This window comes from Periophthalmus magnuspinnatus, chromosome 22 (assembly GCF_009829125.3).
Source record: "Periophthalmus magnuspinnatus isolate fPerMag1 chromosome 22, fPerMag1.2.pri, whole genome shotgun sequence".
Taxonomy (NCBI): domain Eukaryota; kingdom Metazoa; phylum Chordata; class Actinopteri; order Gobiiformes; family Gobiidae; genus Periophthalmus; species Periophthalmus magnuspinnatus.
The window spans coordinates 26,791,487-27,079,844 of record NC_047147.1 but is presented as its reverse complement, the minus strand read 5'-3'; the positions used below and the strand labels follow the sequence as shown (position 1 = coordinate 27,079,844).

The following is a 288,358-nucleotide window of genomic DNA, read 5'->3' as shown; positions in this document are numbered from 1 at the left end:
ACTACCGCACATGACCAGTAGAGACATCGTCCTGTTTTTTATTAAAGGCCCAGCGCATTTGGACAAACTAAAAAAGAAAATACGCAGAATAGACTGGTCAGAACAGTGGCCATTTTCCCAACAGGAAGTGATGATCGACTCCTTGGGCCGAACATGAGAATCGATTTAACCAACAGAAAAAAAACTGGGTGAAGCTGATCGCCGTGTTTGACGTCACACTCTGTTCGAACACTTCTTTATTTAGTCTGTTCCGGCGTCTTAAAACAAAACATCGTCTAAAACAGGGGCGTCAAACTCATTTTCACTGAGGGCCACATCAGCAAAATGGCCGCCATCAAGGGCCAGATGTGACTGTGGCAGGATAAATGTCACTAAATGTAACTAAATGTCGATGTAAATTGTACCGACTCCACCTCATAACACAAAAAACATACAGATTTTTCTCCTCAAAGCACAAACTTATATTCGCCTTCACCTTTCTTCATCCAAACTTCCATCCACGCCGACAATTTTCCTCTTCGTGAACATTTTGTGATGATTATTTGCAAATATTTCTCACTTCATTGTTCTCACTTGTTGGGAAAATCTCATTAGTTTATTTTCAGTGCAAACATTAAAGCAGCACAGACTTATTTTAAAATGACAGTCACGCCTTTTAATTTATCTTCTCGCGGGCCACATAAAATGACGTGGCGGGCCGCATTTGGCTCCCGGGCCTTGAGTTTGACACGTGTTCTAAAATATCTAAAAGTACAGAGCGAGCGGTGAAAGTGTTGAACCTCAGGAGAGCGTTTAGACCTGAGCCTCTGGAGAGTTCACCGCTGGGACTCTGTGATGGAGAGAATCAGCGGGACAGAGAGAATCAGAGAGACCCGGACCTGCGCTCACACTCACTCATCTTTCTCCTTAAAACTGTCATTGTTTCTTTCTGCAATACTGATACTGTTTGTGTCGATTTAAGATTGTTATATAAGATTTTGTTTCTTTTTTTGGATGTTCTCACTCACTTTTATAAACTTGTAAATGTAAATATGTTCTGCTTTTTCAGCCATCAGCTACAAATGCCAAAAAAACGCATTTACAAATCGATGTATATACAAGTTTAAAATGCACATTTTACATAAACTCTTTGCAAGATGTCAATGTTATTCGTGCTTTTCACAGCAGATCCCCCCCGAGTCATGAACAAAATGGCTTCTAAACCGTAACATACTTTAATTCTGAATATTAATCTTAAATCGACTAAATTATGGGACTATTTTTGATTCTCTTTCTGTTATTTGCAATGCCAGAGTTCGGTGGTCTCCATTTTTGTGATTCTTCCGGCCGATCTCTCCGTGTCGTCCTGTTTCATTGACCTTTTTGCGTTTCTTACGTTGTTAACCAAGTGGTCCATCCTGATGCGCTGGAAAGACCCTCACCCACCTACTCACTCTCAATGGAAAAAAGATGTTGTCTCTTTCATGAAACTGGAGAAAATAAGTCACTCGCTCATTGACACTGGAAATTACCCCATGAGTCGACTTTTATTTTATATATTGTGATGATGCGTTTCCTGCCTCCTGTGTTGTTCCCTGTGTGCTTTTCCCCTCCCTCACCTGCCTGAACCTGGAGCTGGGCGGAGTTCCTGGCTCCTGCTTTCTGCCGTCTTGAGTCTGCGTTCTCTCTTCTGCAATCACCTCGTTTTTTTGTGTAGCCACGTCTTAGCTAAAGTTAGCCATACCGTGCTAGCCTCCTCTGGCAGCGAGAACCCTCCAGAGTCCACTTCAGACCCTCAGACGGGACAGTACCGTTCACTTTAGACCCGGGGCCAGATGCAAATGTAAAACAGTATAAATGTAACTAAATGTAACCAAATTTAATATTAAATAAATGTAACTACTTTACAATCTTGTTAATTAACCGTTTCCGTATTTATTTCTTATTCCAGCTACAAATATTGCGTATGAATTTGCATAGATATAAAAAAAACGGCTGGGTAACTGTATCTCCTGATAAACTGATATTTTAAGACAGTCACACTTTTTAAATCACCTTGTCGCGGGCCACATAAATTGACGTGGCGGTCCAAACTTCGCCCACGGGCCTTGAGTTTGACACGTGTGCTTTAGACAGTGGAGACACTTCCGATCCACTCCGAAGTGAACCAGTGGAGACGAGGATATGGAGACAGACACGTGGAAATGCTTTTTTTTTTTACTGTCGACCAAGGAAAAAATATGTTTTAGTTGTCACTGAAAAGCTGCGTTCAAGTCGTCCGATAAACCGAGTAAACTCATCCCTCTAAATCCCTTTTTTTTACATATCGTTTCGTAACACGTGTTCTCAAAGTTTGGATTCCCATAGAACATAATCAGGTTTAAACTTAAGCGACTCCCGGCTCCTCTCCGCGGGCTGTTTCTTCACTGGGAGGTCTTAGGTGTAATCCAGTCCGACAGCGGCCGACATGCTTTGACAATAATGAAGTGTAAGTAACCCTCTTCCTCCAGACTCCTCCTCCTCCTCCTCCTCTTCCTCGGCTCTCATCGGGCCTATTAATCATCAGAAATAAGACAACCGCTTTCCGAGAGCGTAATTCACTTGATCACTGCAGCGTGGAGCCTCTGCGAACATTCTGCCGATGATCTTTGGCGTAAACAGCTGTGATGAATGATAATTTTGAAGTGTGTTTTCGTAAAGTTATGAGGTTGTGTGAGTTTAAGGCGCGTGTTGATGAAATGCTAATAGTTGTTCTTCCTGTGCGTTTGTTTTGTGGACCAGTTTTGAACCTCTTTTTGTTGTAATTTATAATATTATTAAAGCTTTAGTCGGGTTTGTAGCTGCGTCCTGTCCTAAAGCTCAGCCCCGTCTAAGACGACTGAAAATGAAAGGATCAAAATAAGAAAGAAAAACACAAGGAAATGTAATGTTGATAACCCGTGTTTAGTCCTGGTTTAGTCCTGGTTTAGTCCTGGTTTAGCCCTGGTTTAGTCCCGGTTTAGTCCTGGTTTAGCTCTGGTTTAGTTTTGGTTTTGTCCCGGTTTTAGTCCTGGTTTAGACTTGGTTTAGACCTGGTTTAGTCCTGACTCTGGGACTAGTAGGAGGCCCAGAGTCAGGACATACTATGAAAAAAACAACAACCAAACACTCTTTCTTTAGACAATATACTGTGATTTTCCATGTTAAATGTTTTACGTTGTGTTCTGTTACATGTGTGTTACATGTGTGTTATATGTGTGTTACATGTGTGTTACATGTGTGTGTAATGCTCTGTGTGCAGTATGCTCATAGTGGTCCGTGTGTTATATGTGTGTTACGTGTGTGTTACATGTGTTATATATGTGTTACATGTGTGGTCCATGTGTGTTACATATGTGTTATATATGTGTTACATGTGTGGTCCATGTGTGTTACATGTGTGTTATATGTGTTACATGTGTGGTCCATGTGTGTTATATGTGTGTTATATGTGTGTTACATGTGTGTTATATGGGTGTTACATGTGTGTTACATGTGTGTTATATGTGTTACATGTGTGGTCCATGTGTGTTACATGTGTGGTCCATGTGTGTTACATGTGTGTTATATGTGTTACATGTGTGGTCCATGTGTGTTACATGTGTGGTCCATGTGTGTTACATGTGTGTTATATGTGTTACATGTGTGGTCCATGTGTGTTACATGTGTGGTCCATGTGTGTTACATGTGTGTTATATGTGTTACATGTGTGGTCCATGTGTGTTACATGTGTGTTACATGTGTGTTACATGTGTGTGTAATCCTCTGTGTGTCTTATACTTGTTCTGATGCAGCTCAACATCATTATAAAGATATTCAGGTTCATTTCTGTCTGTGAATGTGACTTTCTTTAATATCGATGTTTAAATGTGTATCTAGTTTAGTTGAGTTCGTTCTGATTTTTTTTTTGCCCTAAACGTCTTTAATGCCTCAGTGATGTGAAGGTGAGGCGTCTGTGTCTGTCATCGTAGGTGATGAGAAATGAACAAGTTTGTACAAAACCCCGTGTGTGTCCTGTTTCTACGGTTTAAGAACCGTCGCTAGGCAACAGATGCCTGGTGCAGACGGGACGCTCTGATTGGCTGTTGAGAATTTGATTGAAGTGTCAATCTAAAAATTCTAGCATGTTGAACTTTACAAATACTGGAACAAACACGAAAGAAACAAAATCAAACTCCAGCTGTTTATGTGGCAAAACGTCGGGTTAAAGAAAGAGGTTTATACTTCTATGGGGTATTAAAGAGGAGGTATTTACTTCTATGGGGTATTAAAGAGGAGGTATTTACTTCTATGGGGTATTAAAGAGGAGGTATTTTACTTCTATGGGGTATTAAAGAGAAGGTATTTACTTCTATGGGGTATTAAAGAGGAGGTATTTACTTCTATGGGGTATTAAAGAGGAGGTATTTTACTTCTATGGGGTATTAAAGAGAAGGTATTTACTTCTATGGGGTATTAAAGAGGAGGTATTTACTTCTCTTGGGTATTAAGGAGGAAGTATTTACTTCTATGGGGTATTAAAGAGGAGGTATTTACTTCTATGGGGTATTAAAGAGGGGTATTTTACTTTTATAGGGTATTAACTGCACATAACATTTTGATCTTTGTTTCCTTTTATTGTTTTTTAAAAGGCTGTTCACCCAAATGACGTATTAACACGTTTTATACACTTTTGTTTTCAACACTCTACTCTCTGTGCTAAGTCCCTCCCCCTTCAGAGCACTATCACAACACAATCAGCCGCATCCCACTAATGAAACTACTGCACATCACATCAGGTTTGTGAAGTCATAGTGTAGTTTTGCATCATGTTTTTGTATATTTATGGAGGGAAAAACATTAAAACATCGTAGAAAGAGCCACATTTTTTTGCATAAAACCGTGTCAAAATTGAGACCAAACTGGGACTAAATTAAGACTAAAACAGGTCCAAACGAAGTCTTTATCTGGACTTAACTTGGACCAAACAGAGCCACATTTAAACGGTCAACCTCAGAGTTTAGCTGCCGCACTAAACGCACAAGTTTTCCTCACAAACGACCGACGCTGAAGCAACAGTAGACAAAGACGGACTTGTTTTTCTCAGGCCGGGCTGCGTCCAACTCCTGATTAAGTTTGGAAATCACTTTTTCTCCCTGGCGCGGGCTTGAGTTACTGACTGGCTTCACCGCAAAACACAAAAATATTGAAAACAGTTGGACTTTTTTTGCTTCGTGGCGTTTCTGTGGATTTATCAGGGTCGTTGTCGTTGGTTTTCCCGACCTGTTCACGGGGCGGCGTCCAGTACGAGGCCAAATATTAGATTGATTTGGGTTTTTCCATCGTGCACACGGTTTTACTGTAAGCAACTGGAAACAGCACAGGCTCAAAAGACGGGTTTTTACTTTGAAACTGAAACTAAACCAGGATTTTGTGACCAGAGAAGACGCAGGTGTCGGATGCTCCGCTCCTCTGCTCCGTCTGGGATTTTTTAATAAAACGACAGATTAGTTTTGATATTTTGTGACAAACGCAGTGGAAAGTTTACGCTGTTACGCCAGTTTGGTTCTTTTAGTTGAGCAATGATTAGTCCTGGTTTAGTCCTGGTTTAGTCCTGGTTTAGTCCTGGTTTAGTCCCGATTTAGTCCCGATTTAGTCCCGATTTAGTCTTGGTTTAGTCCCGATTTAGTCCCGATTTAGTCCCGGTTTAGTCCCGGTTTAGTCCCGGCTTAGTCCCGGCTTAGTCCCGATTTAGTCTTGGTTTAGTCCCGGTTTAGTCCCGGTTTAGTCCCGGTTTAGTCCCGATTTAGTCTTGGTTTAGTCCTGGTTTAGTCTTGCTTTAGTCTTGGTTTAGTCCTGGTTTAGTCCCGGTTTAGTCCTGGTTTAGTCACAGTTTAGTCCTGGTTTAGTGCTGGGAGTCCTTAGTCCTTAAAAACAGTGACGTTTGTGTCAAGTTTGCACAAAATTATAAACAGTATTTGTGTCATGGGGAAATTGTCGTGTTGTTATCACAAAAGTACAAAAAAAACAGCAGTAAAATTTTAAAAAATACAAAAAAAAAACTCAAAAATATAAATAAACAATCAGATAAAATAGGTAAAAAGATAAAGCTACACAATGGAAGCTTTCTGATGTAGATGCAATTGCTTCGTCTGAAATGTTCCACAGTGTGCCATTATTAAATCTCCATAAAGACAAGTAGATTTACAGATCAGATCTACGGAGAGGTGAGTGCGTATGTATTTCGACGTATTTAGCACTAAAAAAAAGTCCTGTAATTGAAATAAATGGAATATACATGAGTTTATTGTCATATTGTTTAATAGATCGACGTGGAGACGAGTGGATGACGACGAAAATAAATGAAAAAATAAAATAAAATGGATTCTTTGGGAGCGTTTGTGTGGAGTTTGCATGTTCTCTCTGTGTCTGTGTCGGTAACTACACAAGCGTAGTCGTTGTAGTCGTCAGTATTTGGTTTTAAAACTTAAAAACACCTAAAATAACTTGTTTAAATGGGTTTATTTTAATAAAGTGGACGCGTGTTGTTATTTGGATCACGTAGTACTCACTTCTCAACACTTTTCTTAAACAGGTTTGACCCGAGAAGGTTTTATTTAATCAACAGCCAGTGCACTTGGACTTTTAGTTTATTCCGGAGCCAACAAACTGCACACTGTGAACGCACCTGGACCATTACTGTAAAAATCTATAAAAATGAACCTGATTTTCTTTCCGGAGAGTCGTAGCGAAAGCCAAAGTCACGGATCAGACCTGGACGACTTTTCAGGAGAATCTCTGATGTGGTAAAACACGACAAGACCGAAAATATCTGTAATTTAAGCCAATTATTTAGTCTGAGTGCGACAAAGACACAGATCTGCACTGTGACCTCTGACCCCCACTACAACAAACTCTGAACTCATTCAAGAGAACAAGAAAAAGGTTTGTTTTATCATTTTATTTCTTCATAAATTTTAAAATAGTTGTTACCGCATTTTCCGGACGATAAGTGTCACTTTTTTCATAGTTTGTCGTTGGTGTGACTTATATGTGAAATTGTATATTGTCACAAAAACTACAGTATATTTGAGTCATGTGACCTGCAGATATTAAACCTGCGGCACATTCACGTCTTAAAAAGCTAAAAAAAACAGTTCAACTACTTAATTTTAAACAGTTTACAGAGCTCCAAACTTCTTCCTCACTGACATAACTCATTCTGAGCTTTGTAATTATTCACCCTGATGAGTTTCTAAGCTCGTTTCACCACTTTTCAAAGACCAGTTTGGTTCTTTTAGTTGAGCAATGATTAGTCCTGGTTTAGTCCTGGTTTAGTCTTGGTTTAGCCCTGGTTTAGTCCTGGTTTAGTCTTGGTTTAGTCCTGGTTTAGTGCTGGTTTAGTCCTGGTTTAGTCTTGGTTTAGTCCTGGTTTAGTGCTGGTTTAGTCCTGGTTTAGTGCTGGTTTAGTCCTGGCTTAGCTCTGGTTTAGTCTTGGTTTAGTCCTGGTTTAGTCCTGGTTAAGTCTTGGTTTAGTCTTGATTTAGTCCTGGTTTAGTCCTGGTTTAGTCTTGGTTTAGTCCTAGTTTAGTCCTGGTTTAGTCCTGGTTTAGTCTTGGTTTAGTCTTGATTTAGTCCTGGTGTAGCTCTGGTTTAGTCCTGGTTTAGTCCTGGTTTAGCTCTGGTTTAGTCCTGGTTTAGTCCTAGTTTAGTCCTGGTTTAGTCTTGGTTTAGTCCTGGTTTAGCCTTGGTTTAGCTCTGGTTTAGTCCTGGTTTAGTCCTGGTTTAGTCCTGGTTTAGACCTGGTTTAGTCTTGGTTTAGTCCTGGTTTAGTCCTGGTTTAGTCCTGGTTTAGTCTTGGTTTAGCTCTGGTTTAGTCCTGGTTTGGCTCTGGTTTAGTCTTGGTTTAGTCCTGGTTTAGTCCTGTTTTTTCTTACACTTCGTTCGCACTGAAATGGAGCAAAGCATCATGGTCCAAACGGCAACAGAAACAAACGATCTAACTCTTCTACGTTTGATATCGTCCGTACTAATGTCGCCGCCAGACTTTATATCGTTAGATCATCAGCGCAGACACTTCCACACACTCTGCTCTTAATTGGATCCGCATTCTCATATTTCCTCGGATTAACAAGGCCGGGAACAGCAGGGATGACAGTTCGGACACTCCGTCAGCGTCAGCGTGGGACTCTGCCTCGGGCCTGAACGGGTCCACTGCCTCGGCGTCTGCTCGTCTGGCTCCCAACCAAGAAAAAAACGGCGCCAAATTCATTAGAACCGTCGCACGTGTTCGCCAAAACGCCTCCGTGCGCCGCATCCCCAGACGCTCCAGACATGTCCAAGCACATGTCCCGAAACATTCCCACGTCCCCCACCCTCGTCCCGGCACGCCGACGCCAAAAACTGCGGTGGAAGTTTGTGAGGTTATTTCAGTTCAGGGACAAAACTGGGAGTCGTTCTGCTGACATTTAAGGCGGACATGATTGCTTTAAAAATCCACATTATAATCTGTCATTCCGCCTTAAAAACCTGTCAGCTGGAGGCGCTCGGTCCAACTCTCAGACGATGTCGGCCGGATAACTGAAACAAATGAAAATTCTGTTATTATTTGATACGTGAGTGACATTTTATAAAGTGTCACCGTGATGCTTTTCTTACATTTTGATATTCAGATAAAAAATACTGGAATTACACTCAGAAATGTTCAAATTTACCAGATTTTTTTGACATGTATTTGAACAAATTGTGTCAGAAATTGAGGTTAAAATGTGTTTAATTATGAAGCATTTTACAATCCCAGAATCAGGAAGTGTGTCAGTAGCATGCTAGCGTTGTTAGCATTACTCTGATCTCTGAAAGTTGCACTTATAAACTCATTGCGGTGAGTAATTAGCATGTTCAGAAGTGAGGAATAACTTAATATTTTTAAAACAATGAAAAACAGATACAGCAGCTTTAAAGGACGTACTTAAAGATGGTCCGTGTAACTTTTCTGGTGGAGTGTCCAGCACTTGCTTGCCTCCATGGAGATGTTATTGTGTATGGCATTAAACGTATATATCTCCATGGAGACGAGCACGTGAAGCAACCAGGCAAAGTTTCAAGTCAGATCTGTGGAGAAGTGACAATCCCTGGAATCAGAAATTAATTTAAAAATGAACAAGGTTTGAAAATTTTCATGCACTAAAAATACAGTGGCTTTGGAGGAATTGGTGATTTAAAAAATTACAAAAATACTCCCAACCCACAGATAATGGCCGTGTCCCAATTTGCCGAAGTGTCCTTAAATGCGCAGTTCGAACTGTGCATTTAAGGGCTTGGGTAACTTCCGGAGCGATAAGTGCTGCAGCCGACAAACACGGCCGAAAATGTGCCCTACGTTTCATGGAGATCGACCGTAGCCGAACCGCGCGTCCAAGCACACTGTGCGGACTGCTATATCCCATCATGCACCGCTCCTACGCAAAAAAGACTGACCAAACGTGAGCGGAATTATCCCTGACACTTGTGTATTAGTGCAGCTGTCGTAAAGTTGAATTTTCGTCCTTATTTAAGAATGTTCTTTTGTCTTTAGGGAGCGACGACAAGCAGACGGGGGAATTTATCCATCTGAGGGGGGAGTTATTCTTATTCACCGGGGCCAAATTCACCGTAAACGCACAGACAGAGGTTGAAATATGCTCCGTGTCCCGTTTCTGCATGAAGTCGGCTACATGAAGGAGTACCCTTTGTCGGATGGGTACGAACGGTACATCCAAGGGTACTTCGAACGGCGCATTGCGAATTGGGACACGGCCGATATTTTTCCGCGTAGCTAATATTTCCATGTGTCTTACGCTAATTCTGATATGAATCGATACCACCCTGTTCTAACTGTTCAAGTACTGTCTAATTTTGAAGTGATTTTCCAGTATTGATACTTCAGTTAGTATCTGTGTACATAGATTTTTTAACGACCGTAATCCAAGCAAAGCAGCACTTACAGTATTTAAGTATTTACCCCATTATAATAATTGACTTGAATGATATTTTTGGGTTTTATAGTCGTACAAAATGTCTGCCGTCTCCTTATATCCGGTCTGTGATCCTCAAGAGACTCCGATTTGGACACGTTTGTGGTTTACTTCTTGATGCTACTTCAAACTCTCTGTTATTTAGCAGTTTGGCTAGCAGACGCCACTTGGCAGCACAGAGGAACCATTAACCCCGTAGCCTCGCACATAGCCAGACATTTAATGGAAGAAGTTAACAACATAAAAAACCCAAAGACTATCAACGCCACCGCAGAGACAGTTTCCGGGACGGGTCTGAGAAGAAGCGTCGGAATCAATAGCGCACTTAATTACGCCGAGTCACACTGAAGGCGCTTTTTTTGATGATGCAACAACAGACAAGCTCCATGGGAAGAGCGGAGAGACGAGAAGCAAGGGAATACAACAACTACTGAACTATTGTAAGAAAAAAAGAGAAAAAAAAAAGTCTGCACCCAGGGGTCATTTTGCTGTAACGACCCAGGACGTCCAAACTCGGAACGTTGGACGAGGGAGACACTTTGAGGCGTTTCTTGAAAGCAGTAAGTTGTTGTTTTAAATAGAGACGGGCAGAGTTTAGTGCTCTAAACCAGTGGTCCCCAACCATAATTAATTATAGTAATTAAGTAATTATTACGCGCGCGTATTGTGTATTGCCTGTGTGTGGCCTGTGTGTGGCCTGTGTGTGTCCTGTGTGTGCCCAGTGTGTGCCCAGTGTGTGTCCAGTGTGTGCCCAGTGTGTGCCCAGTGTGTGTCCTGTGTGTGGCCTGTGTGTGTCCTGTGTGTGTCCAGTGTGTGTCCTGTGTGTGTCCAGTGTGTGTCCTGTGTGTGTCCAGTGTGTATCCAGTGTGTGTCCAGTGTGTGTCCAGTGTGTGTCCTGTCTGCTGTTTTGTGTCTCTTTTGTTACGTCACTAATGTGAAAATGACTCCGTTTTGAGACACTCGATCGTCAGAACTGAATCTGTGATTGTTTGTCAAGATTTTGTTATGTATTTGTAAAATGAGTTTCTTAGTTAAGCTTTACCTTTGTCAGTTCTTTGTTTAAACCCTGTTCTTTACCTTTTGTTTAAATATTTTTGTTTAGTTTACCTTTTACAACCCTGTTCGTTAAATTACTTCTTACTTCAACATTTTTCCATCCATCCATTTTTTTTGTTTTTTTGTTACTTCCCTGACCCTTAACGAGCATTTGAGTAAAACACTTCCTGTTTATCATTTATATTTCAGTCGGCTGCATTCACCTGTAGAATTTGGTGTTTGGTCATGATTTCAGAAATACAATAAAAAATAAAATAAAAATAATTAAAAAAATAAATAAATAAAAATAAATAAAATACAATAAAAATAAAATAAAAGTAATTAAAAAAATAAGATAAATTAAAAATAAAAAAGTAAAAAAATAAATAAATATAAACTCTCAGACGAACAGAAGGACTTTGTGAGGAAACGTAGAGGACCTTTCCCAATTCAAACGTAAAAAATCTAATATTCTGATTTGAACAGCTTAATTGCTATGACCACTGCCATTTTAATCTTAAGGTTTAAAGTCTATAATTGCGTGTGAGTTTCATTACCAAGGAGCCTCCAGTACTTATACTCTGAGAAATGTAATAAGTGTAATTTCCATGATTGGTTGAGGAACGTTAAGGAGAAATGGCATTGGGATCCATCAGGGTGGAAATTGAGGAGGAATGAGGAGGTGTTAAAGATGGAGATCGAGGGAAAATCAATGGAGTATCAATGGTAAAGGCTGAAAAATAAAGATTCTGCGAACATCGTCAATGCAACCGTGTCTTTTGAGTCGAATATTGGTGCCACTTTTGAGAGAAAAAAAACAAAACAAAACAAAAAAACACTCAAGACGCTGTCCCAGTTTTTGTTTCACGTGGACAGGCCCAGTATTTACAGAAATATTAACCTCCTGAGACCCGAGATCTTGCAGGACTTTATTTCCAAAAACTATTAAGTGCCTGAACACCAGTGGCGGGCCGTGCATTTCACACCTTCAGTAGTGCTACGTCTGAATCAATCCACTTATCAATAACTATTTTATGGCTATAAAAACAATCTTCAATCTAAAGAGCCGTTGCATCGCGGATAGATAAATGTCTTTACTGAAGAAACAAACACGGGGTGCACAAGTAACACACACAAAAAAGCATCAATAATAACCTCATAAACTTAATAATATTATTTAAGAAAACAGCAACATTTTACTCACCAAAAATTCTGATTATTTCAACACAAAATCCATCCTCCTTTCTTTCCTCAAAAAGACTTCAATTATTCAGTCGTACAGATTATCCGTGCACTTCAGTTCCGTCAAGAAGTCCTTTTCTATCGCCAACGAAGCTAATGCTGAGAGTCGAGCCCTGTTGTATTTCTGGCATATGTTTTAATTCGCTTTAGAGCTGAAAATGTCCGCTCGACTGAAGCAGTGGACACGGGGATAGTCACCGCCAAACGCACAAATGTGTACAGCTGCCTCGTGCTCTCACTCAGGTTTTTCTGCTGTAGAAAGTCAAAGATCAGTGGGAGATTTACCTGCAAAATCATCCATAGCCTAAATTACAGTCAGTTCTGTTTTTTTCTGTGCTTTTTTAACTTCGCTTCTTATCTCTTCTCCCATCACTTCAGCATCAGCAGAGATCAGATCGTTTTGTATTTTGCTCGACGTCCCACTAAACACTAATAGTGGACAGGTGAAAATGCAAATCCGTGTTGCTCTCAGCAGTGAGAGAAAGAAGCTCCACATAGTTTCCTCTGTTATTAGATCCAACACTTTCATCGTGTCTCGAAATGAAAGTTCCGGTTTGCCCAAAAAAATAACACAGTCTATCAATCTTTTTAACATTTCCTTATTTTTCTTCATCTTTTCGTTGTGGAGCTCCGTTTCCCTGCGCACTTGCTCGCTCAGCTGTAGATTCTCTGGTTTCCCCAAAAGTTTTGGAAAGCAACAGTGCTTTCCAAAACTTTGGTTGTAAGTGTCCGGCAGAGCTTTGGCGTCTTAGGCAAGTCAAATTTATAAACCCAGTGTGGCTCCAAACACCATGTTGATCAGTGGAAAATAACAAACACTCCCAGCAGTACAATCTGCTGTGTTCCTCGGAGCCTGTGGGCCAGGAGTACCGCTCGTAGTTAGTGGACTGAAAGTGACGGACAAATCTTTTTCCCGGTTGTGAGAGGCTTGCTAGCTTCAGAGTTGCCCGACCTTTCTTAAAAATGTCCAGCTTTTCTTGAAAAGTCTGTCTTGAAAATGGCTTTGACGATAAATCTGCAAACAAATCAATTTCTTCTCCTCCTTCAGCCATTGTGGGCTGAAAAAACAGCTATGAAATCAACACAACTATATTTCTGTTCGTGCAGCTACAGATGCAGTTTATTAGCTCCGGCTAGTACGCTCCCTGATTAGCCGATCAAAGGTTGTGGATACGCTGACGTTACCGTACGCCAGAGGGCCTTGGTGTCGCCAAAATTTGGTTGGAGCAATAGTTTCATCGACACTTATTTTGATCGTGAGGCCTCCAGGCAGATTTCTTTGACGTTGACCCTGCCTGGCAACAAATGGTGGCTGAAATGTGATTGGTTAAATGCTTTAATATGAAAATACATGTCTGGAAGCAGCGCAGCCAGGGTAAAAGCTACGAAGGGAAGGACAGACCATTTGGAATTATTTAATAAGTATTCATCGACAAAATATAATAAACATCAGTCTGTGATTCAGATATATTTTTTTAGGCCAGCAGAGAAGGACTTGCAGGCTCTGACCACTGCTGAACACACACATTTGAGAGAGAGTGTAAAAAACAAAATGAGAAATAATTGTGCCTCTGGGAACAATGTGTCTCATTTTAATTGCTACTGACAGGCGCAGGAAGATATATGTCTTTAAATAAAAATAAAAATTAAATAAAATAAAAAATAAAATAAATAAAATAAAATACAAAAAAATACAAAATAATAAAAAATAAATTAAAAAATAAAATTAAAAATAAAATTAAATAAATAAAAATACAAAAAATTAATACATATTTTAAACTCTTAAAAATATTCCAAATTGAGCATGTTCTTGTTGCTGTTCTTCTTCTAAAAATTTGCACTGTGGCCTGAACAACCCAGAATGTGTTGTCCACAGATGAGGACACCAGGTCTCAGAATTTCAAACATAAACCAGGTCAAAACATCTGGAATCTGACAGTTAAACAGCATCTGAGGATTCTGACGTGTCTCCATCTCAGTTTTAGACTTTATTTTACGGCGCCAAATGGACACGACCCGCTAAAAATCACTGGGGTCTCCGTGGATAAAGAAAACCAGAATTAGACGTGTGAATATTTGAGATTGGTCAGACGGCTGCTCCAGGACGTACGCTGATCCAAAAATACTCGTGCCCCAGTTTTTTCAAAGACCTTAAACTTTTTACTACTCCCTTAGTTCATTAACATTTTACAAGGTGTAGTTTTATTGAGTACGAATTTAATCAATGTCTGTATCAGCACAACTCAGCTCTTTTTTCTCTCTCTTTTTTACTTTCCTAATTAAAAACTTTAAGCGCTAGAGACGAGGGTTGAACAAAGACAATTAAAGATGTTTTATTTAGTTACATGCAATAGTTAACTGGAATCTACCTCGCCGTTCTCCCGCTGCGGCGTAATCGTTGTTCCTAATGAGGTTAGTAATTAGATCTGCTTGTTCAGTCTTTCACATTAGTGTGTGAACCTGTAGTTTATTATTTGGCATTTCTAAACTATGAACGGCTTTATCTTAATCTTTCACACTGTTCAAACCAAAAATGTGTAGTTTATTTTGCGAATGTGCACGAAATCTCTGAAGAGGCCCCAGTGTCTTCGATAATAACCCACTTAAGAGTAAAGTAGTTCAATCAGTTAATCAGACTTAAAATAGAAATATAAAGCAGTTTGAGCAGGGACTCCCAGACTTCCCTCACCCCAGGCACCTCCTCCAGCCCAGAGATATATTGTATTTTCTGGACTATAAATCGCTCTGGAGTATAAGTCGCACCAGCCAAAAAATGCAACATAATAAAGAAAAAAACATATATAAGTTGCGCTGGACTATAAATCGCATTTTTTGGGGGGACGAGGGGGTTAATTTGACCAAATCTGAGACCAAGAACAGATATTTTATCTTTAAAGTCAAATTATAATAAAAAATAATAAAATATGGACCAACAGGCTGAATATCAGTACATCACGCTAACGTAACACATTTATATTTATTCAGCTCCATGAAGCACAGACAGAACTGAACACGTGTCTGGTTTGTTAACGTAAGATATTAACAGTTAATCAGATAAATAAAAAAAAATAAAAAAAAGCAGTCTGTTTTGTACAATTTAAAAACGATCATGTCCCCATCAATTTATTTCCATATTTATCCACCAGACTCATAAATTGTAAAAAGAAGTCGACTAAGGGAGAGTGACGGGCGCTGAGTTGGAATTTCGACTGCGAGTATCATAGCAACCAAAGAGCCAATCAGGAGCGAGGCTGTTGAAGGTTATGCCCCAGCGTTGCTAAGTGCCCGCTCCCGTCTAAAGCAACATTTTTTATTTATTTTTTTCGAGCACAGGCACACCTAAAGCACATCTCACAATCTGTTCTTATACGAGCGAGAAAAGGAGTGGGGAGAAGAAAACTTGTCAAGTCCCACCCCCCTACTGTCAATCAAACTTGTTGCTAACGCTAGCGGGATGGACCTCGTGGAAAGAAGGCACCTGATTCATTGGTTATTAATTTTCACAGAGAAAATAGCAAAAAAAACAACCCAGGATCATGTACAGCGAGTTAATACAAACATTTAAGACCAAAATGACGAGTCTGACAGCAGCAGAGACAGAGAGAGAGGACACAGTTTAAAAAAAAAAAAAACAACTCAAAATAACAAAAAAATAAACTCAAAATAAATAAAAAAAAAAAAAAAAAAAAAAAAAGAATTCAAAATAACTAAAAAACAAACAAAAAAACTAAATAACTAAAAAAAACAAAAAAAACTAAAACAAAAAACAACTTAAAATAACAAAAAAATAAAAAAAACTCAAAATAACGTAACCCCCCCCCCCCCAAAAAAAAAACAACCTCAAAATAACAAAAAATGAAGAAAATAAACAAAAAAATAATAATAAAATAAATAAATACATAAATTGAAAAATTCAAAATAACTCAAAAATAAAAATAAAAAAATAAACTCAAATTAACTTAAAAAAATGAACCCCAGGATCATGTGGAGCGAGTTAATACGAACATTTAAGACCAAAATGACGAGTCTGACAGCAGCAGGGACAGAGAGAGGGGACACAGTCTTTCAGTATAAAGTGAATTGGAGTCAGTTGTTGGAAATGATCACTTCCTGTTTGGAATATGGCAGCTAGCATGTGCGCTATGTCCATTTGTGTTTTAACTATGTGGATCTGAAATACTGGTTTGGTAGTAAGACCGTACTGTGGAACATTTTAGGAACCAAAAGAAAAAATATATATGAATAAATAAATAAATAATCTAGCAAGGAATGTGGTGTGTTCCCTCCCCCTGAAAAGTTACATAGTGCAGCTTTAATTTAATTGTGAGGGAGAAATAAGGACAATTTATATTTGCAATTTGTGAGGGTTGGTTATCAAAGTTGTTGTTTTTTTTTAAATAATAATAATAATAAATAAAATAATAATAATAATAATAATAATAATAATAATAATAATAATAATAATAATAATAATAAATTAAAAGTATTATTAAAGCTGCATTATTTAACCATACCATAATTTAAACTAATGACCTGCTTGTGCGTAAATCAAAAGTTACATGTTAAAGCCCTGGTCGCTAAGGAACAGGACAGGGAGAACCTGATTGGGAACAACAATGTGCAGCCAGGTTTCTTCAAATATATAAATCTATGATCACACTTGATAATATAAACAAAAACCTTCTGCTGGAAAATACACAAACAAAACGTACCGCTCACTTTGCACCGCTGCCGTTTTCCGCACCCAGAGGCAAACCGTATCCCGCGGCGACGGATACTCAATATTTCCCATCTTTATTCTTGTTTTTTTATTTATTTTTAAGAGGGCAGGACTGCTGAGCTATGTGTCCGCAAGGCCCAGTCCAAACCAGGAGGCGATAATGAGCACCTCTCACTCTTCTTCTCTGCGGGGTCCAAATTACCCAGTGAGGAAGAGGAGCGAAGAGGAGGACCCCCCAAAGGCGAAGTCGTGCCGGTCGGACCACTCAATCACCTCATATTAGCGTCGCAAAACTGCTGCAAACTGCAAACACGCCCGCTCAGCAATTAAATGTGCCGTCGAGGAGAAGACGCTGTGTCTAAAATGTTGTTTTCTGGGACTTTTTTTTTTTTTTTAATGTAGTTTTTAGCTCCAGTCCTTCAGTTACACAATACTGGCGTCTCAATTTGTGGTTTGTAAATAGCAGAGGTGTTCGGTTCAAATTTCTCGATAACTTTTTACTTTATTTACTGTATTTTCTGTGCTTCTCAGATTAGTTTTTAGACCCTGTACTTTTAATTTTCCTACATAAACAGCTCATATTACACTATTTTCTGATGTACTAATGGTGTTTCCTCGTCAAAAACAGACCTGGAGTTGTGTTTTGTTTCATTTGCGCATGTTTAACACACAAACCCTGCAGATTTAGGGTGAAAACGCTCTGCTCCACCTTGTGATGTCATCATGTGGTGATACAGGAAGTGTTTTTAAACGCCACACACCTTCATTTATAGAGTCATTTGGATCATTTTCAGCCCTGGAATTTTCAATCGTCACTAAACAAAAGCTAAAAGTTAGATGTTAATTTGAAAACTACCACTTCATGACATCACAAGGTGGAACAGAGCGTTTTGAGCTGTTTTTGAGAAGGAAACAGCATTAGAACATGACTTAAAGCTACAAGAGTCACTTCAGTGGTCCCTCGTTTATCACGGGGGTTACTTAAAAAAAAAAAAATCCCTGCAATATGCAAAATTAAAGTAGTCAGTTTTATGTTTTACAGTTATTCTATGTTTTTGTCTGTAAAACCCCTCACCACACACTTTATACACTTTTCTCACACACTCTTCCTTCGTCTTCCTTTTTCTCTTTCTTTCTTTCTTTCTTCTTTTTCTTTCTTTCTGTTTCTTTTTCTTTCTTTTTTCTGTTTCTTTCTTATTCTTTCTTCCTTTTTCTCTTTTTTCTTTCTTTTTTTCTTTCTTTTTCTCTTTCTTTTTTCTTTATTTCTTTCTTTTTCTTTCTTTTTCTCTTTCCTTCTTTTTTCTTTCTTTCTCCTCACCACACACTTTATACACTTTTCTCACACAGGCGTTAACATTTTCTCACATTTCTCTCTCGTTTAAACTCTCTCAAAGTTCAAACCTTCGTTGGCGTCTTTGTCGGTGCAGAACGTTTCATCGACATTGTGGGTTTTGTCGGGGAGAAAACAAATTGCAAACGTACAGCACTTCAGAGTCACACTGAGATCCAAATTTATAAACAGGACTCTTACTTCCCATCATGCATCACTACGTCTTGACTATGTTAAATTTCCTCTACGTCGTCTTTGGACTGGACTAATGTTTTGTATCTTGCGCTGACTTGAAATCTCGAGTTGTGACGCTCTGCACATGTGTTTTTGTTTAATATCCGGGCCTCTGCATTGAATGTCGACTTGAGTAATGTTATTGAAATGAAACATTGACACACACTTATACAGTCGTCCGTCACTATCGCTGTTCATCTTTCGTGGTCTCGCTGTTTCGTGGATTTTTAAGTGCAATTTTACATGCTTTTTTACAGTGTATGAACGTGCATTATGTCGTGCGTCCTGATTGGCTGTTGGACTGTAGACCATTGTGTCGTGCGTCCTGATTGGCTGTTGGACTGTAGACCATTGTCCATCAGTCTCCTCCGTGCCGTGTCTCCTGTCCAGTACAGAATGTGTTCAGACAAATTTACATAAACGTTGGATCTCAGTGTGACTCTGAAGTGCTGTACGTTTGCAATTTGTTTTCTCCCCGACAAAACCCACAATGTCGATGAAACGTTCTGCACCGACAAAGACGCCTACGAAGGTTTGAACTTTGAGAGAGTTTAAACGAGAGAGAAATGTGAGAAAATGTTAACGCCTGTGTGAGAAAAGTGTATAAAGTGTGTGGTGAGGGGTTTTACAGACAAAAACAGAGAGAATAATGTAAAAAATAAGCTACTTATTTCACGGATTTTGTCTCTTGCAGGTTATTTTTAGAACATGACCCCCGCGATAAACGAGGGACCAGTGTAAAAGCGTTTGACTTCTCCACCGTTAAAATCACCGTGGTCATAGTGAAAGAGGTGACAGCCGTTTTAAAGGAAGTGAATACGATTTTATTGCATGAAATCTAAAGTTCCGTCTTGTAACATGCTGGATATAAACCGTCTTTGTTGTCTAAGTGCGACAGACGGATCAATAACGTGTTTTTCTTTGGTTTGTGTGAAGAATCTACAGCGCAGCCTTGACTACGGCGAGCAGAAGGTTTAAGTACTGCGGAGTTAAAGACCATTTTTTCTTTCTCCACTTTTCTTTAAGATGAAATATCTTAAAACTTAAAGCGTGTGACAGGTTAGAGCACTTCTTTCACGCAAAAAGTCGAAAGATAATTATATTGAACGTTTTATTTGACATTTTTACTTGAGTAGTTATAGTTTTACTTCCTGGTTGGACACAGAGGTCATTTCATAACTGTTACCTAGCAACCACGCCGTTAGCGACCGCCAAAGCTCGTTTAGTTTACACAATAATTATTACAAAACTTACACCTTTGTTATTTTTGTGTCCCTAACTGATTATATTATATGTCTTAATTATACTGTCAACTGTTCTTGGTCATTTCTGGTCATTTTAGTGCAAACTGCTGTGACCGCTTTTAAAACTGTGTGGTTAAGTACTATGTGACATCACGCAGGACTGCTCTAATTGCACCCAGTTGTTTCTAACCACAAATATTTGTCTACAGGGGCGGAGTTTGAAGTGTGGAGGCCCGTTAGACCAATCATACTGTTCCTTATACCTCCAGACCCCGCCCCTACTCCTCCATCATTCTCCTCTGTAGTCCTCCGGAACTCGCTCTCCCGTTTAGTCCTCCAGACCCCGCCCCTCTTCTCCCATTTACTCTTCCAGACACCGTCCCTACTCCCCCCCTCACTCTCCCCTTTAGTCCTCTAAGCCTCGCCCCTCGTCCCTCCTTCCTTGACCGTTTAGTCCTCCAGACCCCGCCCCTCCTCCTCCCTCACTCTCCCCTTTAGTACTCCAGACCTCCTCCCTTCTTGCTCTCCCCTTTAGTCACAGACTCCGCCCGTCTTCTCCCATTCAGTCCTGCAGACCCCGCCCCACCTCCCTGTCATTCTTCCCTTTAGTCCTCTAAACCTCGCCCTTCTCCGCCCTTACTCTCCCCTTTAATCCTCCAGAAGCTGCTCTCCCCTTTAGTCCTCTAGACCCCCATCCCTCTTCTCCCGTTGACTCTTCCACACCCCTACTACCCCTTTAGTCCTCCAGCCCAACCCTCTAGCTCTCCCCTTTAGTCCTCTAAACCTCGCCCCTCATCCCTCCTTCCTCTCCTGTTTAGTCCTCCAGACCTCCTCCCCTCTTCCTCTCCCCTTTAGTCACACAGACTCCGCCCCTCTTCTTCCCTTTAGTCCTCCACACTCAGCCCCTCTTTTCCCGTTTAGTCTTGCGGACCTCCTTCCCCCTTGCTCTCCCCCTTAGTCCTCTAGACTCCGCCCCTCTTCTCCGCTTTATACCTCCAGACTCCACCCCCCTTCTCCCTCCCTCTCCCCTTCCATCCTCCAGACTCCGCCCAAGTTTGTAGTTCTATTTAAAACTCGTCTGTGGGCAGAGTTTAGTCGTTTATCACCATTTTAACTGAATATTTAAACAGTTTGGATGACATTTTGTGCGTTAAAGACATTCTACAGTTTTTCTAACACACTATTGCGCTAAACAAACCGGAATAAAACATGAAAACTCGCCATATTCGCTTAAGAACTGTCATTTTTATCTGAAAGAGGCCTGCACTTGAAAAAGGAGCGAACAATAAATGCATTTCAGTCAAGTTCAAATATCCTTCTGTGAAATGATTTCTAAGGACTGAAAAACAACACGGTGAGAGTTGTGTATTTATTAACTGATATATAACTGATAAGTTCTAATTTCTGGGGAAAAATATTGCAAACAAATTTCCTTAATGTTCCGCACAAGAGAGCGCTTGGTGGTGTTAGTGACCACCTGGTCAAACTCAAGGCCCGTGGGTCAAATGTGGCCCGCCATGTCATTTTATGTGGCCTATGACAAAGTAGATTAAAAGGTGTGACTGTCTTAAAATGTCAGTTTATCAAGAGATGCGCAGTTAGACAGTCATATTTTTTTACATTTATGGACATGCATATGCAACGTGAATAAGTAATAAATACAAAAACAGTTAATTAACAAGCTAAAAAAGTAATTTGATTTATTTTACATTACATCTGTCCCTTTGAGGTCAACCATTTTGTTGATGTGGCCCTCGGTGAAAATGGCTTTGACACCACTTTTCTAGACAAACCTGGAGTTTTGTTTCTTTGTTTCATTCTCACATGTTTAACGCACAAACTCTGCAGATTTTCGGCTGAGTTCTTCTCTCAAACTGAAAACACTCTGTTCCACCTTGTGATGTCATCGAGTGGTGATACAGGAAGTGCTCCGCTGTGTTTTTAAACTCCACACACCTTCATTTCTAGAATCATTTACGTGATAATTTGTGCTGTGGGATTACAAATCTCTATGGAACTAAAGGTAAAAGGAGCTGTCAACATGAAAACTACCACTTCATGACATCACAAGGTGGAATAGAGCGTTTTGAGCTTTGGAGATGTCACAGACTAATAATAAAGAGTTGCTCAAACATTTGAATGAAACAAAACACAACTCCAGGTCTGTTTTTGAGGAGATAACAGCATTAGAACATGCCTTAAAGCTCAGAAGAGTCCATTTTACGTGATATAAATCAACAGTTCACAGCCTGTAAGTCCTGCGATGCTGAGCTAACCTTTCCTCACGGCGTCTCCTGGCCGTAGCTTTACCTGTCAACGCAACATTTAAACCCCATTTCTACCATATTACGCAGTACTTCTGGGTTCTGAACATTTCTCCGTCTGTCTCGCTCTTTACAAGCCACTATAAATACATTTTAATAGTCTTATACCACGAAGTAGCTCCAAAGGTCGAGAGTAAAAATCAGGCTGACACTTAGCTTTTGTGGGGGTAATTTAGAGACATGTCAGAGAAGACCTTTTGCCTGGACAGAGGACGGGCCCAGCGTATTTACAGCGACTGGATTATAGCAACGAGACGCAGCGGTAGTAAAGAAATACAGAGCTTATATCGGCGTTCAGAGAAGATACAAGAGATCATGAACCAGAGACGGAGTGAATCACAGCTCGGAAAACTCAAAACTGAAGTCGTGTTGTGTCTGGGAGTGAGTCACATAAAGGGGGGAGTTTTATTTAGGAAAAACATGGATTGGGGGGATTTTCAGAGGGAGGGTGGTATTTTAATGTCAGCGTTTGTTGCGGAATCTTAAGACGGAGGTTTGTCTGATATAGAAGACAAGGTGGAGTTTAGGGGACGTTTAGTTTGCCTTATTTATAGTTTGTGATTTGTTTCGCAGGTGTTTTTGTTTTTTTCATGCAACCAAATGAGCTCTAAATGGGGGATTTTACTGCTATGTTTAAGTCAAAACTTTGCACAGGTCTCTGAGAGTTTTGTAAAGTGCTTGTAAACTCCTCACAGTGACTCATTAGGATGTTCGGAAGGTTCTAGTTCTGATAGTTTTAAGAGTAATCACGTGCAGCGTCTTTAATGCTGTGTGTTATTTAGTTTGGGACGCAGCACTTTTGCTTTTCCTTGAAGTATATTCCATTTTTTGTGAAGTAAAACAGCTAAAAGTCTCGTTCCCGTCTCAGTTCTGGTGCAGCTCGTCCTCAGCCTGATACAGTCATGTGATCTGGGATTGAATGTTCCTGTATCAACGATTAAAAGGCAGGTGTTGCATTCTGGGAGTTTTTGAAGTCGTCCCTTGTAGATACGTTTTATACGGCGTGTTGTCTTCTAACGGACGCTGATGAGCTTCTTTTCTAACGGATGCCGATGATCTTCTCTTCTAACGGACGCTGATCTTCTCTTCTAACGGACGCCGATGATCTTCTCTTCTAACAGACGCCAGTGATCTTCTCTTCTAACGGACGCTGATCTTCTCTTCTAACGGACGCCGATGATCATCTCTTCTAATGGACGCCGGTGATCTTCTCTTCTAACTGTTATTACGCACATTATTACACATGTTATCACACGTCATTGCACATGTTATGTTACTACACACGTTATTACATGTTACCTCTATTTGTGTCATCAATAATGTGAGAAATGTTTTTAAAATCTGATATAAAGTGGGTTGATTTGTGTAAAATATTCAGTTTTTGATCACGTCCACACTGCACCGATTCTCTGGAGGCTTTAGATCGGCTCTGTGGTCTGGTGGCCCCGGAATGAGGCCTCGTAAAATTGATCGATTGATTCCTTTATTGTCGTTGAGTGAGAAAACAAACTATGAAATTACAATTACCAACTTTCTCTGACATCTCCAGACACAAACGAGGCAAAACATATGAAAAACACAACATTTAAGGCAGAGTATCATTTAGCACAGTGACAGCTGTTTGGATAAAGTTTATTTTCAGCCTTGCAGCGGTGTTATCATGGATCTGCGACGCCTCCTGAAGGTCTGAGGTCAAACTGCAGGTGCGCAGGGAGGGACAGGTCTGAGACTTTTGCATTGGCTCTGCTCAGATAACTCCAGTGGTCAGGTCTTTCAATGAGGTCAGGTACGTTACAATCGTTTTTGCAGCCGTCTCAACAACTCTCTGCAATGTTCTTTTGCAGACTGATGTAAGATTCAGCCTCCGCTTTATAAAACTCAAACTCCTCCATGTTGTTTCTCCTAAGTGCTCGCAGGAAGAAAAGCTGCTGTTGAGACTTTTTTACTGAGATGTTAAGTGACCAGAAGACTTCAGATATTTGAAATCCTTCACTTGTTCCGTGCAAATACCATTAATGTAAACTGGAGCTGGATTTGAAACACAGAAATCCAAAATGATGTCTTTGTTCTTGACGGTATTTAGGATCCGACAGTTATGATGTTGATTAAAGGTGTTTTCTTTTTATTTTAAAGGGTCCATATTAGGCTATTCTCTGATCTCTGTTCTAACGTTGTTTCGTCGTCACAATAGAGATGTTACAAACTAATAATAAAGTGCGACTCAAACATGTGTGAATGAAACAAAACACAACTCCAGGTCTGTTTTTGAGGAGGAAACAGCATTAGAACATGGTTTAAAGTACATTTTTTTGGCGTAATTTACTGCAGGACCTTGAAGGCAACCTGTTATGTCTTTCAAGCAATGTAAAAAGGGAAGAAAATGCATTATTAAGTGGTAAAAGCCAAAAGTAAAATCTGTTAACTGGACAAAAAGTTGTAAGAGTAAAGGCGTTTGGCTGCTCGTCCAAGCCGTTCTGGTCAGATTACTGCTGGACACTGCTCCACATCCATTTAAAGGAAGGAGCTAACTGCACCCAAAATGGAAACGGCTGTAAACGGACAGATTTAACCTTCGACTTTTACTATGGATCAGACCTGGACGATTGAGGGATTACACAGATATTAATAAATAGTGAGAAACTTTCAAAATATGGACTAATATCCACAGAAGTTGTCTGTGTAATCCCTCAGTCATTCAGGTCTAATTCAGAGTAAAAGCCAAAGTAAAATCCGTCAACTGGACAAAAAAGTCGTAGGAGTAAAGGCGTTTGGCTGCTCGTCCAATCTGGTGGATGAGCCGACCAGAACTGAAGAAACGTCTTGGATGAGCAGCAAACACCTTCTCCTACTCCAAGTTTTTTTTTTGAGTTGACATATTTGAATTTCTCTTTTACTACAATCAGATTCTGTCACTATTGGCGGATTTATACCCACTGGCGATGAGCTCGACACCACTGTATTATCCACAATATCAGAAAATGTGTCAGCGAGATGTATTCGAGTACAGTTGTGCGTGTGGAGTGTGTAAAGGTGTGGACCCAACACACGCCCCTGAGGTACACCGGCATTCAGTGTTACGATGTTGGATTTGTTTGGGCTCTTCTTGACTAATTGGGACCTGTTTGGAAACTTAATTCACTCCAGTTGCTAATTGGCTGGAAACAGAAGGAGGTTTGACGTGATTGGCTGTGAGCGCAGAAATGAGAGCGGATGACGAGCTGGTAATGTGACAAAAACAGGCCACTGCAGCTTTTTTTTTTTTCTAACGTGTGATGCTGCTTGTTATATAACGTGATCTTTGGACTGAATGTGACAATCGCCTGCGGTAAGTCCTAATTATTTCCATGCCTTGAAGTCTGATGATGGATGACATACGCATGAGCCACGGCTACGACTTTAGAAAACACTAAATATTAAATTAGATACAGGACAGTGCGGGAGTTGCGAATTTGGAAAGTTGTTGGTTTAAACGTCCCGTCACTGTGACCTTGAGCAATGCACTTCAACTACATTGGATTGGCACAACTAGATAGCACTGGTGAGTTTGTAATACCTGTACAAATATTTACTGGACTTGTTTTCTTTTACACATTTCATATTTTATTTCCTCTTCATTTATAAAACCATTTTTCATTTGGAACAATATTGTAAATGTTTAGTTTATCATAAGTTTAGTTTAAGGTCGTGAAAACTACTTCCTGTTTTCTGGTTCAGCCTTTTCCACTGATGTGAAGTGTGACCCAATAGAGCGCTATTTAAGAAACAATCGAAAAGTAAAATATAAAGTTTTGGGTTCAGCGGTTTGTTTTCCGTTCATTCTTGTGCAGTTTATGTTATATTTGATGTGTTTGTTCTACTGTGTGAACTGTGACGAAGAAGTAAGACCACAGTAAACATCAGCGAAAATCATCAGGTCTATGGTGTTTTTCTTCATTATTATGCATTTATTATTGGTGCGACTTATACTCCAGAGCGACGCATAGTCCGTAAAATACAGTAGGTCTGTTTTTCATGTTTTTAAGACAGACAAAATCAGGTTCAGCGTCTTTATCCTCCTGAGACCCGAGCTCTTGCAGAACTTTATTTGCAAAAACTATTAAGTGCCTGAACACAGACATTTTTTTCTGAGTGTAAAAAACAAAATGAGAAACAATTGGGCCTCTTGGAACAATGTGTCTCATTTGAAGTGCTGCAAACAGGCGCAGGAAGACATGTGCCTTTAAATAAATAAATAAATAAATAATAAAAAATAATAAAGATAAATAAATAAATAAATAAATATTCTAAACTCTTAGAAATATTCAAAACTGAACATGTTCTTGTTGCTGCTCTTCTTCAAAAAATTGCACTGTGGCCTAAACAACCCAAAATGTGTTGTCCACAGACGAGGACGCCAGGTCTAAGGAGGTTAAGTTGTAAAATAGAGGATTGTGCATGTTTTTTGTTTACATATAGTGCAAAAAAATATGATTTCCAAACCGCAAAAAGTTAGAATATTCAAAATGTTCCTGGTCTCAGTTTGATTTGTTGAGAAACATGTTACATCTTGTTCCCGTCGCTCAGCACAGGCATCATCTGTCTGTCACTTCAAATGTATTGACCCATTAGTTTATCTATTACAAGGCTCTATCAAGAGGAAAATTGAAGAAGCAGGTGAAAACGTGGTGTCCCTCCTGTTTCGTATCAAATATCACAGAACAGTGGCTTTAAATAAATAGTCTAGCCTTGGATATTAACAGAACGGCTCTTAAGGATCCAGCGGAGCGTCGCCCTGCAGCCCCGGAGAGTGGGACGCTTCTTCAGACGGGGACACGGCGTTATGAGACGTTACAAGATGTTCCCTTTTCTTCTGCCGTGTATTAACAAACTGATGTATTTCATAACAGGGACAAAAGTGTCGGGTGAAGGACGCTGTCAAGCACGTTATGATTAAGGTGACATAAAAGAATTTAAAATGAAATGTAAAGAGCAGTGACATAATCGAGCAAAAGATAGACGTGCAGTCAGGTATATTCGAAGATAAATGTTTAAATATTTGATTAAAAACTGGTTTTAATGTGTTTTTAAGACTAGGAGATGCTGTATTTCCCCCAGATTACACCTTTAATTGCGAATTCTCCTGCTTTATTTCAGTATATGGAACTTTTTACTGTCTTAAATATCTGAAAAAAAATTAGCCGTCCAAAGTTATTCCTCACTTATGCATCCAGAACATCCTAATTCTTCACCAAGATGAGTTTATAAGCACTTTTCACACACTTCAGAGGACACACTTTATATTTAGATGCAGACAGGACACAACTGTCTCATTTTTTTTAACCCAAAGAGCTGCTTTTAAAATATATCTGTACTGGGGCGAGGCATGTTTTGCTCAAATACATAAAAAAAAAAAAAACTAAACAGGCAGAGTGACTTTATCCTCCCTGAACATGAACAAAATCCCCAGCATTAGATTATATATAAAAACGGACATAGCTAACCTGCTAGCCGACACATTCCAAACAGGAAGTGATCATGTGCGCACTTCCTGCTCCATCGACTCCAATTCACTTTCTATTGAAAAACTGTGTCCTCTCTCTGTCTCTGCTGCTTCAGACTCGTCATTTTGGTCTTAAATGTTCATATTAACCCTCTACATGATCCTGGGGTTCTTTTTTTTTTTTTTTTTTTTTAGTTATTTTGAGTTTATTTTTTAAGGTTTTTGGTTTTTTATTATTTTTTTTTTTTAGTTTTTTTGAGGTTTTTTTTTTTTTTAGTTATTTTGTGTTTATTTTTAAGGTTGTTTTTTTTAAGTTATTTTTATTATTATTTAATTTTTTAGGTGTTTTTTTGTTTGTTTATTTTCTTAATTTTTTTTGTTATTTTGAGGTGTTTTTTTGTTTTGTTTTTTTGGGTTTTTTTTTATTTTTTATTTATTTTGAGTTTATTTTTATTTTTTATTTTTTTGAAAAGCCGTGTCCCCTCTCTCTGTACCTGCTGCTGTCAGACTCGTCATTTTGGTCTTAAATGTTCGTATTAACCCTCTACATGATCCTGGGGTTTTTATTTCACTATTGTGTCTGTAAATCAAAATTTGAACTTTAATAAGAGAGAAATCAGGCGCCTTCTTTCCCCGAGGTCGCTACCACTGGTGTCTGTTATTAAAGCTCAAATCGTGAGGGAAGAGGCGTTACCTTCAACATCCTCGCTCCAGATTGGCTCTTTGGTTGCTATGATACTCGCTGTGGTTGATGTCACACTCACTCAGTCCACGTCTTTACACAGTCTCTGGGTTAATCCTGTGATAGTTTGTAATCCACATTCTTCTAAAACTCCTAATGTTTAAACGGGACTTGCTGCCGTCTCCTTAGTTCATTTCATTGACGACACAACCTGAAATCAGTCATCATTAAGGATAATAACGCAGTCCTACAATATTTTTCACCAGACTATTCAAACTCATAATTATTTCACTAATTTAAGAATGGAAGTATGAAGGTACAATTGTTCCGAAAAGTTCTAAATGTTGAGTTGTACACTGGCATTTTACGTTTACAACTTTGTAATTTTACACGTACGCCCCCTGCTGTCTTCAGTCGCTGCACTCACAAATCTTTTTGAAACAAACTTGGTGCAACAAATGTCTCAAAACTCGTGAGAGCATAAAAGTACAAAGTTGTAAGAGTAAAACTAAATTTGTAAGCATAAAATGACATTTATAAACGTAAAAAAAAATAATTAAAAATGTATTTGCCAGTGTACAAATCAACATTTACGCGTTCAACCTTTTTGGAACAATTGTACCTTCATAAAAAGTCTGAAAGTGTCTGAGTCTAGAAATGCTAAAGCACATGTGTCAAACTCAAGGCCCGTGGGCCAAATGTGGCCCTCCACATCATTTTATGTGGCCCTCGACAGGATAAATTAAAATGTACGATGGTCTTAAATCTCATTTTATCAGGAGATACGCAGTTACACAGCCATATTTTTACATCTAGGCAAATACATATGGAATATTTGTAACTTGAATAAGTAATAAATACAGAAACAGTTCATTAAGAAGTTAAAAAAAAGTACTTAGATTTATTTTACATCTGGTCCTTTGAGGGCAGCCATTTTGCTGATGTGGCCCTCGGCGAAAATGTGTTGCTAATGTGTCAAATCTCCGTTCTATCTAACTATCTATAGATGCCCAAGTATTTATCATTTATATCCTCGTATATCTACATTCTCCCTTCTCTTCATACGACCGTTCTCTTCCACTTATGTAACTCAGCCATACAACACTCTAAAGCGCCGCATTTTTAGGCTTGAGGTGTTTCCAACTCTTTTCTCCAGCAACTTTGATAATGCCTTTCTCCTCCATATCTGCTATACTTTTGAATCTAATAATAATTTCTCCCATTGCAGCGCTTCGGGCGATGGTTCTGTGCTGCAAAGTCCTCCCATCTCCCATCTCCCGCTTTATTGTGAGGAGGAAAACAAAACAGAAAAAAAAACACCTTGGCAGACATATCTTAGCCTCTGTAGCTTCTGATTTGCTCGGCTGCCGTGTCCCCCGCGCTTGCACCTTGATCAAGAGCCATTGATTGGTTCTTGAATGAAGCAAAAATCGATGCGTGGAGACCTTCGCCATGTTAATAAAAGTGCGGGGAGCTGTGGGTGGCTTATGTCCTATCCCGAGCAGCGTTTCGTGCACTGGTGTTTCATTCTACTTAACCCCGACTCGGCGAACATGAGCGAGAGTGGGAAGAGGGAGTAAGGACGGAGCGCCGGTGTTACGGAGTAGGCGGCCTCACATCCTGCAACTGAAATAAATAAATAAATACATGAAACAGAGGAACGGTTTGTCAGTGTTTCGTGTGGCAGGATTTAAAAACAGAAACCGCGCGGCTCGGATTCAGGGGCTGAACACGTCGTTTTAGTCAAATGCTGAACGTCGATAACTGCAGGGTTTGTCTTTATCTGGGAACGTGTGTTTGATTTAATTTGCGGTTTATTTTAGAAGTTGTTTAGAGTCAAAGAGGCTGATGTATCGAATCAATTGTGCACAATCGTTAAAAATGAACGTACAGTGTGTTTATACCGTCAGAACAAAGAGATTAGTGTCGTCCAAGTGTCGTCTCTTTGCCTAAAAGACGAGAAATACACCCGTGCGCAACAACAGAGGTTAAATTAAAGAGATCCATAACAAACATAACAAAAGAAGTAAAGATTTAGAGTAAAGAATCACATAACCGTTTCCCTCTTTTGATTATAATAAAGCACATTTATTTCTAACCAACACAATTCAAATCTTGACTTAAAATTCACGCATAAATAAAAAGTGAACTCAAAATCATACTAAAACTAAACATTTGAAATATAAGTACGGGACAAACTGATGATGTAACACATGAAAAGATCGGTATCGACTGAGTTAAACACGTCAGAAGAATTTGCTGAACTCGAACTCACTGAGACGGAATTTTCCTCCCTTTGAGTTTAAGATCTCGAGCAAATGAGTCATCGTCAGAATCAGAAACACGATCAGGATCAGAGACACAACAGCCTCAGCGTCGTATCGATTTAGGACAAACTGATGCGTCACCGTTTGACACGGAGCTTTTAGCAGACGGGATCAGACAAGAGCACGGGATTAAGAGCAGTCGTCCCTCGCTATGTCACGGTTCAACTTTCACGGTCTCGCTGTTTCGTGGATTTTTTTTTTTGGTGCAAATTTTTATGCTTTTTTTTCCAGTGTGTGATCGTGCATTGTGTCGTGCGTCCTGATTGGCTGTTGGACTGTAGACCATTGTGTCGTGCGTCCTGATTGGCTGTTGGACTGTAGACCATTGTGTCCTGCGTCCTGATTGGCTGTTGGACTGTAGACCATTGTGTCCTGCGTCCTGATTGGCTGTTGGACTGTAGACCATTGTGTCCTGCGTCCTGATTGGCTGTTGGACTGTAGACCATTGTGTCGTGCGTCCTGATTGGCTGTTGGACTGTAGACCATTGTGTCGTGCGTCCTGATTGGCTGTTGGACTGTAGACCATTGTGTTGTGCGTCCTGATTGGCTGTTGGACTGTAGATCATTGTGTCGTGCGTCCTGATTGGCTGTTGGACTGTAGACCATTGTCCATCAGTCTCCTCCGTGCCGTGTCTCCTGTCCAGTACAGAATGTGTTCAGACAAATTTACATAAACGTTGGATCTCAGTGTGACTCTGAAGTGCTGTACGTTTGTGATTTGTTTTCTCCACCGACAAAACCCACAATGTCGATGAAACGTTCTGCACCGACAAAGACGCCTACGAAGGTTTGAACTTTGAGAGAGTTTAAACGAGAGAGAAATGTGAGAAAATGTTAACGCCTGTGTGAGAAAAGTGTATAAAGTGTGTGGTGAGGGGTTTGACAGACAAAAACAGAGAGAATAATTGTAAAACTAAAGCTGGCGATTTCACGGATTTATTTTTAGAATGTAACCCCTGCGATAAATGAGGGACCACTGTCAGCCTACAGTTATGGACAGAAAAACACCGATGCGTGACGTCGTAGAGTGCGCGCGCCTGCAGACGTACATTTAAAACGTTTAACCCTTGAGACTTTGCCCCGACGGAGGGAGAAGACAGTAAGGAAATGTGAATGTTGGTTGACGGAGTAGGTAGTAAGTCGCGGGGTCAGAGGCTGAGGTGTTCGTACCGGTTGTGGAGAGCTGGGTCAGAGGCGGAGGAGCAGAGTAGGTCCAAGAAGCGAGATCTGGCAAAAAAACCCAAAAATAAACAGCTGAGTACTACGACCATAATCACGAAAACTACACTGAGCCAAGCTGAACTGTACCACGGAGGATACACGGACGATCTGGCGACTTGTGTAGGATCCTCAACCCCATTGTACTCCCGAGGTGGAGGCTCAATTGCTGATTGGCTGCAGGTGTGTAGTGGGCGGTGCCAGAGTCTCCGCCCAGCTCCAGACACCAAAACACATAAGGTACGAGGAAATACGGCAACAGAAACACAGGGACAGACTGGGATCTTGATAAAAAAAAAAGAATAATACCTGTAGATCACATGTGTTAAACTCAAGGCCCGCGGGCTAAATGCGGCCCCCCACATCTTTTTATGTGGCCCACAACAGGATAAATGAAAAGGTTTGACTGTCTTAAAATGTTAGTTTATCAGGAGATACAGTTACACAGCCATATTTTTACATCTACGGAAATGTATATGCGATATTTGTAACTGAAATACGAAATAAATACAGAGATGGTTAATGAACGAGTAAAAAAAAAAGTAGTTGACCATTTTGCTGATGTGGCCCTCAGTGAAAATGTGTTTGACAAACCTGCTGTAGATGAACAAACTTTTGCTTGTCAGATTATTATTCTCCCTTGACAGAAATTTGGGGGGCCGGGGCCGGAAGCGTCACATGGGACCTCCCCTTTAAACGGAAGAGGAAGAGGGTTTAAGTCTGACATTATAACATGGAAAAAAAGCTCACAGGAGTCATTTTTGTGCTATATAAAACCTTTAATGTGGACAGTTCTACAATGGAATCTAACGGTAATGATTATATACTAAAGCCAAACTAACTAACTCATTATTTCACGTACAAAAGGAGGCGCGGCGGTGAAATCGTACGACGCTCCAGTAGAAACACCTGCCCTGGGTTTGACTGATGGACACGTGGCTTTCGATTTGCAGCTAACAACCTCTTCAACTGCTAATAATTACACAGCGGTGCTTATGTAATCCTTACAGACGAGATGCGAGCGCTCAAGGACAAAATGATAATATGAAACGGCTCGAGTGGGATTTGAAGCGTGAACTCCCCGGTCACAAAGCCACTACTGCTCAACCTACGAGACGATGAAATGTTTTCTTATTTTACCGGGTCGTATTACGCTATTCTCTGATCCATGTTGTAACGTTGTTTCCTCGTCACAAACAGACCTGGAGTTGTGTTTTTTGTTTCATTCTCACATGTTTAACGCACAAACTCTGCAGATTTAGGCTGAGTTCTTCTCTCAAACAGAAAACACTCTGTTCCACCTTGTGATGTCATCATGTGGTGATACAGGAAGTGCTCCGCTGTGTTTTTAAACTCCACACGCCTTCATTTCCAGAATCATTTGGATCATTTCAGTCCTGGAGTTGTCACTTATCTCGACTGAACTAAAGGTAAAAGGAGCTATTAATTTGACAAACTACCACTTCATGACATCATAAGGTGGAACAGAGCACGTTTAAAAGGTTTTATATGACACAAAATTGACTCCCGTAGCTTTAATCCATGTTCTAATGTTGTTTCCTCGTCACAAACAGACCTGGAGTTGTGTTTTGTTGGATCATTTCAGTCGTGGAGTTGCTAATCTTGACTGAACTGAAGGTAAATGGAGCTGTTCACTTGAAAACTACCACTTGATGACATCACAAGGTGGAACAGAGCATTTTGAGCTTTGGAGAGTTACGCAAACATGTGAATGAAACAAAACACAACTCCAGGTCTGTTTTTTGAGGAGGAAACAACATTTGAACATGGCTTGAAGTAATTTTTTTGCGTAATATTCTGTATGTCGTAAGGACTGATGGAGGAACCAAAGATACAGACTCGGGAAACAGCTCAGCAGAGTTTATTTACAGATACATGAATGTCGTAGGGAGTCGTCTTGGAGCAGGTCGTGAGTCGTGGGGTCAGAGGCTGAGGTGTTCGTACCGGACGTGGAGAGCTGGGACGGAGACGGAGGAGCAGAGCGGCTCCAGGGAGCGGGATCGCGGTGGATACACGAAAAAAACAGAAGATGGTGACACGATCTGGCCCAGAGTGTCGGGTCTTCAGTCCTTTTGTCCTCACAGATGGAGGTTTGATTCCTTGATCTGAAGCAGGTGTGTGGAGGTGGTGCCAGAGTCTCCGCCCAGCTCCAGGCTCAAACGAAGAAGGGAGGAGGAAAATCAGCACAGATCATACAAAAAAAAAAAAACCCACATTGATTTAGAGTTTCAGATCTTCCCACACTTTGTCCAGTCGACAGGTTTAACTCCGACTTTTACCTCCACAGAAGTCGTTTCAATCAAAATTTGAAACTTCACCGAAGTAAAAACCGAAGAACCAAGTTACACTCGAGTATTTATCAGACAAAACGCAGTCGCCCGTTGGGATTGTCCATTCTCTATTTGACAGTTTGATCATTTCATTTAAACAAAAATCCATCTTTTGTTGATCAGTATCCTTCATTATTCCACTGACGTCTTCTTCTCCGCCCTCATTCATCTTACTCGCTCCAACTCAAATAAAACCTCTCAAATACGCCACGTCGCTTTGTCTAAAAACATCTGCTGAATTTTAATTATGAAAGATTTAGAATGAACATTGTGACAAGTCGTTTTAAATCTGCAGCGGGTCTTGTACTTTTTGATATGAGGGAATACAGCAAACCCAAAGAACAAAAGCGGATTGGGAGCAGTTTCCGAGGCGGCGTGGATGTGCGGAGGTATTATCCCAAAAAGCTGACACTGGAGTATTGTTCGCAGACTTTCTCTTCAGATTTTGCATTTTTTATCATTAATGAGGCGGTGGAAGGATTTGAAAATGTCATATTGGACCAAAAAAGACTATTTCGTTCCCCCTGGCTGGTTCTGCCGGTGTTTGGTCTCGTGTCTCGTGTCTCTGAGGACCTCACCTTTAAATCAAACGTGCCAGGGCATCTGAATAAAAAAGAGGATTGAGATTAAGAAAACACCTGAGTTTTGATTAGAGCTGTCGGGCAATTTAAGTCATTTTTGATTCAAGTTTTCCTCTGGCAAGTTTCTCGAAACCGAAACCAGTTTGTCCATTAAAGCGTCGACAAGACGATGTTTTCTGATCTGGTATAAACAGGACTAAACCAGGACTAAACCAGGACTAAACCAGGACTAAACCAGGACTAAACCAGGACTAAACCAAGACTAAACCAGGTCTAAACTAAGACTAAACCAGGACTAAAAAAGGACTAAAGCAGGACTAACCTAAGACTAAACCAGGACTGAACCACGGCTAAACCAGGACTAAACCAGCACTAAACCAGGTCTAAACCAGGACTAAACAAGGACTAAACCAGGACTAAATCAGGACTAAATCAAGACTAAACCAGGTCTAAACCAGGACTAAGCCAGAACTAAAAAAGGACTAAATCAGGACTAAACCAGGACTAAACCAGCACTAAACCAGGACTAAACCAGGACTAAACCAGCATTAAACCAGGACTAAACCAGGACTAAACCAGCACTAAACCAGCACTAAACCAGCACTAAACCAGCACTAAACCAGGACTAAACCAGGGCTAAACCAGCACTAAACCAGGACTAAACCTGGACTAAACCAGGACTAAACCAGGACTAAACCAGGACTAAACCAGGACTAAACCCAGCTGCAGGAGTGGGGTGTCAGATCCTTGTTTCTCGTCTTTGATCAGGAGAAGCTGTTTTGCTGAAATAAACCGTCAGGGTGAAACTGGATCATGTTGACGTTTTTAATATTTCATAGTTTGATGAAACGTTCATGATGTGATCAAACAGGAGGGGGCGCTGTCCAAGGTGCTGAACTCCCTCCATTATGTGGGTCAGGGACGTGATGTTTTTACTGACATTTCTTCAAATTAACACAACAAACCACAACATACTGTCTTTGTTTTGTCAAGTTGTAGATGTTTATTACATTTGAGCTACAGAAACCAAAAACATCACTTTTTAATGGTGTTTTTTTTACACCGGATGCCCTTCCTGTCACAGTACTAGAGCATGCCAAAGTTCTGATACCTCAAAGTAGAGTTATGTGTCCCGACGTGAAGTTAAACCCAAACGTCTTGAAAGTTAAATGTACTTTTGAAGTGCAATGTATTGTTAAAGTAAATAGAAGATGGAATTTATGTCACTGACGCAACAATCCAGGCAATAAATAAACAGCAGAATGAAACACGTTAGTAATGAGTCATAGAGGTGGTTATTTCAAAGTTTTACTGTTTGAATCTGATCATATAAACAAAAATAACCAAACATTTTCCCATAGTGCAAAGAAAAGTACACATGATAAATACTGACCCAAGGAATGTTCCAGATTATGGCATTAAACCGATATTTAAATTCAGATACGAGCAGCACACAGAGATCTCACCAATACATTTTAACACAGAGACAGAATCAATCGATATTTGGAATCGATCCAGCGATCAAAAGTACTGAGGACAAACAGAAAAATAAACCAGGTCTAAACTAGAACTAAACCAGGACTAAACCAGGACTAAACCAAGACTAAACCAGGACTAAACCAGGACTAAACCAAGACTAAACCAGGACTAAACCAGGACTAAACCAGGACTAAACCAAGACTAAACCAGGACTAAACCAGGACTAAACCAGGACTAAACCAGGACTAAACCAAGACTAAGCCAGGACTAAACCAGGACTAAACCAAGACTAAACCAGGACTAAACATGGACTAAACCAGGACTAAACATGGACTAAACCAGGACTAAACCAGGACTAAACCAGGACTAAACCAGGACTAAACCAGGACTAAACATGGACTAAACCAGGACTAAACCAGGACTAAACCAGGACTAAACCAGGACTAAACATGGACTAAACCAGGTCTAAGGTTAAATCTGCTCATACTCTGCTCATGATCCGTCCACATTGATCTTTTAACGTCGCTGCTGTTCATTTCTTTGATTATTCCTCCGTTACTTCTCGTCTTTTATTGGCTTTTCCCGTCATTTATTTTCATAACCTTTATATTACAAAGGTTGTGGCCATAACTAACCACAGTGAAACCCCGAGCGAACCAGACGCCGCGAGCACGATGCCCTTCCTTTGTACTCGACGCGTTAACGGCATTGGACGCTCCAAAAACCTGGAGACAGCTCCGTAATTAGAATATTTTCACTTCATTCAAACGGAGAACGCGCCGTTATTTTAAAACTTTATAGCTCGTCTTAAATCTCCTCCGTTTCCGAGTGAATTCAAGCGTTGTGAAGTGGCATAACCCGTTTAAATCACAGAGCGCAGGTATGGCGGCTCGGTTACAGCGCGTACAGCTCGGTGAGTACCTCGCTCGGGGGAAATATACGTCCTGTCTCCGCTCTGGGCCCGAGAGTCGAGGAGGACGAGAGGCTGCGGTTTATAAATCAATACAACTACATCAATACGTCCAGTTTATTTCAGCCGTATAAGGTCAGACAACGGGTTTTTACACGATTTTCAAATGTACAAGAGACGAAAGAACGAGAGAACGAGAGAACGAGAGAACGCCGCAGGACGTGGAACGGGAAGAGTACATGAAAAGAAAAGAATAAATGCAAACAAGACATGGAGGTGGAACGGGAAGAGTACACGAAAAGAAACTGAAATAAAATAATAAATACAAACAAGAGGAAAATACACAAAGTAAAATAAAATAAGTCCATACAGGGTCAGAGGTGAATTTATCATTTTTAAAACAATAAAAGGAAACGTGGGGATGTGGTAAATGTTTCACTTTTTCAGTGGAGGAAAGAAGGAAGAGGAAAGGAAGAGAGAGGGAAGGAGGAGAGAGGGAGGAGGGCAGAGAGGGAAGTAGGAAAGAGGAGAAGAGAGGGAAGGTAGAGAGAGGAAGGAGAGAGGGAGAAGAGGTGAGAGGGAGAAGAGAGAAGGAGAAGCAGCAGAGAAAGAGGGAGGAGAGAGAGAGGAGAAGAAGGAGGGAGGCTGGACAGAGGAGAAAGGAGAGAGGGAGGACACAGAAGAAGATAGGAGAGAGGGAGGGTGGCGAGAGGAGAGAGGGAGGAGAGAAGAGGGAGGGTGGAGAGAGGGAGGGAGGAGAGGAGAGAGGAGAAGAGAGGAAGGAGAGAGGGAGGAGAGAGAGCGAAGAGAGAGGGAAGGTGGAGAGAGGAGAGAAGGAGGGAGGAGAAGACAAGAGAGAGGAAGGAGAGAAGGAGGGTGGAGGGAGAGAGGAGAGAGGGAAGAGAGACGAGAAGAGAGGAGAGAGGGAGGAGAAGAGAGGGAGGGAGGACAGGAGAGAGGGAAGTAGGAAAGAGAAGAAGAGAGGGAGGGTAGAGAGAGGAAGGAGAGAGGGAGGGGAGAGAGCGAAGAGAGAGAGAAGGTGGAGAGAGGAGAGAAGGAGGGAGGAGAAAAGAGCAGAGAGGAAGGAGAGAAGGTGGGTAGAGGGAGGGGAGAGAGAGGAAAGAGGAGAAAGGAGGGAGAGAGGAGAAGAGGGAGGGAGGAGAGAGCGACACATTGATTTAGAGTTTCAGATCAGTGCAGATTCGGTTCACAGGCGACATTTTGAGGACTTTTGACCATTTAAAAGATGGATTATTTTGTTTTTGAATTCTTAATCGTTATGACGACGGTGCTAATTTTTCATCCCTCTGAAAAACAGATATATATTTTTAAAAGGCATTTTGTCGGACGAGAACCGGAAGAATCACCAGAGACGAAAAGGGACTGAACAAACAAGAACCAAGTGGAAACATGAACGAGAGAAAAGGAGAAGAATGAACATCAGAGAGAAAGAAGAACTATGAGAACAGGAAGAAGAGAGGAGGAGAGGGGAGAGGGGAGAGGGGAGAAGAGGGGGAGAAGAGAGGAGAGTGGAGGAGGAGAAGAGGGGAGAGAAGAGGGGGAGAAGAGAGGAGAGGGGAGGAGAAAGGAGAAGGGAGGAGAAGAGAGGAGAGGGGGAGGAGAAAGGGGAATAGAGGTGAGAGGAGGAGAGAGGAGGAGAGAGGAGAAGAGAGGAGAGGGGGAGGAGAGAGGGAGGAGAAGAGAGGTGAGAGGAGAAGAGAGGAGAAGGGAGGAGAGAGGAGCAAAGAGGAGAGAGGAGAAGAGCAGAGGGGGAGGAGAGAAGGAGTAGAGAGGAAAGAGGGAGGAGAGAGGTGAAGAGAGAAGAGAGAGAGGAGGAGAGAGAAGAGAGGAGAGAGAAGGGAGGAGAAAGAGAGGGAGGAGAGAAGGAGGAAAGAGTAGAGAGGGAGGAGAAAGAGAGGGAAGGTGGCGAGAGGGAGGGATGAGAGAGGAGAGTTGTGGGGTTTTTTTTTACACAAACCTTGCAGATTTACGATGAGTTCTCTGTTCCACCTTGTGATGTCATCATGTGGTGATACAGGAAGTGCTCCACTGTGTTTTTAAACTCCACACACCTTCATTTCTAGAATCATTTGGATCATTTCACTCCTGGAATTACTCGTCTCTACTCAACTAACGGTAAAAGGAGCTGTTAACTTGAAAAAAAAAAGACCACTTGATGACATCACAAGGTGGAACGTCGCATTTTGAGCTTTGGAGACGAGACAGACTGATAAAAAAAGTGAGACTCAAACAACAAAACACAACTCCAGGTCTGGTTTTTGAGGCACTAACACCAACTTAAAGCTCCTCAGAGTCAATTCCGCGTCTTTAATCGTAAACTGACATCCAAAACAAACTAAAGAAAACGATCTCGACGCTTCCATCTGTCCAACGGAATCTTTTTTGTCGGGAACTCTTAAAGTTACACAATGACTCATCAGACAGAAGTGCCGCGATAATGGAGCAATCAGAAGTTTTCATTTGAGGGAAAGACGGCTCTTTGATTGAGAATAATTGTGATTTATAATGCAATCAGACGGGATTTTTTTTAACCGTTAAGAGGAAAAGGTTTGGAGTTCACCGCAGCGTTTGGATTTGAAATGTGATAAACAACGACATCTTCACCCCGCGGTGGCTTAAAGGCGCGGCGTTAGATTAGCATACCGACTGTACGCTCTTAAAACGGACGGCGTGGAAATAAATGTGTTTTATGCAATTGTCATTCACAAGACGTAGAGCTGAGAAAACAACATGCATCATTTATGTACGAGGAAAAGAACGTCACGGGAAAAAGTGGGCGGAGCCGTGGAGGATGTGTAGAATATGATGAAACCGAGGTCAGGTTTTTTTTTTACAGTTATTCTCTATGTTTTTGTCTGTAAAACCCCTCACCACACACTTTATACACTTTTCTCACTCTTCCTTCGTCTTCCTTTTTTCTTTTTCTTTCTTTGTTTCTTTCTTTTTTCTCTTTCTTTATTCTTTTTTTCTTTCTTTTTTCTTTCTTTCTTTTTTCTCTTTCTTGCTTTCTTTTTTCTTTCTTTTTCTCTCTTTTTTCTTTTTCTCTTTCTTTTTTCTTTTTCTCTTTCTTTTTCTTTCTTTTTTCTTTCTTTCTTTTTTCTCTTTCTTGCTTTCTTTTTTCTTTCTTTTTCTCTTTCTTTTTTCTTTTTCTCTTTCTTTTTTCTTTTTCTGTTTGTTTTTGTTTCTGTTTTGTTTGTTTATGTTTTGTATTTCTTGCTTTGTTTTTTGTTTCTTTTTCTCTTTCTTTTTTCTTTTTCTCTTTCTTTCTTTTTCTTTCTTTCTGTTTCTTTTTCTTTCTTTTTCTCTTTCTTTCTTTTTCTCTTTTTTCTTTCTTTTTTTATTTTTATTTCTTTTTTCTTTTTCTTTCTTTTTTTCTTTTTCTTTCTTTTTTTCTTTTTCTTTCTTTTTTTCTTTTTCTTTCTTTTTTTCTTTTTCTTTCTTTCTTTTTTTCTCTTTCTTTTTCTTTCTTTTTTCCTTTTTCCTCACCACACACTTTATACACTTTTCTCACACAGGCGTTAACATTTTCTCACATTTCTCTCTCGTTTAAACTCTCTCAAAGTTCAAACCTTCGTAGGCGTCTTTGTCGGTGCAGAACGTTTCATCGACATTGTGGGTTTTGTCGGGGAGAAAATAAATTGCAAACGTACAGCACTTCAGAGTCACACTGAGATCCAACGTTTATGTAAATTTGTCTGAACACATTCTGTACTGGACAGGAGACACGGCACGGAGGAGACTGATGGACAATGGTCTACAGTCCAACAGCCAATCAGGACGCACGACACAATGGTCTACAGTCCAACAGCCAATCAGGACGCACGACACAATGGTCTACAGTCCAACAGCCAATCAGGACGCACGACACAATGGTCTACAGTCCAACAGCCAATCAGGACGCACGACACAATGGTCTACAGTCCAACAGCCAATCAGGACGCTCCGGATTGGCTCTTTGGTTGCTATGATACTCATGGTCAGAACTCTACTCCTAATTGGCCGCTATAACCGCTCTGGCCTCGACGAGCTTCATTTGACCGGAGCTGAACGCTGTGGTTGACGTCACGCTCACTTAGTTCACTTCTTTATCCTGGAATGTTCCAAATTATGGCATTAAACCTAAATGTAGCACTAGGTACACGCAGTGGTCTCGTGATGTTGGTACAGTTCAGTGCAGAATTTTTACAGAATATGAAAAAATAAAGGTTAGAAACGAACACGAGACACAAGTATATCCATATTCAAAACATTACATAACATAACATAAAAAAGCGAGTGCAGGGGGCGCTCTGGAGTCTGGGAACCAATGACACAGCTGTAAAAAACTTTAAATTTGAACTAAACAGCTTTATCTACTGTTCTTAGTCTTTTTTTTCTTCTTTTTTTGGCAATTTTAGTACAAACTAGGCTCATTTTCAGCTTTCTCATAAAAAAAAGTCTAAAGTTTGTGCTGCCTTCAGTGAACTCCAAGTACTAGGTGACATCACACGGGCGTTTCCGGTAACACCTGGCTGCAGGGGGGCGGAGTTTGAAGCGTATTTGTTAGACCAATCAGAGTGTTCTTATGCCTCCAGACTCCGCCCCCTTTCTCCCTCACTCTCTTCTTTATTCCTTCAGGTATTACCCAGTTTAGCAGCTCTGTTTGAACGGCAGTTGTGGGCGGAGTTTCGGTGTTTAGTCCCACTTTAAAACTTTTTTTTTTTTAAATCTACAAACCTTGCTCCAAACCCTCAGTCTCTACTTTATTTACATTCGGGTAAATCTTCACTAATGACATTTATTTCCACGAGTTTGCTCTGATTGTCTTGTATCGGTAACGTCGCATTTCCTCGTTCTTCATTTTCACTGATCACAACTCGAGTCCACGTGAGTCCACAAAACTGTTTTTACACCGTTCAAATGAAAATATCATCTCTGATTCATTTTTCCGCTCATGAATAATAACCTCATTTGTCCAAACAGCGTGCGATAAACTCTGCAGTAAACTCCGCTGCATTTTCTGCCGTCGTGGTGTATGTATAGCTCCTCATTTGCACACGTGATCTTTTATTTCGCTCGCAGCAGCAGATTAATACGACGCTTTATTTTAAAACGGAAATGCTTATTAGAGCTGATACTTCCCAGGGTGCAATGCAACAGTCATTTTTCATCAGACAGTGTAAAAACAGAGGAGCGGAGCGAGCACAGCGGGTTAAACCGGAGACGACTCAGTGAACGTGAATCAACGACTGTGCCCGTCCCAAACACGGAGAAAAGATCTGGATGTTCAGTAGCACTTTAAAGTACGGTCCTTACTGTGGAGGTACTTAGTAGGTACTTACTGCGGTTTGTACTGGTAATTACTGTGACTTTCTGTAGTACTTACTGCTGTTTGTACTAGTACTTTCTGTAGTACTTACTGCGGTTTGTACTGGTAATTACAGGTACTTTCCATGGTACTTACTGCTGTTTGTACTGGTAATTACTGGTACTTTCTGTAGTACTTACTGCTGTTTGTACTGGTAATTACTGGTACTTTTTGTAGTACTTACTGCTGTTTGTACTGGTAATTACTCGGAATTTTTGTAGTACTTACTGCTGTTTGTACTGGTAATTACTAGTACTTTCTGTAGTACTTACTGCTGTTTGTACTGGTAATTACATGTACTTTCTGTAGTACTTACTGCTGTTTGTACTGGTAATTACATGTACTTTCTGTAGTACTTACTGCTGTTTGTACTGGTAATTACAGGTACTTTCTGTGGTACTTACTGCGGTTTGTACTGGTAATTACTGGTACTTTCTGTGGTACTTACTGCGGTTTGTACTGGTAATTACTGGTACTTTCTGTAGTACTTACTGCTGTTTGTACTGGTAATTACAGGTACTTTCTGTAGTACTTACTGCTGTTTGTACTGGTAATTACAGGTACTTTCTGTAGTACTTACTGTGGTTTGTACTGGTAATTACTGGTACTTTCTGTAGTACTTACTGCTGTTTGTACTGGTAATTACTTTGACTTTCTGTAGTACTTACTGCTGTTTGTACTGGTAATTACAGGTACTTTCTGTAGTACTTACTGCTGTTTTTACCGTAGTATTTACCAGTGAGAAAATGGACATGGAGCAAACATCTTCACTTCTACAACATTTTGTCCAGTTGACGGATTTAAGGTTTTCTTTTCCTGAGCCGCAGAGTAAAACACTGATATGAGCGCGGACACGTCGGCCTCTTGTCCCTGTGGGCGGGTGACATTTGGAATGTTTTCAGACTTGTTAGGTCGATGCTTCCGGAGCTGTTGACAGTGCTTCACCTTTAAACAACACACATTGATTTTGTGGTACAGCTATTATTAAAGCGTTTAGTAGACACCACGAGGAGAACCAACAGAAAACGGTTTCATATGAAAATCCCGTGCGATGTTAGTCTCTCGTCACTTTGCGTAAAAATAAAAACGAATTGGAGTTTGAAAAAATACTGTTGGAGTTCAAAGTGTGGTGTTAATGGTGCATTTTTATAAGATTTAAAGAGAGATTTCCTATGTATTTCTTGGCCTAGAATTACAAACTAGAACCTTTTTTTTTTTGGCCAGTGAGTCAGATTGTTCCCGACTCTGCCATGACACCAGGCTCAATGTGAATGTTAAAACTATTTATGAATAATTAGCATGAATAAGCCCTTGTTCGTGCAGTTTTTAGGTGCAGTTATTATAAAGAATAACTGAAGTATTAAGAAAACTACCAAAACCGGGGAATCTCATGACTCTGAAGCTAGCAAACACATGCTATATCCACTGGGACCAAATAATTAGACTATTACAGCACAAATTGTTATGAATCCCCCTCATTTATTCACATCAAGGGAGTTTAGAGTCTTGCTCAAGCACACGACAACAGCACGCATCTTTAGAAACAAGAATCTAACCTCCAACTTTCAATATAAACAGCAAAAGACGTAGTTTAAATCCATCAACTGGACAAATCGCTGTAAGAGTGAAGACGTTTCGCTGCTCGTCCAAGTCGCTTCTTCAGTTGTGGTCAGATTACTGCTGGACACTGCCTTATATCTGTCTGAAGGAGGCGCTAACGACACTGAAACTGTAGCTATTGTCTCCAGTTTCAGTTTAAATGGCCCTATTCAACCTTTAACAACTCTGCGATTGTTCTCTTTTTTTTGGGTCTGAGGATAGAGTTGTAGGAATGATTGTCTTTCCTCACAAAAATCGCGTCTAACTCTCCTCTCAAAACATTTCTTTCCTCTGGCTCAGATCTGAACCTCACTCTCTTCAAAGTTGCGGTCAGTGTCTTTGAGATGGAGATGAACATCAGACTGTGGTCCTGAGCTGCTCTTGTGACGCTGTTGGTTCATTCTCTTATGTAGCGCTGTTTAGTTTCTCTCTGCACTCTTCACTTCACTGAATGGCGTCGACCACATTACTTTGTTTGTAGCTTAGGGTTTTTTGTCCTTTGGGTGAAACAGTTTTCGTCTTCAAATGTTTGTAGGTTTGAGAAAGACGGGAATCTCAAACTGTCTGAAAATTCTCTGAAGCTTTTGAAATCACAGAAACCTTCAATATAACGTGCAAATGTCTATAAACTAGACGTCTGTATAATCCTTCAGTCGTTCAGGTCTGATCTGAAGCAAAACAAAGTACTTTTTGTCCAGTCGACAGATTTAAACTTCGTCTTTTGCCGTAAAACTAAAAATCGAACGATACGAGTTCACGGCCGATACGATTGTTTTGAACACAGAGTGACCCCTGACCTGCGTAATCACGTTTTGCGCAGCTGTTTCTTCGCACTAAAGTGTTAAAATAAAGCTCTATGTGTGTTTTTTTAGGCAGCGGATCGACCAAAACGAAATATCGGGCTGAGCTGGAGGTTTAAGGTTGATCGCGATAGTTTAAAAAGTGGAAATATCTCTGTATGAAGCCGTTATGAAAGCAAAGCGAATGCGTTTCCTTCCTGTTCGTGGAGTGTGTAATGACTGGGCTCTGTTTGCAGGTAGAGCGTCGTCTTCTCCATTATAATCGCTGTAAACCATTCTGAACGCGCACACGGCTCATTGGACCTCTGCCTCCCGCATTAGAATAAGATTGAATTACATGTGAGGATATGTTTGTATCTGAGCTTGTTTGGTCTGCGCTCGTGGTTGTGTTTGCTCATCACCGGGAAAGTCATCAGTGCCGGTGTAATATTCACGGAAACTATTGTGCTCTATTGTGTGAGAATGCGGGGAAATAAACAAGCATGTAATGTAGTTTCAAATGAGACACGAGAGAGGAGGAGGAGCGGAGAGAGCGTGATCACCGCAGGATGGAAACACGGGCACGAAATCATCAGGAAAAGGAGTTTTTAAGAAGCTGTCAGGTTTTTACTATTTTAAAAACATGAAAACACAAACTACCGCATTTTCCAGACTATACGTCGCTCTGGAGTATGAGTCGCACCAGACAAAAATGCATAATAATGAAGAAAAAAACATCTATAAGTCGCATTTTTGGGGAGATTTATTTAACAAAATCCAAGCCCAAGAACAGACATTTTATCTTTAAAGTCAAGTTGTAATAATAATAATAAAATGTGGACCAACAGGCTGAATATCAGTACATCACGCTAACGTAACACATTTATATTTATTCAGCTCCATGAAGCACAGACAGAACTGAACACGTGTCTGGTTTGTTAACGTAAGATATTAACAGTTAATCAGATAAATAAAGAAGAAAAAACAAGCAACGAGTTTACTCTGGATCTCACTCCAAATCAATAAATCCACTCAATTCTTCATCCTCTGTGTCACTTCTGAACAAATCCACCAACTCCAGAGGAAGATGAAGCGTTCAGTGTTTGTCTTTGTCTTTTAAATGAGTGTAATGTTGATATTTTAAATGTTGAGTGGTTCAGGAGGAGTAGATACTGGTCCAAGTCTAGAGCCCCTCGCACGACTGTCACTGTGACAAGAACCAACATGTGACTTTATAGATTTGAATCATTTCACATAAAAGTCACATCTGAGTATAAGTCGCACCAACGACAAACTGTGAAAAAAGTGACACTTATCGTCCAGAAAACACAGAAATATAAGAAGAATGATAAGACAATGCAGCTTTCTTTGTAGCGACTCTTGTTTTCTTGAAGTTACAGCTTTTTGTTCTCATTTACGACAAATAATTAGCATGTTAGTTAGACGGTAAAACTCCGCTCTGGTCTTTGAAAAGTGGTGAAAAGAGCTTAGAAAGTCATCAGGGGGAATAATTATGAAGCTCAGAATGAGTTAGGTCAGCGAGGAATAAGTTTGGAGCTCTGTAAAGTGTTAAAAAGCTAAAAAAAAAACTAATTAATTTTAAAGACGGTGAAAGTGCAGCGGGTTTGATATCTGCAGGTCACATGACTCAAATATACTGTAGTTTTTGTGACAATATACAATTTCACATATAAGTCACACCCCAGACAAACTATGAAAAAAGTGACATTTATCGTCAGGAAAATACAGTAGTTAATTTAAAATGGTTTGCAGTGATCCAAATGTCTTCCTCACTTACCTTAAAAAAAAAAAATCATGAGCTGCAATAAATAAACAGCAGAATGAAACACTTAGTTTGTATCAGTAATGAGTCGTACATGTTATTAATTCAAAACTTTCACAGCTTAAATCTGATCACACAGTCAAAATATAACCAAAAACGTTCCAGTTGTGCAAAGAAAATGTTCACATGATAAACGCAGACCTCAAAAAATATAGTTCGATCTTTCACATATTAACGATAAGTTGATATAGTAAAGATTGTGACAGTTCTGCTTTTTGCTGCTCTTCATTTTAAGACTTTACAGATTGTGTTTAAATGTCTCAGTGGCCCCTCGCACTCGTCTGAGCTGCTCCATCCTCACACTCCAGAGCCCTGAGGTCAACGTGAGCGCTCAGTTAAAACGTTTATTTATTTGTTTGTATTTAGTGTCGTCTCATGTTGAATGCTCTGTTGTTGCAGGTTTAAATTAGTGCTATGGAAGCGGTGCAAAAGTGTATTTGTTTACTTATCTATTTTATTTTATTATTTTATCTTTATTTTATTTCATTTTTATTTTATTTATGTATTTATTTATTTTTATTTATTTTTTATTTATTATCACATTATTTTACAGTTTATGTGAGTCCATTCTGACATCATGCAGCAACACTGGTTATTTATTTATTTATTTTTCATTTATTGGAAGCGGTGCAAAAGTGTATTTATTTACTTATTTATCTTATTTTATTTTATTATTTTATTTCATTTTTATTTAATTTATGTATTTATTTTTATTTATTTTTAATTTATTATCACATTATTTTTTGCCTGATGTGAGTCCATTCTGATGTCATGTATTAACACTGGTTATTTATTTATTTTTCATTTATTGGAAGCGGTGCAAAAGTGTTTGGGGGGCTATGGGTGTTCTAGAGGAGGCCCTTGCCCCCTTCGGCCCCCCCTGGCACAGGCCCTGGACAGAGCAGCTCCCAAAATGTGGAACATTCTCCCCGTCCACGTCCGAGCTGCTGATCTCTGGAGCATTTTCAAACTTTACTAAAGACTTATTTTTATTCATTGGCATTTCACAGCGTTACCCGACACCGCAGCCTGTTTATTTAACATTAATGCACGGCTGTGTTCTGTTTTATTGTTTGCTCTGGTTTGTGACGCTCTCCGTAGACTGTATATATAAACGGACATAGCTAACGTGCTAACCGCCGTGTCCTAAACAGGAAGTGATCACGCACGCACTTACGGCTCCATCGACTCTGGCTCCAGTTCACTTTACGTTACATTTCACTATTGCGTCCGTAACTGAAGATAAATATCAATATCGTAACTGAAGATCAATAACAGACAAATCAGGCGCCTTCTTTCCTCGATGTGGCTCCTGTTAGCATTAGCATAAGCCGTGTTTGCTATTGTTGTTAGGATGTGGTTGTATATATCTATCTCTAAGTGTTTTATTTTATTTTAAGCATATCTTTTTTAACCCTCTGGTGCAGTGGACAGCTACTAAAACAGAACTTTCTCTTTAATGCACTGGTTTATGTGGAGTGCTCTCTGCTGCCACACTCCATTGAGGTCAATTCAGTGGTCAGTTGGTGTAACTGCAAGTAAATTTCCTTCGATTGATTTTCTGATTCAGGCCTAAACATTGCACCTAAACAGTGTTGAATTTTCCCAAAAAATGTTGAAATATCATAGCCGTTGAAAGCATAAAAAGAAACACGTGAAGAAACCCACGAAACAGCGAGCGTTGGATGTCGACTTGGCGTTTACAAAAATATCTCAACGACACAAAACCCAGCTCCAGGTCCGCGTTTGACGAGGACACGACATTTTAACATAAAGAGCTCCTTTTTATATACGTACTAGGGCAAAACAGATGTGTACAGCCCATTTAAATGTTGGCATTAGTGCAGTCTCTCCAAAGCGGTTACTTCAGTGACTGTTTGAGCCGATGGGAGAAAAATCCTACTCAAAGTTTCCACACAGCTGCTTCCACTGGATCTGAGCCCGAGGACTTAGATCCCTGTGTGACCCCGATGTGGGTTCATGCATGTCTCTATCCCCGCACTGTCGCACACACGCTCACACAGACGCACACACGAAGTACAGCTGAAATCAGAAGTCCTCATACACTCTATAAAACGACACGTACACACTGACATGAAATCAGACTCAACTTGTCCTGTTTTAGGTCAATTAATGTCACAAAGTCCTGGTCCTGGTCCTATTGAATCCTGTTGAAAATGTATTTGCAGAGCTGTAAAGGCGTGTGCGAGTGAGGCGGACTACAAACTCAGATTAGTTACACCAGTTCTGTCAGGACGAATGGGTCAAAATTCCTGCCAACTATAAATAAATGTATTTATTTAGTTAGTTATTTATTCACATTTTTTATCACATTATTTTTTAGGCTGATGTGAGTCCATTCTGATGTCAAGCAGTAACACTGGTTATTTGTTTACTTATTTATTTTATTTTATTATTTTATTTTTATTTTATTTCATTTTTATTTAATTTATGCATTTATTTTTTTTTATTTATTTATTTATTATCACATTATTTTACAGTTGATGTGAGTCCATTCTGACATCATGCAGTAGCACTGGTTATTTATTTATTTATTTATAATTTATTTACTTTTTATTTATTTATTTTATTTTATTTATTTATTTTTATTTTATTTATTTATTTTTTTATTATTTATTTTTATTTATTTATTTTATTTTATTTTTCATTTATTATCACATTATTTTTCGCCTGTGAGTCCATTCTGACGTCATGCAGTGACACTGGTTGTGTACTCAGATCATGTTAGCGCTCTGTTAGCTCAGTCGACTGAGTTTATCTCCAAATCCTTGAGAGGACAGAGACAGTGCAGTGTGAGCTGTAGATAACTCCAGGGTTAAGCTCGTACCACGCTGAGATCGCCCCCTGTGGGCACATTTGAGCACTGCCCCGTCGCCAAGTGGACACCAGACAGACCATCCAGGACTAAACCACGTCTAAAACAGGACTATTCCAGGTCTAAAACAGGACTATTCCAGGTCTAATCCAGGACTAAACCAGGAGTAACACATTTCTGCTCTAGTCTACAATAAATGATCCAGAGGAGGACAAAAAGGGATAAGCTGAACACTAAATTTGACAAACCCACAAACTGAAGAGCCGTCCACATCCCACCTGAAGGAGCTCACGTACCGCAGTTTGAGAAACACTGGCCTGAGGTTTAAATCACAGCCAAAAATTAACTAATTATCTCAGTTTGTCGATCAAGTTCTGTGTCGTTTATGCTGACGATAAGCGATGTTCATTTACTCAACCAAATATTTAAGATGATTCGTTTGAAAGGAAAGATTTGAGAGCCAAGATTCTTAAAAGAAAAGAACATGTTGACCTAAATGTGGTGGGTGAAGTGTCTTGCTCAAGGTCAAGACAACAGCAGTGTGAACTAGTGAGGACTGGGATTGTACCGCCAACTTTCAGATTTAAAGACGACTTCTGTCACCTTAGATCAGGGGTCTCAAACTCAAATTATTTGGGGGGCAAACGGCATCGCAGTTTTCAACACACACGAGGAAATACGCCAACTCTTGTGGATTTCATGAATATACATCGTTATTTGTTGAATAATTTGAGACAGGAGAACACAGAGTGTGTGAAGTGTTTGAGGTTTACCGATTATAATAATGCCACACTAAAATTAAACTAAATTTTGTCCTGCGGGCCATAGAATATCATCATGAGCCACAATTGGCCCCGGGACCTCAAGTTTGAGACTCCTGCCTTAGATACTCCAAATAGATACATCCATCCATTTTCTTGCTCTTCTCCGGGGCCAACTGTCAATCTCACGCTCCCTCCTTCCCTCAGTCGAGAACAAGACACCGAGATACTTGAACTGCTCCACCTCGCACTCATAGACGGAAAAACACCTTTTTCCGGTCGAGAACCATCGCCTCAGATTTGGATTTAGAGGAGCTGATTCTAATCTGATTCTGATTCTAAGCTGATTCTCTCACACACACACACACACACACACACACACACACACACACACACACACACACAGACACCCCAATTACAGTTTAACGGTGAACTTCAACTCACGTTAAAATGGCGGATGGACTGACCACAACAACCCAGCGCACGAAGAACCCTGGACAGTGCCATCTACAATATCACTCACAAAATAATAAAACATTCTTAAATATTCTGAACAATTACATCTAATTTGAATTTGACACTCACGCCGTCACGCAGCTCCGTGTTTCCGTTACATGAGCCGTTACACTTTTCACAGGACGGTTCATCTGAATCTCAATCCTTGGGTCGACAACTAAATGAATAATCTTAAAATATGACGCTCATTACAGCATTTATCAAGATTAAAGATTCTTTTTGTGCTTGACCCAAACTCACATTTTTACTCCTCACACGCACCGTTTTCTGTCTGGTTCTCACTGAGGCACTGGGCTGTCGCGCTTTGATGACATCACGCGTGCGACTTCAAGTGACTACTGCATTACCCACATAGTACAGTGACATCTAGTGGCAAGGGGGAAAACTGCAACTACTACTTGTTAAGTCAGATTTAGTTTTATTTGACCCGGCTACAAATTAAACTGAGCTCGGCGGTTCAAATCCCGCTCTTGACATAAATACCATCGGTTGTCGGTGCGATTCCAGCTCCCACAGATGAATACTGTTGTTGTGTCATTGAGCAAAACACTTACGACGCCGCTGCTTCAGTTCCGTCCTGTGTTTTGTGTAACTCTCTGGATACTGCAGTTCGCCTCAGACCTGACCTGGTGTTATATTTAGAAAACCGTACATTTCCGAACTCAAATTGAACACAAAACCCAATCTATGTTTTCCATCCTCCGTCTGAAAAGTTGCTCCTTGTTTTTTGCGAAGAAAAGACGAGAGTTTGGAGTTTGGCTGCATCTCAAATACTTAGTTTTCCGCTTCTTACTTTCCATTTGTCACGGCACACGCGGCGCTCGTGTTTACGGAGGGAGAACTCAGAGGCAGCGAAGAGGCACTGACATCCAAAACCTCTGACAAAATGTGTTCGCTCTCCACTTTGAGCTCAACGTACAGGTTTATTTCCAGCTTTGCTCCGGGCTCAAACTCGTCCACAACAAAAAAATGTATATATATTTGTGTCTGATTTCACGTTTTGGATTAATTGACACTAAACAATGGGGCTGTTCTGCAAAATTTTCTAGCATTTTATGATGTTTCCTCGTCAAAAACACGTCGAGATGTTTTTTTGGATGTCCAGTGATCTCTATTCAAACCCTCCTTACACTCAGCCGTAAGGTTCTGTACGAGGCTCCGCCCACAAGCCGACGTCACACGTGCTCCACACGACAATCCTCCATAAATATACAAAAACATGATACAAAACTGTGCACTACGACTTCACAAACCTGATGTGATGTGCAGTAGTTTCATTAGTGGGATGCAGCTGATTGTGTTGCGATGGTGCTCTGAAAGGGGAGGGACTTAGCACAGAGAGCAAAGGGAGACAGACTCAACGTATTAACGTGTTTTATAACTGTTTTTGGTTGAATAAAGTATTTTTAAAACAATAAAAGGAAACATGAAGATCTGAATATGGGATGTGCTGCTTTAATACCCCGTAGAAGTAAATACCTCCTCTTTAATAACCATAAAAGTAAATACCTCCTCTTTAATACCCCGTAGAAGTAAATACCTCCTCTTTAATACCCCGTAGAAGTAAATACCTCCTCTTTAATACCCCATAAAGTAAATACCTCCTCTTTAATACTCCATAAAGTAAATACCTCCTCTTTAATACCCCATAAAGTAAATACCTCCTCTTTAATACCCCATAGAAGTAAATACCTCCTCTTTAATACCCCATAGAAGTAAATACCTCCTCTTTAATACTCCATAAAAGTAAATACCTCCTCTTTAATACTCCATAAAAGTAAATACCTCCTCTTTAATACTCCATAAAAGTAAATACTCCTCTTTAATACTCCATAAAAGTAAATACTCCTCTTTAATAACAGTTTGGATACAGAACAATAGTCTAGTCTATTTAACAGATTTTGGGGGTTTCAGTGGAATATTAGATTTGTTGCTGATATAAAGTTGCAGGTTTGTAACTGGAAAAGTCATGATTGAATTTTTTATTTGAAATTTTGAGTCTAAAATGTTCAGCCCTGAGCCAAGAGGGAAAAGTCAGAGTTTTATTCCAATGTTCTGAAAATGTCTTTAGTTTTGTATCAGATGAGCCGTTCGTGTGGACTCACATCTTCATCATCAGTAAATAAAACAGTGTTGTCACGATACCAACATTTTAAACTTGATTTTGATACTAAGACTCGATACTCGATACTGATTCCGATACCACAATGATAATAAAAACTGTCCTTATTTATAGACAATAGAACATGATTTTTAACATGAATAATCGTACTTTGTTTTCTGTTCCTGTTTGGCTTTATATCTGTGTTTATGGTTAGACCTGGTTTAGTCCAGGTTCGGTCCTGGTTTAGTCTTAATTTAGTCCTGGTTTAGTCCAGGTAGGGCCCATAGTGGTCCATGATTCTGTCTAGTCCTGGTCTAGTCCTGGTCTAGTCCTGGTCTAGTCCTGGTCTAGTCCTGGTCTAGTCCCGGTTCAGTCCCGGTTCAGTCCTTCTTTAGTCCTTCTTTAGTCCTGGTTTAGTCCTGGTTTAGTCCTGGTTTAGTCCTGGTTTAGTCCTGGTTTAGTCCTGGTTTAGTCCTGGTTTAGTCCTGGTTTAGTCCTGGTTTAGTCCTGGTTCAGTCCTGGTTCAGTCCTGGTTCAGTCCTGGTTCAGTCCTGGTTCAGTCCTGGTTCAGTCCTGGTTCAGTCCTGGTTTAGTCCTTGTTCAGTCCTGGTTTAGTCCTTGTTCAGTCCTGGTTTAGTCCTTGTTCAGTCCTGGTTTAGCCCTGGTTTAGTCCTGGTTTAGTCCTTGTTCAGTCCTGGTTTAGTCCTGATTTTGTCCTGCTTTAGGTCCAGCTCATTCTAAAGACTCATTTCTGTCACATTCTGTGACTTTTTTTAGTATCGATTCCTGCTCAAACGAGTATTTAGCTTTAGCCTTTTCTTAGCATCTGTCTTTGTCTCTTAAACTGTAATATAAAAGGACCTGACTTGACCTTGTAAACTGATCTCGGGTCTGTTTGAATTCCGTGCCGTGTTGTGATTGCTGCCGTTGTTCCTGGATTGTTTTACGTCTCCGTGGAGCGGGTCTGAGATTACCTGTCTGTGAACACATCTGCTCATTCTCAGTCCATTTCTCTGCCTCTTTACGTCTCGAGCGACCACATGAATCTTTTTCCACGACTTCAGCGACATGATGCACGGCGCTTTCCGAACACGAGGAGGACGTCTCTGCGTTTGGGACATCGAGGTCGTCTACAAAAGAGAAATGTTTATATTTAAAGCAGCGTTGAGTTATTCTGTGCATGTACTTTGGGTCAAAATGTTGTGCAAAACTGCATTATTAAAGTAAAACTCAATGACTTTCAGTGGAAGAGCTCACCCTGCTGACAATACACTGTGGTTTTTTTTTTTTTGTTTTTTTTTTTTTTTTGATATAAGACTGTATAAGCACATGAAAAAAAAAATACTGCACTTGACCCATTCATAATGTCCACGCCCATCTCCACATCTGAAAAAAGACTTGATCCCGACCTGAACGGGAGGTTTTTTGGCCAGTGTAAACCCAAGACACAGACAGAACATGCAAACACGCTCTACACCTTCCGTTTTTTTTTTGTAAAATATCCCTGTTTTTCAGCTATTCTTTTCAAATAAAGGACAACACGTGACATTACGGTACGTCTGAGTGACATGGTGGTAAAAGTCATATTGATATTAATATTGCTCACCCCTGTATTAAAGCTACTATCTGTAATTTTATTTATTTATTTATGTATTTATTTATTTTCACCAGTAGATGGCAGTTGTGAAACCCGTTCTCCAGTCTCCTCACCTGGCCCCTGTCCCCTCCCTTCACTTGTCCCCTCCCCCCTTCTCTTCACCTGGCCCCTCACCTCACCTCACTCTCTTCACCTGGCTCCTCCCTCCTCCCCTCACCTGGCCCCTCCCCTCACTCTCTCTTCACCTGGCTCCTCCCTCCTCCCCTCACCTGGCCCCTCCCCTCACCTCACTCTCTTCACCTGGCCCCTCCCTCCTCCCTTCACCTGGCCTTTCACCTGGCCCCTCCCTCCTCCCCTCGCTCTCTCCTCACCTGGCCCCTCCCCTCACCTGGCCTTAGTTCAGACGTTTGTCTTTGCTCTTCTGTCACACTGTCAGCCCACAGTAACATCGGCAGCATCTAGTGGTGATATGTGAGATTACAACAGGCCCAGGTAAATCAACCTAATTACAGATTATAGCTTTAAAGGCAATGTAAAAATATATATATATATATATATATATATATATATATATATATATATATATATATATGAAGTTTACATGAATCATGATGAAATGAAAGAAAAAATTATATTGTTTTTTTTTGTTTGTTTTTTTCTCTGTTCTAATCCTGTTTCCTCATCACAAACAGACCTGGAGTTGTGTTTTTTGTTTCATTCACACATGTTTAACTCACAAACACACCTGCAGATTTAGACTGAGCTCTTCTCTCAAACTGAAAACACTCTGTTCCACCTTGTGATGTCATCATGTGATGATACAGGAAGTGCTCCACTGTGTTTTTAAACTCCACACACCTTCATTTATAGAATCATTTGGATCATTTCAGTCCTAGAGTTGTCACTTATCTCGACTGAACTAAAGGTAAAAGGAGCTGTCAACATGACAAAAACAATACAAGACCTTTAAGGCTGCTAGATTATGGCAAAAAAAAAAAAAAAAAAAGGTTTTTAATGGATTATTATAATGGGAATTATGATTATGTATAGACTTAATAAAATGCATTTGCAATAGTTTGTGGCACTTTTGTTTTACAAGCCGATTTAGATTAGACAAGTAGAACAAGTACAATTATCATTCTCAACAAAAGTTAAATATTTTAAGTTACCTCTTTTGTTTTATTTTTTTTTCTTCTTTTATTAAATTTTTATTTTTTACCTTTTTTCGTTTTTTTTTTTATTCTTTTATTTGATTTTGTTGTTTTTTTTATTTTTTTGTATTTGTTTTATTTATTTTTACTATTTTTTTTTATCTTTTTTGTTTGTTTTATTTTTTTTTTATTTAATTTTTTAAAATCTTTTTTTTTTCCTGTTTCTTTTTTGTTTTCTTTTTTATTTTATTTTTTTTAAATGTATCTTTTTGTTTTTTATCTTCTTTCATTTGTTTTATTTAATATTTTCTCTTTTTTTTTTGCACAGCTTACACTACATTATAATTAATTTGAAGTGGCGGTCGTAGGAGACATTTTCGAGCGCACAAACCTCACTATTGGCCGTTATTAAAACACTCACCATTCATTTTACACAAAACATTCAGATGCTTTTACCGCTGCTATTAAAATCATTATTGCCATTTAACAGTGACAGGCCAAAGCATTTCCGATTCCATTACCGACCGTAAATATTCAAATGAGTCACGTCAAACACTAATACGAAGAAACAACTCATTAATTTGTGTCAGAACGCAGCTCTATTGGCAATAAAGCAGATTATAATTATCAATAAAACATACTATATAAAAACACTTTTATTTTTACTATTGGCATCAGTGAACCTCGCTCCTCGTTTAAGTCACTCGTTAATTTTATGCTTTACGACAGATTAAGCACAACATAAAATAGGACCTTGTAATTACAGAGGTGGAGAGCGCTCCCGCCGTGACGTGGAACATAATAAATATTAAGCAGTTAATTTCATGGCACATCGGGAAAGGCCTTTGTTAATCTGTGAGGTGAAGCGGCGCTCGCTCGACGCAAATAAAATGATCTTTTTACGCCATTCGTACAATCGGGCAACGCAAAAATAGGTTTATTTGAAAGTGACGGGCGATGGTTCGGGGTTTTTGACATGTGAAAATGTATAATAATGAGTATAAGTGAATAAAAGAACAGATGAACGCTGTCATTGTGTCCTTGGGCAAGACGCTCTGGTGTATGAATGTGTGAGTGGTTCCGTCATGTAAAGTGTGTTGAAAAAAGTGGAAAAGTGCGATATAAAAACGTGACTTTTACCAATGTTCAAATCAAATACAGTTGTTCCTCGCTGTATTGTGGTTTAACTTTCTCGGTCTCGCTGTTTCTGATTTTTTGGTGTAATTTTACATGTTTTTTTTTTTTTACAGAGTATGAGCGTGCATTGTGTTGTGCATCCTGATTGGCTGTTGGACTGTAGACCATTGTGTAGCATGTATTTGCGTGCTAACTTATATTTATTAATAAGAGGGAAAGTTACTGTGTGAATTGGGCTGAGTTTGACTGAGATCAGAAGATTGGGATTCGACTGCTGGAGCTGGTGTAGTAAGTAAGAAATGCAGCAGGAGGCAGGAATTATGTTGGTGCTGGTACCGTATATTGAAGTGAATAGTACAACATAATATTTACAGAAACAAAAATAGCAAAACACAAAATAGTAATATAATAATAATGAAAACAATAATGAAACCCCCGAATATTTACAGTTTGCAGATTTGATAAGTGCACTTTAAGTTCTAGTTGGTCGAGATGAGTTAGTAGCAACAAAAGGAAGAAAATGAAAGGAAGTACTCCATACGGGTGGCGTCCACTTATTACTGACTTTTCAATGTTTGAGAGTGTGAGTTCTTTGCGTAGTATCCGTTTGTATTGTTCATTAGAATAGTGTCCATTGGCTTTGATCACAGTTACAAAAAGTCAGCAAAAGATTGAAAGAGTGGAGCTGTGTCAGCTCCTACCAGACCCGTAGGGTGAGATGATGAAGATGTAGGTTCCGGTCTTAGCTCACCATCCTAATCAAGAACACCTGGCCTGTATTTGAATAAACACGATTACTTAAGTGAGTTGAATAAAAATCTAATGTCTAAAGTAATTAACCTGAACTAAGTTACATTGCTCAATTCCATTGTGTACACAAATTAATTTACCATTCAAAATACAATTGTTCAATTGCAATTAAATAATCTCTGAACAAGGTGCTGTGTTAAACTCGCAGGTTTTCACATAAATACATTTAAAACAACCATTTAGCAATAATTGGGTCTTAAATCACTGGCATAAACATTGAATAATCAATTCACAACAAAGTGCTAAATGCTCCAAAAAGGCATTACTTATGTTTTACAATAAGCACAAACAAGAAACCAACGTTAGCCCGAGCATGCTAATGCTAAGCTAGTTAGCTTAGCGTCGGATGCTAGCAGCACTTTACATTCATTCAAACTCACCAATTCCTCAGTTTAACATCGCATGATGACGTCACGGACTCCCCACGGACCGGAGGTTTAGATCTACAATATTAAAAGTCGAACTACTTAGTTTGTTGAAGCTTAAAAACACAGAAAAGAGCGAATATTGTTAATTGTTTGAGACTAACTTTTTCACTGCTGCCTCGGGAGCCTCCCCCACAAACTCTGACTGGGAATCTGCGGCACAGAGAGAAAAGACGCTCTGCTGTGATTGGCGGACTCGGGTCACGTGATTAGGGGTGCGGTTACGTAAGGCACGTATGAGACACGGAGAAATAAATATATAAATGCAGCTTTTATATAAACAAGATTTAACGGCAGGTCAAAGCAGGAGTTTAATAAAACTTTAATAAGACAGAATTTCAACCTGGGTTACAATTGTCCATCAGTCTCCTCTGTGCCGTGTCTCCTGTCCAGTACAGAATGTGTTCAGACAAATTTACATAAACGTTGGATCTCAGTGTAACTCTGAAGTGCTGTACGTTTGCAATTTGTTTTCTCCCCGACAAAACCCACAATGTCGATGAAACGTTCTGCACCGACAAAGACGCCTACGAAGGTTTGAACTTTGAGAGAGTTTAAACGAGAGAGAAATGTGAGAAAATGTTAACGCCTGTGTGAGAAAAGTGTATAAAGTGTGTGGTGAGGGGTTTTACAGACAAAAACAGAGAGAATAATCGTTAAAAACGTAACCCCCGCGATAAACGAGGGACAATTTATATGTGAAATGACTCAAATCTATAAAGTCACATGTTGGTTCTTGTCACAGTGACAGTCGTGCGAGGGGCTCTAGACTTGGACCAGTATCTACTCCTCCTGAACCACTCAACATTTAAAATATCAACATTACACTCATTTAAAAGACAAAGACAAACACTGAACAAAAATACCACTAAAAGTAAATCTGGAGTATTAGACGCTAACACAAAGCATCCTTAGATCACCGTGTTACCTCGTTTTGATGCCATATTCGCCGCATTAACATATTTTATAACATTCACTTTCACTTTTGATGCTCTGAGTCTTCCCCTCTCCTTGCTCTCTACGCTTAGACCCTCCCCCTTCAGAGCATCATCACAACACAATCCGCCGCATCCCGCTAACGAAACTACTGCACGTCACATCAGGTTTGTGAAGTTGTCGTACATTTTTGTATCGTGTTTTTGTGTATATTTACGGGAGCACGGGTGTCGTAGGCTTGTGGGCGGAGTCACACAGCCAAGGAGTGATCGCTAAATTACTCAAACGCGTATGGACGACATCGAAAACCACTACAGCCGCGTGTCTCTTTATCGAGCTGCACCATATTTTTTTATTTTGTCAACTCACTTTTCCATTTTGTTTTGGCAGAAGTACTTTGTAAATTACCCCTTTACTATCTCTCTCCTTTTTTTCCAGCAAATTACAATTTATTTCATTCAATCTTTGCTTGACAGCCCCCTGCAGGCCTTTCAGCAGAATGACTTTTATAATTAGAGTAATAGTGAAGGAGAGCAGATTAATAACACGGTGGGGAGCTCCGTCTGAAAGAGGAGCCTTTGTTTTCTGAATACAAATCCATCTGCTCCGACTGCACCCGCTCACATTGTGTCTACTTAACAATTTAGTTATTTCATTTATTTATTTATTTCATGGATAAAATAAAATCTAATTATTGTTTTTGGATGAGACGTTGTTCCAATTGGAGAGCGCTCTTTGCTCATCGCAGGAAGAAACAAACTGTGTTCACAAAAAGCAGTTTGCATGTTCTCTTTGTGTCTATTAACTTTCTCAAAACATTTAATTTCTTCTTCTAGTTTAAATCTTGAACCTATTGCTGTATTTTCCAGACTATACGTCGCTCTGGAGTATAAGTCGCACCAGCCAAAAAATGCAAAACAATAAAGTCGTTTGCTTTGACTTCCTTCTAAAAAAGCAATACAAAAATACTGAATGAATATCCGATTTTCTATCCATGAAAAGCAAACCAGATTTACACTATTTTCCAAACTATAAGTCGCATTTTTGGAGAAATTTATTTTACAAAATCCGAGAACAAGGACAGACATTTTATCTCTAAAGAAAAGTGTAAAAAAAAGGAAAAGAAAAGAAAAGAAAAAAGAGAAAGGGGGAGAAAAAAGGGAAAAGGAAAAAGAAAAAGAAAGGGGAAAAGAAAAAAAAGGAAAGGGAGAAAGGAAAAGAGGAAAAAAAGGGAAGAAAGGAAAAAATAAATAAAATAAAAAGGAGACTCAACCCTGAAACTGAATGTCCAAACTAGTTTAAACTTCATAACTAAACTCACTCATTGATTAATTTTACCTGCTGAATAATAAACCCCTCCCCAAACTCTGATCATTGTTTTATTTCTGTTTCTTGTCCTTTGTTTTGTTCCAGGTTTATCATTTTCTTGTCTGTTTCTTTGTCTCTTATGTTTCTATTGTCAAGTCCTGTTATGTTTTATACTGTACTGTTTTTTTTCATAAATAAATAAAAATAAATAAATAAATAATTAAAAAATATATAATAATAATAATAATAATAATAATAATAATAATAATAATAAAGGCAAGTTATAATAATAATAATAATAAAATGTGGAACAACAGGCTGAATATCAGTACATCACGCTAACGTAACACATTTATATTCAGCTCCATGAAGCACAGACAGAACTGAACACGTGTCTGGTTTGTTAACGTAAGATATTAACAGTTAATCAGATAAATAAAGCAGAAAAAACAAGCAACGAGTTTACTCTGGATCTCACTCCAAATCAATAAATCCACTGAATTCTTCATCCTCGGTGTCACATTTTTGTTCAGTGTTTTTTCTCTTTGTCTTTTAAATCGTCGTAATGTTGATATTTTAAATGTTCAGTGGTTCAGGAGGAGTAGATACTGGTCTAGAGCCCCCTCATGGTCCTGGTATACACGATATGACCGGTGTAACCCCTTTATCATTGAAATATGGGTCAAATGCAAGGGCCAAATGTTCTACGACCTCCACAGTTACACATATAGATAAACTTTTGTGCACTTTCCAACCTGTTGTACTTTAATAACTGAACTAATTCAACAGTAAACAAAGGTCCAAAGTTATTCCTCACTCACCTTATGCATTAAAAACATCCTAATTATCCACCTCGATGAGTTTATAAGGGCTTTTCACAACCAGTCAGCTAAAAGTAAAGCTAAAAACAACTAGCATGCTAATTAGCGGACAAAAAAAGTGACATATTTGACATATTTTGACCTCCGCAGCTGCTTATTCAGTGTATTTGTACTGGGGTAAGACACATTTTGCTCAAATACCTGGGTTAAAAATACAGATACAGACCCTTGAAATCAAATGCAGGTTTTTGAAGTATTTGCAGCGTCTGAGCACATACGCTAACTGCAATTTAGTGGAAGTACATGTGCCTTTATTTGCCACTTTCTGGCACATAACGACATAAAACAAATCTGTGTCTTTAGAAACCATCTGCCGGCTGGAAATATGAGAGCGACACACCGACGGCATCTTCTGTTAAAGGGGAACGAAAGTTTTCTGTTTGACTCCAGAGTGATTTGCCCTGAATGTCCCCAAGTATGGCATTAAAGGTGTCGTATCGTGCATAGATTGCGAAGAAAAAAATATCTTGAAAAACACATACAGTTGTTCCTCGCTATAACGCGGTTCGTCTTTCATGGTCTCGCTGATTCGTGAATTTTTTGGGTGCAATTTTATATGTTTTTTACAGACAAATTTACGGAAACTATAAACCGAGACGAGGGGCTGTTTTACTCTCACACACCTGGGAAACTGTCCTGAAGAAGTCGGCCTGCAGATGGCGCTGTGGTCCTGCCTCCATTTTTACGAAGACGGCGCCAAAACTGGTTTAAATCGGCGGATCAGACACGTCGCAGCGACATCACGTGACCACTGTGAGGCGCTAGTGAGCAGTCGAAACTATTAAGTATGAAAACAAACTAAACCTCGGTCTGGAAAAAGCATCTTAAAATAAACTAATGCAGAAATTTAATTAAAAATCTGTTCCTGAATCGTGAACTGCTACACTTTCTACGACATTTTAATCCGTTTCTTTTGATTTGTCGCGTTACGTACGACAGTTATCGCGCTTAGCCTTTGCCGTAGCTTCCTATTTTTTGAAAGTCTCGGTTCCAAACGACAGATTTCCTCGCTGAACCTCCGCAGGCCGCCGCTGTTGGGCTCCATTATGAAGCGAACAAGCTGTGTTTTGTTTAGTCCTTGAGTTTGACTTTGCCTTGTCACTCGCGCTGATGCTTTGCTTTACAAACACTGCACCGTAATAGACTCCGCTATTTTTCTTGTACAACCCGGAGAACGTGTCTATCTTGAAATTAAGGGTGCCTCCTCTTCTCTCCTCGTCCCAGCGGGAGCGCTCTGATCCCCCCTGCACCCGTCCCCCGGGACCTGCGGACCTCCAAACGGCGCCGCTACAGCTAATTTGTCATTTCTCCTTGGTACTCCTCTCTTATTATAGGTTTGACTATTTTGAGGATACAGTGAGGCGGTGATAGACTCGCACACGGGGATGTCACTTACCCGCTGGCCCCGTATTTATCACTGCCGTCAGGACGCGGCCCCGGACCCTCTGCAACACACGGTAATAATGAAGCGCCCGTTATTATTACAGGACACTGCCTCCTACCTGTGAGATGCTGCGCTGCGATGATAAAGGCGTCGCCGTGAACTGTTGTTGCACTATTCTGGAAAATAAATCAAACTGAGATTTTTTTCTGATTAAATTGTCATTGTGATTAGATTTGAGATATATGTTTAGAAGTAGGATTCTGTTCAGAGTGCAGATTGTTAATAATAATCTAATACAACAACCCCATGTATTTCAGAACTTGTTTGTAAAGTTTTTAAACTGTAGATAGAACCAGATGTTTTCCATAAAAAAGACAGAATACACTTGTCCTTCACTATATCATAGTTCACCTTTCGCGGCCTCGCTGTTTTTAGTGTAATTTTTCATGTTTTTTTTACAGCGTGTGAACATGCGTTGTGTTCTGCATCCTGATTGGCTAAGGGACTGTAAACCAGACATCAGAATCAGAATCAGAATCAGAATCAGAATCAGAAGACTTTTATTGCCATAGTCTGTGAACACAGTTCACAAACTAGGAACTTGATACGGTGAAAAAGTGCAACATAAACACACTGAATAAATACAAATACAAATAAGAGCATGCACAAAGTTAAAAAGATATGCTTAAAAAAATCAAATGAAATACTTAAAGGGAAAAAATATGTACAATAGCAGCATCAGAACAACAGTGCAAAGTGGCTTATTAAAGTGACCGGTGTTATAAAGTGTCCAGTTTAGTGCAGATATTATAGAGTGTTCATGAGACAAACAGCAGAGGGGAAGAAACTGTTCTTATGGCGAGAGGTTCTGGTCCCAATGGACCGTAGCCTCCTGCCAGAGGGAAGTGGCTCAAATAGTCCATGTCCAGGGTGAGAGGTGTCAGCTGCTATACGGCCTGCTCGCCCCCGAGTCCTGGAGACGTACAGGTCCTGTATAGATGGAAGGCTGCAGCCAATCACCTTCTCAGCAGAGCGCACAATGCGCTGCAGTCTCTGTCTGTCCCTGGCAGTGGCCCCAGCGAACCACACAGTGATGGAGGAGGTGAGGATGGACTCAATGATGGCCGTGTAAAACTGCACCATCATCTGGACTGGCAGCTTGCGTTTCCTCAGCTGCCGCAGGTGGAACATCCTGTGCTGGGCTTTCTTGATGAGGGAGCTGATGGTCGGCTCCCACTTGAGATCCTGGGTGATGCAGGTGCCCAGGAAGCGGAAAGAGTCCACAGTGGTGGTGGGGGAGTCCGTCAGGGTGAGGGGAGGCAGGGGGGCTGTGACTTTCCTGAAGTCCACGATCATCTCCACTGTCTTCTGGGCGTTGAGCTCCAGGTTGTTGCTGCTGCACCAGGACACCAGCCGGTCCACCTCCCTCCTGTAGGCAGACTCATCGCTGTCCGAGATGAGTCCGATGAGGGTGGTGTCATCCGCAAACTTAACCAGTTTGACGGAGTCGTGGCTGGAGGTGCAGCAGTTGGTGTACAGGGAGAAGAGCAGGGGAGAAAGTACACAGCCCTGTGGAGATCCTGTGCTGATAGTCCGAGTGTCCGAGACATTCTTCCCCAGCCGCACGCGCTGTCTCCTGTCCGTCAGGAAGTCAGTGATCCACCTGCAGGTGGAGTCAGGCACGTTGAGCTGAGCGAGCTTGTCCTGGAGCAGAGCAGGGAGGATGGTGTTGAATGCAGAGCTGAAGTCCACAAACAGGATCCTGGCGTAGGTTCCCGGGGAGTCCAGATGCTGGAGGATGAAGTGAAGGGCCAGGTTAATGGCGTCGTCCACAGACCGATTGGCTCTGTAGGCAAACTGCAGAGGGTCCAGGAGGGGGGAGGTGAAGGACTTGAGGTGGTGCAGGACCAGGCGCTCAAATGACTTCATGACTACAGACGTCAGCGCCACAGGTCTGTAGTCATTAAGTCCAGTGATCCTGGGCTTCTTGGGGACGGGGACAATGGTGGACAGCTTGAAGCAGGCTGGGACGTGACATGACTCCAGGGAGGTGTTAAAAATGTCCGTGAAGACAGGAGCCAGTTCCTCAGCACAGTGTCTAAGGGTGGAAGGAGAGACACCATCTGGGCCCGCGGCCTTACGGGGATTCTGCTTCCTGAAAAGCTTAGTCACGTCCTGCTCCACAACTGTGAGGGCAGTGGGGGAGGAGGGGGGGTCCGAGGTGGGTTTGGAGGTAATGTCCATGATGGTGGGGGAGGAGGGGGAGGGGGAGGGGTGTGAAACTTCAAACCTCGCATAAAAGCCGTTTAACTTTTCTGCTAGTTGTTTGTTGTCCACGGCGGGAGGGGCTTTGGGCCTGTAGTTGGTGATTTGCCTAAGCCCTCTCCAGACAGAAGCAGAGTCGTTGGAGGAGAATTGCTGCTCCAGACGTGTATTGTATTTCGCTTTAGCCTTTTCCACCTCTTTGCTAAACGCATACTTGCAACGCCTGTAGCCTTCACGATCTCCTGCCCTGAAAGCCATCTCCTTTTCCCTCCTCAAATGTCTCAGTCTGGGTGTGAACCAGGGTTTGTCGTTGTTAAAAGTCACCCTGGTGCATGATGGAACGATGCTGTCCTCACAAAACTGAATGTATGACGTCACAGTATCTGTGTACTCATCCAAACTGTCTGTGGCCTTGAACACATCCCAGTCTGTAGTGTCCAAACACGTGCGAAGCTCCTCCACAGCCTCACTGGTCCACTTCTTAGAAGTCCTCACAGCAGGTTTGGAGAGTTTCAGCCGTTGTTTGTAAGCAGGGATGAGGTGAACCATGACGTGATCAGAGTATCCTAGAGCAGCGCGGGGCACGGCTCTGTAGGCTCCACTGACCGTTGTGTAACAGTGATCCAGCGTCTTCTGCTCTCTCGTCGGGCAATTAATAAACTGTTTATATTTGGGTAGTTCCTGGCTCAGATTTCCCTTATTAAAATCCCCCAGGATGATCAGTAAAGAGTCCGGGAAGGTTCGCTCCACATCCAGAATCTGCTCCGCGAGCACGCGCTGGGCCTCGTGCGTGTCCGCGCACGGAGGGATGTAAACAGCGGCCAGAATGAATGAAGTGAACTCACGTGGAGAATAGAAAGGCCTACAGTTAATGAAAAGATATTCCACGGCGGGAGAGCAGTGTTGGGAGATCACAGTCACATCCGTACACCAGGCGTTGTTGATGTAGAAACAGACACCTCCACCTTTCGTCTTTCCCCCGGAGAGTCCCCGTTGTCTGTCCGCGCGGAGGAGCTGGAATCCCTCCAGTTGAAGCGCACAGTCCGGGATACGCTCATTGAGCCATGTCTCCGTGAAGCATAAGACGCAAGAGGAAGAGAAGTCTTTGTTTCTCCTCATCAGCAGCGCCAGTTCGTCCGTCTTGTTGCTGAGTGAGCGAACGTTAGACAGGAAAATTCCAGGTAGGGGCAAACTACGGCCCAGGGGCCACACACGGTCCTTTGGGGTCATTAATCCGGCCCGCCGAATGTGACCAATTATATTAAATTAGGTAAGGGGAAACCTTGTTCATTTTACCTTTTCAAGAAGTTGGATCTTTTGGCACTTGATGAAACTGAATGTGAGTTTTTCTGCTGTTTTTATTGAACTGAAATTGAATAAATTAATTATTGATTAATTTAATCAATGCATTTGGAAAACAATTCATACAATAAGCCTTGTATATTCATGCTTTGCTACATGTTACGTGCCAAATCTCAAATGTAATATATATATATATATATATATATATATATATATATATATATATATATATATATATTGTGGGGAAGCTGGCCCGAGTGATCAAAATAGGAGGCAGACTCAAAAGAAGTCCCATTAAACACATTTATTACCCGTGCAGTGGTACACCGTGGACAAACAAAAATATTACATATGTACAAAACTTAACGGTGCTCAACAAAAAACTAAGCAACCAAACTTAAGCAACTGAAACAAAAGCCACGTGTACTCTAGCTACACAGGTGTCCCCTATCTGGCTAATTGGCCAGACTAATATACTTCCCTGTACTGGAAGCCCCTCCCCCGGTCTACTCCATTTCTTGTCCAGGGGCGGTGGGAGTATCATAAACACTATATTGCATAAAAACAGCTCTCGGGCCCAAGTCCTTTACCAAAAGTGTTTAACTAAACACAATATAAACACTTAATTCCAGAAATGAAAATATACAAAACATTAACACAAAGAAATAAACAAACTTAAGCCAGTTTTCCCCCCTCCACATGGTCCGGCCCACGACCCCACTCTAGCCTATAAAATGGCCGACATAGGGCATGCCCCCTCTTTGTCTGGACCATGTGGAGATACAGGTAAGATGATTATTGACTGAACTGAATAGACGCATTTAACTAAATAAAATATATTTAACTAACAAATGTGTGGTGCTTTAAACTGATAACAAAACAAAACAAACCCGGGATAGTTATATTTTGTTGGGTATTGAAGTTATTGAAAATGAACAAAGATGTGCAAACCAAATCATAATACTATTAAAAAGGGACAAAGGCCCACTTTGTCACATATATACATACATACACACACACACACACACACACACACTCACACATGTCTTGGCCCAGTCCCTCTGTCAAATTTTAGAATCCATTGTGGCCCATGTGTCAAAAATCTTGCCCACCGCTGCAGTGGACCATTACGTTCTAAAAATAACCCGCAATCGGCGAAATCCACGAAGTCGTCAGCTTCATTTTTTACACTATATGTTTTTTTGTCTGTAAAACCCCTCACCACACACTTTATACACTTTTCTCACACAGGCGTTAACATTTTCTCACATTTCTCTCTTGTTAATTAATTAATAGTGACTCGTGTATTTCACATTCCTCTGACTGTGCGTCTTCGTCCTGGCATCGCTCTGCTGTTGTGTCGATCCAACGTTTATGTAAATTTGTCTGAACACATTCTGTACTGGACAGGAGACACGGCACGGAGGAGACTGATGGACAATGGTCTACAGTCCAACAGCCAATCAGGACGCACGACACAACGGTCTACAGTCCAACAGCCAATCAGGACGCACGACACAACGGTCTACAGTCCAACAGCCAATCAGGACGCACGACACAATGCACAATCACACGCCATGAAACTGCGAGACTGCGAAAGGTGAACCATGATGTAGTGAGCGACAACTGTACTGTATTTGAGTCATAACTGTCCTCCAAAGGGTCGGGTTTGAGGCTCATTTTTGTCCGGCACTTTGGGACAAACAGGCCCTCTGGACAAAAGGTTAATAAAACGATTTTGTTGGAAAACGCTTTGTGTTCAGTCCCAAACGTTACACGGACTTGAACAGATCAGACAGAGCTGTACGAGGTGGACGCTTGAGTCCAGAGGCACAGGGTCAATACCAAACCAATACTACCAGAAACTACTACATAAAAACATCTAGTTCCTTATCCAAATGCACAACACACGACGGTTAAAAGACTTTCCTGTTCAGACATGTGAACCTAATTAGGATCTCGTGTTTAGCGGCGGTGGGCTAATGGCTCTGATCCAGTGCCCTTGACTCGGGCGCTGGATAACATTAAACACACTTGCCCTGGGCACTGACGGGTTAATTAAATGCACAGAGGAGATTCAGCCTCGAGGACAGTGGAGTTAGACCAGTCCTGCCAGCGTCCAGAAGCTCCACGTAATCCTCAACATCTTTATGAGCAACTATTTCAGTGATTTAAGACTAAAGTGAGCTGTCATTTGCATTGAGGCTGTTGTTGTTTTCTTCTTCTCACTCCTTTTTAAGTTTAAATATGAAAAAATATATGAAATGTGCATTAAGTTTATGTGTCTATGTCTATTTATTTTCAAATTAAAACCAGGTACAGCGCGTTTAAATGCACAGAGTTCTCCAGAGTTCTTCTTTGTAGTTCTCCAGCAGCGACTTAACATGAGACGAAAACACCAAAACTCCGCCCACAACCGCGTTTCAAACGGAGCGGCTAAACTGGGCAGAACCTTCGACGACTCAAGAAGAGATTTGCCGCGTCTCAGTTCGACGGTTTCACACTTGAAGGTAATTACGTCGCTTCTGGCACGACGAGGCCTGTCCCGTGTCCCATTTGTCCCACACCCGACAAACGAGGCCGAAAACTGTGCCCTGTGTTTCCGTGGAGATCCGCCGTGAACAAAGCATCTGAGCAGACTCCGCCACTTCTATATCCCATCATGCACCATGTGTCGCTTCTTATACAGGAGAAACGAGGTATATTTTCTGAAAGTTACGTAATACTCTCTACAATTGGGAAGAAATCACCTGGAATGTTATATTTGTCTATTGATATTCAAAGGGAAAGATTAATTCCTGACTTCATTCAGGCTAAAAACAGAAATAAACGACACCTCGACTCTTCTTCAATTAAATAAAAAAGAATAACGACGCAACTTAAGCTACGAAATTAAGCGTACGGACAGCGGTTGACGTACGCTCTGTGCCGTAGGTCTGTCCCATTTCGAAAACCGGCGAATTTGTGACAAGGCCGGTGAGGGAGGAGCAAGGGCAGAGTCTGGAGGAATAAAGAAGAAAAAAAGCGGGAGACAGGTAGAGGGGTGCGTTTGCCGCGTGTGTGTGTGCGATTGGCCGAGAGCCGAGGGGGCGGGGCTCGCGCGGGCAGATACCGTCGCCTGTTACGTCCGTCCGTGTCCATTCTCTCTGCTGCTAAAACCCACGGCCCGCTCCGCCTCTCACCGCGGCGTCACGGTTTGCTGCAAAGAGAGTGACGGAGAAGAGGGGCGGAGTCTGGAGGGATAAAAAGAAGAGAGTTGGGAGGGAGGAGGGGGCGGAGTCTGGCAGTATAGCAACAGTGTGATTGGTCTAACAGATATTCACGCTCGAAAATCCGCCCCCTGCAGCTGTTTATAATCAGAAACCCCCGGCTGCGATCGGGGCGGTCCTGCGGTTTCTGTCATTTCAAGTAGTTGGTGACATCACACAGAAGGCGCCATAAACTTTTTTAACCAGAAAAGCTGTAAATTTACCTCGTTTGAACTAAAATTCCCAAAACAAAAATGACTAGGAACAGTAGATAATGCTCTTACACCACCATATACACTGTTTAGCAGCAAACAACGTGAATTTAGTCATTTTAGTTCCACTTTGACCAGAACTTAACCAGGTCTAGATGTGACGCCATGATTTTTTTTTTGTCCTTTGTCAATTTGAGTGAAGGGAACATTGCACAAAATACAAAATGTTCCTTAATTTTCACCTTGATATTATTCCATCCTTCTTTTGCTGCGAAGAAAATCGGTGAAATGTGACAAACTCAACGCAAGAAACAATTGTGTGGAGTTGATAAGTTGTGAATAAAACCTGTTCCACTTAACTCTTCAAGTCTGTGACAGGACAGAGTGAATATACAGAGGTGGATTTCAGCCATTCAGACCTGATGAAAGCGCCTGCCAACCACGCCACGAGACAGACGGGGCCAGACAAAGGGTTTCAGCTCAAAATCTAAAAATATAACAACGTTTTCTGACACATTTTGGTACGCACACCCCTACACGCGGCAACCGAGCTTTCAAAAGAGACGGTAAGAGCAGCAGAAGTCAACCTGCTTTTGTGTTACTTTTTACAGATATTTTAGCTCAGAGGAACGGGGTTTCTTCAGGGGCGTCGGACAGGGGGGGGTAAAGGTGCTTTTTACTCGGGGCCCAGTACAGGGAGGGGCCCCTCACGAAGTCTGTAATGTGCGTTTTTCATTAGTCCCGCCCAACACGATGGTTTAAACTCAGGGCCTAGAATTTGGTGCTACAACCCGGGTTCCTTCATCACTTAAACTGTTATAGTGCATTTATTTTACAACTATAATCTGCTAGTTCTGTCACATTTACACGACATACAGACCTTTTTACTCGTTTTGCATTAGTTTTGACCTCAGAATAACATCGTAGCAGAGTTCAGGAGAATCCAAGCACACATTGAATTTGTATAAAAGTATTAAATGGTCACATTTTTACCACTGTTTCGCAGATTTTTTTTAGTATGAACGTGCATTGTGTTGTGCGTCCTGATTGGCTGTTGGACTGTAGACCATTGTGTCGTGCGTCCTGATTGGCTGTTGGACCGTAGACCATTGTGTCGTGCGTCCTGATTGGCTGTTGGACTGTAGACCATTGTGTCGTGCGTCCTGATTGGCTGTTGGACTGTAGACCATTGTCCATCAGTCTCCTCCGTGCCGTGTCTCCTGTCCAGTACAGAATGTGTTCCGACAAATTTACATAAATGTTGGATCTCAGTGTGACTCTGAAGTGCTGTACGTTTGCAATTTGTTTTCTCCCCGACAAAACCCACAATGTCGATGAAACGTTCTGCACCGACAAAGACGCCGACGAAGGTTTGAACTTTGAGAGAGTTTAAACGAGAGAGAAATGTGAGAAAATGTTAACGCCTGTGTGAGAAAAGTGTATAAAGTGTGTGGTGAGGGGTTTTACAGACAAAAACATAGAGAATAATGTAAAAAATAAAGCTGATACGTCGCAGATTTCGTCTATTGCGGGTTATTTTTAGAACGTGACCCCCGCGATAAACCAGGGATTCGAACCAGCAACAGATAGAGTAAAACTATTAGCAGCAAATATCAAAAAGTGACAAAAAGTACAAATACTCTAAACATAATACTTGTTATTGCTTTGTTTACGCAGTGTGGTGTTGTGACCCACTATACCAACTTAGAAGTCAGATCAGTGCGGAGGCGAGGCATTATAAAAGCACAGATAATGTCTAATCTCGTACTGCGGAGCGAAAAAATCAAGAAATCAATACAATTTTCATGGAGATAAGTCGATGGAGAACCTTTAAATACATTTCTACACCTATCAGATCATATACTTCAGGAAATATTTTTGATTATTTATTCCATTTCAGATGTTTGGAGTCGCTGGAGAGCTCAGGTGTGAATGTTTAAGTCTGTTTGGAGTCTGAAGAGGCCCATCAGACGACAGGAGCGTGATTACAAATGTAAATATTGGACACTTGAAGGAGCAGCAGGACAGAGAGAGGCTGAAGCTGTGGAGATGGGAAAAACATAGACAAACGCTGCCATCTAGTGGACACAACCGACAGCTTCAACACACAGAAGAGGACGTGTAGTGATTGTGAGATGAATTTTATTTTAAAATCTAAATCTTCGCTCCTCTGTCTGTATCTGCTGCTGTTAGACTCGTCATTCGGGGATTAAAATGTTCTTTTTTTTTTTAAACTTTATTTTTATAAGTATTTTAGAACACAAAGAACAGCAGAGCACAAAAACAACACAGAGCATCCAGGAAAGAATACAGAAACAATGCAGTTATTCCATTAACATGATCATATAACTAGTTTTTCAATATAACAAGTCCATTTCTCCCAATATCTTTTACATTTGTCAGCAGAAAGTCTCAGTGAAAAGGTCAGTCTCTCCATGTCATAGATCTCGGTGACAACTTTGAATCCAGTCAGTGAGTGTAGGTTCGTCCTTACACAACCATTTGCGGGTTATGTCCTTCTTCGCTCCAGATTGTAGTATTGACAAAAGATATTTATCAGATCTTAGCATCCCATGTGGAAGTTTACTCAAATAGACTTCAGTGAATCCCCATGTCAAGCCAGGTCCAAACATATCCTGGATTACTCTTATCACCGATGTCCAGTAGTGGGCGCTCTTGTCACAGTTCCAAAAGATATGGAAATGTCCAGCCCTGTCATTGCCACAGTCTCTCCAGCATTGTGCTTTGTCTGGGTCATTACAACGTTTGCTCCTAATATAAGGTGTTACAAAAAAACGCACCATATTTTTCCACATAAATACCCTCCAACGACCTGAACTTGAGGTAGTCATAGTAGTTTTGTAGATATTTGACCAGTCATCCTCCGATATTTTAACCCCAAATGTTAAAATGTTCTTTTTTAACCCACTCGACATGATCCTGGGGTTTTTATTTCGCTGTTTTGTCCCAAGATATGAAAAAAAAACTTCTTTCCCCAAGGTCAGTTACCGTTAACATTAGCAACACGTTTAATCGAAAGCTATCGAGCCTCGTAAGAGCTCCGCCCCCTGTCTTCAACATCCTCGCCTTTGATTGGCTCTTTCGTCGCGCAATCTGATTTACATATTCTGTTGAACGATAATATATTTATTTCATACTCAGAATATACACCTAAAAGTGAATCTCCTGGACTTTAGACGGGTGTGATTGACAGCTGAATTAGCCAATCAGGAACATGCGTAGCTCGTCCGTGTCAAAACAAACATGGACGCTCGCGAGGAAAAAGAAAAGGTACGAAAAAACGCGTGACTTTGTTTAAATGAAGCGCCTTCGACAAAACTTTACAAAGACGAGTGAATCTGGAGTCTTATCCTGTTTCCCAGATTTCAGACGGCGTGATTGACAGGCGGATCGACCAATCAGAGGCACGCGTGGTCCGTTTGTGTCAAAAACAAATATGGCCGCCAGACGTTTTCTTCGGTTGGAGGGGTTGAGGAGGTGCTGAGGTCTTCAACGTGGTTTTATTCTGCTGCTTTTTTTTTTTTTTTTTAATTCATCGTTGCATTTGTATAGATTTAAAAATGACAATATCTTGAAAATGTTATACGTGAAGTTTAGATACGTTAAGATGAACTCCTCCTCAGTTCAAAGGTCAGTACCGGAGCTCAACTCGCGAGCGCCGAATACAGTTTTTTTTACCACAAAAACACGGCAGAAAAAAAAAATCACATCACTTTCACAACAAATTTTAAGACTGTAAAATAAACCTACGCTCACTCCCCACCAGGAGGCGCTCTATGGACAGAAAAAGCCCTGAGCTAAAGGCAGATTTGGGTCAACAACAGACTTTTTTCACAAGACCAGCGAAAAAGTCACAAAAAGAAGCCAAGATTTATTTAAAAATACTGTATGTAAGTAGATTTTTCTTTAACGTTACATAATTGATCACTTTTTGAAACACGGCGCGACGTCGTTTATGTTTTTGCTAAAAGTTTTGTCAGTGGTTTGTGAAAATGCGACACTTTTCCTGTGAGATGTGGTGATGTAAATGTCGTCTGAACATTTACTCAAACAGTTACTAAGATAATTAAAGTTAAATTGCTGAATATTGATCTGTTTGTCACTTTGCTCGTTGTTGATAATTGTGAAAAATCATTAACACATTTTCACCGAGGGCCACATCAACAAAATGGTCGCTCTGAAAAGGGCCACGTGGAATTAAATAAACTACTTTTTTAACTTGTTCTTTCACCGCCTCTGTATTTATTTCTCACTTGAGTTACAAATACTGCATTTACATTTCCATAGATTTAAAAATATGTCTGTATAACTGTATCTGCTCATAAACTGACATTTTAAGACGGTCAAACTTTTTAATTTATCTCGTTTTGGGCCACATAAAATGACATGGGCAGGCCGCATTTAGCCCGGGGGCCTTGAGTTTGACACATGTGACATAGATGATCATTGTTTATCTTTATTAATGCGCAAATAAAGGCAAACTGAGCACATTATTTGATATTTCCCTTCGTTTCAAAAAAGTTGGTGACCCCTGATCCACACGGAGACAAGAAGGTCCAGCACCAGGAAAGTTCCACTGTCCTGCTTTAGTGTTGTCTGTATTCTAGTCCTATGTCTTACAGCAATCTCCCAGAAGCCCTTGCAGCCCCCCACAGCCCTTAAGCTCTTTTAATTTTAACATTTAACATTCAAACACGTTACACTTAGCTCTGAAATTAGAATAAATAATAAAATACATCAAATATAACCTAATAAATCCAGTGTTAATCCTCAAAAACAGACGTAAAGCTGCTGGAAAAACTGACATCACACTTAATTTATCTTGTTTTGGGCCACATAAAATGACATGGGCGGGCCACATTTAGCCCGGGGGCCTTGGGTTTGACACATGTGACATAGATGATCATTGTTTATCTTGATTAATGTGCAAATAAAGGCAAACTGAGCACATTTGTTACCTGACCCTGCAGTGTATATGAAATACTTTTTTTGTTTGAGTCTCATTTTGAACAGTTTTAGTCAGGACTGGTTGTGCTGTAAAAGTGGGACAAAAATGTTAGGGGGCGCTATGGGGGAGCATTGACCATATATAAAACCACAGAATTAGAACGACATTAAAATCACAATAAAACAAATGAAAACATAAATTTAAACGTTGTCAAAGTCGAGGCCCGTCTCACGTCGTCAGACTGTTTCAAGTTTTAGCGTCAAAATGAAAAACTGATTCAACAGAGAAGACTTGACTCTGGAACCAGCAGGAGGCCGGGACTAAACCAGGACTAAACCAGGACTGAACCAGGACTAAACTAGGACTAAACCAGGACTGAACCGGGTCTAAACTAGGACTAAACCAGGACTAAACCAGGACTACCCCAGGTCTAAACCAGGACTACACCAGGTCTAAACCAGGACTAAACCAGGACTAAACCAGGACTAAACTAGGACTAAACTAGGACTAAACCACGTCTAAACCACGTCTAAACCAGGACTAAACTAGGACTAAACCAGGACTAAACCAGGTCTAAACCAGGACTAAACCAGGTCTAAACCAGGACTAAACTAGGACTAAACCAGGACTAAACCAGGTCTAGTTTCAAGTTTTAGCGTCAAAATGAAAAACTGATTCAACAGAGAAGACTTGACTCTGGAACCAGCAGGAGGCCGGGACTAAACCAGGACTAAACCAGGACTGAACCAGGACTAAACTAGGACTAAACCAGGACTGAACCGGGTCTAAACTAGGACTAAACCAGGACTAAACCAGGACTACCCCAGGTCTAAACCAGGACTACACCAGGTCTAAACCAGGACTAAACCAGGACTAAACCAGGACTAAACTAGGACTAAACCAGGACTAAACCACGTCTAAACCACGTCTAAACCAGGACTAAACTAGGACTAAACCAGGACTAAACCAGGTCTAAACCAGGACTAAACCAGGACTAAACCAGGACTAAACTAGGACTAAACTAGGACTAAACCACGTCTAAACCACGTCTAAACCAGGACTAAACTAGGACTAAACCAGGACTAAACCAGGTCTAAACCAGGACTAAACCAGGTCTAAACCAGGACTAAACTAGGACTAAACCAGGACTAAACCAGGTCTAAACCAAGACTAAACCAGGACTAAACCAGGACTAAACCAGGACTAAACTAGGACTAAACCAGGACTAAACCACGACTAAACCAGGTCTAAACTAGGACTAAACCAGGACTAAACCAGGACTAAACTAGGACTAAACCAGGACTAAACAAGGACTTAACCAGGACTAAACTAGGACTAAACCAGGACTAAACCAGGACTAATCTAGGACTAAACCAGGACTAAACCAGGACTAAACCAGGACTAAACTAGGACTAAACCAGGACTAAACCAGGACTAAACCAGGTCTAAACTAGGACTAAACCAGGACTAAACCAGGACTAAACTAGGACTAAACCAGGACTAAACAAGGACTTAACCAGGACTAAACCAGGACTAAACCAGGACTAAACCAGGACTAAACCAGGACTAAACCAGGACTAATCTAGGACTAAACCAGGACTAAACCAGGACTAAACAAGGATTAAACCAGGACTAAACCAGGACTAATCTAGGACTAAACCAGGACTAAACCAGGTCTAAACTAGGACTAAACCAGGACTAAACCAGGACTAAACCAGGACTAAACCAGGACTAAACCAGGACTAAACCAGGACTACACCAGGACTAAACCAGGTCTACATCAGACAGCGGGTCTGAGTGGTTCATACAGCACAGACTTTTGGTGCTGGTCCATGAAGAAACTTGTGGAAAACATCAGGAATTGTTCATTTGGAGAAAGTTAATAAACTGTTGATAAACTACTTTTTCAAGGACTAAAAATGGAAGATTTGAGATTGGTTGGTAATTGTTCAATACTGTGGCAGTGGTTCAATACTATGGAAACAAGTGGTGATAGCAAACTGTTGAGCACAAACTTTAGAAATGTAGTGGTTAAAATACGGAGGCAGCATGTGGAACTCAGACTGATGATGATCTCTGGGACAGAAAACATCCCAAATGACAATCTGTTAATGACCAAATTATCTCTAACCTCCACATTTTTTTGTGTTTCAGATTCAAATTTGAAGTTTTGTGGAGTTGGTTCCAGTGTTTTGGTTAAAAAAAAATAAAGTCAAGATTAAAAGAAGAAATAAAATCATTAATAAAAAATGACTTGTTACATAAAAATCTGACATTGGGCACATGCCTGATTGGTCTAATTGTCCTTCTGTTAATCAGTCTATGTGGTGTAACTGCAGATATAGATCCATCACAGGCCTCAGCACGATATTATTTTTATCCTGACTGTATGTCCTGGGACAGCAGAGGCCCGGTGTGTCCTAGCTCTTTGTGAACAGCTCTGGGGGAGGGCAGGAAGGGCGAGGAGGGGGAGTAATCTGGACAATGAACCGTGACTGAAAACAAAACTGAAAGAAAAACACAACAGCTTTGTAAAAAAATACATGAAATCTTGTTACTTACAAAGTTTGAGTGTGTTATTCAAACAGATTAACTAAAATAAAAAATTGACATGTTTTTAGATGGTGCAGATGGTACTGAGTGTCTGTTAAAGTCCATTATTACCTCTAGATTTCTCTCCTGATTTGAAGGTTTAGAGACAGAGGCTGGAGGTGACGCTGACACTTTCTCTATGTTTCTGTGGTCAAAGATGACGACTTGAGTCTTGTCTGAGTTTATCTGGAGAAAGTTGTTTTTCCTCCACACACTGATCTGTTGATGCAGTGAATCCACTGGTCCATATTCACCTGCTGCAGTGAGACATAGATCTGACTCGTCTGCAGAGTTGTGTGTGACACATTATTGTTGTGTATTAACTGGACTAACAGCAGCATGTAGAGACTGAACAACAGGGGTCCCAGGATGGACCCCTGGGGCTCCCCACAGGTCAAGGACATTTTATCTGAGACACATTTTCCAATTTTAACAAAGTACTCCCTGTTTTCTAGATAGGACTTGAACCAGTTTATTGCCGTACCACAGATGCCCCTCTGATAACTGGAAAGATAATGATTTCTTAGAACCAGAGTCTGTGACACAAAACAAAACTGAAACAAAAGACATTTCACCAGAGTCTTCTACTTCTAAGACATAAAATATATGATGGAATAGAATTAAGTAGCAAAGAAAGTTAAATAAATCATATATACATGCATGAACATGCATGTGTACATGTGTGTGTCTGCATGTGTGTGTCTGCATGTGTGTGTGTGTGCATGGGGGTGTGTTTGCAGGCGTGTGTGCATGTGTGTACATGCATGTATGCATGTGTGTGTGCAGGGGTGCGTGTGTGCGTGTGGGTGCACGTGTGTGTGCACGTGTGTGTGCGCGCATGTGTGTGTGTGGGGGGGGTGCGTGTGTGTGTGCATGTGTGTGTGGGGGTGTGCGTGTGTGTGTGGGGGTGGGGGTGCATGTGTGTGTGCGTGTGTGTGCGTGGGGGTGTGCGTGTGTGCGTGGGGGTGCATGTGTGTGTGCGTGTGTGTGCGTGGGGGTGTGTGTGTGCGTGTGTGTGTGGGGGGGGTGTGCATGTGTGTGGGGGTGTGTGTGGGGGTGCATGTGTGTGTGCGTGTGGGGGGGGGTGTGCGTGTGGGGGGGGGTGTACGTGTGTGTGCTTGTGTGGGGGGGGGGTGCCTGTGTGTGTGTGTGTGTGTGTGCATGTGTATGTGTGTGTGCCATTCCAGACCCTCTGGATTCAAACAGAAGCAGAAGAGTCTGGCTGCTAACAGGAGGCACTGCTCTGTCTGACTCTGACCTGAGGCCTGATGTGACCAGACTGAAGTCTGTGATTCATGAGTCTGAAGAACATGCACACGTTTGATTTATACTGACACTTACTCAGTATTTACACAAACATGGTTAGATGTTTCAGCAGTTCTGTAAATAAGTAAAACTGATCCTGAAAATGAAACTAGATGTGGTGAAACAGAGGGTGGTCAAGACAGCCCAAAAGATCATGGGCTGCCCTCTCCCCTCTCTGATGGATATTTACACCTCCCGCTGCCTCAGCAGGGCCAAAAACATTATTAACGACAGCTCCCACCCTGGCTTTGACTTGTTTCATCTGCTGCCCTCGGGAAGGCGCTACAGGTCCATTAAAGCAACAACCACTAGACTCAAAAAAAGTTTTTTCCCAAATGCCATAACCCTGTTGAACTCACGTATGCACTGACCTCCGACTTGTGCAATGTTTTAAATAGTGCAATATTTTTATTGAGTGCAATAAGGTCGTCTGTGTGCAATATTTCATATTTAATATAGTGTAATATTTAATACAGTGCAATATGTCTGAGTGCAATATTTGATACAGTGCAATATATTTAATGTAGTGCAATATTTAACATAGTGCAATAATTAATATAGTGCAATACTTGCTCAGTGCAGCATGTGACTCTGCAGTATTCACTGTAAATCTTGCTGAGAGTTGTAGTCTGGGGTGTTTTAATGTTTTAATGTTTTAATGCTTTAATGTTTTAATTGTTCCATGTCTGTTTGTATTGAAGGGTGAGTTGTTTTTTTAATCTCGCTGTGCATGTGTGTGGTGTTGTACATATGTATAGTGACAATAAATGCATTCTATTCTATTCTATGTTTGTGTAACAAAGATTTGGTACAAAATAATGTGAACATTGAACATGACTGAAAACAGAACTGAAAGAAAAACTCACCTAATATTAATATGTTACTCATGTGTCTCTGATAACAGTAACTATGGCAATACGCACAATACACACTATACACACAATACACACTATACACACTATACACACAATACACACAATACACACTATACACACAATACACACTATACACACTATACACACAATACACACAATACACACTATACACACAATACACACTATACACACTATACACACAATACACACAATACACACTATACACACAATACACACTATACACACAACACACACAATACACACAATACACACTATACACACAATACACACTATACACACTATACACACAATACACACAATACACACTATACACACAATACACACTATACACACAACACACACAATACACACAATACACACTATACACACAACACACACAATACACACTATACACACAATACACACAATACACACAATACACACAACACACACAATACACACAATACACACAATACACACAATACACACAATACACACAACACACACAATACACACAATACACACAATACACACAATACACACTATACACACAATACACACAATACACACAACAGCCTTATAAAAATACAGGAAATATTGTTACTTACAAAGTTTTATTATTTTATTCATAAAGTAAACTAAACTTGTGTGTGTGTTTGTGTGCATGTCTGTCTGCACGTGTGTGCACGTGTGTGCACGTGTGTGTACATGTGTGTGTGCAGAACGTCCCCTGTCCTCTCTCTGTATATAAGGGGCAGGTGGGGTGAGGGTGGAGAGGAGCTGGAGACACTGGACTGAGTGCAGCAGGAGAAAAGAATCAACTGAAGACGTTTTCATCATGAGCTCAGGTCAGACTCTTGTTTTCATATCAGTTTGTGACTAAAATCTCTGCAAAATGAAAGAGTTTGAGTGTTTGACTTTAATCTTCACTGATGTGTAAAAAACAGATTCATATGAAACTAATAGATACTCAATATTGTCTAGATTGTGTTTTATGTAGATAATATTGAGTATAATGTATAATATTGAGTATAATGTATAATCTTTTTACTCTTTATACTGATGTGTGTGTGTTTTGTGTGTATAATCTTTCTCTTCCCGCTGATGTTTGTGTATTTTGTGTGTATAATCTTCCTCTTTACACTGATGTGTGTGTGTTTTATGTGTATCATCTTTATATATATCCTCTTTACATGGTTGTGTGTGTTTTCTGTGTGACTTTCTGTGCATTATTGAATCAGTCCGGTCATGGTTCGTCCTGTAAACGTTGCAGACAAACCCGTCATGAATGAGGTCGAAGACTTAGCCAAGGACATCGGTAAAGGGGCCACTGTGGGCGCGGCCACGGGGGCTATCGTCGCAGGTCCGATCGGGGCGGCGGTGGGAGCCACAGCTGGAGCCATTGTGGGCGGAGCCGCACATGTGATCGACCTCTTTACCAGGAAATGATTATGATACTGAAGATTGAATCCAAAGAGCTCATTAAGGGCTTTAAACATCACATCGAAATGCTGCACAGATCGACTGAAAAACTATTGAATGAAATGATTCTTCTGATTTTCACCTGTTTTTGCTCCTGTGTCTGTCCTTTATGTTTAATTTTACCACTGTGCAAAAAGAACCAAATGATATCCACAGCTGAGACTGATCAAATATGTGTGAAAAAAGTCTCAAGTACAGTTGAAACGCACCTCGTGTTATTTTCACTTTGACTTTCACAGTTAAAATGTGATTTATCTTAACACAAGAAGCAATATGTTGTCACATGAATTTGTAAACAGACGTTTTTAAAGGTTATTTGCATTTAAAGTAAAACAAATGCAGCCCAATTTTGACTTTCTTACATTTAGTTGTGTTGTTTTTCTTTTCCAACTTCTAAACAATAATTGCTGCTTCAGACTCATTTTGGTCTTAAATGTTCGTATTAACCCTCTACATGATCCTGGGGTTTTTATTTCACTATTGTGTCTGTAAATCAAGATATGAACATTAATAACAGACAAATCCGGCGCCTTCTTTACACAGTCTTTGTTCACTACTGAAGTGCAGAGTCTTTTTTTTTTTTTCATTTAACTTATAACAATGTGACTCAGTTTGTAGAATAATAAAACAGACACATGGACACAGAATAAACATGAACCATGGCTCAAAAGAACAGAGTCAAAATGGTGTCTGAGGTGTTAGTCTGGTGTAAGAGCAGCTTCAGAATGAACTTCAGCTTTTAAAGTTTGAATTACAATTAGTTTTCACTCATCAGTCACATAATATTCCAATAAAAATCACACAGAACATCATAAATCACACGGCAAAATCCACCATGTTTGTTGCACGACTGCAAAAAACACTTTTTAAGAGGCTAATTATTAGCCTCTGAACTTCTGTATTTAAGGATACTTGTTATTCAAGATATATTAAAATATATATTTTTTGGCAATCTTACACAAGCTGCAAACTTTTTTTTCTTTTTTTATGATTTTTATGATGCCCCTGTGTCTTAGGGGCCCAGAATTTGACTCTTTTCCCTATTAATTTATATTAAAGGGGCCCATGTGACGCTTCTTACCCCGGGCCCTCCTCTAATATAAATATAAATTAGTTTTCACTCATCAGTACCATTATATTCCAATAATATATATATTATTTAAGTTGTAATAAAATCTAACTTTTTTGGGCAATTTTACTCAAGCTGCAAACACACTTAACATTTAACCTGCTCTACATGATCCTGGGGTTCTTCTTTTTTTTTTTTTTTTTTTTTTTGTTATTTTGAGTTTATTTTTTAAAGTTATTTTATTATTATTATTTTTATTATTATTATTATTATTTTAGTTATTTTAAGGTGTTTTTTGTTTGTTTGTTTGTTTTTTTGTTATTTTGTGTTTATTTTTTAAGGTTGTTTTTTTTAAAGTTATTTTTATTATTTATTATTTTTTAGGTGGTTTTTTTGTTTATTTTCTTAATTTTTTTTAGTTATTTTGAGGTGTTTTTTGTTTGTTTGTTTTTTTGGGTTTTTTTTTTTTTTTTTTTTTTGTTATTTTGAGTTTTTATTTTTTTATTTATTTTTTTAAAGCCGTGTCCCCTCTCTCTGTACCTGCTGCTTCAGACTCATTTTGATCTTAAATGTTCGTATTAACCCTCTACATGATCCTGTTTTTTTATTTCACTATTGTGTCTGTAAATCATGACGTAAAGACATTCTGTTTGACTTTATTTCCACAAACACTAATCACTTTCGCGGGGGAGTTGTCGGGGGACAAAAGGGTCTATTCCTCTCTTTTCCTATTCATTTACATTAAAGGGGGGCCCATGTTTTGCGTTTTGCCCCGGGCCCCTCGGTTTTCTGCCGACGCCTCTGCTGTAAAGTCATGATGATGTTTGCAGTTTCCTGTCACCAACCAGTGATTATAGTAACAAAAACAAAACCAGTTCAGAACGACGCAATCTCTGTTACGCAAGAGCCTGCAGTGACTCCATTCATTATTATTGAGCTATTTTTGTAAGATTATTGTTTAAAATAAAATTAAAACTAAAACACCACCAGCTTTTGTCACCATGGAGATGTTATTTATTATTATTATTTTTATTATTATTATTATTATTTTTAATATACAAATTTATAAACAATGAAGATGTTATTCATTATCATTATTATTATTATTATTATTATTATTATTATTATTATTATTATTATTATTATTATTATTATTATTATTTATTTATTTATTTATTTATTTATTATTTATTATTTTATTTACAAATATATAAACAATGAAGATGGAGATGTTATTTTATTATTATTATTATTATTATTATTATTATTATTATTATTATTATTATTATTATTATTATTATTATTATTATTATTATTTACAAATATGTAAACAATGAAAATGTCTGGAAAGTTCCACAGTGAAGCATTAAACAGGTGACACCAGTAGGCCAAGTGACAGGTCAGATCTGTGGAGAGGTGGCTCACAATAAGAATGCTTGTTTTTCGGTGTATTTTAGAGCTTAAAAACATCTATAATTGAGTAAATGCAAAAAAGGTGAGTTTAATGCCAAACTGTGGAACATTTCAGGCCGAGCAAACACATTTTAAAAGCTGATTTTTACCTTACTCAGTGTCTCTTGCCGTATGAGTTGTGTTTTAACTATGTGGTTTTACTTGAGTAACGTTTTAGCTCAGTATCTGTACTTTTACTTACAGAGTATTTCATCACCTCTGTTCTTTACTTGTCGTTTGCGTTGTGTCACCTGTCGTATGAGTTGTGTCACTTGTCATTTGCGTTGTGTCACTTGTCGTTTGCGTTGTGTTGTAACTATGTGGATGTGAAATACAGGTTTGGTGGAGAAAACACGGGACACGCCCATCACCAGGACAAACAGAGACACCAGAGAGAAGCAGAGACACAAAAAGAGCTGGACCACGGACACGATTTCACCATGAGCGGACACCACGCAGGTCAGACTCACGCTTTAAACTTACTGTGTTAAAGCTGCACTCTGTAACTTTTCCATTGGGAGATGCGCATCCACGGAGATTTGATTTTGCTACCTGAAATATTCCGCAGTGTGGTATTTAACCTATGTAGCATGCGTTTATATGTTATAGTATAATTCTGTGACGGTGAGTAGCGTCGCCTCTCCGCAGATCTGACCTGTAACTTTGCAGAGTGAGGTCATCTGCTTGTCTCCTTGGAGGTAGATGAGTTTAAGACCGTAGACTTCAGGCAAAGCAAAAATAAAAAAAATAAATTTAAAAAAATCTAGCAAGCCATGTGGACGATGTTCCCTCCACCAGAAAAGTTACATAGTGCAGCTTTAATTTAATTGTAAGGGAAAAATAAGGACAATTTATATTTGCAATTTGTGAGGGTTGAAAAGTGGGTAATAGATTTTTTTTAATATATATATATAATAATAATAATAATTTTACAAGAATAAAAAAAATAAACCTAAAAAACTAAAATATATCATAATAATAATAATAATAATAATAATAATACAGTAGTAATAATAATAAAAAGTATTATTAACGCTGCATTATTTAATTGTAACACCAGCTAAAATAAAGTGACATGAATGTACATAAATCAAAGTTTCATGTTAAAGCCCTGGTTGCTAGGGAACAGGACAGGGAGAACCTGATTGGGTAGAACAATGCACAGCCAGGTTTCTATAAATAGAACAGCAAAACAGGTGTAACTACAAAAATAAACGTATTAAATAAGACCAAAATAATCTAAAATATTTACATTTGTACAATATTGTTTCCCTCTTCGTTATAAAACACACAAATATAATCCTGTTTAAATTCAGAGCTTAAACGTGTTGAGTTTTACCTCGTCCAAACCAAACGGAAGACAAATTATTCCTGTCAAAAGTTTAGCCCTGTGGCCGTAAGAATGCAGCAGGGTCAGATTTCCAGTTCACATTTCCTGTTGGCGTTCGCACGTCGTACACGTGTTTTCAGACTCTTGAGATGTAATGACGTCAATGTTCCAGAGGGGGCAGCAGTCAGTGTCTTGTGTAGTGTTTTCATTCATAAAAATAATAAAATAAAACAAAATAAAATGCAAATTGACCGCAGAATTTTGGTCAGAAACGCATTTCAATGGAACACTACCACACAACAACACAAGCCTAAAGACGCACTCTGGGACTTTTGATTTAACATATCTCCATGGAGACAGCAGGCCAAGCTACAGGTCAGATTTATGGACATAGGATTAACTCTGTGCACAACAGCGCCCTCTACCTCACTGTTAGCGTTAGTACTTCCTGTCCAGTTTTATTTATCTGATAAAATTAATAAATATTTAAAGATGAGACAGTGGACAGGGAGCTGCAGGTGGGTCAGGGGTCAGGGGTCAGAGGTCAGAGGGTTAGGGTCAAACAGTGGACAGGGACATGTTAAACGCTACACAAGTAAAATGAATACTTCACCACAGACACTTCTGAGTTTGGAAAGAGACGTGTTTGTGTCTCAGTGCTAACGCTAATGCTAACTTTGAAGCATAATAAATATTAAAACAACACAAACTGAAGGATTCTACATATAAAAATAATTGGGTAGTCTTTATTTTATTTTATTTGAATTTTAATAGGTTGTTTATTTTATGTTTTTACAATTTTAATAAAAGTAGCTGAAACATTGAGCTAGCTAGCGTGTCGCTGTGCACAGAGCCTATTGTGTGTTCTCCGGTGTGTTTTTATTGCACTACAAACAACTGTAATAAATGGAAGACACGTTTAATACCGAACTGCAGATCATTTTTGGCATCTCCACGGAGCCCAGAAAAGTTACAGAGTGCATCTTTAAGCCGTGTCGTAACTCGAAATGCAGCATTTAGCTAACATCCTGGCTCCTTGCTCCTTTTGAAACTATTGAATCCTCACATTCTTCAGTCTGAAAACTACCGATATTTGTGTCCGACAGGCTATAAGGGCTACGACCAAAGTGAATGGAGACTCGTTCTGGTCGGAAAAACCGGAGTTGGGAAGAGCGCTGCCGGGAATACCATCCTCGGACGGGAGGCTTTCGAGTCGGAGCTGTCCCCTTCCTCCATGACGTCGGAATGCCACAAAGCCAGAGGGTTCATCGGCGGTCGTCAGATTGCTGTAATCGATACGCCGGGTCTTTTCGATACAAATTACACCCAAGAAGAAGTGTTGAAGAAGATTAAAATGTGCATCTCGCTGTCCTCGCCGGGTCCGCACGCCTTTTTGATTTGTCTTCAACTGGGAAGATTCACCAAAGAAGAGAAAGACACCGTTCAAATGATTCAAACCACTTTCGGCGAAGAGGCGGCGGACTACACCATGGTTTTGTTCACGCACGGAGATCAGCTGCGAAGGCAAAGCATCGAGTCTTACATCGCCGAAAGCGCGGATCTACTGGAGCTAATCCAGAAATGCCGCAACCGCTACCACGTCTTCAACAACGAAATAAAAGACGAGAAACAGACGTATAAACTCTTGGATAAAATTGAAAAGATGATAGAGAGAAACGGAGGCGGGTTTTACACCAACGAGATGTTCAAGAGAGCGGAGGAGGCCATCGAGAAGGAGAAGGAACGACTTATGAAGGAGCTCGAAGAACAACGCGTCAAAGAACTGGAGCAGCTCCGCGCCAAATACGGCAAAAACCAAAAGGTCTTATACAAAGAGGAACGCAGCGTCAACATCAGGTACCACAACGAGGCCCGGACGAGAGCGGAGCGGTCAAACGAGTTCACGGGGGCTCCGGTCATCGCCGTGTCGGCAGCGTGCGGCGCGGCCATCGGCGGGCTGCTGGGGTTGGCGGGGGGTCCCATCGGGTTGGCGGTGGGAGCGGCGGCTGGGGCGGCCGTCGGGGCGTCCATAGGGGCTCTGTCGATACACTTGTCCAAGGGATGTCGAATCCAGTGACGGGGTTTCGGGATGATCGAGACCGTTACCATAGCGACTAACAATGTAGAGCAAAATTGTGTGTCTTTTGAATGGAAAAAAGTCCTCAAAATGTCACGTACTATGGGACAATGAAACTTTTAATTTGACGGTTGATAAATAGTCAACTTTTAGTAAGATTTTAAATGTCTGTGTGTGATCCCTCAGTCGTCCAGGTTTGATCCACCGCAAAAGACGAAGTTTAAATCCGTCAACTGGACAAATCGTTGTAGAAGTGAAGACGTTTCGCTGCTCGTCCAAGTTCAATTCTTCAGTTCTGGAGTTAAAAAAAACAGGACAACAGGGAATCTGAACCTAGAAGAAAGGTGTAACTGTTCTTTACACTGCGGGTGTGTCTGGAAAACCTCAGAGAATTTTCAGACAGTTTGAGATTCCTGACTTTTTCAAACCTACAAACTGTTTTTTAAAGACAAAAACTGTTTCACCCAAAGGACAAAACCCAGAGACACAAACAAAGTAATGTGGTCGACGCCATTCAGTGTAGAGAAGAGTGCAGAGAGAAACTAAACAGCCATAAGAGAATGAACCAACAGCGTCACAAGAGCAGCTCAGGACCACAGTCTGATGTTCATCTCCATCTCAAAGACACTGAACACGAAAGAAGAAGAGAGTGAGGTTCAGATCTGAGCCAGAGAAAAGAAATGTTTTGAGAGGAGAGTTAAAGACGCTATTTTTGTGAGGAAAGACAATCCTTCCTACAACTCTATCCTCAGACCCAAAACAAAGAGAACAATCGCAGAGTCGTTAAAGGTTGAATAGGGTCGTTTAAGCTTAAACTGGAGACAATAGCTACAGTTTCAGTGTCGTTAGCGCCTCCTTCAGACAGATATAAGGCAGTGTCCAGCAGAAATCTGACCACAACTGAAGAAGAAGCGACTTGGACGAGCAGCGAAACGTCTTCACTCCTGCAACGATTTGTCCAGTCGACGGATTTAAACTTCGTCTTTTGCTGAGATTTTAAGCCTTTGACGAGTTTATTTTTTATATTACTGATCATAAAACAAACTTTATGAGCAAAAATAGTCAATTTAAACACGCTGTACCTGATTTTTACCTCCTGAAAACACAGACGGTTCATTTTAATCGTTTTGCAGTGGTTCAAAGTTACTCCTCACTTACCTTATGAGCTCAGAGCATCCGAATTATTCACCACGATGAGTTTATAAGCACGTTTCACAACTCGTAGACACCCGAATGGAGTTTTACGATGACGGTAAACCTAATTAGACGCAGACAGCGCACAGCGGACTTCACTTTGACCTCGAGAGCCGTTTACGCGAGACAAAATTTGCTCAAAAAGATGGGAAAAAATGGGTACAGGGTCTTTAAAGGTCACTTCAAACCTCGATGTCGTGTATTTCTCTGTCAAATTCTATATATACTATGAATGTATAATGCAGTTTTTATCTGTGTTGATGAATAAATACTGAATGTTTTGTTAAATATTTGAAAAAAGACGACTATAAGTAACACATAAGTCTGAAAGATACGTCTCAAAAACGGCGAGGCACTTTAAATACGGGTTCTTTTTACTCCTTACCTTCACTTTTTAAATTAAAATATGTGTCTTGTAGTTATATATACACTAACCAGACGTGTAATTTAACTTAATTGCAATGCATTGTGTGTCATGAATAATTACCGATGTTTTTGTTGTTTGTTTTAATTATCTGTATTTGTAAGTTCCGTACGGTAATAAAACTAGAGACTATTTCCTCATACCATTTGTAGTAGTTTCACTCCCAACGCTCGAACACTGGACGTATTTTTACCAGGCTGGATTCATTGTTTATTTTGTTGGTTTATTATGTTTTTTATTACCTATTTCTACACAAAAGTATGTATATTTATATATTTATGTTCCTGGACGGGCTGGACATGGAGTTATTCAAACGTCTGGATGTGGGTCGCACTAGATTAAACGCACCGTGAGTTGGACTAGTGGCAGCTGTTGGTACTGCAGCGGAAAACAAACCTCCACAGCTCAGAAAAAAAATAAAAATAAAATTGTCCCATTGTCCCAGCAAAGACGCCACGACGCTGGTGTAAGATAAAGATATTTGTTGATGAAATGGATGGATGTGGAGGCTGGTGGACACTCCGGACGGGGGTGTCAGAGTCTCGGGTGATTCAGGACTCTGATGTTGTTCGGATAAACACAAAAAGAACTGGTCAAAGTGATGAGAGCAGAGTCAGAATGTGTCAAATGTGAATCACCAACAGCTAAGGGGGCCCCAGAGACACGTTCAGCCCAGGACACAGCTATTTTCTCCAGTTTCAGGCTATTGTTCTCTTTGTTCCTGTTTGTTTGGGTCTAGATAAGAGATAAGAGAATGAACCAACAGCGGCACAAGAGCAGCTCAGGACCACAGTCGGCTGTTCATCTCCATCTCAAAGACACAGACCACAACTTTGAAGAGAGTGAGGGTCAGATCTGAGCCAGAGAAAAGAGATGGTTTGAGAGGAGAGTTAAAGAACATATTTTAGTTAGGAGACAATCCTTCTTTAACCCTATAGCGTCGAAGGCTATCGTCGCCAATAGAGCGCGGATGCGGACTTTCCAGCAGCGTAACTCTGCAACCAAATTCAAACGGCGTCTCAAAGCGGAGACACAGGGCTGTTTAAATATTTTTCCGTTAGTTACAGTAATCTGCCTCTGTTGCTACGCGAAGGCGACGAATGAGAGCGCGGGGCTGCAAAATCAAACTCGTACACAGAGACACGAGCGTTCGTATTGATCACAGGCGCCTGGAAACCCGCTCTCTTTTGTATTTTTCTTAAAACGTATTCGAGTCGCCGTGGTAACCGCTGAACATTCCACCACAAACATACGTGTAGGACACCCCCGATGTGACGTCACTACAAAATATCAATAGAACTCTTAAATTTGCGATAATAAAACCCAAATCTGTATTGAATGTGGAAAAAAAAAATTTAATAAAAATTGCTTTATATTTAGCGGTTACCATGATGACTGCTGAACATTTCGCCATAGACATACGTGTAGAACACCCCCGATGTGACGTCACTACAAAATATAAATAGAACTCTTAAATTTGCAATAATAAAACCCAAATCTGTATTGAATGTGGGGAAAAAAAAACTTGCTTTATATTTAGCGGTTACCATGGTGACTGCTGAACATTCCGCCATAGACACACATGCAGAACACCCCCGATGTGATGTCACTGCAAAGCAGCAATAGAACTCTTTTAAATCTGCGATAATAAAACCCAAATCTGTATTAAATGTCAAACGAAAATTTGCTTTACATTTAGGCTCCAAGAAGGAAAAGAAGAAAGACCAACAACTCCGGATGATCCTGGTCGGGAAAACCGGAGCCGGAAAGAGCGCAGCTGGGAACACCATCCTCGGACGACAGGAATTCGAATCGGAATTATCCTCTTCATCCTGGACTTACCAATGCCAGCGATCGGAAACGAGAATCCGAGGACGAAACATCGCGGTGATCGATACTCCTGGATTGTTCGACACCAATTTCACCGAGGATGAAGTTTTGAAAAAGATCACGACGTGCGTCTCGATGTCGGCGCCCGGACCGCACGCGTTTCTCCTGGTTTTGAGACTGGGAAGGTTTACGGAAGAGGAGAAAGAGACGGTGAGGTTGATACAGAAAACATTCGGGATGGACGCCGCTCGATTTTCACTGGTTTTATTCACGCACGGAGACAAACTGAAAAAAATGACAATAGAACAGTTCATTTCGAAGAGCGAAGATCTGGAGCAGCTGATAGAAACGTGTTACGGGAGATATCACGTTTTTAATAACCAGGAAAACGATCCGCAGCAAACGCACGAGCTGCTGGAAAAGTTAGACAAAATGGTCATGGAGAATCGGGGGGAGTTTTACACCGTTAAGATGTTCAAAAGAGTCACGAAAATGTCCAAACGAGAGAAGAAATATTTGTTGAAAGAGCAAAAAGCAGAGGAGCAGCTCAGGAGGGATGGACTCCGGGCGGAGGTGGAGAGGGAGGCGGTGTTTGCGTCGCGGGATTCGCTCGGCGGGACGAAGAAGAATAAGTGTGTGCTGCAGTGATCAGATCTGAAACAGAAGAAGAAACAAGCGTTTTTCTCTGTGCTGAAAGAAAACTGAAAAATGTACTTGAGTAAATGTAAAGTATGTGTGAAAATATGACTTTATTGGATTATTTCTTTTGTAATTTTACACGTTTTAGATTTTATTCAAAACTTGATCAGTCAAAGAGTTTAACTCTGAATTTTTTCATTTTAAACCAAAATTTACAGATTCTCTGAGCTCAAAACAAGAGAAACAGAAGTGTGTGTGTGTCTGTGTGTGTGTGTGCATGTGTGTGTGTCAGTGTGTGCGTCTGTGTGTGTTTGTGTCTGTACGTATGTGTGTATTTGTCTGTGTATTTTCATGTAAGTGCGTGTTTGTCTATGTGTGTGTTTGTATGTTTGTGTACATGTGTGTGTGTCTGTGTTTGTATGTTTGTGTACATATGTGTGTGTTTGTATGTTTGTGTACATATGTGTGTGTTTGTATGTTTGTGTACATATGTGTGTGTGTGTGTTTGTATGTTTGTGTACATATGTGTGTGTCTGTGTTTGTATGTTTGTGTACATGTGTGTGTGTCTGTGTTTGTATGTTTGTGTACATGTGTGTGTGTGTGTTTGTATGTTTGTGTACATGTGTGTGTGTTTGTTTATGGATTCATTGTAAAATCCTCAGTTACTTCTGTGATTTAAATTCTAACTTTGGCTTGAATTTTTCTTAATCACAAAGAACAGACTTAAAAATCCACTCACACAAACACAAACACAATCACCCTTCAAAAAAACACAACTGTTCATTTACAGTAACACGAGGAACATTTATAATGAGTCACGTTCCACCTCTGTCTTTTCTAATCCGACCTAATCCTCCGACACGCCTCACATTTCACTTGGAGAACTTTATCTAGTTTAAAAATAGCTTTGTATTTGTTCACACGATGACGCTTCAATACAGAAACTATGACACAGGTAAACGGAGTCAAACGCAACACAAAGAACCAAACAAAAGTCTTAGTAAATCCAACAGAAAGTGTCCTTCAATGTGACAAATCAGGCAATAAACAACCGAGGAAACAGTGTCTTATTTAATATCGACTAAAATCTCGTCCACTTTGGAGAATCAATGTGGGAAACAGGCTGGAAAATAAACTCGGAAGTCCCTCAAATCTCCTCAAACAGGGATCAACGCTGATTTGGGACACAGAGCTGCAGAAACACAAACTCGAGCGTCTTTCTTGACTGATCGACAATCAAACAAGGCCTGACTGAACAGAGGGAGTTTATACAGATTAGGAAATGAACGGCAGCTGGAACAGGCTGGAAAACGGAGCTGGACTGAGGAAAAACATGAAAACAGGAAGAACTGTGACATGACCTAACACACGCTGCCTCATTTAAAGAGTTTTTGGAGATAAGCAATAAAATTTAACATAATCACAAGTACTCGGACAAGTCTATTACACTATTTTTGCAATTAATAACAAATTTGCATATGTTTCACAATCTGTAGAAACATAATACCGTCATTTGAAAATAAATAGATGCATAAATAATCAAATCTAATAATCTGTCTATCTAAAAATTATTCTCAGGGATGTATTTAGATGACACGTGTTGTTTTAAAGTGAATATTAGCCTATATAATTTATACCACATAGTGAAGACTAAATATGTTGTGTGTCATATTTATTCTACGGGAAAGAATGCATAAAATAAATCAAAATGTGTCAGATAGAAGTTAATTGAAGTTAATTGCATATTACAGCATGAATGAAATGTCATATAATATAATGATTATGAATTTAAAATATATGCCAATCTAACAATATTTGAGCCACTTTTATTGGAGTGGGCCTCTTTTCCCATTTCTGGTTGTAAGTTATTCTCGAAATTTTTCAACTGAGAAAGAGCAAAAACAGTTTAAGAAACAGAAACGCAACATAAAATTGCATTCACAGAGCAACAGTGACATCTAGTGGCCAAGAACATAACAACACGCCGCTTTTCTGTGATCGTTTTAAAATTATGTAGAAATAAATTCACTTGTGTTTGTTATAAATAATCCTACTCCTTTAAGTTCACTATTACTGACAATAGAAATGAAATTATTCCCTCCATTTATTTATTTTTATTTAATTTAAAAAAAATTTTATGAGTCACGTGCTCGCAGTATAGTCATGTGACCCGGTCGGTGGCGCGCAGCTGACTTCCGGTATGTGCCTCTGACTAAACAACATGAAGCAGACCGCGCCTTTGGTTCTGCTGCTAATTTTAGTAACTTTAGATTTTAATTCTGCTGAAACTTATGTCCTCGATGATAAAAACGGACTGGGCCGAGTGTTTGACGGGATTGGAGGTTTGAGCGGCGGAGGGGTGAGACTGATTCACTTCCGGGTTGTAGCTCAGTGAATGGAGCACTGTGATGTTTGTTATTTTAGGACTATTTTTAAATGTTTTGTCCTTTTACTTTAGGCAACCACTCGTTTACTTGTTAATTACGATGAGCCATATCGCAGCCAGATTTTAGACTACTTGTTTAAGGTAATACACTCTAATATTACTAGTTTTTTTTAACATTAAATATATCTAAAACTTTTTAAATTGTCTTTTTAGCCCAACTTTGGCGCATCTTTGCACATTCTGAAGGTTGAGATTGGAGGAGATGCTCAAACTACTGGTAAGTTCTAAATGCTTATATTTATAATAAAAGTCAGAGATTTAAAATGGCTAGTTAAACAAATTGCTGCATGATTTTTATTTCTGTACTAATACATTCAGTCCCAATAACCAGTTGAGTTTTTGCACAGTCCTTTAACTTATTCTACTGATATTACTTAAAGCTGCATTTGTATTGTTTGTCTGCCATAGACTCAGTTTAATATAACTTAAATCAATCAATCTTTATTTCAGACTCCAGCGGGTCCATATAGAACATTAAAAACAAACTGAACACAAACACAGCAGTAATAATGGTCTATAATCCATATAAACTCTTCCTCCATTGCCTCTACACTGTTATCATTTCATTTTGTGAGTCCTCAAGGTGATTCATAAACTCAAACACAAAGTTCCTGATAACAGCATTCAGTGTAGGGACATTATTCTGCACAAACATAAAACTGGCACTTGTCCATTGAGGGACTGTCAGTAAAATACAAACTGCATCATTATATGCAACCTGCTGCTTCTTAAATGTACTCTTACTGTAACTGCACCACAGGGGGCAGCATAGAGTGGTGTGCAGTAAGCTTTTAACAAAACAGTAACATTTTCACATTACTTGTATACAAATGAAATTTCCGTGCGTACAGTTTGCAGTACGGCCTCTGTATGTCATCATCATCATTGAAATCACTCCAGATCACATATGTCAAACTCAAGTGTGGCCCTCCACATCATTTCATTTGGCCCTCGACAGGGTAAACTAAAAGGTATGATGGTCTTAAAATGTAATTTTATCAGGAGATGAGCAGTTACACAGCCATATTTTTACATCTAGGCTAATGCATATGCAGTATTTGTAACTTGAACAAGTAATAAATACAGAAACAGTTAATCAACAAGTTAAAAAAGTAGTTTGATTTATTTTGCTAATGTGGCCCCCGGTGAAAATATGTTTGACACCCCTGCTCCAGATGATGTGACCAAGACGACCAAAAAGACCTTATCCAGAGCAAATAATCTTGTCCAGACACAAGAAAAGCAGGAAACACTTTAGGCGCTCCCTTTTCTTCACACTCTTTGTAGAATCAAACTTAAATCGTATTGCTCCTCATAGTTTGAGCAGAATCTCAGTAGCTGCTGCTGGTCTGCAGAATAAGGAACCAGGCCTTCTGCTTCTGAAGAGTCTTATCTCTATATATAATATATATAATTAAGCAGGTGATGCCAGCAAACCTGGTCACACGTCAGATCTGTGAAGAGGCAATAATGTAAACAGTTAGAATGCATGTTTTTCAAGGTATGTGTGAGCAAATTAATGCCATATTGTGGAACATTCCAGGCAAAGCAAAAACATCTCCAAGGACACATGCACCCACTAGAAAGATACACATTACACCTTTAACGCCAGAAGAATTACAAAGAAGCTAATCAAGCGAAACCCTGCTGTAACGGTGGCTTGTCTAATTTATCTCGTAACAGAGAAATACTAAACTAATGTCAAGCCCTGATTACTCACGTCAAATGAGCGTAGAATAAAATACGTACTCTGTGTTTTCTCACCAGATGGAACAGAGCCTTCACACATGCACTATGAAGACGATGAGAACTACTTCAGAGGGTACGAGTGGTGGCTCATGAAGGAAGCGAAGAAGAGGAACCCCAACATCACACTGATTGGTGAGAAATGCATCAATTTTAAGTTTCCCAAAGCCTGAAACAATTAATGCAGTTGTGTTCATGCGCAAGATACTTCACTTGACTTGCATAGAGAGCTTTTGTACTCTAGTGTACTTTTGTGCATGTCTGTATGATATGATATACTGTGAATGTAAATGTGTGTGCAGGCGCGTGAAACCTGCCCCTTTGGTTTAAGTGCCTCGTGATCAACTTATATTTTTAGGTTTAATATTTACCCCGTGAAGACACCAGATGTGTGAAAGTTGTAAAACACTCAACTTTACTATAAAACAATTTAACTGCTGTTCCTTTCCCTCTGTTTCTTTCCCTCTCCTTCTTTCTCACGTGCGTCTGCCTGTTGCTTCTTAGATTACAGAGTCCACTTATGCCTTAACTTGAACGGCAAATAGAGCCAAATCGACTGTAGGGATAGTTCAGAGTCCACGAAAATGCTCTACTTCACCTAAGCTCTTGGACAGTTTTTATATTTTGGAGAACCCCACAACCCCTTGCATGTTCCTTTATGGCTCTATCTTTTTTTTAATTTTCTTGCCGGTCCCTCAGCTCATACACACCTATGCATAAAGCTTTGTTGGTAGACCTCAGCGTGCGCACGTCTAAAATTAATCGAAATCTAAAGAAATACATTAAAACTAAATTTGCTTGCTCTTAAAAATGTGGGTAAGTAGATTTCAAATGATATGTTAAAGTGCAGTGTTCTCTGGTTGACCCCTGCCCCTTTAAATGTCCGTGCACGTCCTTGTGTGTGTGCGTACCTTTAAGTGCCAGAAGGGGGCGAGAGGAGCTCAGTTGGTAGCGTGTTTGTCGACTGATCTGAAGGTTGGCTGTTCGTTAAATTGGCGGTGCGATGCCTGCTCCCACAAATGAATGCTGCTGCTGGACTGGTGTATGAATGTGCGAGTGGTTCCTTGATGTAAAGCGAACGCGAAGAAAGTCGGAAAGCGTTGTATAAAAACAAAGAGTTGACAAATGTACAATGGGACTATAATAATCTCTAATGATCTTGTTTAATCTCAGGTCTTCCTTGGGCCTTTCCGGGATGGGTTGGTCGTGGTAAAAACTGGCCGTACGACTTCCCCGACATCACGGCTTCGTATGTGGTGAACTGGATTCTGGGGGCAAAGCAGTACCATGACCTGGACATTCAGTATGTCGGGGTGTGTATCCACTCAGAGCAAATGTACCGTATTTTCAGGACTATAAGTCACTCTGGAGTATAAATTGCCCCAGCAAAAAATGCATAATAATGAAGAAAAAAACATATATAAGTCGCATTTTTGGGGGAAATTTATTTTACAAAATCCAAGACCAAGAACAGACATTTTATCTTTAAAGTCAAGTTCTAATAATAATAATAAAATGTGGACCAACAGGCTGAATATCAGTACATCACGCTAACGTAACACATTTATATTTATTCAGCTCCATGAAGCACAGACAGAACTGAACACGTGTCTGGTTTGTTAACGTAAGATATTAACAGTTAATCAGATAAATAAAGCAGAAAAAACAACAAGTTTACTCTGGATCTCACTCCAAATCAATAAATCCACTGAATTCTTCATCCTCGGTGTCGATTCTGAACAAATCCACCAACTCTTAAATATCTGAATAATTTAATTTCACATATAAGTCGCGTCTGAGTATAAGTCGCACCCCTGGACAAACTATGAAAAAAGTGACACTTATCGTCTGGAAAATACAGTATTTGCTCCGTACATACTTAGGCCTGTCACGATGGCACATTTTGAAGTTTAATATATCGCTGAAGTAAATACAGACGACGAATGAATAATATTGAAACTAATTTATGCCACTGACACAAAAACTATTCTAAATCTAAAATATTGTAAAAAAATAAAATAAAATCATAAGCTGCAATAAATAAACAGCAGAATCAAAGACTTTAGTCGTTATTTTGCGTCTGTAATGAGCCGTAGAAGAGATTAATTCAACCTTTTACATCTTAAATCTGATCATACAGCCAAAAAGTCGACGTAATAATTATCTTGACGGGCCTATACACACTCTCCTATTTGTAATTACTCCACTTAATGTTTATAAAAATATTTATTTAGCCACTGTTCCTATCAACACCTTAATGCATCGTATATTCTTGTTAGTAAAGTTGATATTTTACTGTAACTACTATAATAATGTGTTTAAGACTAAGTATCATGCATTGAGCTGTGAATTTCATTTTTTTCTTTTTAGATTTGGAATGAACGGAACTTTGACAGCAAATACATAAAGGTAAAGCCGTTTTTTTCCTCTTTTTTTTGCTTATCATACTTAAATTACGCAACACAATCAACATAAAAAACACCTTTATAACATTAATCGTTGACCCATTTGGCACAACATTACCAAGCGTGTTAGAAAAATGGAAAATTGGGCTCGTTGATGTCGCGATAAACAATTTAAAACAACAAAAATATTCTGTCTTTTCAATGGGAAGAAGCCCTCGAAATGTTGCGTAGGTTTCAGTTTCCTGTTCTGTGCTTTACGGTTTACAGTAAAAATCACAGGTGCTTCTTGAGAGAGTGTTTTTCTTGCCAAGGTGCTCCGGGACGCTCTGGACAAAGCCGCTCTCTCAGAGGTGGGCGTCATTGCAGCAGATGGAGACTGGAGCATCGCCAGTAGTGTTATTATAGACCCGCTGCTTTATGACGCTGTTAAAGTCATCGGGTAAGTATGGACAGATAGCGTGTGTGTATGAAATTACAGCGGTCCCTTGTTTATCGCGGGGGTTTTGTTCTAAAAATAACCCACAACAGGCAAAAAAAAAATTGTCAGTGAAGTCGAAGCTTTATTTTTTACAATTATTCTAGATTTTTTGCAGCTGTAAAACCCCTCACCACACACTTTATACACTTTTCTCTCACAGGCGTTAACATTTTCTCACATTTCTCTCTCGTTTAAACTCTCTTAAAGTTCAAACCTTCGTAGATTTTTGAAAATAAGTCCAGTATTATAGAACGAAACCAAAGATCAAGACCTGTTTTCAGGCCCAAAACTGTTTTGTTTTTTTGTTTTGTTCGAGAAATAAAAATATAAACGTTCTCCTGTACTGTAAATAAAAATGACAGCTTTTAGAAATACTGTAACAAATTTAATTATAAGGATTAACTTACGAGGATGGACACGTAAGAAATGATTAATAGTGACTCACGTGTATTTCACAGTTCCTCTTCGTCCTGGCGCTGCTCCGTTGTTGTTTCTTTTTCCACCGATCAAACATTTATGTAAAGTTGGCTGAACACATTCTGAACCGCGATAAAGCGAGGGACAGCTGTACATGTGATGAACCAATAGCCTGACGTGTGGACATAGGGCAGGTCCAAATACTAAAATGCAGATATTTTTGTCCATGTCCAGGTTATCTCTTCTCTTGTACTGAGTTTATTTGCATGTGTTTAGATTAGCTGACCTGCCTCTGTTGTCGGCCTGTCATGATAATCACTATAAATACACTCAATATTTATTATCATGTCACATTTTCTTTACATTCCTGGACATTTTTTGTACATTTTTTGGCTGTATTATAAGATTTGAGCTGTAAAAGGTTGAATTAATAACTTGTATGACTCATTACAGATGCAAACTAAGCACTAAAGTGTTTCATTGGGCTGTTTATTTATTGCAGCTCATGATTTTTTTCAACAATATTGTACATTTTTTATATCATTTGTCTTTAAATCTGCTCTCGGGCTATTTCAGTGTAATCGTTTAGCATCTCTATTTACTTCAGTGATGTATCAAACTTCGAATGTGTTATCGTGACAGGTCTACTCTGTTGTATTCTCACGTAAATTCTGTTTAAATATTTCTTGTAATGTTTAATGAAATGTCCATAGAGTAACAGTGTGACGCCAACACATTTTGACCTTGTTGTGTAACGCTTGTCACGACCTGAGCATGTGACCGTCAGGTGAAAATCTCTACTTTCTGGGTGTGCCTTTGTGTTTCTTTCAGCTCTTAACCTGTTAGTTTCTTTTAACCGTGCCAACATGGGTCAAAGATGAATGTTTGTGGCTTTTCTGTTCGGATTGACTAAAATATTTAAAGCTGCAATCGACAAAAAGTGAAATCTTCCAATCTTTTTTTTAAAACGAATGAAAAGGTGTTTAAACGTCACACATATCCAACACAAAAACACACTTCTTTCTACTTTAACTGCTCTGAAAACAAACTTTAGTGGAATATCGTGCTTTTTAACTAATCATTTCACAGTTTTTACCTTTGCAAATGTTTAAATTCTGCCTTGTCTTTACTCACATGCATCATAATCCATATTTATGATCGTGCACCGTTTAACCGATGATCTTACAACACTCTTTTTCTTGTTTTCGCCCGTGTCTGGCTGTAGCTTCTTCGATACACTCTGGATAAACAGGGTCTGGAGCATGTTCGGATCGTTGCTAGTGACAACCTGTGGGAGCCCATAGCCTTGTACGTGCTAAAGGACCCCGAGCTCAGCGCAGCCGTAGATGTGATAGGGTAGGACGCAGTTTGATGTTAGCGAGCTCTTCTAACCCGGCTACTGCGTGTTTTTGTGTTTTTTTTTTTCTAAATGCATGGTCGTGTTTAAATGCTAATGCTAACAGTTCTTAAAAGACGTGTTAATAGGGTGACCATCCGTCCCACTTTTGGCTGTCGTGAGATTTACATGTGTGATAGTGTTGGTTTTTTTTTCCTCTCGCAAAGAAAGTCCCAGATTCAAATCCCGGACGAGCCCCCAGTTGTTAGAACTCAGCCCGTGTGGGGAAGGGAAGTAACAAAAAGAAAACCAAGATGGATAAATGGTAAAATAAGAAGTAATTTAATTAACAGGAAAGTAACTGTAAACTAAACAAAAGGGAACTAAACATGTATAAACAAAGGTTCCTTGCAAGGGATTAAAACAAAAAAAACAAAGGTAAAGTAACTGAACACGAATTTTACAGTAACAAAATCTCACGAACGGGGAAAAAGAAGACTTGGGGACACACACGATAAACAAAACGTATCAATACAAACAACAAAAAGGAACTTAAGGCCCAGGGTTGTAAACGCAGGGGCCGTAGACTGGTTAAAGACGTGGACTGAGTGAGCGTGCGCTTCCCTGTGCTGTCGATCAAACCTGTTGCTAACACTAGTGCTAGAAAGAAGGCGCCTGATTTGTTTGTCGTTAATTCGATTCAGTTTATTTTTGTAAAGCCCAAAATCGCAGCAGCAGGAGTCGTCTCTTTGGGCTGAACGTGAGAATTAAATTAACCAACAGAAAAGTTAGAAAATCAACAATGAAACAGAAACAGACAAGTAAATTAATCAACAGAAAACAAGAAAATGGAGAAGTGTCCTTAGACCCAACGTCTCGGCAGCAAAACTAAAAAAAAAAAACAGTGGGGAAAAAGAGAAACAATAAGAAAGACATTAAAATCACACAAATCAAAACATAAATAATCACAAATAATCATCATAAAATTAACATTAAAACAGAAGAGTGCAGAATAAAACCTTTTGTCATATTCACAGATAATCAGAACCGTTTGAGTCTGGATTTAAACATTGTCAAAGTCGAGGCCTGTGTCACATCTTCAGGGAGAATGTTCCAGGTTTTAGCTGCACAAAACTTAAACTCTGATTCTCCATGTTTAATCCTGAGTCTGGGACGAGCAGGAGGCCGGTCCCTGAAGTCCTCAGAGTCGGAGATGGTTCATATGGCATCGGGGTCGACGATTTTTCAATGTGAAGTAAATTGGAGCCGGAGTCAATGGAACCAGAAGCGCGTCCATGATCACTTCCTGTTTGAAACGTGGAGGTTTCACAGTTTAGCTTTGTCCATTTATACATACAGTCTATGATTGGCACCTATTTCTATTCCAGTCTCTGTTATGATCGATAAAAACTTAATAACTGCGAAAAATCCATATAATTTTATCTTTGAGCTTAAATTTTTCCAATCCACTTTATTTATACAGCACATTTCACAAACAAATGCAGTTTCCAAAGTCCATCCATCCATCCATTTTCTTCCGCTTATCCGGGGCCGGGTCGCGGGGGCAGCAGTCTAAGCAGGGACTCCCAGACTTCCCTCACCCCGGACACGTCCTCCAGCTCCTCCGGTGGGACCCCAAGGCGTTCCCAGGCCAGCCGAGAGACATAGTCCCTCCAGCGTGTCCTGGGTCTTCCCCGGGGCCTCCTCCCGGTGGGACATGCCCAGAACACCTCCCTAGGGAGGCGTCCAGGAGGCATCCTGAGCAGATGCCCGAGCCACCTCAGCTGGTTCCTCTCAACGTGTAGGAGCAGCGGCTCTACTCCGAGCTCCTCCCGTGTGACCGAGCTCCTCACCCTATCCCTAAGGGTGCGCCCGGCCACTCTGCGGAGGAAGCCCATTTCAGCCGCTTGTATCCGCGATCTTGTCCTTTCGGTCATTACCCAAAGCTCATGACCATAGGTGAGGGTAGGAACGTAGATTGACCGGTAAATCGAGAGCTTCGCCTTCCGGCTCAGCTCCTTCTTTACCACAACGGACCGATACAGCGACCGCATCACTGCAGACGCTGCACCGATCCGCCTGTCAATCTCCCGCTCCATCCTTCCCTCACTCGTGAACAAGACCCCGAGATACTTGAACTCCTCCACTTGGGGCAGAGACTCACCACCCACCCGGAGAGAGCAAACCACCTTTTTCCGGTCGAGAACCATGGCCTCGGATTTGGAGGAGCTGATTCTCATCCCAGCCGCTTCACACTCGGCTGCAAACCGCCCCAGTGCCTGCTGCAGGTCCTGGCTCGAAGAAGCCATCAGGACAACATCATCTGCAAACAGCAGAGATGAAATCCTGTGGTTCCCAAACCAGGCCCCCTCCGGCCCCTGGCTGCGCCTAGAAATTCTGTCCATAAATATAATGAACAGAACCGGTGACAAAGGGCAGCCCTGGCGGAGTCCAACATGCACTGGGAACAGGTCTGACTTACTGCCGGCAATGCGAACACAGCTCCTGCTCCGGTCATACAGGGACCGGACAGCCCTTAGCAAAGAGCCCCGGACCCCATACTCCCAGAGCACCCCCCAAAGGACACCACGAGGGACACGGTCGAATGCCTTCTCCAGATCCACAAAACACATGTGGACTGGTTGGGCAAACTCCCATGAGCCCTCGAGGACCCGATGGAGAGTATAGAGCTGGTCCAGTGTTCCACGACCAGGACGAAAACCACACTGCTCCTCCTGAATCCGAGGTTCGACTATCGGTCGGATTCTCCTCTCCAGTACCCTGGAATAGACCTTACCGGGAAGGCTGAGGAGTGTGATTCCCCTGTAATTGGAACACACCCTCCGGTCCCCCTTCTTATACAGAGGGACCACCACCCCGGTCTGCCATTCCACAGGTACTGTCCCCGACTGCCACGCGATGTTGCAGAGACGTGTCAGCCAAGACAGTCCCACAACATCCAGAGACTTGAGGTACTCAGGACGGATCTCGTCCACCCCCGGAGCCTTGCCACCGAGGAGCTTGCCAACCACCTCAGTGACTTCAGCCAGGGTGATGGACGAGTCCGCCTCTGGGTCCCCAGTTTCTGCTTCCTCCTCGGAAGACGTGACAGTGGGATTGAGGAGATCCTCAAAGTATTCCTTCCACCGCCCGACAACATCCCCAGTCGAGGTCAGCAGCTCTCCACCCGCACTGTAAACAGTGTTGGTGAAGCACTGCTTTCCCCTCCTGAGGCGTCGGACGGTTTGCCAGAATCTCTTTGAGGCCGTCCGATAGTCCTCCTCCATGGCCTCCCCGAACTCCTCCCAACCCCGAGTTTTTGCCTCTGTGACTGCCCGAGCCGCGGCACGCTTGGCCCGTCGGTACTCATCAGCTGCCTCAGGAGTCCCACGAGCCAACAAGGCTCGATAGGACTCCTTCTTCAGCTTGACGGCATCCCTTACTTCCGGTGTCCACCACCGGGTTCGGGGATTGCCGCCGCGACAAGCACCACAGACCTTACGACCACAGCTACGAGCAGCCGCATCGACAATAGAGGTGGAGAACATGGCCCACTCGGAGTCCATGTCTCCAACCTCCCCCGGGATCAGGGAGAAGCTCTCCCGGAGGTGGGAGTTGAAGACCCCCCTGACAGAGGGCTCCGCCAGACGTTCCCAGCAGACCCTCACAATGCGCTTGGGCCTGCCAGGTCTGTCCGGCTTCCTCCTCCGCCAGCGGATCCAACTCACCACCAGGTGGTGATCAGTTGACAGCTCAGCCCCTCTCTTCACCCGAGTGTCCAAGACACGCGGTCGGAGGTCAGATGACACGACAACAAAGTCGATCATCGACCTCCGACCTAGAGTGTCCTGGTGCCACGTGCACCGATGGACACCCTTGTGCTCGAACATGGTGTTTGTTATGGACAAGCTGTGACTAGCACAGAAGTCCAATAACAAAACACCGCTCGGGTTCAGATCGGGGAGGCCGTTCCTCCCAATCACGCCCCTCCAAGTGTCACTGTCGTTACCCACATGGGCGTTGAAGTCCCCCAGGAGAACAACGGAGTCCCCGGTTGGTGCACTGTCTAGTACCCCTCCCAGGGACTCCAAGAAGGCCGGGTACTCTGCACTGCCGTTTGGCCCGTAGGCCGACACAACAGTGAGAGACCTGTCCCCGACCCGAAGGCGCAGGGACGCGACCCTCTCGTTCACCGGAGTGAACCCCAACACGCAGCGGCTGAGCTGTGGGGCAATGAGCAAGCCCACACCAGCTCGCCGCCGCTCCCCGCGGGCAACGCCAGAGAAATGGAGAGTCCAACCCCTCTCAAGAAGTTGGGTTCCAGAGCCCAAGCTGTGCGTGGAGGTGAGGCTGACTATATCTAGCCGGTAACGCTCAACCTCCCGCACAAGCTCAGGCTCCTTCCCCCCAGCGAGGTGACATTCCATGTCCCCAGAGCTAGTCTCCATGTCCGGAGATCCGGTCGTCGAGGTCCCCGCCTTCGACTGCTGCCCGGATCTCTCCGCACCTGCCCCCCAAATGCAGTTTCCAAAGTGCTGCACAAAAACATTATAAATAAAAACAACTAATTAAGTAAATCAACATTTAGACTAGAATCAAATGGCAAAATTAAAATAATAAATATGTATATAAAAGCAAGAAAACAATAAAATTAAATTAAAGTCCCTCCGTCCGTGTCCCACCATCATTCAAAAACCCCTTTTTCTTGTTTATTCTACAATTTGAGGTGGTCACCCTAAAAGTAAAGATTTGAACTCTCTGATAATGAATGTGATTTCTGTAGCGTAAACATCTTATTCTTTTTCTCGCTCCAGGGCGCACTACCCGGGCACAGACACTGTCCTGGACGCTCTGAAGACGCAGAAGCAGCTTTGGTCTTCGGAGGATTACAGCACTTTTAACGACGAGGTGGGAGGAGGCTGCTGGGCTCGAATCCTCAACCAGAACTATGTCAACGGCCTCATGACTGCGTGAGTACAGTTCACTTCTGCTTGTAATTGTATGGAGATGGGCAAGAATATGTTGGAATAAAAGTAATACAGTGGTCCCTCGTTTATTGTGGGGTTATGTTTCTAAAAATAACCCGCAACAGGCGAAATCCGTGAAGTATCAGCTTTATTTTTTACATTTATTCTCTATGTTTTTGTCTGTAAAACCCCTCACCACACACTTTATACACTTTTCTCACACAGGCACTAACATTTTCTCACCAACTCTCACAGCATCACAGGGTCACAAATTAAATAATGACCAATAAATAAGTGATTTGGTGGAATTCGCTTTTATATAGTGATTGAAAAAGACAGATTTTCTATTAACCTATTAACCTTTTCTATCACATATAATAATATTAACAGTATAAGAGATTTAAATGTACGTTTTGGCTTTTGAATTGTCGTGTCAGAGCAGTTTGGTCATGCTTCAGCTGGAGGTTTCAGTAACTTTAGCGTAAATACTTGAGTAAAAACGTCGCAGTTATTAAAAATCGACTCTAGTTTATGTTCTGTTCAATTAATTCCCGTAAACTACATTTTCTCCTCTGCCTAACCTGTAACATTACACTCTGTACACACGTCTGCAGGACTATTTCGTGGAACCTAATCGCCAGTTACTACGACGACCTCCCTTTCGGTCGAGACGGGCTGATGACGGCCGAGGAGCCCTGGAGCAACAACTACGTGGTGGAGTCTCCTATTTGGGTCACAGGTCTGGAGTGTTTTATCATTTAAATGTTTCCTTTTTTTCTTCTTTTCCTTTATTTCTGACTTGTAATCTGTTGAGTTTTCTGTTTTCTCCAGCTCACACTACACAGTTCGCTCAGCCCGGATGGACGTACTTACAGACTGTGGGGCATTTGGTGCGAGGGGGAAGTTACGTGGCTCTCACTGATAGAAAAGGGAATCTCACAGTCGTTATAGAGACGATGGTGCGTTTACTTCAAGTCAACGTTTTTGAGCTTTAAAACGTACTATTTTTGACATTTGATTTGTTTTGTTGTATTTCAGACTCATGATCACTCTGTTTGTATAAGACCTCCACTTCCTGCTTTTAACGTCACGGCCCAGAATGCAACGTTTCACCTGAAGGGCTCATTTGTGAGTAACAGAGTATAAGTCGCACCAGCCAAAAAATACAAAATAATGAAGAAAAAACATATATAAGTCACATTTTTGGGGGAAATTTATTTTACAAAATCCAAGACCAAGAACAGACATTTTATCTTTAAAGTCAAGTTATAAAAATAATAATAAAATGTGGCCCGGGACAAAGTAAATTAAAAAGTATATCATTTATAAGGGCATACACAGTTACACAGACATTTTTTTTGTATCTGTGCAAATCCATGTGCAATATTTATAACTTGAATAAGTAATAAATATAGAGATGGTTAATTAACAAGATTAAAAAGTAGTTTATTTTACATTTGGTTACATTTAGTGACATTTATCTTAGTTACATCTGGCCCTTTGAGAGCGACCGTTTAGTTGATGTGGCCCTCGGTGAAAATGAGTTTGACGCCCCTGACGTGAGATATTAAGTTAATCAGATAAATAAAGCAGAAAAAACAAGCAACAAGTTTACTCTGGTCTGGATCTCACTCCAAATCAATAAATCCACTGAATTCTTTATCCTCGGTGTCGATTCTGAACAAATCCACCAACTCCAGAGGAAGATGAAGTGTTCAGTGTTTGTCTTTGTCTTTTAAATGAGTGTAATGTTGATATTTTAAATGTTGAGTGGTTCAGGAGGAGTAGATACTGGTCCAAGTCTAGAGCCCCTCGCACGACTGTCACTGTGACAAGAACCAACATTGACTTTATAGATTTGAATCATTTCACATAAAAGTCACATCTGAGTATAAGTCGCACCAACGACAAACTGTGGAAAAAGTGACACTTATCGTCCAGAAAACACGGTAACACCAAACAACCTAATAACCCCATTTAAACAAGCACTTTGGGACTTTTCTGTTGAAGAGTCCACCAGTTAATCCATAAAAAATGTACTGAATGTTCCACTGTTTTGCATTAAACATAATCTCATCAATCTCCTACTAGGCCAAGTTACAGGTCAGATCTGTGGAGAGATGGACTCAGAAATAACATTCCAGGCAAAGCATTGGTATTTCCATGGAGATAAACACCAGAAAAGTTGCATGCTGTAGCTTTAAAGATATTATGACCTTAATGTTTACACTTTATTTTCAGGCATCGATCGAGGAACTACAGGTTTGGCGATCGCAGTTTAACTTTAAAACCATGAAGCCTGTGTTTTTTGAGAAGCTACGTCCCCTGAAGGTAAGACCTGGTTTAGTCCTGGTTTAGTCCTGGTTTAGTCCTGGTTTAGTCCTGGTTTAGTCCTGGATTAGTCCTGGATTAGTCCTGGATTAGTCCTGGTTTAGTCCTGGTTTAGTCCTGGTTTAGTCCTGGTTTAGACCTGGTTTAGTCCTAGTTTAGTCCTAGTTTAGTCCTGGTTTAGTCCTGATATAGACCTGGTTTAGACCTGGTTTAGACCTGGTTTAGACCTGGTTTAGTCCTGGTTTAGTCCTGGTTTAGTCCTGGTTTAGTCCTGGTTTAGTCCTGGTTTAGATCTTATATAGTCCTGGTTTAGTCCTGGTTTAGTCCTGGTTTAGTCCTGATATAGACCTGGTTTAGTCCTGATATAGACCTGGTTTAGTCCTGATATAGACCTGGTTTAGTCCTGATATAGACCTGGTTTCGTCCTGATATAGACCTGGTTTAGTCCTGGTTTAGTCCTGGTTTAGTCCTGGTTTAGTCCTGGTTTAGTCCTGGTTTAGATCTTATATAGTCCTGGTTTAGTCCTGGTTTAGTCCTGGTTTAGTCCTGGTTTAGTCCTGATATAGACCTGGTTTCGTCCTGATATAGACCTGGTTTAGTCCTGGTTTAGTCCTGGTTTAGTCCTGGTTTAGTCCTGGTTTAGATCTTATATAGTCCTGGTTTAGTCCTGGTTTAGTCCTGGTTTAGTCCTGGTTTAGTCCTGATATAGACCTGGTTTCGTCCTGATATAGACCTGGTTTAGTCCTGGTTTAGTCCTGGTTTAGACCTGGTTTAGACCTGGTTTAGACCTGGTTTAGACCTGGTTTAGTCCTGATATAGACCTGGTTTAGTCCTGATATAGACCTGGTTTAGTCCTGGTTTAGATCTTTTCACTTTGGTTTACTTTTCGTTCACACTTTCTCTCGTTCTTTTATGGATATTTGTCACAAGAGATTTGAGATTTATTGGAGAGTTACATCAGAACTCAAAATGAGACCTTAATTTTGTAGGTTTTGGATGGAACGTTCACGCTGCAGTTAAAAGAGGATGAAGTTTACACCATAACAACAATAACAACAGGAAAGAAAGGCAGTTACCCTGATCCACCACCGTCGGCGCCATTTCCCAAAGTTTATAAAGACGATTTCAACAACAGTAAGTGGCACCGTATTTTACAGAGCTCTTTTTATTAATGACAAGTTGGTGTTAAGAATTATCAATTTTTTATTGAAATGTTGGATCTTTTGTGATATAATGTGTTCAATCATTGCTGGACAGTGTGTAATTGTCCAAAACTACAAATTAAAGCCCAAGTTTGTAAGTTTTTAAACCAAATATAGACAAAAATAAAAGCATGTTTTATTTTTTGGCTATAATTTTCCATAGTGTGGCTTAAAATGTATCTATCTCCATGGGGAATGTTCCAAAGTATGGTTTTAACTTTTGTATTTCCATGGAATCACACAGGCGACGTGCCACCTCCAGAAAATTCCATCACAAAGTTACAGCTGTCATCAAACAAACTACAGTTTTGTACATAAAATACACAGTTAAAATAAGAAAATACTGAAGTTTTTCTTGCCTCCCAACAGAAAACCCTCCTTTCTCTGAGGCTCCAAACTTCGCTGACCAGACTGGAGTTTTTGAATACTACAAAAATCTGACAGATCCTGGGCCCCATGTTTTTACTTTGAGACAAATCCTGACTCAGACGCCGATCACATGGGCCACGGACGCAGATCAGACCATCAGCGTCATAGGCGATTATCACTGGTAAGGACTAAAATACTACATCAGTTCAGCTTTCCAAGTCCTGATCGTTGCTCTACGAGAATTATAAACCTTATTTGACAAGTAAAGAAGAAAGAAACACCAACATCAAGCATTTGTACACAAAGTAATTCAAAGTGATTTACAGAATAACAAAGACTTTAAAGTCACAATACAACAAATCAAAACATAATGAAATGAACTTGTGTAGAATCTTTCAGTCATTTGCACAGCTCAACAGAACGGTTTGAACATGTGCTTTACAACTTTGACTAGCATCTCAAAGTGCTAGTGTCTTGCCAAAGGACACAAACACGGTATGGAGTTAATCTGAACTGGAATGGAGCCGCCAACCTTCATTTGTTTGGGCGGTAAATGCTTCAGTCATTGAGCCACAGGTCCTATATCACTCAAAATGGACTCCTGTAGCTTTAATCCATGTTCTAATGCTGTTTCCTTCCAAAAACAGACCTGGAGTTGTGTTTTGTTTCATTCACACATGTTTGCGTAACACTTTATTATTAGTCTTTCTACGTCTCCAAAGCTCAAAATGCGACGTTCCACCTTGTGATGTCATGAAGTGGTAGTTTTTTTTCAAGTTAACAGCTCCTTTTTCCTTTAGTTCAGTCGAGATAAGTGGCAATTCCAGAAGTTGAAATGATCCAAATGATTCTAGAAATGAAGGTGTGTGGAGTTTAAAAACACAGCGGAGCACTTCCTGTATCACCACATGATGACATCACAAGGTGGAACAGAGTGTTTTCAGTTTGAGAGAAGAACTCAGCCTAAATCTGCAGGTTTGTTTGTGCGTTAAACATGTGTGAATGAAACAAAAAAACACAACTCCAGGTCTGTTTGTGACAAGGAAACAACATTAGAACAGATCAGAAAACAGAGTAATATGAGACTTTTAAATGATCTTTTATCACGTTTTTACTTGTTTTTCTTCCAGGCAGAATCTGACAGTCTCGTGCGACGTCTTTATGGAAAAGGTGAAGACTGGTGGGGTTTTCGTAGCAGCCAGAGTGGACAAAGGAGGCGGTTCCGTCCGCAGTGCCAGAGGAGTCTTCTACTGGGTCTATGCAGATGGAACGTACAAAGTCACTAATGACCTGGGTATGAAAGTCACTATTAACACTGCGAACTATACACTGGACTACACGCTGGACTACACGCCGGACTACACGCCGGACTACACGCCGGACTACACGCCGGACTACACGCCGGACTACACGCCGGACTACACGCCGGACTACACGCTGGACTACACACTGGACTACACGCTGGACTATACGCTCGCCTGCCATCCAAATGCATAAAGATTGTAATCAGATGTCTTTGTAGACTATTAGATTATATTAGAGTGCACTAATTTATAATATAAACCATAGAGAATGACATTTTGATAACTACATATTAAAAGCTCTTGGTAACATTAGGCCAGTAGTGAATATGTGGGAATGTACTGTACATTTCAGACTATTGAGCGCACCTGAATATAGAACGCACCAGCTAAATTTGAAAAGAAAATACATTTTGTACATGTATAAGCTGCACCTGAGTATAAGCCACATGTTACAAATATGTTGTAACGTGGGATATTTACACAGAAAGAGTACACAGGTTTTTTTTTAGTTTAATTTAAGACAAAAATCGGCACCAACCCAAGATGAATATACCTGCATGTTTAGAAAATAAAACGGCACCAACACAGCCCATCTCTGAAAGCTTTTGTCATCTTTTTACATCGACTAACTTCTTCTCGCTGCCGCCTCCAACGTCACACCATCGTTTCATTGATCCCAAACTTACGTGCAGTGGCTCCATTTCCTTCTTTGATGGACAGATCCGTTGTCTTTATCTTTAAAGCTGCGTCATTTGCATTTTTCCGTGTGTTTTTCATGAGGGTGTGTGTATAATGCACAAAATGACAGTTCAAAATCAAAACTAGTGTATTCTTTAGTGCATAATCTTTCCCCACGTCTGTCTCACTTTTGAATTTACTGTTAGAGAGCGTCCCCCGGTGGTCGTTAGCCAGTAAAAATCTATAAATTAGCCGCACCATTGTATAGTGTGGGGAAAAAGTAGCAGCTTATAGTCTGAAATGTACAGTAGTTGAATATAATTGTTAAAGTTTAATTATTTCAACAAAGTGAACGGCAGCTCCAGCCAACAATAGATCTACAGAATTCATATTGCTGTTTTTGTTGTTTCTCTCTAGCTGGTCAGACTGTGCTCGCAGAGGGGAAGTCTGGTACACGCGCCTACGGTTGGCACACATTGACACTAACAGTCCAAGTAAGTGGAAAGATTTGAAGCATACGTGTTTTTTTGCCAATTAATTGTAAATTGTCCAACAGTATGCCACATATAGGGCTGTAACTAATGATTATTTTAGTAGTCAACAAACAAACGGTTATTTCTTTTGTACCTAAAATGCATTATCAGTGAAATATGGTGACTGAAAGCTTCTAAATAGAGATTAATGATGAAATAAATAATGTATGCTTTTTTACATTTTGATTTTGTCACTGTTTGTCATAAAAAGGTATTTACACATGTGTTTTTCAGTTTGTACAGTCCAGATAACGATGATGAGTATGACTGTGACTTGTCATCTCCAACAAAATAATCATAATCAATAAATTGTTGCAGCCCTAGCCACGTGGTTCATGTTTTACTTACTTTGTTTGTGTAGGGGCAGTATGCATTTGGACTTCTGAACGGATACCCTCTGTGGAAGAACGCTGTGGCGCTCACTCCCAAAAACGGCTGGGCGGCCATTGGGACAAACTCGTATGAACTGGCTCAGTTTGATAACTTTGCAGTGAAAGCAGAGTAACAGCAACAACCGCCTGTGCCTTTTGACTGACTGACACTACCTTTGAGAATTATACTGTGACTTGATTAAAATATTGGTGTTGATTGCTCTTACTTGAATGTGTAAATTTGAATTTTATTGTAGTAAATTATTTTTGAAATAGCCTAATGCACTGTAAATTCTATCATAATATTTGTAAATATTGTATTGATTTTTATTAAAGACAATTTGTATGATTATGTCTCAAGCAAGTTGCAATAGACCTGATATTCTTATTTAAACACATTTTTTAATTTATTTTATTATTGGTAAAAGTATTCATTCACAGATTCTTGTAAAATTAAACTTTTTTATCAAACTAAATTAATTAATTAAAATCCGAGGCAAATTATACGCATGCGCAATAGGCGTCATCGTCTGTTGTAAGCAAAATCAACTGCAATCACCATAGCGACGGCACGCACGCTCCCCGCAACTAAGACTAAACTTTTTTTTATTAAACTAAATAAATAATAAATTCAATTAAAATCAGACACTCTTCCCATCGCTATGACCAAACATTTTTATTAAACTAAATAAATACATAAAAAAATAAAAAAATAAAAAAATAATGAATTAAAATCAGACGCAATTTTACACATGCGCAACACGACAACAACGCCTCGTGCAAGGAAAAACAACAGGAATCACCATAGCAACGGTACGCGCGCTCCCGGTCACTATGACAACGGGCCGAATAAACCAACGTAATGGAGAAAAAGTCCTCACTGAAGCGCGTTTTCCTCAACAACATAGACTCCTACTCATCTAAATACATAGCCACGGTAAGAACAAACGACTTTAATCTTTAACTTTGACGTTTGAATAAAGAAAAGTGGCCTGTTTAACTAAAAGATAACGTCATGCTAACAAACTCATATGCTAACAGTCAATGCAGTATGAATTGCTTTTGTCATTTAGCAGTTAATGTTAATGAGTCTCCCATTGTTGTTATACTTTACAGTTTTTGTCTGAGTGTGTTGTTGGAGCTCATGGTGAGGATGAGGAGGAGGAGGAGGAAGAGTCAGTGGACACCAGCAGTAAAGAAAAAGCCTTTGAGATAGTGGGAACTGTCTCTGAAGTGTCACATGAGAACAGAGGGTATGTGGTGGAGCAGTACTGTGTAAGTATTTTAGCCTGTCCAGGATTTAGGTTTATATCTTTAATTGTCGTAAATCTATTTAAGATATTTTTATGTTTTTTCTCATTTTAGCAGCTGAAAAGGGAGGAGCTTCTACCCAAACTTATGGACTGTAATGTGATTGTTTATAACATTACTCAACATCAGGACCAAGTGGACGAGGCTTTCTGGGCTGTTACAAGTACAAATATAAAATTGGCATTGCACTATTGACATTATAAGTTAGTTTATGCTGGTATTCTTCTAATTATACATTACTTCATCCATTTAGTTTTATTAGAATAAACAAAAACAAAAAGTTGATTGTATCTGAAGTCTCTTATAAATGTCTCTTTTGTTCAGCCCTTCACAATGAGTTGGACAATTTCACTGGGCCAAAGATGTTCATCCTTGTGTCCACAGTCATGACCTGGGCCTGTAGAAAGCCCATTGATCCAGTGAGTAGATACTGTATGTGGTCAAATTGAGACTAGGATTGTCAAAAGTATTGAAAATCAGATACGAATCGATACTCAAACTAGTATCCAAAACTCATTTGAACAGATATCGGTACTAAAAAAAGTCACATTCACAGGACAGAAATGAACTTTTCTTGAATAGCTGGTGATATAAAAGAAAGTACTACCATTTAATGTAGAAAATCACATTCTATTGTCAAAAGAAAGAGTATTTTTAATGATTGTGTTGAGTACTGAGTCTATTCCTTACTATTAAAATCTAGTTTGACATTTTATTATCGTGACAACACAAATTGAGACTGTACATGGGTGAAAACAACAATAACAACATTACTATTGCCGTCTTTTCTTACAACAGGAGGATGAAGACCGGCCTTTCACTGATGAAGATTTCCGGCGGCGACGACCTCATGCAAACTTCAAAGCTCACAACGATCTGGAGAAGAGGGTGGTGAAACTGGGAAAAACGGTCTGAATATTTTATCATGGGTCTTTTTATTTTTGTGCTTTAGGATTGACTCACACAACCAGATCTGTCTAATTCAGAATAAAAGCATGTTCTGCACTTATGTCGTGGTGTCGGGGATGCAGTATGGCATGGGCGAGCAGATCTTCCATTACTTTTTCAAGGTAATTTATATTTTGCAGCTGTGGCCATCAACATTCCCTTGGTCTGTCTGAAGCTATATTATTCAAGACTAATCTGAACTTTGTTTTAACACAATATGACCATACAGAACTGAACTACAACAGGTGAGCTGAGCTGTGCTGTTAAACAACTCTCTCTCACATAAAATTACAGACACAAGTTAGCTAGCATCAGCCAACAGTTTTTCAGTTAGCTCTAGCTCTTTGTTGGAAATGAAACTCCAAAACAGGACCATGAATGCTCGGATTGATCACACTCTCCTGAAAATGTTTTGTTTTTTTGTTGAGATTTGAGACAATCTTAAAAAAAAACAAAAATGCTGGCTGTCTTTGCTGCTGATTGCATTATGTCACCATGGTAACTGTTGAACATTCTGGCAGAGACACACATGTAGAACACCCCTAGCGTGATGTCACTACAAAGTATCAAGTACCGGTCTCCAGACCAGCAGCTCATCCAGACAGAATGATAATACACGGTTATGTTGTTCATATTGTGTTTGTAGACATCATGGGAGGGACTCAAACCACACATTCCTGTTTTTGGGGATGGCACCAACATTGTCCCCACTATTCACATCAACGACCTCGCAAGGTACGACACAAATGAATGACTTTTCATGTGGCATTATACATACGGCCCTATATATTTAATTATTTCTTTTCTAGTGTGATACAGAATGTGATTGAACACCGCCCAAGGCCATACTACCTGCTGGCTGTCGACTATTCCACTCACACTCTGGAGGAGATCGTACAGGTTAGCAATGAAGTAGCAGTGAAGTCATTATTATCAACCAAACCTAAACCTCTATCATAAGCATCTGTGGGGTGTTCTATATTTATTCCTTTTAGGCAATTGCGAAATCACTCGGACCAGGGACTATCAAGAAAATGCCATTAACAGAAGCCTGCCTTATCAGAGAACTCACTGTATGTGAAATATGATTATTAAACATGGGCAAACTATATCTGGATAAATATGATGTATTTTCAGGTTATGGAAATTGACTACATGACGGTGAATTTGAGAATGGAGTCGGCCTATTTGAAAGAGCAGCTGTCTGTTTCTTGGCAGTGTGAAAATGGACTGGTGGAACACATTGATCAAGTGGTTCAGGAATACAGACAAAACAGAGGACTACAGGTATGCAACTGACATATTAAAATATATAAAATATATTTGAACTTTTATCGCTCACTGTTTCTTTTTAGCCCATCCGCATTTGTGTTTTGGGGCCCCCAGCTGTTGGGAAGAGTACTCTGTCCAAAATGATCTGTGATCACTATAAACTTCACCATGTCAAACTGAAGCCGACCATTACAGAGACTATTGCTCAGCTGGTGAGTCATTTTAGGTTTTATTTGAGGTGACATAAATATGTAACATTGCCTCCAAAATTTTTTTTCTTTGAATTATAAAAAAGTATTGTTTTTGAATTATATTTTAACTAGAGTGCATATTAAAATAAGTCTCTCAGTGATGGTATAAAGTGGAGCTGCTTTAGCAAACTGCAAATGCTGCAAACTTCAAACTGCCATACTTACTCTGCACACAATAAAATATGTCTTATTGTGTCTAAAAGCTGCTAACTCTGTAGTTTAGACCTCTACGGACATTTTCTAAATGCATGGCGTTCTTGTATTAGTTTGCCAGTTCATATTTCAGTATTTTTGCATTTTCTCCTGGACATGTTTAAAATGAAATGAATAACTTTGAACAGCTGCTATTGTTTAAACAGAGTGAGTCTAATCTCAGTCACATTTGCTTTCCAAATGTTTCACTTATCAAAGTCCCGAATCAAGTCTATTGTATTTATTTATTTTATTTTTTTGCTATTAAGTACCTTAAAGTACCTATAACGTGTGCCTGTTTAATGTTGAATTAACAGAAGGAAACGCTGAGTAAAGATCCTTCAGCAGAGAATGAGAGCACAGCAGACGCCCAGGAGCTGCTGAACAGTCTGAATGAAAGTATGGAGCAGAACGAAGGTAAACTACAGTTAAACACTGGTTACAAAAAAAACTTTAATGGACATGACTCTATATAGACCTGTCACAATAACCATGATGTATCACTACAGAGAAATATTGCAATAAATGATAATAATGAAACTACTTTACGCCTCTGACACAAATCAATATTATTCCAGTGTACCTATTTTTAAATATACAGTATCATTAAAAGACCTGAGGTGCAACAACAAACTGCAGAATGAACTAATAATTAGCAGTAGAAGTTATTTATTCGACCTTCTACAGCTCCAATCTGATCGTATTACATAAAAATGGCAAAAAAAATCTCCCCATTATTGCAAAAGAAAAGTCCCTACGATAAATACTGAGCCCCAAAATATATTGTTCCAACTTTTATATATTGAGCAATAAGTCGATATAGTGATTATCATGACAGGCCTAACTCTATTTTGTCGTTTTTAGGTATTTTGGAAGAGCACCTGCTGTTGAAAGTCATAAGGGATAAACTGCTGACTAAACCCTGCCTGAACCAGGGCTTTGTTTTGGACGGATTCCCCAAAACTTATGACCAAGCTAAAGAACTGTATGAAAGTAAGGACACACTATTTTTCAGTAAATGTATTAGCTAGTTTTTGTGTGATGGTTATTCTGCTTCCCCTTTATTGTCCAATGATTGTTTTACTGTTGTATTTTCTAACTTTCTGTTGGTTAAGTGATTCTGTTAAGCTCCGCGAGGCGAGTTCTCTTGTGATTTGAGCTGTTGAATTGAAATTGAATGTTTAAACGTCATATTCTTCTTGTAGACGAAGATGAAGAAGAGGATGAAACGACCTTCAAAAACATGCTGCCAGGTCTGAAAATCAAATCCTGGTTTCCTTTTGCGAGTAGCCATCACCTCTAAACGCGCTTCATTTTAAGTGCTGATTGTCTTGCAGAGTTCGTGTTTGTGCTCGATGCCTCCGATTTGTTTTTGAAAGAACGAGTGATAAACTTACCTGAGACGGAGGTGGAGAAGAATAACTATGAACCCGACCACTTCCTACGGAGACTGAGCCAATACAGACAAAGGAACAGCAAAGACACTGTCAGCGACTTTTATGACGAGTTAAACATAACGACTTTGAACCTGGGTAAGTCACAAAGCATAATTTATATCAATTCTCTTCATTAGCTTTATTCTGGAGAGGCTCATTACTACACGCAGTGCCACAATTCTAAAGAAGTACGCCAACTAAAAAATATTAGATGTCAATTTTGAGAAAGTTCTTAAATGTGCACCTTTTAACTGAGTAAATAGTATTACATTTTGTTAAATTTTGTAGGATTGTAAAGGCAAAGACTCTCCCTGGAGTCCAGTCTCAAAGTAAAACCTTTTAGATACTATTATACTATACTAGCAAATCTACAGTGGTCCCTCGTTTATCACAGGGGTTACATTCTAAAATAACCCACAATAGTAGTCAGCTTTATTTTTTACAGTTATTCTCTATGTTTTTGTCTGTAAAACCCCTCACCACACACTTTATACACTTTTCTCACACAGGCGTTAACATTTTCTCACATTTCTCTCGTTTAAACTCTCTCAAAGTTCAAACCTTCGTAGGCGTCTTTGTCGGTGCAGAACGTTTCATCGACATTGTGGGTTTTGTCGGGGAGAAAACAAATTGCAAACACACAGCACTTCAGAGTCACACTGAGATCCAACGTTTATGTAAATTTGTCTGAACACATTCTGTACTGGACAGGAGACACGGCACGGAGGAGACTGATGGACAATGGTCTACAGTCCAACAGCCAATCAGGACGCACGACACAATGGTCTACAGTCCAACAGCCAATCAGGACGCACGACACAATGCACGTTCATACGATGTGAAAAAAATAATGCGAAATTACACAAAAAAACTGCGAGACCGCGAAAGATGAACCATGTTATAGTGAGGGACAACTGTATAATCAATAATACACAGCTCTGTAAGTTCCATCAAAACAATGATAAATACAAATTTGAACTGAAATAAAACAACTACAACTATTCTCGCCTCTCGTGTTGTATAGTACATATTTACTTAACTGTGGTGATAGGACAGTGTTGGCTCCATGTGGCATAAAGATGGTGATGGTGGGCTGTGATTGGCTGACAATAATATTCTTCCTGATGAATTTATGCTTCAACATAAAAATAACAGTGTATTGTTCTATTTGATCCATAACTCATTCCACAGTGAACCTCCTGACCAGCCGTGTCATTGTCATTCTCCTCAGAAATCACAAGCAACTACGAACCCAACTGCCTCCTGCTCCTGGAGAAGATCATCGAAACCGTAGGTCCACCGCGAAACTACGGCCCCACCGTCGAAGAGGTGGAGGAGGAAGAGTGGAAAAAGATGGAGGAGGAACAGAGGAGGGCGGCGCAGAGAAAAGAGGAAGAGGAGGAACGGGAGGCAGAGGAGGCCCGAGAGAGAGCTGCGCGATGGGAGGAATGGGTATAACACAATCCACAAAGTTTTATAATTAGATTCAATAAGTCCAATATTACCCTGGATTGTTGTGAGATTTGTGACGTAGCGTTAAAATGTCACCTCGTCCCTGAGTAGTGATTCTGACCCGCACGCAGGGGCAGGTGGGTAAATTCATTTGGCACATCACATCCAGCTGATGACAACAGTATTTCACTCTCTTTTTTCACCTTCAGGATGCGTTTTAACAGCAATTTATGATTTTGTAGTGTTTTTTAAAGGTGCTCTGTGTAACTCTCTGTTTCCTGCTTGTCTCCATGGATATACTATTGCTTTGCCTGGAATATTCCGCAGTGTGGCTTCAAACTTTTATCTCTTTAGCATTTATTCAGTTGCAGGAGGTTTTCTTAATCTCAATCTCAATCTTCTTAATTAAAAATACCTTGAAAATACTTTGAAATACATGCATTCTTGCTGTGAGCGGGGACGCCTCTCCACTGATCAGACATGTAACTTCCAGTCCACTTTCTTTACATAAGATCAAGACAAGCAGGTGATAGACGTGTGAACATGTACGAGCCAAAATGTTTTCCTATCTAACCTAAAACATCTAATATTGATCGTACAATGAGAGTTTCATGCTGGTGAAGTTCTTTCTTTCCACTACGCACAATATTTATATGAAAATACAAAAGATAACACCACCATACAGTAATTCTTCCAGTATTTCTAATGTCTCGCTCTGTCCACGTTCTCCTCCTCAGTCCAGGTCTTTGGAGGAGCTGCGTCGTGAGGAGGAGGATCTTCTGGAGGAGCAGACGGCACAGATGAGGAGTTACCTGATGGAGCACGTGATGTCCACTCTGTCCCAGGGGCTGGTGTCCGTCTGCTCCGCTCAGCCTCAAGACCCCGTCGACTTTCTGGTAACAATCACTATCATGGTTTATTTATTGTCCTCTTTAAGAAGCTGATTAAGTGTAGAATTTGACTTTTTCCATAATAACTTCATTTAAATATTTTACTATAAGATATTCCGGGATTACAGCCATTTTGAGCTTTTACCATTAAAAAAATATGATGTTTAGTTTGAATTTTATCACCATGTGCTAATTTTTCATCACTCTGAAATGGGCAGAGATGTAGCAATATGTTAAAAATATTAAAATGTAAATCTTACTCTATTATCATGAACTAACCACTCGGCCTAAATGTGGTGGTGCAGTGGGACAGTAAAAATATAATAAAAATAAAACTCTCTGAGCCACAGTTACCATAATTCAACTGATATTTTACTGTTCAAATATAACCATAAGTAATGCTCTCTCTTTCTTTCTATTCTTTCATCTTCTCCTTCTTCTCCTTCTTCTCTTTTTTCTTCTCCTCTTCTTCTTCTCCTCTTCTTTTCCTTCTTCTTATTCTCCTCTTCTTTTTTCCTTCTGCTTCTGCTCCTTCTTCTCCTTTTCCTTCTTCTCCTTTTGCTTCTCCTTCTTTTCCTTCTCCTCGTTCTCCTCCTTTTCCTTCTCCTCCTTCTTCTTCTCCTCTTCTTTTCCTTCTTCTTATTCTTCTCTTCTTTTTTCTTCTGCTTCTTCTCCTCCTTCTTCTTCTGCTTCTTCTTCTTTTCCTTCTTCTTCTTTTCCTTCTTTTGCTTCTTCTTCTTCTCCTTCTTTTCCTTCTCCTCGTCCTCCTCCATCTTTTCCTTCTCCTCCTTATTCTCCTCCTCTTCTTTTTTCTTCTGCTTCTCCTTCTTCTTTTCCTTCTTCTTCTTTTCCTTCTCCTCGTTCTCCTCCTTTTCCTTCTCCTCCTTCTTCTTCTCCTCTTCTTTTCCTTCTTCTTATTCTTCTCTTCTTTTTTCTTCTGCTTCTTCTCCTCCTTCTTCTTCTGCTTCTTCTTCTTTTCCTTCTTCTTCTTTTCCTTCTTTTGCTTCTTCTTCTTCTCCTTCTTTTCCTTCTCCTCGTCCTCCTCCATCTTTTCCTTCTCCTCCTTATTCTCCTCCTCTTCTTTTTTCTTCTGCTTCTCCTTCTTCTTTTCCTTCTTCTTCTTTTCCTTCTCCTCCTTCTACTCCTCCTCTTCCTCTTCATCTTCTCCTCTTCTGTAGCATTTCTAAAATAAACCCTGTCTCCACTCATTAAATACTTTTCTCGTTGGTCAATAAATTCCTGAGTTTAATCCCAAATAAGACGAGATAAAACTGTGAGATTTGCGTTTTCGCCGTGTTCTCTCCTTTCGCCTCTGACACTGATTATTCTTCTGTGTTTCCAGGCGGAATATTTGTTAAAGAACAACCCGTCGAACTGGACCAAACTGTAAACAAATATATGACCAAATAAATCAGCTTTTGTTTCTATAATGCATTAAATTAATCACAGTAAAATAAAAACGTTCAGTATTGTATGATCCGTGTAACTTTCTGAATGAACCCTCTCAGAGATTTCCCATCATGCCCCTGGTTCACGCTGGGTTTTTGATTAGCCCTGATTTGTACACGGCTCATTCTCGGCCCCTGTTGCATTTACCAGAGGCTTAGTTTGGCCTCCTGTGTTCTGGCCATTACTTAAAAGCGCCCTAAAACACAAAACGAACCTGCCAACGGTGCCAAGAGCTAATTATGAAGTTAATTTGCTAAATGAACTTGGTAAACTCCAAAGTAGACATTCTCGGGTCGTAATTGCTCGGATTTTGGCTTCTGATATCCAGTAAGGACGAATCTTTCAAACGGCGCCTAATTTGTCCCCCTCTCACGTCGCCGCTCTCCACGCCAAAGTAAACATAATTGGCCGTTACCAAACAGAGATTATTTCATTGTACGTCCTAATTACCGCGCGGGGAAATTAGTCCAGTTTATTTGGGACACATTCTGAAGCTAAACACTGCAAAGTCAATTTAAAAAGATCAGGTACAAACAACACAATGCTTTTAAGACACACTCAGGTACTAATTTAATTATTATGGCCACGCACGCCACAAATAATAAGATAAAGGCGCACTGTGGAACTTTTCCGGCCACCGCCTCGTCTCCCTGGAGATACTGCACTGAATTTATCTATTGGTTCAGTCGCCTTTCCACAAATCCGACTTGTAATTTGACCTAGTGGCATCAGATGTATAGATTTAATGCTAAGCTGTGGAACATTCCAGGCAAAGCAAAACCATTTCTGTAGACACCAGCAGATGGCAGCACTTCAAGTTACATCGTCTACCTTTAAATGTGAAAAAAGTACTCGTAAAAAAGTACTTTGAGACAACTGTTACAAAAATAAAATGAATTGAATTGAATTGAATTAAAAGTACTTGTTTAAAAATGTACTTAAAGAGCAAAAAGTAAAAGTATTTCACAGATTTTGAGATTTATAACAAAGCTTCAAATGTGACGATTTTGTTTATTTCTATCCGTTTTTATTTGTATATTTTTGTTTTGCTCAAATTATGAAGTTGATATAAATAAAGCAGGTCTCAAACAATAATAAAAAATACTTTTAAGTCCCGTTCAAAAAGAGTAGAAAGTACAAATACTGCTCTCTCTACTGTGCTAAAGTAAAAGTAAAACAAATCCACTTTAAAATCTACTTAAGTAAAGTACAGATACTGCTCTCAAATGTAGTGGAGTAAAAGTAAAACGTATCCACTTTAAAATGTACTCAAGTAAAGTACAGATACACAAAAATGCTACTTAAGTACGATGTCTGTGTAATTCCTCAGTCGTCCAGGTCTGATCCACAGCAAAAGACGAAATTTAAATCTGTCAACTGGACAAATTGTTGTAGGAGTGAAGACATTTTGCTGCTTTACTAGTTTTACTTTATTACTTTCCACTTCTGTATTTTACACATTTAAACTGAGAGTGTAGTGTCAGAAATTACGTCCCATTTCAACATGTTTTAATAGTAAAACTCCAGTCAAAACCTCAATTCCAACATTTAATCTCACTTTTTCCAGATATTTCTTCACGTGTTCACACTTAGACGCTATGACACGTCTCCACCACTAAGTGTCAGTGTTGTATAGAGCATGACCGCCCTGTTCTTCTCCTGCCTCGCGCCTTAATGACTCCAGAAGCTCATGTCTGAACCGGGCTTTGATCACACCGTTTTGGCTTCATCTTCTTGATAGATTCATTCCTTCAGTTTAGCGTCTTCTCATAGACTTATTCTACTATTGCACTATAAAGAGCGCTAATGAACGGGTAAAAGGGGATTTTGTCTGTCTCTCCAAAAGATCTGAAACGTTGGACTTGAGTGATCCATATGAAATAGAAATAACTGCAGTTTTTACTTATTAAAAATATAGACTAGAACTCGAGGCCGGACTGAAAACGCAACGCAACGTGACCGAGAACTAAACTTATGAATTGAAAGTCGACATTTCAGCTAAAAAGGGGCAGTTGTACAGATGTGTCCGGACATTATGCACAATTAACCGGTTTATGCAGCGTTATTTAAACACAAAATTAAACACAAGCTGGAAAAGTGGTTGTGTTGACCCGTGGGAAACTAAAAATACTTCAAATACTTCAAATATGCAGCTTCATTTTAAGAGATTACCAACATGTATTACTCTACCGTAACTTAATTTGAGTTGGGGCATGTGGATTTTTGCGCGCGACTTTTACGTTTAAATTTAATACGTGACTTTAGTTGGTATTTTTTAATTACGCATGTCAAAATAACGCAGTCGTACTTGTTTTAAAAGTGCTGTACCAGATGTTTTTATCTCATTTTACACAGTTTGTAGTTTTTGTAGTGCTCCAAAAATAATCCACACTTTGCTAACGCTTTCGTACCGTCTTTATTCTTCATCTGGAGGAGTTAAAAAGCTTTTCGCAACTTCTAAAGGCAACAACTAGCATGCTAACACAGCACAGCAACGTTTCGTGATACTTCCCGTTTCATGGACGGTAAAACGATTTAGATACGGGCAGATCGCAGCTTCCTGTTTTATGGAATATTTGAGTTTTAAATTGTTAATCGTTACAGTAACAGTTGTAGTTTTTCATCATTCGCGACACAAACAGAAATCTTAAAGGGACGGTACAGATATCAGACTGTTTTTAATTCAAACCGCCATATTTTCAGGTTAAGAATTCTCGTTTTAGTTCGAAACATGCCCGTATTCATCCAAAGCTGATACCGTCAAAGCTAATAAACCCTTTAGCTTCCATGTTTCGCGGCGCACTTCCATAACGCGTCCCCACTGTCGCCGTCTCGTCCGCTGATGTTAATATAGTGCCTTTAACACTGTCCTAAAGATCATCTCTGATCTGCCACATATCACACAGCATCCGCCTCCGCAAAGCCCCGCATCTAGACTCAATCCACTTGGACTCATGCTGGTCACTGTTCCCTAACACCCCTTAATCCTCCGCACACACAAATCAGGCCCGGGACATGCGCGCTCACAGGGAAAAACCACACCTGCACCACTTTACAGAACTTACGGTAATACACGCAGACGTTTATGTAAAGAAAGACGCACGAACTGGAGCGTTTTAAAGTTTTACGACATCAGATACAGCCAACACGATGCTTATAGACGTGTGTTTGTGTAATGTGACAGTAAAAATAACAACATAAATACTTAAAAGTGCACTACGTAACAAGATTTACGGTAATACACCCAAAAGTTCATATAGAAAAAAGACGGAGCTAAGAGCTTTTTATAGTGAAAAGACTCGCACATGGCTCCACCAAATCTGCTGTTTACCACTTTGTATTTTGGATTAGTCTGTAGTATTTATGTCAGATGCCCTCCAATTCCACAAATCTTTATATAAACCCAGACTGAAAGTGCGTTTTGTTGCAAATCAGGCCGGGATATATGCGCTCACGTCGGACAAAGCTGCACCTGCAACGTTTTACTGAACTTACGGGAATGTTTATTGTAAAGAAAGATAAAACATACAGATTTATGTGAATATAGAGGAAAAAAAAAACCTTTGTGTATTGGCCTGTCTGTCAGATGCTCTTCCTTATACAAAATCAAAAAAGGCTTGGAACAAAAAAACCTTGCAGCCAAAAGACCAAAGAGTGAAAAATGTGAAAATGAGGTCACACGTTGGACCTGCGCCACTTCACAAAACTTACGGTAATATGACCAGTTACTTATAAAAAACAGAATCCACGAGCTTTTGAAAGTTGATTTAAAAAAGACTTGGGGCACGGTCAGGCGGTATTTCATTTTTATGGCTGGACATGTGACAAAGTACCGTATTTTCTGGACTATACTTATATTCCACATATAATTTCACATCTTCGTTAAGGCCACACTGACAACCTGACAGACGCATTTTTTTCTTCGTTATTATGCATTTTTTGACTTATACTGTGTGACTTATAGTCCAGAAAATACAGTACTTAAGTCGGTGGCAAGAAAAGTTACACAGTGTATCTTTGTCTGCTTGGAGATGTAATTGCTTTTGCCTATAATGTTCCACAATATGGTATCAAACTTATTTATCTTTATTCATTTATACAGAACACAGGTCTTTTTTTTATTGCCTTAACCTGTAACTTTTCCGTGCTTGTCTCCATGGAGATAGACACGTTTAACCCTATAGCGTCGGATGTTCTCGTCGCCGTTAGACTCGCGGTTGCGGTCTTTCCATCACCGTAACTCCGCAACCAATCGTGCTTCATGTTGGTCTCGCAGACGACCAATCAGAGCGCAGGTTATTCGACGCGTCAAAGGAAAAATACAGATGGATATGTAAAATAGAGGTAGTTGTGTGAAAAAATGCAGTACATAACACACTGATACTTCCTTTAACATGATTTTTATGACTAAAAAAGAATAAAAGTTTAGGCGAGTTACACTGGCCTATAATGTGCTCAGTCCTTAAAGGGTTAAAGCCAAACTGTGGAACATTCCAGCCAAAGCAGCACCGTCTCAGTCACTGTTTTTTAATATTGTCCAAACGTGAAGCTGTGCATGTCTCTGATTGCGTACAGAGGGTTAGGGTTGGGCTACACCTGCACCGCTTTCACAAACTTATGGTAATACACCCCGACGTTTCCATGGAGAAAGACTGAACACAGAACAGAGCTTTAAGTCCGATTGGGAAATGGCCTGCACATCGCTCTATGCCCCCCCCCAAAAAATCCTTCCAACCAAAAGAGTGAAAATGTGTTTTGTTGCTTAGGAACAGTTTGCCTTGCGACTCAGCGGGGGGGCTCCTTCTGAATATCATTATGTCCCTCAATTGGGGAGGACGGCGCATTTTTCTTTTCTGCCAATATTTATCTTGGGCTTCGCCGGCTCTCGGGAGGCCGGCAAAAACGTTTTCATTGATTAAACGCGGGTGGAGCTGCCGAAAGCCGCCAGATGCCTCACCTCTTTTAATGTAAATGTTTCAAAATGGCGGAGATGTGCCGTGGCAGGTGTCAGGTGAGGAGCGGCAGCTTTTCTCCAGGTTCTTTGAGAAGTGATACGTGGAATATAGTGGAATATAGTGTTATCCTGATTTTTGAATTGACTAGATTGGAAAAAATTTTAACTTTAACTCCCCAAAACTATAAAACGAACAAAGTGTAAGCTCTTATTGTGCTGCTGTCTTTCAGTTTGTCACCAAAAAACACCAAAAAAATACAATATAAGCGATTATTTTAAACCAACCACACAACGAAAAAGATTTGCAGCTGGGAGGGCATCTGGTGTAAATGCTTAGCGAATAGATTTGAGTTGTCCTACGTCGCGTCTCAAACTCGGTCAAACGTGATCGTCCAATCAGATCGGTTCTTTTCAGTGACACGTATGAAGCGAAGAAGCTCATTGGTCACTCTGTCACTTGGGCGCCCTCTAGAGGAGCGCGCAGCTTTCCAAAACGTAACGACTTTCTCTTTCGCTAAATCGTCTTTCTCTGTTGTCGCTGTGAGTCGGTGGAACAGTTAAAGTCAAATGAGATTATAACGTGCACAAGTTTTCAAACGTTTGCACATGTGACAAAGAAATGGCGAATATTAAAGCAAGTTTGCACCGATTAGTGAATGTGTGTGAGAGAAAGAGTGTGTATGTCTGAAATTGAGTGGGTGTGTATGTGTATGTGTGTGTGTGAACTGAATGTTTTTAGAAATGTTGTATTTGAGGGGTGAGATGTGTTGTATTAGATGTATGTATCATATTTTTACAGGTTTTTCACCTACACCAAACTGTTATTCTCACTTAACACGAGTCTGTCCAGGGACGACAGGTAGAAATGAGTATTTTTGTTATAACCTGGCACCTGTTTTCCTGTTTTTTAATGTCAGTGTATCGTTGTGCACTGTCCCCGTCCAAATAAAACCATATAAAACCGTACCACACTTAAGATTTACAAATAAAATCACGTTTGTCTCACCTCGGATTCACAGAGTTTAGGCTTCGCTCATTGATTCTGCAGAAATCCGTGACGTTTTTCAGCTCGTGTGACATTTTCTCCCTTTATTTTTTTCTGAGACGGACGGACCACGCCTGTCTCTGATTGGCTAATCCACCTGTCAATCACATTCATTTAAAAACACGTAGTTTCACCTGTTTCCAGACGCACATCTTTGTGAAATATCGAAGAAGTGTAAGTTCTGGATCTCAGGTGACTACGGCTCAAGAAATGCTTCACAGTTAAGTTACTTTTTGGACATTTGAGTGAAATTATCAATGAAATTAGACTTAAACTGTGCAACAAAAACGAGGGAAAAGTATTGTTACACGTCATTATCAATGCCATAATAAATCCTCTACAGCTACCGGTAATTACATATGTATTAACACCTTATTACTTCATAAAAACAGTGACTTGTTTTTCTTCTTTTTGAGCGTTTACCTTAATAATCCTCCCGTAGCGTCGCCACTTCCTGCAGAGTGTCAGCGGCGTCTTCCTGGCACAAACACGTTGAAAAGTACATACCTGGAGCTCGAGCGCGCCGATGCCTCCTCTTTAAACCTCGGCCAACTTCACATCACCGCGAGTTACTCCTCTCCTCCTGCATGTGACTCCCTAACTCCACAAAAAAAAAAAACCCACCCACTCCCACTTCCACCACTGTCGTCTGCTCAAACTTGGCAGCCGTACAAGAGCCCTGTAGACACACGCTCTTCTCCTCCTCTCCCTCTCTCTCTCTCTCTCGTTTCTTTCACTCCTTATTTCCACTGTAATGAATGGGCACGCGTCATCCCAACAAGCAGAGAGGAAGAGGAGCACTCGGCCTTCCTCCTCTCTCTGCTAATGAGTATCAGCAGCTTCTTGGCTCCTATCAAAGGCGGAACACGTCAGCGAGCGAATACGTCTCGCTTTAATACGAGCCGCATGGGGAAGGAACGGAATACAAGTATCGAAAGTACACGTTTAGAATACTTTTAAATGTGAGCGTATCCTGGCGCAGTTAGTCTTCTATTTGGTGTTTTTTAGAATACAGTTAATTTCTTAAAATTGAAGGAATATATTGAGGTATTTAAACACATTTTATTTGACTAAAGGTTCTATAAAAAAATAAAATAAATCAATATCTTTTAGAGCTGTTTAAAGGCACAAACTGAAAGAAACGTAATCAAGACATTTTCCACTATAAAGAAACTTAATGTGAAAGTACTTGAAGTACTATGGTCCCTCGTTTATCGCGGGGGTCACGTTCTAAAAATAACCCGCAAAAGGCGAAATCCGCGAAGTATCAGCTTTATTTTTTACATTATTCTCTCTGTTTTTGTCTGTAAAACCCCTCACCACACACTTTATACACTTTTCTCACACAGGCGTTAACATTTTCTCACATTTCTCTCTCGTTTAAACTCTCTCAAAGTTCAAACCTTCGTCGGCGTCTTTGTCGGTGCAGAACGTTTCATCGACATTGTGGGTTTTGTTGGGGAGAAAACAAATTGCAAACGTACAGCACTTCAGAGTCACACTGAGATCCAACGTTTATGTAAATTTGTCTGAACACATTCTGTACTGGACAGGAGACACGGCACGGAGGAGACTGATGGACAATGGTCTACAGTCCAACAGCCAATCAGGACGCACGACACAATGGTCTACAGTCCAACAGCCAATCAGGACGCACGACACAATGGTCTACAGTCCAACAGCCAATCAGGACGCACGACACAATGGTCTACAGTCCAACAGCCAATCAGGACGCACAACACAATGCACGTTCATAAAAATAAAAACTTGACCATTGACCGTTTAGTCGTCGATCTAAGGTCCAGACCAAACATAGCTCAAAATCTGAAGATGTGTCCCCAAACATTGGCCCCAGCGGCGCTTGGTTGAAGGATGGGTCAAATGCAGAGAATGAGAGACTAATAAAACATCTTATACCGTGACCTTAACCAGCCAAACCACTTTTAGTTTCCCCGATTCTAGTCTAGCACTTCAACTTACAGTCAAAGCAAAACATTTTCCCCATTGCTGTTGTTACTTCACTTGTCAATTTCCACCTATTTCAGTTATTGAACAAGCAAAGAGTACTTAAATGAAATATATCTCAAGAGAATGAAACAGACACCACACAAATAGACATATAGCTGAGACTAAACTGCACTGTGTCAAGTTCACTACAAATACATAAATGTACATCATTATTACATCTGATTGCTTAAAATATCCTATAAAACCTTCTCTTTTTCAAATCCCTGTTGTGTAAATTAGTCGAGTTAAGTTACACTTTTAGTTCACCGTTTTTAGAGAGCTTTTATTTTTGGCAGTGAGGTTTAAAAAAACAAAACAAACGCACAGCTCTTTCGACTGATGCAACACTGACGCTCTGGGGACCTCCACCTGCTCATATGGGAACCTACACTAAATATACCCTCGACATACAACTCCACAACTCTACAGCTCCCTCCTGCTCACTGTGGTCTCTGAGCGCGTCCTGCAATAAGCTCTGGGAAGAATACTTTACAGAATACAGTTGTCCCTCTCTATATCGTGGTTCACTTTTTGCAGTGTCGCCGTTTCGCAGATTTTTGTGGGTGTAATTTTGCATGCTTCTCTTTACAGTGTATGAATGTGCATTGTGTCGTGCGTCCTGATTGGCTGTTGGACTGTAGACCATTGTGTCGTGTGTCCTGATTGGCTGTTAGACTGTAGACCATTGTGTCGTGCGTCCTGATTGGCTGTTGGACTGTAGACCATTGTGTCGTGCGTCCTGATTGGCTGTTGGACTGTAGACCATTGTCCATCAGTCTCCTCCGTGCCGTGTCTCCTGTCCAGTACAGAATGTGTTAAGACAAATTTACATAAACGTTGGATCTCAGTGTGACTCTGAAGTGCTGTACGTTTGCAATTTGTTTTCTCCCCGACAAAACCCACAATGTCGATGAAACGTTCTGCACCGACAAAGACGCCGACGAAGGTTTGAACTTTGAGAGAGTTTAAACGAGAGAGAAATGTGAGAAAATGTTAACGTCTGTGTGAGAAAAGTGTATAAAGTGTGTGGTGAGGGGTTTGACAGACAAAAACATAGAGAATAACTGTAAAAAATAAAGCTGATACTTCACGGATTTCGCCTTTTGCGGGTTATTTTTTAGAACGTGACCCCCGCGATAAACCAGGGACCAGTGTACAGCGCTTTACCACCTTCAAAGGGAGAGAGCAGGGAGCTGGAATCACACCGCCAACCTGTGGGTCAGTGGATTTACCGCAGAACTAATGATGTTCATGTCGAGAGCGGGATTCAAACCGCCAACCTTCAGCTCAGTGGACAAACGCTCAACCGACTGAGCTACAGAAGTTAAAAAAACAGATACCAGCATAAAATTGCAGTGTGGTTTTGAAGAGGCACTTTCATATTTCAAGGGTCCTGCGTGTTGCCCAAAGACAAACTTGTGCTTGTGTATCGAGGGGAGGAAGAGGAGGAGGAGGAGGAGGAAGAGGAGGACGAGGGGGGAAAGGGCGGGGGGGAGGAGACGCAGAGAGCACCCAGAGGACTCGGCGAGGGGCGGATAGTCTCCCGCCGGGCCGGGACTCGCAACGGATGGAGCGAGGGATCGTGTTGACAAGGGGGAAAAGACGAAGAGGAGGAGGAGGAGTGAGGAAGAGGAAGAGGAGGAGGAGAGGCATCCACACATCCAGCGGGGAGGCTCCGAGCACCGGCCAGAAACCCATCAAAGCACCTCCAACAGCCCGGCAACAGCAGGGCCAGCGTGCGGGAGCGCCAGCCAACTGGAGCTATGGCGAGCGAGCAGAGGAGGAGGAGGAGGAGGCGGCCATGTTGTTTTCTGGGTGATGGATGGGAGCGGCGCGGGAGGGTGCGTTCAACCATTGTTCATTAGTAAAGTACACAACTGTCCTGCCTAATTGCTCAGCCGTAATGTCAGGCAGAGATGAGTGATTACAACCAACGCTCATGACCTATTCCTTACATGAGCGGGCAGGAAAACTTCACCTCCTCATCCTCCCCGGAGGGACAGGAGGCTGGGGAGGTGGAGGCAGGAAAACTTCACCTCCTCATCCCCCCGGAGGGAGAGGGGGGCTGGGGAGGTGGAGGCAGGAAAACTTCACCTCCTCATCCCCCCGTCGCGATTTTTCTTTGGACATTTAAAGAGCGTTGAGTTTACGGTAGATTTGTGTAGTGGCCGCCCTCTCAGCAGTTAGTCGGATGTTTTTATTGCGCTGAAAAACATGTGATCTTACTGTGATTGGGCTTGCATCTCCACAGACTTGACCTCCACCTGCTTGTCTCCATGGAAATCGTTGAAGGTCCTACAGGATATTACACAAAATGGATTCTTGTGAGGTTTAAGTCATGTTCTAATGCTGTTTCTTCCTCGAAATCAGACCTGGAGTTGTGTTTTGTTTCATTGTGTAACACTTTATTATTAGTCTGTAACATCTCCAAAGCTCAAAACGCTCTGTTCCACCTTGTGATGTCATCAAGTGGTAGTTTTTTTTCAAGTTAACAGCTCCTTTTACATTTAGTTCAGTAGAAATGAACAATTCCAGAAGCTGAAATCATCCAAATGATTCTATAAATGAAGGTGTGTGGAGTTTAAAAACACAGTGGAGCACTTCCTGTATCACCACATGATGACATCACAAGGTGGAACAGAGTGTTTTCAGTTTGAGAGAAGAACTCAGCCTAAATATGCAGGTTTGTTTGTGCGTTAAACATGTGTGAATGAAACAAAAAAACACAACTCCAGGTCTGTTTGTGACAAAGAAACAACATTAGAAAAGAGGGATTTGAACTGCCAACCTTGTGTAAAATGACCACTCCGCCACGTAGCACTAAACGATACACGGTTATAAAATGATAAAGTTATAAGTCACTAAAATAAAGTGCAAAAATTCAAAATAAAAGTTAGTTTAAAGTGCAGTTGGTGATATTCATGCTTGGCCCACACTCGCTCCTAACTATGATGGAGCAGCCGTGGTCGTCTCACAGACACTGCCCTGCTCCCACTGACGGGGCATCTGCCTCTCTGCCGCTGCCATCAGCCCTGGATGGGGTTCAGGTGCTGGAGACTGGATAAAGCAGGTTGGAGGAGGGTGGAGGAGGAGGGTGGAGGAGGCGGGGTCTGAGGAGGCTGAATCAGGGGCTGAATCAGGGGCTCTGGTCTGGACCTGCAGCCCGTCCCGGGGCCTTTGGCTGGAGCTGAGGGAGGTTTGGGACGCCGCCACCACCACATCGGTTATGATCAGAGGTGGAGCCAAAAAATCAGAATAATGCTCCACTGACAAGAAAGTTACAGCAACTTAGTTTAATTCATATTCAAAGGCACTATGGAACTTTTCTCGTAACGCGTCTGCTCCCTGCTTGACTCTATGGAAATGTTAACGCTCTGCCTGGAATATCCCACAGTAAAGCATTAAACATATCTGTATCCATGGAGACAAGCAGCTGACACCACCAGCTGCAGTTACAGGTCAGATCGGCTGAGAGGCGAGCTCATTGCATGTTTTTAAATGTGTTTTACGTTTCTTTTTTGAGACGTTTAACTCCATATTTTAAAATAACAAAGTGAGAACATTCTGAAAAGTTACGTAGTGCATCTTTACAGAGCGGGTATTTCATTTTTGTGTTATTAATCGTCAACACTTAACATATTTAGCTCACCGTGTTACCTTTTGTTGTTTTGGAAATGCTAAATTTGCCGGAAAAAACGTTATCAAAGTGTGTAATTACTTTCCACCTCCCTTTGCTCTCCACGCTAAGTCACTCCCCCTTCAGAGCATCAGGTTTGTGAAGTTGTAGTGTATCGTTTTGCATCCTCAGTTTCTATATTTATTTTTAAAAATGGCTTTGAACAGCACTTCGGAAAGATTGTTCGATTTCTTTGACATTTACGGATGACATCACCACTTCAGGCACGTTTTTGATGACGGAACAACGTTATAAGACGGAAGAAAGCCCCAAAAAGTCTGATTTTTGCAGAATAGAACCAACAAAAAAAGATTAAAGTCTATGTAAGGAAATCCACCTCCTCATCTATCACATCGGAAGCAAAGGATGAAAAGCGCGTGAAGGCGGAGAAACATCAGGTGCCGTTGAATTGAGTCATGGGACCTACCTGCTGCTGCCAGTCTGCTCCTTGCCCTAGATCCACAGAACCCCCCTGCTCGCCTCCACCCCCCCCCCCTTCTTCCTCTCCAGCTGGGGGGCATCGGGGCAGGTAGGCGGGGGAGCTGCGTCGAGGTGCGATTCTCAGGTCCCGTGGAGGAAACCGAAATGTCCCATGTTACAACGCTCCCGTCTGGTCTCACCTGTCAATCACGTATGGCTCAGAGGGTATGTTTATCCGAGCCCCGCGGACTCGACGCACGCTCAGCCGCCGAGTTCACAGGTTCAACTGACTCACTGCATATTTTAGCGGGACTCGGTGACAGGCCTCATGGACGGTTCTCTTCAGACGCTCCACTTTCAGCACTGGAAATCTTACGTTTTAGGTCCGGAAACACGCACGGTTAGCTTTAGCCTTAGACAAATCCATTTCTGTGGAGACAAGTAGAACACGCAACCAGACAAGTCACAGGTCAGATCTGTGGAGAGGCTCAAAGAAAGTATTTGTGTTTTGTTTTTTTGGCTCTAAGATCAGATTTAATGACATCTATGGCCCATTACAAACGCAAACTAACGACTAAAGTGTTTACTCTGCTGTTTATTTATCGCAGCTCATGATTTTTGAACAATATTGTCGATTTATAATAGTTTTTGTGGTTTAAATCTGCTCTTGAGTTTTTGTGTCAGTGGCATATTATCGTTTATTGTCTATATTTACTTCAGCGATATATCGAACTCCAATATGTGTTATCGTGGTCCAAAAACAGTGCACTTTTTGGACAAACCATGGACAAAAATGAGTCCTCTGCATTTGACCAAATCTTGTTGCCAGGTTTGGTCAGGACGACCTTAACTGGAGGATTTGACCTGCTGTGGCTGATTTGGGAAACCGGAGAGAACATGCAAACTCCACACAGAAAAGCCCTGGTGACGTGAGAGTTTGACCCAGGACGTTTTTGTTGTGAGGTCAGTCAGTTACAGCTAATTGTTACATCCCCGGCTCTTATTCTCTTTCCATTTTTAGTATCTGTTCTAATCTTTGTGTACGTGATTGAATCTGTCCCGTTTCCTCGTGTAATCGTGTCTGTGTGAGCCCTCGCTGCGGATTGGATGACTGTTTTCCCACCGGCCAATCACCTGCAGCCGCTTCTCTTCCCATATTTAAGAAGATTCCACACGCCTGCTCGATCCTGATTACCTCCGCCATTTTGTCTGTGTCTCATTTCGTCGTTAGTCCCTCGTTTGTCTCTTGTCGTGTCCCAATTTGACGGTTGCGGCCTTCGAAGTACCTGGTCGACGAAGGGTGCTCCTCCGTTGACGGCAAAAACGGGACAGACCTACGCCACGGTGCTTTTTATTACAATTTTAACAGTTTCATGTAGTATAAATCAGTACTTACATTTAAAAGTGTATTCCAAAGTGACCGTAGACTTGGTGCATGATGGGATATCGACGCGTGCGAAGTTTGCTGGGACGCACGCTCCGTTCACCGCCCTAGAAACGCGGGGCACATTGTCGGGCGCGTTCGTCGGATGCATGAAACGGGATAGAAGTGGACGACGAGACACGGTATCTGTGTCTAACTTTGTGTGTTTGAGACACTCGTTTAGTTCTATTTTTGTGTCTCTTGTCGTTTCGTTACTGTTCTGTTTGTAGTTTTGTGTGACTTGTGTTTATTTTGAGACGCTCGTGGTTTAGATTTTGTTGTGTCCCTTATTTTGTCACCTGTTTTTGGCTAGTTTTTTGAGACACGAAGCTTTTTATCAGTCAAACCTGTTGTTTTTGGTTTCTTAATTCATTTTGTTTCTACATTTGCGTGAATATTTTAGACCACTTTTGTTCATTTACCTTTTACAGTCCTTTATTTATACCATTTTAACATCTTGGTTTTGTGTTACGTCCCAGAGCTCGGTCGTAACAATAATTAAATTAAATCCAACAATTAAAACCAACAGCAACAGATGCAGAGTCAAACATTTAATTGGATTATGAGTAACAGCAAAGGCACTCTTGAAGTTAACACCCACTGCCCTGCGCTTTGACAGACATCCTCACAGTTAACTCTCGCTGTAGAAAGTCCCTCATAACATTTTCGCATCGTGAGCGTTCGTTTCGCCCTGACAAATGAAATTGAAAACTTGGCTCACTCCAGGTCTGTTTCTGTAATGGCGCCACAGAGCAATGTCCCACAAAACATTAAGGAATGACGGAGCGCAAACAGCACATATCCAGAAACAGAGGTGTAACTATCGTCAGGAGAGGGAGGGGGCGCCGCTTCATTTCTAGGTGATTCACGTCGGGAGTGGGCTTTTGCAAAATTGCTTTATGGAAAATGGCTAGCTGCGCGTTGGGGGCATTAAGCGTCAAACAGCAGGAAGGTCTTCTCTCCATCGAGGGAGCGCTCCTCTTTTTTATTACCAGGATTTGGAGTTTTATGATTATCATTATTTGCCATAGAATTATTATTCACATATATCTCCTATCAGCTGTTGGGGTTGGGGGGGTCCCGTGTCGCTGCGTCCGTGACTGAGTGGCGAGCGGCGTTCTCAGGTGGTCTCCAAGGTTAGCCGTTCGTTCACGTTTGGTTTTATGAAAGTATTTGTTATATTTTTTTTCAGCTGGTCGGGGAGGCGTCGCGTTGATCTGTGTCGACCGTAGAAGTAAATGTGTCTTGGATGGATGACAAACCAGAGCGGCTAGCGTTAGCAAGACAGCGCTGGGTGATTTCGGAGCGTAGGCGAATCTGCGTCTCCATCAGAAACTTGTCCTGTAAAATAAAATCATAAAAAAACACAGATAGTATTGTGTTGTTGAGTTGATTCATAATGTGATACGCAAACAAAACCAGGCTGTTATTGTTTTTAAGGAAAAACACATTTATTCATGTTATTTATCAGACGCCAGAGCGGAGTTTTGCTACTAGTTGTAATGCTAACAACAACTAGCATGCTAACAGCTTAGACGGCATCACCATAGACTGTACATATAAATGGACATTAGCTAACCTGCTAGCCGCCGCGTTCCAAACAGGAAGTGATCATGTTTGCGCTTCCGGCTCCATCGACTCTGGCTCCAATTCACTTTCTATTGAAAAACTGTCTCCTCTCTCTGTCTCTGCTGCTTCAGACTCGTCGTTTTGGTCTTAAATGTTCATATTAACCCTCTACATGATCCTGGAGTTCTTTTTTTTGTTTTGTTATTTTGAGGTTAATTTTTAAGTTTATTTATTTTTTTGTTATTTAGAGTTTTTGCTTGTTTTATTTGTTTGGGGTTTTTTTTTGTCATTTTTATCTTTTTTTGTTATTTTGTGTGTTTTTTTTAGTTTATTTTCTTTTTTCTTAGTTATTTTTAGTTTTTTAGTTTTTTTGGTATTTTGAGGTAAATTTTTAAGTTTATTTATTTATTTTTTTGTTATTTAGTGTTTTTGCTTGTTTTATTTGTTTTTTGTTTTTTTTAGTTTATTTTCTTTTTTCTTAGTTATTTTTAGTTTTTTTTTTTTATTTGTTATTTTTAGTTTATTTATTTATTTTTAAAATCTGTCCCCTCTCTCTGTCTCTGCTGCTTCAGACTCATTTTGGTCTTAAATGTTCGTATTAACCCTCTACATGATCCTGGGGTTTTTATTTCACTATTGTGTCTGTAAATCAAGATATGAACATTAATAACAGACAAATCAGGTGCTTCCTTCTTTCCCCGCGGTCGCTCCCGCTAACGTTAGCAACAGGTTTGATTGACAGCATTGCTAAGCGCCCGCTCTCTGCTAAACCAGTGGTGCAGACAGGAAGAGGCGTGACCTTCAACAGCCTCACTCCTGATTGGCTCGTCGGTTGCTATGACACTCACGGTTGGAATTCCTAATATAAAATTCAGCTCCAGATTAGCCGCTATAACTGCTAATTTAATCAAATACACAAATATATAAACAAGAACAGCAACAACGGCAAGAGACTTTAAGCATTTGCAAAACATTCATAGGGCATGTGCAAAAAAATTAAACAAATGTAGAAAAATAAACACAGAAATACATTTTACATTTCAAATTCTGTACGTAGAGCTTTTGTTTTCAAGGCGTTTGGGTTTGTAAAATAGTTCAGAGAGTCGATATTTTGATTAGGATTAGATTCATTTTTTTCCATAATATCTTTTTGGAAAACACCACTCGGTCATTTCTTTACACATCTATGTTCATTACATCACTTCCTGTTCCTGTTACGCCAAAGGTAGACGGCGCGTGATCAGAAGTTCCATCGTTTACGAGCCGCCGAGGGCCAGACCGACGCGCCGATGCCGATCCGAACAAACACATTTATTTACGTTGTCAAAAATCCGTAAAGTGTCTTGCCAGGGGACACGACAAAAGTCTGCGACGCCACAAATGGAAATTATACCACGGAGCGTCTAGTTAAAGAACGAGTCTAATCTGAGCAGCTGTGTGAGCAACTGTCGCCTTAAAAACACGACTTAACCGACCGAAACATGGACGGAAACTTTTAGAGGCAAAAATTAAAATTCTCATTCTGGCGCAAAAAGTGGAGCGTCTATCTTCAGGTGTGGCAGTTATTGGACCAGATCTTTTCCATGTAATTTTCTTGAAGAAGAGAGCGTATAAATCTGAGTTATACGTCGATGATTAAACGCTCTAATAAACTTTTATGGAAGCACTTTTCTCTGGGTAGTTTGACTTGAGTTTTATGAATTCACCAAAACTGTGACTGCTCCTGTTTTAATTGTGTAAATATTATGGAAAGGTTTAGTTTAAAAATGATGGGAATTTGTGAAAAAAAAACAAAAAAAAAACAATATATATACGAAAGATTATTCCTACCTTCAGTGAAAAAACGATTATAAATACGCTGGATGTGTTCACAATGAAACAAAAACAAACAAAAAGTGGTTAAAAGACGGTTAATAACATAGTACATCAACGATATTTTGCTTTTCTCGATACAGGTGGCACATCATCTACCAGAAAAGTTCCACAGTGCATCTTTAAAAAGGAGTTTTTTCACTTCTGAGTTATTAATATTTAACACATCACATATTCAAATCACCGTGTTTCCTTTTATTGTTCTGGAAATGCTAAATTTGCCAAAAAAAAACAACATATTAAAACTTAAAATTACTTCTCACTTCCTTTTACTCCCCGTGCTAAGTCACTCCCCCTTCAGAGCGCTATCACAACACAGTCAGCGTGCCTCCCGCTAATGAAACTACTGCACATCGCGTCAGGTTTGTGGAGTTGTAGTGTGTCGTTTTGTTTTATATCCTGTTCAGTGACAGAAAGGAGGGGAAAAAAACAACAACAAAAAAACAGTATAAAAGTGGTTAATGTCATGGTCTATCAGTAATATTTAGTTTTTCCTCAATAAAAATCAAATCAAAACAGACTGTCAGTCACTTTGTTGGCTTTTGTCATTTATATTTATTTATTTAATTTATTTTTATGTATTTATTTAATTTATTTTTATGTATTTAATTTAGTTTTTATTTATTTATATTTATGCAATTATTTTATTTTAATATTTATGTAATTATTTATTTTTATTCTTTATTTTTTATCTTTATTATTTATTTTATTTTTTTAAGTTTTAATGTTTTACAAAGATGGGTTTATTTAACACGTACACATATATTTTCTCTCTTCTCAGTGGTATTTCCTGTTTTTAACGCACATTTCGCTCATTTAAAACATAAAAAACCTGAACAAAAGGCAGTGACCACAAACTGTACGTGGTTTATCTATTTACTCACACTCTTAAAATAAAACTGGACCTTTTTAGATTTGTATTTTCAACCCACTTTTCCCACAAACACACACACACCCGCCTCGTCTGACGTTATTTCCCACATTATTGTCAGATTCGCTCTTTCCTGTGTTCACCGTTTCAACATTTGTCTGGGGAACACATCATTTTCGGGCTTGAATAGTGAATAAATCCGCCGCAGAGACACCGGGAGACGCAGAGGACATGGAGGGACACAGCGGAGTTGAGTCGGGGCCAAAATCACTGATGCTGGTTCCCGCCTCATAAATTATCACCGTGACGACGGGTGTGATGCTGTCAGGAAAGCCCAGCATCCCAAACCCATCCACCGCCGCCACCACCGCCACCGCCGCAGCAGCAGGTCTGGTCTGGACCCGTCCTCTCCTCCGCTGTCTGCTCGCTCTGATTAGGACTGACTCACGCCGCGGTACTACTCAAACTGGAGTACTTTCACACAGAAATACTGCGTCCGACGGCTCGTTTTAAATATGTTTTCTACTCTGTTCGTCTGTGATTTTAAGCTCAAATCTATGAGCCAAGTTGCTTTGGTGGTGCTTTTTATTTCTTCAAAGGTCATGGAAATATGTGATTATCGTTTCATTTACCGTTTTCTGCACTTTTTTTTCTTTTCGTAGTTGTCCAGGGGGGCGACTTATACTGAGATACAGAATATAAGTCGCATCTGAGTCTATAATTTCACATCTTTGTTACGGTCACACTGACAACTGTGTGTTTTTCTTCATTATTTTGCAAAGTGACTTATGGTCCAGACTTATTTTTTGATTGTTTTTTTTTTCCAATATATTTGAAAAAAAAAAAACAAAACAAATTTTGTTTGCAATTTTGGTATAACCTCCTGAGACCCGGCGTCCTCATCTGTGGACAACACATTTTGGATTGTTTAGGCCACAGTGCAAATTTTTAGAAGAACAGCAACAAGAACATGTTCAATTTTGCATATTTCTAAGAGTTTAGAATATTTATTTTTTTGTTTATTTTTATTTTATTTATTTTTAGTTTTTTTTTTATTTAATTATTTTATTTTTATTTGTTTTTATTATTATTTTTATTGTATTTTTATTTATTTATTTATTATTTTATTTGATTAAAGTTTGGGTCTCAGGAGGATAAAAAAAAAAAAAAAAATGTCATGTGCTGTTTGACGTAAATGTGTCCGAATCTCACAGAGCAATGATATTTAACACAGATGGAGTAAAATGAAGACAGATTATAACGGGTTCTGCGTGCCCACTGATCTGAAGGTTGCTGGTTCAAATCCCGCTGTCGACTTAAACGTCATTGGTCGCTCGGCGTGTGGATGTGTCTTTGAGAATCTTGAAGGTGGAAAAGCGCTAAATAAAAATGTGATTTTTAGTTTTTAAACAGCGAGTTCTAGGTCAAAGTCACAAACATAAATGATCAGGTCAGTTCCACATTTGTGATTTTTATGTTTAGATATTTCTTATGAGATAATAGAGGCTAAAATGGCACATCCCCCCCTTCTGGCAGCATGACGTCATCGCGCTCAATATTGTCTGAATTTTGCAGCACCATCCAACTGATCCCAAATGTTCCAAAGTAGCCTAAACTCCTCCTCTCCTCCCTCCCTCTCTCTCTCCTCTCTCCTCCCTCTTCTCCCTCTCTCTCTCCTCCCTCCCTCTCTCTCTCCTCCCTCCCTCTCTTGGTGGCGCTGGTCGGCAGCAGAGCAGTTAATAAAGAGATTGATTATGGTCCTGTCAGGAAGTGACAGTTGGACAGGGCGGCCCTGCGTGAATGACAGAGGGCAGGCTCGCCACGCAGCAGCCGCCCCGCGCACGCCACGGCCCGTGCCAGAGCAGAGAGGGGTGTGTGAGAGAGGGAGAGAGAGAGAGAGAGGGGGAGAGGAGAGGGGTGTGTGTGTGAAGAAGACGGAGAGGAGAGGTGAGAGAGGAGAAGTCGAGGACAGAGAGAGGAGAGAGGTGTGTGTGTGATGAGGGGAGAGGAGAGGGGGAGGAGAGAGAGAGATAAGGGAGGAGAGAGGTGTGTGTGTGTGAGGAGGGAGGGGGAGGAAGAAGACAGATTAGGGAGAGAGGGGGCAGGAGTGAGATGAGAGGGGGAGAAAAAAGGAGAGATGGGAGGAGGAGAGGGGGAGAGAGGTATGTGAGGGGATGAAGGAGAGAAATGAGAGAGGGAGGTGTGAGGGGGGAGCAGTGTCTCAATCCTTTGCTGAGAGGAGCACATTAAAGCTCCACTGTGTAACTTTTGTGATGGGTGAAGTCGACCTGATTGTCTCCAGCTTTGCCTGGAATGTTCAGTGGGTGAAGTGGGCGGGGCATTGACAGAAGACACACACTGTACAGGACAAGGCTCTGATGGAGAGATGCTCAGGGAGGAGGAGGACGACTCTCCCTCCTTCCCTCTGCCTCTCTCTCCTTCTCTCTTAATCACCAAAACGCAGAGTGAGAGAGCGGTCGCTGGAATATCTGTAGAAGTGTAGTGGTATCTCTCTCTGTGTCCCTCTCTGTCTGTCTCTCTCTGTGTGTGTCCCTCTGTGTGTGTGTGTGTGTGTCCCTCTCTCTCTCTCTGTCCCTCTCTGTCTGTCTCTCTCTCTCTGTGTCCCTCTGTGTCTGTCTCTCTCTCTGTGTGTGTGTCCCTCTCTGTGTGTGTGTCTCTCTCTCTCTCTGTCCCTCTGTGTCCCTCTCTCTCCTCTGTCCCTCTGTGTCTGTCTCTCTGTGTCCCTCTCTGTGTCCCTCTCTCTCTCTCTGTGTGTCTCTCTCTCTGTCCCTCTCTTTCTCTCTCTGTCCCTCTGTGTGTCCCTCTCTCTGTGTCTCTCTCTCTCTCTGTGTGTGTCTCTCTCTCTGTCCCTCTCTTTCTCTCTCTGTCCCTCTGTGTCCCTCTCTGTCTGTCCCTCTCTCTCTCTCTCTCTCTCTGTCCCTCTCTGTCCCTCTCTCTCTCTCTCTGTGTCCCTCTCTGTCTGTCCCTCTCTCTCTCTCTCTCTCTCTCTGTCCCTCTGTGTCCCTCTCTCCCTCTCTGTGTGTGTGTCTCTCTCTCTCCCTCTCTCTGTCCCTCTGTGTGTGTGTGTCTCTCTCTCTCTCTGTCTCTCTCTCTCTCTCTGAGGATGTGCAAATATCAATTATATAATTCAAAATAATGGAGAGATGAAGTCGATGGTGTGACAGAGAGAGAGGGATAGAGGGATGAGAGCGGAGGTAGAGAAGCGTGTAGTTCATGTCGTCTGTCACTTTATGATCATAAACAAATAAACTAAGACTTTTTGTATAAAATAAAGAAATATGTGAGAATGGAGAGAATACAGAGAGGAGAGGGAGAACAGGGGAGAGAGGAAGGACAGGAGAGAGGAAAGGGAGGAAGAGAGAGGAGAGGAAGGAACAGAGATAGAGCAGAGGCTAGAAAGAGGAGAGGATAAAAAAGAGGAGAAAGGAGAAAGAAAGTATAAGGAGACAGCAGGTGCTTGTGTCAGTGCAGGTCTCTCTCACTTTCTCTTTTCTATCTCTCTCTCCTTTCCTCTCTCTCTCTCTCCCTCTCCTTTTCTCTCTCATTTTCTTTTTCTCCCCCTCTCTCTCCTTTACTCTCTCTCCCTTTCCCTTTCTCTCTCTCCTTTTCTCACTCTTTTCGCTCTCTCCCCCTCTCTTACTCTCTCTTACTCTCTCAACCTCTCTCTCTCCCCTTTTCTCTCCCTCCCTCTCGTTTTTTGCCCCTTTTTATTCTCGTCCAGTGGAATAATCCGTAGTGGATCTTTATGTAAATAAGTGAATCGTCAGTGAGTCACAGGAAGAGGGCAGCACGAGACAACGAACAAGACGCACGTTTACACATTTATCAACACGTTCTGAACATCCACGAATAAACTGAGAAAACAACAACAATAACAACAACAAAAACAACAACAACAAAAACAAAAACGCACAAACAAACTCGACTTCTGCATCAGAGCTTCTCAGACCAGTATTTACTCTGAAATAAACTTTAAAAATGAGACTTTAGATTTGGTAAATGAACATTTTCTTATTGTTTTAGTGAAGTTACACACAAAAAAACAGGCCAGGTGCTCAAATCCCAAATTTCTCTAAAGTTATTTGTGTCTATGGGTCAAAATAAATAAATAAAAACATTTAAACGATTATAAATACTGAAAAAATCTAATACGATGAAATATGACCTGTACTTTTGTGTTGAAAACTGCATTTTATTGTCTAAAAACACGTATTTATTATGATTTTGGTATCAGAATCTGCTTGAAATATGTCCCAATTTCCTTGTGATTATAATTTTAGTCGTGTTAATAAACTTGCTGGTTCCTCGGGTCAAAAAATCTCCAACGTTTGTCAAAAACACCAATATTTAACGGGTCAAACGCCAAGGATTAATCAGTGAATACGTTTTGCAATACAACGCTAATGTCTTTGGCATTTGGACCCATTATTTTGTAAACTTAAACACCAAAAAACAAAGCCAGGTGCTCAAATCTCAAATTTCTCTAAGTTATTTGGGTCTAGGGGTCAAAATAAATCAATTAAAAATCATTTAAATGCTTATGAATACTGAAAAAATCTAATACGACGAAATTTGACCTGTATTTTTGTGTTGAAAACTGCATTTTATTGTCTAAAAACATGTATTTATTATGATTTTAGTGTCAGAATCTGCTTGAAATATGTCCCAATTTCCTTGTTATTATAATTTTAGTCATGTTAATAAACTCGCTGGTTCCTCGGGTCAGAAAATCTCCAAAGTTCACCAAAAACAACACTAATATTTAACGGGTCAAACGCCAAGGATTAATCAGTGAATGCGTTTTCCAATACAACGCTAACATCTTTGGCATTTGGACCCATTATTTTGCCCATCGACAAAACCTGGGCCTCGCAAAAAAAGGCGTGAACGAGGCTCCGGCAGCATATGGAAACCCCGGCAGAGGCATTCTTAGTTCTATCTGTGAAAATTCATTATGTGTTCTCACAAAGCCGCGTGTGTGTGTGTGTGTGTGTGTGAGAGAGAGAGAGAGAGCGCTGCGTTTCTTCCCCGCTCTCGCTAAACAAAGGCGTCTTTCGCTACCACCCGATTTCAAAGCTAAAACTTGAAAGACAACAGACATCTATTTACAATATTTATACGTTTAGGATGCCGGTCGTATGCGTATCGCGGCGGTCTGTGTGGAACGATGAAAAAAAATAAGGTTACTTTAGAAATTCTCTGATAATTGGCGTCTTAAAAGCTGCTCATTTTTAACTATGTCACCGCCAATGCTCCATGACAATTAATGTGTTTGCGGCGCCTTCCTGGGCATCTGCGCCAATTACTTTATATGCTAATATATGTAAATGACAACTCAGACGACACTTTCAAGTACTGCGAGAATGCCGTACTCTGGAGCTTTTTTCAAGTCGTATTGTTGGGGCTTGTTGAAGAAGCGGGTCTTAAATTTGGAGGTGGGCAAACTTATTCTTCTTTTTGTTTTTTTCTGCGACTGGATGAACGTGTTACGCACTTTTAAATCATGTTTACACTGATTTTAATGGGATTATTTCTCAGGCATATAGATCTGGAACAGTTTGGGGTTTGGAAATATTATTTTTAAACAGAAACGCAAACAATTTATCTGTTTATTTTTACTGTACTTTTAGAATAAGCACAAATTGTGATGAGGTTTTATCTGAGTCACTTTTCATGTGAGGTTATATGGGATTATAAAGTGAAAATTCTAAATGAAAATGCATGTTTTTGGGGGTGTACGGGGTTATAATGAGTATAAATATTAAAAATTCAAAACAAGAATGCATGTGATATGATTATAATGAGTAAAAATACTGAAAATGCATGTTTTGCTTGGGATTTTGAGGGACTTGATAAAGTTTTTAACCATTTTTTTATTATTATTTTGTCAATTTCATGTTATTTCAATGGTATTTATTGTGTTTGTGTTTGTGTTTCAAATGCACACACACTCTGAACAAATGCCACTTCAATTTCCGTTGCAAATTTTAAACCTTTTCACCAATTTTCGACAACATTATCACACAATTCAAAACACATTTAACTCCATTATAACGTCACTTATGTCATGTCTCTGTGTGAGCTTTTCTAACGCACATAAATATCGATAAACTACACACGCCGGAAACCTTATTCTCGTACAAATTCTAACTTCTAAAGCCCAGAATTCATTCCATCAGCAGAAAAATCACAACAATTGAAATTCCACATTTTTATCCCCCCACAGAAGTCGTCCGCTGACGTCTCGAGCTCATAAACACGGAGCGCCACACTGTGATCAAATCATGCAGTAAAAAAAAAAAAAAAAGCACTAACAACACGTCTGATGCTGTGTATTTAACGTATACACATTTAATTAGAAATGCACATTAATTTTCGTTAATTATAATCACACCCAGAAGCACCACGAGAGTATATATAAAGTTGACATCGACTGTACATAACGACGTTTTAACAAATACAACTGCAGTACTTTTACTTCTAGCTGTTTAGAGGTAGAAGTATATTTTTGTGGGATGTTTTATGGATATTTCTTGATAGCTGCAGGGTTCAAATTGTGGTGCAGAACTGTCTTTACGCAGAGAAAAGTAACATATATAAAATTGCAGACTTTTTTTTTTTAAACATCAGACAGATAAACTGGAGAACTGCAGTATCCTCCACAGATTTATCTATGGATCCAACTTCAAACGACACACGTTTCAACAGAAAATGCAACCGCGACGTATGTGGAGCGAACAGGGAGGGCTCCAGGCGCAGGAGACTGAAGCATACGCACAAACGACACCGTGTTTTTTCACAATCGGACTTTCAAACCAGCGGAAATCAACCGGGTTTTTACAGCAGACCTGGGTTAAAGTTGATTTTGAATTCGGCGTTTGGAAAGTGGAACATTCGAAAACGTCTTTACCCGATCCGTCCGAGTTCATTGTGCAGTTTTGTGGCTGAAAAACGAGCTTAAATACCCATAATGCATCGCTATAAGTACACAGAATATGATAAATGAGCAAAACTATAAAGCGAAAAGACATTTAAAATTATAAAAACTAATTTCGCATCGATATATTCACACAATTTAATGAAAACGAAGCTGATATCTACACAAACTGTGGCTATAACTTCTTGCAGATAGTGGGAAATAACTGCACAACTCACTCCAGGGCTTCAGATTACAATCACGCAACATTTTCAGGACTTCCTACAGCACAAAACGCATCGTATTTTGTTAATCGCTACGGCAACGCGGTCCTAATTTCTCAATCACGCGGTATATTTCCACACGGAGACGATGCTCACGTTCAGTTTGATTCAAAAGTCTCTCACTGTGATGCAAAAAGTCTCCATTTGAGCTTCATCGTTTCAACTGCAGATGTCACTGTTGGATGTGTAATGCAGCTCGTGTCCGTGTGCGTCTGTGTGTGTGTTTGTGTGTTTGTGTGAACGTGTGTGTGTGTGCGTGCGGAGAGAAAAATCTGTTTGTATTTGAGCGTGAATGGGACGACTGTATCAGACGCATAATGAAGTTTGGACAATGCAAAACGTGTCAAATATGAGGCTGTACAGTGCAGACTCTTCAATAACACACGTCTATAAATATCAGGAGAAGACGGGAGAAATTGAGCTTTATCGATTTGATTTAAAAGAACGTTTTCAGCTTTACGTTTAATCAGAATCAGCTCGTTTGGCAGTGTTCATTTCAGTAGGATTACAGCGCATAAGTTCTGATATAAACGGCGACTTACTCCTGCCAAAGATGACGTCACGTGTTAATAATACAATTCCAAAATAGCTGCTAAAAAAATGAAAAAAAATAAAAATAGATGTATATATGTGTAAAGTTATGATTTAATAATTGCTTCACACACTCATCTTCTTCTCCGGCGTTTGCTCGCAGGTCACAGACGGCTACAACTCATCCCCAGTTTTATAATTTGATGATTAAAAGCTCCAGAAATAATTTAAAGAATCACCACAGGGGGGAAAAAACTCGACAAAATTGATTTATTCTGAGCTGATTTTTGCTCAGATTTGACTGAAGTGAAATGTAATCGATGTATTTATTGTTGTAAACGCAGACAGAACTTTTTGCCGTGGAGGCTGAGGCACTTGTAGCTGATTATCATGTTATTGTAAATTTGAAGTGTGAAAAACAATGTGATCATATGGAACGCGCTCGGATTTTTTTGGCAATCAAATCAAAGATGCTTTAAATAGATTTTCATTTGTGGAGCACATAAATCAGCAGCGAACACTGGTTTTGACTTAATCATTTTTAAAAATAGTCTGTGTGTTATGACGTTTGTGTTGTGATGGCGACGAGGAAACGAATATGACGGATGTGATGAATCAGAAATGACAATTACTGATTTGAATTAACACAAAAATGTAAACTGATATAGAAATACATCTGCGTAAGTTTAAAATAAATTCTCAACATCGAGGTCACGAATTCTCACCAACACTAAACCACAATGTCATTTTTAAAAACACACTTTAAACTGTTTTTTTTTACACTTTTGGTTATTTTACTTCCCAAAAATGGAACGTATTTCAAAAACTTGCCACAAATGCACTTCAATAATGTGGAGATGGACATTTACACTCACACCTGCTCCTGTTTTTAATGTTTTAAATGCACTTATTTACCGATTTGTTTAGTTATTATTTATTATTTTGTTCGTATTTTTGTTTTATTTGAACAGCCCGTGTAAGGGAGCGTCTCTTTGGGCTTTCCCTGTAAATAAAGACACATAAATAAATGCATAAATGACTATAATGTTTTACTCATACAGATATTACTGAAAGAAAAAAACAACAACATGTATAATATCACTGGCTGCGTTTAAATGCTCAACAAAATGTCAGATTTTTGGACGTTTATCTGTGAAACACAAAATCGGAGAAACCTGGACCCGAAAAACATTGACATTTTTGCTGTTTACGTTCAGTTTTAATCTTAAAAATCTGATAATAACACGATTTGAAGCGCGCGTAACGTAAATGATACAACAGATTACACATTTTACCAAGTCTGAGCGCTAAACGGTGCAAAAAAAACATTCCTGCCGACCCCTTTCAGTCATTCCACTGCACCAGATCACACGCCGCACGAGCCCATATTTACGAAGTACCACTTTCTAATCCCTGTCTTTAGCATCTTTAGCATTAGCAGCGTGTGAAAGCTAACAGAGTGATTAAACAGGGCTGAGGGCTGCTGATTATCAGAGGAGACCACCACAGAGCCCCCCGGCCACGCTCTCTGACTCCTCGCCAAAAAAACACCGCCGCTGCTACTGCAACCCCCCCCCCCCCCCCGCGCGCACGCCAGAGCTATCGCACCGCAGTAACTTCTGATACTTTTAATCCGCGCAGGTGAAAATGAAGTGTTTAATTTGGCAGATGAGGGGGAACTAAGATTAGACGGAGAGGAGGGGGGGGGGGGGGTGGAGTCGTTAGCGTGAGGCGTTTGGGTTCACTGGAAAAAAAAGGGGAAAAAAAGTTAAAATAGCTGGAAATGTGAACGTGAATCTCATTTTTTTTGCTTTATTTTATTTTGAGTGGAGTATTTATTATAATTACATTCAAATATAAACAAAAATCTTACACAAACGATCAATTTTTTCCTTGATAAACAAAAAAAAAAAGCCTTTACGTTAGGCGCAAATGAAGCACTTAAAGATACACTAGGTAACTTTCCCGGTGGAGCATATACAGCACATCACCTGCTCGTTTCCGTGGAGATTTTACCGCGTTGACCGGAACCGTTCAACAGCGAAGTTACAGGTCAGATCTAGGGAGAGGTGATTTTCGAGGCAGTTAAATCCCTGAATCGAATAAATCCAGGTAGAAATGTTTAATGCCCTACTGCGGAACATTCAGACAAAGCAATAACAAAAACCATGCGTAGTATTTTAGGCGACGTGAGCTACTACCGAGTTTGTGGAGTTATTTTTCTAAACTGATCCGACAGAAATCAACGCGGGAATAAATATGTGTTGTTTATGGCGACAACTAGTGGTCACATTGTGTAACTACAGCTTTATAATAAACGTTTTTAACTATATTATTGGTAGTTTTTTTGCTAATTTGCGTTCGTAGATCTTTCTAGCTCAATAATTAATAAACTTAATAGAAATTTTAAACAAAGTCGTCAAATGAAAATCAAATTAAACCTACAATCGGATTTTTATCACGGTCGGTAACATCGTCACGGTCTAAATATTTAAGGCCACACTGAGGAACATTCCAGGCAAAGCAATAACGTGGCAGGCACTGGACACCCCCACCAGGAAAAGGTACGAAATGCAGCTTTAAAATAACGTTTATATGTTGAGAATAGTCGGTTTACGCTGTGGAACTAGCGTCACTTTTCCATTCTGATTCTGTGAGTTGAGTAAATATAAAACAAAACGTAACAAAGTCGTAAGATCAAAATTCAATCAACCCTGAACTAATATATTTGCTGTATTTTCCGGATGATTAGTGTCACTTTTTTTTCCATAGTTTGTCCGCGGGTGCAACTTATATGTGAAATTATTCAAATATATACAACTAAAGTAACGGTGTGACATGGTGACGTGTAAACAGAACAATCACAGAGGGCGTCATTCGAACGTTTATGGACTTTAAAAACAGAGAGCAGCACTTGTTCGATTAGCAGCTAACGATTCCCCGAGTGGGACCCGTCGTTTTTAGTTCTGGAGACGGAAAAATATGAACGACATGCGGCGTTACTCCAACCTGAGAGAATAAAACAAAACACAACGCGATGTTTTTGTTAAAGAAACTGCAACAAAATCGCCAGTTAAGTAAAATCCTCAGACGTACAAGGCCTTTGAGAAGTCATTTTTGATCTGAGATGTGGAAATTGTCGCTCTTTTCACGGCTCGGGCTAAAGGTAAGAGGCTAACGCTAGCAACTTTACACAGCAACGGTTTATTTAAGAGCGTTTTATTCATTATCAGGATCAAAGCGAGATAAACCGGTGCTTCTATCTGCTTAATTTTATCACGTCGTGTCCAGTTAAACCCGTTTTTCCGACTCTTGCAATGCATTGTGGTCTATATTGCCCAGTGTGGTGGTTAAATGAAGCGTCCTGTTTATTGTAATCCTTTCGTAAGGGGCTATAAACTTGGGAATGTGGTTTTCCTGAGCTGATGATCTGAAGTCCGGCTCGTTAGTGGGACAGGACGTCACCTCTTCAGGAGAATTAATTAAAAGTCGCACGAGAAATCAGTTTTTGGGACAAATTCAGGTGGAAGCGCTTGACCGGTCTAGTGACGACTGATGTGCACGACTGTTCAAGGTGCATTTTGGGAAATTTTGAGTTGAGTTGCATTTGGACGCCACTAAAAAAAGACTCAGACCAACACCTGCAGCACAAACTCTACAACACAGAGCGAAATTATCCGGAAAATACAGCAAATATATTAGTTCAGGGTTGATTGAATTTTGATCTTACGACTTTGTTACGTTTTGTTTTATATTTACTCAACTCACAGAATCAGAATGGAAAAGTGACACTAGTTACACGGCGTAAACCGACTATTCTCAAGATATAAACGTTATTTTAAAGCTGCATTTCGTACCTTTTCCTGGTGGGGGTGTCCAGTGCCTGCCACGTTATTGCTTTGCCTGGAATGTTCCTCAGTGTGGCCTTAAATATTTAGACCGTGACGATGATACCGACCGTGATAAAAATCCGATTGTACGTTTAATTTGATTTTCATTTGACGACTTTGTTTAAAATTTCTATTAAGTTTATTAATTATTGAGCTAGAAAGATCTACGAACTCAAAATAGCAAAAAAACTACCAATAATGTAGTTAAAAACGTTTATTATAAAGCTGTAGTTGCACAATGTGACCACTAGTTGTCGCCATAAACAACACATCGAGTGGTGCCTACAAACACAGAGGGAAAAGTGAAGGAGGAGCAACACGTGGAGATCCAAAAATGGGCCTTCAATAGATCGAAAAGAGATTAAAAAACAGGAAAACAGGGAATCTGAACCTAAGAAAAGGCGTAACTATTCCTTACACAGCAGGCGTGTCGGAAAAACAATTTCAAACCTACAAACACTTAAACACAGAAACTGGAGCCAGCCAAAGGGAAAAAAAAAAACCTCACGATCCTTCTGAGTTTTGGGGTTTTAAGCAGAAAGTGTCTTAAAAGTTACCACGGGGATAACCGGCCGAGCGTTCATAACGACGTCGCGTTTTGATCCGTCGATGTCGGCTCTTCCTGTCATTGTGAAGCAGAATTCACCAAGCGTTGGACTGTTCACCCGCTAATAGGCAACGTGAGCTGGGTTCGGACAGTCGTGACACTGTTGGTTCATTCTCTTATGTAATGTAATGTCTCACAAGAGCAGCTCAGGACCACAGTCGGCTGTTCATCTCCATCTCAAAGACACTGACCACAACTTTGAAGAGAGTGACGTTCAGATCTGAGCCAGAGGAAAGAAATGGTTTGAGAGGAGAGTTAAGAGACACAACCTCTCACCGATCGAGAACTCTATCCTCAGATCCAAAACAAAAAGAACAATGGCAGCGTTATTAAAGCTTGAATAGGGTTGTTTCGAGTTTCAGTGTAGTTAGCTCCTCCCCTCAGACACATGTCCAGCAGGAATCTGACCAGAACTGACGAAGAAGCGTCTTGGACAAGCAGGAAAACGTTGACAGATTTAAATTTGTCTTTTGCTAGTGCGCCATGTAGAGAAGAGTTTGGACATTCGGACACATTCGCCGTAGCAAATAACTAATGAAGATATGTTTTTTTTGCAGTGTTTGAGTTGGACTAATAAGGAAACGAGCCACCTGTCGTTTAAATTACACCATGAACAATTAGTGCAGCTTAAGAGCCTCAAACTGGCTCGTGAAATGAGACCAAAGATGATTCAGAACGGGGTTGTCGTCACCGGCTCCTTCACAGGTCCTGTCCACCTCCGTAACGCCGCGCTCTGCCAAAGGGGGCATCAACATAAGCTCCGTTTCATTTGTGAATCACTGGATATTAATAAATAGGTCACCAGGTTGAGCTATTTGCAGAAAGGCGGAAGATTCGGCCAGATTTCTGTCAGGTTTTCAGGTCAGACTGAGCAGCTAAAATATAAAACATGATCAAATAAAAGGTTAAAGCTGAGAACTGTAAAGCACCGACTACAATAATAAAACACACTGGTGCGTTTCCAGACACAGTGTCAAAATGAGACAAATATATCATTTAAAGAACCTGACTGTGTTTTTTTCTGTTCTGATCTTGTGGGGAAGCTCCATGTGGCCAAAGTACGAGTCTTTTACCAGACACAAATGTATTTAAAGACGACTTGACGGCAAAATAATTTAAGAAAACGCCAAACCGTTCACACAAAAACAGAACATGAGTAACTTAAATTAAATCTGCCAAACAACCACGTGCCACAACTACACTGACGTCTACGGAAGTAAAAGTACAAATGTAAAAATGTACTTGTTCATTTGTTAAAGTCTTAAATGAAGTGATATCGTACGGAGTCCGGCATAGGACATTTGCAAAATATAATATCAATGCAAGGCCACGAGAGAATATCACATTCCCACACGATATTATCTTGAATGAACGACTTAATTATCACGAGGGAATGAGATATTATTTTTATTTTTTAAGTAAAATATCTTTTGCACTTGTGAAAATATATGTATAGAAATGATTATGTTCCTTCAGAATAATGTCGTTCCTTCAGGTAAATATCTCGTTCTCTCAAAATAATATATTTTTTATTTTGTAAATATTATTCTTCTTTCCGTCATCTGCGAGGTTCCGTAATATTGATTAAAACGTGAGACATATTTTGGTCCCAGTTGCGACACAAATCAAATTTTCTTGTGAATTTTGTGTGTTTATTTTTGTTTTCTCAAAGCTCAAAAGTCAGGACACGGTAAAAATAACCCATCAAATCAAACGAAAAGTACTTTTACTTTTCCGTCCTGTTCAAAATGTAGTGGAGTAGAAAGTACAGACACTGATCCCAAATGTACTGAAGTAAAAAGTAAAGTACAGATACCTAAAATTCTACTTAAGTACATCACTTTGCACTGTTCGCCAGAAGTAGAACATAATGAAGTACAAGTAGCAGTGTTACTTCCTGGTTCACAGACGATAAAATAAACACAGACGTCGCTCGTGAGTCTTATTTTGACCTCGAGAGCTGCTGTTTAACGTGGAGTAAGATAAAAAACGCTGCAGCCGCTTTGCTAATAACGATAATTAATATGTTTAAAAGCCAATTTCATAATATAAGATCAAATTTAACCTGTAAAAAAATACACTTTCTATGTTTTTTCAGTGCCGTTAATGCCCAGCCGAAGTCCGAATAACAACATAATAAATATATAACCAGAGCATTTGTTTATCTCCGAGTGCTCCAGGATTTCTGTGAACGAGCTCTTCTTTTACACACACTCCGAGTTCTGTATTTGCCAATGTCCACCAGCATCTGAGCACTAAGCGCTGTAAGGTAGCGAGGGATCGTCTTTTGGCAGAGCGCCACCAGAACAAACTTTATTCTTCCTTTGTCTCCATCTGTCACCATTGTTCATATTTTTAATTTTAAAAGACTGTGTTTAAGACTTGGAGTGGGCTCTGAGCACAGCTGCCAATAACTGACCTGAGAGCCGCCATATGTAGGAGGAGCGCGCCATGACACACAATTAGAAACATTTACTTATTTATTCTACACTAAACGTTCACAAAAGCAGCCATAAAACATAAAACGCTTTTATTCTGTTATTTTTATGTATTTATTTTTTCACTGAGAGAGTAAATTAATAATTCGATTTTTTTTTTTTATTATTATTACTATTTATTTTATTTTTTTAACAAAGCCATCTGGGATCTTAATTTTGCCCATTGTTTATTTTTTATTTATTAATTAATTTTTTTTATTTTTTTCATTATAAACTCAGGTGTGTTAGATATTAAAACTTTATCTGTTTTATAATCATATCCAAATCTCCTAAACTTTGGAGGAAGCAGTTAAGGTTTATCACCTCATTTATTTGTTGTACTCCTCAGAGCGCCCTCTACTGGCCATAATAATATAGTTCTGTGAGTTTAGAAATCACTGCTGAATTCTTTATACTTGTTTTAAAGTTGTAAGTTATAAAAAGTCAATAAGATATGACATAATGTTGACCTATGAACCTTTTTAATTAAACCAAAGCTTCGTTTACGGCGCTTAACTCGTCCCTGCGCCCTCTGCTGGCAATCACAGAGTTTTGTGAATGAATGAATGAATTTTAATTTGGTCGTTGTACTTTTCTTCATTAATTACAACCAAAAAAAGGATCCTGAACATCACATGACCTCTCCACAGTCACATGACCAAATACTTTTACTTTAATAACAAATACTACAAATACTTTTACTTTAATCAATAAAACACAGATATCTTGACTCATATAAACCTACTGCAATGTATATGTGTGAATTAACTGTTTTAAAGTTGTTGTTTTATTTAGACAGTTTTAATTCACTTAAATTCATCATCGAGCTCATTCCCAAAGTCTTATTCCTCAAACAGACACAACTTCGCCAAGAAAACTGAACTGTGAAATACACGTGAGTCACTATTAATCAATTAAACAAGAGAAAAATGTGAGAAAATGTTAACGTCTGTGTGAGAAAAGTGTATAAAGTGTGTGGTGAGGGGTTTTACAGACAAAAACATAGAGAATAACTGTAAAAAATACAGCTGGCTACTTTGAAAAGTTGATGTTCACAGCCTCATTTACACTGCTTAACTCCCTACTGCGCCCTCTGCTGGTAATCTCTGTAAACTCATAAAACGTACAGAATTCCTTATATGAGTTTACAAACATTTTTAAAACTAAATTATAAAAACAACAATACTTATATCAGATAAATGAATGACATTTAAAAACACTGTTACCATGAAACTAATAACAGCTAAAGTTTACAGCCTCATTTACACTGCGTAACTCCTTCCTGCGCCCTCTGCTGGCAATAAGTGATTTGTTAGCTCAGAAATTACCACTAAATTTCATACACTTGTTTTCCACATAGATACAAGTTTAATTTTTGAAATGTCAGAATGTTGAATTTTTTTTGCTAAAGCCAAACTAAAGTTTTGTACATAGGATTAGCATATTTTATTTATTTATGAATTAGAATTTATTTATTTTGCTAAAGCCAAACTAAAGCTTTGTATATAGGATTATTATTATTATTTTTTTATTATTATTATTTTTTATGATTTTTTTAATTTTATTTTAAATATATTTATCTATTTTATTTATTAATTTTTTTGTTAAAGCCAAATTAAAGTTTTGTTTATAGGATAACTATTATTATTTTTATGTTTTTTTTTTATTTATTTATTTATTTAGCTAAAGCCAAACTAAAGCTTTGTATATAGGATTATTATTTATTTATTTGTATTATATTTTTTTTAAATTTTATTTTAAATGTATTTATTTATTTTTTTGTTAAAGCCAAACTAAAGCTTTGTATATATGATTATTATTTTTTTATCATTATTATTATTTTCTATGATTTTTATTTTATTTTAAATGTATTTATTTATTGTCTTTATTTTATTTATTTTTTTGTTAAAGCCAAACTAAAGCTTTGTATAGAGGGTTATTAAATTTTTCTTTCTTTTTTAATTTTTTTTTTTTTTTTTTTTTTTGCCTGCTGGTGATTGCAGGACACACAGTCCGACCCTCATTGATCCTCTCGGGGTGATCTGGGGGACAGCTGCAGTGAAGCCGAAACTACAGAGCCTGACTTTGGCTAGCATCCTGTCAGGGCTTTAATACAACGCCTCTCCACACGGGGCGTCCAGGGGGAAGGGGGACAGAGGCCGGACCAGGAGGGGCGTCTGCGGAGGTGCGCCTGACCTCCCGAACAGACTGACGGCGAAGGGCATCTGATTTAATGAGGCCGCCCAGTCGTCGCGATGGTGTCAGCCCCGGCGTCCCACAGCAGCCACTGGGCACGGGCGTCAGAGAGGAGACGGAGCGAGGGTTTTCAAGGTACTTTAATTAATCTTTTAAAAGGTTTTGGACACTGCTAATTCCCAACACTATTCCTTGGAAGAGTCAAACATTCAGGTAAATTCACAAATGCTGAACGTGGAAATTTATACCAGCTGCAACATCGGATTTCACTATTTATCAAATTATTATTCAAACGCAATTTCTGTACAAGAGAAAATGCTTGATTTTTAATTATTTAGACACCCCCGATGACAATTCAGAACAGTTTTTTAGACAATAAAATGTACTTTTCAACACAAAATGATGTCAGATACTCCGGGAAAATACGGTATATAAGATCGTATAGTAACATCGGAGTATAAGTTGCACTTTTTTTTTCTTTTCATAGTTTGTCCGGGGGTGTGACTTATACTCAGATGTGGAGTATAAGTGGCATCTGAGTATATAAATTCACATGTTCGCTACAGCCGCACTGACACCCTGCTTTTTTGTTCATTATTATGCATTTTTTTACTTATAATCCCAAAAATACTGCACTCGTTTTGTTGTTCAGTTGTTAAAAATTGGCTCCACAAACATGTCACATTAATCTTACAGTTTATGACAATCATGTTTTTGGGGTTGAGGGCCATTGTGGAAAAAATGACTTATATTAAAACTACTTTTGTTTATTTATAGAGAGAAGACGTTGAACTTTGTGCCAGTTTTTGCTTCATGAGGATTATTTTTCGTATTTTTAACCATAAACCAGGTCAACACGTCTGTAATCCTAAAGTGAAACCTGTCTCCAGCTCAACTTTCAAATAAAATTGTTCACCTTTCGCGTTCTCGCTGTTTCGCGGACACAGATTTACATAAACGTTGGATCGCAGTGTGACTCTGAAGTGCTGTACGTTTGCGATTTGTTTTCTCCCCGACAAAACCCACAATGTCGATGAAACGTTCTGCACCGACAAAGACGCCTACGAAGGTTTGAACTTTGAGAGAGTTTAAACGAGAGAGGATGAAACCAGGACGAAACCAGGACTGAACCAGGACTAAACCAGGACGGAACCAGGACGGAACCAGGACGGAACCAGGACGAAACCAGGACGAAACCAGGACGAAACCAGGACTAAACCAGGACTAAACCAGGACTAAACCAGGACTAAACCAGGACTAAAACAGGACTAAAACAGGACTAAACCATGCCTGTGTGAGAAAAGTGTATAAAGTGTGTGGTGAGGGGTTTTACAGACAAAAACATAGAGAATAATGTAAAAATAAAGCTGACTGAACGTGATCTATAGCGAGGGACGACTACTTCTTCAGTTCTGGAGTCACATCTGTCTGCCCCGTGTCCGAGCCGTGACCAGGGCTTCATGAGACGGTCCAGGACTCCAGCTGATCCTCTCCCTGGGCCCCCGTCAAACTGACGTCTTCATCCCTAAACCGAGAGGACAGGACGGGCCCGGCAGCCAACGGAGGTGACAACAAATCCAATTACCTCCACACCATGGTGCCCGGACCAGACAGAGCGGGGCGAGCGGAGGGTGTGGGACAGGGGACAGGGGACATGTGTGAGGAGGGGGACAGCTGGACAGTGGAGACCTGACACCAGATGGACCCTCAACATTTCAAGCACAAGGTTATTTTAGTGGTTGGTTTTGTGATTAGACGTAGGGCAGTGGAATGTGGCGTGTGATTTTTAAAGGGACGACGTTTATTCACGTTTGCCTCGACAAAAACTTAAACCTGTGGCTGCGTTTTGTTTCATTTACACGAGGTAATCTCTTCAAAAGTCTTCACCGTACTGATATTTCTGCTCTCAAAATACATTCAGTACGACACATCTCAAAAGCGATGGTTAAAAGTCCTTCACTTCACATTAATTTGGCGCGTTTAATGCCATGAGGTGGAACATTCCAGGCAAAACAATACGGCCAGAGATCGAATGTAGAATGTGAATTATCAACATATCAAATGTCCACATAGATACAGCAGCAAGAAGAAAGAAAGAAAAAGAAAGACTGTTCTTTCTTCTGTCTTTAAGAAACAGAGAAAGAAAGAAAAAAAGAAAGAAAAAGAAAGAAAGAAAGAAAAAAAGAAAGAAAAAAAAAGAAAGAAAATGAAAGAAAGAAAAAAGAAAGAAAGGAAGAAAGAAAAAGAAAGAAAGAAAATGAAAGAAAGAGAAAAAGAAAGAAAAAAGACTTTTCTTTCTTCTTTCTTTAAGAAACAGAGAAAGAAAGAAAAAAAAAGAAAATGAAAGAAAGAAAAAGAAAAAAAAAGAAAGAAAGAGAAAAAAGAAAAAGAAAGAAAATGAAAGAAAAAGAAAAAAGAAAGAGAAAAAATAAAGAAACAAAGAAAAAGAAAGAGAAAAAAGAAAAAGAAAGAAAGAGAAAACAAAGAGAAAACAAAGTCAACATTAAAGCTGCAAGCGGGGATGATGGCACGTCCCTTCCATGGACTCGTCACCTCCTCTTCACTCTCTCTTGACTCTTGACGTGATATTAATACTGATTTTTTTCGATAAGATTGACCTAAATAATGTGTCACTGTACGTAGATTTGGAAAGTCCAGGATGAAACGGTGGATGTTTAAGTTCCCACAGTCGTGTCGGCTCATGTAATTGTGAAGGGAGAGATTGCAGAAGTTTATCTGATCAGATGAATGAAGTTTACAGACAGCAGCACATGAGGCACATTTCAAGGGAGTTTTTCCAGCACTTATAGCCCGAGAAAAGTACGATCTATAGGACGCTGAAGTAAATGTACAAGGTCATAAATGGATACACACTTAGCTGTTTACAGAAGGTAGAACACGTCACTAAAAGATGCTGCAGTCCCTGAAAAGACGTATTACCAGAGGCTCTGTTCAACCTGAAGATGAAGAGCTGTGTCATGTGACCGAAGTAGACGTCTTAAAATAAGCACGTGTCACATTCTTACTGAGAAACAAGTTTACTTCAATGTTTAAGACGCACAGTATTCAACACAAGGTTTAAGAGTAAAACTAATAAAACAAAAATCACACTTTCAGCTTGTTCGGATCAAAAACATGAGGCTGCATCGCCGTCCAGTATGGCCGACTTCATGCTTGATGTAGAGTTTTGCTCCAATTATGTTTGAGTGTTGTCCTCATGTGTCCCATCAGTCCTGGCCTGAGACGTCGCACATGTGTCTCCGCTCCCACAGGGGTCACTTAAAAGGTGGCGCTGTAAAGCCAATTTGTGCGGACCATGAGAAATATTGTTACGAGAATTAATTTTGGAGTAAGGTGGTTCACTCTGCCAACTTTAGTGCGTTTGTGTTCACGTTTAGTGGGTTTTTGTCTCCGTTTTTACGCGAGTGGACCCTAAAGGACACGGGGATCATGGACTTTTCTGATCAGGGGCATGTAACAGAATTTTCTAGAGAGTTTCACAAATTAATGCCATTGTAATTTATTTCCCCATGAGAAATCACCAAAGAAACTTACAAAAATCTATGTCTCTGCATGTGGCCAAATCATTTTCATACAAAGGCGGTAAATCCAATATGGCCGACGTCCTGTTCGTCGAAGGGCAGTGCTCCAAACAAACTGCAGTCTCCTGGAGCTTTATCACTTTTCTGAATTTCATGAGTCCAGTTTGTCGTCGCTGGGTTGAATTACGTGTCGGGCCTGGTCATGATGACTGTTCTATCGCTTTTTTGTCCCCACTTTTGAGACTTTTCATCAATGTTCTGAGGGTTTAAAGAATGTGAGAAAGAAGGAGGAAGAAGAAGGAAGAGGAAGGAGGAAGAGGAAGAAGGAAGAAGGAGGAAGAAGGAAGGAGGAAGAAGAAGGAGGAAGAAGGAGGAAGAAGAAGGAAGGAAGAAGGAGGAAGGAAGAAGGAGGAAGAAGAAGGAGGAAGAAGAAGAAGGAAGAAGGAGGAAGGAAGAAGGAGGAAGGAAGAAGGAGGAAGAAGAAGGAAGAAGAACGAAGAAGAAGAAGGAGGAAGGAAGAAGAAGGAAGAAGGAAGAAGGAGGAAGAAGAAGGAGCAAGAAGGAGGAAGAAGAAGGAAGAAGAAAAAGGAAGAAGAAGGAAGAAGGAGGAAGAAGAAGGAAGAAGAAAAAGGAAGAAGAAGAAGGAAGAAGAAGAAGGAAGGAAGAAGAAAGGAGGAAGAAGGAAGAAGGAGGAGGAAGAAGGAAGAAGAAGGAGGAAGAACGAAGAAAAAGGAGGAAGAAGGAAGAAAAAGGAGGAAGAAGGAAGAAAAAGGAGGAAGAAGAAAGAAGAAGAAGAACGGAGAAGGAGGAAGAAGAAAGAAGAAGAAGAACGGAGAAGGAGGAAGAAGAAAGAAGAAGAAGAAAGAAGAAAGAAGAAAGAAGAAAGAAGAAAGAAGAAAGAAGAAAGAAGAAAGAAGAAGAAGAAGAAGGAAGAAGAAGAAAGAAGAAGAAGAAGAATGCCCCTTGCCAGTAACTTGTTCACTGTGAAACAATCCAATAAGCTGTGTTTTATTTTGCTTTAACATGATCTATGACGACACAATCCCAGACGAGCAGGTTTGAGGATCCTCCTGCAGAAACGTTACACTCACGTCCACGTAACCATTCTGCAAAATGCCACGGTTGGAGCAAAGACAGACTTCTGAAACGTCTCGTGGACACACTGACCGCACACTCGTGTCCAGACCTGCTACGTGCCCGACGCTTCTCCTCGTCATTTATCCCGTCCCTGTATTTCCATCGTAAACAGGCCCGATGTGAAGATGTCTCGACCTCACTCTACAGAGGTACTCGCTGTCATGCTTTTTAAACACTAACTGGATTAAATCTCCATAAACAAATTGGTTCTTCCTTTTGGTCCGGGCCGGAACATGTTAAGTGCTGATCATCCCTGGACAGTATTGATCAGAGTCTTCTGCAGCGATGGAGGTGAAGGAGAAGTGAAAACGTGACACAGAGACTCTAAAGAACAGCCAAAGCAAACGATCTCTGCGAGGCGTTTTAACGATTCAATATTCAACTGTTTTAACGATTATTGCTTTTTTTTAGTTGTAAAACAGAGCAGAAAAACTCAATTTTTCTCACTGTGAAAGGAGGAAGTAAGTATTTGAGTCTGTCGAGCTTTGGCGCTTGGATTTTGTATTGGACTCCTGCTTATACAATATGAGAAATGTTCCGTAATGCAGCTTTAGTATGTGTCTTGGCGATAGACTAGGAATAGGAATCACACAAGGATTGAAGACTCTTTCAAATTCATAACTTGACTTGTTTATGTTGCTTTAACGATGGCTGCAGGGCCGGCTCCAGCTTTCAGGAGGCCCTAAGCTGAATGTGTCTCTGGGGCCCCCTCCTCTCAGGGGCCCTGGGCTGAATGTGTCTCTGGGGCCCCCTCCTGGCTCAGCTGTTGGTGATTCACATTTGACACATTCTGACTTTCATCACTTTGACCAGTTGTTTTTGTTTTTATCTGAACAACATCAGACTGAAAACAACAAGAACATCACAACTACTACAGATTTTTCAAATTCTAGCCAGTTTTTCTTCATTTCTGGTGCATTTTAATGTGTTCCAGTTGTGACAGTGTTCTTAAATTTACATTATGTCGGGTCCTTGCTCCGGCGTAAACATAGAGCTGCCCTCACCTCTGCCCGACTCAAAAACAAATGCAGCGGCAGCAGATATTTTGCGACTATAGATATAAAAATGTAATCGTTTAAGAGAGATATTTAGGCTGCTGCAAACACACAACCCCTGTTTCCAATAAAACTTGATTTATTATATTATTTTCAGTATAAATGTATGGGCTCTTGGGGGCCCCCTGCTGGACTCAGGGCCCTCAGCAGCTGCTTAATCTGCTTATACGCTGGACCGGCCCTGGATCGCTGCAATAACAACTTTCTTTCTAAAACTGCATCTGCGCGCACACTGAAATCTTAAGGAGTTAGAATGAAGCTAAAAACAGTGTTAGCTAGCTTAAAAAAAAACAATAAAAGATTAGTACAAGTCGGGTGAAGGTTTACGGACAAATAAGACTGGATTATAATGTACTGATGGTCGTGAGGGGCACACAACTATAAATATACAAGATTACAGAAACGTGTGATGAAGCGACAAACTCATAACTTTCTCAAAACATTTTAAAAGCTAGTTTAGTAAAATATTACACCTTTAACTATGCCACTCGTCGATTTCCATTTCCCTGAGTTGGTGAGTTCCGGGCTTATCCTCCAGTGAGCTTTATTGTCTGGAAGTTTTTGCCTTCAGTTGGTGACTTTGGTGCCCAACCGGAGAATATCACTCACCACCTTTTCTCCTCCGTTTTTTGGGTTGATCGATTCGCTGGCGTAAGGGAAGATTGGATACTTGCATGCTTGGGAGATGGTCGGGTCTCTCTATCCCACAGTTTTTGAAGGTGCTTGAAGCCTTGCCAAGATATTCCGTATTCATAGTTTAAATATTCAGCGCGCGTGGTGGACAGGGCAATTTCTGCAGTCAGCCCGCCATTCAAAAGTGAAAAGGGATGTGGCTTGTGGATGAAGGAAGCCGGAGAGATAGACACGCATGGGGCTTCATGGTAGTCAGATGAGAAAGTGCCAAAGCGCTGATGGGTAGCTGTTTAAGCGTGGCACCCCAGGACATGCCCGCTGAAAAAGGCGACGCGATCCGATACCCCCCAACTTATGCGAAACTTATATACATACGGGCCTCTCTTATGCAGATCAGGGCCATTTCAATTGCAGAGTTTTGGGGCTGTTTTGGCCATTATTCCGAGTTGTTTGAGCGAGCGTCTTGCATGTCTGAGTGGGGAATGTAGACTTACTGGACTATGACCATTGAGAAAAGCCTGTTCTGCATAAAACGACCTCCCTGCTCTTCCAAAAATCTTACTTTTCTGCATAAAAACTTTGTTAAGAAACTTAGTTCGATGAGCAAAAGATCCGACTCTGGATTGTAAACTTGCTGAAATGTGATGAATGAGTTGGTATAAACCGTGAGACGATGATGCATCTTAATGGCAGCGACCATATGGTTTGAAATGGCATAAACTCGCAATGGACAGGGCAATCAATTAATTAGGTCTATAGCTAAATGTTATCTCCATGAGGTTCGCGCTGGAGCTAAGTGGCTAATGGTCGACGATTAAAATTTAACCTAATAATGCAAATATAAACGGGAACAGTCATTAAGCCGCGAGTCGTCGTTGTGTTAGAGCGGTCCGTGGTTCAAAAATAACTCAAAGCTTTAGCTGTAACTGTATAATTTCATTTGTAATTCCTTGTATAACATTTAAGGGACTGCGCTTATACTTTTGCATGCGTTTGTTGGATGGGAACCTTAAAAAAAGCAAGTGTTTTGGGAGCAGGGACTAAGCGGGACAGTTAATTTGAAAATGTTCTTTACTTATAGTTCAACGTTGGATAGCAAGAGTTTAAACGGCACCAAAAAATCCAGCGAAAAGTCCCCAGTTTTGTTTTTCTTTTGCTCGAAAACCTTAAAAAATGTTCCCAAAAATTTAAGTTTAATGAATGTGACCTTTTTGACTAGCCTTGAAGAAGGGCTAGTACGTTGGCAGTAGAAAATTGGCGGTGACAATAGAGAGAGTAGTGATTATTAATGGCAGCGATTGCAAAGCTAAATGCTAAAGCTAAGAAAAACAAGATGGCGTCCGTTGCAAAAATAGCCTTTTTTTAAAATCAAGACCGAGCTGTTTCTGCTTACCATAAGAAAAATGCATCAATGTGAACCATTTTTATTCCACAAACTGATATAATTTAATCACATTTAATCACAAATGATGTAACAATATAGTAGTAGTAGAAGTAATAGTAGTAGTAATAGTAGTAGCGACCTCACACGTTATATATTTATTTATGTACAGTGGTCCCTCGTTTATCGATTATAAAAAAACTAAATAAAACTGCGTCGTACTTTTAAATTTGTGCAGTAGTAAAGCAGAACGCGGATTAAAACTGCACTGTGTAACTTTACTAACAGGTCTGACGTTTGCTTGTCTCCGTGAAGAGTTTATCGGTTTTCCTGGAATGTTCCGCGGTAGGGCATGAACTTACAGGTAGATACTGTATTTCTGTGGCAAGCAGGTAAACCGAGCAGAGTTACAGCTCGAGTCTGCGGAGAGGTGACCCCACTCGCAGAACAAATTCGTCTTTTACGGTATTTTTGAGCGATGAACGCACCTTAGTTGCCATGGAGACAAGCTGACGCCAAACCCACACGAGGAAAGTTACATTGTGCATCTTTAGTAGTTTACATCTGCGTGTCAGACGATGAGTTACTTAATGATAGTATATCATTATTTATTTATTATTTAAGCTCAAAAAGGAGCGGAAAGAAGAAAACTTATTCAACCCCAGCCCTGTCCTGCATTAAATTAAATGCTTTGTTTAAGTTTCCTGTTCAGATTAAAAAAAAAAAAAAAAAAAGACCTGCAATAAGGAAAAAAACCGCGAAGTTTCAGCTTAATTTTTTACATTATTCTCTATGTTTTTGTCTGTCAAACCCCTCACCACACACTTTATACACTTTTCTCACACAGGCGTTAACATTTTCTCACATTTCTCTCTCGTTTAAACTCTCTCAAAGTTCAAACCTTCGTCGGCGTCTTTGTCGGTGCAGAACGTTTCATCGACATTGTGGGTTTTGTCGGGGAGAAAACAAATCGCAAACGTACAGCACTTCAGAGTCACACTGAGATCCAACGTTTATGTAAATTTGTCTGAACACATTCTGTACTGGACAGGAGACACGGCACGGAGGAGACTGATGGACAATGGTCTACAGTCCAACAGCCAATCAGGACGCACGACACAATGGTCTACAGTCCAACAGCCAATCAGGACGCACGACACAATGGTCTACAGTCCCTTTAAATCCAGTCGTCTGAAAAGTGGGTCTCGGGGTCAAAAAGTCACCTCTCGTCGCTGATATCGTTAGTAGTCGTTAAAAAAAACAAAACTTTATATAATGTTGACTTTCACACCCTTTAACTACGAGTGCGTAAAGTCGTCCTCGCAAAGACAAATTGAATACTCCAGTGATCGAACGGGTCTCACCTCTCGCTTTGGCCCAGTGAACATAATTAAAAATGACAGGGAGACAAGTGGAGTGTTATACATCAAAGACCGTCCCAAACCAGGCGCATCCACGGGGGCTAAAACCGGGCCGCGAGTGTCCCCCCTCCGGCCCCTCCGCAACCAGACCCCCAAAAAAAACACCGCCCCCCCCCCCCCCCCGTCTTCACCGACTCTCCCTTGTCCCCATGTCTACACGTCCAAATGATTACACCACACACACGCACTCGCTCAGAGGGGCTCATTAAGGCTTTAATATGCAAATGAGAACTGCAGTAAATTACACAGCTGGCAAATATGGCTGTTTTTTGCCTGCAAATATATCAGGAGTGCAGCGAGGAGTGTGCCGTTGTTGGTTGTTGTTGTGTTTTGTTGCAGAGAGACATCATGGGACTGTCCCCCTGCCCCTCCCCGTTCTGCAGAGTCGACGCCAAATGTAGGAAAGATACTGGAAAAGTGAGAATAGCCGGGTTTTAAAAAATGACACTGCAGCGTTATTAGTCTTTAATTATGATGAAGCCAGGTAAGATAACGAGATAAAAGCGCCGCGCCGACCTGATTTTTACTGTTTAAAATTGTGAAAAACTACATTACGTTAATTTTAAACAGTTTGTAGTGACCTAAAGTTAATCCTTACGCATTCCCAACATCCAAATTACGCTTTTTTTTTGTAGTTTTTAAGTGCTTTTTGCAACTTTCAAAGCACAGTTCCGACGTGACGGTCCAGCTAGCATGCAAACACACACACTTCCTGATTACCTAACAATAAAAACACTCTTTAATTAGATGCAGACAACACACAGAAGCTGCTTTTATGCGACAAATCCGTACTGGGGCTCGACAAATTTAGCTCATTTTGTTTTTTCATGCTGCATTTTTCTCTTTTAATGTTAATTTTATGATGATTATTTATGTTTTATGTACTTTGTGTACGATTTAAGCTGTACAAATAAACTTTCTTGGCTTAAAAGTACCTGGGAGAATCAGGTACAGGGCCGTTAACGTGCGGACAACACACACACGACGAGGATCATAAATAGTGGACTTACTTTTTTCGAGGTTGCTTATAAAATCTAAAAACTTGAATATACTTATAGTTATACAATCGATACTGTGGGTCCTTGTCCCGTCTTTAGAGTGAGTTATTATTGTCTGAAAAACAACATGTACGGTAGATAATAAGGGCATGATGATACGTATGAGTTTAATTGAAATACTTGAAGACCCGACGTATATAAAGACCTAAACATGACCCGGCGGAAGTAAAAATAAACGTCCTTGTCCTGTGGCGGCGCGGAGTCTGTGGAAAAGTGAATCAAAGTGTTATTTTTGTTGTTTTATTTATGTGTTTATTGTAAAGCAGGTGATTAAATTTACGTAAACGTTGGATCTCAGTGTGACTCTGAAGTGCTGTGCGTTTGCAATTTGGTTTCTTCACCGACAAAACCCACAATGTCGATGAAACGTTCTGCACCGACAAAGACGCCTACGAAGGTTTGAACTTTGAGAGAGTTTAAACGAGAGAGAAATGTGAGAAAATGTTAACGTCTGTGTGAGAAAAGTGTATAAAGTGTGTGGTGAGGCATAAAGGAAAAAAGAAAGAAAAAAGAAAGAAAAAAAGAAAGAAAGAAAAAAGAAAGAAAAAAAGAAAGAAAAAGAAAAAAGAAAGAAAAATACAGAAAAAGAAAGAAAAAGAAAGAAAGAACATGAAAGAAAGAAAAAAACAGAAAAAGAAAGAGAAAAAGAAAGAAAAAAGAAAGAATGAATAAGAAAGAGAAAAAAGAAAAAAGAAAGAAAGAAAAAAGAAATAAAAAGAAACAAAGAAAAAAAGAAAAAAGAAAGAAAGAAAAAGGAAGAAGGAAGATGAAGGAAGAGTGTGAGAAAAGTGTATAAAGTGTGTGGTGAGGCATAAAGGAAAAAAGAAAGAAAAAAGAAAGAAAAAAAGAAAGAAAGAAAAAAGAAAGAAAAAAAGAAAGAAAAAGAAAAAAGAAAGAAAAATACAGAAAAAGAAAGAAAAAGAAAGAAAGAACATGAAAGAAAGAAAAAAACAGAAAAAGAAAGAGAAAAAGAAAGAAAAAAGAAAGAATGAATAAGAAAGAGAAAAAAGAAAAAAGAAAGAAAGAAAAAAGAAATAAAAAGAAACAAAGAAAAAAAGAAAAAAGAAAGAAAGAAAAAGGAAGAAGGAAGATGAAGGAAGAGTGTGAGAAAAGTGTATAAAGTGTGTGGTGAGGGGATTTACAGACAAAAACAGAGAGAATAATGTAAAAAATAAAGCTGATACTTCACAGATTTTGCCTGTTGTGGGTTATTTTTTTATTTTTTCGTCTGAAACCTAAACAAAGCATTTAATTTATGTTTTAATGGAGGACAGGGCTGGGATTTAATACATTTTCTTCTTCCTGCTCTTTTTTGAGCTTAAATACGAACAAATTTGTGAAATGAGCTTTAAGTGAACTGGACACATGTGCTTGAAATAAATAAATAAAAGAAATTAAAATGAAACTAACTGTAACTTCATAACAGTTCAGTAGCAGCAGTCGTATTATTTACTATCATCAAGTAAATCATCGTCTGACACGCAGTTGTAAAGATGCACTACGTAACTTTTCTCATACGGGCTTGTCTCCATGGCAACTAATCCGTAGTCGTCGGCGTTTACTTAGTTATAGGTTTTGTTCACTGCTCAGAAATAGGCAGGGCATAAATAATCACAAATAATCATCATAAAATTAAGATTAAAACAGAAAAAAAAGAAAATACTGTAAAAGATGCATTTATACTGTGAGTGGGCTCGCCTCTCCGCAAACGCGACCTGTAACTTGGCCCGCTTGCCTGTCTGTCTGCCTCGTCACCACGAAAATACCTTTAAATTCATGCCATACCGCGGAACATTCCGAGATAAACCAACAGACTCTTCACGGAGACAAGCCGACGTCGGACCTTCTGTTTGGTAAAGTTACGCAGTGCAGCTTTAAATTTGCTCAGCAGTAAAAGCGGAACGCAGACTAAAAGTACGGCGCGGGGTTTTATTTATCGTCCGGGTGCATCTCTGCTTGAGCCGGTTGCCGCGGCGATGTCAGTCTCCATTTTGTTTACATCTGCTTCTCAGTGCGATCACGTCAGGTGGCGCATCACTCCCTCTGGCATAATAATCTTAATAATATCCCATAGCGTGTGACGTGCCATTATTTTGAAATATGAAGCCCTGTGCATGTTTTAGATTAGACCGAAGAAAGAACATCTGTGAAATTTATCCCTCTGCTGTTCGGAATCCAGATTTTCCAAACTTGTGTCTGACTCCAGTGACCCCGGAGTTTTTCAGAAAATAAAATAACACCGCCTGATTTGAAATGACTTTAATTTGGAATAATAATCTCCACTGTCAAATGAAACCAGATTATTTCATTTGTTTTTCAGATGCGGCGTCTGGAGATATTTGCCCTCGGACCAAACGGTTGCCAGTTTGAATCTGGTCGCTGCTGCTGCTGTTGTGTCCTTAAGCAAGACACTTCAACCCTGCACACTTTAGTTACAATAAAGGGTCTGGTTGTTAAAACATTTCAAGTTTACATAATCTTCCTTTGTTATATTTCAGAAGCCTTGGTTTTATTATCAAACAAAACTACAGCCTTTTAAACTGACGTCTCATCTGACGACTGAAAAGGCGAAAACAAAAAATAATCGATACTAAAACTGGTGCAGAAACGAGATATTCATTTGAAAATCAATAAAATAACAGGATAGAATTTGACCTTTCCTGCATTAGAACAAATAATCTAAAGGTTCATTCACACCGCGGGGTCAGGAGCGTCAGGAACGTCGGGAACGTCAGGAGCGTCGGGAACGTCGGGAGCGTCAGGAACGTCAGGAACGTCGGGAGCGTCGGGAACGTCGGGAGCGTCAGGAGCGTCAGGGGCGTCAGGAGCGTCAGGAGCGTCGAGTTTACACCCAGAGTCTTTGGTGGACACATGTCTTGGCCGCCCTGCGTTTTAAAGTGAATCTGGCGCAGATGTGGCTCGTCTTGAGCGTTCAGACGTCAGATACTCTTTTCACGCGTCCAAAGCGTCAGACGCCAGAGTTGAAAAAGCTGAACTTTTGGCGCTTGACGCTCAGTATCAACCAATCAGAGACGACGCCGCAGTGATTTAGCAACGTCATCACCCGGAAAAAAGTAGAAAGAAATCAGCTACAAACCAACGACAACTTAATTATGCTGCAGGAAGGCTAGCTTAAAGGCTATCTTAAAGGCTAGCTTAAAGGCTAGCATAAAAGGTAGTCACGGACCCAGACACGCCGCCGCAGAGCCGATCACCTCCGTTGAAGATTTTTATGTAATAAATCCACTTATGTCACCGTCTCGACCTGGTCTGCAGCGTTCACAAAAACACACAAAGACACACACACAACACAACGCACACACGTCGAGGATTTTTCTCTGATGTGCGTCCATGATGTGTCGGAGGCGTTTGTCCTCAAATGCAAAGGCGTCCGATGCATTTTTGACGCGACGGTGTGAACGCAGCGTAAGATCACATGGTACAGTACAAACAGGAAGTACTAGTATTTACTGTTGAAAATTACAACTGTGATATTTTGGGTTTTTTTTTTTTGGCTCTATTTTTAGATTTGAGCCAAACAAGGTTGAATTAATCATTTCGACTCATTACAGATGCAAACGAACTCATGCTCATGTTTTTTTTTGTTTTTCTTGTTTTATATTATAGATTTAGAACAGTTTTTGTGTTTTAAATCTGCTCTGGGGTCAGTTTCAATATTTAAAAATTCATTCTACATTAATTGTTTTTTCAACTGTGGAATCAAACTCCGTCATGTCCGTTCCTTCGTATCGTCTGCCTCCAGCGATGGATATAACCTGTCCGGTGTAAGGTGAGAGGCTGATGTGGTAGCCCGCCGCGCCCCCCCGTCCCTCTCGCCGCCGCCGCCGCTCCCGGGCCGCTCCCCTCTGCCCGCCCCGGTGTTACGTGGAGCTCGGTTCTGCCTGGTTGCCGTTGTCTTGCCTTTGGTTTTCTATTCCCTCGAGTGGCGGTGTCATGATGATGCGAGCCCGAAGCGCGGCGCCGACTACATGCATGGACGGACCTCTCTGTCACCCAGACTCCCTCCTGGGACTGGCCGTGACAGAAGGGGGGGGGGGACGGGGGAGGAGACGACGAGCACCCGGGAAACCTCTTTGTTTGATCCTAAAATAAGAATGTCCCCTCTGCTTCGAGTGGTGCTTCAGCGGCTGGTTTCACTCCAGATAAAGTGAAGACAGGTCCATACAAACATGATGTCATCGGCAAACTTAAAGTCATCGCGCCGCCGCCTTTAAACCGAGGAGCAGAAACTGAAGCTGCGATGTTTTACTGCGGAAACTAAACATAAAACACACAAAATATGTTGAAATTTTTGCTGAAAACTCATTTTTATTAACACAAACTGAGCGGGACACTTGTATTTTCTTGTTTTATTGTGTTTTTGCGTGTAAGATTGCACTTTATATTGCCTTTTTTCAGCATTTTACGTGTTTTTAAATGTGTTTTATAAATACTTTTGACTTGACTTAAAATAAAGGAATTTTTTGATTTTGCGTTGGCTGGAAATTTCATCCAAACACGTGATTAAAGTTGAGGCATTTCTGATTTTTCGTACACGTTTTAACGTTGTTTCCTCATCAAAAACCTGTCAGAAGATGTTTTAAATGTCATTCATACATGTTTATGTAATCTAGCGATCTCTCCCGAGCCCTATTTGAACCCTTTTTACAGTTAGAAGTATGATTCCGTACAAGGCTCCGCCCACAAACGTACATCACCCACGCTCCCACATGACAGTTCTCCATAAATAAACAAAAACATGATACAAAACTGTATACTACGACTTCACAAACCTGATGTGATGTGCAGTAGTTTCATTAGCATTAGCGCGGCCATTGTAATGTGATAGTGCTCTGAAGGGGGAGTGACTTAGCGCAGGGAGCACCAAAAATGAAACTGAAACATATTTTGCATGTTAATACGATGTTTTTGGTGAATATAGTATTTTCAAAACAAGAAGTAGAAGTAAATACCTCCTCTTTAATACCCCGCAGAAGTAAATACCCCCTCTTTAATACCCCGCAGAAGTAAATACCCCCTCTTTAATACCCCGCAGAAGTAAATACCCCCTCTTTAATACCCCGCAGAAGTAAATACCCCCTCTTTAATACCCCGCAGAAGTAAATACCCCCTCTTTAATACCCCGCAGAAGTAAATACCCCCTCTTTAATACCCCGCAGAAGTAAATACCCCCTCTTTAATACCCCGCAGAAGTAAATACCCCCTCTTTAATACCCCGCAGAAGTAAATACCCCCTCTTTAATACCCCGCAGAAGTAAATACCCCCTCTTTAATACCCCGCAGAAGTAAATACCCCCTCTTTAATACCCCGCAGAAGTAAATACCCCCTCTTTAACACCCCACAGAAGTAAATACCTCCTCTTTAACACCCCGTAGAAGTAAATACCTCCTCTTTAATACCCCGTAGAAGTAAATACCTCCTCTTTAATACCCGTAGAAGTAAATACCTCCTCTTTAATACCCCCTTGTAGAAGTAAATACCTCCTCTTTAATACCCCATAGAAGTAAATACCTCCTCTTTAATACCCCATAGAAGTAAATACCTCCTCTTTAATACCCCACAGAAGTAAATACCTCCTCTTTAACACCCCGTAGAAGTAAATACCTCCTCTTTAATACCCCGTAGAAGTAAATACCTCCTCTTTAATACCCCATAGAAGTAAATACCTCCTCTTTAATACCCCACAGAAGTAAATACCTCCTCTTTAACACCCCGTAGAAGTAAATACCTCCTCTTTAATACCCCGTAGAAGTAAATACCTCCTCTTTAATACCCCATACCCCTCTTTTTTATTATTTTAAGTCATTTAAAGTGCAGATATTAGCCGTTTGTGTCCGTGTATAAACCGTTGCACCTCACTCTGGCGACAGATAAAGACGCTGCCCCTCGGAAAAGCCGGCGTTCCGATCGGGGCAGGCACTATGAATATTTCAGATGGGTAAATAATTAATAATTAACGGCAAACAGGCCACTGATCAAATGGAGCAGCGGATCGCAACAGACGAGAAAATGTGACTCGTGTAAACAAAGACACACGGACCCAGATTAAGGGTGAGCCGTTTGGGGAAAATACCAAACTCGCCATGTTTTGGACAAATATTGTGATTTTGATTAGTTTCCTGATATAAAATAAGACTGAACTGACAGGACGAGTTTTAAATATGTCTCGGAGCATCAAGAGGAGGGTCTGCCACCTGCGTAGAGTATTTTTCTATGACTGGAATGTTCCTCAGTGTGGCATTAAGCACATCTATCGTGTATTTATTCGATAATGGATGTTTTTATTGCTTAAATACAAAATACATGCACAAAAACACATGTATCAGTGTGAACAGGCTCGTCTCTGTGGAGATAAGTTTAATGCGACGCTGTGGAACCTTCCAAGCCACTTCATAATAGAAAAGTGACGCAGTTCAGCTTTAAGACTTGAGCATTTACTGAAATATAACTGTCAAACAAACGCAAGAATCTCATATATTGCACATGTTTGTCAAGTCAAAACTATTGAATTTGCAGATTAAAAAGACTAGATTTGAGTTTGACACATTATATTCACTAAATAACGGATTTTCTGGACTATAACTCGCATTTTTTTCATAATTTGGCTTATACTCAGATGCATTTTTTGGCTGGTGCGACTCCAGGGCGACTTATACTACAGAATAAATACGGTAACTGTTGTTTGTTTTTTTGCTAATACGATTGATTTTCCAACCCAGATTTCAACTTTCCACTTGCCTTTAACCTTCTAGGACCTGAAATCTTTGGGTTGTGTCAGCCACAATATAATTTTTTTTCTCCACAAGGTGTTGCTGTCCACATACGAGGACATTATACTGCCCCTTAGTGGTGACAGAAGAGTATAACACGTTATAGTTTAGCCTCTTAAGACCCAAGCTCTTTCATCGCTTTATTATTTTGTCTTTGTTATTTGGGCTGATTGGACCTAATGAGAGTAAAAACAAAGAATTATATTTATATATTATGAGAAAAATGATGTCCACACATGAGGACATTCGATCTACGTTTTAATCATTTGGATAAAACACAATAAATAGCAAATCATGATTCAAATGTGACTTTATTAAGGGCCTGAAACAGCAACATTTGTCCTGAGTAAAAACAAAATGACAAACAACAGTTGTGTCTCTTCGATCAATGTGGCTCATTTGAAGAGCGGTGCAGACATGAGCCTTTAACAAAGTCCATTTTGAATCTAAATATAATGTGTTAAACTCTTCTGCCACCACTAAGGGGCAGCATAATGTCCTCATATGTGGACACCAGGACCTTGTGGAGAAAAACATTTGTATTGTGGCCGAGAAAACCCAAAGACGCCAGGTCCTAGGAGGCTAAAGGCAAGTGGAAAGTTGAAATCTGGGTCATAAAATCAATCGTATCGGCAAAAGAAAAGTTATTTAGTGAATATAATGTCTCAAACTCAAATCTAGTCTTTCTAATCTGCGAATTCGCTAGTTTTGACTTTAACAAACATGTGCAATATATGAGATTCATGCATTCGTTTGGCTGTTATATTTCAGTAAATGCTCAAATGTTAAAGGTCAACTGTGTCACTTTTCTGTTATGAAATGGCTTGGAAGGTTCCACAGTGTCGCATTTATGTTTTTACTCAGGAAAAATGTTGCTTTTTCAAACATTTAATACATCGTTTTTTGGCAAATCTTTATTCAAACGTGACTTAATTGTGTTTTATTCAAACGATTCAAACGTAGATCGAATGTCCTCATGTGTGGACATCATTTTTCTCATAATATATAAATATAATTCTTTGTTATTTGGGCTGATTGGACCTGATGAGAGTAAAAACAAAGACAAATTAATAAAACGATGCAAGAACTCGGGTCGTAGGAGATTAAAGGACCTTCAAATACTTTAATTTGACTCAAACCTAACCCACATTCGCACTTTTCTTCCTCGTTCTCGCCTTTTAAACATGGGCATCTCTTACGTCACACCCTGCAAAACTATTTTATTTAAGTTTACGTATACGTTTGCATCGATCCACTTTGCTCGACTGGAATATGTGTTTTAAAAAATGCTATAAAATAAACTTGAGGGGGAAAAAAAAAGGCACACACTGTTTTCCCTATACCAGGCGTCAACCAAACCAAAAAGTGGCACCATAACCCCTTCTGTCACTCTCTCGCACTCATTTTCCGACACAAGAATGAAATTTGCACGTATTCCTCGGCGACCTAGGGGAATGTGTGCGAGCGCGAACACTTGATCTGGCCACCCGCTGTTTTCTGATGGAAAGATTTGCTTTTTAATACAATCGTCACTCCTCCCACCTGGAAACGCTATGCCAAGACAAATCCCAGCTGTGCGCCGCTCCGAAACCTGACAGAGCTTAAAAATTCCCTTATTACCATTCGCCTTAAAATATCCAGCCGCACTAACTCCCGACAATAGTGGAAATGCTAATCACGTCTCTCGGCGTCTTGGAGGGAGCATGAAAAAAAACGCAGGCGGCAATATGGACAGTTTGGAGCGTGTGTGAAGTGAGAGGAGACGAGAAAGACACGGGAAAAAAGCAAGTTAAAATTAATTATACAGGAAAATGCCATTGGATTAATAGGAATGAGGATCAGGGATAGGACTTTTAGGTTGATTTTGTGTAGTTTTGTGTATATTTATCCTTCAATAGATGAAATGTGGAACAATGTTTTTCGTAGGTCAGTACATTTTATTTGCAGTACTGGGAAATTCTGGGTAATTTTTTGGCTGTATGCAAAGATTTGAGCCATAAAAGTGTTTCTAAAGTGCTTCATTCTGCTCTTTATTTATTGCAGCTCGTGATTTTGAACAATATTTTCGATTTAGAATAGTTTTCGTGGTTTAAATTGCTCCTGGATTGTTGCGTCAGTGGCGTAAATCGGTTTCAAAATGATCGTTTATCGTCTATTCTTCTTCTTAAGCGATACATACTCAAACTGAGCCCGTCACGATAAAACATAAAACATTTTAAGCAATACATCATACTTAAAATGTTTTATGTTTTATCGTGACGGGCTCAGTTTCGATATTATACCTCAGACAATACCCGATATAAATAGATCTGCTCAGAGACTGATAATAAAAACATTTATTTCCTTAAAATGAAAATAAAATAAGACAAAACTGATCTACAGAACAGCTTTGTGTCAATAAAAATCACACATTATGAGACGTTCTGGGCCAACTACGACCAGGAAATAGTCTTTTTACATCAAATTATCTGCACAACCGGGATATAAATACCTCTAAAAACATGCTTTTTTATTGTGGGTTGGTTCGCTTCTCCACAAACCTGACGTGTAACTTGGCCTGGTTGTCAGCTTGTCTCCACGACGCATAAATTTGAATGTCATTTTCAAAAGAAACCAGATTATTTAATTTGTTTTAAGACATGGCGTCCGGAAATATTTGACCTTGGACCAGACGGTTGCCAGTTTGAATCTGGTCTGTGTTACTGTTGTGTCCTTAAGCAAGACACTTCACCAACACGGCACATTCTAGTTACAATAACGAGTCTGATTGTTAAAGGAAGATTATCTAACTAGCATTTTTTTTTTTTTTTTTTTTTTTATATGAAAGGAATCTGTAGAAACCATATACAGTTGTATCTCGCTATAACATGGTTCACCTTTAACGTTCTCGCTGTTTCACAGATTTTTTGTGTGCAATTTTTTATGCTTTTTTACAGCGTATGAACGTGCATTGTGTTCTGTGTCCTGATTGGCTAAGGGACTGTAGACTGTTGTCACCACTGTATCACTAAAATCAATAAAATTCTAAATATTTTATTATTATTACTATACTATACTATTTATTATTATTATTCTATCTATTATTATTATTATTATTATTAATTATTATTATTATTATTATTATTCTACTTATTATTATTATTATTCTATTTATTATTATTATTATTATTATGTTTTATTATATGTTTTATTATATGTTTTTTTTAATTATTATTATACTTAATATTAGCAGGATATAAATACCTCGAAAGACATTGCCACAAATCTGACTCGTAACTTGACCTGCTTGTCACCTTGTCTTGTCTCCACGGAGATAGAAAACCTTAAAGCCACACTGCGGAGCATCTGATTTCCAGTCATGTCACAAACTCTGATATTTATCGTTTTCGCGGCGAGGTGATTACACGTTTTAGGACGTGCACACACACAATCAACAAAGCTCTATAAACGCCATCCCTCTAAAATCTGGCACATCTCGTCACTTGACTTTAGCCAGAGGAGCCATTTCATAAAATAAATAAATAAATAAAATCCGAGTTAATCGTGTAAACAACGCGACAAACAAACGTCGAAAACCACTGCAAACAAAAATAAAACAACTTTGGAAGCTGCGCACGGAATAGCCTTCAGAGTTAATTTTAAAGTAAGCATTCAGCTCCTTGGAGATTTTAATTAATGCTTTAATATGCAAATAAGTTAGCGGAGATAAAATCATGACAAACAGATGGCAAGTGTGGGTAATTATTTTGTGAATCCAGCAGGGGCATGTATTAAAGTTATGGCATCGTTTTCCTCGGGCCTTCGACGACATGGAAGGTGTAAGAGAGAAAGACGAGAGGAGGGAGGAGAGACGGGTTTCACATGAACTGCGACTTAGTTTGGGATCCAAGTGACAAATTTGTGACCACACGAATCGGGATAAATCAAAAAAACAGACAAGTTGTTTATGATGGAAACTCGTCAAGTCATCGCCGCTATCTTTTAATTATCGGTTCGATGGCAGTTTGAAAGCAGCGAGAGTCATTTGATCGCTCGCAGTGTGAAAAAGGCGACTTAGACTGTTCGTTTTTTTGGCTACGAGGATTAAGGAAGTCAAATTTTGCCTTAAAACCGAGCCAGAACCTGTTTAGCGAAGTACAGATGTTTCTTTCAACGTCAGCGTTATCGAAACAAATATTAATGTGGGAGCTTTCCACAAAATCAGAGCTACTAGACTGAAAAAAGTTGACCATATCCAGGAAATTATATCCACAACCAGGATATAAATACCTCTATAAACATGCATCCTTATTGAGAGTTGGCTCGCCTCTCCGCAAATCTGACGTGTAACAATTTGAGTCACAAAAATAGGTCGGGTTGTTAAAGGAAGATTATGAAAGGAGGCTGTACAAACTAAATATCACTAAAAAGCTAAAAAAAATATAAATATTCTGAGACTTTCTGGGTCTTATTACATCATACCAGGATATAAATACCTGGCACGACATTTATTCTTACTCAGTTCACTTCTCCACAAATCTGACGCGTAACTTTACCTGGTTGTCGGCTTGTCTCCATGGCAATAAAATGTCACTTTCAAATAAAAAAAACGATTATTTGACTGTTTTGAGACATGGCGTCCAGATATGTTTGCCCTTGGACCAAAGAGTTGCCAGTTTGAGTCTGATCTATGTTACTGTTGTGTCCTGAAGCAAGACACTTCACCGACATCGTCCATTTGAGTCACAAAAATGGGTCGGGTACAAACTAAATATCACTAAAAATCTAAAAAATTATAAATATTTTGAGACTTTCTGGGTCTTATTGCATTAAATTATACATCATACCAGGATATAAATACCTAGAAAGACATTTATTCTTACGCCATTCACTTCTCCACAAATCTGACTTGTAACTTGACCTGGTTGTTGCCTTGTCTCCAGGGAGATAAATAACCTTAATGCCATACTGTGGAGCATCTGATTCATCAAAAAGTTGATTATATCCAGGAAAAGGAATAGAAATGGTAGAACTGACATGTGGAAAGAGGTTTCAGTTTCTCGGTTTATCAGAATCATGAACAAAAACTACAAAATTATCTGATCTGTTGAGCTACGAACCAATGGCCGTTACTAGAGTTTGCAGATTTAGTCTAAAAGTAAAATTGTCGATTTTGTTCTCCAAAAATCTGAATTTTGATTAACTTTTCGATTTGATTTTAGATTTTTTTCCCCTCCGCTAGAAATGTTTTGCAAACTACTGTATACAACATTTTTAGTTTTGACGGTTTTCTGAAGTTTTCTGAACCCAAACTGCACAGGTCCAAACTAATCCTCAGCCTTTTCTTTTCAAACCATCAGAGAATCAGCTCCAGACTCTGAAACTGTCTGCAAATTTGAATAATTTTGCTAGAAACATTTTAGATAATCAAACATGTCCACATCAGTTTAGTTCATTTTGTTCTGTTTCACTGTAAAAACCTGCACATATTGATTTTTTATGTGTTTGGACTGAAGGAAACGCACTCTACTGGACATGGAGACATTTATTGTCTTTTCCTGCTAATATCACTGCTGAACTGTTAGTTTTATAGTGTAATTGTGATGAAATGCGTGTTTTAATGCGTGTTCACCGTCCAGGGACTGCAGAGGGAAGGAAACAGCAGCTAAATCTGGTACGAATCATCTCTTTTGTGAGATTAATGAATTTGTACATGGACAAATAAAGAATAAAAGAAAGAAACTGACCTTTTATGAATGAGATAAAACAAAAATGTGTGCCGTAAGTAAAGCTAAAGGCGGAACAACCAAATATTACAGTGTGGGACCTTGTTTTTGGTCAGGCTGCGGCTCCATAAACCTGTGATCAAGGCCTTTGTCATCAAACTTTACCATATTCTGAATCCCTGTGAACAGCTAAAAGTATATCCATTTATTTCCTTGTACGGACAGTGAGTAAAATCAGTTTAAGTCCATGTAGGTGCAGCTTTCTATAGACAGTACCTTTCTCAGGAGATAAGTACTTGAGATGTAACGCATGTGCCGCTGTCTGCACCTTCACTCTTCTAATATCAGATAAAAACTTCTTTCAGCTCTGCCTGGTCTGGATTCGTTCCTTCACAATCACAATTATCAACCGCAGTTTCGCCGAATGGACAGAATCGGCTAAAAATGTTCAAAAATATGACCTTTTTGGCACAAGACTCCTCGTTTGATTCTCTCTCAGTCGCACCACGGACAGTTGACCCACCTGCTCTGTGGGAGGCTGCTGGTCCAGGCGGAGAGTGACCACGGAGCGGTTGATCCTCAGGGCCAGACACAGAGCCATCAGACCCCCGACCCTCACCTCGTTCTGACCCAAGTCCAGAGTCTGAAGGAGCCGAGACTCGGCCATGACTTCGGCCAGAGCCACTGCACCTACAACAAACACGAGGAATGATAATGTGGAGTGTGCAGCCTCGCTTCTGTCAGTCTACCCCAGGGCAGCTGTGACTATAGCGGCTTACCTCCACCTCATAGTCCCCAAGAAGATGTTTGGGATTCACCTGGAATGTTCCGCAGTGTGAGATTAAATATATTTATCCCCACTTGTAGTCGATCGCCAGTTTAAAACCATAAATCGTGTCCCAGTTCATCGGCTGCACACTTCGTTAGCTGCATTTCAAGCGCACTTACGTCACTTCCGGCGCAACAAGGCCTGTCCCGTTTCGCGCACCCAACATGAACGTGGGCGACGAATGCGCTCTACGTTTCTATGGAGATTGGCTGTGAACGAACCGAGCATCTGAGCAGACTTCGCACACTTCTATATCCCATCATCGACCTCGCGTCACTTCTTCTACGAGAGAAAATGGAGTCCGCGGCCGCTACGGAATACACTTTTGAATGTCAGAACTGGTTTACCTCACCGAAAACAGTGCGACATGAAACTGTTAAAATTTTACTAAAAAGCAGCTATCACGTTTGCTAGGCGACGTAATGTAAGCAACATAACGTAAGCGCACAGACAGTGGTTGACGTAGGCCTGTCCCATTTCAGCCCGGCCTTTGCGGTCCACGGAGGAGCACCCTTCATCAACTGGGTCCTTCAAACTGTGCAGCCGTCGAATTGGGACACGGCCATAGTGTGGAACATTCCAAGCAAAGCAACGCATCTCCATGGAGACGAACAGATGGCAGGTGGCAGATGACTCCTCTCAAGAAAAGCTACATGTCTAAGCGATCTACGCGAGTCCCAGTTTTGACAAACGGAGATGATGCTGCAAGGAAGAATCTAACTTGAAAATAATAAATAAATAAAACTTCATAACCGAGTAAGCTCCTCACCTTCGCACGTGATGGAGGTCTGAGCGAGTCCGAGCTGCAGCAGGGAGTTATTCGCCATCAGAGGCTCTCGGATGATGTGGACTCCTTCATTTCCCAAAAGGTTTTCCCCCAAGTCCAAAACCTGCAGCACCCGAAGCACCGGCTGAAAAGCGAACATCACAAAACGCACAATTTCGTAATCATTTAAAATCAGTAAAAGACAAAGTTAAATCTGTCAACTGGACAAATAGTTGTAGGAGCGAAGACGTTTAGCTGCTTGGACGAGCAGCCAAACGTCTTCGCTCCTACAAGCCGTTTCTTCAGTTCTGGTCAAATCCCTGCTTTAAATGGCCCTACTGACTCGCTTTAGTGTTCTCTTTGTTCCTTTGTTCCTTTGGGTCTGATATTGGAGTTATACAGGCGATATCTCGGGCCTCGATTCCTACTGAGGGCTTACGCAGATAAAATATGTTCCGTTTATCCATCGCCATGGAGACGAGCAAATAAAATCAACAATAAAAACAGTTGTAGGTGAATAAACGCGACATAGACTGTGACATAAAACTGTTAAACATGGAGTGGCCGACCCAAAACGGCACCTTTAATGAGTGCTTGCCATCTTTGTATAAACGTGAAAACGCGTCCCACTCTCCTCCTCGTCGCTCTGGTTAAGATAATGGAATAGCGCCACCTTCTGTTCAGCCTGAGCGCACCTGGCTCACATATGTTTTACAGAAGGAGAGTAACTCGGACAGACGTGCAGCTAGATCCGTTTAATGCCATAACTGCTGTTGTTGGTTCAAAAAAAGAGAACAATAGACTTAGCCAGGGCCTTTAAAGCTGAATTTAGGCCTGAAACTGTAAACTTCAGACAGATATAAGGCAGTGTCCAGCAGTAATCTGACCAGAACTGACGAAACGGATTGGACGAGCAGCGAAACGTCTTCAGTCCTACAACGTTTTGTCCAGTTGACAGATTTAAACTTTGTCTTTTATTATGGTTCAGACCTGGACGACTGAGGGATTAAACAGACGTAATTTAAAATAGTTCAACAATTATTACTATGCATGAATTTAGAATTGAATTAAAAGGTATAGAGATCTTGGAAGGTCAAAAAACGCCCGTTACCATTGAAATCCGCCATGTTTCTGGCAGTCGTGCAATATGCTCATAGATAAACATTAACCAAAACAACAATAAAAAGTACACAAAAGAGCCATGGATCAACCTGATAAACTGCTGGGTAAATACATTTATCACTTTATAGTGTAAGAAGACCTTTGAATGAACGTTAGCTTTAGCATTTACCATCTTAAAACTCACATTCAGCTAACGGAAAATCCAATTTCAATCCCAAACTCTATCGCCGTATTTTCTGGAGTACAAATCGCACTGGAGTATAAGTCACATCAGCCAAAAAATGCATAATAATGAAGAAAAAAAACGTACTCCGATCTGATTCAAATGTGAAATATAAGTCGCACCTCTGACCAAGCTGAAAAAAATGCGAGTTATAGTCCGGAAAATACGGTCCGTTATTACTGACCTCTTACTACTATTGCAATAATATGGAGACTGGTCATTAAATTATGATTATAAAACGCAAAAAGGCAAGTTTTTTTGTCAAATTGTGTCAAAAATAACAGTAAAAACAGTGAACGACTTTAATAGTTTGCAATGAAACTGAGCAAAAGTGCATCATCTTCTATGTTGTTCCCATTTCATCGAGTAAATTTCACGATGGTAGACGTTTCCCACATCGTCGCAATATTTAGTAACAGTTACAGTTAGAACAGTCGTCTCCGTCTAGTTAGCTCGTCGCTAGTTTCCGCTCCGTCTCCCCCCTCTGAAGTGTTCCCATTTCCACTCTGAGTACTTTTAATCATCATTATTATTACGCGGTGATTATTATTCCTTCCCAAACTGTTTTCCTCTCATGTTAAAACGCTCAGAAGTTGTGTTTTTTTGTCTCTCGAGTCACATTAGCGGTGAAGGTTGATTAGCTGGAGCGTAAAAAGCTACACTGGGGAATATTTTAGCTGCACTAGGGAACCTTGCGTTGCCCCGACAGCCAAACACCCACCAGTTTTTGCTTGGCCACTCCTGCTCGTCTCCGCTGGTCACTGCTTGGAACAGCGGAGCGAGGGGGCGGACAGGCAACCGAGGCAACATCCGGAGAGAGAGTTTGCAGCGCGGTGACAACAAAACAGCTTTTTTTTTTTTAATTTCGAGTGTCGTAGGAGCGTTTTGGGGCAAGGATGGAGGCAGGAGAGGAGCAGGGGGAAGCAGAGGGTCTCAAATGGGTATGCACATGGGATAATAGCAGACAATTAAAGAGGCGAACGCGTGGCTGAGAGTGTGCAAGAGTCAAGCTTGGTTGAAGCCTGTCAAACGTGAGACCGCGGGAGGGTTCGAGTGAGAAGTTTGAAGACGGCGGGGGTTTTTTGAAGGCATCTCTTAAAAAAAATGTTCGTTCACACATGATACACTGCAAGAAAAGAGCAACAGAAATAAGCACCGGAAATGTAAAGTCGACAAAATACTTCATATTACTGTTATACAAAAGTGTCCCTGTGTGTAGAGTACAAAAAAAATTATTCTCTATGTTTTTGTCTGTAAAACCCCTCACCACACACTTTATACACTTTTCTCACACTCTTTCTTCGTCTTCCTTCTTCTTCCTTTTTCTCTTTCTTTCTTTTTTCTCTTTTTCTTTCTTTTTTCTCTTTCTTTCTTTTTCTGTCTTTTTTCTTTCTTTCATGTTCTTTCTTTTTCTCTTTTCTTTCTTTCTTTTTTTCTCTTTTTCTTTCTTTTTCTCTTTCATTCTCTCTTTTTTCCTTTTCTTTCTTTTTTCTTTATTTGTTTTTTTCTTTCTTTTTCTCTTTCATTCTTTTTTTCTCTTTCTTTCTTTCTTTCTTTCTTTCTCTTTCTTTTTTCTTTGTTTTTTTCTCTTTCATTCTTTTTTCTTTTTCTTTCTTTTTCTCTCTTTTTTCTTTCTTTTTTTCTCTCTTTTTTCTTTCTTTCTTTCTTTCTCCTCACCACACACTTTATACACTTTTCTCACACAGGCGTTAACATTTTCTCACATTTCTCTCTCGTTTAAACTCTCTCAAAGTTCAAACCTTCGTAGGCGTCTTTGTCGGTGCAGAACGTTTCATCGACATTGTGGGTTTTGTCGGGGAGAAAACAAATTGCAAATGTACAGCACTTCAGAGTCACACTGAGATCCAACGTTTGTGTAAATTTGTCTGAACACATTCTGTACTGGACAGGAGACACGGCACGGAGGAGACTGATGGTTATGTATTTACTTAGAATTTAATTAAAAAGTATCTTGAAACATCAAAAAAACGCCCGTTATCTTAGAAATCCACCATGTTTCTGGCAGTAGTACAGTGAAAAGTAAACAAAAGAGCCATGGATCAACCTGATAAACTGCTGAGTAAATACATCTATCATGTTTATTATTAAGTGTATATAAACTATATTTAAACACTTAAGTGCAAAGAGATCACTGCACAAAACGTGATTTCACAGCTGTCTTAAAGGTGGGTGGTAAAAACGGCTGTGGGAGAGTTTAAGTTGCATAATTTGGGAAAAAACATCAGTCAATCTCTAGTTTTGACACTAAAATCGGTTCAAAAGGGCACGGAGAAGTCAAATACATTTCACCCATTCTTCAAAACCGAATGGACTATACGTCAGGAAAAGTTGGCAATAAAAACATTATATTTTTGCGAAACGATTAATGAGAGTTATTACACCACAGCTACTTGTTGGTTTATGGCAGCAGTTTTCGTTTGGACATGTTTTTTTTAATCCACATGAAGTTAAATGTTACACGTTATTTAAGATTTAACTAATAAAATCAAATAAATAAATGTGGAATTTCTAAAAACACCATTATTGCAAACATGAAACTGTTGTAAAATGGCTTAAAGTGGTTGAAATCCTAACAATTATACATGTTTTTTCATAAAGTTAAGTAGCATAATTCGGGGAAAATGATCAAAATCGGTCCTGTATGTCCACCCAAAAGTATCGGCAGAACTTATTGACCGGCAATTACTCTGGATTCAAAAGCAAATGGACAATGTGTCGGGAAAAGTTGTCAATAAGGATGGAACAATATTATTTTTGTGATACGATTAAAGGGAGTTGCGTTACACCGAGGCTGGGCAGCGGTGAAATCTTTCCTTCTCTGCACAAATTTTACACATTTTATGAAATAATCTGTATTTTATTTGGCCTGATATTCAAGATTGACAGCAAATGTGTCAGAAAATCTACTTTAAAAGAGGAGAGAGAGGGAAAAATTAAAAAATAAACATAAAAATAATAAAATCCCTGTGGTCGTCTTTGTGCCCAGCGAGTCAAGAGGACAGGACAAAAGTGCATACCATATCCACCAATGAGAAAGGTTAATTACAGCTCTCCTCTTCATCATATTCGACAAGACCAGCTTTAATTATCATCATTACGGCCTGCAAGGACATCTACTTATCTCCATGACTGGCAGGCCACAAGAGCTCCCCTCCTTAACATGCATCTATTATTGAATCAAGTGTTCTTTTGGTAGCAGTGAATAGGACCAGAGTAAATGTGTGTGTGTGTGTGTGTGTGCGGAGTAGGACAAGGCGTTAATTTCTAGCCTTTTGACTCGTACAATCGCCCCTCACATGACAGTAAGGTGCCGTTTATGGTGCCAATCAGGCGGAAGGAATGCATGTTATTAAGAGAGGAAAAAAGAAGAAGGAGAAGAAGAAGAAGTGAAGAGGAGGGATATTTTCAGAGAGGATCAAGTCCAACTGAGGCTCCCAAAGGACACGGATTAGGCCGGAATGACTTTTTTAAAGCTGTAAACATGGACTGTATGGATAAATGGACGTAGCTAACGTGCTAGCCGCTACGTTACAAATAGAAAGTGAGCATGAACGCGCTTCCGGCTCCTTCGATTCTGGCTCTACGTATAAAAATTATCGCCCCTCTTTCTGTAACTGTTGTAAAATGTTTGTATTAACGTGCGCTACATGATCCTGGGGTTCATTTCTTTTTTTTAGTTATTTTGAGTTTATTTTTGAATTATTTTATTTATTTATTTATGTTTGAGTTATTATTATTTATTTATTTGTTGAGTTTTTTGTTTATTTATTTTGAGTTTATTTTTGAATTATTATCATTTTTTTTTTTTTTTTTTTGAGTTATGTATTTTTTGAAGGTTTTTTTGTTTGGTTTGTTTGTTTTGTTTGTTTTTTTTGTTATTTCGAGATTTTTTTTTGTTTATTTTCTTATTTTTTATTTTGAGGAGTCTTTTTTGTTTTTTAGTTATTTTTGTTTATTTTCTTTATATTTTGTTATTTTTATTTTTTTAGTTATTTTTAGTTAGTTATTTTTTTTGTTTTTTTGTTTTTACTGTCCACTCTCTCTCTGTCTCTGCTGCTGTCAGACTCGTCATTTTGGTCTTAAATGTTCGTATTAACCCTCTACATGATCCTGGGGTTTTTATTTCACTATTATGTCTGTAAATCATTCGTCGTCTTCATACGTGGACAACACATTTTCGGTTGTCTAGGCCATAACGCAAATGTTTAGAAGAAGAACAGTATACAAGAACAGTAACAATGCAAAAATGTTCAGTTTTTAATATTTTTAAGAGTTTAGAACAGGGGTGCCACATCGTGAAAAATAATCGACACGGAGGGCCATAGATCGGTGTCAATACGGTGGATAATTCAGATCGGTGCTTTTAACACTTTAAATAAGCCTTAAAATATTATTATTAGGTCTGTTTGACAATGCAGAGTGATGTTATTTAGGTTGGATTGGTAGAAATACTCAAATTTACCATAAAAAGTACTGATTTTGATCAATTGGGTCACCCCTGGTTTAGAATGTTCAGAATATTTTTTTTATTTTAATTTTTGTAAAGTCACATGTCTCCTGCTCCAAGACACACAATTGTTGTTTCTCATTTTGTTTTTACTCAGGACAAATGTTGCTGTTTCAGGGTCTTAAATCTCTCAAATGACGTCCACATATGAGGACACTAGTTTTACATCACTTCTCTCAGAAACTACATAATGTAAAAAGATAATTATTTGTTTTTGTTTCGGGTCTTAGGAGGTCAATAAAATGAGGTGCTTTCTTTGTCAGAGGTCACTCCCGCTAGCATTAGCAACAGGTTTGATTGACAGGGTTGCTAAGCGCCCGCAGTGCTGATTTAGCATGGCTTAGAAGGGGCGTTTCTTTCAACAGCCTCGCTCCGGATTGGCTATTTGGTTGCTATGATACTCGCGGTCAGAATTGCAAATATGAAACTCAACTCCAAATTCACCGCTATAACTGCTCCAACGACGTCACACTCGCTTAGTCACGTCTTTACACAGTCTGTGGGTTTAAACGATGTTATAAAACTGTTCAGAGTGGGTAAAGTGTCACTGAAGCAAAATACAACTCCACGTAAATTTTTGATCAGGGAACAGTCACAAAACACTAGATTTGAATTGTCCCTGGATTGTTACGTCATAGGTAGAAGCCCTGTGCAGTTTTTAATTTCACAAATCTTCACCAGACTCATTCTAAACATTCCTGACATCAAATCGCGTTCATTACTCCGCATGTTTATATTTACACTTTGTACTTAATTAGATAACAACTGTTTGTTTGTTTTTTCCACATTGTAGTTTTCTCTGCTGCCAGTAGATGGAGACCTACCCCAGACTTTAATACGGTGAGCGCGCAAACTGGAATATAATATTTGGACTTATACATGGTCATTATTTTAAGTTTTAAAACATGAAATAACAAAACAAAGGGACTCAAGATCATGTTTAAAGTCTGACATATAACGACACAAAGAATAATACGTGTTTTTTTTTTCCATTTTACCAACAGCAGATGAAGCGCGTTTCAAATGGACAAAGCAGTGATTTGGGTAAAGTCTGAGCATAAGGGTAGGGATATGCAAATTAATTATATTTCTAAGCAACAAAGAAAGAAACTATTTAGGATTAAAGAACGATTAAATGATTTGAAGTTTCCAATGAGATGCATCTGCTAGTTTGCACTTTCGTCACCAATGGGATTCAGGGGTACAGAATGTGATTTGAGACATTAAAAAGAAACAGAAACACGTATTTGATCAACAACAGAATGGATTATCTAGAACATTTTGTGTCCCATATTACCACAGAGTCACAGTGTGGAAATAATAAAGGTTTTATTTTCGATATATATTCATTTTGTGTCAATTATTACCATCGTGTAAGAGGCAAATCGAAGAAATAAGCTCCAACCTGAAGTGCGCCCTGTCTGGACACTGGAAATAAATAACCAAAAGTACGAATTATTAAACGTTGACTATCTGCCAACTGCCAGTCTCCATGGAGATGTGTTTGCTTCGCCTTGAATATCCCAGAGTATGATCCATCTACACGTACGTGACGCCGTCAGACCAAGTTACAGGTCAGATCTGTAAAGTACCAAAAGCGAAGTTTAAATCTGTCAACTGGACAAATCATTGTAAGAGTGAAGACGTTTTGCTGCTCGTCCAAGGCGCTTCTTCAGTTCTGGTCAAATTATTGCTGGACACTGCCTTATATCTGTCTGAAGGAGGCGCTAACGACACTGAAACTGTAGCTATTGTCTCCAGTTTCAGCTTAAACGACCCTATTCAACCTTTGACGACCCTGCGATTGTTCTCTTTGTTGGTTTTGGGTCTGAGGATAGAGATGTAGGAAGGATTGTCTTTCCTTTAACTCTCCTCTCAAACCATTTCTTTCCTCTGGCTCAGATCTGAACCTCACTCTGTTCAAAGTTGTGGTCAGTGTCTTTGAGATGGAGATGAACATCAGACTGTGGTCCTGAGCTGCTCTTGTGACGCTGTCGGTTCATTCTCTTATGAAGTGTCTGTTTAGTTTCTCTCTGCACTCTTCACTTCACTGAATGGCGTCGACCACATTACTTTGTTTATGTGTCAGGGTTTTGTCCTTTGGCTGAACCAGTTTTTTTAGGTTTGAAATCGACCAGAATCTCAAACGGTCTGAAAAACCTCTCAAGTTTTTCATAGTTACGCCTTTCCTTCTAGGTTCAGATTCCTTTTTGTCCTGTTTTTTGTCTCTTAAATCTACTGCAGGCCCATTTTGGACATGTACAAACCGAGAGGACATGAAGACACCTGCAACTGAGTAAATCCACGAAGTTTCATGACATTCTGTGGAACATTCAAGGCTTTTTCCCCAACGGAAATGTGGAAAAAGAAGGTGGCAGACCGACAGACCCCATATCTGAAAAGTTACACCTTGCAGCTTTAATTGATTCAGTGAGGTTACAGCATGAAGTACAGTAATGAAAAGAGCAGAGCTAACCACCCTGCCACTATCCTTTATGTTGAAGTACAATGTAGACAGGTCAATTCTACACATTTCCATTTCAAACAGTAATTGCGTGATCATGATGTAATAACTTTGCTGTTACTTAAATGTGACTCTGATGAATAAAATAAGAGTTTGTGAGAACGTGGTTTCATCATCGTCATGAATAATAAGTTGAAAGATTGGAAATATAAGTGAAATCACCCCGTGTTTCTGAACAACATGGGAAGGATACCAAATTGTCACACTGAGCTGCAATTCACGTTTGCATTTTGAGAATAAAAACCCAAGTCCCTGCGCACAATCGCAACACGTCCAGGGATTTCGGCTTCTTTTGTTTCCATTTTTTTGTTAATACCAACCAAGCATTTCAGAGGAAACTTTGAAAACTCCACGGATGCCGGGTTTTCTTTGACATCGCTCGATCTAAATGACTTCAGCCTTTGTGGTGAGCTCATTTTGAACGTTAAATGTGTGGTTTTATTCCATGTGTGTTGTTTTACCAGAGCTTTGGCCAGGTGCGTCATGCCTTTTGCAGTGATTTTGTTGTTTTTCAGAAGCAGAACCTTCAGTCCGGTCAGCTGCCATCTTAACCCGTCACAAAGCTCCTCCAGGCCTGAAAAAAACAAACAGTTATTCAAGTTGTTCAGGTGAGTTTGACAAAAATAACAACTTAATTCAAAAATTAAATACCCAGAAACTAATCAATGAAACGAGTATCGGAATTAGAGTCTGTTTTGACCAAGTTTCTTTTTCAGAAGAAGGAAGAACAGGGGTGAAATTAAATTATTTTCCTCCTGGTGCCCAGTCAGGACTAAACCAGGACTAAACAGGACTTAACCGGGACTAAATGAGACACTAAACGAGAACTAAACCGGGACTTAACCGGGACTAAATGAGACACTAAACGAGGACTAAACCTGGACTAAATGAGACACTAAACGAGGACTAAACCGGGACTAAATGAGACACTAAACGAGGACTAAATGAGGACTAAACCGGGACTAAATGAGACACTAAACGAGGACTAAACCGGGACACTAAACGAGGACTAAACCGGGACTAAATGTGACACTAAATGAGGACTAAATGAGGACTAAATAGGACTTAACCAGGACTAAATGAGACACTAAACGAGGACTAAACCGGGACTAAACAGGACTTAACAGGGACTAAATGTGACACTAGTCCAGGTTTAGTCCTCATTTAAACAGGACTTAACCGAGACTAAATGAGACACTAAACGAGGACTAAACCAGGACTGAACTAGGACTGAACCAGAACTGAACCAGAACTAAACCGGGACTAAACCTGGACTAAAGGAGACACTAAACGAGGACAAAACGAGGACAAAACCAGGACTACACCAGGTTAATCAGTGTTTCAGTTTTGTTCAGTTTAAACCTGAACATTCTTCCTGAAGATGTGACTCAGGCCTTGACTTTGACAAAGTTTAAATCCAGACTCAAACGATTCTGTTTATCTGCTGTGACTGAGAGGGGTTTATTCTGCACTTTTCTGTTTTAATGTTAATTTTACGATGATTATTTATGGTTGATTAGGGTTAATTCGTTGTATTGTGATTTTATTGTCATTCTTATTCTGTAAAGCACTTTGAATTACTTTGTTTACGAATTGTGCTAAAATAAACTTGCCTTGTCTGTGGTCTAAATGTACCTCGTGTTCTTTTGTTCATTATTACGGCCGTTAATCAGAATAATCATGACTAATGAAATAAACGTACCTATATTTTAATAATAGTTTTCTTTATGCAGACTTTGAAACACACGCCAAAATACTTTATGACAAACACTGTTGTATTATTAAATCAAAATGTCAAAAAAGGAATAAACAGTTTGTCAATAAAACATTAACAACAACAAAACACAAACATTCAGTCAGCATATTTACACTTTCATTTGGTTAAAAATGTGTAGCTCTGTTTGTTATAAAGAGCAAATGTTTAAGTTTCAATATATCACTGAAGTAAATAGACGCTAAACTATTGATTTATGCCACTGACGCAACAATCCAGGATCAATTTAAACCACAAAAACTATTCCAAATCTACAATATTGTTTAAAAACCGTGAGCTGTAGTAAAGAAACAGCAGAATTAACCACTTTGGTCGTTAGTTTACATCTGTAATGAGTCAAAGAAGTGATTAATTCAGCATTTTACATCTTAAATCTGATCATCTAACCCAAAAATAATCAAATATTTCACAGTAACGCAAAGAAACTGTTCAAACGACAAATACTGACCCCAAAAAATACTGTTCCAGCTTCGATATACGGAACAATAAGCGCGTATATACTAATAATAATATAGTAATTAATTGTTATTTCATGGTTGTATCAAACTCTCTGATGTTTCGAGCTTTATTCTCAGTTTACAAATCAACTTTTTTAATTCCGTCACGACACATTCAGGTAAACGTCTTTAACTTCTCTCCATATCTTTGCTATAGTTTGCAAAGTGAACTTCAGTGGCAGATGTTTAGTGGGAGTGTGGATTTTGTGTTTCTATGGAAATGTGCATCTGTGGCCTTTCTTTTCTGTAAATGTGATGAAATTAGACGATATTTAAGACGGACACGGTGACCCCTCCCACAATGAAAAAAAACAGCTATAAAAAAAAATGCGAAATCGTCATATAAAAGTGTGTTTTTTTAAAAGGAATCGCTACGTTTTATAGTATTTACTTGTTTATTTAATTTACACATTATGAAAAACAGCTACGTGTGGATTCATTAGCATAAAAATTAGCGGTGCACGAACAAACTTTTTTCATAACAATAAATTACTGTACGTCTTTGGAGGTATTTTCTGCGCGTGTTATTCGAATGTGTGAATTATTTTAATTTACCGGCGTCGGCGATGGCGTTGTGGCCGAGCTGCAGCGTGCGGAGCGTGTTGTTGTAGCGGAGCAGGTCGCCGAGCTGCAGAGAATCCTGGAAACTGTTGAGTTGGTTGTGACCGATGTGAAGTTCTCTGAGGTGGACGTTGGATTTGAGGGCGGTGACTAAAACACAAACGACACACAAGTGGATTTAAGGTCAAATTAAGGTTCTTTTTCTCGTGTTAGTGACCAAACGATACAACGTTTCTGGAGTGACGTTAAAGATGTTTTATAAAATCTATGAACCACTGACGTCTCCTTGGAAACACTGGTCATTTTATGTGATATATTTCCTGATAAAGACGACACAAGTTTATTTGTACAGCACAATTTGTTCACAAAGTAACTCAAAGAGTTTTACGGAATAAAAAAGACATTAAAATCATGCAAATATAAATATAAATAATCACATAATCATCATAAAATTAACATTAAACGAGAAAAGTGCAGAATAAAACCCTTTGAGTCTAAACCTGGTTTAGTCCCAGTTTAGGTCCCGGTCTTGGTCCCGGTCCCGGTCTTGGTCCCGGTCTTGGTCCCGGTCTCGGTCCCGGTCTCGGTCCCGGTCCCGGTCTTAGTCCTGGTCTTAGTCCTGGTCTTAGTCCTGGTCTTAGTCCTGGTCTTAGTCCTGGTCTTAGTCCTGGTCTTAGTCCTGTGTGTGTGGTGAGGGGTTTTACAGACAAAAACATTTAGAATTGTAAAAAATAAAGCTGATACTTTGCAGATTTCACCTACTGCTCGTTATTTTTAGAACGTGACCCCCGCGATAAACCAGGGGCCACTGCACATACGTTTACAAGCATCTACACACACACACACATAAATGCACATGTACATTAGTGAAAACAAACACACACGATGGCGATGGCACAGATTAGCAGCCTCATTTGCACCAGTTTGCCCCGTGGCAGCTGTGGCTAAGTGTAGAGTGAATAAATGAATAATGCACAACATGTAGAGTGACTCTGTACATCTGGAAAAGTGCTGTGTACATTATTTTTGTAGTAATAGTAGTAGATTAAGAAGGTTTGAGACGCACAGACACAGTTCCACAGATCAGAGTCGGGCGGAGGGGACAGAGAGTGCATTTACAGCGGTGAGTGTCTGACAGACTGTTCCTGGGACTATAATTTACCTTTGTAAGTGATATTGACTAAGTTTCTTCTATTTGTGTTGCCTCCTCACATGTCTCGCTCTGAGATTAAACCCCGAGTGTGAATAAATAAATGATTTATTCCACATGTATATCGTTCCAGGTCCTAATATAAAGACCACTGGGTTGTGACTGTGATGGACTGATTGATGGAGAGTGGACCAGAGCATGAAAAAGAGGCGCACAGTAGGGGGCGCCGCCTGCTCCAATTATAGCAGTAAAAATGAAGTGCCCCTCTGTCCCCACAACGACCTGAGTCAATGCTCCGGCGCCGCGGCGATTGTCAAAGCTGTTCATTAGCGTAGTCCATCAAAGCGCCCAAATGTGTTGTGTTCACACCTTTTGTATTTAGGCGCTCGGTGCCATGGGCATTTCTGAGCACACGTGTCCGTGCCGCGCCTGCCCCCCTGTCCTGATCGATGCCGCAGATTTGATGGAGGCTGGCGGCTGCATGTGGAATGCCAACATTGTCATCAGACGCAGTGGGAACCAAATGGTGAGATCGGTGGGATTGATCCGGTCGACTCCACCGCGAGCGCCCAATCCCGCAATCAGAGGCCCCTTCGATCGAAAGCAATGATCCTGAGCCGGGACCCCCCGCGGAGAAGGGAAGGGGAGGGCGAGAGAGCGAGGCGTGCGTGGACCGCAGAGGAGTGTAGGTGGGGCGAGCTTTGAGACCCAAAATATCAAAGAGATCCAGAGCGCACAGCAAAACGCTGGTTTGAGGAACAAGAGGCTGTTGGGACAAGTGGGCAGCCCACTGCGTCCATTTGGATCGGTCTCTGCTCCCAGCTGAGAGAGAAGAGCGGCTGCACTCAACGCTGATTTTTCTTTATGTCAAACAAGAAAGAAAATTGAGAATTAAATATATTTTCATTCAGATGAGGGGCCAGCGCAATTGGCAGGATTATAAAAATATGAAATGACTCCAATTTTGGTTTCCTTCCTTCTGTTTTTCAGACACATCCTGTGATAGAAAGTGCTTTACATCAGTGAGTTTATTTCATTTTTGTGGAAAAGTCAGTAATTATGACATTGCATTCCTTTCATTACGATCAGACAAACGTTTATTTTGTATTTCAGATCCAGAACAGATGCGTAGATCTGAGATAATGTGAGGCTTTATAAGAAAACACACAAATATCAAGGACAAACAGGACGATTATCACTAATATATTTGAACAGAGCATTTACCCCTGAACTGGCTGAGCACAGTTTGTCCCAGAGTTGTGTTGTTGTGTTGTTTTGTGTTGTTTTGTGCGTGAGTGTGTGGCTGATGAGTGCAGCAGTGTGTAAAGTGACAGAGGAGAGATTAGGTTCTTAATCCTGGTCCGACACGCAGAGAGAGGCCAGGGTCAAAATCTGGTCCTGCTGGTCTCAGGACGAAAAAACAACCTCCACCTCCGCAGTCCTCACACGACCCGATAAACACACACACACACACACACCCCCACACGCTCACACACACACACACACACACACACACACACGCTCACAGGACGAGAGCGTCTGAGGAAGTCGTACTTTCAGATGGAGGGCAGGGGTCTGTGTCATGGTTTTTGCAAGAAATATCTGGACTCATAATGATAATATCTGTTTATGTGTTAGGGACAGACTTTCTGTTTAAGGCATTTTAATATCAGTGTGTAAAGTCCTTTCATCAACAACAAGCACGTTTTTGGGATGAAAAAATAAGTAAAATTATGAACATTATTTACATTTTTTTTTACATACAATTCCTTCGTCTGTAAGGCTTGATTTTGTATTATTATTATTATTATTGTGTTATCCTTATTGTGTATTTATTTTTATATATATTTATAATGCCTACATCTATAAGGCATGATTTTGTATATTTATTATTATTATTTTTTTTTAATTATTATTATTTTTATTTATTTTATTTTATTTTTTATTGTTTGTTTTTTTTGTTTTTTTGTTGTTGTTTTTTTATTTAGCTTCTTTGTATATGCCCATCAAAAGGGGAACTCAGGGAAAACATGTGGGAGGTTTAAAAAGGAGACAAATGTCATTAAAATGTATAACTGTAGATAATATCCATACATTATTTTTTTTTTTAAATGTATCGCCAAAAAAAAATAAAAAAAATGAAATGGTACCACAAAACAGAAAAACAGTGAATTCCGTGATAGTTTTAGCTTAAACTGGCTCATTCTATGTGAAAAAGTAAAAAAAAGAGGCGTAAAACAAAACATTTCCTCTGTGACTCAGAACCATGTCGGTTTATCACTAGAAATGTGTCACGATTATCACCGACAAAATAACTGGTTCAGGTCTGGTTTAGTCCTGGCCTTCTGTTGGTGCCCAGAGTCTAAACTAACTAAACCAGGTCTAAACCAGGACTAAACCAGGACTAAACCAGGACTAAACCAGGACTAAACCAGGACTAAACCAGGACTAAACCTGGACTAAACCAGGTCTAAACCAGGTGAGTCAGTGTTTGAGTTTAGTTCAGTTCAAACTCGTCTCTGCACATGTGACTCTTTAAATCTCTGGTTCTGTTGCTGCTGTGACTTTTCTCCTTTAATCTTAATTTAATATTGATTCTTTATGTTTCGATTTGTTTTGATTTTTTCTTTTGAATCACTTTGTGCATAAATTGTTCTGGACAAATAAACACGTCAGGAATGAACTCACACAGTGTTACACAACTTCTGTATGTGTGTGTGTAGTGTGTGTGTTTGTGTAGGGGTGTGTATGTGTGTGTGTGCATATATGTGTGCGTTTGTATGTATATGTGTGTGTGTGTATATGTGCGTTTGTATGTAGGGGTGTGTGTGTCTGTGCATGTGTGTGTATGTGTGTGTGTTTTTACCCAGTGTAAACAGGGGGAGTCCTGTGAGTTCGGCGTTGTCCAGGTGCAGCTCTGAGAGTCGACTGGACACAAGAGCTTTGGACAGAGACTGAGACGAGTGGTCAACGAGGGACACGTTACACACGTCCAACCTGGAGAGACGCACACTCTGAGAGGACAGAGAGACACACAGAGAGAGAGACACGTTACACATGTCCAACCTGCAGAGACACACACTCTGAGAGGACAGAGAGACACACAGAGAGAGACACACAGAGAGAGACACGTTACACACGTCCAACCTGGAGAGACACACACTCTGAGAGGACAGAGAGAAAGGGGGAGAGAGAGAGACAGAGAGAAGCAGAGAGAGAGAGACAAAGAGAGACACAGAGAGAAAGAGAGACAGAAAGAAACAGAGAGAGGGCGAGAGACAGAGAAGCAGAGAGACAGAAAGAAGCAGAGAGAGAGACAAAGAGAGACCCAGAGAGATACAGAGACAGACAGAAAGAAGCAGAGAAGGAGAGAGACAGAAGCAGAGAGACACAGAAAGAAGCAGAGAGAGAGAGAGAGAGAGAGACCAAGACAGAGCGAGACAGAGAGAGAGAGAGACAGAAAGAAGCAGAGAGAGAGAAGCAGAGAGAGAGACAAAGAGAGACACAGAGAGAGACAGAGAAGCAGAGCCAGAGAGACAGAGACAGACAGAAAAAAGCAGAGAGAGACAGAGAGAAGCAGATAGAGAGAGACAGAGAGAGAGAGACAGAGAAAGGCAGAGAAAGAGAGACCAAAAGAAGCAGAGTGAGATAGAGAGAAGCAGAGAGAGAGAGAGAGAGACAGGGGAGAGAGACAGAGAAGCAGAGAGAGAGAGGTAAAGAGAGAGACAGACAGAGAGATAATCTTATTTGAGGCCATATAAATAAACACAAACATAAACCTCAGTCTGAGTCGATGTTTTTAAATAGATTTTACATTTTCAGATTCATTTTGTGTCACATGATCAAGTTTAACTTCAGCTGTTTTCTCAGGACGAACGATTTAAAGTTCAGAGCCAAAAGCAGCTCCACCATCATCTCCACCTCCACCATGAAGTTTACAATAACAGAACTCCACCCCGCTCCCCCATCCTGCTCCTCCGTCCTGCTCCCCCGTACTGCTCCTCCACCCCGCTCCCCTGTCCTGCTCCTCCTACCTGCTCCTCCACCCCGCTCCTCCACCCCGCTCCCCCGTCCCGCTCCTCCACCCCGCTCCCCCGTCCCGCTCCTCCACCCTGCTACCCCGTCCTGCTCCTCCACCCCGCTCCCCCGTCCCGCTCCTCCACCCTGCTCCTCCACCCCGCTCCCCCGTCCTGCTCCTCCTACCTGCTCCTCCATCCCGCTCCTCCATCCCGCTCCTCCACCCTGCTCCTCCACCCCGCTCCTCCACCCTGCTCCCCCGTCCCGCTCCTCCACCCCTGCTCCTCAAACCCATGTAATGTTCCACAAACTCACTTTCACAGACGTACATGATCCCGGGGGACCTACACCCAAAGATTACAATTCCTCTGCATCAGCCCAACCTGCTTTATTAAATGAGCCAGGGCCCTCCACCCCGACGTAGCCAGAGTGCTGTTGTCAGAAATGTCGAGATGGATTGTAGATTCGTAGTACAAAATCATATCCAGTAAGGACGCTGCACCCTGCGAGAGACAGAAAAAGTGTCAGAGGCTCAAAAAAAAACACACAAAAAAACACGAAAGTAAGGCCTTAAATTTGACAGGAGCGTTATGAAGTTCTTTGTGAGGAAAAAATAGCCTTTAATCTGATCTAGCGACAGCCCTGAATATGAAACTGTATTGGAATTGGAAGACGAAGATGAGGAAAATAAGTTTTGCTCATATAAAACTCACATTTTCTTCCAGTTGGGCTGCCTGCAGACTGATGAAATCAAAGTGCAGCCATTTGAGCACGGCTTCCAGAGCTTCACAGGAGCGGTGGTCTAATCGCTCACCTTGATGGAAACAGGCAATCAAACACAAGATAATTGGGGGGCTGTTTGCTAACAGGCTAAATTGCGTCGCTCTAAACGTGCGTTATCCATTTTGGAAAATTAACATTTCAGCAAAAAAATATAATAAAAAAATCACGGCAAAAACAACTTCCTTTAGAGGCGGCGGTGTGTTTGTACGTTCTTTTAATAATGTGTTTGAGACTTAATCAAAGACAGAGACGAGGGATAAAGACGAGAGTTAAGGAACACTTTTGATTGGGCTTCAAGAGTTGACGGCTCGGAATGACATTGATTTTTGCGCCGGCGGGAAAAAGATCTATAAACATACAAACTTTTATAACAACAAACTCATTTTCGTGGATGGGATTCGGGGAAAACTGTAAAATACCGCGGCTGTTTATTACGATTCAGATCAAAAGTAAGAACGGAACGTGAACAAACAGCGGATTGTACGTTTAGTTTATGCCGTTTTTGTCAGGGGACGTGTACAAAATCATTAACGTCACAAAAGAAAAGGCGATTTGTAGCGGCTTTAACGACTGCTGCTGTCCAGTGATATGTCATTCGGTCGATATATCGGGCCGATATTTGGGCTTTTTAGCGTATCAGATCGTTTATTTATACAGCAAAATACGTACACGAGGTAATTCAAAGTGATTTACAGAAAAAAAAAGGCATTAAAAATCACAAAACAACAAATGAAAACATAAATAATCACAAATAATCATCATAAAATTAACATTAAAAGGAGGAAAGTGCAGAATAAACCCCTTTCAGTCACATGCACAGACAAAAAGAACCAGAGTCTGGATTTAAACTTTGTCAAAGTCGAGGCCTGAGTCACATCTTCAAGAAGAATGTTTCAGGTTTTAGCTACACAAAACTGAAACACTGTTTAGACCTGGTTTAGTCCTGGTTTAGTCCCGGTTTAGTCCCGGTTTAAGTCCCCGGTTTAAGTCCCCGGTTTAAGTCCCAGGTTTAGTCCCGGTTTTAGTCCTGGTTTAGTCCTGGTTTAGTCCTGGTTTTAGTCCTGGTTTTAGTCCTGGTTTAGTCCTGAGCAAAACAAAAATAAAACACAGAATTCAGTAGTTGATTTGTTTTGTTACTGTTGAACAAAATATGTCATTTTTTAATCGATATCACGACATTTACACTTTTTTTTAGATGTAAAATAAACGCAACTTGTTAAATGTATTTATTACTTATTTAAGTTACAAATACTACACATGTATTTCCATAGAAGTAAAAAATATGTACATCTCTTGACACCTTTTAATCTACTTTGTCCCGGGCCAAATAAAATGACGCGGCGGGCAACATTTGGCCCACGAGCCTTCAGTTTGACACACGTGCTTTAAACAATACAGTGAAATACTTTTACTTTTTACTCTAAAAGTTAAGTAAAAGTATCACATGAAAATATCTACTTAAGTAATATGCCATTTAGAAATTGAGTAGCTTTTTCCTCTGCACTTGAGTAACATAATCGAGTACTTCATCACCTCGAGTAACATAATCGAGTACTTCATCACCTCGAGTAACATAATCGAGTACTTCATCCCCTCTGCGTCTGCGTCAGGAGCTTCTCACTGTATGTGTACTTTTACTTGAGTAACATAATCGAGTACTTCATCACCTCTGCGTCTGCGTCAGGAGCTTCTCGCTGTATGTGTACTTTTACTTGAGTAACATAATCGAGTACTTCATCACCTCGAGTAACATAATCGAGTACTTCATCACCTCGAGTAACATAATCGAGTACTTCATCACCTCGAGTAACATAATCGAGTACTTCATCACCTCGAGTAACATAATCGAGTACTTCATCACCTCTGCGTCTGCGTCAGGAGGTTCTCGCTGTATGTGTACTTTTACTTGAGTAACACAATCGAGTACTTCATCCCCTCTGCGTCTGAGCCGTACGTCGACCCCAGGAGCTGTATTTGTACTTTTACTTGAGTAACACAATCGAGTACTTCATCCCCTTCGCGTCCGAGCCGTGCGTCGACCCCAGGAGCTTCTCGCTGTATGTGTACTTTTACTTGAGTAACACAATCGAGTACTTCATCCCCTCCGCGTCCGAGCCGTACGTCGACCCCAGGAGCTTCTCGCTGGGAGGTGAGCGCTCTAACCTCTACACCGCCGCTCCTCCCGACACATTTAGGTGAAAGTATCGCCTCTTTCTTCCAGTTCAGATCTTCAAAGCGCCGTTGCGGAGGCTCGTCGGCGCGTGCGGGTGTGTAATCTGATTCCGTGTGTACATTCGTCTGCTACAGTTACAGTCGTTTAATGTGATTATTATTGACCCCGAGTCCCAAATCAAACTGTGACTGATGAAACAAATCCGCGTGCAGCTCAGCCCCCTCCCCTCTAACCCCTCCACTCTTATCTCCCCACCCAAGAAGGGGGCAAATGATAATTACCATCATAATTATTTCCAAAATGATTTCTTTTTTTTTTTCCCCCTGCGTGTTTTAGCAATAATCACTTAACAGGAGCGCGCGAGGGTGAGGCGGAGGGGTTAGTTAGACGTTTTGAAATCCTGTTTTTCTAATCCGTCCTGCGTTGGGGAGATAATAAGGAGACAACACCCGCAGTCAGATGGCATCAGCGTGCGGAGCGGTGACACCCATCTCCAAACGCGGCGGGTGAAGGGGGCGCCGCGCCGACAGACAGGCGGCAGAGGCCCTCCACGCTCGAGATGGACAGTCCTTTAATTAGCTTAGAAAGTTAGCGTTAAGTTTAGCAAGTTTTTGGAGGACGGGACTTGCGTTTTAGTCCGTGAAACTGCTCTGCGACGCACCAGACATTTTTTTTAAACTTTTGACAGTTTTGTTAGTGTTTGTCTTTTACTTCCTGGTTGGACTTCCTGGTTGAGGTAGCTCCATAACTGTTACCTAGCAACCGTGATGTAAACATGGCCCAAAAATGAGTCTAAACGCCACAATATTTATGATTAAACTGATAAAAATAAACAATGTCTCTTTTGTTGAATGAAAGTTTAAACTGTCAGATAAATGTGTTTCTTTTGCAGGTTTTGCCCCTGTATTTTGGTGTTGAGTTGATGTTTCATGGCATAAGTAGTATTTTTTTTTTCCATAAATTGTCACTAGACTGAGGTAAAATTATGATAAATACAATTATGTAAAAATAATAAACACAAAAACCTGCCGTACACTTGAATCTCACTGGGAAACTCACAGGAGATGAGTGGACGATGAAAACACAACTTTTAATCACATCTGAAAGTTTGTATTCGAATTTGGTATTTACAAAAATGTTTACAGGTTTATGGATATGACTCTATGTGTGGATTTTAATTACATTATCCTGTCAAATCATACTCTTATGTTTGTAGTTATATATGCAGTACATGATCATATACTTATGTTTGCAGTTATATATGCAGTACATGAAAAAGAAGAGACATTTTCATGAGTTAGATTTGAATTTTAATCAAATCAAGATCAAATAGTTTCTAAAAATGTAAATTATCATCATTATTATTAGTAGTAGTACTAGTAGTGGTAGTAGTAGTAGTAAAATTAGTATTACTATTAGTAGCACTAGTAGAATTAGTAGTAATATTAGTATTAGTATTGATAGTAGTAGTATTAGTAGTAATAGTAGGTGTAGTAGTAGTAGTAATAGTAGTAATAGTAGGTGTAGTAGTAATAGTAGGTGTAGTAGTAGTATTAGTAGTAATAGTAGGTGTAGTAGTAGTAGTAATAGTAGTAATAGTAGGTGTAGTAGTAATAGTAGGTGTAGTAGTAGTATTAGTAGTAATAGTAGGTGTAGTAGTAGTATTAGTAGTAATAGTAGGTGTAGTAGTAGTATTAGTAGTAATAGTAGGTGTAGTAGTATTATTACTATTAGTAGTTTTAAGTTTCCAATTCAGCAAGTCATTCCCACAAATTACATGACACAATTTTATATTTTATTCTTTTTTTTTTAATATTTTTTTGCATAATTATTTTACAGTTTGTCAGTTCATATTTACATGTTTTCCAAAATAACGATGAGCTAAATTACTGTTTTAAATCTGTAAATATAATGAAACTTCACTGTATAGACTTTGGGCCAAACACAGACCTTCTCCATTAGCACATGTTGTTTTTTTTTGGTTTTATCTTTATTTTTATTATGATTTATGTCCTAAACCACGACTGCCAGTCTCACATTTACTTTATAGACGATATGACACACTGTAGTCCTGCCCAGCACTTCGTCTGACCCACACCGTCTCCATAAATACTGCGAATTTTAAAATATTAAGCTCTTTGTAGTAACTGTGTGGATCACGTCTGTTGATATAATTACACTTAAACCAACATAAGTCGTATAGTTAATAATAAAGTAATGGTTTTTTTTAGCTTACCTTTAAGATCCAGGCATTTCACACTGCCACCTACACAAGCGCCCTGCTGCGGAGAGACAAAAAAAAAACAGAAAGAGGGAGAGGGGGAGGGAGAAGAGAGAGGAAAAGAGGTGTTAAAAATGGGAGAGGCGAGAACGCACACGGATAGACGGGATTTTGGCAGTGGGTTTGTGCTCGTCCTGTGCACAAACCGCGGCCTCTGCAACCACGAGGACGACGAGGAAGTTACTAAATACGAGACGGGCGATGGGATCGGACGAGAAAAATGAGGATTTAAGAATGTAATTTGTGATATTCAAATATAATAAACAATGTACAAATACTAAATCGATTTACAAGTTGGAAGGTTTGAGTCAAAACTGGTCGAGCTGATCAAATGAGAGGTTTGGTATTTACATTAGTCAAGAGCTAAACACTGGACTAAACAAAGACTAAACAAGGACTTAACAAGGACTTAACTAGGTCTAAACAAAGACTAAACAAGGATTTAACTAGGTCTAAACACTGGACTAAACAAGACTAAACAAAGACTAAACAAGGACTTAACTAGGTCTAAACAAGGTCTAAACACTGGACTAAACAAGGACTAAACTAGACCTTGTTTAGACCTAGTTAAGTCCTTAACACTGGACTAAACAAGGTCTAAACAAGGACTTAACTAGGTCTAAACACTGGACTAAACAAGGACTAAACAAGGACTTAACTAGGTCTAAACAAGGTCTAAACACTGGACTAAACAAGGTCTAAACCAAGACTTAACAAGGTCTAAACAAGGACTAAACCAGAACTTAACAAGGTTTAAACACAGTCTAAACAAGGACTAAACAAGGTCTAAACATGGTCTAAATACTGGACTAAACAAGGTCTAAACCAGGATTTACAAAGTCTAAATGAGGACTTCAGGTCTAAACACAGACAATGTTTAGACCTTTTTTAGTCCTTACTTAGACTAAACAAGGACTGAACAAGGTCTAAACCAGTTCTATTAAATACTAACTGTGGAGTGACCAGAACTAACCCTGAACTAAACCAGGACCAAATAAAACTGGGGTAATCAGTTAGTTTCAATATTCTAGATACATTTTGAAGTAAGGCACATGGGTGAAGAATAATCAATATACTGTAGTTCAAAACAAGTTCAAAACCAGGTCCAAACCAGATGAAAACCAGGTCAAAACAAGGTCAAACCAATTCAAAACCAGGTCAGTATTAGGTCAGAGCCAGTTCAAAACAGGTCCAACCCAGGTCCAAACCAGTTCAAATCCAGGTCAGAACGTTGCAAAAAACAGGTCCAAACCAGATCAAAACCAGTTCAAAGCGAATTACAAATCAGGCCAGAACCAGGTCTAAACAAAGTCAAAACCAGTTCATAACCAGGTCCAGACCAGGTCCAGACCCACTCTAGTGCAGGTTTCAGGTGGTTATCACGCACTGGCCCTCGGTGCATCATAAATTCCTGGTGCAGGGCCGTGTGCCAGAGCATGAATTATGAATTTCACACAGTTTACCGCGGCGCTGACGGTGACACGGCGTTCTAATTAACCAGTGTATAATAATGAGAAACAGCTGGTCATCAGTTGATGTGTTCATTTGCCGGAGCCAGTGTTCCACATACATCTCATTTGACTGCATCACTCACCGGAGGAGGCAGGTCTGTGCGAGAACGAGACGCACAGATTTGGGGAGAGATTGACGGGCACAACAGGAAACCGGAAGACAAATTAAAGAAGCCGCTCCGCTTTAGGGATCACAATCAGTATGGGAAACCTAATGAGCGCGGTGCTAGACGGCGGCGTTTAACACGACATATAGAACACAGATTTAGGTTAATGAACAGATACATGTGTTATTCAGAGTTTGATGAGGAAATGACAAAGCTCTATGTGATTTACCTTCAAAACTGGGACTAAACCAGGACTAAACCAGGACTAAACCAGGACTAAACCAGGACCAAACCAGGACTAAACCAGAACCAAACAAGGACTAAACCAGAACCAAACAAGGACTAAACCAGAACCAAACCAGGACTAAACCAGAACCAAACAAGGACTAAACCAGAACCAAACAAGGACTAAAACCAGGACCAAATTAGGATCAAATTAGGACCAAACCAGGACCAAATTAGGACCAAACCAGGACCAAATTAGGACCAAACCAGGACTAAACCAGGACCAAATTAGGATCAAATTAGGACCAAACCAGGACCAAATTAGGACCAAACCAGGACTAAACCAGGACCAAACCAGGATCAAACCAGAATCAAACAAGGACTAAAACCAGGACCAAACCAGAACCAAATTAGGATCAAATTAGGACCAAACCAGGACTAAACCAAGACCAAACCAGAACCAAATTAGGATCAAATTAGGACCAAACCAGGGCTGAACCAGGACCAAACCAGGACCAAACCCGGACTAAACCAGGACCAAACGAGGCTGAGTGTGAACGCAGCCTAAAATAAAACATGGAGAACGTGAATAAATAAATAAATCTAAGATTGTTTGTGAGAATTGCAAACTGCTATTCAAAATTACACATGGGTCTATTTGAGGGACGGGACTCGATCTTGTGAGATAAAATTACCACCAGACTGTGCAAACACGAGGAAAACTGAGATGTGTGCGATTGTTTTTTATCATTTAGTTTAAATCTAAGTCACATGTGTTGAGGAGCTGTGGTTCCAAAACGTAGGTCTTCAACTGCAACATAAATATGGAATAAAAAATGTTTGGCCAAAACTGAGGAATCACACAATACTTTTATTAAAAATTGCTTCAAAATCTCACTTTGTCCTTCGCTTTGTTTTTCCTTACTCACTACCAAGAAAGATTTATGTATGTTTTGGCCAACTGGATTATCTTTACAACAGCAACTTGACATTTTAACAACTAAAAATGAAGTTAAAGTTTATTATTTTTAGCTATATTTTAGGAATAACAATAATCCCTTAGTCTAATATATATCGCCTTTTAAAAGAAGCTCAAAATCTCTTCACAATTTCACGCGTTCTGTGTTCACTTTAAAGTCATCTAAAAAGGTACATCTCCGACCAAACCTCGATCACTCACGCCGTCAAGATCCCGGTCTGTCCCTGTGTTTCTGTGCTGTGTCCTCGTCTGGAGCTGGGCGGAGACTCTGGCACCGCCCACTACACACCTGCAGCCAATCAGCAGTCGAGCCTCCACCTCGGGAGTACAAAAGGGACTGAGGATCCTACACAGGTCGCTAGATCGTCCGTGTATCCTCTGTGGTACAGTTCCGCTTGGTCCAGTCTAGTTGTTGTGATTTAGGTCGTAGTACTCAGCTGTTTTTTCTCTTTTTTTTTTTTTTTTGCCAGATCCCGTTTCATGGACCCACCTTGCACCTCTGCCTCCGACCCAGCTCTTCTTAACTGGTTCGAAGACCTCAGGCTCCGACTCCGTTTCCTACGACCGGTTCAAACACCTCAGCCTTTGGCCCAGCTCTCCTTGACCAGTCCGAACACCTCAGCCTCCAACCCAGCTTCCTACGACCGTTAGGAACACCTCAGCCTCCAACCCAACTCCCCATGACCGGTACGAACACCTCAGCCTCCAACCCAGCTTCCTACGCCCGGTTCGAACACCTCAGCCTCCAACCCAGCTTCCTACGCCCGGTTCGAACACCTCAGCCTCCAACCCAGCTTCCTACGCCCGGTTCGAAGACCTCAGCCCCTGACTCAGTTTCCTACGAACAGTTTGAACACCTCAGCCGCCGACCCCGCCCTCTACCACCTTCTCCGTCAACCAACATTCACATTTCCTTGTCTGTAATAAACTCTGTCAAACTTTTACCCTGATTCTGCGTCTTTGCCTGAATATGTGCGTGCATTGTAACTTCTGGGGGATCAAAGAGGGTCATGTGTCTTGCTCAAGGACACAACGACAGTATATAGCTGAGACTGAACCTTTGATCTCGGGTTCTGCAAATACAACCCAATCTATTAGCTACCTACAAGCACATCAGGAACACTTTATAATAACCACAACTTAAATATACAGGAAAGCTTGATTGATAATGAACAAATAGTTTAAAAAGAAAGGATTCAGGCTTAGGAACGACTTGATTAATGCCGTTACCTCATCAAAAACATGTCTGGAGTTGTGTTTTGTTTCACGTATTTGAGTAAACCTTTATTATTAGTCTGTACATCTAAACATCTCAGTAGTTTTCAAGTTAACAGCTCCTTTTACCTTTAGTTCAGTAGAGATTTGACATCCCAGGGCGTGAAATGATCCAAATGATTCTAGAAATGAAGGTGTGTGGAGTTTAAAAACACAGCGGAGCACTTCCTGTATCACCACATGATGACATCACAAGGTGGAACAGAGCGTTTTCAGTTTGAGAGAAGAGTCATCCAGGTCTGATCCATAATAAAAGACAAAGTTAAATCTGTCAAAAAGTTGTAGGAGTGGACAAAACTGGAAAAAAAACAGCTTATGTTTACAGTTTCAGCCTTAATGACCTCTATTCAACCTTTAATGGCCCTACTGGCTTGCTCTACTGTCCTCTTTGTTTCCTTTGTTCGCTTTGGGTCGGAGGATAGAGTTATAAATGGGGGATAGATGATGTCTCAGACCTTCATTGTTTAAGAAAGGATCGTCTTTCCTGACAAAAACAGCTTATTTAACGCCCCTCTGTTATGGCCCAGCTCGTTTAGGGTCAGGGAAGTAACAAAAAACAGGATGGAGAATGAAAAATGGAAAAGAAAGAAGTAATTTAATGAAGGAAAACCAAACAAAAAGGGATCTAAAATACTGAAACAGAAGGTACTTGCGAGGTTTTAAACTAAAGAGTAACAAAGGTAAAGTTAACTAAGGCACAAATTTTACAATAACAATAAAATCTTGACGAACAAACAGCCGACTGTGGTCCTGAGCTGCTCTTGCAACGTTGTTGGTACATTCTTTTATGGGGCGGCTGTTTCGTTTCGCTCACTGCTCTCTTCACTTCGCTGTGTAAATGCAACAAATCACAACTCCAGGTCTGTTTTTGACGACAAAACAACATTAAAACAGATCAGAAATTAGCATAAAATGTGCCGTTTAGCGTGAATCATTCTTACTAAACTCTATATACGCTCATTACGAGTTAAGTCGTTCTTCACGATGAACAGTGCAGTTATTAAAAAGCATTACGAGTATTTCTACGCTTGGCTGTGTCGGTGCCGCCTTTGTGTTTCTTTGCTAAATATGACTCATTGTTCAAAGGGAGATGTACAGCCGACTGCGGCCCTGAGCTGCTCTTGCGACGGGTTTGGTTCATTCTTTTATGGAGCGGCTGTTTCGTTTCGCTCACTAAACTCTTCACTACACTAAATGGAGTAGACCGCTGTGTAAACGAAACAAAACACAACTCCAGGTCTGTTTTTGACGAGAAAACAACATTAAAACAGATCAGAAAATAGCGTAAAATGTGCCGTTTAAGTCGTTACTAAACCTGAATCATTCTTAACAAGCTCTTAAGTCTTTCTTCACGATGAACAGCGCAGTTATTAAAAAGCATTACGAGTATTTCTACGCTTGGCTGTGTCGGTGCCGCCTTCGTGTTTCTTTGCTAAATATGACTCATTGTTCAAAGGGACAAGTGGAGTACAAAAGGGACAAAAAAAACCAAAAAAAACGCTGTATTCTATTCGGCGAGAGACAGGACGCTAGCCATAATGTACTGGAAGAATTAGACACATCAATGGGACAGAAATTGCAGTGTTTATGTATATACAAGAGGCTGCTGTGTAATTGGGAGAGGTGGTCGTATTTCCGCCCTTAATCATCTCAACAGACGCACTCGTACATACAAATATACCGCGCGTATACTGAATCAGTTCTGCGGAGGTATTTTAGGATTCAGAGCATGCATCAAATATGGATTTCTGTCACACCGGCAAAGAAAGGCATATGAACCTACTTTGGAGCTCTTTGTTCAAAACTTGAGAAAATATGTTAGCATCGCCGCGCGTTTATCAAAACAGACGCCAAGATGTGTTATTATTTAAAAGTAAGAATAATAAATCCTCTTCAGGTAAATTGTTGGTTCTTAGCAGCGTGGAGTTTGTCCGATGAAAAGAGAATACGCTGGAAATGGTAGTTAAGATGCGGAATGTATTGTTAGCGAAAGTACGGGTTTTGTGCTAAAGCGATGCAATACTTAGCGTGGAGCGCGGAACAGTGACCGCGGCGTGGAATTAGCTCTTTTTTTTTTAACGAAATGTCAAATTATGATGGAGAATTAGCACGATTTGGAGAAACAATTTAATTTTAGTCAAGTTTTTGGTTGAGATAATGGTAAACGGTCGCACGTACTTCATACACCTGTGTACGCTTCAGAGAGGGGGTTAAGTGTCTTGCCCAAGGACACAACAACAATATTCGTGGGAGCTGGAATCGCACCGCCAACCTGTGAGACATCGGATCTGACCGCTAAACCAATGATGTTTATGTCAAGAGCAGGTTTATAGTTTCTTTTTGCATTTTTAATTCACAGTTTCATGTTAGAAGTTGGTTTAATTAAAAGTTACTCACAAAAAAAAATACATATATACTCCATTATTTGAGAATTTAAGTCAGATGCCCTCCCTGATGTGGATTTAGGACTGGACAAATATCTTGCTTGTACAAAAGTCAAATTATGATGGAGAATTAGCACAATTGAGATTTTTTTTTTTTTGACTATATTTTTTACTATATGGATTTTTTTTACTATATTTTTTACTATGTGCATTTTTTATACTATATTTTTTACTATATGCATTTTTATACATTTTTTTACTATATGGATTTTTTATACTATATATTTTTTTACTATACAGATTTTTTTACTATATTTTTACAATTTTTTACTATATGTATTTTTTTTAACTATTTTTTTACTTTATGGATTTTTTTTTTACTTTTTTTTTTACTATATGCATTTTTATACTATATATTTACTATACGCATTTTTATACTATTTTTTTACTATATGCATTTTTTTCTATTATATGTGTTTTTTAAACTATATTTTTTATACTATATTCATTTTTATACTATACTTTTTACTATATGGATTTTTTTGACTTTTTTTTTTACACTATTTTTTTCTATATTTTTTACCTTATGCACTGGACAAATATCTTGTTTTTACGACAAATTGGGTCAAATTATGATGCAGAATTAGCCTAATTTTATGATGCTATTAGTAATTGTGATTCCAGACCAGGCAAACAGTTGAAAGACGTTTTTTTTTTTTTTTTTATCTGATCAGGAGAGCAAAAGGTACATGCACATGCAGAATAACTTAAATCAGATGCCCTCCCTAATATTGAGCCACTATTTAATTTTTTTTGTCTCTTTTTTAATTTTTTATTCACACTTTGACGTAACTAAACAAACTTATTTTGAGATTTTTTTTTTTTTGATTATATTTTTCTCTTCATCTATATGCATACTAACATGCACATACAGAATAAGTTAAATCAGATGCCCTCCCTAATATTGAGATACAATTTTTTTTTTTTTTTTAATTCACACTTTGACATAAAAATCTCAAAATAAGTTAGTTTAGTTAAGTTTTTTGGATTATATTTTTTTGTTGATCTATATGTGTACTAACATGCACATGCAGAATAACTTAAATCGGATGCCCTCCCTAATATTGAGCCACTATTTAATTTTTTTTGTCTTTTTTTTTTATTTTTTTATTCACACTTTGACGTAACTAAACAAACTTATTTTGAGATTTTTATTTTTATTTTTTTGGATTATATTTTTCTCTTCATCTATATGCATACTAACATGCACATGCAGAATAAGTTAAATCAGATGCCCTCCCTAATCTGCAAAGAAAACTACACATGCTTCTGCCCACGCGTTTTAAAAATACAGCGTTTAACTTTCATATTCTAGTCTCAAATGGACGCAGTTTAAGCCAGATGTCCTTCCTGACCCAGACTTAGGACCGGACAAAAAGTACAAACAAATAAAATATGTTCTGTCCTTATTAAACGAAAACAAAACGTAATTCCTACTGTATATTTTGTGAGTAAATACTATGTGCCACCTTTCGCGCGGTGCACCGTCGTGGGCAGATGCTGCGCCAAATGCTTGTGTATTTTTTTCATATGGTTAAATGAAAATCTATTATCTTCAGCCCAATTAAAAGAGGACTGGTTGGAGTCCTCTCACACATTTGATACACCTGTGCTGTTTTTGTCCCGTCTTTAGCAGCAGCGTGAGAAGCAGACGTGTCATGGCGTCCGGCTGGTGGCTGTTTGTGAAACCAGTTAGTCCGTGGCAGCGAGCCAAAGCGGAACGCGCGCACGAGTACCGCCGGGATGCGCGCTACAGTACGCGGCTGAAAATACACACAAAGACAGGACAGAGAGAGAGAGGAAAAGGAAAAAAAGAGGAGTTTGTAGAGGTGTGCGGTGAAAAATGGGAAAGACTGAGATGTTTTGGCGAGTCGTCGGGTTTAACGACTGTACACAAATATTACAAAGAGCTCGTTATACACACGGAATCTTTAAAATCATGATATATAAAGAAGTATTTATGTGGTCATCTTTGTGTATTTCATGGGGTATAACAAATATTTCAAAAAAGACATTAAAACGCAACAAAAAGGAGATTATTACACATATAGGACTTGTTATGGAGCATTTAAATAGCAATATAAAGTCATATTTTTGTGGTTAATTTTGCAGTTTGTTTACATTTTTCATACCGTTTGAATCGTTTTAACCAAGATCGTTGTTGTTCTGGCAAAATTATCAGGTTTAATGACGATAAAACAGCGGATTAAACGTCAAATCTTTGAAATAGTGGTGTAAAACGTCGTGTTTTTGTGGTTAATTTGACACTTTCTGCACCTTTTTCATAATGTTTGAACCTCAACCTAAACCATTTTTGTGGAATTGTTGTTTTGGTAAAATTATCAGGTATAATCACGATAACGAAGTATTGCAAACGTAAAAATAAAACTTGCCGTGACATATACGACATAGTGGTGTATAATGTCATGTTTTTGTGGTTAATGTTATAGTTTGTTCACGTTTACTCGATACTTGAACCTCAACCAAGATATTTACAGACACATTTAAATATTTTTTTCTTCTTTTTATGGATAAACTGGCGCTCCACCTTTGTCTAATACTACAAACATGATATAAACGTAATGTAAAAGTGATAAAAGGAACGTTTTGTACTTGTAAAATCAATATAAATCTATGTGAAAATATGAAATCTGCACTAACATACACTTGAATTCTCTTGGTTTGAGTGTTTTTGACAAGTTTAGATGCAGTTAGCTGCGTTAAAAATCTTATTTTTTCAACAAATCTTTGCTGGTTTCAACAAGATTTGGTGCAAAATGCAACTTGAGACATATTTTTTACTTGAGTTAAGATTATTTGATTCCAGAATACTCTTAGTTTAGGCATTTTTGACAAGTTTAGATGCAGTTAGCTGCGTTAAAAATTATATTTTTTCAACAAATCTTTGCTGGTTTCAACATGATTTGGTGCAAAATGCAACTTGGGAGATATTTTTTACTTGAGTTAAGGATATATTGACTCCAGAATACACTTGGTTTGAGTATTTTTGACAAATTTAGATGCAGTTCGCTGGGGTATATCTTTTTTTTTTTTTTTTTTGCTGGTTCCAACATGATCTGGTCTAAGTTAAGAATATTTTGACCCCAGAATTGTCTTGGTTTGCATATTTTTGACAAGTTTGGATGCAGTTAGCTGCGTTAAATTCATATTTTTTCAACAAATCTTTGCACCAAACCACGTTGAAACCAGCAAAGTGCAACTCGAGACATATTTTTTACTTGAGTTAAGATTATTTGACTCCAGAATACTCTTGATTTAAGTGCTTTTGACAAGTTTAGATGCAGTTTATATATTTTTTTCCACAAATCTTTCTTGGATTTAACATGATTTGGTTAAGAAAATATCGATTCCAGTCTGAAATACAAACTACTCACATGCAGCTAATACGTAAATACATCTAAAATCATCAAAATTAAACAAAAATACAACATTCAACTGAATCCGAATCATAATTTTTGGTATTTTTTTTTGCACAGTGCACACACCAAAGCGACAGAATCCACTCCTCCAATGAATAAACTGGTTCCACTATATAATTATAATGAATTTCTAAACTTCCTGATGCACTCGTCTCTGCCTCTGCTGCTTCTGCCGCTGCTGCAAATCTGGAAAAAAAAAACAGTTGTCTGCCAAATGATTTGATGTGTCAGGAGAGAGAGGGACAAAGCAGAACGATAAAAAGCAACGCGTTTCTATTCTCACCATCCGATCTTCTGCCTGGGAATACGACGGACAGATTGGGAAAAAGGGGGAGAGAGGAGGAAGCCGTCGTCTCTCGTGGATTCTTCCCTCACGCGAAGCTTTGTATTAAAACGGCTAACTGCTTTAATTAGCGGCTAAAACGCACGTGGAAAGTTCATTTGAGAGATATCGGACGTGGAGTCTTGATCATAAACACGTCGATATGAGCTGTGTACATAGTGTAGACCTCAGCCAAGGCAGCGGTTTGAACATGCAATGATAAATCTGTATGTTTGTCCCTGCCCGACATGGAGGTTTAAGTTGTTTTATGCATTTTTAACTCAAAACAAATTTAAAACACCAATCTAAGTTAATCACAAAGCTAAAATATATTGTAAAAATGTCAAATAATCAAGTTTTAATAGCGTGTGTGACTCTACGTGACATTTTTTTAGGATCTCGCTGATTCTAACGACATTATATTTCATTATTACCATGGCAACGGTCCACGTTTTTCCATCGCTTTTGGTAAATCTGTACGTTTGTCCTTGCCCCACATGCAAGTTTTTTGTTGTTTTATGCATTTTTCACTCAAACTAATCCAAAACGCCAATCTAATTTAATCACAAAGCTAAAATATATTGTTAGATGTAAAATAATCAAGTTTTAATAGTGTGTGTGAGCGTATCGCTATGGCAACGGTCCAAATGTTTTGTCATTTTGACCATAGACGATAAATAAAAGTGTGTGTGACGTGCAGAAATGTATTTTACAAAGTTGTAGACCTCTGCCAAGGCAACGGTTTGAACTTGCAATGGTAAATCTGTATGTTTGTCCTCGCTCCACATGTAGATTTTAGTTGTTTTATGCGTTTTTCACTCAAACAAATTAAAAACACCACCATCTAATTTAATAACAAAGCTAAAATATATTCTAAAAATGTAAAATAATCAAGTTTTAATAGCATATATGAGCATATATTGTAGCTTCCTGGTATAAGTAACATTTTGAGGATCTCGCTCATTCTAACGACATTATATTTCATTATTGCCATGGCAACGGTCCATGTTTTTTATCATTTTCACCATAGATGATAAATGAAAGCTTGTTAATGTGCAGGAATTTATTTTACGAAGCTAAAATATATTGTAAAAATGTAAAATAATCAAGTTTCAGTAGCGCGTGTGAGGCTTAAGACATTATATTTCATTATTGCCACGGCAACGGCCCACGGTTCTTAATATTTTGGCCATAGACGATAAATGAAAGTGTTTTGATGCGCAGGAATGTATTTTACAAAGCTGTAGACCTCTGCCAAGGCAATAATCCTACATCACCATGGTAAAAAAAACCAACTACTCAGACAGACAGAAGTATAACACAAACGGACGAGGAGTACACACATTTTTCGTAACATTTGAACCTCAACCAAGATCATTTTTGTGCAATTGTTGTTTGGGTAAAATTATCAGGTTTAACTACGTAAAATTTTTGACATAGTGGTTTGTAACGTCATGTTTTTCTGTTTAATTTGACAGTTTGTTCACATTGACACGATATTTGAACCTCAACCAAAGATATTTACAGACACATTTTAATAAAACTGCCTGAATATCGGCGTCGGCGGAGTCCAAAAAAATATCAAGATTCATTTTTTTCTTCTTTTTATGGATAAACCGACGCTCCCCCTTTGTACAATACTATAAACATAATATAAAGCTAATGCAAAAGTGATAAAAGGAACGTTTTATATTTATAAAATCAATATAAATCTATGAGTAAATCTGAACTCTGCATGAACGTAAACCTGAATTCTGAATGATTTGAGCATTTCGACAGGTTTAGATGCAATTAGTTGGGTTAAATTTATGTTTTTTTCCACAAATCTTTGCACCAAATCATGTCAAAACCAGCAAAGTGCAACTTGAGACATATTTTTTACTCAAGTTAAGATTATTTGACTCCAGAATACTCTTGATTTGAGTGTTTTTGACAAATTTACATGCAGTTAGCTGGGTAAATTCATACGTTTTCTCAACAAAAATAAGAATTTGCTAGTTTCAACATGATTTGGCGCAAGTTAAGTAGTTGTAGTTGTCGTAAATGCTTCATCCATTGAGGCAGGAAGCTCCGATCTGAAAACGTTACAGCAAAAATGTTAAAACAAACATGATTTTATTGAGCAAAAAACTGACCATTGCCATGTAGCGACGTGAAACCACAGCAAAACGCAAAATCGTCTTTTTTGTTGGTCCATTACTGACCTCATCTTGATATTTTCACAACAAAAATAAAATATAAAAGTGCAGATTTATAAGAGCACTTCACGCCTCGCTCAAACCTCTGCCCGGCGCTGTATAGATTTGACGTATACTTTACACGTTCCCGGAGCTCACGGGTTCACAAAATCACACCCACATTCCTCCTTTCAGCATTTTTCCACCATAAAGGATAAATAATTTAAAATAACACGACCTTTTATCTCACACCCTTTGAAGGCAGCAAATTAAATATGCAAATTTGGAGACTAATTAATATGCAAATGTATTCACTGGCTGTTAACAATTAGCAATTAAAGCGGTAGTGTCTAGAAAGAGCGGGGACAAAATTAGTAACTTGGTTTATGATTAAAAAAACGACAGATCTCAAAACAAACGCCAAATCCGAATAGACTTTTTCCTTTTGTTGACGTCTTTGTTCCGTTTTTTTTTTTTTGTCGTAGCTTCAGAGGGACATGATAACTTCATTAATGCCACACTGTGTAACATGCACTGTCGCCCATAATACAGACGCTGCTGTAGACAAAAGCAAACGCAGGATCATTGTGATTGTAAAAGTGATATTTGATTTGCATATTTTTAATCAGATTGACCTCATTTTAGGGGCGTTTTGTTGAGGAATCACTGTTGCGGCCTGAAGGAAAACGAAGAAGAACCGATATTTTTACTACAAATATTTAAAAATTCATGGCAAAATCTACAAATTGAAATAAAGCTGTAGATAAATTCTCAAATAAACGTGTTCATTTTCTCAAATTGAACGCACTTTGCTCTTATTTTCCTTTATAAAAATCTGATACTGGCACATTATATTGGGAATTTGCACCTTTATGTAGTAGTAATATGAACTAAACATGTATTAATAACTGTACTCGTGCGATTCCAGCTCCCGCAGATGAACGCTGTTGTTGTGTCCTTGGGCAAGACACTTAATCCCCCCTCGCCCCCAGTGTCTGTGTGTGAGTGGTTCTTGATGTAAAGAGCTTTGAAGCTGGAAAAGTGCTGTATAAAAATGTGTTTCATCATTGTGACCAGGGCCGGTGCAGACTATGAGCAGAATGAGCAGCTGCTTAGGGTCCCAAAGCCACTAGGGGGCCCCCAAGAGCCCATACATTTATATTGAAAATAATATAATATGTAAAGTTATACTAGAAACAGTGCTCAGGTGTTTACAGCAGAGTAAATATGCCTCTATAAAGATTACATTTGTTTTTGGTATTTTTTTATATATATAATAGCAAAATATCTGTTCCCTACATTTGTTTTATCAATGTTTTACAAGTTAGATTAAAATATTTCATTGTTTTGGTCATTTAAATAGAAACACAATTGGACAAGTTGTCAAATGTGAGTCACCAACAGCCCAGGTTCATCCACTCCCGAGGGGCCCGGAGACACGTTCTGCTTAGGGGCCCCTGAAAGCTCGAGCCGGCCCTGATTGTGACCCAAAAAATGTAAAATAAACTTGTTCCTAATGGACGTCTGTGTTACGTTGTGGGGAGTTAAAAATGCACTTAATACTATTTCCTGTTTGTGTATTGTGTTTTGTTTGGATTTATATGTGAATTTTATCATTTTGACGTTTTATTTTGAAAAAACGGAAGTGCGCATTGCTCCTGTGTGTTTTATTTTGGTAGCTTCACTTCCTCTCAGTAGCACGTTGAAGACTGCAAAGGGTCAGTTCTGTTTCGGTTGAAAATAATATATTTATTAATTGCTTTCAGGCGTAATGAATGTATTCTGGAGCGTTAATTCTAACTTTTGTAAGTTTAATTTGTATTGTAACATTTTTTTTCAGTTATCTTTATATTGTTACGTTACTGAATGACGCGAAAATGAGCCGCCATTACGGTGCAGTTCTCACGTTACAGCAAGTCAATGTGCCTCGAGTAAACACATATTAATTAGTATTTACCGTATTTTCCAGAGTATAAGTCGCTCTGGAGTATAAGTCGCTCTGGAGTATAAGTCGCTCTGGAGTATAAGTCTCACCAGCCAAAAAATGCATAATAATGAAGAAAAAAAAACATAAATTCCACAAATAAGTTGCATCTGAGTATAAGTCGCACCCCCCCCGGTCAAACTATGAAAAAAAGTGACACTTAAAGTCTGGAAAATACATTGTACGTTGTATGTTTGTCACAGGTATGTTTGATTTTATTTATGTAAAACGTAGTAATAACGTACATTTGTCTCTCTGTTCCATTACCATCAACATAAATTCAAAATTATTTTACTGTTCAGATATGATTTATATAATTGTGAGTCAATGTAATTTGTAAATTCAGTGTAATCACATTGTAATAACACGGCTGGTATGTATTTATAAGCTCCTCCCCCCTCGCAGTAGCATGTTGGAGACTGCAGGGGGAGCTGGTGTGCCTCATGTGAAGACATATTAATAAAACTGAGTGACTCCACCCTGCGTCCTGCGTCTCGTACACGTCCTGACGAAATGTTTGTAGCCAGAGTTAATACGGATTATTGTGCAGTTTTTTTTTTGTTAGATTTGATAAACTACACCTGAAACAGATGCATTTCTTCATCTCTTTTCTTTGTTTATTCTTTATTTGTGAGGGACCGTGTACAAATACATTGATCTTACAAAAGAAAAAGACGATTTGTACGAGATTTAGCTCCTGCTGCTTTCCACGTGCAGATGAACACACATTAAAAACACACGTTTCATCACAATTACATTATAAAAATAACAGTTCATCGTTAAAATTATCAGAAAAATACAATAAATGTCTCCATGTCCAGTACAGTGCGTTTCCTTCAGTCCAAACACATTTAAAAAATCAATTATGTGCAGGTTTTTACAGTGAAACAACAGAACAAATGATCTAAACTGATGTGGACACGTTTGATGATCTAAAACACATGTGTCAAACTCAAGGCCCGGGGGCCAGATGCGGCCCGCCACGTCATTTTATGTGGCCCGCGAGAAGATAAATTAAAAGGCATGACTGTCATTTTAAAATAGGTCTATACTGTTTTAATGTGCGCACTGACAATAAACTAATGAGATTTTCCCTGCAAGTGAGAGAAATGAAGTGAGAAATATTTGCAAATAATCATCACAAAATGTTCACGAAGAGGAAAATTGTCGGCGTGGAAGGAAGTTTGGAGGAAGAAAAGTGAAGGCGAATGCAAGTTTGTGCTTTGAGGAGAAAAAAATTGTATGTTTTTTGTGTTTTGAGGCGGAGTCGGTACAATCTACGTCGACATTCGGTTACATTTAGTGACATTTATCCTGCCGCACAGTCACATCTGGCCCTTGATGGCGGCCATTTTGCTGATGTGGCCCTCGGTGAAAATGAGTTTGACGCCCCTGATCTAAAATGTACTAAAATGATTCCGATCTACAGATTCAGAGTCTGGAGCTGATTCTCTGACGGTTTGAAGAGAAAAGGCCGAGGATCCGTTTGGACCTGTGCAGTTTGGATCGGGGAGTTTGTTCAGAAGAAAGTTTAATAAATGTTTTCAACGTAGGCGGAGCTGCATTATTAATAAGTTTGAGTAAATTCCTTAAATTTGAATACAAAGTTAAATCGTCGTAACTGAACATTTTATATTTACTCGAAACGTGATAAAGAAGGGTTTTTTTTATCACCTGATCATAGATGGATCTAAGAGGACTCACAGTAAGTCATGAGTGAGGTCATTACGGCACTGAAATACGTGACAGCGCCCTCTACTGTCCGGCTGCTCTTCACGCGTCTTACCGCAGAGACGTTGTACCGGATTGCGCTGCGTACTTTTTTTTTATTTTTTTATCTGCTTTTAGAAAGACAAAGCCTGGTCCAAATGAATCCTTAGGTACTTTTTCCTCTTTTACGATCTTTATTTTTGCTCAAATTCAAATCCGTGCTTTTGGTGTAACCTTGTGTTGAACTTTGAAACTGCGGCGAGCGGATGACAGCGCGGTTACATCAGAAGACACGCTCCGACGCCCAGCGGAAAACCTGATATTTTTAGCTGCAATTTGCGCAAATGGACAATTACAAGTACATCTTTGATTGGATGGCTCTTCTACGCGCTACTTAGGAACATTCGGGGGTGATGGTTTCTCAGAGCAATTAAAACGCCATGATTAGCAGCTCATTTCGGGGGTATATTACAGATGTAAAGAATACTTATGTGTCAAGTCCAATGATCAGGGCCATTGGAAACGTGGTCATTTTAATGCGGCGAGAACGGCGCAGCCCCGTAATGTTCGCGGTGTTATCCTCCTTACAACGGCCCTCGTGTAACTAGTGCGAGCAGCAGAGCGTGCAAATCCAATTCAAGCTAATAGTGCCCCACCATAGTGCATCACACGTGCCATTCACTTTAACTGCGCCCGCTCCCCATTCAATTAGAGCCACAGGATGTAAAAGAGGAGACGGTTTTTCCTTTTTTTTCCCTCGCTTTTTTTTTTTTTTTAAGGCGAGGGTTTATGTGTAGTCGCCCAACAGCAGCGCAGTAGTTCATGTTCTACTGCGATTCGCTGGGTTTTAGATGACATAAGTGTAGAAAAACGGAGCTCGTCACTAACGTACGCACGTAAAGCTCCGCGCGGGACGATACGGGGAAGTGGCGTCACGAATATCACGCTCAAAATAACTGTGATTAACGGTTATATCGCATTGAAGTTGTTGAAGTTTGAGTGTTTAAAACGAGAGAAATGTGAGAAAATGTTAATGTCTGTGTGAGAAAAGTGTATAACGTGTGTGGTGAGGGGTTTGACAGACAAAAAACATAATAATAATTGTAAAAATAAAGCTGATGCGTCGCGGATTTCACCTATTGCGGGTTATTTTTAGAACGTAACTCCCGCAATAAACGAGGGACCGCTGTGGTTTGTTATAAGAGACTAAAAGACATCGGCGTTTGTGTTTGTAAACGTTATAATGCGCAATATAGTTTTTATTTTTGTTTTTACTATTCACTCGCTTGTGTTTTTAAGATTTAACTCAACAGTTAAAGTCTAGACGAGACCATCAGGGAGACGTAGGTTTGTTCTGCACGTTCTGGAGACAAAAATGGCGATTCTGAGGATTATATAAAAATGTTCCACGATCGATTACTGTCGTTTTTTTCACAATAAACGATATTATTTCTGTCCCATCCCTGGTTTCAGCATTTGTGAAGTTGCCCTTTGGATATTTTAAGAAGTATATTAGTACAAAGCAGATGTTTTTATATTCTTGTGATGACGACGGCTCGCTCGTTAGGGTTTAGCTCTTTGGCTAACGGTTGTAGTTTTTTTTGTAAAGACGAGGGTTTGTCTGTAGTTGCCAAACAGCAGCGCAGTAGTTCATGTTAAAGTGCGACTCGCTGGGTTTTTTTGGGGTTTTCATCTCAATCTTCTATAGGAACGTGTTGTTTAACTGAGATGGGGGCAGCTACATCTGTGTCGATGGTCTAAAATAGAGTGAGAAATAGCGAAAGTGAAGGATCCTGTTACTAATTTATGTGACGAGTTTCAGCATTTGTGAAGTTGCCTTTTGAATGTTTTAAGAAATATATATCTAGTGATGATGATGCACTCGCTTGGGTTTAGGGTTTGGACTAACAATTATTTTGCAATTTTATTTAATTTTTTTTCATTTAAGTCATTATTAAAATTCCAAAAAGTAAAAATGATTGCAAAAGTACCAGTAATATGGCTTTTCTAGTCAATTCCACCAAGCCAAAGCTAAAGTTATTTTTTTTTATTATTATTTATTAATTTATTTATTTTATTTGTTTATTTATTTTTTTTCTTTTATTTCTTTTCTTTATTTATTTATTTTACTTTTATTTATTTATTTATTTTTTTTACTCAAACACACTAAATGGACATGCTTCCTGGCTTCCTGCTGTCCCTGTATCCAAAAACATCCTCTGTCAACACATGGCATGTTTTGTCTTAACGATTATTGTTTATTGATTATTGTTTAAGTTGTTTTCGTCAATTGGGGCAAGAACCAAACTGCATTTAACAATTGGCAGCCCTAAATTTCAGAAAAAAAACCCGGAAATTCCTAAAGCGCGCAATTTATCCAACTATGCTACAAAACGTTAGCGTAGCACATTAATAATTATAATTAGCCTTGCCCCGTCACATACAGTAGGTCTCTTAGTGTTTCATTGTAATGATTTGATTTCATCTGAGAGCCCAAAGTTTGAATAAAACGCCGTTAGCTTGTGCCATTCTCGGTTCACGTTTTGTTCCGTTCTTTTTGTGTCATTATTTTAAACCGTCTCCTCTTGCTCCACAAAGCGCCCGTTATCGCTGCCTCGCTGGTAATAATAACTAGAGCGACATATGTCCGGTCCCCCTGCTGTTCACGCCCCTCTCTCACCCCCTCCTCTTTCTCTCCTCCTCCCTCTTTCACGCTAACGCTCGCTCGCTAACCGCCGCGATCGCTAATACTGTAGTGAGCCACTTACTTAGTGACATTTACCTCGCCGGCCACTATTTCTACAGGCGAGGAGGAGCTGCAATAACAATCAGCATGCATTTAATTTAAAAGAAAAAAAATAGTCTTCCCCTTAGCTTTGCGCGGGCCGTCGGGGTATGCTAGCTTGCGTGTGTGTCTGTGTGTCGTTATGCGTGTGTGCGGCGACGCTAGACTTCCGCAGTGAAACATTAATGCTAATCAAAAGAGCTGAGGAAGCAGCGGTGGTCTCAAAAAACAGATTTTCTCTTGTCTTTTTCATTTCTGGGGGGATTTGCCGCTCTCGCCGCCTCGCTCCTCCCTCCTCCCTTTAACCACGCAGAAGTCGGCGAGCCCCAGCAACCAAATAAGAAAAGAATTGAATGGGACGCTATGATTTTACGATGAAAAACGTGTATGGATTAGTTCAAATCCACATTTCTCTATAACTGATGGACTTGCACCTGCATTATACGTTTTTACTGGATTTATACAATATTGTTCCATAGTTATAACAGATAAGACTTACATGATACACTTTCTGTACGTTATTTGTGTTACTAAACCACTAAACTGAACTATTCACCTCATTCCAGGAGTTGCCGTGGGCGACGCCATCATCCTTTGGGTTGTGTTCGGATTGTATTAGTGCAAAGTTGTCTTTTCTTACCGTACTGTAGTTATTTAGTTATTTGGTAATTCATTGTTGTAATTCGTTTTCCAGTCTGTTTTTTTGACTATAGGGGGCACCGAAAAACAAAATGTTACTAGCGCGTTACCTGTACAGTGGTCCCTTGTTTATGGTGGGGGTTATGTTCTAAAAATAATCTGAAATAGATTAAATCCACAGTCGTCAGCTTTATTTTCTTACAATTATTCTGTATGTTTTTGTCTGTAAAACCCCTCACCACACACTTTATACACTTTTCTCACACAGGCGTTAACATTTTCTCACATTTCTCTCTCGTTTAAACTCTCTCAAAGTTCAAAACCTTCGTAGTTTCCTTTGTCGGTGCAGAACGTTTCATCGACATTGTGGGTTTTGTCGGGCAGAAAACAAATTGCAAACGTACAGCACTTCAGAGTCACACTGAGATCCAACGTTTATGTAAATTTGTCTGAACACATTCTGTACTGGACAGGAGACACGGCACGGAGGAGACTGATGGACAATGGTCTACAGTCCAACAGCCAATCAGGACGCACGACACAATGGTCTACAGTCCAACAGCCAATCAGGACGCACGACACAATGGTCTACAGTCCAACAGCCAATCAGGACGCACGACACAATGCACGTTCATACACTATAAAAAATTGCACACAAAAAAATCTGCAGAACAGCGAGACCACGAAAAGTGAACTGTGATATAGTGAGGGACGACTGTATACCATTTTAAATTGGTTAGAAAACACTTTTGTTGCCACACTGGCTTCAAGTTTTTCAGAAAACAACATGTTAGCATTAGCTAGCATCTTATGTTAGCATTAGCTAGCATCTTATGCTAGCGGACATCTCCTCGACTAATCAATATTTACGTGTTCAAACTTTTTGTACCTTCATAGAATACAATTTGAAAAAAAAACAAAAAAACATCGTCTCCTACGGTCACACTCGTCCGAAACAAACGTAAAAAGATCAGAAAAAAAACTCTAAAAGCAAGAAACAACAATCCAATAATCTATAAACCATTTAAGAAATACTCCGGAGCGATTTATAGAAAATACAGTAGGTTGTATAAGTCAGAAAATGCATAATAATGAAGAAAAAACACAGTTGTCAGTGCGACCTTAGTAAAGACGTGAAATTATACACTTAGATGCGACTTATATTCTGCATCTGAGTAGAAGTCGCACCTCTGGCCAAACTATGAACAGAAAAAAAAGTGCGACTTGTAGTCCGGAAAATACGGTAATCATGAAAAACACCAACTCCAGACGCATTACGCATTATTCCACACTCAAGTTCTGATGCCTCCAGATATTTTTCGGTGCCGTTGAGACTTTTTGAGCCCCTCCTTCTGCCTTTAGCTGTAGTATAAATAATGAAACTTAAGTTGTGGTAATTGATTTCTCTTCAGTCCACTCAACTGAATAATCTGCAAGGGAAACAAGCACTAAGCCGTTCATTAGAAGATCTGCCAACATGCAAGTAATTCTGAGCTTACTCCCCCACCAGCGCCCGGAGAATACAAACCACAGTCCTAACAGCACGCTTCATTACAATTCTTTTGAGTTGGCCGTAAACGCTTAACTTCTAAATCCTTAAAAACATTCATAAGATTCATGTTTGTCTCTGGAAAACAATATAAATGACTTGGAAATAATCAAATCCAGTGTTATGTATTCAACGGTGCGGTGAAATAATCTGCAGGAGAGGTGTATGTGGCAAAGCTAAACTGTACAAAGTGAAGGCGAAAAGACTAAGACATGGATGGGTTTATGGAAAAGGTCAATTATAATGATATTTTTGTGCAGTAAACATCTTTAAAAACCTTAAACTGGGGTTGATTATATTCCTTCCTGCTTTAAACGTACACTCTAACGTTTCTGGTGGAAGACGTGCCACCTCCATTCATCTGTCCATTTTCTTCCTCTTATCCGGGGTTGCAGAGGCAGGAGTCTAAACATGGACTCCCAGACTTCCCTCACCCCAGACACGTCCTCCAGCCTCAGAGAAAGCCCCCAGGGGAAGACCCAGGACACGTCGGAGGGACTGTATCTCTCGGCTGACCTGGGAACGCCTCGGGGTCCCACTGGAGGAGCTGGAGGACGTGTCTGGGGTGAGGGAAGTCCGGGAGTCCCTGCTCAGACTGCTGTCCTCATGACCCGGCCCCGGATAAGAGGAAGAACATGGATGGATGGACAAATTTTGAAGTAAATATAGACGATAAACGATCATAGTGAAACAAATTTACGCCACTAACGCAACAACCCAAGTCTGTAATGAGTCAGGGAAGTTATTTATTTAAACTTTTTACAGGACAAATCTTAAAATACAGCCAAAAAATAACCAAAATAACCAGTATTACACGCTGCCGTTTGGTCCGTTCATATGCGGCAATAATGTGTCCTACCACAACTCTGCAGACGACACTCAGATCTACGTTAAAGTGAGGGTAGGCGTTGTTTTTTTATGTTTTATACGGACTTACATACCGATTTCTTTTCCCATTAAAGCAAAGCAAAAGTCCACATGATAAATCTTGACCCCTAAAACTCACTCTACATAATTACATCAGATTTCTTCACCTTTTGTCCCGTCTTATCGTCTGTAAAAAAGAGGGTCACTTCCTGTCGTTGATACTCAAATCTGGTTCCTTTGGCTCGGCCTCGGACCCTCCAGCGCCGGTCTCTAATTGTTTACCGCTCGTGTGAAGACGCCGCTAACAGCTCAACGCTTTATCAACGTACCGCATTTCAAAGCAGCGCAAAGGGGCCCAAGGGTGCAATAAAAACCCTTTGAATAGTCTTGAGCTGCGGTCCTCGGGGATCGCCTCTCGCCTGTACAGACCTAATTTAATAAACTTTCTATTTAACCATTCATCTTTTCATTTTGCTCTCTTATTATGAATTCATTCTCAAAGCAGCAGTCTTTTGGTCTAAATATTGCCCCTCTTAGCTAATGCTTACATATTTTCGTCTTTCAGGAGGACCACCTACATCCGTTTTGAATGTATCTGGGTTCATTAGCACCTCGGAGATAATGCAGAGGCTGTATACTTAATGTAAGCACTGCTAAAACGCTAATTTTCCACAAATAATTCCCCTTGATCTTAAGAGAAATTTATGCAAGGGGGTAGAGAGCGGTGCGATGTAACACGGAGCATCTAAGTAAAGTCGCTGTGTACATAAAATGAATTATAAATGCCGGGCGGACTGTTAAAGGGGCTAAGAGAGAGTAAGTGAGTTTATCTTGTTGCAAAGGGAGAGGGAAATCCGCTATTGATCACTGCAGATCGTTTGGTGCTTTATAACTGTTTACAAACGGTCATTAAACAGACGAATTTGTAATTACGAGCAGTCGCCTTGGAGATAGTGATGTAAACAAATACACAGAATCACATAATCAATACATATATATTATTAAACCACATGGAGATATTCAAGGAACGTCTATAATTTGTGGAGGAAACGACATGACGTTATATAAATGTGGGTCAAATGTGATCGTCCAATCAGATTTTTTTTTTTTTTTCCACATTTCTCTCACCTCAGATTCACAGAGTTTCGACGTCATTCCTAAATTCTGCAGAAATCTTGTTTTTCAGCCCCTTGTGATGATTTTTTCTTTTTTTTTTTAACGGATGGACCGTGCCTGTCCCTGATTGGCTGATCCACCTGTCAATCACGCCCATCTGAAAACGAGGTGACTCTCCACTGACCAGGCTCGTGTTTTTGTAAAGAACTGAAGAAGTGTGTGTTCTGGATCCCAGGTAAAAGTATTGACCTTTTTCCTAAAAATCAAGTTTTAAGTTTTAGAATCACTAATCAAACGTCTAAAAAAACAATTAACTTTACAATAACCGCTACAATATATGAATTAGCAAAACTTCTGTTCCCGAATGAGCAAAAAGAAGTGCGTAAAACTGTAAACAACGGATACATCTACAAATCATGTTATGGTTTGGTAGGTCTTGGTTGTTCTTGGTAGGTCTAGGTATATCTTAGTAGGTCTTGGTATATCTGGTAAATCTTGGTAGGTTTGGGCAGGTCTTGGTATGTCTTGGTTGGTTTTGGTAGGTCTCAGTAGGCCTTGGTAGGTCTTGTCAGTCTTGGTAGGTCTCAGTCAGTCTTGGTAGGCCTTGGTACATCTTGGTCGGTCTCGGTCGGTCTCGGTAGGCCTTGGTACATCTTGGTCGGTCTCGGTAGGCCTTGGTACATCTTGGTCGGTCTCGGTTAGTCTCAGTCTCGGTAGGCCTTGGTACATCTTGGTCGGTCTCGGTAGGCCTTGGTACATCTTGGTAGGTCTCAGTAGGCCTTGGTAGGTCTTGTCAGTCTTGGTAGGCCTTGGTACATCTTGGTCAGTCTCGGTCGGTCTCGGTAGGCCTTGGTACATCTTGGTCGGTCTCGGTCGGCCTTGGTACATCTTGGTCGGTCTCGGTCGGTCTCGGTTAGTCTCAGTCTCGGTCAGTCTCGGTAGGCCTTGGTACATCTTGGTCGGTCTCGGTAGGCCTTGGTACATCTTGGTAGGTCTCAGTAGGCCTTGGTAGGTCTTGTCAGTCTTGGTAGGTCTCAGTCAGTCTTGGTAGGCCTTGGTACATCTTGGTCGGTCTCGGTAGGCCTTGGTACATCTTGGTCGGTCTCGGTAGGCCTTGGTACATCTTGGTCGGTCTCGGTCAGTATTCGTTTGTCTACACCACTTGTCACCACTGTATAAGACGAGTCACTATGTCTTTCTGTCTTGCATTAAATAAAAATAAAATAAAAAAAAACAAGTACACCGACCATAATCCTTTGCTGTTTCAAATCAAACAACAAGAAAATATGAGAATTAAAAGTCAATTACACCTCAAACTGTTGTTACTACACAAAAAGAAAAAAAAGAACCCCGCCCATGAACACGACTGTCAACACATCAGGTTTGAACTTTAATGTGCCACATTAACAGTGACAGATATTTAATTTGAGGAAACATAAAATGGATGTGACATTTTAATTAGTTTCATACAGTAAAAAAGTTTAAACAACCTATAGGTCACTTAGTTGTAATGACAAAACATGACAATTACGAGAAATAACTTTAACGCCATAAAAAAAAAAACATCTTATACTGTGGAGGTATTTATTTCTTGAAATTAAAGATGCTCAGTGTAACTTTTCTGGTGCAGGTCTGTAAGTGGAAATGTAACTGCACAGTCAGGAATATGTATGACACCACCAGGTCACGTTACATATCAGACCTGTGGAGATGCAAGCCTTTTTTTTTTTTTAGCAATAAAACACCTGTGATTTGGTAAACGCAACATAGATAAGTTTAATGCAATACGGTGGAACATTCCAGGCCAGGTAATAACATCTCCATGGAGACAAGTCGGCGCCAGACCCTAGACACGGGACGATGGTGAAATTTGGCGTCACGATTATTGCGATTAACGATTATATCATGGTGATTATTAAAGTTGTTGACAGTTTAAAATGTGATATGAAAAATTATACTTTAAGTTTCTGTGTGTAATTCCTCAGTCGTCCAGGTCTGATCCACAGCAAAAGACGAAGTTTAAATCCGTCAACTGGACAAATCGTTGTAGAAGTGAAGAAGTTTTGCTGCTCATCCAAGTTCTGGAGCTAAAAAACAGGACAACAGGGAATCTGAATGTAGAAGGAAAGGTGTAACTATTCCTTACACAGCGGTTGTGCCTGGAAAAACTCCAGAATTTTCAGACAGTTTGAGATTCCGATCCATTTCAAACCTACAAACAGCTTTTTAAGACAAAAACTGGTTCACCCAAAGGACAAAACCCTGACACATAAAGTAATGTGGTCGACGCCATTCAGTGAAGTGAAGAGTGCAGAGAGAAACTAAACAGCGACTTCATAAGAGAATGAACCAACAGCGTCACAAGAGCAGCTCAGGACCACAGTCGGCTGTTCATCTCCATCTCAAAGACACTGACCACGACTTTGAACAGAGTGAGGTTCAGATCTGAGCCAGAGAAAAGAAATGTTTTGAGAGGAGAGTTAAAGACGCGATTTTTGTGAGAAAAGACAGGCTGTTTACAGTTGCAGTGTAGTTAGCGCCTCCTTCAGACAGATATAAAGCAGTGTCCAGCAGAAATCTGACCGGAACTGAAGAAGAAGCGGCTTGGACGACCAGCCAAACGTCTTCACTCTTACGTTTTATCCAGTTGACAGATTTAAACTTCATCTTTTGCTTAATTTAGGTTAAATATTTAAACTTTTAACAGTGAAAAACAACAACGATCTACAATAAAACATCACAAAAAAAGCAGCTTTTCTCTGCACATTCTGCCGATATAATGACGATTATCTTTGTTGGCGATCATCACGGTTCTATTAAATATCCCACCGCTGCCAGACCCATACCAGAAAGTTACAGAGTGCACCTTTAACTGAAGCGCTCCATCGTACAATGTATATGTTTTGTATTAGTTTTAGGTTGTTATTGTCTCAAAATATGAACTTTTCCAGCACATATTGCACCACCTCCACATTTCCACATTTCCAATATTGTGCTGCGTCTCATATCTTTTGGTTTTCGCAGCTTTAGTTTCAGTATTGATCCTTTTTGGGCGGCGGTAACATCATAACATGCCTCACGTCTTTTCTGCAGGTGCTGATGTTGCATACACGGACCGGGGTTACATGCAGTAATTTCATTTAGCCACAGTGGAGTCCCCCTCACCAGGAGTTTGTGATCGCGGCCGGGGGTCTCTTGTCACTGATTAAATGAAATATTGCTTTAAAAAGTGTAGCATGTTTTCTTTTCTGTCAATCAGTTGCAGTATTGTTGGGGATAAACCGGTGAGTTATGAGCGAAACCCAATAAGAAGTTTATATGTGGTTCATTACACGTAGATGGTACTGGGATTTTTCAAGAGGGGGGGGTGAAACATTACGTGCAATGGTCACAATTAGCAGCAAAATTACATAAAAAAAACATATTTCACTTTTCTGTTAGATGTTAGTGCTGCTGGTAGATGCTGATGAAGTAAATAAAGATAAACGATAATATTGAAACCGAACCATAAAGTAGAATTATTCCCCCCAAAAAAACTATTCTAAATGTATAATATTAAACAAAAACATGAGCTGAATATCTGTGTAATCCCTCACTTGTCCAGGTCGGATCCACAGTAAAAGAAAAACTATAAAATGACCTGTCAACTGGACAAATCGTTGTGAGCAGGGCCGGGTCCAGCTTTCAGGGGCCTAAGCTGAATGTGTCTCTGGGGCCCCCTCCTGGTTCAACTATTGGTGATTCACATTTGACACATTCTGACTCTCATCACTTTGACCAGTTGTCGTTTTTTCTTCATTTATAGTGGTTTTAATGTGTTCCAGTTGGCGACAGTTAGATTAAATTTACATTATGTCGGGTCCTTGCTCCGGCGTAAACACAGAGCTGCCCTCACCTCTGCCCGACTCAAAAACAAACACAACAGCAGCAGATTTTTTACTACTATAGATATAAAACAAATGTAATTGTTTGAGAAGGATATTTAGGCAGTAAACACACAAGCCCTGTGTCTAATAAAACTTGAGATATTATTTTCAGTATAAATGTATGTGCTTTTGGGGGCCCCCTGGTGGCCTCGGGGCCCCAAGCAGCTGCTCAGTCTGCTTATAGGCTGAACCGGCCCTGGTTATAGGAGTGAAGACGTTTCGCTGCTCGTGCAAACCATTTCTTCTGTTCTGGTCAGATATAAGGCAGTGTCCAGCAGTGATCTGACCAGAACTGAAGAAGCGACTTGAGCTGAAATAACTAAATAGTAATATCTGCATCTATAATGAGCCATAGAAGTTATTTATTCGAACTTATATGGCTCAAATCTTGTCATATTTAAAAAAAACAACAACAAAAAACCCAATAATATCCCATTACTGCAATGAAAAATCCCCGCGATAAACACTGACCCCCAAAAATAACAGTAAGTTGATCGTGGCAGGCCATGAACTGAAATCTGCTTTAAAACATATTGCAAATGTAAGAAAAAAATAACTTAGAGATATTTTCTCCAAGATCTAGGGCTTAGCAATTATTCAAAATTTAATTATTACACCATTCAGCTACAAAAATGTGAAAAAAAAGACTATTAATCACCTTCTGTTTAGAGTGACATGTGCACTCAAAACCTGGAGCAAAGCCGCTTTTAATCGACTTGGGCTTTTAAACAAAAGTGTTGCAAAACATCACTAATAAATTCACGAGTTTCAGGATGATGAAAGTCAAGCACTGTTGCCATAGCAATTAGCAATAAAAAAACGATACAGTTGTCCCTCGCTATATCACGGTTCATCTTTCGTGTCCTCGCTGTTTCGTGGATTTTTTTGTGTAATTTTGCGTGTTTACAGAAAGGTGTATAAAGTCTGTGGTGGTTTTACAGCTGCAAAACATATAAAATAATCGTAAAAAATAAAGGATTTCGCCTATTGCGGGTTATTTTTAAAACGTAACCCCTGAGATAAACGAGGGGCCATTGTATTTTGGCCATTCAAAATACATCAGATATAAAAAGGAAGCAGAAAACCATAAATCCACTGCTCAATTTGGACAATACAGAAGAAACTGTTTGAAATAATCACATTTTCATTTATAAAACCAGACAATCGTGATGAGAACTATCCAAGCCGCGATACAACATTTAAAAAAAACAGCGAGCGCAGCCAGTGAGACGGCTAAAAACTCTCAAATAAAACATAAAAACGCAACAGTCGTTATAAAAAAAAAAACCCTGTCACCGGGTTAGCATACCTGCATTAGCTCCAGCACACGAGCGTTGGGCTGCACTTGATGCTTGCTGCAGCTCTGCCGGTAGGCCGCCATTACCTCCGTCAAGGTGAGGCATCTGTCAGCTGAAATAAAACAATACACTCATTCAGCGATTTAATGTCTTCACATCCCAGCGAGGCACCACAAACCATTCAAAAGTGCTTAAGGGCCTGCGAAATGCCATACGGTAAAGTGTGCTAGTGCAGAGGGGGGGTCCATGAGCTGTTTGCGACAACAACGGGGGAAAGCGGCAGTCATTGAGGAGTGAAAAGAAGGACATGGATCTCTGTCTGGACTATAAATCAACCAATCAGACAACTCGATTTATCAAGCATTGCCTTATGGGATGGGACAATCCAGATGTGAGACACCACCGAGGATTACGGAGACGGGAATACTCTATCATAACATATCCTTTGAAAGACGCTTTGCATTTAAATCAATTACTAAACTGCCAAACTTTTGCAATAGAACTGATTGATTACTAGACCATCAATAAAAGTGCCGCATCAGTTGTTGTTTTGCCGTTGTCCGTCGAGCGGCGAAGTTTGATGTGAGCCCTCTAGTGGTAGGGAGCAGTACTGGAAAAAGCCCATACGCAGGTTAAAGGTGCGCTACGGGGCGTTTCTGGAGAAGGATACGTCATCTGCATTGGACGTATCGTGGAAACATACGGGCAAAGCACAGGTCAGATACAAACATTTTAAATTGAACGTTTGTGAAATGGCGTCTTGTAGGCGGCGGCGCTCGACACGCCACTGCGCCATCACGCGACGGTTCTGCGGAAGAAGTTACAGGAAGTTGTAGAAACATGTGAAGCAGGTAAACAGGAGGTAAACGCTCCTGTTGGACAAAAAAAAAAAAAAACCCCGCTAAGTCCAAGTTTAAAACTGAAGACAGAATGAACCTGGACGTCCCTTCAGAAAAAAGTTATAGTGCAAAGTTGTCTTTTTTTTAACCATACTGTAGTTGTTTAGTGCAAAAATAAGGGAAAATGTACTACAACAATGAACTACCAGTTTGTTTTTTTGATGCCCATGTTACCTATACAGTGGTCCCTTGTTTATCGCGGTGGTTCATTCTAAAAATAGTCTACAAAAGGGGAAATCCGCAAAGTTTTACAATTATTCTCCATGTTTTTGTCTGTAAAACCCCTCACCACACACTTTGTACACTTTTCTCACACAGGCGTTAACATTTTCTCACATTTCTCTCTCGTTTAAACTCTCTCAAAGTTCAAACCTTCGTAGGCGTCTTTGTCGGTGCAGAACGTTTCATCGACATTGTGGGTTTTGTCGGGGAGAAAACAAATTGCAAACGTACAGCACTTCAGAGTCACACTGAGATCCAACGTTTATGTAAATTTGTCTGAACACATTCTGTACTGGACAGGAGACACGGCACGGAGGAGACTGATGGACAATGGTCTACAGTCCAACAGCCAATCAGGACGCACGACACAATGGTCTACAGTCCAACAGCCAATCAGGACGCACGACACAATGGTCTACAGTCCAACAGCCAATCAGGACGCACGACACAATGGTCACACAGCGCCTTAGCCAATCTTAAATTTTCGTGGAGTTTGGCTATTGTAAAAAAAATAAATAAACTACAGTAGTTTGTATTAGGGCTGTCAATAGTATCAGAAATATGATGGAATGTGGACCACTATGAACCGACCTGGACGACTCTCCTTTCTCTTTCCTCTCCTTCCCTCCTCTCTCTCTCTCTCTCTTCTCTCCCTACATTCCTTTGCCCTCTTTTTTCCTCCCCCTCTCCTCATCTTTACTTCACTCCTCCCTCCTCTCTTTTTCCCCATTTTTTTAAATCTAATTTCTCTCCCACTATCTCTCTCATCTCCTCTTTCCTCTCTCCATTCCTTTACTCTCTCTCTCCTCCCTCCCTCTTCCTCTTCTCCTGAGAGCAAGTATAAGACACAGAGTAGTGCACATCCAGGGACCACTATGAACCAACTGGACTAAACCAGGACTAAACTAGGACTGAGCCAGGACTGAGCCAGGACTGAGCCAGGACTGAGCCAGGACTGAGCCAGGACTGAGCCAGGACTGAGCCAGGACTGAGCCAGGACTGAGCCAGGACTGAGCCAGGACTGAGCCAGGACTAAACTAGGACTGAGCCAGGACTAAACTAGGACTGAGCCAGGACTGAGCCAGGACTAAACTAGGACTGGGCCAGGACTAAACTAGGACTGGGCCAGGACTAAACTAGGACTGAGCCAGGACTAAACTAGGACTGAGCCAGGACTAAACTAGGACTGGGCCAGGACTGAGCCAGGACTGGGCCAGGACTAAACTAGGACTGGGCCAGGACTGAGCCAGGACTAAACTAGGACTGGGTCAGGACTAAACTAGGACTGGGTCAGGACTAAACTAGGACTGGGTCAGGACTAAACTAGGACTGTCTCAGGACTAAACTAGGACTGTCTCAGGACTAAACTAGGACTGTCTCAGGACTAAACTAGGACTGTCTCAGGACTAAACTAGGACTGGGCCAGGACTAAACTAGGACTGGGCCAGGACTGGGCCAGGACTGAGCCAGGACTGGGCCAGGACTGGGCCAGGACTGAGCCAGGACTGAGCCAGGACTAAACTAGGACTAAACTAGGACTGGGCCAGGACTAAACCAGATCATGGACCATTATGAACCGACTGGACACTGAGGATTTACAGATACATGGGAAAAGAAAAAAAAGTTCTATTGTTTAATGTTGAAAATGACATTCTATCGTCTAAATAAATTGTGTTTTTTACTTTCATTGAGGAATCCAAATCACTATTGAGTATCGATTCCATTCATTAGTATCAAAATGGGTTGGTTTACTACTTTAAGGTGGCACAGCTCAATATTCCAGGCAAAAGTAATAACATTTCCATGGAGACAAGCTGAAAAGTACACAGTGCACCTTTAAATAACTGATTTACTTTGGGAATAATGGTTTTATTCTCATGATAAGACATAAGGAGGATGAAGGAAAAGGCCTACTTAAAAAAAAAAATAAATAAAAGTAAAAAATAAAATTAATGGCACGCTCATGTATCAGATTGTGCGCTCACCGTTTTTGTTTTGGAGCTCGGCAAACCCCGACACAATCTGCTCATCGGGAGGGAAAGACACATGCTTCCCCGTTTTACTTTTCTTCTTTTCCGTCCCGGTGTTTCCCGTTTGCTCCTCACTCTCTTTCTCATTGCACCGGGTCATCCCTCGTTTTTTCCTGCAACGAAAACCAAAACTGTAGGAATTCAAAAGGGTCAAGTTCAGCTTCAGCTCGAGTCTCTTCTCGTGTCAGGATCGAGAGGAGAGCGACGCCATGGCAGCAGTAGTTTTAGTAATCCTTGTTTGTGCAGTTGATAAATAAACAGTCGGCTTTGGTGGATGTAAAGAGAGGTACTCGGAAAGACGTGACTCTAAAGAAACAATATCTTATTCATGAGATGTGCGTCGGGTTGCGAGTGAAACCTTGTATGTTGGTTTCAAGTGACACTTTGTAAATAGGCGAGGCTCTGTGCATTTTCATGGCAAGGCAAGTTTATTTGTACAGCACAATTCATACGTAAAGGTACCGGTAATTGAAAGTGTTTTACAGGATAAAAAAGACATTAAAATCACAATAGTACAAATCGAAACATAAATAATCACAAATAATCATCATAAAATTAACATTAAAGGAGAAAAGTGCAGAACTTATTAACCTACTGGAGACAAACACATGGATAAGTCGTTTTTTGACAGTTTACCTTTGATTTTTGACATGTTTTTAGATGTAAAAAGCTGCAGATATTATTGATTTGATGTGGCTGTTAAAGTTCTACTCTGAGTCCATTATTGCCTCTAGATTTCTCGCCTGATTTGAAGGTTTTAGAGAGAGAGACTGGAGGTGACGCTGACATTTTCTCTATGTTTCTGTGGGCCAAAGATGATGACTTGAGTCTTGTCTGAGTTTAGCTGGAGAAAGTTGTTTTGCATCTCATTTTCATACCTGTCTCTGTTCAATATCACGACATCTCCTGGTCAAAACACAGGGAAATAAACATTTTATCTGTATTTTTAACAGTTTTGAATGTATAAGGTAAGGCATGGGTTTTAGATTCTTATAATATGTATCATTTTGCTGACTTTTTCCATTAAAATGAGAACAAAATAAAAGTTTTTAATTGGTAATCGTCATGGTCTTAATTTTTCACACCTCTGAAGCCCATGAATAGTTCTACTTTATTTTCCTTGACGTTTTAAACTGAAAAACTATAAGCTTTCAAATGCAATAAAATAATATGTCTATGGAAAAAATGTACTGTTCAAATGAAAAGATCATTTAAGTTTTGGATTTATGATAATGAAATTTTAAGAAACAAAATTCAGTGGGACATATTGTAAAATAACAATATTGGCACAAAATTGTATCAGGAAATAGGATTAATTAACTTTGGCTGATGAAAGACTTATTAATAAAAGGAAAAACAAGCACTGACCTTTAGATATGAATGGGTATTCTGTGATATCTGCATATTGATCCAAAACTTCGAACATTTTCTTTAATAATTAAAATAAGTTTGATGCAAATGTGTCTTGATTTAAGTTTACAACAATAGCGGCTGCATTCTCTCCTCACAAGTAACAAATGGTTGGGGTCACAGTGCAAACTTGTACCTTGAGTGTTTGCTAATTAACTCCATATTTTCCTCATTTTTGCACTTGATGTGTCGCACAGAATAACTGGAGGCTACAGCCATATTTATCACAAACTCTCTAAGCATGAAGGGCAAGTCAACAAAAAGACATGGGGAAAAAATGGCTCTTAAAACTTCAAGAGGACCATTACTAAAGAAGAGTGGGGCCTGTGTTTATACTGCAGAGCATATCAACCATTGCATAAATAGTAACATGAGAAATGTCACTGGGGCTCTGTCTATTTCAGGAGGCTGAGGACGGGGCTACGAAACAAATGGCAAGGTATTCCACTGTGGATTCTCAATGGGAATTAGGGGGTTTGCTAATTTGTAGCACCAGCACACAATATGGCAATCATCTTAACTATTTAGCTAAAATGATTTGGTAGCAGAAGCAAAAGTAAAAGAAATAATTGTAAAAATAAATGTATATATATTTTTATTTTTTTCCACTGAATTTTATTGGATGCATCTGTTTCAAAAAATAAGTAAAAATAAAGTTAGCAAAAAAAAAGTACTAGATTTGCGTTAAACGAATTAAAAATAAAAGTATTTCGTGTTTGTTTTGTATGGTGCATATATTTACCTGCTAGCTCCCCAATTTGGCTTCATCCTTCGACAAAACTGGGCGTTTTGGCTTTATAAATGCAGCTAAAAACTTTACCAAAACGTAAGCTGCATTAAATAAAAAAATAAATAAATAAATAATGTGATACGCTTGATTTTGTAATGATAACGTTTAGTAACAAAAAATAAATAAAAAATAAATAAAAAATAATAATTTGACACGCTAATTTCCTGATGTTAGCGGAAGTGGCTAATGGAAACCCAAAAATGCGTGACGTCACTTCCGCTCCGGTAGTTTTGCGGGAAGTTTGGTGTCAGACTGCTAAATTCACGCACAGATCTCACCAGACAACCATCTAAAGGTACGTGTTCACTATTTCGATAACAAGTCCTGCGATAATCGTGTCTTTATGCAGCGATTGTGTCGGTTTGATGATAGGTAGATGCGGAAGTAGAGGAATCCTGGGTCGAAAATGATGCTAACTGCACCTGCTAACATGGCTAACTGCGAGCATCCTGAATAAAAGCATGATCAGACATTATTGTTAGGTCTAGTGGTGATTTGGAAGTGTCTCCTCGCTGCTGTTGACATGTTTGTCGTAAATATCTGCGGTATTGATGCTCGCACTGCTGTGAAAATAAGCCACGCAGTTTGTTTATATTTAGTTTTGAAGTTGCTACTACTACAGTGCATTGTGATGTAGCCTTATCCAATCCCAAATAATCAAAACATAGATGCAAACAGATGCTAAATCAAGCTTGTAGCCCTAATATCATGACATACACGTGACAATTCTCTCTGCTAATGTTAGATAGCTCATTTTAGCATCACAGAACATTGAAATAAATGATTAACTTGTGCACGTTTTAGATGCCTCCTAAACCCAAAGCTGCTGGAGGAGGGAAACGCAGAGCTCCAGCAAAGAGGAAGCTGGCAGATGAGTTTCCCCCAGGAGAGCTACTCACAGACACGTGGAAGAAATCCTGGAAACTCGGGGTACCTATCGGAAAAGGGGGCTTTGGGCTTATTTACCTGGGTAAGAATATGTCATAAGTTTATTGTGGGTCAGTTTGTGGCTTTAGTTGTTTACCTAAAAGTAGTAGATCACGTGAAGTGCGTTGCTGTTACTCACGTTGTGCTGTTTATGTTTGCAGCCGAGGAAAACTCTGCAAAATCTGTTGGCTCAGACGCCCGTTACGTCATCAAAGTGGTGAGTTTTGTGGGTCATGTAAACACTTTTACTTTCATTCTCTTTCACAGTGTTGCACCAGTTATAATTTGAGTTAAATCTGTGAATCAATAATAATTCAACAGATTTTGGTGTGCTTCTTTTCTTTTGGCATGAAACTTAAAACATCTATTTACTGTAGCTGGTCATAAGTTTCAACACCTTAATTACATCATTAATTTTTCACGGCGTCATTGTTCAACAGAGGCTTTCACTTTGGCTTTCATTTGAGTTTAATTTGTCAGAGTGCACTATATCTAATAAGGATGTAACAATATCCAAATCCCACTGTATATAATTATCAGTGATATTTACTGCAATATTTTGGAGAGGCTAATAGACATGTACATGATACTTTTGCTATTTTTTGCCTTGAGTTTGGTGTAAATCATTACGGTCATAAAGAATTAAGATTTAAAAGCACATGTCATATAATCTGAGCTCAAATGGAGTAAAAAGATCACAGTCTATGTAGTTCTGTGTTATATTAGCTTACAGTATACCAATACATGTAAGCAAATGATCTTGTAATGTGTATTTTATTTACAGTTTTATCATATTTGGATTATTGTTGCATCCCTGATATCTAATGCTTGTCTTTTATAAATTATATGCAATCTGTATTATTTAATATGCAAGTCATTATTGTGTAACTGCTACACTTTTCCCTGATCCATTGCTTTCTGTCTATTTGTGTGTTTTTCTTCTTATTTCTCATCTCAGGAGCCCAGTGAAAGTGGCCCCCTATTTTCCGAGCTCAAGTTCTACATGATAGCGGCGAAGCCCGAGCTGAGTAAGCCGCACTTCACTGTTGTTTGTACCCACACAAACAGAAGTATACTGTATTTCACTAAGCCAAAGTTAGCCCTGTGATCATAACACCGACGTCTCTCATCACCAGGGCAAACAAATAAAAGAAACCCAACTTTCTTAATTAAAAAAGACAATCTTGTAGCCGCGGCACAGAAGGGACCTGCAGAGGAGGAGAGGCAGTTGGTGGCTGCTCTGTTGCCCCCAGGCCGCAGCTTTGCATTTTATATAATAACAATCCAAATGTCATTCTCCCCTGACAATTAACTGTTATATTACTAAGGAACCAAGCGCTCATATTTTATTCATGGTGGATTCTCACGTTGTTGGTAAATATTTGTCCCAGCAGCAGATTAGCTGGCGGCCGCCCTGCCCGACTCTCCTCAATGGATTTATACTCTTATTACTTTGAGCAGTTCACACTCCAACATTAGTTAGCCTGGTGTTCATAAAAGTTACTGATTTTTTTAATGCAATAGCTGCGCTCCTAGTGGTTTAAATATCTTATACTGAGTAGTGTTGTCACGATACTAAAATTTCAAAGGCAGTTTCTATATTTAGGAATAGACTTGATACTCGATACTGATTCAGATACAAAAATGAAAATAAAAACTCTGTATTTAGACAATAGAATGTGATTTTCAACATTCAATAGTAGTGCTTTCTTTTATTCTGTCTTGTGAATATTTCTTTTTTAATATTAAAACCTGCTAAAAATGAATATGTAGTTTCGATACTAGTTTTAATATCGATTAGTATCTGATTTTTGATACTTTTGAAGAGCTATAAGGTTAATTTGTAGGATTATTCTAGCATTGTACTCTACTTTTTCTCTTAAATGTATACACAGTTTACTACGCACTGCTGGCTCTTCAATCTGAAAATTTTATCTCAAAACTACATAATATTATGCTGGTGATTTTTATTTGCAACAAACTTTTCTTCTGTGTACACTTGTTTATCTGACAACTAACATACACGACCATTCTCACAGACAGTGGCTCCCTCTTTTCTGCATCACTCGAGGAAAAACTAAAACTAAAACACAACTCTGCCTACACCAGTCCATCTTTCCCACAATCACGGAATAATTTAGCTGCACAAAATGCTTTTTATATATGTATATGAAAGAATGAGAGAATAAAGAATAAAGTCCATCTCTTCTGGCTAGATCGACTTGAGAAGACAAAATGTGAACATAAATAACATTGTTTTTGTAATCGTGCACATACAAAAATTACACACAGCAGTAAAATGATTTGATTTGAACATTTTTACATCGTTAGACGTCGCAGGGGGGTATTGTTTAAGAAATACTGAAGTGAAAATCTTACATGTACTTGTAAAACTCTTCACATAAATGTATATATGGATGGATTATATACGTTAAACTACTACTGGTTTCTCCGTGTTGCAGTTCAGGACTGGATAAAGTCACACAAGCTGAAGAGTTTAGGTGTCCCCAAATACTGGGGCACAGGATTTCACGACGCAGGAGGGAAAAGGTAAACTGCAAGTTGCATCAGATCATTGTTTTGTTCGCTTAGTTTGTGTGGATTCTGACACCTATTATGAAATTAAAGGTATACTATGCAACTTTTCTGGTGGAGGGCCTGCCACTTGCTCGTCTCCAACATGTTATTGCTTCGCCCAGAGTGTTATTACACAAAGGCGTTGGTAGTTTCAGGTCAGATCTGTGAATAGGAGACCCCCCATTCGCAGTGAGAAAGCATCAAGGTGTTTCTAAGCAATGTCTAAGATGTTGGGCTCCATCTCCACCACAAAAGTTACGTAAAGCACCTTTAAATACAAATAATTACTCCTCATGTGTTTGTGGTTCAGATACAGGTTTATGGTGATCGACCGACTCGGCGTAGATCTGCAGAAGAAGTTTGAAGAATGTGGAAAGCGGTTCCCCAGAAAATTAGTTTTGCAGCTCGGCCTTCGCCTGGTAAGATATTTACACTTATTATTAACTTGTTGTTTTATCGTCTACAGCAGGGGTATCCAACCTTTTTCCTCCAGTGAGCTACCTTTACAAAACAACAATCCCAGAGAGCTACTAATTTTGGCGAGTGCAAGAAACTGAGTAAATATTAGATCCACGACAAGCCTTAGATGAGGGAAAGTTACATAAACCATTGTTCATTTATTAGTCCACAAAGTTAGGCATCAAAATGATACTTTTACAAAATTTGAGTTATTCCGTACAATTCAATAATCCATATAATTCAGAAATCCTTTGTAAGGGGCTGGAGAGCTCCTGGTTGCTCCCAAACTACAGGTTGGAGACCCCTGATCTACAGTATTTGTGGCAGATAAGTTGCAGCTTTAACTTGAATCATTATCTTTTATAATTAGCTGGACACTTTGGAGTACGTTCACGAGCATGAGTATGTGCATGCTGACATTAAGGCGTCCAACCTCATGTTGAGCCACAGAGATCCGAACCAGGTCAGTGCTCCATATGTTAATACTAATGTACCCGCTTTAAACTGAACGCCCCCCAAATGTTTTTCCTGGTTACTAACTTTAAAATAGGCAGGAAACTTTTTAACTAGCCTGCTGATCTATTCCTTCCCACTTTTTGTTCAAATGTTGGAGATATAAAACCAAACACACAGCAAATCAAATGTCAAATTTATGGACAATCTGATCGCAGTCGCTTCGCAGTTGCTATTTTATGTCATATCTACAATGTTTAGTTTTTCTTGTTGATTTGACAGACATCTGCACTGTTTTTCTATCCTGTGTAATCTTTTTTTTTACTCATTAGCATTAGCGATGTCCGTAAAGTGTCGTTACTATTTATAAAATGTATTACAAAGACAAAATGATCAGACATCTTTAATCAGACTTGTTCTGTTGGACTCGGTGGTTTCCAAAGTTTTTACCTCATCCATTAGTCAAGACTGTACTGGATTTCTTGCTGTGTTTGCTGCAGCAGAGCCTTATAAATGTTTTCATTCGCGTCTGTATCTTTTGCTTTAGTTTAGTAATGTCCTATATCTTTGCTCGATGCACAGTGTCTTTAACTCAGCCCCAGAGAAATAAATCCAGTTGTTTTCCTCAGATGTTCTTGATCACGTCTCTTTCTATCAAACGCTGTCCGTCTCGTAAATTTCTTGTGCCATTCACAAATTGACAGATGTGACGGTGGATCTCTTCTAGACGTTGTTCTGTAGTTTCGTTGAGTCTGTGTATCTGATTTAGTCTCAATAAATCCTGATACACATTGTACCTTCTGTTGAGGAGGAGCCATTTCTTTTGAGTTCATTTAAAACAAGGGTGTTCAAACTTTTTTCTCCGAGGGCCTCGTACTGAAACATATTTGAAGCAGAGGGCCACAGACCAGTGTCGAAACAGAGTCAAACGGTGCATTTAACACAGGTTTGACAGAGACATTGTGCCTTTAATAAAACTTGGAAGATTATTTTTAGGTCTGTGTCACAATACAATGTGATGTTATTGAAGTTTTAAAGGAGGAATCTCTTCAGTTTGTAGTAAAAATACTTCCTGGAGGAGGCATGAGGGCCGCAGTTTGGACAGCCCTGATTTAAAAGGCGTCTTTAATCAACAGGATGCATCACATACAAAAATGCAACAGGATTAAAAATGATGACCATAGAGTACAACAGAACAAATCTAATTAATATATCTTATCACTTGCCCTTGTAATTAAATTTTAAAATTGAAAAGAGAGTTTGTAGACACCCTGTATGTAAAAGCATCTCGTCTTGGCTGGCCATGCTTTTTTTTTTTTTTTTATCATAGCTCTAGTGGTGCTCCTTCATTAAATTCAATTACGTCCTGAGAGGAGGCTGCGCTCCAAACAGGGGCAGATTAGATGGCAGCTTTTAGTGGAAAACAAGGAGGGGGCAAATATTTAATCTGAAGATTAATAATGTATCATTGGGGCTGTTATTAAAGAGCTATTTATAAATGACAATTTAAGACTGGCCTCATGGGATTTAAATTTGGTAAGGCTTTTATGGCTGTGCTTCTCTACTTACCAGGAATCCAATTTTTGTTTAATCTTCCTGCTACTTAATATACAGTTTCAAAAAGGAAAAGATTTATTATTTTTTTCAGCTGAGCATGTTTGAAATAGTTGTTTTTTTTGGCAAGGATTACGACTGCTGTAGTTGTAATTTTGTTCTTAAAATCTGGTTTTTGTTTTGTTTTTTGAGCTGATTTTTATACATTAACTGCTAAACTTATAACTTAAACCCCGAGCATTTTATGAAGTTATGTTGGATACACCTAAACTACAGATTTGAAAGAGACATGTTCTTTTTACTGTTGACTGTTGTTTGCAGATAACATTACTCTACTGAAAAAAAATTACTTTGAATTACCGGCCATAAAAATATGTGATGAACACTAAGTGACCTTTTTTCTCTCTGCACCAGGTTTACTTGGTGGACTATGGGCTGGCGTACAAATACTCTCCAAACGGGGTCCAAAAAGAGTACAAGGAGGACCCCAAGAGGTGCCACGACGGGACCATAGAGTTCACAAGTATCGACGCGCACAAAGGAGCAAGTAGGTGCCCCACTAATGTGTTCAGACAAATTTACATAAACGTTGGATCTCAGTGTGACTCTGAAGTGCTGTACGTTTGCAATTTGTTTTCTCCCCGACAAAACCCACAATGTCGATGAAACGTTCTGCACCGACAAAGATGCCTACGAAGGTTTGAACTTTGAGAGAGTTTAAACGAGAGAGAAATGTGAGAAAATGTTAACGCCTGTGTGAGAAAAGTGTATAAAGTGTGTGGTGAGGGGTTTTACAGACAAAAACAGAGAGAATAATCGTAAAAAAATAAAGCTGATACGTCGCGGATTCCGTCTGTTGCGGGTTATTTTTAGAACGTGACCCCCGCGATAAACGAGGGACCAGTGTATTATAGATTTACAATATTGTTCTGTAAATAACGTGGATGGACTCAGTTTCTATCATGTGTTTATCTGCAAGTTCTGTGACTCAGATAAAAATGTACAACTTTTTTTTAAATACTACTACTACGTAATCAACCAGTTTTTCCTTAAACTGTATAAAGAAGTGGATTAAAGTGAGTGTTCAGCTCCAAATGAAGCTAATCGAGGCTAGCAGTTATAGCGGCTAATCTGGAGCAGAGTTCAGCATTTGGAATTCTGACCACGCGTATCATAGCAACCAAAGAGCCAATCCAGAGCGAGGCTGATGGTTTAGCAGCTGCTAACGCTAACGGGAGCGACCTCAGGGAAAGAAGGCGTCTCATTCGTCTGTTATTAATGTTTATATCTTGATTTACGAACAAAATTGTGAAATAAAAACCCCAGGAACATTTAAGACCAAAATGACGAGTCTGAAGCAGCAGCGACAGAGAGAGGACTCAGTTTTTCAATAGAAAGTGAATTGAAGCCAGAGTTGATGGAGCAGGAAGCGCGCACATGATCACTTCCTGTTTGGAACGCGGCGGCTAGCGGGTTAGCGATGTCCATTTATACATACAGTCTGTTTTTGTTTTGTTTTTTTTAAGCAATATGTGACATTCAGAAAGGTTTTCACGAGGATTATTCTTCCATCTTGTTGTGTCAGTGCAGTAAAGTACTTTTAATATCATTGTTTATAGTACTTTCTGTAGTAATATATCATATTTCAACATGTATTATCGTGGCAAGTCTCATGATGAACTGACACGAGGCTTAAGGACATTTCAATATTTGGAAAACTAAAATATAAATGTACTGTACACATGAATAAATAACCTACTGTCAACGACACGTCACAAAAAACAGAAGTGAACTGTTTTTGCAGATAAAATATTGACTCCACTCAGTTCTCATGTGCTCTTCTAATGTGTTTTGACCACGCAAACTTCCAAAATAATTATAATATTTTGACAATGTAGGAGTTTTTATATTTCAAGACAAAAATTAAAACTAAATGTGAAGGATGTCGTACAAGATGTGTGTCTGCACCGAGACATTTTCAGTTATTGTTTGTAAAAAGAAAAAGTCCTGATGTTTTTATTCATCAAAACTCCAAAAAACAGTTTAGTTTATTTCAGGTTCTTCTCCTCGTCCCTGTTTTCCATCTGTCTCTTTCTCTATCCCCCCGTTCCCTGTCTCTCACTCTCTGTCTTCTCTCCGTCTCTCTATCGCTCTGTCTTTCTCTGTGTCACTCTGTTTCTCTCGCAGCCTCTCTCAGCTTCTCTGTCTCTCTTTCTCTCTCTGTCTGTCTGTCTCTCTCCATCTCTCTGTCTTTGTCTCTCTTTCCCTGTCTCTGTGTCTCTCGGTCTCTGTCTCTATCAATCCAAGTCTCTGTTTCTCTCTCGTTGTCTCTCTGTCTCTGTTTCTCTCTGTCTCTCTCACCGTCTCTCTCTCTCTTTTCTCAATCTCTGTCTCTCTCTTCTCTCGCTCTGTCTCTCTCTTCTCTCGCTCTGTCTCACTGTCTCTGTCTGTTTCTCTCTGTCTCTTGCTGGCTCTCTCTGTCTGACTGTCTCTGTCTCACTCTTTTTCTCTCTCTTTTCTCTCGCACCCTCTCTCTGTGTCTCTGTCTCTCTTTTCTCGCTCTCTTTTCCTTCCATTTCTCTCTTTTCTCTCTCACTCTGTGTCTCTGTCTCTTTTCTCTCCCTGTCTCTTTTCCTTCTGTTTCTCTTTTCTCTCTTTCTCTCTCCCTCTCCCCCCTGACTCCCTCTCTTTTCTCTCTCTGTCCCTCTCCATCTCTCTTTTCTCTCTCCATCTCTATTTGTCAAGATAGAGATAAGATAAACTAGATAAACTAAAAGTGAGTGTACACGATCTCTCTCTCTCTCTCCATCTCTATCTATCTTTCTCTCTCTCTCTCTCTGTCAAGATACTCACTTTAGTTTAAAAATGTTTGATGTCGTACACGTTGTCCGTCTGCACCGAGACATTTTCAGTTATTGTCTGTAAAAAGCAGAAGTCTTAATATTTTTATTCATTAAAACTCCAAAAACCCGAGACATCTGCTGCGACACTGTTCAGCCAAAATATCATGTTTTTATTCAAAGATAAATGCCACCAAAATGTCACAACAGTGAATTTTGGAATTTGTCAAAATAATGTTGTTTATTATCAGTGGATATTTGTTTTAACGGCGTCACGTGAACGTTTTTGTGTCCAGCCCCGAGTCGGAGAGCGGACCTGGAGATCCTGGGATACTGTATGGTCCAGTGGCTGTGTGGACGTCTGCCCTGGGAGGACAAACTGCAGGACCCCGTCTACGTGAGGGACGCCAAAATCAGGTCAAACATCACAGAAAAGAGGTGTTCAGTGTCAAAATCAGGTCAAACGTCACAGAAAAGAGGTGTTCAGTGTCAAAATCAGGTCAAACGTCACAGAAAAGAGGTGTTCAGTGTCGAAATCAGGTCAAACGTCACAGAAAAGAGGTGTTCAGTGTCGAAATCAGGTCAAACGTCACAGAAAAGAGAGGTGTTCAGTGTCGAAATCAGGTCAAACGTCACAGAAAAGAGGTGTTCAGTGTCGAAATCAGGTCAAACGTCACAGAAAAGAGGTGTTCAGTGTCGAAATCAGGTCAAACGTCACAGAAAAGAGGTGTTCAGTGTCGAAATCAGGTCAAACGTCACAGAAAAGAGGGGTGTTCAGTGTCGAAATCAGGTCAAATGTCACAGAAAAGAGGTGTTCAGTGTCGAAATCAGGTCAAACGTCACAGAAAAGAGGTGTTCAGTGTCGAAATCAGGTCAAACGTCACAGAAAAGAGGGGTGTTCAGTGTCAAAATCAGGTCAAACATCACAGAAAAGAGAGGTGTTCAGTGTCAAAATCAGGTCAAACATCACAGAAAAGAGGTGTTCAGTGTCAAAATCAGGTCAAACGTCACAGAAAAGAGGTGTTCAGTGTCAAAATCAGGTCAAACGTCACAGAAAAGAGGGGTGTTCAGTGTCAAAATCAGGTCAACATCACAGAAAAGAGGTGTTCAGTGTTGACAAAAACATAAATCTGTTTTATTGTGTTGATATTTAACAACACATTGAGTGTGTTAATGTGTCTATGTAAATGTCCAGGTGGATTTCTCTCTCGCTCTGTTTCTTTCTCGTGCTCTCTCACTCGGTATCTCTCTGTCTCTGTGTGTTTGGTTCTCGCTCTGTTTCTCTTTCTCTGTGTTTGTATATGCCTCTCTCTTTCTTTGTCTCTCTGTTTCTCCGTATCTGTCTCTTTTTCTTTCTTTCTGTATCTGTCACTCTCTGTCTCTCTCTGTATCTGTCTCTCGCTCTCTGTTTCTCTCTCTCTGTATCTGTCTCTCTCTGTCTCGTTCTCTGTCTCTCTTTCTCTCTCTGTCTCGTTCTCTGTCTCTCTTTCTCTCTCTGTCTCTCTGTATCTGTCTCTCTTTCTCTCTGTCTCTCTCTGTGTCTCTGTCTCTCTCTCTTTCTCTATCTCTCTCTGTATCTGTCTTTCTCTCTGTCTTTCTGTATCTGTTTCTCTATCTCTCTGTCGGTCTGTTTGTCTTTATCTGTCTCAGTCTCTTTGTATCTGTCTCTATCTCTCTTTGTATCTCTCTCTCTGTCTCTTATTGTCTTGTCTATGTCACAAATTCAAGTCTCTCTCTGAAACGACATCACACTAAAATTATTTTGTGCGTTGCTTGAAGAGCTGTATTTTTATTTCTTTATTTTTCTTCCTTAGGAGTCGGGAGAACATTCCAGAGTTTATGACAAAGTGTTTTCCGTCGCAGGACAAACCGGGTGAGTGAAACGAGCATAAAAATGTGAATGAACTGAATAACGTGGACACAGTAGAGAGTTTACGACATTTAACGACGACTCGACGCTCTGATCTATCGATCTGTACCTTAAAGCTGCACTGTGTAACTTTTCTGATGGAGGGTCTGCCGTACTCTCCTAAAAAGTTACATAGTTCATCTTTAAATCCTGAAATGACACCTCTGAGTATCGTCCTCAGGGCTTCTCTTTGTCTAAAGTTCAGTTTATTGTTTTGCGTCTGTCTCTTTCTCCATCCTCTCTCCCCCACTCTCTCACTCTCTGCCTCTGTCTGTTTCTCTGTCCCCCTCTCTCTCTGTCTCTCCACTCCCACTTCACTCTCCTTATCTCCCTTTCTCTTTCTCTCCCTCTCTCCTTCTCTGCCTCTCACCTCTCTTCCCTCCTCTTGTCTCCCTCCTCTCTCCTTCTCTCCCTCTTTTTTCTCTCTCCCTCTCTCACCTCTTCCCCTCTCTCCTTGTCTTTCTCTCTCCCCGTCTGTCTCCCTCTCTATCCTCTCTCCTCTCTTTTCTCTTTTCCTCTCCTCTTTTCCTCTCCTCTCTCTACTTCTCTCCTCTCCTCTGCTCTCCTCTTACCTCTTCTCTCCTCTCTTTCCACCTCTCTCTCTCTCCACTCCTCTCTGCTCTACTCTCTCCTCTTCTCTCCTCTCTCTTCTCTCTATTCTCTCTCCTCCTTGATATCCTCTCCTCTGCTTTCCTCTGCTTTCTCCTCTTCTCTCTCTACTCCTCTCTTCTCTCCTCCTCTCTCTCCTCTCCTTTCTCCTCTCTCTTCTCTCCCCTCTTTACTTCTCTCTCCCCTCTCTCTCTTTTTCCTCCGCTCTCCCTTCTCTCCTCTCCCTCCTCCTCTCTCCCCTCTTCCTCCTCTCTCTCTTCTCCCTCCTCTCTCTCGTCTCTCCTCTCCCTCCTCTCTCTTTCCTCCTTTCCTGCTCTTTATCTCTCTCTCTCCTCTCTCTGTCACTGTAACATGACTGTAAGTGGTTACATCTCGCCGTCTTCTCGCCGTCTCCTCGCCGTCTCCTCGCCGTCTCCCCGCCGTCGTTCGAGGTGTCTTTTTAACGTTGGCACTTTGACCTCGGGCGGCGTCGGTTCGGGCAGGAGCGGCGCAGAACACGGAGCGACGTCACGCCTCCTCCTTTTCCGCCCCGCTGAGCTCCGCCGAACTGTTGTTTACAACTCCATCTGAGGAAAGTCACACCAAACACAACGAAACCACGGCAACCAAAGTGGAACATTATGGTGGGAACGGAAGTGTGGAAGGGAGGATGAGTAAGAGGATGAGAGAAAAGGAGAGAGGGATGATGGAGAACAGTCGAGGATAAAATTTGACTTTTTTGAACAAGTAACATACAAAATAACATACATGAAAAAGACTTTAAAGCTCCACTATGTAACTTTTCTCTCTCCCCTCCCTCTATCCCTCTCTTCTTCCACCATCTCCCTCTATCCCTCTCTCCTTCTCCCTCTTCTCTCTTCCCTCTCTTCTTACCCTGTCTTGCTCTCCCCCTTTCCCTCTCTTCTCTCACTCGTGTCTTTCTTTCTCTCCCTCTCTTCCTTCACTTTTTCTCTTCTCTCTCACATGTCTTTCTCTCCCTCTTCCTCCTCTCTTCTCTCTCATGTGTCTCTCTCCCTCCCCCCTCTCCCTCTATCCCTCTCTTCTTCCACCATCTCTCTCTTCTGCCTTTTCCCTCTATCCCTTCTTCTCCTTCTTCTTCCTCCCCTCTTCTCTCTCTTCCCTCTCTTCTTACCCTGTGTCTTGCTCTCCCCCTTTCCCTCTCTTCTCTCTCCCATGTCTTTCTTTCTCTCCCTCTCCCCCCCTCCCTCTCTTCTAGACCTCTTCTCTCTCATGTCTTTCTCTCCCCCGCTCCCTCTCTCTCTCTTCCTTCACCTCTGCCCTTCTCTCTCACATGTCTGTCTCTCCCTCTCCCTCTCTTCCTCCTCTCTTCTCTTTCTCGTGTCTCCCTCCCCGCTCCCTCTCCCTCTTCTCTCTCTCCCCCTCTCCCTCTATCCCTCTCTTCCACCATCTCTCTCTCCCGCCTCTTCCCTCTGTCCCTTCTTCTCCCTCTTCTTCCTCCCCTCTTCTCTCTCTTCCCTCTCTTCTCTTCTCCCCCTTTTCCCTCTCTTCTCTCTCCTCGTATGAATGTTCACGTCTTGGTTTACGGAGAAAATAGCGGAATAAAAACACAAAGATCATGTAGAGGGTTAATACGAACATTTAAAACCAAAATGACGAGTCTGATTGGACAGTTTTTTGTTTTAATGCTCACGCGGCGGCTAGCAGGTTAGCTATGTCCATTTATTTAAGTTTAAGTGCTAATGCTAAATTACTACACGCACCGGAACGTCTCGAAAAACCCCGCCCATTTGCACGTCTTTCTCTCACCTGCGTGTAGACTGCGGCGTGAACGTTTTCTGACACGTTTTGGAGCAAATACTACGTGAATTTGTTTTTTTTTTAGCACACTTTGAGTTCTCCGTGCGTGTAAACGACGAGTGTGACTGGGCGGGTGTGTTGCAGGTGAGCTGCAGAGGTACCTGGAGGAGGTGAAGAAGTTGGGCTACCACGATCGGCCGCCCTACGACAAACTCCGCTCCATTTTACAGGCGGGACTCAAGGCTCTGAAGACCGAAGACGACGGGAAACTGGAGTTCAGCTCCGTCAACGGGGCTGCGTCGCCTAAGGTCTGCACACTGTCAACTGCTTCATTAAAACTACCAGGGTTTATATTTTTTAAAGCAATACTAGCCAGTCTTCTGCATTTTAAACACAGAAACTAGTAGTAAAATCCAGTGTTTGACAGATCTGTTGTATATTTTATAGTCCGTTTACAGTAAAATGAAGATAACACTTTGTATAAACAACTACACAGTGTTTAAAATATCTGCACACATATTTATTTGACCTGGTTAATGTGACTTTGCGTCTGTCGAGGCTCAAGTCACTTTCATGTTTCCTGTGAGGCCTGAGCGCTGTTTGTTTTTAGCGTAGTTCATGGTGGAGAATAGCTGCTCACAGACGTATCAGATTTTCTACACGATTTCACTCTTGTTTTTAACGTCCGTGATCAGGTGTTTGTGAAATCTTAATGAATTCACACACTGCCTGACCAAAACAAAAAGGTCACACACTCTGATATTTGGTTGTTCTTTATCTTTGATCACGTCACATTCTCTGTGTTGTTGTTTCGATTTCTCTTCTTCTTCACAGATTTATTTCCATCCAGTTGTTGCATAAATGTTTCACCTGTTGCGTTGTTGCCGGTCGAGTCTGACGCTGCGACTTTCCCAAACAAAAGGAACAAACTCCAGTATTTCGGTTTTATCGACTTGGAAATCCGTCCCATAAAATGTTTCCAAGCTTTTTATTGCTCTTACAGCGTGATCCACCCCCTCCCCCCCCCTCTCATTCTCTCTTTCTTGCTCTCACTTTCTCATTCTCCTCCCCTTCTCTCATTCTCCTCCTTCTCTCTCTCTCTCTTTCTTCACTCCCCTCTCTGCCTCTTTCCATCTCTGGCTAACCTCACTTTCCACCTCTCTTCCCTCCCTCTGTTTCTCTCTCGCATCTTCTCTCTCTCCCTCTCTTCTCTCTCTCCCTCTCTTCTCTCTCTCCCTCTCTTTATCTAAACCTACACTTCTTTCCCTCCCTCCTTCTCTCGCTTTCCTTCACCCCATGTTTCTCTATCCCTCTCTCCTCTCTCTATCCCTCTCTTCTCTCTCTCATGCCTCTCTCCCTCTCTCCTCTCTCTCCTCCCTCCCTCTCTCCCTCCCTCCCTCTCTCTCTCCCTCTCTTCTCTCTCTCATGCCTCTCTCCCTCTCTCCTCTCTCTCCTCCCTCCCTCTCTCCCTCCCTCCCTCTCTCTCCCTCTCTTCTCTCTCTCATGCCTCCCTCTCCTCTCTCCTCTCTCTCCTCCCTCCCTCTCTCCCTCCCCCCCTCTCTCTCCCTCTCTTCTCTCTCTCATGCCTCCCTCTCCTCTCTCTATCCCTCTCTTCTCCCTCTCTCCTCCCTCCCCTCCCTCTCTCTCTCCTCTCGGTGCATATGGGCGATCCATCGGGGACGTGGTCGTCGTGAGCCGAGGGGGCGACCGGGGCCTCGGCGCTGGTTATCGTTCGCAATTATCCCGCCAATCTGTTCACCTCAGCGGGCGCGGCGTAGTGATCATGAGGTAGCAATTGTCAAAATGGAGACTAAAATGGAGTCGGGGGGGGAGGGCGGAGAAGGGGGTGAGGGGGGGGGCTTTGTTAAAGGGAATGACTCTCTAAGTGGCTCCCCTTTAATTCCCAGGTTTAATAATGATGTTTTATTTCACACAGACAAAAACTACAGAATATTTGATCATGTGACCTGCGGATTTTAAACCTGCTGCACTTTGACCGTCATAAAAACTAAAAATCTGTTCCACTAGTTCAGTTTAAACAGTTTAAACAGTTTCGAGCTCAAAACTTCTTCCTCACTGACCTAACTCATTCTGAGCGTCGTAATTATTCCCCCTGATGAGTTTCTAAGCTCTTTTCACCACTTTTCAAAAACCTCTCCTCCTCTCTCTCTTCTTCTTCACTTACCTCTCTCGCTAACCTCCCTTTTCGTCTCTCTCCCCTCCCTGTTTCTCTCTCGCACCTTATTTTTCTCTCTTCTCTCTCTCCCTCACTTTCTCTATCTAAGCCCAAACTCCTTTCCTTCCCTTCTTCTTTCGCTTTCTCCCCCTCTCTCTTCTCGCCCCCATGTTTCTTTTTCAGCTCTTCTATCTATCTATCTATCTATCTATCTATCTATCTATCTATCTATCTATACACATATATATATATACACACATACACATATATATACACATATATATTTATACATATACCTCTTTCCCTCCCTGTTTTCTCTCCCCTCTCTCCCTTCTCTTCTTACCCTGTCTCTTTCACCCCTCTTCTCTCTTCCCCCTCTTCTCTCTCCCGTGTCTCTCTTTTCCTCTCTCCCCCTTTTCCCTCTATCCCTCTCTTCTCTCTCCAGTGTCTTTCCCTCTCTCTCTATCCCTCTCTTCTTTTCCTCTTCTCTCCTGTGTCTCTTTCTCTCCCTCTATCCCTCTCTTCTTTTCCTCTTCTCTCCTGTCTCTCTCTCTCCCTCTATCCCTCTCTTCTTTTCCTCTTCTCTCCTGTGTCTCTTTCTCTCCCTCTATCCCTCTCTTCTTTTCCTCTTTTCTCCTGTGTCTCTCTTTCTCTCCCTCTATCCCTCTCTTCTTTTCCTCTTTTCTCCTGTGTCTCTCTTTCTCTCCCTCTATCCCTCTCTTCTTTTCCTCTTTTCTCCTGTGTCTCTCTTTCTCTCCCTCTATCCCTCTCTTCTTTTCCTCTTCTCTCCTGTGTCTCTCTTTCTCTCCCTCTCTTCTTTTCCTCTTCTCTCCTGTGTCTCTTTCTCTCCCTCTCCCTCTATCCCTCTCTTCTTTTCCTCTTCTCTCCTGTGTGTCTCTTTCTCTCCCTCTCCCTCTATCCCTCTCCCTCTTTCCCTCTTCTCTCCTGTGTCTCTCTCTCTCCCTCTCCCCCTCTCCCTCTATCCCTCTCTTCTTTTCCTCTTCTCTCCTGTGTCTCTCTTTCTCTCCCTCTATCCCTCTCTTCTTTTCCTCTTCTCTCCTGTGTCTCTTTCTCTCCCTCTATCCCTCTCTTCTTTTCCTCTTCTCTCCTTCTTTCCTCACTTTTCAAAGACCAGAGTGGAGTTTTGACGTCGCTGTGAAGCTAACGGCTAACGTGCTAACTTTTTGTCGTTTTTCAGAAGGCGACAAAACGAAAACAAACGGCTGTAACTGAAGACGACGGCGCAGACGCTGCAGAAAGCGCCGTCAAGAAAACGAAGGTTGCTAAAAAGAAAGGTACATTTTCTTATCGTTCTTCTTTTAAATATTCTGTATTTTCTGGACGATAAGTGTCACGTTTTTCTCAGTTTGTTCTGGGGGCGACGTTTATGTGTTTGTTTCTCGTTTATCGCGAGGGTCATGTTCAAAAAATAAACACGAAAAAAGGAAAAATCCTAGAAATCTTAGTCAGTTTTATTTTTTACATTATTCTGTCTGTTTTTGTCTGTAAAACCCCTCACCACACACTTTATACACTTTTCTCACACTCTTCCTTCTTCTTCCTTTTTCTCTTTCTTTCTTTTTTCTTTCTTTTTCTTTCTTTCTTTTTCTTTTTTTTCTTTTTCTGTCTTTCTTTTTTCTTTATTTCTTTTTCTCTTTCTTTATTTCTTTTTTTTCTCTTTCTTTCTTTGGTTTTTCTTTTTCTTTCTTTTTCTCTTTCTTTTTCTGTCTTTCTTTTTTCTTTCTTTTTTCTTTCTTATTCTTTTTTTTCTTTTTCTGTTTTTCTTTATTTCTTTTTTCTCTTTCTTTCTTTGGTTTTTCTTTTTTCTCTTTCTTTCTTTTTCTGTCTTTCTTTTTTCTCTCTTTTTTCTTTTTTTTTCTTTCTTTCATTTTCTTTTTCTGTCTCTTTTTTCTCTTTCTTTTTTTCTTTCTTTCTTTCTTGTTTCTCCTTTTTTTCTTTCTCCTCACCACACACTTTATACACTTTTCTCACACAGACGTTAACATTTTCTCACATTTCTCTTTCGTTTAATTGATAAATTGATTGAGAAAATAACTTCCTCTCGACTCCGATGTAAAAAGACAGTTACACAATTTAAATTCACAGCTTTGCAAAATCGTTTTCCACAGAAATAATCAAACCAAGTCTCAAAAATAAACAAAACTACGGTGAGAAAACCATTTGACTCCGTCTTTTTGCGCCGCCTCAGCACGTTTCCCAGGCGTGTGCTCTTTTCCTCGTCCGTGCTGTCGCTCTTAAAGTGACAGTAACATATTTACGTAAAACTTAAAATATCTTTGAACTGTTATTATTTAAGTTTTACGTAAATATGTTACCGTCACTTTAAGAACGACAGCACGGACGAGGAAAAGAGCACACGCCTGGGAAACGTGCTGAGCTGTTTTATGTTTTAATATTTAATTTATCAACATAAGCTACATTTATTTTATTGCGCCAATGTTGATGTTAAAATATCTTTGAACTGTTATTATTTAACATCAACATTGGCGCAATAAAATAAATGTAGCTTATGTTGATAAATTAAATATTAAAACGTAAAAGAGTATTTAAAACAGCTCAGCGCGTTTCCCAGGCGTGTGCTCTTTTCCTCGTCCGTGCTGTCGCTCTTAAAGTGACGGTAACATATTTAGTGCGACTTATATATGTTTTTTTTTCTTCATTTTTATGCATTTTTTGGCTGGTGCGACTTTTACTCCAGAAAATACTTACTCTTACGTAACACCAAAGTCTTTAACATGTCACTTTTCTTCAGAGGTCAATGGTGTGAAGAAATCTCCCGCTAAAAGTCCCAGAGTTAAAAAAGCACTGCCTAAGTTCACAGAAATGGCGACGCAGACTTCACCAGGACTCGCCAAAAAACCCAGAGGTCGCCCCAAGAAATCTGCAGCCTGAGCCACACTCCTCCGTTTGAGCCGCCGCCGCCGCCTTAGAACGTCTTTTCATTTTTTTAGATTATTGTAAAGTATGATTTTCTATCTTATTCTTATGCACTGACGCTGCTGTTTTAAGATGTAACTTGGACTTTATTGTAATAAAGAAGGATTTCCTCTGGTATTTCTTATCAATTTTACTTTATTTGTATTTGAAACGTCAAACAAAACCCAACAGTTACAACAACAACAACAACAACAACGCATAAATAAACATCAAACATGAAGGTCCTAAATGTCATAGCAACAGGAAAAATGAAGTGATAAAATGAGTTTGTATTAAGTTTTTATTATGTTTTATGTCCAAGTAAAAAAATTAAACAGGAAAAGGAAGAAAAAAAAGTTCAACTGGTTCAACTGTTGGTGATTCACATTTGACACATTCTGACTCTCGTCACTTTGACCAGTTGTTTTTGTTTTTATCTGAGCAACATCAGACTGAAAACATCCAGAATGACACAACTACAACAACACAACAACAACACAAACATATAAGAACGACACAAACACATAAGAACGACACAATGTGATTCTTTTATTAGTTTGTTCAGATTCTGTCAGTTCTTTTAAACATGTTTAAAACACAAACTTTGAGCAGAATCCTGTCGTTACAATAAAATGGTGAAGCTCGTTTGACTCTGGTGTTTCAGACCAGCGCCTCAAGATCAGACCATTTCTAAAAGTTATTCATGTTTTTTTAATGTATTTTTTCTGTTTTGATCCAAATTTCCAGTCCATTTCCAACGTGTTTCCTGATACTGTTTTGACTCGTCCCACATCTTCATATTGTGACGTGTGTATATGCTCTTTTTTTTTTTCTTCTTTTTCTTCTTTTTCAACAGAACAGGAAGCTTAAACAAAACATTGAATTTATGTTTTAAATGAAGACAGGGCTGGGATTGAATACGTTTTCTTCTTCCCGCTCCTTTTTGAGATTATATAAGGATTAATTTGTGAAATGTGCTTTAAGTGAACCCCATACATGTGCTCCAAATACATAAAATAAATAATATTTTTTTAAACAAATTTTAAAAAGCAGTTTGAATTAGCAAGTCACAAATGCAGTGTTTATTTTTTTTATTTTATTTTTTTTTATATTTTATCTTTAATATTTTTTCAATATCAGACCATTTTTAAAAGTCATTCATGTTTTTTTTAATGCATTTTTTCTGTTTTGATCCAAATTTCCAGTCCATTTCCGACGTGTTTCCTGATACTGTTTTGACTCGTCCCAAATCTTCATATTGTGATGTGTGTGTGCGTTTGGCCCGTTGCCCGTCTCTGTCATATTGTCGCCACATGACACTTTTGAGATAGTTGTGAATCTTGTCACTCAGCACAAGCCTGTTTTTGATCTGCCAACTTCACGGGGACCACATTTCACACATAAGGAGCGTTTGACAGATTTGTCCATTTCCTATGTGTCCGGCTCGTTCCCCGATGGGACCCCGAGTCTCGTTATCTGCGAAAGGGACGACCCGAAAACGCCCGCACCCCTCTCCCCAAGACACGAGCACAACGGCGAGGTTCTCCAAGTACATTTAATATTCATTTTTCCCTCAGACCTTTCGAAAAAATGGTGTTTTAAAAGTTTGAGGCGCCTCTTTTCTAACTAACTCTTTTTTTTTGTGCTTTTGTTTCATGGAAATGAGTTAACACGGCATGGTCCCTTTAAACTCTTAAGTCGTCAGCTTCATTTTTTACATTATTCTCTATGTTTTTGTCTGTAAAACCCCTCACCACACACTTTATACACTTTTCTCACACAGGCGTTAACATTTTCTCACATTTCTCTCTCGTTTAAACTCTCTCAAAGTTCAAACCTTCGTAGGCGTCTTTGTCGGTGCAGAACGTTTCATCGACATTGTGGGTTTTGTCGGGGAGAAAACAAATTGCAAACGTACAGCACTTCAGAGTCACACTGAGATCCAACGTTTATGTAAATTTGTCTGAACACATTCTGTACTGGACAGGAGACACGGCACGGAGGAGACTGATGGACAATGGTCTACAGTCCAACAGCCAATCAGGACGCACGACACAATGGTCTACAGTCCAACAGCCAATCAGGACGCACGACACAATGGTCTACAGTCCAACAGCCAATCAGGACGCACGACACAATGGTCTATTGTCCAACAGCCAATCAGGACGCACGACACAATGGTCTACAGTCCAACAGCCAATCAGGACGCACGACACAATGGTCTACAGTCCAACAGCCAATCAGGACACACGACACAATGGTCTACAGTCCAACAGCCAATCAGGACGCACGACACAATGGTCTACAGTCCAACAGCCAATCAGGACGCACGACACAATGGTCTACAGTCCGACAGCCAATCAGGACGCACGACACAATGCACGAAATTGCACAAAAATAATCCACAAAACAGCAAGACCACAAAAGATGAACTGTGATATAGTGATAGACGACAGTATTCACTATTAACACAGTAAGACAAAGCACATTACATCGCCTAGCAACCCCGACGGCCGCTGACTAATGAGCTAAACGCTTAAAATGGACTCCAGAATAATTACAGTTTTACTTTTAATTCTTTATTATTTCACAGAAGAAGAGTCGAGGCGTCGTCGTCGTCTCAGCCGTTTATTTCTGTTCAGCTTGAATAAAGTAAGGAATTAATGTTTCTCTTTGAATATCAATACACAAATATCAACGTTCGAGGTGATTTCTTCCCAGTTGTTGCGAGTATTACATAAGTTTAAGAAAATGTACCTCGTTTCTCCTGTAGACGACGTGAAAAGCGGTGCATGATGGGATATGGGAGAGCGCTGCAAGTCTGCTCGGATGCTTCGTTGGCGGCCGATCTCCATGGAAACGCAGAGCACATTTGTCGTCCGCGTTCGTCGGGTGCGTGAAACAGGACGGGCCTCGTTGCTCCGGAAGTGACGTAAGTGACTCACTTTGCATTGGGTTGTGTCCTTTGGCAAGACACTTCACCGACCTCGCCGACGTGAATGAACACAGTGTGAGTCGTTAAGTCCGTTGGCACAAAATGGCCGCCCTTTCTTTATCAGTCGAGGCTAGAAGTAACTTTTCACTCTAATTTATGGGACTAAATGAATAATACCTACACTCAACTGATGGTTTATTTCACATGCGTCAAACTCAAGGCCCGGGGGCTAAATGCGGCCCGCCACGTCATTTTATGTGGCCCGTGAGAAGATAAATTAAAAGGCCTGACTGTCATTTTAAAATAAGTCTGTGCTGCTTTAATGTTTGCACTGAAAATAAACTAATGAGACTTTCCCAGCAAGTGGAACTGAGAAATATTTGCAAATGATCATCACAAAATGTTCATGAAGAGGAAAATTGTCGGCGTGGAAGGAAGTTTGGAGGAAGAAAAGTGAAGGTGAATATAAGTTTGTGCTTTGAGGAGAAAAAATTGTATGTTTTTTGTGTTATTAGGCGCGGTCGGTACAATCTACGTCGACATTTTGACACCAAACACGGAGCTAAGTGTGAAAAAATGAGTCTGCAAGAAAAACAACAAATTGTCCAATAATTAAAAGTCTGTAAAAGGACGGATTTGAAGCAGAGCTGAAGGTCTGTGAGGAGGTGTGTCCCGACAGTACACAGTTTATCACAGAAACAGTTATTTAACAAGTTTAAGAGTAATTACATTTATTTTACATGACATTTGTTTACATTTTGTGACATTTATCCTGCCACAGTCACATCTGGCCCTTGACGGCGGCCATTTTGCTGATGTGGCCCTCGTTGAAAATGAGTTTGACGCCCCTGGTTTATTTCATTTCTTGACTTTTTTTTGTAATAATATTTATAAACTTTCCTTTCCTATCACACATTTTGTCCGTCCTTTTGTGGTAGAATCGGGGTAAACTTTCCATTTATCGTCCCGTGACAGAAAAACGCCCCCTGTTTCGCGCACCTCCCTCTCCCCGTAGTGACCTCTGGGACGCCACAGCCTTTGTCCCGCAGTAGGGGGCAGTAGAACGGAACGTAATGACATCAAATGGAGGCGTGAGGAGGGAAGGGGCCGCCGCACTTAAACACAACACAGAATCGTAGAAACGGAGCGACCTTGTGTGAGTTTTTATTTGTTTCTTATTTGGGAGGGGTGGGAGCTACGTGGGAGTCCGGGCTACACTCTTGTCCCCACTGCGTTTTGGCCCTGGGTTGGCGGGGCATGAAAACGTGCCCAGCGGTGGGTCTAAACGCTGCTGTCATGATACTGGTGCCAAATGTGCCCCCATAGGCCCACAGCCAATAACTCAATAACACTTTGCCCGGCCAGTGGCTTCCAGTGTTTGGGACAATTGAGGCTCTTTTTGGGAAAAGGGGAGGTGGTCCTAAGTGTCGGAATGTTTTATGTCCAAAAGTTCACAACACGGGTGAACTACTCATGTCTCCACAACTGCAATCCAACAATATGAGGTTTAGATATGTGTTGTTTTTTTTACTAATAACCCGACGTCTGACAAACGCTCGTAAACATAGTCACATTGTCCCGGTTCTGTTTCGTTTCAGGATTGATTTTAAACTTTTACTGTTTGTTTTTAAAGCTCTTCATGGTCTCGCGCCTTCACATCTTTGCGAGCTGTTAACGGCTCATACGCCCAACAGTCGACACCTGCTGGACGTCCCCAGAACCAAAAGGAAACAGTGGGGTGACCGTTCATTTTCTGTGGCCGGTCCCAGACTTTGGAACTCTTTACCCCTAGAGTTAGGCTCAGTCACTACTTTGTCTCTGTTCAAAGCCAAAGCTAAAGACTCGTTTGTTCACGTTTGCCTTCAGCTAATGACTGTTTTTTACTGTTTGTTGTTTTGTATATAGAATTTTTGTTGTTGTTATTGTTGTTTTTACATTTTAATGCACTTGAAAAGCACTTTGGTTCAGTTTTTGCTGTTGTAAAGTGCTATACAAATAAAGTTTTGTTGATTGATTGATTAATAACTGACATTTTGCATCGACAATTCCGTTAAAGCAACACCGAGTAACTCTTTGGTGTAGGAACTTTATGGAAATATTCAAACACGGACTGAGCGAGTGCGACGTCACCCTCAGCGTTCAACTCCAAATGAAGCTAGTCGATGCTAACAGTTATAGCAGCTGATTTGGAGAAAAGTTCCATATTTGGAATTCCGACCGCGACTTTCATCCAGTTCCAGTTCATCTTCACTGCACATAACTCTCAATGTGTCTGTCAATAAATGCCTGTTCATTTTAAAGTCCCACTGTGGAACTTTTTGGACAATGATATGTTATAAAATCATTGCAGATGTTTTCATTGCACCAAAACACCTCGGAAAACGTTCAGTGAGTGGGTTTGCATCTCCACAAACCTGACTCAAACATGGCTCGTTCCACCATATGGCGTCAAAACTTTGCAGAATGTTCCAGACCAGACATGTCAGACTCAGGCCCCCGAGCCAAATTTGGCCCTTGATATAAATATATTTGGCCCGCAAGATCATATCAAATACATATTAGACCTGTCCCACTGAGCGCCGCACCAGTGCAGTGCATGGACCTCTGATAGTACGAATCCCAGAATGCTTTGCAAATGTGTTGGCGCCGACCCCCACCACTTCTGTTGACACCCATTAGCATCTCACTAATGTCGACTTCACTCCACTCCGAAATCCACCCCGTCTGAAAAACATGCAGATGTTCAATTTTTTCAATAAATATTTAGTTATTCACAGTTTTTAATTTTGTCCCTCTGTGAATTTGAGTTTGACGTCCCTGAACTAGACTGTATATATAAATGGACATGGCTAACCTGCTAGCTGCCGCTTTCCAAACAGGAAGTGATCATGTGCGCACTTCCAGCTCCATCGACTCTGGCTCCAATTCACTTTCTATTGAAAAACTGTCTCCTCTCTCTGTAGCTGCTGCTGTCAGAGTCGTCATTTTGGTTTTAAATGTTCGTATTAACCCTCTACATGATCCTGGGGTTCATTTTTTTTTAGTTATTTTGAGGTTTTGTTTTGTTTTTTGTTTTGTTTTTTGTTATTTTGAGTTTTTTCTTTTTTTTCTTTTTGAGTTTTATTTTTTAAAGTTATTTTATTTTTTTATTTTTTGTTAATTTGACTTTTTTTGTGTTTATTTTATTATTTTTTTCTTATTTTGAGTTTTTGTTTTTTTATGTTATTTTGAGTTTTTTAAAGTTATTTTTAGTTTATTTTTCTTTTTTTGAGTTTTTTGTTTGTTTTTTAGTTATTTAGATTTTTTTTTTTTTGTCATTTTGAGTTTATTTTTTGTATTATTTTTGTTTGGTTTTTTTTGTATTATTATTACAACATTATTCCGTAGTCACTTGTATGACTAAAGTTTTATCGTGGTCACGTTCGTCTTGACAAAACTCCACTCCACACTCCAGACCTCCTCAAATCCCTCCACTCTCCATCTTAATTAACCCACAAACTGTCAAAACTTCCGTGGAAACTTCCGCATTCCCACCAATATGCAAATGAACGTTTTCCAGCTTTGATCAAATTTGTCAATCCTTTTTTTAGACAATGTTTCCTGGAACGGTTTGACGCCCACGCCCAGATGCGGTCCGCTCCGGAGCCTCGTTTTCGTACATACAGGGAACCAACATTTGCACTTTACGGACTTTCAAATAACTTTTACAACTCGGCATCAATTCTCCGTCAGCTTCAGTCCGTGTTTCTATCAGGAAGTGACAGTGATGCAAAAACCGGAGGCGTTTTAGTTCCGAGATGCCAGTCGGAGTAATAAACTTTCCACAATGCTCTACTGTGGAAAATTTCGCTCGTCGTCATGTTAGCGCTGATGAAGTTTTGAACATCTGCTGGTGCGTATGTGAACCCGGCGTGTTCAGTACGTGGGCGGAACAGAATCGTTATTGTGCCCGTTCTTTAGACGCCGTTATCGCCGTTACAGCAGGAACCGAGCCGGGACGTCGGGTCGGAGCACCTATACCACGGGAAAAAAAAAAGGAACGCTCGTTTTAAATAAATGCAAACCGTCTCCACGTCTCGGCTCTAACTACGACGGACAGAAAATCAAAAGCATTTTTTTACTATTGGCAGGGATTCCATATAATATAATAATGGGAAAACGTTGAAATGAGGCCAAAATAAAAATGCAAATTGATCCAAACTTTGGTAATTACAAACTGATGGACAAAAAGTTTTCCAACACAATTCCAGTTCCACTTTGTCTTGTTGTTTTTTATTTTAAAGGTGAATTATCTTCCTGCCGATTGTGCATTATTAATTAGAAAATCTGGTTTAGAGAAATGATAAATAAGCAAAGAATAATTGGCGTGTGTGTGTTTAAAATGAGCTAAACTGTTTCATTCATCAAAAGTGACATAGATTTACGATTACTGTGGCTTTAAATACTTGGCAAATTGTAAAATAAACTAAAATGAAAGCTTGTTTTTGCATTTTTGGTTGTGTTTTTTGCACTGAAAAACATTTACAAAACAACATGTGTCCTTGTTTCTATGGAAATGCAGTTTTTTTGGCTTTAATCTTCCGCAGTACGGCTTTAAATGTGTCTTTCTTCGTGGAGAATGTTTCCGAGTGAGTAGATTGATAGAGACGTTATTAATCGTGAGGGAAAATGCTGTTTCTCACATTCATTTTTACATTGTATGACCGTGCATTGTGTCGTGCGTCCTGATTGGCTGTTGGACTGTAGACCGTTGTGTCGTGCGTCCTGATTGGCTGTTGGACTGTAGACCGTTGTGTCGTGCGTCCTGATTGGCTGTTGGACTGTAGACCATTGTGTCGTGCGTCCTGATTGGCTGTTGGACTGTAGACCATTGTGTCGTGCGTCCTGATTGGCTGTTGGACTGTAGACCATTGTGTCGTGCGTCCTGATTGGCTGTTGGACTGTAGACCATTGTGTCGTGCGTCCTGATTGGCTGTTGGACTGTAGACCATTGTGTCGTGCGTCCTGATTGGCTGTTGGACTGTAGACCATTGTCCATCAGTCTCCTCAGTGCCGTGTCTCCTGTCCAGTACAGAATGTGTTCAGACAAATTTACATAAACGTTGGATCTCAGTGTGACTCTTAAGTGCTGTACGTTTGCAATTTGTTTTCTCCCCGACAAAACCCACAATGTCGATGAAACGTTCTGCACCGACAAAGACGCCGACGAAGGTTTGAACTTTGAGAGAGTTTAAACGAGAGAGAAATGTGAGAAAATGTTAACGCCTGTGTGAGAAAAGTGTATAAAGTGTGTGGTGAGGGGTTTTACAGACAAAAACATAGAGAATAATGTCAAAAATGAGGGACCACTGTATTTTCAGTTGAGATATAGTGTATTTTCGTCCCCAGTTGCCTCATGCAGCTTTCTACACCTTCATTTTAACAACAAAATGTATGCGAGGATGAGAAAAATACCTCCTCTTTAATACACATAGAAGTAAATACTTCCTCTTTAATACCCCATAGAAGTAAATACCTCCTCTTTAATACCCCATAGAAGTAAATACCTCCTCTTTAATACCCCTTAGAAGTAAATACCTCCTCTTTAATACCCCTTAGAAGTAAATACCTCCTCTTTAATACCCCATAGAAGTAAATACCTCCTCTTTAATACCCCATAGAAGTAAATACCTCCTCTTTAATACCCCTTAGAAGTAAGTACCTCCTCTTTAATACCCCATAGTAGTAAATACCTCCTCTTTAATACCCCATAGATGTAAATACCTCCTCTTTAATACCCCATAGAAGTAAATACCTCCTCTTTAATACCCCATAGAAGTAAATACCTCCTCTTTAATACCCCATAGAAGTAAATACCTCCTCTTTAATACACATAGAAGTAAATACCTCCTCTTTAATACCCCATAGTAGTAAATACCTCCTCTTTAATACCCCATAGAAGTAAATACCTCCTCTTTAATACCCCATAGAAGTAAATACCTCCTCTTTAATACCCCATAGAAGTAAATACCTCCTCTTTAATACCCCATAGAAGTAAATACCTCCTCTTTAATACCCCATAGAAGTAAATACCTCCTCTTTAATACCCCATAGAAGTAAATACCTCCTCTTTAATACCCCATAGAAGTAAATACCTCCTCTTTAATACAACATGGAAGTAAATACCTCCTCTTTAATATCCCCCAGATGTAAATACCTCCTCTTTAATACCCCATAGAAGTAAATACCTCCTCTTTAATACCCCATAGAAGTAAATACCTCCTCTTTAATACCCCATAGAAGTAAATACCTCCTCTTTAATACAACATGGAAGTAAATACCTCCTCTTTAATATCCCCCAGATGTAAATACCTCCTCTTTAATACAACATGGAAGTAAATACCTCCTCTTTAATATCCCCCAGATGTAAATACCTCCTCTTTAATACCCCATAGAAGTAAATACCTCCTCTTTAATACCCCATAGAAGTAAATACCTCCTCTTTAATACAACATGGAAGTAAATACCTCCTCTTTAATATCCCCCAGATGTAAATACCTCCTCTTTAATACCCCATAGAAGTAAATACCTCCTCTTTAATACCCCATAGAAGTAAATACCTCCTCTTTAATACCCCATAGAAGTAAATACCTCCTCTTTAATACCCCACAGTAGTAAATACCTCCTCTTTAATACCCCATAAAAGTAAAATACCTCCTCTTTAATAAATAAATCTATAGTTATAATGCTAATTGTACTTCTGTGAGCATCGTGAGCGTTGCGACCGTGCGATTCGGCTCCTGTCAAACTTCTGCTCGTACATTATCCGCTCTCTCGTTGTCAGATTGGAGCCTGCGTTTCTCCAGCCGACATTTTGATGTTTGCACCGAAAGTCATTTCTCATTTCATTGCTTTCTAATGTAACTCTCATGATCTACTTCGCTTTGCCGTGGGACTAACGCGCTGTGTCAGGGGCCTCCTGCGAATCCACTCACGTTTGTATCTCCTCCGTCGTCACAGCTCAGACAATAAATCTGCATTTCACCCCCGCAGCCGTCTGTTTTAAAACTTATCCAACTTATTTCTACATTTGCGCCACAAAAGTTACTCCCCCAACCGATCGTTCACACCTTTCCCCGTCGTCTTCTCCCCACATTTTTTAGATTAAAATTTCACTTGACAATTTTCTTTTCTAAAATGGAAATCTCGCACAGTGATTCCAGGTGCGGTTTGTCCGTGTTTTTCATGAACGAGTCGACTCTTTTGAACGGCTCCTTAACGTGAATGGAATTTTTAAAGGAACCGAATCTTTTTCTTTCAGATTTTTATGCGTTTTTACACTGATTAATGCTGAAAAGTGGAGTAGACAGGATGAGGGAGAGATTTCTGCACAAAAAATGAATTTGAAATAATATCAATTACTTTTTTATTATTTATTTATTTATTTATTTATTTATTATTTTATTTATTTATTTATTATTTATTTATTATTGTATTTATTTATTTATTTTATTTTTTTAATTATTATTATTTTATTATTGTAGTGCCACATTTTATTTGGATTTTTATCTTTTCAAACTGTAAACACACCACTTTCACACTACTTCCTGTATCACCACATGATGACATCACAAGGTGGAACAGAGTGTTTCCAGTTTGACGAAACTACGCAGCCTAAATCTGCAGGTTTGTCCGTGCTTTAAACGAGTGAATGAAACAAAAACAAAAAAACACAACTCCGGGTCTGTTCGCGACGAGGAAACGACATTAAAACCCAGATCGCAAACGGCGTCACGGCTCTTTAAGTCGTTTTTAGATCAATACTGCGATTCAAAATGACCCGCGGGAGTTAAAGACGACGACGATATCGCAAACAAAAGCGCAATATCTGTGCGTTTACGTCTTAAAAACCTTTTCTTCCACCTTCTAAGACAATACTAAATGTCGCTCGGTGTGTTTTGTCGGTGTGTTGTGTGTCGGTCTTTGGGCTAAAATACAAAAAACACAACCTGAACGAGGGAACGCGTGGGCAAAGTTACGGTACATTTGCCATTCTAGTTGTGTGTAAATATTAGAACGCAGCAGGTTTCCTAAAGAGAGGAGAGTAACCAGCACTAGCTCCTTATCTGTATTGTATTTCAGACTCGCGCATTCTTCCCGCTGTTTGTAATCTAGAGTCTCCGCTGTGAGCAAAACTGGACAAGCATTTATTGTCCCAGCGGGAAGGAACGCTTGACAAGAGAATGTTAAACACGCCGCTACCTGCGATTTTTTTTTTTTTTTTTTTTTCTTCCAACCCCGAAAAGCCGATAGCGAGGCAGACGGGATAAAAACGTACATACGACGCAGGTCTAATTTCATGTTTTGTTGTTTGGCGGCGAGGGAGGTGCGAGGAGGAGGAGGGGGGAGGGGGGGAGGAGGACTTATGGAGGAGGATAAATAGGTTTAACGTGAAGCGGCGCAGAACTGTTGAGGTTATGTGAATAAAAGGCGTCTGAGGGCGTGTTGCGGATTAGATAGGTGTTTGAAATAGGCAAAGTGGATCGTTCGAGTTGAGTTTTTTTTTATTTAAGGTCAGTTTAAAGTGGAATTAATCACTAAATCCACTTTGTCTCGCTGCTAAACTGTTTATATCATGTTTTTATTGTAATTTGAGTAAAAAAAACGTGGTAAATTTTGAGTTTTTTCCATCAAAAATGTATAAAAATGTGTGTGTTCTGGCTCCATTGCAGTTTCAAGCGCTTGGTGACATCACGCAAGACTGCCCTGATTAGAGCCACGTGTTCCTGATTAGCGGCAGGGGGTGGAGTTTAGAGTGTGGATATCTGTCAATCACACTTGTACCTCCAGACTCCGCCCCTCTTCTCCCTCATTCTCTCTTCTTTAGTCGTCCAGACCCCGCCCCTCTTCCTGTGGGCGGAGTTTAGGCGTTTAGTTCCACTTTAACTGTAATAAACTTGACTCCGGCCGCTCCTGCTTCGGTAAAATTATTTGTACAGGTGTTTATTACTCACCTCTCCACGGATCTGACTTCTCCATCTCCATGGAAACAACCAGGTGGCGTACCCTCCAGCAGAAAGTTCCATAGTGCAGCTTTATGTTAGTAGTTAGTCCTGATTTGGTGATTTCTGTAAACCAGAGGTCGAAAATGAAGATAACACAGTGTTTTTCAGAATAAGAAAGAAATTAAAATCACAATACGACAAATCAATAATATTAAAAGGAGAAAAATGCAGAATAAAACCCTTTATGCGCAGCGTTTTGGCAGGTACGACGCTTATTTTGAGCGATGAAAAATAATAATACATTTAATTTTAATATTTCAAGATCACAGTAATCACCCAATTTAGAACTGCAATAAAAAAACGAACTAACACAAATAAAATACACTTCAATTTAATACTAATTTATTCTCCCAACAGTGTCAGGATGAACCCGGTGTTCACTGGTCCCTCGTTTATCACAATTATTTATGTTCTAAAAATAAACCACAATACACGAAATCAAAGTATCAGCTTTATTTTTTACATTATTCTCTCTGTTTTTGTCTGTAAAACCCCTCACCACACACTTTATACACTTTTCTCACACACTCTTCCATCATCTTCCTTCTTCTTCTTCCTTTTTCTCTTTCTTTCTTTTTTCTTTCTTTCTCTTTCTTTTTCTCTTTCTTTCATTTTCTTTTTCTTTCTTTTTTCTCTTTCTTTCTTATTCTTTCTTTCTTTTTCTGTCTTTTTTTTCTTTATTTGTTTTTTTCTCTTTCTTTCTTTTTTCTCTTTCTTGCTTTTTGTCTTTTTTTCTTTCTTTTTCTCTTTCTTTCTTTCTTTTTTCTTTCTTTCTCTTTCTTATTCTTTCTTTCATTTTCTTTTTCTTTCTTTTTTCTTTCTTTGTTTTTTCTCTTTTTTCTCTTTCTTGCTTTTTGTCTTTTTGTCTTTCTTTTTCTCTTTCTTTCTTTTTCTTTCTTTTTCTCTTTCTTTCTTTTTCTTTGTTTTTTCTCTTTCTTTTTTTCTTTTCCCTCACCACACACTTTATACACTTTTCTCACACAGGCGTTAACATTTTCTCACATTTCTCTTTTGTTTTATTGATTAATAGCGCTTCAGGTGCAGCCCTTAGCCAATCAGGACGCAGAACACAACGCACATTCACACATGTGTCAAACTTAAGGCCCGGGGGCCAAATGCGGCCCGCCATGTCATTTTACGTGGCCCGTGACAAGGTCAATTTAAATGTCAGTTTATCAGGAGTTACACATTTACAGATAAATTTTTTATATCTTTGCAAATTTGACACGAACCATTTTGCTAACGTGGCCCGCGGTGAAATTGAGTTTGACAAAAACGTGTAAAATTGCACCGCGAAACAGCGAGACCGCGATATATCAAGACACAACCGTACATCACGTTCAGACCTGGCGTTAGCGACTTTAGCCCTCGTTACGTTCTTATTTAGCCCCTGATTAACTTATTTAGCTAATTACCGTCTCATCGCGAGGCACTTGTTTCATAGCCGTGTAAAAAAAGTTCCAACGAGTTCCCAGTTCCTCCGTTTCGCCGCTGGGAGGTCTGCGTAAACCCATTTCATCCCCAGTATCCTGTCTCCTGTCTGTCCCCACATCTGCACCAATACCACTTTGTCTTAATTGCTGTTGACACTGCTTTAGTCTCATGCTGTCTGGGCAAATGTTTCCACCCTCGGGCTTCATAATGGCACTCAAACTTACCCCGTCACCCCCCCTTTATCACCCCCACTCCCCCCCCCCCCCCCCTCTTCATGGTCCTTTCCCGGGCGGAGAAGTCCTCGCTGGCACTGCATGGCGGGGACATTGATTTGCTTTGATTTGACTGCGCGGTTAAAGTGTGTGTGTGTGTGTGTGTGTGTGTGTGTCTAAATTGGGTCACAGTGCTAATGGATGCCATGCTGGTAGTGCCATTAAGAGGAAATAAACCTTTGTGGACATATTTATTAAGCGATCTGCACCTCGGGCCCCGGCGCATCCATCACGGGGTAATCAGAGCCGCGATGACTGGCCCTCGACCGCTCCGTGGCGATAATGCTACGCGCCGCGCGATGACGGACGCTAATGTAATAATATGCTATCATTACTGTATTCAGCTACGCAGTAACGCCGGGTAACAGTGGGACTCAGACGGGCTCGAGTTATTAGGTCGAAGGCTCGGCGGAGGGAAGATGCGAATGCGTTAAAGGCTGTCGTCGTTTTTTTAAGATGATTTTGATTTGATTGTCATTTTAAAGAGACGCTATGTAACTTTTTTTATGTTGGAGCGTCTGCGGCCTGCGTGTGTCCATGAAGATATTATAAATAGTTTAGTTTATTGGTTTATTTTAACATCTACAAACACTTTAATCTCGTAAAATTAGAGATGCTTTACTCCAGATGAAGCTCGGTTACATCAGCAGTTGCCGGGCAGATTACAAACTATTAATATACAGTGGTCCCCGGTTTAGCTGTAAAACCGCTCACCACACACTTTATACACTTTTCTCACACAGGCGTTAACATTTTCTCACATTTCTCTTTTGTTTAATTGATTAACAGTGACTCAGGTGTTACTCGTGTATTTTTATTGAAGAGAAAATAACTTCCTCTTGACTCCGATGTAAAAAGAGAGTTACAAAATTTTAATTCGCAGCTTTGCAAAATCCTTTTTTACAGAAATAATCAAACCAAGTCTCAAAAATAAACAAAACTACGGTAAGAAAACCATTTGGCTCCGTCTTTATGCGCCGCCTCAGCACGTTTCCCAGGCGTGTGCTCTTTTCCTCGTGCGTGCTGTCGCTCTTAAAGTGACAGTACGTAAAACTTAAATAATAATAATAGTTTTAAGATATTTTAACATCAACATTGACGCAATAAAATAAATGTAGCTTATGTTTATAAATCAAATATTAAAACATAAAACAGCTCAGCACGTTTCCCAGGCGTGTGCTCTTTTCCTCGTGCGTGCCGTCGCTCTTAAAGTGACGGTAACATATTTACGTAAAACTTAAATAATAACAGTTCTAAGACATTTTAACATTGACATTGATGCAATAAAAATAAATGTAGCGTATGTAAATAAATCAAATATTAAAACATAAAACAGCATTTATAACAAAATCTTCAACACACTGTAGATTTGTAGATTTTTATTATATATGAATTAAACTTGTGCGGGAGACGCGGCACGGAGGAGATGGATTGGCGGTGATCTGCAGCGCCTTGGCCGGTCGGGACGCACAACACGATGCACATTTATACACGGTAAAGAAGAGCGTAGAATTGCTCTGGAAAAATCCGCAAAACAGCGAGACTGAAAAGGATGAACCGCGATATAACAATGGACCACTGTATATATAAAAAAAAACAAATGTAATCTTTATAGACAGATATTTACACTGATGTAAACGCCCGAGCCTGTTTCTAGTATAACTTTACATATTACATTATTTTCAGTATAAATATGTGTGCTCTTGGGGGCCCCCTGGTGTCCACGGGCCCCTAAGCAGCTGCTCAGTCTGATTATAGTCTGAACCGGCCCTGGTGGACGGACAGTTTCAGAGTCTGGAGCTGATTCTCTGACGGTTTGAAAAGAAAAAGCCGAGGATCAGTTTGGACCTGTGCAGTTTGAGTTCATAAAGACTTTTTCTTAGATTTAAATATAAAATTAAACCGTCGTAACTTTATATTTCTTTGTATTTCCGTAGGATATCACACATATTCCAGAGGGGCGAGGTCCGTCCTGTGGCGTCTGTCTGGCCGTGGCGAGGTTTGGCGACGCTGGCCAGCTCCCCCAAACTGGCCCCGGGCGGTCCCTCTCCGTCCGGGCGGGGGAGGAGGTACAGAGAGAGTGGAGCGCCTTGTACCGTGTCCGTGGGGAGAGCGCTCATTGAGGGAACACGGGGAGCTGGTGGGGAGCCCGCGGCGATGTCCCGCTCCACCATGTTGTGGGGAGAGTGCAGGTTAGGGAACATCAGAGTGTGGTCAGCGCGACAAAAGGCCCGTCTTGTCCTGGTTATATAACGGGCTGCGGGGTCCGTTTGTTTTCATCTTTAATTAGAGCAGACGATCGTTAAAAGGTCCGATATTACACAAAATGGACTCTTCTGAGCTTTAAGTCGTGTTCTAATCCTGTTACCTCCTCAAAAACACACCTGGAGTTCAGACATGTTTGCGTAACACTTTATTATCAGTCTGTAACGTCTCCAAAGCTCAAAATGCGACGTTCCACCTTGTGATGTCATGAAGTGGTAGTTTTTTTTTCAAGTTAACAGCGACTTTTACCTTTAGTTTAGTAAAAATTAGCAATTCCAGAAGCTGAAATGGTCCAAATGATTCTATAAATGAAGGTGTGTGGAGTTTAAAAACACAGTGGAGCACTTCCTGTATCACCACATGATGACATCACAAGGTGGAACAGGGTGTTTTCTGTTTGAGAGAAGAACTCAGCCTAAATCTGCAGAGTTTGTTTGTGTTAAACATGTGAGAATGAAAAAACAAAACAAAACAAAAAAACACGACTCCAGGTCTGTTTGTGACGAGGAAACAACATTAGAACAGATCAGGAAATAGTGTAAGATGGGCCATTTAAATTGTGTAATGTGGGCCCTTTAAGGTAATCTGGGCCCTTTAAGGAGTTCATGGGGGAGTTTTATTCTTGATTTGTGGGTTTCAGAACGATGAGAAATGAGAACAGTTGCTATAGCGATTAATAATTTAAAAGTAAATATTTATCTTTTGTTTTGGGAAAAGTCCTTTGTGCCACTGATGCACTAGACACAAGGAGAAATGTACAGTTTTGTCTGGAGATTTCCATTGTTCTTGCATTTATGAGTTCGTTTTCCGACTCCCTCACATCAGTAATTTGAGTAAAGGTGAATTATGTAACTTTTTAATCCATTAGCTTGTCTCCATGGAGATGACACTGACTGGAATGTTCCACAGTATGGCCTTAATCTCACTGTATGTGTCTTCCATTTATTTATTTTATTTTTTATTTTATTTGTTTATTTGATTGGGACAGTGCATGTTAATGAACATACATGACAAAAGCACAAATGTAAACACGCTGGATTGTAGCCATACGGCTAATGTCCACCCGTAGTCCCACGGGTCAGGGTCACAGGGATCGCGTGGGCTTAAAAAACAAGTACGAGAAAGAAGTTTTTACCTATGACGCAACAATCCGGGCAAAATTCAGCGACTCACTCTGCGTTAACGCCTGTGAAGCGGCGGTTTACGTCGAGTCTTTAGGTTAATTGCACCTTCAGTTTCTTAAATCACCAGGTGCGTTGAAGCTGGACGACCTTTCGTTTTTGCAGAAATTCATTTACTCTTTAAATTTTCCACACGTCGTTTTCTTTACCCCGACTTTTTGGCCTCATCAAACTGAATATTCTGCTGTTTTCCCTGAACCAGGAGCCAAACTTTGAAATCCACACATACAACTGTTTGTTCACTCGTGTACTCCTCCTCCTCCTCCTCCTCCTCCACTCCTCCTCTCCTCCACTCCTCCTCCTCCACTCCTCCCCTCCTCCTCTCCTCTTCTCCTCCACTCCTCCTCTCCTCCTCTCCTATACTCCTCCTCTCCTCCACTCCTCCTCCCCTCCTCCTCTCCTCCTCCTCCACTCCTCCTCTCCTCCACTCCTCCTCCCCTCCTCCTCTCCTCCTCCTCCACTCCTCCTCCCCTCCTCCTCCTCCTCCTCCACTCCTCCCCTCCTCCTCTCCTCTTCTCCTCCACTCCTCCTCTCCTCCTCTCCTATACTCCTCTCCTCCACTCCTCCTCCCCTCCTCCTCTCCTCCACTCCTCCTCTCCTCCTCTCCTATACTCCTCTCCTCCACTCCTCCTCTCCTATACTCCTCTCCTCCACTCCTCCCCCTCTCTTCCACTCCTCTCCTCCACTCCTCTCCTCCTCCTCTCCTCCTCCACTCCTCTCCTCCACTCCTCCTCCTCTCCTCCACTCCTCCTCTCCTATACTCCTCTCCTCCACTCCTCCCCCTCTCTTCCACTCCTCTCCTCCACTCCTCTCCTCCTCCTCTCCTCCTCCACTCCTCTCCTCCACTCCTCCTCCTCTCCTCCTCCACTCCTCTCCTCCACTCCTCCTCTCCTCCACTCCTCCTCCTCTCCTCCACTCCTCCTCCTCTCCTCCTCCTCTCCTCCTCCTCCAAATTTTCCACACGTCGTTTTCTTTACGACGTTTTTGGCCTCATCAAACTGAATATTCTGCTGTTTTTCCTGCACCAGGAGCCAAACTTTGAAATCCACACATACAACAGTTCATTCCTCCTCCTCCTCCTCCACTCCTCCTCCACTCCTCTCCTCCTCTCCTCCTCGTTGCCCTCTGCGCCTGATATTGCACACTCCATCCCAACTTCCATTTAAACCGGTAGCTCCGCACTGCGATGCTACTGATAGGCGGTAATTAAATGAGCGTTGCTGCTTCTCCGGCCTGTAAAGCGGCTCTCCTGGGTCCGACGCTACATGGAAATCCCGCTCGGAAAAACCCGCTTTCTGATGTCTACCCCGAAAACACGCCTTATCCCGTGCATCTGTGTGTGTACAAGGCGGCGGACGATTCGGGGAATACACTTAATGAATCTTTTAACCTCAGTATTTTGAAATGTATGCAGATCGTGATCAGCGTCTGCTACAGGCGCCGAGTTTCATGGATTATTTATGGCGAGGAAGGAAAAAAAAAAAAAAGTCCAAGGATTCGATTGGGAATATCGCAGAAATGTTCAGAAATGGATTTTGTTTTTTAACTTTTTTTTTTAGAGAATTGCGTTTGACGTATTTTTGAAAGGTGTGAGTTTTGTGATTGGCAGATTATTTACCGTGTTTAATTTTTGTCAATCAAGAATGTGTAAGTGAATATTAGCAACAGCGGAAGAGTTTGGGAGTTTTAATAAAAGTTGTTGACCGAATGTGAACTTGGAAAAATGGAGAAATGTTTTATGTGAATGGGTTTAATTGGGTTTTTTGTTTACAGGTCAGAGGTCAAAGTGGAGTTAGCGTTTGAAATGATTGGCACGAAAGATGAGATGAGATTTTCACTAAACAGTCGTATTTATGGATAAAACAGACGACCCTCACGACGTCACGGGTCACAAGGACGAAGGAACGATCTGCCCCGAGAAAGAAGAAGACGACGACGACGAAGATGACGACGAAGACGACCACGAGGACAACGAGGACGAGAAAGAAGACGAAGAAGACGAAGGTTTGAACTTTGAGAGAGTTTAAACGAGAGAGAAATGTGAGAAAATGTTAACGCCTGTGTGAGAAAAGTGTATAAAGTGTGTGGTGAGGGAAAAGAAAGAAAGAAAGAGAAAAAAGAAAGAAAAAGAAAGAGAAAAAGAAAGAAAGAGAAAAAAGAAAAGAAAGAGAAAAAAGAAAGAAAAAGAAAGAAAGAAAGAGAAAAAAGAAAAGAAAGAGAAAAAAGAAAGAGGAAAAGAAAGAAAGAGAAAAAAGAAAGAAAAAGAAAGAAAGATAAAAAAGAAAGAAAGAGAAAGAAAGAGAAAAAAAGAAAGAAAGAAAAAGAAAGAGAAAAAAAAGAAAGAATAAGAAAGAAAGAGAAAAAAGAAAGAAAAAGAAAGAAAAGAGAAAAAGGTAAGAAGGAAGATGAAGGAAGAGTGTGTGAGAAAAGTGTATAAAGTGTGTGGTGAGGGGTTTTACAGACAAAAACAGAGAATAATGTAAAAATAAAGCTGATACTTCACAGATTTCGCCTGTCGTGGTTTATTTTTCCTTCAATCAGAAACATTCACGGTTTCCTGTTCTCGCACAGACGACATTTTGAGGACTTTTCTCCTCGCAAAATACAGAATAGTCTTTGAATCGCTAAACACTACGGCAACAGCGCTAATCGCTCTGATCGCATTTACGCTAGGATCGTCGTATTCTCTGTGTTATTTAGATTTCAAGGGGAACCAGAGCACGAGAGCGAGAGAAAATGCAAACTCCACACGTAAGGGAAGTCCGGGAATCGAACCGAGAACCTCACAGTTTCATCCGCAAAAATACCGTACCATTTCCTTGCAAACAGACCGGACAGGGTTAGCGGCGGAGATGCTAACAGCTGAAACGCTAAGCAGCACCGAGGACCTTGGCGTCGGTAAAAAAAATCCGTCTCAAAAGATTAGACCAAACGGGAATATTTGGAACACTTTTTGAGACAATTTCAATTCTATATTTTCAAACGCGTCCTTGATCCCAGCAGCTGTTCCATCTCCAAACTTCCTGCGTCGCTCTTTTTACGCGTCGCCTTCAAACGCTTCCCCCACCGTAAAGACGAGCGCGGAATCACTCGAGTTCGTCTCCGGTTTCGCTCCTGAAACAACCTCCTTTCTCCTCCGCCCCGTCCCAGCGCCTCCTCTTACCCCTCTCTCCGGTCCGTCGCCCCTCCCCTTTTACCCTTTCGCTCGCCCTCTCTCACCGTTCTATCTGGCGTTCCATATTGGCGTTAGGAATTGCACGCGGAAAAAGCGGATGTGACCGGCCCCCAGCCCATCTGTCCACCACTGCCGGATCAAATAATGGGATCGTGTGTGAGAACGGGACATAAGTGAAGTCCCTAAGTGTATGATATTAACCCTGAGCGCTCGCCGCGGCCCCGCACGGCCCCGCACGGCCCCGCACGCCGCTCCAGATGGTTTTGTGTTTTGATATCCGAGCCGTGGAAGAGAGGGGTCACAGGTCAAGTTGAAGTTCAAATATAAAGGCTCGCGTTTTCTCTCCGCTTCCGTTTTAACATCCCCCCGTTTCTCCCACACTGGATGGAATATGGACGACATTCAAACGAAGGAGAAGAAGAAAGAAGAGTCTGGGATTGACCTTTGAACTGTCGGCGCAGGGGAGAGGCAGGTAGCCCGTTAGCCCAGCGCTAGCCCCGGAGCTAACCTGATGAGAGAGAAAGAGAGAGGAACGGAAAGAAAAAGGAAAGAAAAAGGAAAGAGAGAAAGAAAGAAAGAAAGAGAAAAAAGAAAGAAAAAGAAAGAAAGAAAAACAAAGAGAAAAAAGAAAGAAAGAGAAACAGAAAGAAAAAGAAAGAAAGAAAAACAAAGAGAAAAAAGAAAGAAAGAGAAACAGAAAGAAAAATAAAGAAAGAAAAAAAGGAAAGAAAGAGAAAAAAAAGAGAAACAGAAAGAAAAAGAAAGAAAGAGAAACAGAAAGAAAAATAGAGAGAAAAGAAAAAAGAAAGAAAGAAAGAAAGAGAAAAAAGAAAAACAGAAAGAAAAAAGAAAGAAAAAGAAAACAACAAAGAAAGAGAAAAAAAGAAAAAGAAAATGAAAGATAGAGAAAGAAAGAAAAAGAAAGAAAGAAAGAGAAAAGGTAAGAAGAAGGAAGAAGAAGGAAGACAAAGGAAGAGTGTGTGAGAAAAGTGTATAAAGTGTGTGGTGAGGGGTTTTACAGACAAAAACACACAGTGGTCCCTCGTTTATCGCGGGGGTCATGTTCTAAAAATAACCCACATTAGGCCAAACCTGTGAAGTATCAGCTTTATTTTTTACATTATTCTCTCTGTTTTTGTCTGTCAAACCCCTCACCACACACTTTATACACTTTTCTCACACAGGCGTTAACATTTTCTCACATTTCTCTCTCGTTTAAACTCTCTCAAAGTTCAAACCTTCGTAGATTATATCCCTCGTCCTCGATGATCATAAATCTAAAGCGTTTCTGAAGTAAAGACTCGCGTTTTCTCTCCGCTTCCGTTTTAACCCCCCGTTTCTCCCACACTGGCTGGAATATGGATGTGATTCAAAAGAAGGACGCGCTGTAGTCTGGGATTGACCTTTGAACTGTCGGCGCAGGGGAGACGCAGGTAGCCCTTTAGCCCAGCGCTAGCCCCGGCGCTAACCTGCTTACATGCAAAGGCGCGAGGGCGAAGGGGGCGCTATATCGAATCGCCGGGCCGCGCGGGTCAGAGGCAGATCAGGGGTTGAGGCGCCGAGACATTCAAATACACTCGTTTTTTTTTCACAATTTCTCTATTACTGTCTCAAAGCGATGGAGTGACGCAGGTGAAAGTCAAACAAATGTCGCTTTTGCTGTTTCGTAGAGCGCACGGGCGAGAACGACGAACACCGGACGCGTTTGACTGATGTTTTAAGAAGTACTGAGGATGAAATTGTACGGGTTATGTGTCACATTTGCAGTTTTTCATCGTGTTTAAATACTACAACGAAGGTTAGAAACTCCTGACCGACATCTGCGTCCATGCGGATCAGTTTTCTGCGTTTTACACGGTGAAAAGTCCTCAAAATGTCGCCTATACAACACCGGAAACCTCGTCACACTGGTCCCTCGTTTATCGCTGGGGGTTTCGTTCTAAAAATAACCCACAATAGACGAAATCTGTGGGAAATCTTTAATTATTTGTCATCAACTCATCAGAATTACATCCATTTTACGAACAAGGACAGTGTTTTTTTATCTATTTTCATTCGTCTAATACAGGACTGGACAAACTTTTCGACGCACGGACGACAGTGGAGTTCTAAAATCCGACAGAGGGGCGGGGCCAGGATTTATATATGTACCGTATTTTCTGTAGAACAAGTCGTACTTTGTTTTCTTTTCATAGTTTGACCGCAACTTATACTCAGATATGACTTATATGGAATATGTGGAATATAAATCACATCTGAGATTATAATTTCACATCTTTGTTATGGTCACACTGACAAACACACTTTTTTTTCTTCATTATTATGCATTTTTGACTCTGGAGTGACTTATAATCTGGAAAATACGGTTTATTAGAGACATTAGAGATTTGGTCTGTAACATGAAGCAAAGCCTGAATATTCAAGGCTCATTGTACAAACTGTTTTCCAAATGCATTAATTTATTTATTAATTTTATTATTTTTATTTTATATTTTGTTATTTTGAGTTATTTTTTTATTTTGACGGGTTTTTGTTTGTTATTTTCATTTTTTTTATTATATTTTTTTGTTATTTTATATATTTTTTGGTTTATTTTCTTTTTTTTAGGGTTTTGTGTTTGTTTGTTTTTTGTTATTTTGAGTTTTTCTTTAGTTTATTTTCTTTTTTTTGTTATTTTGAGGGTTTTTTGTTTGTTTTTTAGTTATTTTGAGTTATTATTTTTATTTGATTTATTTATTTTTTAAGTTTATTTTTAGTTTATTATTTTTTTAAACTGTCCCCTCTCTCTGTCTCTGCTGCTTCAGACTCATTTTGTTCTTAAATGTTCGTATTAACCCTCTACATGATCCTGGGGTTTTTATTTCACTTTTGTGTCTGTAAATCAAGATATGAACATTAATAACAGACAAATCAGGTCCTTCTTTCCCGGAGGTCGCTCCTGCTCGTCTTAGCAACAGGTTTGATTGACAGCGTTGCTAAGCGCCCGCTCCGTATTAAACCAGTGGTGCAGGAGAAAAAGGACAATACCTTCAACATCCTCAGTTATAGTTCATAATTTTAGTTCATAATTCAATAATTCAATCTTCTTCAGCTCAAATCTTTTCATACGGCAACAAAAAATTACCCAAAATTTCCCGCGAGTACAAAAAAAAAGTACAGATGATAAATATTAACCCCCAAACTGATTGTTCCATGTGTTTTGTATTAAACGATAAGTCAATATAGTGATCGAAAGCCAATCCATTTTCATCATCGTCACATCCTTAAAAAAATATAATCTATTAAGTTTTGAAAGTTTTACTAGTTTATTTTTTCTTAAATTATGTTTTAAGTGTCACTCAGTACATTTATACAAAGACTAAACAGCACCAGAACGACAAGAGGCAGCGTAAACAAGAACTGTAAAATCCCACGACGCAGAACCTCTTTTGGACAGTCCGCCTTTTCATATCAGAGCTGCAAACTGTGGAACTCACTGCCCACTGAAATAAAGAACATTTCTGAGTTGAAAATGTTCACCTCTGGGGTTAAGAACTGGCTGAAAATGAGTCAAAACTGTCCCCACTTGTAAATAAGTCGTATGACAGTTGGTGAGTGAGAGAACGTGTGAGTGTTGATTGTATTTTTGTGCACTGATGTGTCTATTTTAAGGGGCAGGTGTTTTAATATATTTTGGATATTGGTGAATTGTGGAGAAGCTCAACCAGAGAAAAACGGGAGTTGAGAATTAGCTAAAAAAAACTCTATATGCATCACATCAGCTGCAATGTTCATGTTGTAACTATGTCAGATTGCATTGTCCCTGTCAAATAAATATATAAATACATAAATAAATGATTTTTATGACTTATATAAGAGGATTCTAAACTCACACGGACACAGGGAGAACGTGCAAACTCCATTTAGAAAACAAGGGCATGAAACTCGTCTCCAAATTTACTTGATTGACAGTTTTTTAGGACCAGCAGCTCTACATTCACCACTTATGTCGCTTATGTCGGCGCACAAAGTAAAATTATAAACTCCACCACAAATAAAATCTGAAAAATTCCATATTAAACGCAGAGATGTTTTACGGTGTGGTTCTGTCCCGAGGAGCGATAACGCCGCAGTGAATCGCCGTACGCTCGTGTCTCGTATCACTCCGCCGTGTTCCCCGTGTTTCATACAGAAGAGGTTGAGTTTCACGGGTCCCCAGACGCCGCCGCCGCAGACTCCCAGACACTTCCCTTTGTAAAATGGCTCTTATATTATTAAACACAGTCTGCCGTTTGTGGATCAGACGGTGTATTTTTTGAAAGTGACAGGGAACATGAAGTATTTATTCATTTATTGTTATAGGTTTGGGTTTGTCTTTAGTCCACGAATTCTGTAATAAATGGTAACAGTCCTTCTTGAAGATGTGAGACAGGCTTCTACCGTGACGGCGTTGAAATCCGGGCGCAAACGGGTCTGTTTAGCCGCGTTTATGATGATTATTTACGTTTTGATTTGTCTTATTGTGATTTGAACGCTCTATAAAGCAATTTGTGTGCCAATTAAGCAATACAAATACACTTTCCTTGCCTAATTTGCATTAACTTGCTTCTAACTAAATATACAAACATATAACCGTTGCATTCTTCCTTTACAATGTGCATTTTTTATTAATATGGTGGCGGTAAAGAGAGATTTTTGGCGATATTTACGGTTATAATTGTTCACTTACACTTGAACTTATCACGACTTAGACTAGAGGAAGTAAAAATGACCTGATTTTTAACCTAATTTGTCCACCATTTGTTTCAGTTTGTCCCTGCACTCACTTTGCGTCACATTTAAATCATTTCCGGCTCTTATTTGATCCTCGATATCACGTTTTAAGTCGTTTATTAAGTCGTCTGAGGTTTTTTCACAAACACCTTTTCTTTAAGATCGACCCACAGGAAGAAATCAGGACAAGTCAGGTCTGTGGAGATCACATACTGCCCCCTGTCTTTGAAAAACACGTATTATTCCTTTAATGGCGTTTACGCTCAGGGCGTCTCTTGGGTCGAATTTGACCCATGTGACTCAAAGTTCCTCTGTACAATGAGGCTCGTTCCTCGGTGCTGGATTTGCTCAGATTAATGTGGGAAGAGTCGTTCTAAATGCTCTGGAAAAATAAAAGAAAAATATTTAGAAACGAAAGAGTTATGGATTTTTTTTTAACTGTCAGTGACTTTTGGGCCACGCGGTACAAATAATAATGAGCGAGAAGAGACAAATTCATGTTTTTTTCTACACCTCAGCTCTGTGTTTATGCAACATTTTGAGTTTTTTGTCCCATTCGAAGATAAAGTATTTAGTTTTAAGTTGCAAACGGGCTAATTTCACATCATTCTGAGCCACATAGATCGGCCAATTCTCAAAGTATCGAGCTGTTTCAAGTAAACAACTGCCAAATAACTCGAAAACTAAGTTGTAAAGAGCTAAAAATCAAAAGTTTGGGTTTGTTTTTCTGCGTTCGTGTCGACAAGTTACGTTTCAAAGTAAAGTTAACTTACAACAATGAATCTTAGCTTTTGAAACGTTAGTATAGACGATCAGTAAACGATTGTATTTATGTAAAAACTTCGAAAAACCAACTATGCAACTTGTAAAACTGATAAATATTTACCACAGGGACAAACTAATAAAGCCTCGTGTTTGCCGTGAACATAATTTGACCACAGAACGACTGCAGTGACGCCGCGTGGGCTTAAAAACCAAGTACGAGAAAGAAGTTTTTACCTATGACGCAACAATCCGGGCAAAATTCAACTGAGAACATTACTGCGTGCTCAGAAAAGACAAATTTGGGTCAGTAGAGTAATAACACAAGTGTGAATAATGATAATTTATGTATTTTTGACGACGGAACTACAATAAAACGTCAAATAAGTTAAATTTGTCCTTAAAGATTCACCCTTTTACTCTGCCCCGCACGACATGAACTGGCAGGCCCCTCGCCGGCGCCCCCTCTCTCCTCCCCGCTCCTCTCCTCCCGCCGATAAGACCGAAGACGGATTAGAATAATGCCTGATAGACGAGCGCAGAACCCGTCTTGTGAAGCCAAATTCACAGCGTGGGGTCGTAGCGAGGAAGAGCGCGCCATCCTCGCTAATTAGGCTCAAACGCTTTGTCCATATTTAGTCGAAGGAAGTGTGTTTGGTTTTTCATGGCGATGATGATGAGGGTGATGAGGATGATGAGGGGGTATTTCTGTTTGTATTGGCTTGACGTTTGAACCCAGGTACAGAGAGCTTTGTCATGGTGCGTTCGTTATGAAGCCAAAATACATCAAAGCTCGAGTCGATGGCACTGCAGTTATTTCGGATTTGAATGAGTAAGGATATTTATTTTTTAACACGTGGGAGGTCTAGCTAGTGTCTGATTCTCACTTTTTGGAAGCAGGAGTTAGCGCTGGGTGATGTCTCAGAGTTGGAAGTATTTTTCAGAAGGAATTAAATTAACTTTCGTGGGAAAAAAACCCCAAAAAACCCCAAAATCAAGGTAAAAACACTCTAAAACTACGTCGTAACTACTTAATTAAGGGGTTAGGAGTTGTGATTATGGTTTTAACGTTGACTGTATATATAAAACAAGAGTCTCAAACTCGGGGCCCAGGGGCTAATTACGGCCCGCGAGACGATATTTTGTGGCCCGCAGGACAATATGTGTTTTAAGAGTTTTAATTTGAATTTGAGACCCTGATGTAAATAAACATATTCAAATATTTAAATCTTTTATTGTGATATGTACGGTAAAAAAAAAACGCTTCCCAATACAATTAAACTGTTACTTTGCTGCGCACACTAGCTTCCAAATTATATAGATAAATAATAAGACAAAGAGAGCATATAAAAATATATATAATCAAATATATAATAGTGTAAATTATATGTAACACATCGTAGGCTGCAAAAAGTAAATTATTAACAAAAAAAATAAAGTTGGTTATATGGATGGTTGTAATATAAATAAATAAATAATGATGATGATGATGATGATAATAAATAAATAAATAATGATGATGATAATAAATAAATAAATAATGATGATGATGATAATAAATAAATAAATAAATAATGATGATGATAAATATATATATATATATATATATATATATATATATATATATATATATATATATATATATATATATATATATATTTTTTTTTTTTTTTTTTTTTTTTAATGACAACTTCCAAGTGAAATCAGCCCCATGAGATCAGAATGTCCATTTGAATATTTAGTCCGTGTGTCTGAAGAGTTTCAAAATTCATATTAACTCCAGCAAGACAGAAAAGAGTTTGATCTGCTGCCACAAGGGGGCGTATGCTTAGTTCGACCTCACAGCTAAAGTTGAAGTTGTCACTAAAACCAGAGGGGAAAAAAAAACCCCTGATCTGCACAAGGTCAAAGGAAAAAAAACAAATTAACCTGTTAGCCACTGCGTTCTAAATAGGAAGTGATCATGAGCGCTGTTATGACATTCTTAACTCTAAATCTTTACTTTTATTCATTTATATTGTCATTTATCTGTTTGGACTCATTCCTAAAATCTTTACGTGTGTTGATATGTGATATTATCTAACTCTTTTACCTCATTTTTGTGATACTCTGTTGTGACTCACGGACATATCTCTTGTTTGTCCAGTCGCCTGAAGTCACTTGGACTAGATTAAAACTGCTTTGATTATTTTGATGGTATAAATCCACCGTTTGTTTGTTCTTTTGAGCTGAGGACGACACTATAGAGACCACAGATCTTTGACGATTGTGCACAGTTGACTCAATAAATCTGACGTTTTAATTCAACACAACTTCTCTATTGATTTTATATTTTTTAAGGTGTTTACTATTAGAAATTCCACAACAGCGTGCTTCAGGCTCCATTGGCTCTGGCTCCAATTCACTTTCTACTGAAAAACCCTGTCTGTGGCCCCTCTCTCTGTAACTGCTGCTGTCAGACTCGTCATTTTGGTTTTAAATGTTCGTATTATTATTTATTTATTTTTTTTGTTTTTTTTTCAATTTTTATTTATTTATTTATTTTAGTCATTTTGAATTATTTGTATATTATTTTTTTATTTTGAGGGTTTTTTGTTTGTTATTTTAATTTTTTTAATTTTTTTATTTTTTGTTATTTTGAGATTTTTTTGTGTTTATTTTCTTAATTTTTTTTTAGGGTTTTTTGTTTGTTTGTTTTTTAGTTATTTTGAGTTTTTTTTAGTTTATTTTCTTTTTTTGTTATTTTGAGATTTTTTTGTTTCTTTTCTTTTTTTGAGGGTTTTGTGTTTGTTTGTTTTTTAGTTATTTTGAGTTTTTCTTTAGTTTATTTTCTTTTTTTAGTTATTTTGATTTTTTTTGTTTGTTTTTTAATTATTTTTAGTCATTATTTTTTTTTAATTTATTTATTTATTTATTTTAAGTTTATTTTTATTTTATTTTATTTTTTTAACTGTCTCCTCTCTCTGTCTCTGCTGCTTCAGACTCATTTTGGTCTTAAATGTTCGTATTAACCCTCTACATGATCCTGGGGTTTTTATTTCACTTTTGTGTCTGTAAATCAAGATATGAACATTAATAACAGACAAATCGGGTCCTTCTTTCCCCGAGGTCGCTCCTGCTCGTCTTAGCAACAGGTTTGATTGACAGCGTTGCTAAGCGCCTGCTCCATGCTAAAGCAGCAGTGTGGGCGGAAAAGTACGTTATAGTTCATCGTTTTAGTTCATAATTCAATCTTCTTCAGCCAAAATCTTTTCATACGGCAACAAAAAATTACCAAAACTTTCCCGCTAGTACAAAAAAATGTACAGACGATAAATATTGACCCGCAAAATGATTGTTCCATGTTTTTTGTATGAAACGATAAGTCGATATAGTGATTATTATGACTTATATAAGAGGATCCTAAACTCATACGGACACAGGGAGAACGTGCAAACTCCATCTAGAAAACACTCGCAGAGAAGATGCATCAAAAATATAAAATAAACGACAAATCTGCAAGTGTGAAATCCAAATATAAAGATCGTTTGTTAGGGTAAAAAAGGAGAAACGATCGATCTGGTTGTGGGTCATTCGGTCACAGTTGTAACATTCTTTGCTCGTGATTCTTCCTCTGTTTTTAATCCAAATGCGTTGATGGTTTGGTTTCCGTTTTGGAGCGTGGACGCCGAGTCGACGCCAGCGCGGAGCTTTAGTGTAACAGCTTTCTTGGATTTCAGATCTGCTCTTCTCCAGGGGATAGTGGTGGCAGGAGAGTGAGGGCTTTGGAAACACGCAAAAAAAAGACATTAAAAAAACATCTTTCAGTGATTTTAACACTAGTTTTGTGTTCCTCTCATTCTTCTGTCGCTGTAAAGAAGCGCGAGACTCGAAAAAAATAACTCGCACAGAAAAAAATACAAAAAAATGGATTTGAAGATTCTGGAGGATAGGGGCCAGGTGAGATGTGGGGGGAGGGGCCAGGTGAGGTGGGAGGGGATAGGTGCCAGGTGAGGTGGGAGGGGATAGGGGCCAGATGAGGTGAGGGCGGGGAGGGGCCAGGTGAGGTGGAGGGGCCAGGTGAGTTGGGAGGGGATAGGGGCCAGGTGAGGTGTGGGGGGAGGTGCCTGGTGAGGTGCGGGGGGAGGGGCGGGGGGAGGGGCCAGATGAGGGGCGGGGGGAGGGGCCAGGTGAGGGGACGTCATGTTCTAATCCTTTTTCCTCCTCAAACACAGACCTGGAGTTGTGTTTTGTTTCATTCACATGCTTGAGTCGCACTTTATTATTCATCTGTAACATCTCCAAAGCTCAAAATGCGACGTTCCACCTTGTGATGTCATGAATAATAGCTGCATTTTACCTTTTTTGCATTAGAGCAGAGGGGCCCATATCTGGAAAAATATTCAGTGGATAATTCAGATTTAACATAGTTTTGACTTCATACTTTACGTAAGGCTTGAAATATTAATTTTAGGTCTGTTTGACGATGCAGTGTGATGTTATTTAGATTATATTGGTAGGATTACTCAAATTTGCCATAAAAAAACTGATTCTGATCAATTGGGCCAGTTCACCTGAATGCCTGAGGGCCAGTAAAAATTGGTCTGAGGGCCGCATTTGGTCCCTGGGCCATAAGTTGGACACCCCTGTTTTAGAGATGGGTAATTCCAGGGTTGAAATGATCCAAATGATTCTATAAATGAAGGTGTGTGGAGTTTAAAAACACAGTGGGGCACTTCCTGTATCACCACATGATGACATCACAAGGTGGAACAGAGTGTTTTCTGTTTGAGAGAAGAACTCAGTCTAAATCTGCAGGTTTGTTTGTGTGAATGGAACAAAAAAACACAACTCCAGGTCTGTTTGTGACGAGGAAACATTAGAACAGATCAGAAAATAGTGTAATATGGGCCTTTAAACACTGTAATATGGGCCCTTTAAACACTGTAATATGGGCCCTTTAAACACTGTAATATGGGCCCTTTAAACAGTGTAATATGGGCCTTTAAATAGAATAATATGGGCCCTTTAAACACTGTAATATGGGCCCTTTAAATAGTGTAATATGGGCCCTTTAAATAGTATAATATGGGCCCTTTAAACACTGTAATATGGGCCCTTTAAACAGTGTGATATGGGCCCTTTAAATAGTGTAATATGGGCCCTTTAAACAGTGTGATATGGGCCCTTTAAATAGAATAATATGGGCCCTTTAAACACTGTAATATGGGCCTTTAAACAGTGTAATATGGGCCCTTTAAACAGTCTAATATGGGCCCTTTAAACAGTGTAATATGGGCCCTTTAAACAGTGTAATATGGGCCCTTTAAACACTGTAATATGGGCCTTTAAACAGTCTAATATGGGCCCTTTAAACAGTGTAATATGGGCCCTTTAAATAGTGTAATATGGGCCCTTTAAACAGTGTAATATGGGCCTTTAAACAGTGTAATATGGGCCCTTTAAACAGTCTAATATGGGCCCTTTAAACACTGTAATATGGGCCCGTTAATAAGTCTAATATGGGCCTTAAATATCTTATAACAGCTCAAAAAAATCATAAAATGATCTTTTCGAAGTCAAACTTGAGCAAACAGACCTTCAGACAGAGCAGTGCCTCCACTTAGCGCGACTTTAGACCTAAATAACATCGCTCGTAAGGTCAGTTAAACCCAAATTGCCTCGCCCTTGAGGTTAGAGTGACATTTAATATAAAACTGAATTAGCTTTCTTCAGATAATCTAACGGGCTCATAACGGGCCGACAGCTGGACAGTGTCACCTTAAGCCCGTGATCCATATCTGAACCTTTTCCTCTGCCGGAATTTCCGTGCCCCCCAAAAACCCTCACCGCAAAAACGCATCATTTAGACGGGATTTAATGTTGTCCCCGGCAGCGAAAAAATACATAAAAAAAACGCGGAGGTTGGGGTTAATATCTCGCTCAGGAACACGTCTAAAAACGGCGCACCTCCACGCTCCCCTCCAGTCGTATCTGCAATCTAAAATTTCACTTACAATCCAATTTAATACGACCTATCACGGCGAGCGCTTTTATCTGAAGTGATGTATGTTTACCGACGGCGAGGGGGACGGCCGCGCGCTCCCCGTTTGTGTTTATGGCGTTGTGCGGAAAGAGATAAATGACCTCCTGTTTTTATTTGGTTTTAATGAAGTAGGGACCCGGGGACTCCCCAGGCCGCTCCCTCTCCGCTCCCTCTCCGCTCCCTCTCCGCTCCCTCTCCGCTCCCTCTCCGCTCCCTCTCCGCTCCCTCTCCGCTCCCTCTCCGCTCCCTCTCCACCTCCTGTCCTCTTCCCTCTCCACCCTCCAACCCTTCCCTTCCTTCCTCTCCTCGTTTCCTCGTTTGTGACCTAGATCCGGACCGGCTGACGAAGTATCCGACGCAGGTGCGGAAGAAGAACGTCCAAACGCTGTCGGTTATGTAACGTTTTGATGTTTTTAGACGCCGCTTTTCCACGTTTAAGGCGCTCGAATTAACGAATTGACGAGACGTGCTCCTTTTTTGACGCACGTGTTCGTCCGTGGGAGCCGGAGTCGCAACGTCGACCTGCGGGGCGGAACATTTGACCGAGCGACGTTCCAAAAATAACCCGCAATAGTCGAAATCAAAGTATCAGCTTTATTTTTTACATTATTCTCTATGTTTTTGTCTGTAAAACCCCTCACCACACACTTTATACACTTTTATCACACAGGCGTTAACATTTTCTCACATTTCTCTCTTGTTTAAATTGTTTTGTTTGTTTCATTTCTCTTTCTTTCATTTTCTTTTCTTTCTTTTTTCTCTTTCTTTCATTTTCTTTTTTTCTTTTTCTCTTTCTTTTTCTGTCTTTCTTTTTTCTTTATTTCTTTTTTCTTCCTTTTTCTTTCTTCTCTTTCTTTTTCTTTCTTTTTTTCTCTTTCTTTCTTTTTCTTTCTTTCTTTCTTTCTTTTTTTCTTTTTCCTCACCACACACTTTATACACTTTTCTCACACACTCTTCCTTCTTCTTCCTTTTTCTCTTTCTTTTTTCTTTTTCTCTCTTTCTTTTTTCTTTTTCTTTCTTTCTCTTTCTTTTTCTCTTTCTTTCATTTTCAAAGAATTGTTAACTCCGACACCGTGAGTCTGATTTTCTCCTCTGTGATGTTTGTGAAGTGGACAGTGGCTCGTCAGTCAAACTCTCTCTGATTGGCTGTTGTTCAGGCGACAGCGACTTATATGTGAAATTATACAAATATATAAAGTCACATCTTACGTTAACAAACCGGACACGTGTTCAGTTCTGTCTGTGCTTCATTTACGTGTTTATATTTTAGAAAACGGTTGATTACACATGTTACAGTTCACATGTTTGACCAATAGACGGCGCTGTTGTGTTTGTAATACCTGTGAGAAAATGTACATGACTCATTTTCTTTTATACATTTCAGATTTAACTTCTACTTTTTTGATTTTCCTCTTCCATAAAGGTGATATTTTTTTATTTGGAACAATATTGTAAATGTTTAGTTTATCATAAGTTTAGTTTAAAGTCGTGAAAACTACTTCCTGTTTTCCGGTTTAGCCTTTTATGCTAACGTGAAGTATTACACAACAGAGCAGGATTTAAGAAACAAGTGGAACTATTATTTATTTTATTGTTATTATTATTTCTTGCCGTTAAAGACTTATACTCGCAGACACAGATGGAGCAGACGCAGGTGGAGCAGACGCAGGTGGAGCAGACGCAGGTGGAGCAGACGCAGGTGGAGCAGACGCAGGTGGAGCACACGCAGGTGGAGCAGACGCAGGTGGAGCACACGCAGGTGGAGCAGACGCAGGTGGAGCAGACGCAGGTGGAGCACACGCAGGTGGAGCAGACGCAGGTGGAGCACACACAGGTGGAGCACACACAGGTGGAGCACACACAGGTGGTGCACACACAGGTGGAGCAGACGCAGGTGGAGCACACACAGGTGGTGCAGGCCTCACCTTTTCTCTGAAGACGCTTTAACTGGACTAAACCCGTTAACCCCCCGCGCTCCCTCGGCTCAGAGCGGGGCTCCCTCGGGTGCTCCCGAGTGACGCTCGACCACCGCCTGTTCGCCGCACCACCCGGCCATCGCGGGCGCCCGTTAATTGGACACCCGGGTACGCAATTAAGGCCACCGCTCCAGAGAGCCGACTGGGGACGAAAACAAGAGGGAAGAGACACGTGCCGGACGAGTGCAAACAAAACACACACATATGGAGCGAGGGAGAGGAAATAAACGAGGGAGATGGAGAGTAAACAAGAGGAGGGAGAGAGGGAGAGGAGGAAGGAGAGGGAGAGAGAGAGGAGGAAGAGAGAGAGGAGGAAGGAGAGGAAGAGAGGGAGGAGGAAGAGAGAGAGGAGGAAGGAGAAGGAGAGGAGGAAGAGAGAGACGAGGAAGGCTACAGGGAGAGAGGAGGAGGAAGAAGAGGGAGAGGAGGAGGGAGAGGGAGAGAAAGAAGGAAGAGAGAGAGGAGGAAGGAGAGGGAGAGGAGGAGAGGAGAGGAGGAAGGCTACAGGGAGAGAGAGGAGGAAGAAGAGGGAGAGAGGGAGAGGAGGAGAGGAAGAGGGAGAGGAGGAAGGCTACAGAGAGAGAGAGAGAGAGAGAGAGAGAGAAAGAAAATAAATGAGAGGGGGAGAGAGAGAGTAGGAGGGGAGGGGGAGAGGAGAGAAGGAGAGGAGGAAGGCTACAGGAAGAGAGGGGGAGAATAAATGAGAGTTGGGTGGCTCCAAGGAGAGAGGGAGAGGAGGAGGAAGGCTGCAGGGAGAGAAAGAGAGAGGAGAGGAGGGAGAGAAGAGGAAGAAGGCTACAGGGAGAGAGGGAGCGAGAGTGGAGAGGAGGAGGGAGAGAAAGAACAGAAACAAGAGGAAGGTGGCTACAGAGAGAGGGAGAGAGAGGTGGGTCAAAAAGAGGAGTTGAGAAAGAGAAAGGAAAAAGTGTAAAAGGAAAAGAGAGAGATTGGGAGAGGGGAAGGGGGAGAGAAGATGGAGGATAGAGGGACAGATAGGAGCGGAGAGAAAGAGATAAAGATTAGAGGAAGAGAAAGAAGGAGAGAGAAGAGGTGGAGAGAGAGAAAGGGAAAGAAAGTGACAGAACGGGCAAGAGAGAAAAGGAGGGAGACAGGGAGAGAGAGAAGGAGCAGAAAGAAAGATAGAGAAGAGGGGAAAGGAGCGAGAAAGAAATAAGGAGAGGAGAGAAAAACAAGGGAAAACAAGCAGAGAGAAGTGAAAGAGAGAGGACGATGACAGTGACGACAGGTAGAGAGAGAAAGAGAGTGACAGAACGGGCAAGAGAGAAAAAGAA

At 40.2% G+C, this 288,358-nt stretch overlaps 6 protein-coding genes across 7 annotated transcripts; 5 read left to right on the top strand and 1 right to left on the bottom strand.

Moving 5' to 3' along the window:
- Positions 1–83,748: 83,748 nt before the first annotated feature.
- On the top strand, positions 83,749–88,131 carry LOC117390523 (GTPase IMAP family member 9-like). The gene is made up of 2 exons (XM_033988277.2): positions 83,749–83,810; positions 85,788–88,131. Exons 1-2 carry the CDS (start codon positions 83,792–83,794, stop codon positions 86,756–86,758), a joined length of 990 nt encoding a protein of 329 aa, XP_033844168.1. The 5' UTR covers positions 83,749–83,791; the 3' UTR covers positions 86,759–88,131.
- On the top strand, positions 87,992–90,854 carry LOC117390167 (GTPase IMAP family member 9-like). Its single transcript, XM_033987827.2, has 2 exons — positions 87,992–88,010; positions 90,076–90,854. Exons 1-2 carry the CDS (start codon positions 87,992–87,994, stop codon positions 90,852–90,854), a joined length of 798 nt encoding a protein of 265 aa, XP_033843718.2.
- Positions 90,855–93,032: 2,178 nt separating this feature from the next.
- Positions 93,033–111,787, top strand: galcb (galactosylceramidase b). Of its 2 annotated transcripts, none has more exons than XM_033988436.2 (17): positions 93,033–93,205; positions 93,305–93,373; positions 93,446–93,509; positions 95,060–95,173; positions 96,212–96,351; positions 97,409–97,447; positions 97,755–97,882; positions 104,489–104,644; positions 105,256–105,380; positions 105,473–105,600; positions 105,680–105,769; positions 106,883–106,972; positions 107,962–108,106; positions 108,544–108,724; positions 109,674–109,837; positions 110,943–111,019; positions 111,420–111,787. In XM_033988436.2, the coding sequence occupies exons 1-17, from the start codon at positions 93,068–93,070 to the stop codon at positions 111,561–111,563; spliced, it is 1,992 nt and encodes a 663-aa protein (XP_033844327.1). In that variant the 5' UTR covers positions 93,033–93,067; the 3' UTR covers positions 111,564–111,787. The 2 variants fall into 2 exon arrangements, with proteins under 2 accessions (XP_033844327.1, XP_033844326.1); XM_033988435.2 differs by lacking the exon at positions 97,755–97,882 and adding an exon at positions 99,564–99,694 and having other exon boundaries at positions 93,037–93,205.
- Positions 111,788–112,291: 504 nt separating this feature from the next.
- ak7b (adenylate kinase 7b) lies at positions 112,292–120,571 on the top strand. The gene is made up of 18 exons (XM_055230945.1): positions 112,292–112,366; positions 112,546–112,704; positions 112,795–112,903; positions 113,065–113,159; positions 113,539–113,649; positions 113,727–113,810; positions 114,335–114,423; positions 114,498–114,588; positions 114,684–114,761; positions 114,826–114,975; positions 115,044–115,172; positions 115,721–115,820; positions 116,268–116,423; positions 116,615–116,656; positions 116,741–116,935; positions 118,071–118,291; positions 119,029–119,187; positions 120,524–120,571. Exons 1-18 carry the CDS (start codon positions 112,292–112,294, stop codon positions 120,569–120,571), a joined length of 2,091 nt encoding a protein of 696 aa, XP_055086920.1.
- Positions 120,572–134,692: 14,121 nt separating this feature from the next.
- Positions 134,693–235,021, bottom strand: si:dkey-288a3.2 (protein phosphatase 1 regulatory subunit 37). The gene is made up of 12 exons (XM_055230961.1): positions 234,999–235,021; positions 232,802–232,959; positions 229,707–229,807; positions 201,297–201,342; positions 196,818–196,918; positions 196,488–196,607; positions 194,954–195,101; positions 190,932–191,087; positions 188,567–188,679; positions 179,712–179,853; positions 178,637–178,803; positions 134,693–135,496 (listed from the first exon to the last, which is right to left on the bottom strand). Exons 2-12 carry the CDS (start codon positions 232,944–232,946, stop codon positions 135,344–135,346), a joined length of 1,392 nt encoding a protein of 463 aa, XP_055086936.1. The 5' UTR covers positions 232,947–232,959; positions 234,999–235,021; the 3' UTR covers positions 134,693–135,343.
- Positions 235,022–235,268: 247 nt separating this feature from the next.
- On the top strand, positions 235,269–253,327 carry vrk1 (VRK serine/threonine kinase 1). Its single transcript, XM_033988120.2, has 13 exons — positions 235,269–235,341; positions 235,851–236,016; positions 236,135–236,190; positions 236,932–237,001; positions 238,436–238,523; positions 238,861–238,969; positions 239,380–239,472; positions 241,431–241,563; positions 244,153–244,273; positions 245,671–245,729; positions 248,277–248,440; positions 251,507–251,603; positions 253,082–253,327. The coding sequence occupies exons 2-13, from the start codon at positions 235,851–235,853 to the stop codon at positions 253,219–253,221; spliced, it is 1,296 nt and encodes a 431-aa protein (XP_033844011.1). The 5' UTR covers positions 235,269–235,341; the 3' UTR covers positions 253,222–253,327.
- Positions 253,328–288,358: the final 35,031 nt, after the last annotated feature.

Bases quoted from the DNA above. Each gene is read 5' to 3' on its own strand.
- ak7b (XM_055230945.1), top strand. From the start codon at position 112,292: ATGGAGAAAAAGTCCTCACTGAAGCGCGTTTTCCTCAACAACATAGAC. The intron at 112,367-112,545 runs GTAAGAACAAAC...TATACTTTACAG, and splicing joins CATCTAAATACATAGCCACG to TTTTTGTCTGAGTGTGTTGT. The intron at 116,936-118,070 runs GTAAGTCACAAA...CATTCTCCTCAG, and splicing joins CATAACGACTTTGAACCTGG to AAATCACAAGCAACTACGAA.
- vrk1 (XM_033988120.2), top strand. From the start codon at position 235,851: ATGCCTCCTAAACCCAAAGCTGCTGGAGGAGGGAAACGCAGAGCTCCA. The intron at 238,524-238,860 runs GTAAACTGCAAG...TTTGTGGTTCAG, and splicing joins CACGACGCAGGAGGGAAAAG to ATACAGGTTTATGGTGATCG. The intron at 248,441-251,506 runs GTCTGCACACTG...GTCGTTTTTCAG, and splicing joins ACGGGGCTGCGTCGCCTAAG to AAGGCGACAAAACGAAAACA.
- galcb (XM_033988435.2), top strand. From the start codon at position 93,068: ATGAAGCAGACCGCGCCTTTGGTTCTGCTGCTAATTTTAGTAACTTTA. The intron at 93,206-93,304 runs GTGAGACTGATT...CTTTTACTTTAG, and splicing joins GAGGTTTGAGCGGCGGAGGG to GCAACCACTCGTTTACTTGT. The intron at 108,725-109,673 runs GTAAGGACTAAA...TTTTTCTTCCAG, and splicing joins GTCATAGGCGATTATCACTG to GCAGAATCTGACAGTCTCGT.
- si:dkey-288a3.2 (XM_055230961.1), bottom strand. From the start codon at position 232,946: ATGACCCGGTGCAATGAGAAAGAGAGTGAGGAGCAAACGGGAAACACC. The intron at 195,102-196,487 runs GTTGGGCTGATG...CTGTCCTCTCAG, and splicing joins TGGCTCATTTAATAAAGCAG to AGTGTGCGTCTCTCCAGGTT. The intron at 178,804-179,711 runs GTGAGGAGCTTA...TGTTTGTTGTAG, and splicing joins GACCTCCATCACGTGCGAAG to GTGCAGTGGCTCTGGCCGAA.